The sequence below is a fragment of the Globicephala melas genome, chromosome 13 (genome assembly GCF_963455315.2).
Source record: "Globicephala melas chromosome 13, mGloMel1.2, whole genome shotgun sequence".
NCBI lineage: Eukaryota > Metazoa > Chordata > Mammalia > Artiodactyla > Delphinidae > Globicephala > Globicephala melas.
The window spans coordinates 63845940-64127366 of NC_083326.1; the positions used below are offsets into that span (position 1 = coordinate 63845940).

Sequence of the window (281427 nt, forward strand, 5' to 3'; positions counted from 1 at the left end):
TCCATGCTTCCACTGCAGGGGGAGCAGCTTCAATCCCTGGTCGGGGTACTAAGATCCCACATGCTGTGCAACATGGCCCAAAAATTAAAAAAAACAAAAAACAGGCGCTCAATAAAAAGTCAAAGGAATGAGTGAATGAGTTTTCTCCTGACCCCGCTTCCCTCCTGCAGTAATGTACCCCACCTGCTGCTTCCCAAGCCCTGTGGGCTTCATTCATTCCTTGTCACAAGGGTTGCATGGCACATGGTACGCACAGGGGAGAGAGTGGCACTGCAGCAACTTGGCGTTCAGGCCGCCCAACGGGGAAGCAGAATTTCTCTTGCAAGAGCAGCAGCCCCGCCCGAATTTGAGCTGCTGATATTGGCTGCCAACATTGGTTCCTCACTGTAGGGACAGGCAAGCACTTCACGCATGTGGGCTTGCTACTCTTCAACACCACCTCTGAGAGAGGGGTGTTATTACCCCATTTTATAGATGAGAAAACTGAGGCTCAAAGAGGTTAAGGTCACCTGCCCAAGGTTACACAGCGAAGCTTGACCCAGGCCCCCCGACAGGCAAGAGCTCGGTGCAGCCTCTTGAAACAGCCAGCATCTGAAGAAAGGCCCCTAACGTGCACATTCTCTCCAGTTAAGGCCCTGCCTTGTGACAGGGCCCTTCCCTCACTAGCCCCCTCCCCTCACTTTGTAATCCTACAGCCCCAGGCAGAGCCAGGCACCCTGAGCCCAAAAGAGGCCACAACCCCTGATGGTCATTCAAGCCACAGTTGCTGACACTGAGAAGGAAGGAGGTGGGTACAGGCTAGTGAACAGCACACAGCGGGGGGTGCCCAGCGGACCAAGGTCAAGGCGGGAGATGAGAGAATGCTCACAGCAGGGCTGGACAGGGCTGGGAGCAGTGCAGGCTGCTTCAAGAGGTCCTGCCCTGGCTGGTGTGCCCTCTGGCTGGCACACCATTCCTCAGCATCATCAGCTCCAGCACCTCTCCAGGCCCGGCCGTTTTTCACTCTATCCTCACTCCCTGTTTCCCTCTCCATCCCTGCACCATCCATGATGACTCTATTGATCATCCACGGTTCACTGCTGCAGCCAGGTGCCTAGGACTGTGATCAGTAGTAATTTGGTTCACATGTGAATTAATAGCTGAGACCCAAAGGCCAAACTTTGGGTGGGAGGCAGGGTGAGGCCAGGCAGGGGAGTAGCAGGTACAAACTCCTGAAGGGAGAGAAGGCTTTTTGAGGCACCCAGAGGAGGCTGGCAGGGCAGGTGCCAAGCACAGGGGACTGTGGGGGCATGATGAGAGTCAAGAGGTGGGGAGCATCGCCAGCCCGGGCCAGCTTCCAGGGTCTTGAACAAATTTGTGTGGGAGGCGTGCAGAGGAGCCCAATCCACCGATCACCCAGGGGAGGCAAGACAGTCCTGGAGCCCAGCTGAAGGTGTGGCACTGTCCCTAGGCAGACAGGCCAGGAGAGGTGAACGGTTTACTGTTATGTCGGCCAAGACATTCTTCTAAGTGAGAGAAGCAAGATCCAGAACAGTGTGGACGATGTAATCACATTTCTGGTTTTCAGAAATTATATATGTGTTTCCATTTCTATATGTGGTTGTTAAATTCCTAAAGAAAGCCAGGGCAAGAGACCCATGGGAGGAGGCGATGGGGAGGGGTGGGGAGTGAGTCTTCACATTTAACTCAAGGTGCTCCTGTATTGTTGGAATTGTTACATCACGTCTATGTATTATTTTTATTTTTTAGAAAAGTAGGGAATTCCCCGGTGGTCCAATGGTTAAGACTCTGAGCTTCCACTGCAGGGGGCGTGGGTTCGATCCCTGGCTGGGGAACTAAGATCCCACATGCTGCGTGGCACGGCCAAAAAAAATTTAAAAAAAAAGAAAGAAAGAAAAATAATCAGGAATTAAAGAAAAAAAAAAATCTCAGTGAAGCCTCCCTTTCTTGGGAAGCTTTGCCTGCCCCCTACTTGCTTGCAAACTCCCCCAGGCCTGGGCCTCCCGCTCCTGATAACCCCCCACCTTGCTCTTCAGTTTCCTGGTTGCCTCCACCATTAGACTGGCAGGGTCTGTTGTGGGGTCTGTCTGCAGGAAGCTGCGGCCCCTGCACCTGGCCCAGGGGAATGGATGGATGAAGGTGGGGGCCCTGTTGTCACTCTGAGTTGGCGAGGGTGTAGAGCAAGGCTGGCAGGTCTGTTTCTAGGGGAAGCCCATGGGGAGGCAGTTGGACCAGGATCCAAATCCTGGCCGTGCCACTGACCAGCTGGCTGCCCTAGAACTGATATCCATCAGCCTTAGTTCTCCCACCTGTGAAATGGCGCTGATAGCAGTGTCTACTCACTTGGCTTGGGTGGCCAGGCAGAAGCCTAGCAGAGCCTCCAACCGAGGAGGGGGAAGAGGTGGGCAGAAGGAGGAGGGGGCAGGAGTGGAGAAGGTAGGCCCCTCCTGAATCCCAGCTGTGGGCAGTGTCCTGGGGGCTCTGCTGGGTCACCAGAGGGATGGTGGTGGACCAAGGCTGCACAGGGCGGGGAGCGCTTGGAATTTCCAAATTCCAGCTTTGCAGTTTTCTTTGGGGAGCCTCCTCCCTCACCAGGACCTAGTGGGGCTTCCTGTGCAGTAGGGGAGGGGCCAGCACCCTCGTGGCCTGTACACCAGGAAGCCCCTGGGCTGGGGCAGCAGGCTCTGGTCACAGTCACGAGGGAGGCTGGGCCCAACAGCCCTTATCTTGCCTGACCTTGTGGGGCTGACCACTCCCTCCATCTGGAAAATGTGGCCCCCTGCCCTCTCGGAGGCCTCTTTCTCCTTAAATCCCGATGGTGCTGGGGTGGGGCCTCAGAGCCCAATTCTACCCCTTGGCCCACCACCCTGAGGTGCCTTCACTGGCCCCAGCCCCAGCCACCTGCCAGACGCCTCCCCCTGGAGACCCTGGGGCGTCTCTGACTCAGCAGAGTCTGTACCTGCCCTGCTGCCCCCCCTCCCCCAGCGTCCCGCACACAGAGGGCCCTGTTGCCCAAGCCCTAACTACTGGCCACTCCCAGGCACTCCCGCCCTCCCCCACCAGCTCTACCAATTTGAATTCCTGACTATCCCTCCCTCTGGCCTCCTCCCTAGACTCAGGCCTGCCCCCAGGCTGGGGGAAGGAATCCTCCAGATAGATAAGGGCAAGGGGCAAAGGGACCCACCTGGGCTCAGACCCCCTGATCTGCCACCAACTTGCTGAACGACCTTGATGAATGACCTCCCATCTCTGAGCCCGAGTTTCTCCATCTGTAAAAAAGGGAAATAATTATACCCCCTGGATAAGGTGGCCTCGAGCATACATAAGCTGAGGCACATGGTGAGGGCTCCATACAGGCCAGTTCTCATTGGGAAGTGCGGCCACCAGGAGCCCCAGGCCAACCCTTTCTTAAGGCGGCGTCCAGTTTGATGTCTGCTCCACGCCTTGTCGCCAGGTCGGGATGCCTGCATGGAGGGCTCGAGGAGGACCCAGTCTGATAGGGGAAGCAGCAGAGTTAATGAGTAATTCCAGGCCATGGGGACTGTGCCTGGAGGCTGTCCATGCACCTGGGAGGGGCAGCCGAATCCAGTGGGGGTAGGTGGGATGGGGAAGGTGTGGGGAGATGGCCCCAAGACGCAATGGAGGGCACTTGTGAAGGACATCCGGAGTGAGCTGGCTGAAGGGGCCAGGCAGCTGGAAGGCCCATTTTAGGAGAGAGGAAACTGAGCAGGAGGGTCCAAGCCTCCAGGTGAGCCCCCTCTGACCAAAGCACCCTGACCAAGGGGATGTGACCCATGGGGTCCCTCAGGCTGAGGTCAGTGTCCTGGACGTCCAGCCAAGCAGGCACAGCGCATCAGGTGGTCAGTTACCGGAGGATGAAAGGGAATTTCCCTGAGGGCCCAGAGCACACTGGGGCCCGTAGCCAGGTATCAGAGACCAGGGCTTTTGAGAGAGGGGGAGCCTCTGTTCTGTTCATGGGTCCCAGAACAGACCCATGACAGACCCCCCCAGCCAACAGGACTGGGACAGACTGGTGGGGTCTGCCATGGGTCCGTTCCTATGGGACTGGCTGGGGTGTTCCTGGTGTCACCACAGCCCCAGGAACCCTCTGTGCCCAGGATCTGGAGCCAGCCTCACCTGGCGATATTGTCGGTTTCATAAGACCTGAGTTGGCTAGTGGGATCTGCCTTAGGTGGAACCCCTGACTCCCTGCCAGCCCCAACCCTGCTTCCAAATCCGACCTCCAGGGGGTGAGACAGGGAGACAGGGTGTTGACCAAAAGGTGAGATGAGCTTCAAATGGGCCTCAGAGGTGACTCTGAGCTTTTTATGTTGTGACCTCCATGCTGTGTTGCTCATATGAACACAGATTTCATATAAGGACTCTGGAATTGATCAGTTAACATTATGGGTTTTTTTAAAATTATTCTGAACATAATAATTTAATATTTTCTTGAGAAGTCAGAATTGACATTTTGGATATCAACTTTTTTTTTTTTATTTTTAGCACCTTTATTGGAGTATAATTGCTTTACAATGGTGTGTTAGTTTCTGCTTTATAACAAAGTGAATCAGCTATACATATACATATATCCCCTTATCTCTTCCCTCTTGCGGCTCCCTCCCTCCCACCCTAACATTATGTTTTGAATATGCACATTGGCAGAGGGCAGTCACTGAGAGGAAGAGAGGGATGGATGGGCTGGCCCCAGGGGCCCCCAGCAGGATGGGGTTCCCCACAACAGGTGAGCCTCTGGAAGGGCTGGAGGAGCCACACGGCCATCTTCAGGCTGGTTTGTGGGTGCAGCTCTTGTCTACTTGTCGGTGAAGGGGGGTAAATCAGACCGACATTGTGGGGAGCGAGAATGGGACATGAGGTCCCTGACGAGAAATGACTGGGAGGAGGGCTGGCGAGGTGCTGGGCCCTGGCCAGAGGCCCCCAGGCAGAAGTGGCTGTCACCAGGACAAGCTCAGTGACCCTCGCTCCAGAACTCTCCGGACTCTCCAGATACTGCCCGTTTGCCCACTCCATAGCTCCCTCTGCCCTCTGGCCAGCTGAGCTTCCATCCCCCATCCCTTCCTGGGCAGGCCTGAACAGGCTTTGGGCCTCCAGGTCGTCTGGTCAGTCGGGAGGGGCCCAGGCCAGGCATCTGCTCTTCTTCAGCTGCTCACCTTGCTGAACCTGTGTGGCCTCCCCCTGCCCCTGCTCAAAGCCTTCAGGACCTCAGGGCCCCAGGGGGAAGAGAGGTGGGCCCAGAACCATCTGCCCTGCGACCGACCCACACCCCCATCACCTGTGCCCTCACCAGCTTCTTTGGTCTTCCTTTGGGTCCTGACTCTGGGCCACGTGCTCGGTACATATGACCTGCTCAAATCAACCCTCCTGCCCCAGCCCTGCCACAGATGAGGAAACTGAGGCTCAGAGAGGCCTCCCAGCTGTCCACTGGCAGGCTAGGGTTCAGACCCAGGTGGCTGCTCAGTGGCCTCCCCCAGCCTGCCAAGCCCTGAGTTTCTTTGCTCATTCACTGACACTTCCTGTGGCCTCGGGGACACTGGGGTTGGCCAGTCTCCCCAAGGATGGAGGAAGGATGGCTTCTGTGGGTACATGGGGGACCCCCCAGGGTGCTCTGGGGAGAGGGCAGGGAGAGAACAGGGCTGGGCGGGGCCTGAATCCCAAGCCTACAGGGTCAGAGACTTTTCCTGCTGCCCTGACCCAGGGGTGCGGTCCCTGCAGAGCAGCCCTCGGTGCGCGCAGGCTGCCCCCTGGTGGCGGCGTGAGAAAGCTCCCGGGGACTGACTTTGAAACCCTTCCAGGAAAGGGGGCCCTCGCCAGCAGGAGGGCACCTGTCCCCATCCCCTCCCCGCCAGCCCGTGCCACTGCTCCCTGAGTTTCCCCAAATGTCCAATTGCTCATTATTCCCATGAGTCGGGGCCTTTGCTGTTCCTTCCGCCTAGGATGACCCCCTCCTCACCTGCCCCAGTGCCCGCGATCAGAATCACAGCCTTCCTCTGCTTCCCAGGGTCCATGTCTGACTCTATTCCAGGGGATGGGGAGGCCCAGTACGTGATGTGAACCCCCAGAGCCCTGCACAGGAGCCACACACAGAGGATGATCAAAAATTGCTAGCTCTGGGCTTCCCTGGTGGCGCGGTGGTTAAGAATCTGCCTGCCAATGCAGGGGACACAGGTTCGAGCCCTGGTCCGGGAAGATCCCACGTGCCGCAGAGCAACTAAGCCCGAGAGCCACAACTACTGAAGCCCGCGCACCTGGAGCCCGTGCTCCGCAGCAAGAGAAGCCACTGCAATGAGAAGCCGGCTCACTGCAACGAAGAGTAGCCCCCGCTCTCCGCAACTAGAGAAAGCGTATTTATTGAGGATCTGCTATCTGCCAGGCAATGAACAAGCCAAAGAGCTCCCTGCCTTTGTGGGGCTTACATTCCAGCTGGGGTGGGGTGACTGCAGGGATGGAACACGGACAGTATAAAAACCACAGGTGACATACCAGGTGTGGATAAGGGCAACGGAGAAAAACAGGCAGGGTGGGGGCAGGAGGGAGGGGTGGGGTGCCACTTCCTGGCCATGACACAGACTACTCTGCAGCTATCGGAAAAAAGGTGAGAGATGCTGGCCAATGGTCAGGAGAGGAGGTTAAGTAAAAACTGATGGGACGGACTTCCCTGGTGGCACAGTGGTTGGGAGTCCGCCTGCTGATGCAGGGGACGGGGGTTCGTGCCCCGGTCTGGGAGGATCCCACATGCCGTGGAGCGGCTGGGCCCGTGAGCCATGGCTGCTGAGCCTGTGCGTCCGGAGCCTGTGCTCCACAACGGGAGAGGCCACAACAGTGAGAGGCCCGTGTACCGCAAAAAAAAAAAAAAAAATACTGATGGGACAATATGGCTAGCATAATTCTCCTTGGGTTACATTTGTGGTTCCCATGGAATGACAGCTACTGTGTTTAATTTTGAAAGTGCTGGATTAAGTTTCTATCCTCTTGCTAAATTGTCGTTGCTCTTCCAGTATGTGGGGACCATACTTGTGCCCCCCCCTCAGACTGTGGGAAGCCCACTGAGCCCTCCAACCTGAGCCCACGCCCCGGGAGGGGCTGGGTAGTTCTCTCTTGCAAAAACAGCTTTCTTGTGGGCCTCTCTCATGGGCCTCAGGTTCTATTCTGGGTTGTGAGCTCACAAAGATCTGATGATTTGAAAGATTGTGAAAGCTGAGAGATGTTTGCACGCCCGTGTTCACAGCAGCATGATTCACAAGGGCCCAAAAAAGTGGAAGCAACCCCGATGTATGAATGGATAAACAAAATGTGCTCCATCTATACAATGGAATATGATTCAGCCTTAAGAAGGAACAAAACTGTGACACCTGCTACAACATGGATGAAACTTGAGGACATTATGCTCAGTGAAATAAGTCAGACACCAAAAGACAATTTACTGTGCAAGTCCACTTACATGACCTCCCTGGAGTAGTCAAATTCGTACAGACAGAAAGTAGATTAGAGGTTACCGGGGGCTGAGGGAGGGGGTGGGAAGCTGTCGTGTAATGGGTGTAGAGTTTCAGTTTTGCAAGATGAAAAGACATTCTGGAGATGGGTTGCACAACACTGTGAATGTACTTAGCACTACGGAACCGTACACTTAAAAATGGTTGAGATGGTAAATTTGATGGTATGTATATTTCATCCAAATTTTAAAAAAATAAGAAATTGTGATCCGGTCTGTGTTGCCCCTCCAGCCAGCCGAGGAGACTCTGTGCCAGCCTTCTCACTGGAAAGCCAGGTGGTTGTGCGGGAGAGGGGGTGGTCATGGCCCTCAGTGGACAGTTTCCTTCCAGGCTGAGACCTGAAGCTTCTGCTCACAAGTGGTGAGTATGTGCATGCACCTCATGGCCTCCACGCTGGTTCCTGTGTTCTCTGAGGATAAGGCAGGTTGGGTTGAGGCATCCCCTGGGCCTGCCCCTCCTTGTTCCCACCTCAGCCCAGGGGGCAGCACAGTGGAAACTTCTGGACCCGATTCACCAACTCCCCAGAGAACCTGCCCTTAGCTCCAATCCTTCTGGCCGGATGCTTCCAATCAGTTCCCCTTGCCCCCCGGGGAAGGTGGTGCCCTTTCTCTGATAGCAGTGGGGACATGGGGAAAAGTGGAACATCAAATAGAAGCAGAGAAGAATGAAGACCACCCTTGGTCCCCACCTTCTGGAGTGGGAGCCCCCAGAGGACCATGGGAGGAAGCAGCACGGCAGCCCTGTGACCTGAGACAAGGGGACCCTCTGAGTCTCAGTGACTCTTCTGTGAATGGGGTGAATGTGGACACGCCCTCCCAGGGAGGCCCCTCAGAAGTGAGAAGCGCTGGGGAAAGATACAGAGGGGGACCCCCAGCTGGGATGCGCTGACCCCACCCTCCACAAAGGGCTGACCCCAGGGACACAGTCTGCCTGCAGGGACACCTTGTGGGGCCTTGCTTCTCAGCCCTGGCTCTTCGCTGGACCCTCCACAGCCCTGCCAGCCGACGCTGACCTGAGCCTCCCTAAAGGGTTCGCACCCTCCCCCCCACCCCCCCAGCCAGGGAAACATGTCTGCAGAGAGGGAGGAGAGGCGGGCTTGGTTCCTTGGTTGTGCTTTCACTTCTAAAACATCCTTTTTCTTTTCTTCTATGAACATTTTAATGAGGAGTTGAACAAAAGATAGAAAAAATAACATTCTGATGGCTTTTTTTTTTATTTAAGAAGCAGGCTTTTCTTGAGACTTTCATACAAGGCAATGGGTGAGTAAGGCTAAACTCCTAAAGAAAACGCGTACTGGTGATGGAGCAGAAAAAGGCACTTCTCCCAAAACCTGCTGGTTACCAGCCTGTCAGCCTCTCGGGGGCTACTCGCTCTGCTTTCTTCTGGAAACAGGTCCATTCAGACCTAAGCCCTGCTGGCCTCGAGGCCAGGAGGACTGGGATGGCCGAGTGTTCCGAGCATTGGTGCATGGAGCAGGCGCTGCACACAAAGTGAGGAGGGCTTGGTGGTGGGTCCGCATGTGGGGCGCAGGTGGCTAGAGCAGGGAGCTGCACTCGCTCTCCCTGGAGGGACATGTGATCCAGCAGGTGGACTGAGACCAGGCCTCTGTGGCCACCCGACTCCCCATAGTAGAATCCCTTGTCATCTGCAGGCCCATAGACAGTGACCACATCCCCCACCCTCAGTGACATCTTGCCCTTCACCAGGCCCCCTGCCGGCCCATCCCTGGGGTCATAGTCCAGAGCCGCCACCATGGTCTTTGGAGTCCACAGTGAGGGCCTTCTGGGGCTCCCCTGCGGCAGGGGGAAGGAGCCCTGGGGGCCTCCAAGCCCCCCAAAGTCATCGAGGTGGGCCACGGAGGGCAGGTACCCTTGCCCCAGCAAATGCCACCTCCCACCAGTCCACTCCGTGCCCGTGTCCACCTTGTCCACCAGGTGCCTGGGGATGTTGCCCACTTGCCCATCGTGTTCGCCACGATAGAAGCCGTGGGTGTCCTGAGGGCCCCACACTCTCAGCAACTGCCCTTTCCGGAAGGTCAGCTCCTCCTCTGCAGCCTCGGGGGTGGCAGACATCACCAGGGGGATGTAATCAGAGAGGGCCACAAAGAGCTTGGCTGGAGGGTCTACCCTCGTTCCCAGCGGTGGGTCGCCACCCCTGGACATCCTGATGACCCTGCTGGATGGAGCGGGACACAGTGCCAAGCTGGGCTCCTGGAACCAGCCCTCTCTCTTGCCCCCCAGAGCCTGACCTGGCCTGCTCTGTCTCCTGAGCTCCTTCCTCTGCTCTCGCCCCTCTCTGCCCCATAGACCGAAGCGCCCTGCCTCCTCCTGCAGAATGTCACAGAAGTCAGACACGTATCGCTGGCTGGTGCCCAGCTGGGGAGGGGTGAATGCTGGAGCATTTTGCTTTTGTCTGAGGACCTTCTCAAGGGCAGCCTTCTCCTGACATGGCTCTTTCCTGGGTCCACACTCAGGGGACCGACAGATGACTCCTGCAGCAGGGCTTTGGCTGGTGCCCATGTGCCGGTACTGGTCCTCTTCCCCCCGAGACTGGCCCTGGGGCAGAGGTGGCCTGTGGTTCCGGGGACTCTTCTGGAAGAGCTGGTCCTTTCTGGAGAGCTCCCGGGCCTCTGTGGGCCTCTGGGCTTGGCTGTCTGACCCTGCACTTGGAAATTCTCCGTCTGAACTCAGTCTGGGCTTCAGGGACTGCCTCCTTGGGGGTTCTTCAGGGAATGCTTCTAGAAACTTGGCCTGGGGCTCCCCGCAGCTTCCGGGGCTGTGGGGACTGGCCTTGGCCCTCGGGGGAGTCAGCACCAGCCTCTGAGGGCAGATGGGGAAGGTCATTCTGCCAGTGGACGGGTCCCCACAGGTGCAGCTAAAGGGAGACATCTCTGGCAATCGGAGACAGGTGACGCAGTTGTGAGGGATCTGAGCCGGCACTGAATCCACGGATTCTCCACAGAAGGACATGGTTCTCACCGAGATATTCTGGCACATCGGTGGCAGCTGGAGCTGGGAAAATTCCAACAGGATGCTCCCGGCGGTGGCATCGGCCACCTCTGCCACCTTGAGTCCATCGGCATACACAGCATAGCCGGTGACCTGGACTCCGTTGGAGGACCCAGCTGAGTCGATGGTCACGGGGAGCCAGCTGACCACCAGGAGGCCCGGTGAGGCATGGTGCTCCACCAGCACGTCCAGTGGAGGGTCAGGGGGGCCCGCCAAGGGTGTGTTGAAGGTGATGGTTGAGGACATTGTTTCCCAGCGCTCCGGCAGCGAGTCCCACGGTGGGTGCACCTCCACCCTCACCTGGTACCTCGTGCCGGGATGCAGGTGGTGGAAGGTGTAGCAGCTCACGCCCGCTAGGGTCAGGGCACACTCCAGGTCATCCAGGTACACCATGTGGGGGTGGCTGCTGCCAACCCAGGTGATCTCGGCCGACGTGGCTGCAACACTCTTCAGGTAAAGTTGCGTAGGGGCCACACAAAAGACACTGTTGGTCCCCAGAAGAGGTCTGGAGAAGCCCTGCTTGCCCATGCTCTGCTGAGAGCCCAGCCGGCCATCTTCCATCTTGGCATCTGAGATTTCTATTGCCACTTCGGTCTTGGAGCCCACCCTCACTGTTGTCGCGTGTGGCCCCCTGTCCACTGTCCCCTGGGCTTTCCCAGGTACTAAGCTGTGACCAGTGTCTTCCTTCGAAGCTTTGCCCTGCCCAGCCGGGAGTCGAGTGGGGCCAAGGTCAGGGAACTCATGGGGCAGGCAGCCCAGGATGTCACTATCTGAAATCTGCTCCACCAGGTTGGACTGCACCAGCCCCTGCCGGCCGTCCTCAAGCTCCCCTTTGTAGAAGCCGTCCTCATCCATGTCCCCAAAGACATACACGTAATCCCCAGCAGTGAGCAGCAGTTCGCTCTCGGGGTGCTTGTTGGGCCCTTCAAATGGGTTGTAGCTATACCGAGCCAGAAAGATCTTGAGCTTGGGGGTGGTGGGGGCCTCCGAACTCCCCACTTCCAGGGTTGAGGACACGCTATAGGGCTCCAGATCTTCCACCTCGCTGGCTGTATCCACGTCCAGAGTAGGGCAGGATGGCACAGGGGCCCACATGGACTCCACCTCAGAGGAGGAGTTCGACTGGGAGCTGGTTTTCTTGGCCTGGGGCCTGGAGTCCAGAGGTCGGCTGCTTGGGACTCTGTCTGGCACTTTGGGGGCACTGGTTGCCTCCCCGAGGGCAACTGGGTTCTCCAGCAGGAAGTCTTCCTTCTCCTGTTTGGCTCTGCTAGGCTGAGACGATGCTTGGTCCTCAGGCCCTAGCTGCAACTTGGTTCTTCCACTGCTTCTCACTTGGGACTCCGGGGCTGGCGGGGCCTCGCGGGGTTCCTGGGGAGGGTGACCAGGCTGACACTGCAGTGCCCGCATCTCCTCCCAGGCCGTCTGGAGATCACACAGGGCCTTCTGCTGGTCGTGCAGCAGCTGTTGCTGCCTGTCCTGCCCTCGTGCCGCCTGCTGCAACAGCTGCCTCGCCAGCAAGCCGGCGGCGTTGCGCTCCCGGCACGCGAGGCCCAGCTGCCCGCGCACGTCTTTGTTCTCGGCCGCCACCTTTCCCATCCAGTCGGCCTGGGCCTGCAGCCGCGCGTTCTCCTTCGCCAGCCAGGCGCCTTCGCGGAGCGCCGCCTGCAGCCTCGCCTCGGCCTTCTCGCCGCGTCGCCGCGCCGCCGCCGCCTGCGCGCCCAGCTCCGCGCACTCTCGCCGCTGCGCGCTCAGCTCGCGCTCCAGTGCCTGTACTTGGCTCCGCGCCTCCTCGCATGGCGCGCTCTGGCCGCCCGCCTCCGCCCGGGCGCTGCTGGTGGCCTGCTGCAGGGTCAACTGCCTCTGCAGGCGCAGCACCTCCCGCTGGGACTCGCGTTGCAGCCGGTCCAGGTCTCTGACGTTGAGCCACTGGGCGCAGGCGGCGCCCCCCGCAGCGAGCGGGGCGCTGCTGAGTCCCGAGGCGATGCGCGCCTGCAGTAGGTGGCACTCCTGCCGCAGCTCTTCGATCTGCTTGTCCTTGTCCAGCAGCACGCTAGCCTGCTCCGACAAGTCCCGCGCACGCTGGCGGGCGAAGGCCTGGCACAGCTCCAGGCCCGCGCGGCTCTCGCCGGGCACAGGCGCGCTCACAGCACGCTGGTTGGTCTCCTGCAGCTTGTGGGCCCGGTCCTCCAGGCGCCGCGCGAGGTCGGTCAGCTCGGCATGCTTCACCTTGAGCCGCTTCACCTTCTTGTCCGCCTTGTCGGAGAAGCCCGCGCGCCGCAGCTGCAGGTTCTCTTCGCGCAGGCCGGAGCAGCGGCGCGCCAGGACCTGCAGCGCCTCGGACAGCTCCAAGTTCTGCTTCAGCAGCTCGCTGTAGTCCGGGCCCGGCGGCAGGGGGTTCAGGGCTTCGCAGGGCTGACTCCCGGACTCTTCCCCTCCTCGCGGGTCGCTAGGTCTCCTGCGCTCCGATAGTGGCGGCGGGGGGCTCAGGGACCCCGGGATGGAGGCGTCTGGAGAGGAGGATTCGGGGGCCTTGGGGCGACTCAGGGTGCTGTCGAGCGAGAGGGAACGCGCTGGTGCCAAGGAATCGAGGGAGCTGGCGCGCGCGGGGAGCACGCTGTCCGGGGAGTTGGAGCACGCCGCGGGCACCCGGTCGAGGGAGCGGGAGCGCGCGCGGGCGCCCGCGCTCAGGCCGTCAAGGGGTTCTAGTCGACATGAGGACTTGGCGGCGGCCTCAGGAGGTGGCTCTTCTGAAGAATGCGCGGCCTGGGGGTCGGGGGTGCCGGACAAGGCGGGGTGCCAGCGGAAGTGTTCCAGAATGTACTTGAGGAAGAGCTGGCGCTCCACGTCGAGTGCCGCCTGCAGGTGGCGGATGCGCGAGGCCTGCTCTCCGTTCGTTTCCCAGCGGAGCTGCGCCAGCACTTCCTGCAGGCGACAGCGGCACTGCGCTGCGGCCTCTTCGGGCGCCCCCGCACGGCCGCAGTAGCCGCGGTTCATCAGCTCCTCTGCCAGCTGGCGCTGCAGCTCCCGGGCCTCGCGCACCACGCCATCGCGCTCGCGGTGCAGCAGCTGCTGCAGCTGTCGCATCTCGGCCTCCTTCCAACGCAGCAGCTGCCGGATCTCGGCTTCGCGCTCCCGCAGCACCTCCTCCTGCAGCTGCCGCAGCTCCCGGCTGCGCTGCGCCTCCCACTTGGAGCGCAGGTGATCAACCAGCTGTTGCCGTTCCTGCTCGGCCTCCTCCCGCTGCTGCCGCGCTTGGGCAGCGAAGCGCCGCCGCTCCTCCCGCCCGCGCGCCCGCTCCGCCTCCAGCTCGGCCCGCAGCTTCTCCAGCTCGGCCCGCAGCTTCTCCAGCTCGGCCCGCAGCTTCTCCAGCTCACGCCTCTGCTCCTCCAGCGCCGCCGCCGCCGGGCCCGGAGTAGCCGGCTTCTTGGGTGTCACGCGGCCGCCGCCAGAAGGGCTGGGCGAGTCCTTGGTCATGGTGGTCGCGGCCAGGCAAGACGCCTGACCTCTCTTGGCCCAGGCCGCCGCTCGCCAACGGCCGCTGCCCTGGCCGCGGTCAACCGTCCCGCGCGCCCCTTCCGGGGTCCCTGAGGGTTCCCGCGCGCCCCTTCCGCCTCTGGGCGCGTTCTCCCACCCTCTGCAGTGGGTGCGGCTACCCCGTGCTCCTCTCCCGGCTGCCTATGTTGGTGCTGGGCTCTAGACACCCAGGCTAGACACAGCTCCTGTCCTTCCCAGGATGCCCACGAGTCTCGCTGGCCCCAGGCCTCTCCCTGATCCTGGCACTATATCTCTTACGACCCACCCCGGCCCTCTTCCAGGCACTGGACAATCCCTTTCAGGCCAAGGAACCCGTGGGAAGCCTGAGCTGCTTCTCTGGGCATAGAGAAAGGGGGCTCAGTGTTTGGCTCAAGATCACCAATGGATTCAGGTGGTGTGGTGGCTGGAAACTGCAACAGGATATGCCCAAACTTGGGGGTGTGCCCTGGGCTCACCCAGAGGAGGGGGCATCTGGCTCCTGCATCTCCACTGTGCCTACCCATCCAAGGACCCCTTCCAAGGACTGTTTAAACCTCCTATACCCATTTTACAGAGAAGTCTCAAGTCCATGACCTGGGCATGGTGCCAGCCGAGACAGGGGACAAGTGTTCCTTCGAGGACCATAGCCCTGGCCTGTGATTACTTGGTTCATTTTCACAATCATCCCGCAAGGACGCTCAGAGAGATAAGGGCCTCCCCACAGTCACATGGCCCAGAAGTAGCTAAGTTGGAATTCAAACCTGCAAAATTATACCTCCAGATTCCATGGGCACTCTGATGCCATCTGGTCAATCTCAGGGTCGCAGGTGGGAGGACCCCTACCCAGTCTTTCTCTCAGTGGGGAGCCTTATATTTCATATCTGCAGAAGGATAAGAGGGTCAAGTGGAACCCAGAGACTGGGACGGCCAGTTGGAGAGGCAGGGAGGGAGGTGAAGGATGGGGCCACCATGAGGGCCCAACCTGCCCTTTGGTCAGACTCAGGAGTGCCCGGGGCTACCTGCTTTCCCAAAAAGTAAAGCCAAAGGCCTGTATGGGCCCTGCTGGGTCCCCACACCACCTCCCTGGATACAGCAAGGCCAGAGAACTTTCCATGGCTTTCCAAGGGGCAGTGTGTCAGATGGTTAGGGCTGGTGGGACTTTGGAAGCAAATAGTCCTTAAGCTTTTCGAGCTGCTCCCATGTTCTCATCTGTAAAATGGGCTAATAATGCAGCTCCCTCCCTTGCTTTGTGACCTCCCAGAGTTTCCTGACCTCTCTGAGCATCCATTTCCTCTGTGAGGTTTCAAGGAGGTAAGAGTATACAGTGCCCAGAGCAAGGCTCTCTAGCAGCTCACTGATTTTAATTCTAGTCCCTCTTTCACAGCTAAGGAAACTGAGGTCTGCAAGGTAGGAATTTGGCTGAAGTCAGGCAGGGCCTCCATGGTGGAGGCAGCCCAGGTACTCTCTGAGTTCCCTGGGACTCACTCCATATACCTCAGGGCAGGTGGGAAGCCTGAGTCTGGGGCATCCATCCAGGCTTTGCCACTTTTTGGCTGAGGGACCACTGATGACTTCACCTCTCAGCCTCTTCACAATGTGTATATTGGTAGCACCAGCCTCCCAGGGTTGGAGGCACACCAGGGCTCTGTTGGCCGAGCGCTGGGTGTATAGTAGGTGCTGCACTGAGGTCTGTGCAAGTTCCTATCTCCCCATCTAGGGCTTGGCCTGGACCTTCACAAGCTTCTTCCAGGAGTCTGAAGAATTCCCCTGGCTCAAAGGCCTCTGGGCCTTTGCATGCGTTGTTTCCCCTGCTGGGATGCCAACCTGGCCCTACACAAAGGTAACATGTGCCATGCTCCATGCTAATGCTTGCCATTCGGTATTTATTTATTTATTTATTTGCCATACCACCATGAGGCTTGTGGGATCTTAGTTCCCCAATCAGGGATTGAACCTGCGCCCTCAGCAGTGAAAGTGTGGCGTCCTAGCCACTGTACCTCCAGAGAATTCCCTGCCATACAGTATTCAAACCACCCATTTCACAGATGAGAAGTCCCAAGCCGCAGTGGGTTAAGAGTTCTGCTCAAGGTGACAGGCTGATTAGTGGGTTCCACACAACCTGGTTTTGTCCACTCACTTATTACTAACCTTATCTTATCCTTTGGCCTCTGCTTAGCAGTTCCTCCTCCAGGAAGCCTTCCCTGACTCTCCAGCCTGGGCTGGGGCGACCCAGGACTCTGCAGCTCAGATCACACCACATGGTGCCTCTCCTTTTGGAGCAGGGATATGTCTAATACACAGGTGTGTCTCTGCCCAGAGTGGGCTCAGAGGAGGGGTAAGAAAGTCCCTCCCCAGAAAGGTGGTACCTGAATGGGGGAGGCAGACAGGCCAGGTGGCCAGGTGAGGATGTGCCCTTCACGCCCTGCCTGCCTGCCTGGCACTGGGCAGCAAGGGTGAGGACCCCAGGTTCAAGGCTGCCCACTGGGACCTTGGGCAGAGGCATCAGGCTGGCCGGGAGTGAGGCTCAGTTCTCAGGAGAGGTGTTGGCAGGATCGTAAGCTGTGGAATATGCGCGTGCCTGCACACACACACAGAGCTTCCCTTAGCCTGGCCACCTGTGTGGTTGGGAGCTTGGGACCCCTACTTAAGTCCGGCTCTTCCCTGCCCTTCCTGCTGTGGTACCACATAGCTCCTGGGAAATGCGGATGGACATCTGGTATCCGGCCATTTGCATCCAGTCTTTAATGCTGTGATCCCATTAGCAACACCTCTGCTTCTCAGGGTATGGTGCCAACCTGGCCCGGTGGCACCTGGGCCCTCTCACAGCTTGGGCTCTGCTGCTCTGAGGATGGCTGTCTAATCACGAGCCACCCACCGGACACTCGGAGTGAATTCCCCCCCCCCCCAGCCTCTCTTCTGTGACTGACCTTCCTGGGTTGCTCCTGGGGCAGGACAGACACACGGCCCTCTCACTTACACAGTACTTTCTCCAGGTAGGCAGGTAGATGACCTTGAACCCATCTCGCAGGTGGGAAAACCGAGGCTCAGAGAAGCACTTTCTGTGTTCATTCAGCACTTGGCTCTATGGGCTCCACCCTTTTTGTTGTACTCATGTTTTTCTTTTTTGTTGTTGTTGTTTTTTGTTTTGTTTTCTTCTTTGGGGCCACACTGTGAGGCTTGTGGGATCTCAGTTTCCTGACCAGGGATTGAACCCAGGCCCTGGGCAGTGAAAGCATGGAGTCCTAACCACTAAGCCTCCAGGGAACTCCTAATACTCAAGTTTTTCAAACTAGGTTCCCTTGAACCCTGATGTGCCATGGGAGATGCCACTGGGCAGTGGCAAGTGGCAAGAACACAGGGAATTTTGGTTCCAGATGTTCTCTGTGAGAGGAGAGGTGGATGGGAGGGAGGGGGGAGGTTAGACACAGGGACAGTCCAGGTGGTCGTGGAGCCACGGGGAGCATGTCTTCACGGGACCCTCAGCACTGCTCTGTTTGACAGAGGCCGAGGCCCCGAGGCTCAGCGGGAGCAGGTGGCTTGCCAGGGCACGTGGGCAGCTGTGGCAAAGCTGGACGGTCGCCTCAGGGCACTGGGTGGGGCGCCACAGCCTGGATGTCCTGCTGCAGCCCCAAGCAGGGCTGCCAACAGTCAGGGCAGGAGGGCAGGCTGCAACTGAGGAGGCGGACCCCAGCCTGAGTCCCTGGGAGCCCCACAGTGCCATCAAAGGCCCATCAGAGGCATCTGGAATGTGGTTGAGTGCATGAGCAAACTGTGCTGCCCTGGTACCCGGCTCCTGCCATCCCACACTTGTCACGTTGTGCACTGATTGTCCAGTGACCTGCCTGCCACCCCCATGGACTCTGAGCTTGGGGAACTTGACTGCTTTCTCTGGTCTCAGCTTTCTTCCCTAAAACATGAATGGGATAGATTATATGGGTAGTTTTCAAACTGGGCTCCTTTAGAGTCCGGGGCTCCTGGAAGATACTGTAGGGGTGGGAAGGATATGCCAGAGCTGAAGGGGAGACACTGCCCCTACAGGACATGGCCACTAATTCGTGTCATTTGTCAGGTTCTAAGGAGGACTTTGGTTGAATAGTGTTTTTTAATAGCGTTTAAAGAGGTATGCTGGGAATTCCCTGGCGTTCCAGTGGTTAGGACTCAGCAGTGCTGCCACTGCAGGGGGCACGCATTCCAGCCCTGGTCGGAGAACTAAGATCCCACAAGCCTCATGGCACAGCCAAAAAAAAAAAAAAAAAGAAGGTGTGCTGCTGGCAACAAGTTTGAGAACCTCTGGGTTAGAGACACTCCTGTCTATTATGGGCACAGACACCACTGCCCCAACACCCCATGATTCCACTGATCCTGAGAGGGGGCACGTGCCCCTCACGTCTGGCTTCGCCCCACATCACCAGCCCTGTGCTCCATGTGTGATCTCTGGGTCGTGTGGGGTCCTGGGATGCTGATCCGCATCCCTCCTTTGCCACCCACGCCCCGCGTTTTGCAGAGCTTGAGGCCTTGGTGAGGGCCCTGGGCTCCATCCTGAGAGCCCCCTGGAGAGTTTTAAGCCCCCAGCCTCTGTGGCCACAATAGCCCCAGCTTTCCAGCCCACTTCTCTTATGTGTGAGTCATCAATGTGTTTTCTGTCTGTTCTCTGATACCTCCTCAGCGTCTAGAACAGTGGCCAGTACATGGTCCACGCTCAGTGAATACGCGACTAAATACGGAGGCAGGCTGACCAGGTGTGGCCTCCGTCCTCGTGGAGTTTACAGTCCAAGGGCAGACACAGGCATTAAACACAAATATGGTAAAGGGACGTAGTGAACTCGGAGTGTGGACCAGTGCTGGGGGCTGAGGGTGGTGCTAACGGGGAGAAGACCCCAGCTGAGCTGAGGCAGGAGAGCAAGGGCTGCCCAGAGCTGAGACTGGATGTCGGGCAGAGAGACCTGCCAAGCTCCCGGCCCCTCTCAGTCTGTCATGGTCCTTGTGTGCCTGAGGAGGGACTGGGGCTCAGCAGGGAAGGGTCACTCAGCCGCAGCCCACCCAGAGCTTCCTGCTCCAGGTTGTGGGAGGCCTGGCACCCCCAGCACCAGCCCTTCCTGGATGGATATATTCTCTGCCTCCACTCCTGGGCCCTGCTGCCTGCTCTGGCCAGTCCACGCCCTCCCGGGCAGGCAGGGACAGCGTGTGCCGGCTTCCAGCTCTCCGGCTGGGGCTCCCTGGCCTGCTGGGCTGGCCTCTCACCTGGCAGCCTCAGCCTCCCCACACATGTGCCCCCGTGGGTGGCCAGCCCCCCCCCACCCCGCACATGACAGGCCTGACGCCTGAGGTCCCACCACAGCTGGGGAGGCTGGCACTGTCCTGTTCAGAGGAGGAAACTGCCTTGGCCCGTGCGACCCAAGTCTGAGCTCTGAACTGGTGCCGTCAGAGCCTGTCCATGGGCTCTGGCCACCCGGGTGCCATCGTAATCCCCAAGCTGCTGCCTCCTGAGGACCCCGCGGGGCTGCCAGCAGCGTCTTGACTTGCAGCTGCCCGCTGTTGCCAGGACAGAGCCATCCTCCGTCTTCTTCATCTGCATTCCTCTCCGCTCTGGGCCTATTCCGACCACCCTTCTCTCTCCATAGCCTGAAGCTCGAGGCCTTGTCCATCTCCCACTGACACTAGTGGCAAGACTTTTTGTCCAGTTATTTGGCCATTGCTCTAGGTCAGGGGACGGTCTTTCCTTCATCAAAGGGCACCCAGTCTGGCTGAGCACCCAGTCTGGTCTGGGCAGAGGGTGGGGGGCAGGTGCTATGTTAATTTCTTCATTCACTAAACAGAAATCCTCCAATGGGGTTTGTGAAGGAAGGGAGGAAGGAAGGATGGAAGGATGGAAGGAAGGAGGGAGAGTAGGGGGGCATAGCAGGGAAGGAGGGAAAGAGGGAGCCCTTTGGGTTGGCTGAGTCTCCCAGCCCTTACTTTACCCCACACAGTCCAGGAGCGGACTTGGACTAGACCCTTAGATGGCCAGGGGGCTGAGAAAAGCTTGATTGACCCCTTGAGCCTCAGTTTCTTCCTCTCAATGGGGCTGGTAACAGTTCTGACCACAGAGGATGGTTGGGAGCGTCAAAGAAAGGCTTGTGAGTCGGCACCGGCAGGACCCAGCACACTGCAGGCCATCAAGTTCCCCAAGCAGGGTGGCAAGTCATGTGCTGAGGCCTGACTGGCACTTGCAGAGGGACAAGTGAGGGAGGGAAGGACAAAGGCATCTTGGGCAGTGGGGGCAGCGTGGGCAGAGGCCAGGGCACAGGCTGTGGGCAGGTAGGGATGCGGGACTCGGGGGTTTGGGCCAGCAGAGGGAGGTCAAGGCAGAGCCTCACCACGTGGACCACATTCGGGTCTACTCCTGGAGCCCTCTTCCCAGCTGGGTGAGGTAGGGCAAGCTACTTCTCTCAGAGTCTCAGCTTCCTCTCCTGTGAGACAGAACATCTAAGCGCATGGCCCTGTGGTGCCGATGAGCTCAGTGGAGGGTGTAAATGTCCGGCCCAGGGCCGGACACCCCTTCGGCCCTATGGAGTGTGAATACCGTTGCCAAGTCCCTGCCTTGCCAGAGGCACTTCCTTCTTGCTGCAATGCCTCCTCCCATTCCTGGCCCTTCCCCTGTCCTCTGAAGGGCCCCTGTCTGAGCCTGAGTGCCTCAACAAACCCTCACACCTCTGTCATTTTCCTTGGTGCCTCCCCGGGGTGTAACAAGCCCCTTGAGGGCAGGGACCTGTATCTCCTCCCTGAACCTAGAGGTGAGCACCCAGGACATGTGCTGACTGGAGAAAGGAGCAGCAGGTGGTGAGTTTGAGCAGAAGGGCCTGGAACCCAGAAGGAGGAGGGAGGGGAGGAAGAGGTCACTCTTTTTTTTTTTTTAATTAATTAACTAATTAATTATAATTTTGGCTGCATTGGATCTTCATTGTTGCGTGTGGGCTTTCTCTAGCTGTGGTGAGCAGGGGCTACTCTTCGTTACAGTGCATGGGCTTCTCATTGTGGTGGCTTCTCTTGTTGAGGAGCACAGCTTCTAGGCGCCCGGGCTTCAGTAGTTGTGGCACATGGGCTTAGTTGCTCTGCGGCATGTGGAATCTTCCTGGATCAGGTCTCAAACCCGTGTCCCCTGCACTGACAGGCGGATTCTTAACCACTGCGCCACCAGGGAAGTCCCGAAGAGGTCACTCTTGATGGGAGGCTCGGAGAGGTAGCACAGAAAGGTCAGGTCTGGATGAACAGGATGGCTGAGTGAAGGGGAGCTGGTGTGACCAGAAGCCAGGACTGCTATGCGGAACAATGAAGGTTTAAGACCCAGAGAAGGGTCCCAAAGTCCAGGCAGCTTTCCCACCGGGACTGTGTGCTTGTTTATGGCCTTCTGCTTTCCAGGGCCTGTGCTCACTTGCAAAGTGGGTGCCAGGGAGCCATCTTGCCATGGGGGTGAGGATACAGGAGATGCTGCAGCAAAGGTTAGTTCTTGGCACTCGGCCTCTTCCAATCCCACCCCTCTATTCCTGGTTTAGCACGTCAAGGTGAAGGGTATGCACTGCACTTCCTCAGCTGGCTTGGGATTTCTTCAGGGCAGGGTCCCCTTCCCTCTGAGGAAGCAGTTCCCAATAGAATTGTGTTCTTTCATTGACCTGGGCCCACTAAGCACCAGGCCCAGTGCACAGGAGGACCATAAAGTCATTTCCCAGGCCAGGCTCCCAGGTCCCCTGCAGCTCTAAGGAGTAACTGATGGAGTCCCTCATACATTTGCCAAATGTGTCTTGTTTTTTTTTTATTTATTTGGTTGCGCCAGGTCTTAGTTGCAGCATGCGGGCTCCTTAGTTGTGGCATGTGAACCCTTAGTTGTGGCATGCATGTGGGATCTAGTTCCCTCACCATGGATCGAACCCAGGTCCCCTGCATTGGGAGCGTGGAGTCCTAACCACTGTGCCACCAGGGAAGTCCCTTGTTTTTTGTTTTTGGCCACGCTGTGCAGCATGCGGGATCTTAGTTCCCCAACCAGGGATCGAACCCGTGCCCCCTGCAGTGGAAAGGGGAAGTCTTAACCACTGGACCGCCAGGGAAGTCCCACATTTGCCAAATGTTTAGGAGCACCCACTGTGTGCCAGCCCTGGGGGGAGATAAAGGACAGGCAGGGTCCTCATTGCATGAGGCTTATCATCTAGTTTCTTCCCCACTCTCTCCCCGTGTTAAGCCTGGGCTCTCAGGTCTCTGGGTGGGAGGCCGGCTCTATTCCAGGCTATCCATCTCCAGTGCTCTTTTCCTCTGTCTTCTAGTGGGAAACCAACTGCTCTCAGAACGGAGAAAAATTCCTTCACAAGGCCTGAATGATCTGAAGCTGCACCCTCCACTTTGCCTGCACTGCCACCGAGGTCCAAACCACCATCACCTCCCTCTTTGCCTGGATGGCCACAAACAGCTTGTACGTGGCCCTGCTCCCCTTCTTACCCCCTACCTACCTCATCCTCCATTCTCCAACCAGAGTCTTCTCCTCATACACATGCATCTGACCATGGGCTTGCCCTTCTGTCCTCAGAGCTGCTCCTCCCCACCCTTCACAGGTCCCAGTGGTGGCTGTGGAGCCAGCAGCCCCGTCTGGAACAGAATTGGGCTCTGCTCCTTGCGGGTTGCATGACCTTGGGCAAACCCTCGGCCTCCACTATGCTTCTGTTTCCTGTGAAATGGGGCTGTTCGTGGTGAGTGTTGGCTATAATTACACTATTTCCTCAGTGAGACTCCCTGACTCCCCCCCCCCGACCCCCCCACCCCCGCCCATGAGAAGCAGGTTCCCACAGTCACATTCCCATCACCTCGGCGCTGATTGGTGCCTGAAATAATCCTGCCCCTTACCCCATCTCCCGCAGCCAGTATCACTGTGCACCTACTGTGTGTCGGGCTCTGTTTCCCAGTGCCACCGCACTGGGCGCCCCGCAAAGGCAGGGTCCCCGCCGGTCCCTGCGCCCCGGCGCTCCCAGGCCGCCGGCGCTGTGCCCGCACCGCGCCCGCACACAGTAGGCGCCTCGTTCGCCCGCGCCGCCGCCCCTCCCCCGCTCCAGGAAGTGCGGGGGCTCCGGCGCCGGCCGCCGCGATGCATTCTGGGCCAGCAGCAGCACCAGAGCCAAGATGGCGGCCAGCAGGAGGCTGATGAAGGTAAAGACCATTCTCCGGCGCCGGCGGGCGGACGGGGAGTGGCGTCGGCCGGGGCCGCGCGGCCGCCCGGACCCCTCGGGGGGCCGCCGTCGCCCCCCGCCTCGCGTGGCGCCGCCGCCCAGGGCCGTGTGATGAGGGAGCTAAGGCGGCCGCTAGGCCGCAGCCCAGGAGGGAGCGCCAGGCCGCGCCGCCCCGGCCCTTCGCCGGCCGTCCGGCTGCCCCGCCCGGCCCGCGGGCTCCCTCCGCGAGGCGGCGGAGGCAGCAGGAGGCCCACCGGACGCCCGCGGGAGGCCCGAGCGCCGAGCCCGCGCCGCGGAGCTGCCCCGCCCTGGGCCATAGCGCACCGGGCTGGAAGCCGCCGGGCCGGGCGGGCGGGGGGCTCGGGGCGGGGGCCGGCGGGCGAAAGTTAGGCCGGGCTGCCGTGGGCGATCTGGGTGTGCGGGGGCCGGCAGACTGTCGCTGCGACTGCCGGTAGACTGTCGCTGCAACTGCAGAGTCACACAGCGGCAAGTTCGGCCCCGGGGTGCAGGAGAGCGGGAGGGCGGGGGGCGGCCGGCCGCGGCGCGGGCCTCCTGCCCCGTCCTCGTCATCCGCGCTCCGGGCCCTGCTGGAGCAAAGTGCCATTTTAGGGGTGGGAGTGGGAGTTAAAACCAACCAAAGTTTATAAAAATAACTTGCTACTTTGTATGTTGAACGCGGCGGGGTGCATTCTTGCTCGCTGGCTCCCCGAGTGAGGAGCACAGATGTCACCCGGGCCCAGTCCTTTCTCGAGTGTGTTTGCCGGCGTCCCCCAGAGCCGATCTCGCCTAGGTTTGCAAGTCGGCCGCCCTGCCGGTGGTGCTGCCGGGCTGCACCGGGCCGAAAATCAAAAGGGCCCAGGAGCTGATTTCCTGGGGGGAGATAAAGGGCTGGGGTTCCTCCTGGGCAGAGCAGTGCTCCGGAGAGCCAGACGCTGAGTTTGGAGTCCCAGCCTCCGGGCCCTCCCTCCCTGGGAACGTTTCCTTTCTTTTGTTCCCTAAGGACTAGACACGACATTGAACTTCATAAGACTGGATTGGAAATGGGCACAAAAGAAGAGTCAGCAGAGTCCAGATTTCTCTCTTCTCTGTCAGTGACACCACCGTCCACACAGTCGTCCGGATGGGAAGACTGTTATTCATTTATTTTCCTCTCTACTTCCCAGAGGCAGTCATCCTTGATGCCTTTCGGATTTTACTTTAAAGGTTTCTTGAGTTCCTGACTTCTCTAATCTTACTGAGATTACTTGAATCCATACCCTCACCTCTCAGGTGCCTTTCTGAGTTCTCTCCTTCTCTGACTCGCCTTCTTGGCCACCACAGTTCTTTTTCTAAAGCAGATATTAATCCTTTCATGCTCCTGTCCTAACCTCCGTGATTTTATTGTCCTCGGAAGTTAATCCTAACTTCCTGGCAGCAAGACCCTTAGACTGCTGGAAAGTAATCTGTTCAGCCACACCCCCTGCTCCTTGGTTTGCCATCACTCTTGCACCTAATCACTGTAGCTGCCATTTTCCTTAGCCTTGACTTTGTGCAGCTCCGTACTTCATGTTCATGATGGTGTGTAATCCTCCCTGTGAAGTAGACTCTATTATTCCCATTTTGTAGGTGAGAAAATGGAATGCAGGGAGAATCGCTGGCTTGCCCCAGTTTTCTAGCTAGGGAGAGAGTGAGCTGTGATGTGACTAGTTCTGTCTGACCCGAGAGCCCCCGGCCCTTAGGTGGCCTTTGCACACGCTGTTTGCTCTCCCTGAGAAAAGCTGCCTTCCCCTCGCCTTTCATCCCCTTCCAGGGAAGTCCTGGGTTCAACTCCGAGGCCAGCTACTCTGAGGCCTCGCCTCCCCCATTAGAATGAGTTGTTTCCGCCTTTGTGTGACCACAGCACTTTCTTTATGTTTCTCTTTGAACACTTGTCACAATCGGATTTGTGTTAGACTTGCCTTTCCTACCAGGGTCTGAGGTCCTCAAGGGCAGGGATCTTGACCTAATTCATCCTGGTATCCCTTAGTCTAGGCCAGTTGACCCAGTTTGGGGCTCCCAGGCTCCCAGGGGTCTGAGAGGGGAGTTACTATGGTTTTTCAATTATTTTTGTGTTTCAAAAAAATTAGAGCTTAGGAAAAAATATGTAACATTAACTGAGTACTTGTTAAGTGCTAGATCATTTAGGTAAGTTTTTTTTAATGTTTTCAATAACTCTTAAAGGTAGTGTGTTGTCATCTTTATTTTACCAACGAGAAGGTTGTGAGGCTTAGCGGACCATCCTGGGGAGAGATGAGATGCTACATCTCCCTGTCTCCATATCCCAAGTTCCACGCCCCTTATCACATGGCCTCCTTTCTTATTCCAAGGATGCACGGAGGAGTATGTTGATTCCTGACTCTTGCCTGGAGATTCTTTCAATTTAGTAGGGGATGCTCGTTACAAGATGGTAATCATTGGCTCTGAGAGTCAGTGTTTAGGCCTGGTTAATTTAGAAAAAAAATTATTGAATCAGGTTGATCAGTACTTGGGCTGGATAATAAAAGGGATTTTCAGTGGTGAAAAGTAAACATGTTGAATAATCAAATGGATTACATCTTAAAGAACTGGAAATTTCCTCAAAAACCATTTTCTGAGACACTTGGAGTCAAAGATTTCTTTGTAACAATGGACTATCTGCAGATAGTGTAAAATACATTATTAAAAGTAGAGTGATTTGCATATATCAGGCTGAGAAGTTATTTTAGGCAAAGTGAATATGATAAAGTCTTTAATTTAAAAAGCAATTGCCAAAAGGATTAGCCTTTTTCAGAACACTTTTTAGGAATTACAATGTTAATAAAACATTAAATACATTTTAATTTGCAAGCAGCTAATTCAGCATTGATGGCAACCACCAGATTGTAACCATTGCTTCAGTCAGGAGGGGAAATAGCTACAAAAGTGAAACCTGTAGGTGTGGCTGAGGGAAATTGATTGCAGTCTGTTCATTTCTTTTTAGCCTCTCAATTGCACACATCTCCTGGAAGGGCCCTCCAGCTGGGTATCTTCCCAGAAGGGCTTTTCTCAGTGGGGAAGTTTGTAGATTTAAAAGAGGAGTGACATTTTATTAGTTATTATGGCATAACTCTTGAGATAAGGAATTGAGATTTGTAGCAGCCTGTTAATGCTATTTAAATACTGCTCACTCAGAGCTCCATATTGGTGTGCTTTCAGCCCATAATCACATGTGAATGAGTAGGAGGAGTTGCTAAATAATAGTTCATTCCTTGGAATTCATTGTACTAAGCAGTGAACTAGTTTGCTCTTGAGTGCAGGTATAGTACTCCCTGAGGTTGGGTAATGAACACAAGGAGCGGTGAGTGTGTCTGGTGGGTGTGTTGTGCGTGAGGGGAGTTTTACAGATGGTGTCAGTGTTCTGAATCCACTGGGTTTTTGGGACTCGAGGAAAGCACAGCATTTTTTACCCTAAATTCATGCATCGCAGTGAGTTGGGACTATTTTAGCCTCCCTTAATGATATTCTTTGTAAATGTTTCTCTCTTAAGAGACAATTGGGACAGGCCCTGGGAAAGAGAGTATTCTCATTATTGCAATCTTGGAACCTTTTCTTGAGGTGTACACGAGCACAAAAACACTTGTTCCAGGGTACTTAGACCTATTCTGATTTTGCTACAACTCTAAGTTAAGAGGCTGTTGATTTAGTGTTTTATTACATCAGGTCACTTGAAAGTATTCTCACTCTTGGAAAGTATCACTAAATGTTCAAGAGATAACTTCTCTTTTCTTTGATGCAACAGTAAGTTGGGAATTAAAGCTTACAGAACCACAAAGCCCTCCCTCCTGGGCCTGGACTCTGGTGGTCCCCCACACCCCACACCCCCGCCCCTCCTCAGGAGTTTCCTTTGAATGGCGCCGGACCTGCAGGCCTCTGGGTCTGAGACCCGCCTGTGCCCCCACGTCTGTCTTGCCTCCCTTAGTTAATGGGCCACTTGTCTACTCCATCACCAAGGAAGAACCTGGGGGAACCTGCCTCATCCCTTCCTTCCACATTGAGCCACTTGCCAGATTCTGCTGAACTAGGCCTTTATCTCCCTTCTCTTTCTGTCTTTTCTGCATCTCCACTGCCATGCCCTTCATGCAGGCCGTCCCTGTTGTGGTGGACACCTGCCTGGGATCGCTCAGTGGGTTCTTTGTGCTCGTCCCCAGTCAGCTCCTCACTCCCACGTCATCCCTAAGCGGCAGTGCGTTTGAGAGAAGTGCTCACGCCCAGGCCTTGCCCCCAGAAACCGGATCCGGGTTCAGTAGGGCAGGACCCGCGCTCCTCAGCGTGTCCTGTCCGGGGTTGGGCTTGTCAGTCTCATCTCCCCCGCTTGCCCTGGGATCCCCTGGACCCGCAAGCTCTGCACTCCCCGGCTCGTCTCTCTGCACCAGGGCGACTCCTTGACTCAGCTCCTGGGGGGTCTCCTCTGCACTGTGCCCTCAAGGAGCTGAAGGAGGGAGAAGAACGGCCCAGCCTAGAACAAAGGTCCTGGGCTGCCCGTGTGTGCTGGACGCCTGCCAGCTGAGGAGTGAGGGGGGGCGGATAAGCCCCTCTGGCGGGAGGAGGCCGAACTTGGTCTGGCCCTTCACTCTGAGCAGGGCTTTGGTAGCTTACTGGGCAGCTGGTGAGGGTGAGGAGCTTTCATCCTTCAGAACAGATGTAGTAACCCCTGGCCATGTGCTTCTTACCTTGCTCGGTCCCCTCCTTGAATTTTAGGGAGGCCACCCCTGTGGCGCTTTCCAGAAGCACTGGGGACTGACCTGGTTTTACCCTCTTCAGCGTGCCCAGCGCGCCTGGCCCTCTAGGACAAGCCTTCCCTCCCTCGGCTCGGCCGCTGGCAGAGCTGCCTCTCCATGAGGGGTCTCACGAAGCCAGCGCGGGTGGATTTCAGGACAGGTGGCAGAGAGACGCTGTGCCTTTCAGTTGAGGATCCAATGGAGCCCCAGGTGCGGCGTCCAGAAGTGGCTGCTCGCTGATGAGGGCTCTGCTGGCATGTGTCTCCTGTCCAGACTCATTCTGTGTGTTCTCGAGGGCTTGGGCGAGCCTCACCCTCGCCCGGGAGAAAGGGGGAGGGAAGGGTCTTCCATTCAGGGCAGAGCTATTGAGAGTGGAATACTGCAGAGCGATTAAGAGCTCAGGTGCTGGAGCGTGTGTCCTGACCCGCCGCGTCTTAGCTGACTGAACCCAGGCAAGTTGCTTAACCTCTCTGTGCATTAGTCATGTCATCTGTGTGAAGATTGAGTTACTACATATCAAGCGCTCAGAAGAGCGCCTGGCATGTACTAAGTGTGGGTGTCAGCACGGGAGCCAGGAGAGTGGCCTGGTGGGAGGGAGGGAGGGTTTGGAGGAAATGGTGCTGCCCTCGGGGGTCGTGGGTTGGGGCAGGGAGGACAGGAAGTCCCCCTCTCCACATGCCCTCCTGACTCTTGAAGTCACCTGTTCCTTAGGGTTAGTGAGAGGTTTCCTGAGACAGCTGTGCGAACGTGTCTTTGTTTAAAGATGTTTACTTTTTCCAGCAAAATTACACAGCTCTTGAATTCAAAGTCAGTGTCTCAGAATCTCACCCATGTGTTTTTTCTTCCTGTGCTGAGTGTGTGGGCCAATGAGGCTGCTGAGCTGGGCTGGTGGTCCCATCAAGGACGCTGTGCCTTTGGTCTCCTGCTCCAGGTCCTCCAGGCCTTGGCCGCAGTCTCTAGTGTCCAGAGCTGCAGGGCCCTGACAGGCGGGAGGCTGAGGCCCGGCCACCACCCACGGGTGGGGCCGCCAGGTGCTCCCTGCTCTCAGGGTTTCTCTCCTGCTTTTCACATGGCTTCCCGTAAGAAGGGACGGGATGGAGAGTAAAGTTCGTCTCAGGTTAGGTGGTGGTGGGGTTTGTGCTGTTTTGAATAGTTCCAGGCCTGTATCAGTTGGAGTTTTCCGTACTCCTTATCTTGCCAGATTTTGTTTCTGCTTCTCACTAGCAAGTTCGGCAAAGGGGTGAAGTGTGCCGGACAGCCCCTGGCCCAGTGGACACATGTGCAGCCAAAGCAGGGACTGGCATCAGGTCCAGTGCTTCTGCTGGTGCTCCCTGTCTGAGCGGGCTGGGCAGTGGCTGTAGCTCCAAAGTCAGATGGCCCTTGAGCCCTTCCTGAGATGGTCTGTAAATGTGTGCACCCGCCCCCCGTGCCAGTCATTGGGAAACTCAGCACAGGAAAGCCACTTTACAGGTAGATCCGCTGCGTGGTCCACATGACTGTCCCTGTCTCCATCCCGGGATGCTGAACTCCAGAGTGTGTGATGCAGGTCAGAGTGCCAGGCCCACCCCCGTTCAGTTGGAGGCACACACGCATCCCGGAGTGAGGCCACCGTGCAGAGTGGGCCAGAGCGTGTGGGCAGCGCTGAGTGTCCCCTGCAGCCGTGTCCTGTTGGCACGACCATGCGCAGGCGGCCTGCTTCCTGGAGCAGCGTGCTGTGGTTGAGTTCTCCAAGACCTGGTTCAGATCCTCATCTCTGCCGCAGGCTCATCTGTGTCCTCGCCCTGAGCCTCAGTGTCCTGATTTCTCCAAAGGGACAGTGACACTCCCTCATAGAGTGAGGACCATCGCTGAGTGTGTCCATCATGGCAGTAACTGAGTGTGACATAGCTGGCACACCACTGGCTCGCTGTGGAGACGTGGTGGTGGGGCCCCCTTGGCTGAGCAGTCACTGAAATAAGAGACTCATGTCCTGGAGCTTTGAAGCCTTATGTTTTAGATTTACAGTGTATTGAATTACATTAAGGTCATAATTGAGTGTCATTGCCACTGGTTCCTTTGTGCAAGCTTGGAGTGTGCATTTCTGTCAAAATTAGTCACTTTGATACAGTCCCACAAGCAAGAAGTAGCTCTTTCAAATTATTAATGTCCCACCAGTTGCGTGGCTGGTATTTGACAGGGATCTTGTACTTTCCCTTGAACGTCGGGCTCTACCTGCCGGGTTTCATTTTGCCTGGATGGGAGAGCCTAGAAGTGTTCCGGGCACAGAAGAAACAGTTGCGGGGTGACTCGCCATAAATGGAGGGCTCAGGTGAAGGCTGTGTATGTTTGTCCTTTTGTCGTCGAGAGTCTGGGAAAGTGCAGTTCCAGGGCCGCCAGGCCCCCCAGGATCCTGACCAGGGAATGGGAGCCCCCGCCCCCCTTCCCCACCACTCTGTGGCTGGACATCCATGGAACAAAGTCTCTGGCTTGGGCTCTAGTCCTGGCTCCGCCCTGTCCAAGGTCTGTCTGTGACTGGGCCCCTCTCAGCCTCTCTCCAGCCTTCCCTCCTGTCAAATAAAGCTGACGGGTTGGCCTGGCCCCCCTCAGGGGCATCGTGAGGCTCTGGTCTCTGCTTCTCACTTGGGGTCTGGCTCCTGCTGTTCACGTGGCTGGGTGGGGTGTGCGACTCTTGCACAAAGGCCAGCATCTTCCCTACCATGCCTCCTCCTGTTCTGCTTTGTTGGGATTTTGAAGGTGACAGTGCCCTGTGGAGGGGAGTGTGATGCGCCATTGGCAGGCCCCTGTCTTATGCTTCTTTGTCTTTTTCTTTTTAATTGGATCAGGTCATTTCTGAAAGCTTTGTGCTAACCGTAAACATCTTCATTTCTCATTTAAGGCCCCCGTGAGCTCTGGTCGTAGGCTGTCAACACCAATGTCATATCATGTGTATGTCCTGTTATATAGAACAGATAGAATATGTACGTTGGTGCCCTGACACTCTTAGATTTTAAGAAGTGTGGTGACACAGTTGTGGAGGGGAATGAACCGAACCCTAATTGAGTACCTCCTGCCAGCTTCAGCAACATCCAGCGTTTCTTGTAATTCTCAGCAGGGCCCTATGGAGTAAGCTTCCTACCGTAAGACTAGACTCCTAGACTCGAGCTTCAGGTGGTGTGAAAGGTGGGGCTAGGTTGAGCCCGGGCCTGTCTGACTCCAGAGTCCTCTGCTCTTCCTGGTCCACTGATGATTTGTTGAAGCAACCACCTACCAAATCAAAATATTGTTTCTGTGTATTATATATAAAATAAATGTTGAAGAGAATGGTTGGGGATTGAAATATTCTGCTTTTATCGCCCATAGGAAGGTTCAGCAGAGAAGGTTCAACAGTAGAATAAGCAATATAAGTCACAGTATGCACCTTCTAAGAAAAGTTCAGACCGGTTTCCGGGTTTCTGTCGGCGCAGACTTGTTGCTGTCAGAGGGACTCCTCGCCTTGCTTCTGTGTGCTGGCCCGGTGGGAGGCCTTTGCTCTGGTAGGAGCTTGTTTGCAGATGTGGAAGTGACACTGACTCAGGGAACTGGTCTCTTCTTTGCTGGAAGGCTGGGTTGTTCTCAAGGAGGGGTGCCCCTCACTGTGGCCTGGGACCCCTGGCCCAGGTGCCTGGTGCTCTCTGGAGGTTCTCAGTCTGTGGGTCCACGGGAGTCAGGCACCCCTCACTCCCCCCTGCGCCTGGGACCCACACCCTGGCCGAGTCCCCAGAATTAGTAGCCTTTCCAGCCAAGCTCTGTTCCTGTTGCTTCCCGAACCACCTGGGGGTTCCTTCCTTCTACGGCTCTGCCTGCGTCTCCCACGGGGACACCTATTCTCTTCACCCCAGGGTCCATCCTCCCCCTCCCTCAGGGCTGGTGTCAGCCTCTCCCGTGAAGCTGTTGGCCTCTGCTGTAGGCGCCCCCCACACCCCCGCAGGTCCCCAGAGCAGCTCCGCTCTCTTAACCCAGCTTCAACAGCCAGGAAGACCTTCAGCTTTACTTTCTGTAGTTCTTTAGGGGCGCATTGTGCTTTTTTCCATTTAGCAAATAGGAAATTACACCATGATATTAAATATGCCTTTTTTTTTTTTAAATATGCCTTTTTTAAAAACTGTACCAGCGCCCCCTACCTTGACACTTGCCGTCCATAGCATTGATTTAACATCTGAAGCAGCCATGACTCAGACCGCTGATTTTTCCTTTGTACATCTGTCTGGATTTCATTTTTCTTTTTTGTTGTTGAAGTATGGTTGATTTACCCTGTTGTGTTTCAGGTGTACAGCACAGTGATGCAGTTATATATATACACATATATATGTTCTTTTCCAACTTCTTTTCTCTCTTTTTTTTTTTTTTTTTTTTTTTGCGGTACGCGGGCCTCTCACTGTTGTGGCCTCTCCCGTTGCGGAGCACAGGCTCTGGACGTGCAGGCTCAGCAGCCATGGCTCATGGGCCTAGCCGCTTCGCAGCACGTGGGATCTTCCCGGACTGGGGCACGAACCCATGTCCCCTGCATTGGCAGGCGGACTCTCAACCACTGCGCCACCAGGGAAGCCCTCTCTTATATGTTTTTATAAAATACTGAGTATAGTTCCCTGTGTTATACAATAGGTCCTTGTTGGTTATCTGTTTTACACATAGTATGTCTGGATTTCTTAAAGAGGACCATGGCCTCACACTGATTAGGAACCACTGGCTCCTGAGGGCTTCTCAGTGTGTGAGGATTACCCAGGGAGACTGTAAACAGTCGAATATCAAAGAAGGAAAGAAACAGAGACTTGGTTAATTCTTCCCCAGCTCAGATGTGTACACTGCATTGTGAGACGAGGGCGTGCTGTGTATAATGTGTCCTGCTCCCTGTCTCTGCTCGGGGACCAGCAAGTCTCCTGCTGGGGCCGGACCGTGTCCCCTGCTGGTGCCCGTGGGGCTGTCGGGCAGTGGTCGCTTGTGCCCGATGCCACGCTTTGGCCTAGAGTGTTGCCGACACGCCAAGTTCTCCCTCTGGGCTTCGAGGAGTGCAGCCCTCTCTCTCTCCCTCGCCACTCACCCTGCCCAGGAAGCCCGCTCCCCACCAGGAGGGGGACGTGTGAGTGTCTGGTTCTCCTTCCCCGGTGTCTCTCTCGGCCTGTCAGCATCGTCCCATCTGCCTGAAGCAGCCGACCAACTGCTCTCGCAGAACTGACGCAGACCTTTGTGGGGCGTGTTTTGTCAGTCCCTGTGGTTCTTGGCTTTGGTCTTCCCAACTCCGTTCTGGAGCTGGACCCCTCTTTCTCCCACCATCCGTCGGACGTTCCAACTCTGAATCGATGTGGTCTCCTTGCCATTCCTCCCCCCGTTCTTCATCTTCAGTTACAGGCTGCAGTCACGCTGGAGGGTTTGTTAGGCCTTCAGATGAACCCGTTTCTCTTTTTTTTTTCCTATAAATTTATTTGTTTAATTTATTTAGTTTTGGCTGCATTAGGTCTTTGTTGCTGCACGTGGGCTTTCTCTTGGTTGTGGTCCGCGGGCTTCTCATTGTGGTGGCTTCTTTTGTCGCAGAGCATAGGCTCTAGGCGCGCGGGCTTCAGTAGTTGTGGCTCACACGGGCTCTAGAGCACAGGCACAGTAGTTGTGGCGCACGGGCTTAGTTGCTCCACAGCATGTGGGATCTTCCCAGACTAGGGTTCGAACCCGTGCCCCCTGCATTGGCAGGCGGACTTTTAACCACTGTGCCACCAGGGGAACCCCCGTCTCTTCTCTGAATGACTTGAGTCAGTCTTCAGCTTGTTCTCGGTGGAGGCGTGATTGGCATTTCGGGCTGATCAGTTCATGTCTGCGGGACTGTCTTGTGCATCTCAGGACTTTCAGCGTCCCGGCCCCCAAGAGTGTCAGTGGTTCTCAGCAGCTGTGGCTCTGGAGGGTGTTGGGAAGCTGGGTGGAGCTGTGTCACAGGCCTGGCATCTAGTGGGCAGGGCTCAGCGCTGCCCTGTTGAGAAACTCCCAGGGGCTGCCTGGCATTCCCTGAAGATGACAGGACTGGATGGCCGGCTTGTTTGTCTTGGTTTCTCTTACTTCTGCCTTATACCCACTTCTTGTTGTTTAGAACTATGCAAAGGCACCTGCCTCGTCATCTTTGCTGAGCGTCACTTGACAGCGAGGTGACTTGAGCTTACCCGGTAACCGTGCTCCGGGTTTCCCAAGCCTCCCAGCTCTGCTGTCACAGCATCACCATCTTCTCCTGCGGGTGGTGGGGGGCAGGGCGGGGGGCAGGGTTGCTGTCCTCCTCGCACCGAGCAGCTCCCGTCTTTGTTCCAGTGTCTCTTGATATCAGAGCATGATAGTTGCCCGCCCTGCACCCCTGCCAACACGCCACTCCTCCGTTTCTTGAGTAAGGTTCAGTTTCTCACTGCCAAGTTACGGTGGACAGTCCTACCTGCCACGTTTTTGTAATTTCCTTTGAAATGTACCTCCTTGTGTTTATTACCCATACCTCGTGTTGTTAGTGTGTGGATTTCTGAAGCTGTAAAGTATATTTATAGATTATTTTAAAATTTATTTTGTCCTATGAATATTGAATCTATTCTCTGTTGTTTCTTCTTTCTTGCTCTTTTTTTTTTTAAATTTTTTGGCCTTGCTGTGCGGCATGCGGGATGCAGGATTTTCTTGAGCAGGGATTGAACCCGTGCCCCCTGCAGTGGTAGCATGGAGTCTTAACCACTGGACCACCAGGGAAGTCCCTGTTTGACTGTCTAATTTCACAATTCTATCTGGAATTTTTTCCCATCTGTATTTGGTTTAAACATTTTTTAGCTTGGTAGGACTCAGCGCTACGGGACATGGTCTCTTCTGTTTCTAGACAAGAATCTTACTCTAGTGCCTTGAGCCGAGGGCCGGAAGGTCCCAGCACATAGAGAGCCCTGTTTACCCCAGGGCCTCGCCCCTCTCCAATCCCCTGCTTCCCATCTGATCAGTCACCGGATCACTAAGCAGATATTGTATTTGTGTGTGACGGTGGGCTCCTGGGCTTCCTGACCCCTGCCGTGCGCCTCCTCTTTTGGAGCTTACGTTCTGTTTGGGGAGTGGACCAGAGTGGGAGTGTGGGTGTGAGATTTGTTTCTTCCCCTTCCTGAATGTGCCCAGGCTTCATAATCCCCAGGGGAGCCTTTCCGATGAGCCCTGGGCATTAGTAGGAGGACCAGCTGACAGCTGGCAGGTCGGGTGGTCTCTCAGGTTCCATGCTTCCCCTCCTGCGGGCTCAGGAAGAGGGGCCAGGCCACCCCTTCCCCCACTGCTGGGGCCATGGCCACTAGCATCTTCCTCGTGGAAGCTGAGCATTGCTTAGAAATGGAACTCATCCTCTCACTGTGCAGCTTGCTAAAAATCCCCATTTCTCTCCACCCCACACCTGCTAGACCAGAGTTTCTGGGCCTGGGGCCCAGGCCGACGAGTGTGGTGGGCAGCTAGGGCTGGCAAGCAGCAGTCTTCCCTGTGGGAAGAGACTCAGCCTGGCCCCTGCCACCAAGCAGCAGCGTGTCCCACCTGTCTCCTCTGTGCAGTCACTTGACGTGCTGTCCTCCTTATCCTGCCCCGTGCCAGGCACACCTGTAACATCGGCTCAGCCCCCTTTCTCGGGACTCTTCTCCTTCCTTATCTCGTATCCCCCAGGGTGCCTTGTACACTGGCCGTTTGATGGGAATGTGGCACGCAGAGGATAGGGCGGCTGGTTCAGAGCCTCCGTGCCATCCTGCGCCACGGCACCAAACATGAAGGGGCTTCCTGGTTCTAGAGGGCTGCGGGGGCCAGACCAGCGAGGAGGAAGCCTGGGCTGTGGGACGCCATCCTGTGGGCCCTGCGGAGGAGGCAGGTCTGGGCTGGGTGGTGCTGTGGGGTTGGAGAGAGAGGCATCCAGGAGATGTGGAGGACGCTGTTGTGTCGTGGACGAGAGCCGGGTTGGGGTGTGGTGGGGGAGCGCCTCACTCTAGGCTCTGAGGATGGAGGAGCATGGGGGACCCAGGTGGGCGGGTGGCTGTGCAGTGGGTGGCTTGGGCCATAACGCCTGTTGGACGGTCACTCGAGTTGTTGGGGAAGCGGTGGGAAATGTCAGGCTAGTGCAGGGTTGAAAAACAAGTGACAGACAATTCTAGGCTAGAGACGGGAAGGGCCCTGATGTCACCTGGCCGGCCGTGCTTTCTGGATGAAGTGGCGTTTGTATGATAACAACCCCTCATATATTTGCAAGGCGTTTTCTTGCACATAGCATGGTTCCCCCTCCTTGTCTACATCTTTGGGTCTCAATGCCCTTTTGCAGCAGAGGAAACCGAGGCTTAGTGAAGGTTTCCATCCTCCCCCACCCCCCCTCCAGCCCCAGACTGGGTCGTCGGGCCCCAGCCATGTGCCCTGTGGAGGGAGAGCCCTTCTGAAACTGCACTCCAGCGTTGGGTGGAAAACTGTGGGTTTGTTTGCTTCTCTTCCCCAGTTCCATTCACCTTTACACGGAGGCAGCACTTCATAGATCTGGGTTGGAAGGAGTCAGGTCTTCAGCACCTGGCCTGTGCCCCTGCTGCGTGGGGACAGCCCATAGGGGAGGGGATCGTCCACTGGGGCTGTGGGTTCACCGAGGTGGGTGCTTGTCTTGGCCTGGGGTACGGGTCAAGGGGGCCACTGCGGCTCCAGGCCTCTTAACCAGGCCAGGGCATCCAGCCATGCTCTGAGATGGCCTTGGTGGCGGTGTCGGCACTTGGTTTAATTTGAGGGAGTCAGGAGGGATCTAACGTGTGGTGCTTTCCCCTATTTGACACCCCTTTATGCTTTGTCAATCAACAGGAGCTTGAAGAAATCCGCAAATGTGGGATGAAAAACTTCCGTAACATCCAGGTTGATGAAGCTAATTTATTGACTTGGCAAGGGCTTATTGTTCCTGTGAGTATTGAACACCTCCACTTCTTACCAGATTATTCTTTACGCTGATGTGTGTGCTACGGGCTTCTCCCTCTGCTCCCAAGGCGGCTCTGACTCTAGGCGGCCAGCAGGTGCCCGAGGCGGCTGTCGCGGAGGCTCACAGGGCAGGGCCGTGAAGGGGAGCCCATCTGGGCTCTGGTCTCCTGACATTCTGAGGTCCGAGCCTTCCAGGCCTGTGAGGGTCGGCCCGGAAAGGACGTGCGTCTGTGCTCCTGCTCTTCCTTGGCTTCTCTATGCCTGGCCGCGTTTGTCCAGACGGGCCGCTTTCTCCGACCTCTCTTGGGAGATAGCGGGTGTTTTCATCCATGTCTTCTCTTTGCTCTCCTGCCTGGGTTTGCGTCTGTGTTTCTAACCCTCTGGACACCTGTGTTCCAGGTTTTATTCTTGGGACCCTCCAGTCTGTGCCTCCCGTTGGTCTCAAGTCCCTTTGCCTAGTGGCCCCCCAGTGTTTCTCTGGGGCATCTGCCCCCACGCCCCACTCCCTGTCGCCCAGACTTCCTTTGGGTGCTCGGGCCCTCTCCTCACCGCGGCTTCCTGTGGCCTCCCCGCCCTCCGGATTCCGCATCTACTCTTTCTGCAGCCCTTCATCTCCCCGTCCAGAGGCTTGTCCCATGCTGACTCCAGCTGTGACCCCGGTTTCCCTGCCCTCCCAGAACTGCTTCTGGCAGCACCTGGCCCACGTCCTCAGCCCCGGCTCGGCAGGTCCAGCCCTGGCCCTGAGGTCCTCACTCCTGTCCTGCCACTTCCTCTCAACTCTTATCCATGGCTCTTGTCCAGCCTCTTGCCTTTCTCTTGCTCTGTTTTGTCTCTTGGGGACCTTGCTTCTTCCAGTGTCAGGTCATTGGGTTCTTGCTGGACGTGGAGGGGTGCGTCTTGGCCTCTGTTCCTGCCCATCTTGGCCTCTGCTCCTGCCCGCTTGCCGGAGGCAGCCTTACTTGGACGTCATGTGCCTTCCATGTCCCCGGCTTGCGACAGAGACCCTCTGTGCCAGTGACCCCCGTTCCTTCCTGTTCTTCCCACCCCCCGCCACCTCCTTTCATCCCCCCTGCCCTGTGCCTCACCCCTCCCCCCGCACCCCCCCACCCTGCCGCCCAGTGTAAAATCTCTCCTTACGAAGAGATGGGTCACTTTGCCAGAGCCGAGCAGAGAGCACGCTGACCAGAGATGCTTCCTTCTTGACACTGGTTGTAGGTCATGCTTTTTTAACAGTCCCTGGAACTTGAACAGCAAATATTGGATTTGTAGTTTATTTTTATAATCATTTGGATAACTAAGGAAAGATATGCTTTATAGTGTTTCAGTGCACACCAAAAATTATAAACCTGGCAGCGTCCAGCCTGGTTTTGCCCCCAGCCCTTGCCCACTGTGGGGACATATTAGATGTTGAGTGGAAGGATGGCCAAGACCATATGACCCCTGGCACTCTCCTAATTGAGATTTTGTTTCCTACTGATAAAATAGGTGAATAGTTAAGATGTGGATCTTTTGAAAAATAATAAGAATGACCGGGACAGTTTTAAGCGGTCAGGCTGGGCAGCCTACCGTGGGAGCTCAGTAGCTGGCTCCAAGGGTAGGTGGCTGTCTGGCAGGCGTCTCCCTGGTGTCGCATCGGCAGAGCCTGTGGAACGGGCGACTTCTCATTGAGCCCCGGGTGGAGATGGCTGGTAGAGTCCCAGTGGCCTGGGCCAAGGCTCCAGGCAGTGTCTGGAGCATCTGGGGAAGCTGTGCCTGGAGACAGGGCTGTGGCCAGGGCTCCTCTCGCCCTGCTCACGCTGCCTCTTCCTACTTCTCTGGCCCCTGGGTTGGCGTGAGGAGAGTTTCAAGGAAGCAGTTGGCAACTGCTCTGTCCAAGGTCCCCACTAGTACCCCACACCTGGGCCTCGGGTCTTCCTGCTCTGTAGGGGCTGGGTCAGCAAGGGGTCTTCTCCCCAAACTCACCTGGGATCCATCCAGCTGGAGTGAAAAGCAGGGCCAGGCTGATAAAGATGTGGCCCCCCGGGAAGTGGGCCTTTACAGCAGGGTACTTGCTGGTCCTGGGGAAGCCACCTGGCAAATCCACCCTGGTTGCAGTTCAGAGAGAGGGCAGGCCCAGACCTCAGGGGGCGATGGCGGGGGCACTTCATCGTTACCATGGCAGTTCAGGTTGATTCCCTTTAAACACTTGGTTTTTTTGTGTTTTTTTCGCGGTACGCGGGCCTGTCACTGTTGTGGCCTCTCCTGTTACGGAGCGCAGGCTCTGGACGTGCAGGCTCAGCGGCCATGGCTCACGGGCCTAGCCGCTCTGCGGCATGTGGGATCTTCCGAGACCGGGACACGAACTCGTGTCCCCTGCATCGGCAGGCGGACTCTCAACCACTGCGCCACCAGGGAAGCCCTAAACACTTGTTTTTATATAAGATTTCTCCATTTAAAATTCAGATGTAAGGTCTAAGGAAGAAAAGAATCCCATAATCCCATTATGAAGAAATTCAGTTTAGTGAGTTTTTGGCACATGCCCTTCAGGAACAGGGGCCTAGTGGTGAACCTTCTTGAGGCTTCTCTCCCAGTGGGCGTGTCCACCCCTAACCGGGTGCTCACACCCCCTTTAATGGGCCAGTTGCTGATGTCATAATTTTATCATTATTTGGTCATTGCCTTGAAACTCTTCATGAACATAAGTTTTAGTAACTATCCTATAGCCCATGTTTTATAAGTTATAGGTGTACAATATAGTCATTTTTATTTTAGATTCTGATCTTAAGATACAGTATTCTGTATTATATATTCCATTAGGATCAGGGTTGTACTATATTTAAGGAAAAACCATCTTTAGGGCTATATATGTTGTCAAATTACTTTCCAGAAAGGTTGTGCTAGTTTATACTCCTACAGGTACTGTCTGCACAAGTGCCCACAAGTGCCCACACGTGTCCTTGGCTGTTGTGGAGGTTGCTGAGCATTTTTAAAGGGGGTTCTGAGTGTCACGTGCTTCAGCACCCAGGCTGTGCGGTCCCGCTGCCCAAGGGGAGAGCCCCAGCCCTGCCCCTGACGGGAGGGGTGGTGATCTTGGGCCAGCTACACAGTTAGTCCCAGCGTCCTCACCTCTAAAAGGAGCGCTTCCCTTCTGGCTGTTGTAAAAGTTCAGTAAGTGCACATGTTAAATGCTTAGTCTCACTCGGGGGCTCTCTGGAACGCTGTTTGCCCTAACAGAGGGTCCATGAAACAACACACAGGAAGAAATTCTTGTCAGTTTGATAGGTGCAAAAGTTCTCAGCTTGATATGTGTCTTTGTCCCATTTGGGCTGTTGTATAACAAAATACTAGATAGCTGAGCTTATAAGCAACAGAAATTTATTTCTCACAGTCCTGGGAGCTGTAGGTCTGAGATCAGTGCTAGTTGGGTGAGGACCTTCTTCTCACGAGTCACAGGCTGTTGCTCGCATGGCAGAAGGGGCACCAGTCCCATTCGTGAGGGCTCTGCCCTGGTGGTCTAATCCCCTCCCAGAGGCCCCACCTCCCCACACCATCACCTTGGGGGGGGTAGGTTTTTGTTTTTGTTTTTCTGGCTGTGTTGGGTCTTCGTTGCTGCACGCAGGCTTTCTCTGTTTGTGGTGAGTGGGGGCTACTCTTTGTTGTGGTGCGTGGGCTTCTCGTTGTGGTGCCTTCTCTTGTTGTGGAGCACGGGCCCTAGGTGTGCTGGCTTCAGTATTTGTGGCTCACGGGCTTAGCTGCTTTGTGGCATGTGGGATCTTCCCTGACCAGGGCTTGAACCCGTGTCCCCTGCATTAGCAGGCGGACTCTTAGCCACTGTGCCACCAGGGAAGTCCAGGGCGGTAGGTTTTGACATAGGAATTTGGAGGGACACAAACATTCGGACCATAGTAATTTGTATTAAAAATTTTGTTTTTGCAGTTGAAGGTTTTTTTACTTATTTATTGACTGTTTATGTCTCTACAGTCTATTATCTAATAAGGTTTTAGTATGTTTGTCAAATTGCAGGAATTCTGTGTATTAATCCTTTGTGTCTGGGACAAATAATTTTCAGCTTAGTGTTTTCTTTTAAATTTTGTTTATTCAAAATTAATTTTAAAGTTTCTCTTTTAAAAAATTTAAAAATTTTGCTTCATCAATTTTTTTTATTGTGGTAAAATGTATGTGACATAAAATTTGCCATTACAGAACTTTTTAAGTGTACAATTCAGTGACATTAATTACAGTCAAAATGTTTTGCAACCATCATCACTGTATTTCCAAAACTTATCACTCAAACAGAAATTCTGTAGCCATGAAGTAATAACACTCTGCTCTCCTACCCCCCAACCCCTAGTACTCCCTAATCTACTCTGTATGTCAATGAATTTGCTTATTGTAGATATTTCACATAAATGAATCATATAAAGTTTGTCCTGGGCTTCCCTGGTGGCGCAGTGGTTGAGAGTCCGCCTGCCGATGCAGGGGACATGGGTTCGTGCCCTGGTCCGGGAAGATCCCACGTGCCGCGGAGCGGCTAGGCCCATGAGCCATGGCCGCTGAGCCTGTACGTCTGGAGCCGCAACGGGGTGGCCACAACAGTGAGAGGCCCGCGTACCACAAAAAAAAAAAAAAAAAATTGTCCTTTTTTATCTGGCTTATTTCACTCAGCATAATTTTTTTCAAGGTTCATGTACATCATACCATGTATCAGAACATCGTTTTTATGGATAAATAATTTTCTTTTATATGTCTACACCACCTTTTTTTTTTTTTTTTTTTGGCCTCGCCTTGCAGCATGCAGGATCTTAGTTTCCTGTTCAGGGATCGAACCCATGCACCCTGCAGTGGGAGTGTGAAGTCTTAACCCCTGATATGCAGGTATCTGCCTGAGTCCCATCTTCAGTTTTTCGGGGTAATATGTAGAAGTGGAATTGGCTGAATCACATGGTAACTCTGTGTTTAACTCTTTGAGGAACTGCCAGACTGATTTCCGCAGTGGCTGCACCATCTTACATTCCCACCAGCAGTGCACAAGGATTCCAGTTTTTCCACATCCTCACCAACAATTATTTTCCTTTTTTTTTTTTTAAAGTTATAACCATTCTAGTAGATGTGAATTGGAATCTCAATGGTGGTTTCGATTTGCATTTTCCTCATGATTAAGGATGTTGAGCATTGTTTCACGTTTTTATTGGCCATTTGTATATCTTTGGGGGAATGTCTAAAGTTCTTTAACCCCCCCTCCTTTTAAAAACATTTTATTTATGTATTTATTTTTGGCTGCATTGGGTCTTCATTGCTGCTCGCGGGCTTTCTCTAGTTATGGAGAGTGGGGGCTACTCTTCATTGCAGTGCGTGAGCTTCTCATTGTGGTGGCTTCTCTTTGTTGTGGAGCATAGGCTCTAGGCGCGTGGGCTTCAGTGGTTGTGGCACACAGCCTCAGTAGTTGTGGCTCGCAGGCTCTAGAGCACAGGCTCAGTAGTTGTGGCGCATGGGCTTAGTTGCTCTGCGGCATGTGGGATCTTCCTGGAGGGCTCGAACCCGTGTACCCTGCATTAAAGACTTTTTTTTTTAAGAGCAGTGTTAGGTTTGCAGCAAAATTAAGAGGAAGGACAGATATTTCAGGTATACCCCTTCCCCCCTCCCCCACATAGTCTCCCCCATTATCAACATCCCCCACCAGAGCCAGGCATTTGTTATAACTGATGAACCTATGTTGGCACACCATAATCACCTAAAGGGCACAGTTTACATCGGAGTCACTCTTGGTGTTGTACATCCTGTGAGTTTGAACAATGTATAATGACATGTATCCACCATTAGAGTATCATATAGAGTAGTTTCACTGCCTCAGATCCTATGTGCTCTGTCTGTTCAATCCTTCCCCACTCCTGGCAAGTACTGATTTTTTTTTTTTAACTGTCTTCATAGTTTGGACGTTCAAGACTGTCGTATGGTTGGAATCATACAGCAGCTTTTCAGATTGGCTTCTTTCGTTTAGTAATGTGCAATTAAGATTTCGTTGTGTTTTGATAGCTCATTTCTTTTTAGCACCAAATAATATTCTGTTGTCTCAATGTACACAGTTTGTTTATCCATTCACCTCCTGAAGGACATTTTGATTGCTTCCAGATTTTGGCAGTTCTGAATAAAGCTGCTATACACATTCTGAGTTGGGTTTTTTGTCTCTTTGTCTTTGAGTTAAAGGAGTTCGTTATATATTCTACATATTAAACCCTTACTAGATATATAATTTGCAGATATTTTCTCCCACTCGGTTGTCTTTTTACTCTCTTGACTGTGTCCTTTGATGCACAAAGTTTTTAATATTCATGAAGTCCATTTTACCTATTTTTTCTATTGTTGCCTGTGCTTTCAGTGTCATATTTGAGAAACCATTGCCAAATCCAAGGTCATGCAGGTTTTGCCCTATGTTTTCTTCTGAGAATTTTTAGTGTTAACTCTTGAACTTAGCTCTTTGTTCCATTTTGAGTTTTTTTAAATGGTATAGGGTAAGGGCCCAACTTCATTCTGTTGCACGTAGATGTACAATTTTCCCAGGACCATTTGTCGAAAAGACTGCTTTTTCCCATTGAGTGATTCTGGCATCCTTGTCAAAAATTAATAGAGCTAGAAAACTAATAAGGACCTACAGTGTAGCACAGGGAACTCTACTCAGTACTCTGTAATGGCCTGTATGGGGAAAGAATCTAAAAAAGAGTGGATATACATATAACTGATTCACTTTGCTGTACAGCAGAAACTAACACCACATTGTAAGTCAACTATACGCCAGTAAAAATAAAAAAAATAATAGAACATATATGTGAGGGTTTAATTCTGGACTCTCAATTCTGTTCCTTTTTATATTATTTATTTGGTTGCACTGGGTCTTAGTTGAGGCAGGTGGGCTTCTTAGTTGCAGCTCGCAGGCTCCGTAGTTGCGGCACAAGGGCTCCTTTAGTTGAGGCAGGTGGGCTCCTTAGTTGCGGCTCCAGGGCTCCTTAGTTGTGGCTCACAGGCTCTTTAGTTGCGGCATGCATGTGGTATCTAGTTCCCTGACCAGGGGTCAAACCCGGGTCCCCTGCATTGGGAACATGGAGTCTTATCCACTGCGCCACCAGGGATGTCCCTCAGTTCTGTTCTGTTGGTCTGAATGTCTGTCCTTATGCCAGTACCACACTGTTTTGATTACTGTAGCTTTGTAGTAAGTGTTTGAAATCAGGAAATGTGAGTTCTCCAACTGTGATCTTTTTCAAGATTGTTTTGACTATTCAGGGCCCCTGTGTAACTGGGCAGGACCCTATGGGGCCTTCCCGGAGCAGACCCCTCCCCCATATCCTCTCCTTTAGCTCCTCCCTGAAGTACGTAGATAAAAGTATCTGATGCACATTTCTTGAGTTGTTTTACAGTTGCTAAAACCACCACCAAATGGAAGAAATTAACTACTTGATGACCATGAGTAGGTAGCTCCCAGACCTACTGGTGCCTAAGGATTGATAATGTTAACCCCTGTGACACTACCCTGTTACCTCACCATCAACCAATCAGAATTGTGCACAAGCTGATTACATACCCTGGGACTTCCCTCCCTCACCTGACCTTTAAAAATGCTTTCCTGAAACCCATTGGGGAGTTCGGGTATTTTGAGCAATAGCTGCCCTGGACTCCTTGCTTGGCACCCTGCACTTTCCTTCACCACAACTCAGTGTCAGTAGATTGGTTTTACTGAGTATGGGCAAACAGACCTAAGTTTGGTTCAGTAACACCTTGAGATCCCATATGAATCTTAGGATGGGTTTTTCCATTTGAAAAAAAAAATTATTGAGGTTTTGAAAGAGATTATATTGAATCTTTAGATCACTTTGGGTAGTATTGTCATCTTTACAAAAGCAAGACTTGCAGTCCAGGAACCCAAGATGTCTTTCCATTTATTTAGGTTTTCTTTAACTTCTTTCAGCAGTGTTTTGTAATTTTTGGTGTACAACTTTTACACCTCTGTATTTTTCAGCTCAGGATGAAAAAACAAAACCGAAACAAAATCATAGCCTGGGTCACTTGAAACAACAGAATTCAGTTTTCTCACAGTTCTGGAGGCCAGAAGTCCCAGATCAAGGTCTGGCAGTAATCAATGATCAAAAACCTCCCAACAAAGTAAAGTTCTGAATTGGATGACTTTTCTTGGTGAATTCTACCAAACATTTAAAAAATTCGGTTGGTTTCTGATGAGGACTCTTCCATAGCCTTCTTGTTGTGTCCTCATGTGGCCTTTTCTCAGTGCACGGGGAGAGAGAGCAAGAGTGCTCTCTTTTTTTTATTTTGGCCGCACCACGCAGCCTGCAAGATCTTAGTCCCCCGACCGGGGATTGAACCTGTCCCCTCAGCAGTGAAAGCATGGAGTCTTAACCACTGGACCACCAGGGGAGTCCTGGGAGCTCTCTTCTTTTTAGGATACTAATGCTGTCAGATCAGGACTCTACCCTGTGACATCATTTAACCTTAATTACTTCCTTACTCTCTAGCCACACTGGGGTTAGGGCTTCAATATAAGAATTCGGAGGGGACACAGACATTCAGTCTGTAACAGCCACCTCAGTTAAATTTATTCCTAGATATTTTACTCTTTTCAGTGTTACTGTAAGTGGAATTGTTTCCTTTATTTCCTTTTCGGATTCATTGTTGTTCACTGTTAGTGTACAGAAATGTAACTGATATTGGCGTGTTGATTTTGTATCCAGGAACGTTGCTAAATTCATTTTTTCTAACAGTTTGTGTATGAATAATCTTTAGTTTTCTATGTATGAGATCAGTTCATCTCTGAATAGAGGTAGTTTTGTTTCTCCCTTTCCAATTTGGATGCCTTTTATTTCTTTTTCTTGCCTGATTGCCCTGGCTAGAACTACCAAATACTGTATTGACTATAAGTGGCAAAAGTAGGCATCCTTGGGACTTCCCTGGTGGTCCAGTGGTAAAGAATCTGCCTTCCAATGCAGGGGACGCAGGTTCCATCCCTGGTCGGGGAGCTAAGATCCCACATGCTGCGGGGCAGCTAAGCCTGTGTGCCACAACTACTGAGCACATGCACCTCGACTAGAGAGCCTGCGTGCTACAAACTAAAGAGCCCACGCGCTGCAACAAAAGATCCCGCGTGCCAGAACTAAGACCTGATGCAGCCAAAAAAAAAAAGTGGGCATCCTTGGGAATTCCCTGGTGGCAGTCCAGTGATTAGGACTCGGGGCTTTCACTACCGGGGTCCAAGTTTGATCCTTGGTTGGGGAGCTAAGATCCCGCAAGCTGTGTAGTGCAGCCAAAAAATAAAAAATGTTGGCATCCTTGTCTTGTTAGTAATTTTAGGAGAAAAGCTTTCAGACTTTCACCATTCAGTGTGACGTTGGCTGTAGGTTTTTCATGTTGGCTGTAGGCTTTTTTCATGTTGAAATTTCTTTCTATTCCTAGTTTATTGAGTGTTTCATCACAAAAGTGTATTAGGTTTTGTCAGATACTTTTCTGCATCAATTGAGATTATCTTTTTTCCTCCTTCATTCTATTCTTTTCTATTCTGCACACACATGGTGTGTTGATTGATTGATTTTTGTATGTTGAACTATCCTTGCATACCTGGGATAAATCCTACTTGGTCATGGTGTACGATCCTTTTAATATGCTGCTGAATTTCAGTTTGTTAGTATTTTGTTGAGGATTTTTGCATCAAAATTCATATACTTTTCTAATAGTGTCTTTGACTCTGATATCAGGGTTATGCTAGACTTGTAGAATGAGTTAGAAAGTGTTCCCACCTCTTCAGTTTTTTGGAAGAGTTCAAGAATGATTGGTGTTAATTTTTTTAATGTTTGGTAGCATTCACCAAGAAAAGCCATCCAGTTCAGAACTTTACTTTGTTGAGAGGATTTTGATTACTGGATTACTGATTCAGTTTCTTTACTACTTATAGGTCTATTTAGATTTTTTCTCAATTCAGTTTTGGTAGGTTGTGTGTTTCTGTGAATTTGTCCATTTCATCTAGGTTATCCAATTTTTTGGTGTACAACTGTTCATAGTATTCTCTTGTAATCCCTTTCTATTTCTATAATAAATGTAATGTTCCCACTTTCATTTCTGATTTTAGTAATATGGATTTCCTCTCTTTTTTCCTTAGTCTAGCTAAAAGTTTGTCACTTCAGTTGATCTCTTCAAAGAACCAACTTGTTTTCATTGATTTTTTTTTCTCTATTTTTTTCCTGCACTGTTTATCTCCTCTGTAATTGTTATTACTTACTTCTTTCTTCTGGTTTTGGGTTCAGTTTGTTCTCTTCTCATTTTTTAAGGTATTCAGTTAGATTATTGATTTGAGATCCTTCTTTTTTTGTTGTAGGCATTTACAGCTGTAAATTTTTCTCTGGGCACTACTTTTGCTGCATCCTTAAGTTTTGATGTCTTGTGTTTATCATCTCAAGGTATTTTCTAATTTCCCATGTGATTTCCTTTTTGACCAATTGGTTGTTTGTGTTTAATTTCCTCATACTTGTGAGTTTTCCAGCTTTCCTTCCATTATTGATTTCTAGTTGTATTCCATAGTGGTCACAAAGATATTTGTTGATCTTCTGTCTTGTTCTGTTATTGAAAGTGGGGTATTGAAATCTCCAACTATTATTTTATAACATATTTCTCCCTTCAGTGCCATCAATTTTTGCTTCATATGTTTTGGTTCATAATTTGTTAGTTGCATATAGGTGTATAATTGTCATATCTTCTTGATGGATTGAACCTTTTACCAATATATAATGTCCTTTGTGTCTTGTACTTTTTCCGTCATTTACTTCTAACCTCTTTGTGTCTTTGTATGTAAAGTGAATCTCTTATAGGCAGCATATGGGTGGATTGTGTTTTCTTATCCATTCTGGCAATTTCCATCTTTTAAGTGGAGAGTTTATTCCATTCACATTCAAAGTAATTGCTGACAAGAAAGTATTTGCTTCTGTTATCTATTTGTTTTCTGGATGTCATGTATGCATTTTGTTCCTAAATTCTTCCATTATTGCCTTTTTTGGGTATTTAGTTGATTTTTTTGTAGCATATTATTTTGATTCCATTCTTCTTTTCTTTTCTGTATGCCTGTTAGTTATTTTCTTAGAGGTTACCTTGGGGATTACAATTAACATCTTAATCTTTTAACAACCTAGTTTGAATAATACCAACTTAATTTCAGTAGTTACAAACACTCTGGTCCCATATATTTCCATTACCCAACCCCTCATATTGTTACTGTCGCAAAGAGAAGTTACAAACCCAAAGTATAATAACCAATAATGTTGGGTTTTATATTATCTTGTATAGTTTCTTAACCATTTTTCTTTATTTCTTTTTATGGCTTCAAGTTACTGTCTAGTATCTTTTTGTTTAGCCTGAAGACTCCCTTTTGTATTTCCTTTACAGAACATCTACTAGTGATGAATTCATTCCCTCTTTCTCTTTTAGATTTTTTTATCTGGGAATATCTTAATTTTGCCTTCATTTTTTAAAATTTTTTTATTATTTTTAAATTTTTTCTGACCATGCCACACAGCATTTGGGATCTTAGTTCCTTGACCAGGGCTCGAACCTGCTCCCCCTGCAGTGGGAGTGTGGAGTCTTAACCACTATACCACCAGGGAACTCCCTCACCTTCTTCTTCTTCTTTCTTTTTTAAAATTATTTATTTATTTACTTATTTTTGGCTGCATTGGGTCTTCGATGCTCCACATGGGCTTTCTCTAGTTGCATTGAGTGGGGGCTACTCCTCGTTCTGGTGCTAGGGCTCCTCATTGTGGTGGCTTCTCTTGTGGAGCAGGGCTCTAGGTGCACAGGCTTTAGTAGTTGTGGCACATGGGCTCAGTAGTTGTGGCTCGCAGACTCTAGAGCACAGGCTCAGTAGTTGTGGCATACAGGCTTAGTTGCTCTGAGGCATGTGGGATATTCCCAGACCAGGGCTCAAACATGTGTCCCCTGCATTGACAGGCGGATTCTACCACTGCACTGCCAGGGAAGTCCCTCGCGTTCATTTTTTTTTTTTTTTTTTTTGTGGTACGCGGGCCTTTCACTATTGTGGCCTCTCCCGTTGCGGAGCACAGACTCCAGACGCGCAGGCTCAGTGGCCATGGCTCACGGGCCTAGCCGCTCCGCGGCATGTGGGATCTTCCAGGACCGGGGCATGAACCTGTGTCCCCTGCATCAGCAGGCGGACTCTCAACCACTGCGCCACCAGGGAAGCCCTCGCCTTCATTTTTGAAGGATAGTTTTTGCTGACAGTCTTTTCCTTTTAGCACCTTGAATGTGTCCTCCCACTGCCTTCTGGCCTCCATTCTGGTTAGAAATCAGTTGTTGCTGCTTTCAAGTTACTTCTCTTGCTGCTTTCAAGATTATCTCTTTGTCCTTTGATGATTTGACTATCTTGGTATGATCTCTCTGAGTTGATCCTGCTTGCAGTTCATTGAGCTTCTTGGATGTGTAGATTCATATCTTTTATGGAATTTTGAATGTTTGGGGTCATTATTTTTTTAAATATTCTTTCTGCCCCTTTACTCCTTATCCGTTTGTGGGCCCCCATAATATGTGTGTTGGTGTGCTAGGTGATGTCCCATATGTCCCTATGCTCTGTTCACTTTTCTTCATTTTTCTGCTCCTTAGATGGGATAATTTCAATTATCCTAACTTCAAGTTTGCTGACTCCTTTTGCTTGCTCAAGTCTACTACTGAATTGCTCTAGTGAGTTTTTCATTTCAGTTATTGTATTATTCTCCAGAATTTTTGTTGAGTCCCTTTCTATAATTTCTGTGTCTTTATTGGTGTTCTCATTTTGTTTAGACATTATTTTCCTGGCTTTGTTCAGTTTTTTTGTTTTTTTTTTTTTTTGGCTGTGTCGGGTCTTAGTTGTGGCGTGCTGGCTCTTCGTTGTGGTAAGTGGGCTTCTCTCTAGTTGTGGTGTGTGGGTTTTCTCTTCTCTAGTTGTAGTGCATGGGCTCTGTAGTTTGCAGCACTCAGGCTCTCTAGTTGAGGCTTGTGGGCTCAGGAGTTGTGTGCGGGCTTAGTTGCCCCACAGCATGTGGGATCTTAGTTCCCCAACCAGGGATCGAACCCACATCCCCTGCATTGGAAGGCAGATTCTTTATCACTGGACCACCAAGGAAGTCCCTGGTTTTGTTTAGTTTTTTGCCTATGATTTTTTTTACCTCTTTGAGCACTGTTTTTTGGGGGTTTTTTTGGTTTTTTTGGCCACACAGCTTGCAGGATCTTAGTTCCCCAACCAGGGATCAAATCCGGGCCCATGGCAGTGAAAGTGCCGAGTTCCAATCACTGGACTGCCAGGGAATTCCCTCTTTGAGCATTTTTAAGACAGTTGATTTTAATTCTTTGTCTGGTAAGTCTAATGTCTGGGCTTATTCAGAAATAGTTTTCGTCAGTTTTTTTTTTATCCTTTAAACGGGCCATACTTTTCTGTTTCTTTGTATGCTTTGTGATTTTGTTGTTGCTGTTGAAAATTGGACATTTGAATATTATAATGCGTAAATCAGATTTTCCCCCTCCCTGCAGGATTTGCTGTTCTTGAGTGTTAAAGGCTTCTCTTGTGTTCCACCAGTGTTTTGACTGAAATTTCCTTGAATGCCAGGAGCTTAAAAAAAGTCTCTCAGTCTTTGCAGATTGGTTCTGTGCTAGGGTACTTCTTGAACATGTAGCCAGGCCAGTTACATTTCTGCCTTCTTCACTTCCTGCTTTCCTTGAGCCTATGGTTAGCTGGTGGTGAAAGCTTCAGATCTTCTCAGTTCTTTTCTTAGCGTGTATCCTGTCCTAGGCATATGTGTGACTTTCTCAGCTCCGCAGTGTACCTGGGTGCTTCTGAATGCCCTGATATCCCTGGGTTTCTCTGTGGCTTTACCTCCTTGGCTTTATGCAATCTGTGTGTCTCACCTGCCATCCTTTGCTGTAGGCAGCTGTGAGTTTTTCATGGCCTTACAGTCTTTTATTTATTTATTTATTTGGCTGCTCCGGGTCTTAGTTGTAGCACATGGGATCTTTGTTGCAGCATACAGGATCTTTAGTTGCAGCGTGCGGGATCTAGTTCCCTGACCAGGGATCGAACCTGGGCCCCCTGCATTTGGAGTGCTGAGTCTTAACCACTGGACCATCAGGGAAGTCCCCTACAGTCTTCTTGAGCAGTTCCTGTGCTTTTCCCATGCTCTGTGGGTTCTGAGCGAGGCAAAACAGAGCACCTGTGTCAGCCCTCCGGGTAGCCCTGGACTGGTTAGAACAGACAGACAGTAATTTGTGACTAAGGTCTGCTCTGCTTCTCTGGAATGGAGGGCCTGGGTCCCACGTGGTAGTCAGAGGTGGCCATCATTCACCCATCTTCAAGATGCCTGTCTCCCAGCCAGGGAGCGGCCAGGCTAAGGGCAAGTAAAGTCGACACAAAGCTTTCCTACTGTGTTTTAGTTGCCTTTTTCTTGATTCTGCATTCACAGCCAAAGGTTGCTGTAAACCTTTGACTGTTTTCCAGAGTTCTGACAAAGTTGGTTCTGACGGTTTCTGTAGTATTTTGTTTGTTTGTTTCTATGGAAGGATGGGAGTTTGGAGCTGCCTGCTTTGCCATTTTGCTGATGTTACACCCTAAATTTTTCTCTTTTAATCAGGAATGAGTGGATTTCATTAAAGGCCATATTACTGTCAATTAGGTTTTGTGGTGTGGGTTTTCAAAGTGGCCTGTTAATTAAGCCCCTCATTGCTTTCTGGATTAATTCCCCCTTCATTACAATGGACTGTTTTTAAATGTTCCAGTGTATTAAATTTCCTAGTCTTTAGTGTGCTTGCATCTGTGGTCATATGTGAGATTGGATTGTGTTTTCTGTGTTTAGTGGATTTTTTTTTTTTTTTTTTTGCGGTACGCGGGCCTCTCACTGCTGTGGCCTCTCCCGTTGCGGAGCACAGTCTCCGGACGCGCAGGCTCAGCGGCCGTGGCTCACGGGCCCAGCTGCTCCACGGCATGTGGGATCTTCCCGGACCAAGGCACGAACCCGTGTCCCCTGCATTGGCAGGCGGACTCTCAACCACTGTGCCACTAGGGAAGCCCTGTTTAGTGGATTTTGATAGATGGTTATACTGACTTCATGTATCAAGAAGTAGAAATTTCATTCTTTTTTCTGTGTTCTGATTTGCTAATTTTTGCTTTTATGGTAATTTCTGCTTTTATGTTTTGTCTTTTGTTTTCCTTGGTATTTGTTTGCTCTTTGCTTTTTTAAAATTTATTTATTTTATTTGTTTTTGGCTGCATTGGGTCTTCGTTGCTGCATGTGGGCTTTCTCTAGTTGCGGTGAGCGGGGGGCTGCTCTTTGTTGCAGTACGCAGGCTTCTTATTGTGGTGGCTTCTCGTTGAGAAGTACGGGCTGTAGGCACGCAGGTTCAGTAGTTGTGGTGCGTGGGCTCAGTAGTTGTGGCTCACGGTCTCTAGAGCACAGGCTCAGTAGTTGTGGCACATGGGCTTAGTTGCTCCGTGGCAGGTGTCATCTTACCGGATCTGGGCTCGAACCCGTGTCCCCTGCACTGGCAGGCAGATTCTTAACCACTGCGCCACCAGGGAAGTCCCTCTTTGTTCTTTTCTAACTTGATGATTTGAGTGCTTAGTTCTTTGGTGGGGGGTGTTCATCCCCAGTTGAGTTCCTTTCTTGCCTGGGCTGCTCCCTACCCATGTCATTGTCACCCTGGACTTACAGGGGTGCTGCTGCTGGTTTTACCTTTTATTGAGAAGGTAAGACATGCACACGTGACAACGTTTCAACAACGACAGTGTCTTTCTTCTGTCTGTGCCTCTGTCCCTCATTTGTAAAAGGAGCTGGTAAATGCCTGCCTCTTGTCAGTGTGTAGTCAGACTGCCCTGGATTTCTCTGCCTTTGGGCTTCAGAAGCACAGACTTGGGAGTCAGCTTTGTATTCCTGAGGCCTTGCATCTCCAAAGCTGTGTCAATAATTGTTTTTAAAATGAAATTGAGTTTTGTGGAGAGGCCTCGTACCACCCTGGTGGTCACTCCACCAGCCTGTTGGGAGAGGACGCAGTCTCTCTGCCATCACAGTGTTTCTGGCCTCTGCACTAGCCCCGAGGCTCGCGCACCAGGTTCTGCTGAGCAGAGTGTTTTTGGGAATGAGCCTCAGGTACACCGATCACATCCCATTGCAGAAGCTGTAACTGCCTTTGCCTCCGTGCAGGCCATTCCGTCTCACAGGTTCTTTGAGCACCTCACAGGCCCTGGCTCCCCCACCTGGGCTCGGGCCCCAGCCTCTTTCGAGGAGCTTTTGCTCCCCTGTCCTGGGGCTGGGCTGCTCAAAGCTGACAATTGTTGAGGTAAATACCTGCTTGTTAACTTTCAGAGAGAGAGGCCTCCTCTTCTGTTCGTGAAGCCGTGTGTACCCCTTCCAACTGGTCATCCTCCTGCACCTGCGTCTTCCTGACGCTCTCTATTCCCTGGTCTCAGTGAATCACTCCCTCCTCTCTGTTCCCTCCACTCACAATTCATAGTAGTGAGGTCGCTTTTGACTGCAAGTAAGGAAACCCCCCACTTAGCGTGGCTTTGAAAAGGGAAAGTTGCTGCCCCTGACAGAGTCCTGGGGCAGGGGCTCTGGACTGGCAATCCAGCGGCTCGGCGAGGGGAGAGCACAGACCTGCATGGGCTTCACAGTTTCCCGGAAGGAAGAGACGGTCTCTTCTTTTCTCTCTCTCTCCTTGAACTTTTTATTTTGAGATAACTGTAGATTTTCATGCAATTGTAGGAAATAACAGAGATTCCCCAGTAGCCTTCACCTGTTGTGCAACTGTAGTGCAGTGCTGTAACCAGGAAGTGGACGCTGATCAGTCCACCAACCCCATTCAGACTTCTCCATCTGTGACACGTGTGTGTGTGTGTAGTTTGGTGTGACCAAAAACAAAGACGCCCATCCCAGGGGCCCACCACAGACCCCTCACTCCTCATTATCCAGAACCAGGACACGTGGCCACCCCTGGTCTGTCACTGGCCGAGGTGTGGGCAGTACCATGATGGACTGTGCTGTCCAAAAGGAGTATACTGCAAGCCACAGCCGTGCTTTTAAATTTTCCAGAACTCCCATTAAAAATGAAAATTAGGGAATTCCCCGGCGGTCCAGTGGTTGGGACTCCGCGCTTTCACTGCTGAAGGCCCGAGGAGGGTGTGGGTTGGATCCCTGGTCAGGGAACTAACATGGAAGGAAGGAAGAAAGGAAGGAAGGAAGGGAGGGAGGGAGGGAAGGAAGGAGGGAAGAAGGGAGGGAGGGAGGAAGGAAGGAAGGAAGGGAATTAAACAAGTGGAATTCACTTTGGTAAGTATTTTACTTAATACAGTATATCAAAAATATTTTCTACATGTAATCAATATAAATAATTATTAACTAAATAGTTTATTCTTTTTTTTTTGCACAAAGTCTCAAATCCAGGTGGTATTTTACGCTTATAGCACATCTAAATTCGGAAGAGTCCTGTTGCAAGTACACAATAGGCGCTTGGGCTGGTGGCCACCATATTGGATGGGACAGGTGTAGACCAGTCAGGATTTACCCCGGTTCACAATGAGGGGGCAGCATGGACGGAAACAAAACTGGGATTTTGCCAGCAAGGAGACAGCGGGAGCAGCCGTTGGCTGGACAGTCCGTTGGGGTCAGCTGTGGTCCAGCCCCCCTCTCTTTGGGGCTCCTCAGAGGGCTAATTCTGCTTTATAACTGGTGGTGTGGGTGTCGTCTCAGCGAGTTCTGGTTCAGGCAGAGACCTTTATCTGTTTCCCTCCCACTTCCTGTCCCTAGCACTGTGCATTACACAGAGTAGGCGCCCCACAAACATTCTGTAAGTTATTGAATTTGTAGTTCTCAGAGAGCCTTGGAAACTACATTTTGGTGTGTGCAGGTGGATTATTTGTGCAGGGTTGTCTCTGTTTCTTGTTCATTAGATGCCAGTAGCCACCTTTGTCATTGGGACAACCTCAGGCATTTCTAAACCTCTCCAGGAGGGACAACACTGTCCTCAGTCGAAAACCCTGTTTCTGAGTTAGCTTTGATTTCCTTTTTAACAGTTTCATTGAGAGTCACAAACCCTGCATTTCATGCATTTAAAGTGTACAGTTATTCAATGGCTGTTAGTATATTTGCAGAGTTGTTTCTCCATCACCACAATTTTAGAACATTTTTTATTATTCCTCAAAGAAACCTCCCCTTGTTAGCATCACCCCCAGTCCCCCAGGTGTAGGCAACCACAGATCTACTTTGTAGATTTAGCTATCCTGTATATTTCATATAAATGGAATCATATAATACGTGACGTTTTGTGTCTGGCTTCCTTCCTTAGCATAATATTTTCAAGGTTTATCCATGTTGTAGCATATATTCGTACTTCATTCCTTTTTATTGCCAAATAATATTCTGTTGTAATGGATATATCATAGTTTGCTTATCCATTCACCAGTTGATAGGTATTTGGGTTGTTTCCTCTGTTTGGCTATTATGAATGATGTTGCTATGAACATTTGTGAACAGGATTTTATGTCGACAAGCGTTTTCATTTCTTTAGGATATTTAGGAGTGGGGTTGTGGGTCCTGTGGTCGCTTTATGTTTTTGGTAAGGAAGCGTTTGGGTCCAGACACTCTTCACGAGTGCAGCAAGTTCTCGCCTGGCAACGGGGAGGGGGTAAGGAAATTGTGTCGCGTCTGATGGTGGAATACGCTGCAGCCCTAGTGAAGGCATGGGTGCGCCGAGGGCGGGCGAGTGGGTGCTGCCAGCAGCAAACCGCATGCGTGTGTGTGCAGGAGTGCCGCGTGCCAGGGCGCTGGCCCACACCACACGTTTTCTACAACAGACAAGGAATTCTCCGACGTTAGTAGTTCTGTGGCTGGGTCTTAGAAAGCGAAGTGATCTGCCCCACGCGTGGGCGGGCACAGGCTGTGCGGCCAAGAGCACCGCGCTCCCAGAATCCGGGTCCCTTGACCAAGGAGTGTGCTGACTGCTGTGCGCCGCAGGCTGTGTTGTGGACACGCTCAGCCCTTATCCTGGGGTGGAATGTCTAGTACTACTTTTTTGGTGTGAATGTTATATTTCTATGAGAAATAACAATAAAGCTACTTCTTTTCTTGAAGGGAAGGTGAATCATGCCGTGAAAGGTGCCTATGAGTTCAGAGGAGGGAAAGTTCCTGTGGAATTCCGTTTTATTGGAGACAGCGATTTTTTTTTTTTTTGCAATATTCAGTGTGCTTTATTGGGTTTTTAAGAAAGCATTTTGAAACTTAGTGACCAACCTAATTTCTTTAGTTTTTTTCTTTGAAATTTATTTTACGGAAGTGTAGTTGATTTGCAATGTTGTGTTTCTGGTGTACAGTAAAGTGACTCAGTTATATACAGGTATGTATTCTTTTTCATATTCTTTTCCATTATGGTTTAGAGATTGTGATTTTAAATTTAGGTGTAATTCATAGGGTAGTTTGGTCATGAAAGATTGGAAAATCTGTTCTAAAAATACTTCCACAAATGTTTATTTTCAAAGAGAAAATGATGGAATTTTTAAATGTCAGAGTATTCATTGACAAAGAGCTGTACTGTGAAAAGTGCTAGGAACCCAATTGTTGGAAACAGTACAAAGAGGTCATCTTCAGAAAGCAAAGTTAGCAGATGATGACTCTGCTCACTGTGCAGACTTGGTAATTCAGGCAACCACGGAGAGATAAGAGAGAATGAACACTTAACAGTTACAGGGCATGAGAAGACAGTCTGTGCTCAGAGGCCAGGAGCTTTTCCTGCCTTTCGACCAGGCCCTCTAGTGGACTGTGAAGGTTAGAGCGCAAGGAAGCCCGCCTTCCCATCCCTCTGTAACTGGACCCCGGGGCAAGCAGCCTGAGGGTGGGTCTGGGCCAGGCCTGGGTAGACGTCCTGGGGCAGCCAGGCCGGGCTGTGTTCCTTGTGGGTGAAGGGTTACCCCGCGGAAAGGACACCGCTGAGGGTTCTCCACCGGCCAACACATGTGGTCGATCATCAGTGGATCCATCTAGGAGCTGCCTGTCCACATCAGTCCAGCCACGAGTCCCGTGTGGTGTCAGATCGCCAGCTGGGCATGCGCCATGGGGACTTGGTGTGGCTGCTGGCCAGGTCAGGGAGTGGCTGCCAGAGAGCTGTGTGGTGTCCTCCCTGAGCCCCAGGGAGAGCTGCCACAACGGTGACACAAAACTGTGACTGATGTACAATGGTGGAAGGACTCTGGGTCTTCAGTGGATTAAGAGATGTGTGGGGTGCGGTGGAGTCTCAGGGTTCCTCAAGGTTGCCCTGGGGAGGAAAGAGCCGGCTTGCCTGCAGGCCAGGAGTGGACCCGTGGGGGAAAGGCCCAAGGGGTTTGGAGGAGCCTCCTCTTGGCCTTAGTTGCTCCAAAGTGGCTTTGTGCCTGGGGAGGGTGGGGTGAGAGCCGGGAGGGGTGGGGGGAGCCAAGGTTTGCACTGTCCTTGCGGGTAGCTCTCCATGGCTTGTGGAGAGGACCATCTGAGGCAAATTCCTGAAATTTTGAATACTATTTTTCTACCACAAAGCCGTGTTTTCTCATTGAGGCCCCTTCTAGTTTCTGAGCTGCCTTCCCACAGAATAAGTTTAACTCTAATGTGTGGAAAACTCACGTGTGGCACTTAGGCCTTTATCCACAGGGTAGGTACTGTGTTGAATTTTTGCACACCCCCTTCCACACAAATCCCTGGGGTTTTGGAGCCACTCCTTTGGTCACCCCGAGGCCTGGACAGGGATAGAGTCTCCAAGGAGTTAAGACACGCTCCCTGGGCGGCGAGAGGTTCGGCCTGTCCTGTGTCCTGTAGCGAGAGAGCTGCTTCTCCTGACTTTTTGCCCATGTGCAGCATGCAATGTGGGTGGCTTCTACCTCAGGGTCACCCCCACATGACAGATGTTGGGGAATGTCCCGGGCTTGCCTGGCTGGCCTGACTCGTCCTTGTCTCCAGCTCCTGGCACATGGCCCAGCACGCGGCGGGCCCCAGGTGGTTGGTCAGTCCTGGGTGATGGTTGAACATATCTGGTGGGTTTCAGCAGCCAGGGTCATCCAGGAAGGCTCTTTCCGTGGCTGAAGCCGGTCCCTTCTTAAAACCCCGAAGCAAAATCTCTGTGTCCCCGTGGGCTCGTTGGTAATGGTGAGTCTAGCTCTCCTAGGTAGTGAGCAGTCAGGACAAGGCCTGGGAGGAGTCCGCTGCCACTTTAACTTCTGGACAGTGTTCTAGACAATTCTGTGTTCCCTAAAGAAGGGATTAGGGAAGGTTTTGTTGGGGTGAAAATGATTTCCCAGTCCAGCCATGGCCCACCCCCTCCGGGTGTGCATGGGTCTGTCTCCTCACCCAGGTGCAGCGCCCGAGGTGTTGACATCTCCTCCCTCACCCGCTCCTGAGGCACCACCTTCCTGCCGTGCATCCTGTAGGTTCATCTTCCGACCATGGATCCAGCTGCTCGATTGGGTGGTTCAGACCCCTAAACTCAGCCCCAGCCTCCTGTCTTGCTCCATGCTGTCCCCTCCAAGCCCCTGCCGTCCTAGTTTTTAGTCCTCTCTGCTGGGAAGGCCTCTCCCACCCCTCAGCCTTCCCTAATTTTACCCTTCTTGGGTGGGGATAGTGTGGGGACCTGACGTGTGCTGGCCTCACTCCCCAGCAGAGGAATCCTATTTGCTGGAGAATATCTCATCACGCTGGGGCTTGAGGAGGCAGCGCTGTGCATTCCTGGGCACTCAGTGAAGCTGGGCCTTCTTTGAGTGGGCTGGGACCCTGGAGAGCTAGAGTCCGGGGCTGGGAGGCCACAGACTGGAGGGCTGGCTCAGCTCTGGACGTGGAGGCAGAGCTGGAGAGAGGCTGGCCTTTTTCTCTTGGGGCATCTCTCAGAGGCTCCTGGGCCATCAGTGTGCAGGCCCTGAGGGATAGTTCTCTGAGTGGTCCTAAGGACACAGGGGTGGGGCATGGTTCTGGCCCTACCTGGCGACCAGCTAGGGGCCAGCTCAGCTCCTCAGGGGCCAGCCGTACAGCTGAGTGCTGGCTTTATTCTGGAATTGTGGCCACCTCTTTGGCCTTTCAGCACTTGGTATGGTCTGGGTTGGGTTGTTATTTACCCCTGGTGTAACTCTTCATACCTTCAAAAAAGATAAAGAGATATTTGCAAAAGACATTATCTGAAAAAGGGCTGTTAACCCCAAATGTACAAAGAACTCTTAAAACTCAATAACAAGAAAACAAAGAACCTGATTTTAAAATGGGCCAGGGACTTCCCTGGTGGCGCAGTGGTTAAGAATACTCCTGCCAGTGCAGGGGACACGGGTTCGAGCCCTGGTCTGGGAAGATCCCCCATGCCACGGAGCAACTAAGCCCGTGTGCTGCAACTACTGAGGTCCATGCACCTAGAGCCCGTGCTCCGCAACAAGAGAAGCCACCACAATGAGAAGCCCGTGCACCGCAAAGAACAGCCCCCGCTCACCGCAACTAGAGAAAGCCCGCGTGCAGCAACGAAGACCCAACGCAGCCATAAATAAATAAATTTATAAATAATAATAATAATAAAATGGACCAAAAACCTGAAAAGACTTCTTACCACAGAAGACATACAGATAGCAAATAAGCATATGAAAAGGTAGTCAACACCATATCATTAGGGAATTACAAATTAAAACTACAGGATGCAACTACACACCTGTCAGATTGGTGGAAATCCAGAATGCTGACAACACCAAATGCTGGCGAGGATGTGGAGCAACAGGAACTCTCATCAGTCCTGGTGGGAATGCAGAATGGTGCAGCCACTTTGGAAGATAGATTGGTGATTTTTTACAAAACTAAGCATACCCTTAACCTACAATTGTGCTCCTTAGTATTTACCCAAAGGAGATGAAAATAATATGTCCACACAGAAACCTGCACACGGTTGTGGATAGCAGCTTTATGCATAATTGCCAAAGGCAACCAAGCTGACCTTCAGGAAGTGAATGGATAAACTACATCGAGACAATGGATTAATATTCAGTGACAAAAAGAAGTGATCTAACAAGCCACAAAGGAACCTTAAATGCATATTACTAAGTGAAAGGAGCCAGTCTGAAAGGGCTGAATACTGCATGATTCCAACCATAGGGTATAATACTTCATACAACCCATTCAGTGTCCAGCACCGAGAGTGAGCCCTGCTGTAGACTGTGGACTGTGGGTGATGATGTGTTGGTGTCAGTCCATCACCTGTAATGCGTGTACCACTCTGGTGGGGGAGGCTGTGTGTGTGTAGGAGTTCTGTACTTTCCTCTCAGTTTTGCTGTAAACCTAAAACTACTCAAAAAAAAAATGAAGTCTATTAAAAAAAAAAAAGGTAAAGAGGCCAGGGCGTCCATCTCAGACCCTTTCACAGTTTAGCACACATGTTGCTCTAGAAACACACATTGATTGTTGTTCCCCTGAAGGTGACAAGGCTTCAGTTGATACAACCTCTTGAAACAAAGTAATTTTTCCAGTGAACAATTAGAACATTCCTGTCTCAGCTACAGGTTCACTCCGCCCTCTTTCCTTTCCCTCCAGGACAACCCTCCATATGATAAAGGGGCCTTCAGAATTGAAATCAACTTTCCAGCAGAGTACCCATTCAAACCACCGAAGATCACATTTAAAACGAAGATCTATCACCCGAACATTGATGAAAAGGGGCAGGTCTGTCTGCCGGTAATTAGTGCTGAAAACTGGAAGCCAGCAACCAAAACTGACCAAGGTAAGGCGTCTCCTCGTGTCTTCTGGGGACACTGCTGCGGGCAGGGCCTTCTAGGTCCCTTCTGACACCACGTCGCACGGAGTCCAGAGAAATCCTATAGCACTGACCACCGTGTCCACAGAAGGCTGCTGTGGTCCCACTGTTCCATGGGCTTGGCGCATCTCAGCTAAGCTTCAGCCCACGCAGGTGTTCTTGTGCTCGCAGCCCAAGGGGGACCCGCGCAGACAGACCAGACCAGCGCTCACTCCCAATGCAGGGAGGGGTGTGACCCTGTCCCTGGGAGTGTTCGTGAGGATTGTGGGCTGCCTGGGGCGGGGGGAAGTGGCCTCACACAGCAGTTAGCACATGGACTCAGACTGGAAGGGGGAAGGGAGGGTGTTGAGGGCCTGCGGGCTTGAGCCGGAGCCATGTGGCAGGCCACAGGATGCTGGGGTGTCTTGGGAGGGCACGGCCAGACTTGAGGGCAGTGTGCCCATGTGAAAGCACACAGTCAGCCTTAGCGGGCCTGGAACTCCCTGTGTGTCCCTGGGTCTGGGTGCCCTCATTTTTCTGGGAAAAGTACTTGATTCACTACTGTGGTCGCCCCCCTCTTTTCCCCGGCAGGTGACTAAACTTTGTTATAGACTGTGTCTAGTTTTTATTCTTTTTTTTTTTTTTTGCGGTACGCGGGCCTCTCACTGTTGTGGTCTCTCCCGTTGCGGAGCACAGGCTCCGGACACGCAGGCTCAGCGGCCATGGCTCACGGGCCCAGCCGCTCCGCGGCATGCAGGACCCTCCCAGACCGGGGCACGAACCCGTGTCCCCTGCATCGGCAGGCGGACTCTCAACCACTGCGCCATCAGGGAAGCCTAGTTTTTATTCTTAATTCTAGAATTTTCTTTTGCAATCCTAACCTGATATTTTTGGTGGCTTTCCTGTAAGTAACTCCCTGAACCACTTACAGCCTTTTTAGATTAAGGAGAATGGATGAGGCTGGAATTTGAGAGGCTGCAGGTGTTGTTTTTTTTTTTTGGTGACTGATATACACAGTCATTTTCCAGTGGAACCCCTGAGTCACTGAAACATCCACCATGAAAGGCATCCACCAGGCTCCCACAGCTGAGCAGCAGAAAGCAGTGGGTACCAAGCGTGGAGTCACAGTGAAGGGGTCTCCAGGGGGCTTGGTGCTTGGTCGTGCACAAGCTGATGTCTGTAAAAGATTGACAGAGTTGTTCTTAAGCACACAAACTCCTAGCTCTGTGTGTAAGCCTGCAGTTGCTGCATTTGCTCAGGCGGCCAGACCACAGAGAGTTACGGGTCTCCTCCCTCACCTGAGAATTGGGCGCAGGTACCTGTGCTCTGCCCCTCTCTCTGCCCACAGGGCAGGCTGCCGAAGAGGGCTGTGGCAGCACCGGTCCTGTTTTCAGCTTCAGGTCTCAGTGAGCAGCCAACATGCACTGCTTTTCCAGGTTGTGGGTGCTTTTTTCAAATAGTCAGATAAACCTAAGAGAGGTTTTTCATTCTTTTGTACTTGCTGACTTAGGTTTTGAAGTTAAAACTTTTATCTTAAACACGGTGCTGTTCTACATGCAGCACCGGGCAGAATTGCTGTTTTGTGATCGGAGACAGGGTTTCTCTCTAGATCATTCTGTAGATTCGTCCGGCATGGCCTTGAGCTTATCCTCACACACTTCAGGAATGTCGTCCCTGGCACTTGACACCGTGTCCCCCGTGTTTCAGTTACCTGTTACTGTATTACAAACCATCTCAAAACTTAGTGGCTTAAATTAACAACAGTTTATTATTTCTATTTCTGTAGGTTGACTGGGCTCAGCTGGGTGATTCTATAGCTGGTCATTCCTCGGGTCACTCATGGTTCACTATAATTCAGCATTCACAGCAACTTTTTAGTGGATAACTACTGCAAATAATGAGAAGCAACAGTATATGGAATGTCCAGAATAGGCAGATCTATAGTCAGAAAGGAGGTTAGTGTTTGCCTGGGGCTGGGGGAGGGGTCTAGGAAGTGATTACTAAGGAGAGTGGGTATTCTTTTAGGGATGATGAAAACGTTCTGGAGTTAGATAGTGGTGGTGTCACACGATTTTGTGAATACACTAAAAAACAACTGAATTGCATACTTCTCAGAGAGTTTATTTTTTGGTATGTGAATTATATCTCAATTTTTAAAAAGAAAGTAAAGCATTAAAAATTGAGCAAAAATAGGAGAAAAGTCAAGAAACAAGGCAAACCTGTATCATACAGAAAGGTGGTAGGAGTTGGCGATAATAACAATAACCAGAAGAAGGGATGTGAAAACAGAGTTTTCCTCAGCAGTGTGTCTGGTTCTGGTACATATCTATCAACAGAGCAAGGGCTTTGTTTGGTGGTGAAAGAGATTCGCCATATGAAATATAGTCAGTGAGGAAGCCTGTATAATACTGACCTCTATACGAACCAAACAACACAGCAACAAAATTATATAAACAGAAAAGTCAGATTCATAAATCAAATGTTTTAGTCCCCCCATACCCATTTGCTGTCTTATAACAAATCAAGTAGATAAACTTTAGAAAGAGGACTCAAATACAATAAACAGGATAAGATTAATAAACTTACCCTTCATAGCACAATCCATGGAAGACCACTGCATTGTACGCCTTCATGTATGGGGGAAGGTATGGGTCACATTTTACTCTGAGAATGGAGCCCACTGGGTCCCCATGAAAAGGGGCGAGTTACAGATACGGTTTACATCCTCCATCACAAACTGTCAGAAAGAACAAAAACAAGGAAATTTTATAGACTTTAGTCTCTGATCATATACAGTGAGAAAGGAGGTAAGTTTTGATAATGTTTTTAAGCCCCTACATTTTGGAGGGGGAAAGATCCTTCTGAGTAGCATTTGGGTCAAGGAAGAGATCAAGAAGCCAGGGCTCGATCATTTGTAAAACGTAATGAGTGTGCCCCCCCGTATGTGAAAGTGATGGATGGGGCTGTGGTTGTGGTTTGGAAAGCGTTGTAGCTGTCGGTGTTCTCACTGTGGAAACAAACGAGCTCAGCTGGGTTTTCTTACAGTTTACAGGGGTAGAGAAAGAATGAAGCACTCATCAGAACTACTTAGTTAACTTGAAAATATTTAAAGCAAGTTCTCTGAAAAGAATTAGACAAACTGCAAACTTGCAAAGTGAATTATCTTTTGAAAAGCACGTCTTAACGATGAATGTATTTGATGCTAATACATTAGGTATTAAGATGATCATAGTGAGAAGCAGACAGCCTGAGTCTCCATAATGGAGGAAAACTTGAAAACTCATCAGTGTCAACTCTGCTACAGAACCATTTCTAGTCCTGGAAAAAGATGGGAAACCACCTTATAAATGTGCTATAGGGCAAATGTGGTTCAGGTTTCCCAAAAGTTAAGAACAGCAGTCTCACGGCTGAGCGTGGTGTGGAGAGTCTTGGAGTGCAGTGGGCTGGGGTGCCTCAGAGATGCTGAGAAAGAACCACTTGGAAGAGTGTTTGTTCCGGTGGTTGCTTCCTCTTGCCGGGAAGGAGGCAGCATAGGTGCTTATTTCATGTTTATGGATGCGTGCCTTCAGTTTATGGCAAGTGAAAGTGATTTTCCATAAGAGTTACTAATAGTTAACTTTCCTTTAAAAAATATTTTTGATGTGATTTAAAGAAATATATTAAGTAAATAATCACTTAAGCTCCATGTGGATTTGTGACAGACAAGGAGAAACTGAAACAAAAAGCTTTTTTAACCCATTCCTTGTAATACTGGGGTGAAGAGCGTGGGCTCCCAATAAAGGCACCTGGCATCGGCAGTCCAGAGGAGAGGGGCCTTTTTGCTGGGACAGTGGGGGTGCTGGTCCTGGTGGGGGTTGGGGGGAGTCAGGGGACGTGTGTGGGAAGCCTGGTGGCTGCATGCACCCCACTTCTGAGGAGTCCAGGGGTTCCTGGACCTTCCATACTTCCCCCTCCCCCACCCTCCACTCCCTCCTGGCCCTCCTGTCCAGGGCTTGCCGTCCCGCACATCTGAGCCTGACTGCCCTTTGGGGGAGCATTGTGGAATCCACCCTGAGCCATCCGTGTGACTTCCACCTCTGGAATGGACTGTGCAGTGCTGATGAGGGCTACAGCCTCCCAGTGGTTAATGCAGGGTGGTCGAGTGAACCTTTCTCGGCCGTTCAGAAGCTGCTAGGGGTCTTTCAGGGTGGGCTCATTATCCATTTACACAGTGCAGGCCTGTCACACACCCTGAACCTAGTGTAGTGCTGGGCACATTGCCCAGTCCCTGCCCTGGAGAAGCTTCACCTGCATGAGAGTGGGGGTGTCAGTGGTGGGCCTGGGTCTCCAAAGTTCAGGAGAGGGGTGAGAATGACTGGGGACTGGGACATCCCCAGTGTGTCAGTACAGGAAGGGTTCCTGGAGGAGGAGGAAGAGAACGTGGCGTCACTCTGTACGGTTAGTTATCTACTGTAGTGCTGGCTCTTTGTCCTCCATCACTTTCTTCTCATCATGGGAATGATGGGTTGAGTGCTGGTGGTTAGAATTTTGCATGAATGGGAGGCCGCTCTGTCTGAGAAGCATATAGACATTTAATCAGAGCTGTGTTTCTTGCCATGCCCCTTCCAAGGGCCTTCTAACCAGCGGTGCCTTGTCCTTTTCTTGGCAGTCATCCAGTCCCTCATAGCACTGGTGAACGACCCCCAGCCCGAGCACCCGCTCCGGGCTGACCTAGCTGAAGAATACTCTAAGGACCGTAAAAAATTCTGTAAGAACGCTGAAGAGTTTACAAAGAAATATGGGGAAAAGCGACCTGTGGACTAAAATCTGCCGCGATTGATTCCAGCAAGTGTGAGCAGAGATGCTGAGCAGTACATTCAGACACCCCACAAAGCAGGACTCTATGGAAAATTGACATGTGCCACCGCCTGGCGTCTGCTTGTGGCAGTTACTAACTTTCTACAGTTTTCTTAATCAAAAGTGGTCTAGGTGACCTGTAAAGAAAGGATTAAAAATTTAAGATGTTCTAGTTCTGCTTTCTTTGTTTTAAAAATCACTGCTTCAGTCTACTTTAAAAGAATGGTGTTTCTTTTGCTGTCCAAATTTATCCAAAATCTTCAGTTTACATTTAGCCCATAAGGTTAAAAAAGAGTTGTGGTTCCCCTCTTCCCCTGCCCTTGCAACTCCCACTTTTTGCATTTAGTTTGTTTTTCACTCACTTCCCCAAACCCAGGCCCCACCTCCCGCCGGGAGGGGCAGTGGAGGCCTCTGCGGCTCCTCTGCTCCCCTCCTTGGCACGCGGCCTGGTGTGGGAGTCGGTTAAGTTTCTCTTGACTCTGATTTATAATATCCTTTTAAAAAAATTAAAAAACAAGCAAACAACCATCTCCACTCCCACCCCCTCCCAAAAACAAAGCTGTGGAAAGGGAGGCCTAGCTCTGCTGTAAAACTCTGGCTAATGTTACCCCAGTAATGCTGACCAGATTGGCAGACCCTGCCGTCCGCGTCATGATGAACTCCACCTGGGCCGACCTGCTTAGGGAGACCCCCAGCACCAAGTCTGAGGCAGCCCCCAGGGGTGTGCCAGCCAGAGCACGGTGCACTTGTGGGAGGAATTTTTCACCAGAGAGGCTCCCGAGGCCACAGGTTGCCATTCCTCCCTGCAGCTGTTCTAGAAGATGTCCAGGTCCCTGCGGACAGTGCTAAAGCCAGAGTGTCTACTTGAAATTCCACGCTCACCTGTCACCAACGTGTCCACCCGACGTAGCTCAGAGCTCACCCTCTGCGTCCTCAGTGCAGCAGCCCCACCGCGGCCCTTCCTCAGCACGTTTGACCCTCTGGCAGACTCCTCTGTCACCGGCACCAGCCTGGGGTCGCCGGCGCCCCACTGGCCCTTCCTCTGGAGCATCCAGACGGCCCAGCCCAGGAACAGGACGGCCTCCCCCTCCCACTGGACTCATGGCCTTCGCGGAGTCAGGCTCCACGTGAAGCTCACTCAGTAATATCCTTTACGTGTTTTATATTGTTTTGACTGCCTTTTTTTGTAGAAATAAAAATTGACCTTAGAATTTATCATCAGATGAACTTGTAAGGATTTGAATGTTAATGTCTTTTCAAAGGAAGTGGGACTGTCCCTGAAGTAGAGTCCTTGTCACTGACACCCAGGGGAAGCTAGTGGTCCAAGCACTGTGTGTCACCACCTCCACTTCTGCCACTGGTGGCTTCCCTTCTGGGCGCTCCAGGGGCTAGATCCTGTGGAGAAGATGACTTAAACTTGGCTTTCTGTTTTAATTTTAGTTCTATAACTTGAGGTCTTTCCAGGCTTGCAGACCTGAGGTGGCTTGTGTGCAGAGGTGGGGTGATGGTGGGTGAGGCCGTATACGTGCAGCCTGCAGCGGGTCTCATGAACGCAACTTCTTTAGTCCCAGGTACGCAAGAGGCACGTTCTGGAGCCTCCCGTGCGCCCGGGCTGGTGAGGGCGCCGGCCAGCACATCCACGTCTGTCTCTTCATTAGCAGAAAGGTGATGATGGACTTTATTTCACTCACACGCAGATTTGTAATAAAATGCCAAATTCTGTCAGAAGCTATCCAGATAAGCCACCATTTGTTCTCGTCGCTTCTCTGAATCCAGAAATATTGCCATTCCTGGAAACTGTCCCATTGCTTCGTATTTCTACCAGCGTAGCTCTGCCCGCCCATCGCCCCCTCCCTTCTCTGCTCACCACCAGGAGGACGTCCACCATGGTTGAAGCCGGCGGCCCCTCAGGGACTTGCATCCCCTGGCATCACAGCCGGGGTTCGCCCATCAGCAGGGGCCTGGCCTCCGAGAGCTGGGTGGTGGACGGTCCCTCCCTCCGGCTGGGCTCCTGCTCTACCAGCGGGCACTCCCCGAGCCCTTGGGCAGGCATGAAGCGTGCCAGCAGGCGCCTTGCTGCTCCGGGGCCAGACAGCTGGATCCCCCAGAGCAGGGGAGGGCTGTGATCACCACACCTCCGATGGGCCCCATGGGAATACACGCTCCTGCCCGGTCCCCCCGCCCTTCCCCCTATGGCGGGGACTAGGCTTTCTAAGATGCTGCGATCTACTCTGCTGCCCTTAATAAAATGCTCTCGGACACTCGTCTGGTCGTGTGGGTCTCTTCCTTACTGGGGGTGGGCAGTGCTAGTGGCCTGGGGTCTTGGGCAGGTTCTTCTGGCTTTCTCCCCATACCTGGCCTCCAGGAGAGGTGCACAGAGGTGTTCTGGCCATGCTGAGGGAAGCAGAAAGGGCTGCAGAGACACCCTTGGGTGTCTGGGGAGGGGAGAGTGACCTCTGTATACGTGTCACCTCAGCCACATTTAACGGAGGAGCAGACTGGGGCCCTGAGGAGGGTGCTGTCTGGAAGAAGTTCAGGGAGCTGGTGAGGGTATGCCCAAGGGAGGGGCTGGGCCACTTCCTTGAATAGCTCCAGCCCAAACCCACCTCCGAGTCTCCTGACTGCGACTGCAGTCCTAGTGCTGACTCAGCACCAGGCCAGCCAAGGCCCTGACACTTATTGTCAGCTGAGTCCCCTGCTTGGAGTCTGACACCAGCTGAGACCCTGACAGCTAGGTCTGCAGTCCAAGAGGGAACTTCCTGGGGCAAGTTTCTGGGGCACCAGAAAGTAAGGAGGCTGGGGGCCTGCCTTGATCATCAGTAGGGACTCTGCTCGTCCTAGCGCTGTCCTAACTCTCAGGACAGACCCACGGGCACCATTACTCTGCTTTCAGAGGAGGAAAGTGACTCGGTCAGGCGCCTGTGCTGTTACAGCCTGGCTCCAGTGCCCTCGCCTCCCACGACTGGCTCCCTTTGAGCCCAAACACAGCCACAGACCCTCCCCAAAGCCTGTGAGACCCTCTCAACTCCCTCCACTCGGTGGCCACCGTCCTCTCACCTTCCTCATTCTGTTCGTTGTTCAGCTCGAGATACGCAATGACTGCATCACCTCGGCCTGGCTTCTGGCGCCCTCCTGCCCCCTGGGGCTCCTCTGGCCAGGGCCCACCCCACAGGGGGTGGCCTCAGCCCTGCTCTCGCTGTCTTCCCTTGGCAGCATGTCCGTGCCGCACCCTGCAGAGCTGCACCTGAACCTCAGTCCTCCTGCCCATCTGCACTGGCTCCTCCTCACCTGCTTCCCTCATGCACGAGGGGGAACGGCACACCTGCCCCAGGAGCAGAGCTGAAGGTCTGATCTTGCACAGCACAGTGCCTGGCCCAGGCTGCACTTGGTAGATGGCTGTTTCCTGGGTGCTGGCAGCCTGGTCTCCTGGGGGTGCCGTGTGGGCTGTCACCAGAGTGGAAGTCTCCTCAACATCGCAGAGGCTTTGTCCCCATGCTTTGCTGTGTATTCCCACCCCCGACTGCAGCCCGGTCACAGGACTGCCCCCATGTGTGTACCAGACCGTGAGCTCCTTGCAGGCTGTGTCCCAGCTCCGAGGCCTGGCCTGGCATGGAGCAGATCCTCCGTGCCTGATGAACTGGTGACTAACAGTAAACCCCTAGCCTGGGCCGTCCTGGGGCACAGCAGGTTTTATGTGAAAAATACCCCATCTCCCTGGTGGGATGCCAGTGGCCAGCCTCGAAATGGGCCCTCTGCCTTCTTGTCCCTTTCTCTGTTCTTCAGTGCCCATGGCCTAGGGCTGATGTGGGCCCTTATCTCTGCTGCTCCCTCTCTGGCTCCCTGAGTGACAGTGGCCACTCCCACAGCTTCCTCCAGCATCTGTGCAGACCCCCCAGTCTCTCCCTTGTCACCCACATCTCTCCTGGGCCCTGGAGCCATACAGCCAGCCCCTCCTCTCAGAACAACAGACCCGCCTCGAGGGAGGTGCCTCTGTGCTTGCTGCCCAGCTCCAGCCAGCAGCCTGTGGGAGCACGGCCAGACCCCAGCGGGCCGGGGCGGGGAGGCCAGGGCCACATTCACAGCCATTCCAGTTCACAGCCCTGGATGAAATGGGGGAGGAAAGGGCCTGCGGCTGGAGAAGTCAAAGTCAGAGAAAGGGTAGGGGTAGAGGATGGAGCCAGAAAGAGCGGGCTGAAGCCACCAGTCAAGGGGATGGGGCCCTACCCTCACCCCTTTAGAAAGTGCAGAACTCTTTTGGCCCTGGTTCCATGCTTGGTACAGACTCAGGCCCAGGGCATGTTGAGTAAATGAACAGGCAGCTTCACAGCTCTGCTCCCCTACTATCTCTAGATCTTCAAAATGGGGGCACCGGTGCCTGCACACAGGCACTATGATGTGAGATTACATGAGACAAGAAGGACCACATGGGTTTCCATCTGCTCCTGGCATCGCCTTGATCCAGGCCACAGGAGCCCCGGTCACAGGGCATCTACACATCACCAGGGGTGCCATTTCCGTAGAAGACCATCCCTCCTGGAAAAACGTAAACACACTCATGCAAGTTTGCAGGACCTCCTCAGACCCATCCCCTAGGATGGCAAAGGGCTGCTTACTTCGAACAGGTGATGTCTTTAAAGTCAAAATTGAGATTATAATATGCCTCCCAAAAAGTAGCCTAGTGAGACATTCTTCCAACCCCTCACTCCCCTCCTCCTACCCACCCCCACCAAAAGAAAAGAATAAAGAGAGCCTAAGCATAAGCAGCGCCAAAGGTGGAGGCACTGCAGATCTTTTCTGGAACAGTGACCTCAGTGGGCCCCAAAGGAGTTTCGTGTCCTTCTTGTGTCTGGGAAGGTTTCCCGGGCACAGTCTATAAACACCCAAGTTTACAGGACATGTTACTTTATTAATACAGCCATCTCTGCCCTGTGCACCCAAACAAGGAAGATGCTTACACAGCACTGTGACCCGCCCCCCCCCCCATGCTTGGCAGGCCCCAGGCCCAGAGATCACGGCTGCCTCCTGCAGCCAGAGGGCTTGCAGAAGCTCTGCCGCCACTCTGAACCATGAGGACCTGGGCACAGAGGTGGCAGCATCCAGCCCGGGAAGTCACAGCCTGCTCTGGGACCCAGTTCCCTTCCTGGGCACCAAGGGACGTTAATGCTTGGCTGTCTGCCGGGGAGGGTCACAGTGGGGAGGGCTCCAGAAAGGTTTCCAGAGTGGCTTCGCTGGGGGTCCCCTCTCCGGGCCTCTTGGAGTCTAGCTCGTGGAGGGTGCAGAGCTGCACGCCGTCCTGGGCAAGCTGAGCCCACAGCACCGGTGCTGTGAGGACACGCAGCTCGTGTAGGCGCTCCCAGGAGCAGGAAAAGGCATCAGGACCCTCACTGCTGCCCCCAGCCGGAGGCACACTCGGATAGCCGGGGTGTGCCATCAGCTCGGCTGTCACTGCGCGTCCAGTGGGTATACCCTCCAGGGCCCTAGCCAGTGCCCCTGACACGTGGTGAGCGGACATGTGCCGGCCGCAGGTGCTCAGGCCCACGAAGACATCGGTCCACCTGTAGATGCCGGGGCATCAGTGGCACGGCTGCAGGCCGCAATGGGCAGGGGTAGGCCGTGGGCGGGACGGATCTGGGGTGGAGACACCACCAGTCGAGGATGAGAAACGGACACAGCTGGCCAAGGTGAACGGCCAGCTGGAAACACTGGGACCTGGGCCCGGCAGGGGGCAGGGGGCCTTACCGCAGGCCGTGGCGGGCAAAGGGGCCCATGGCGGCGCGGGCGTCTTGCTCCACTGCGCAGGCGAAGGCGCGCGCTGGGGCCTCGAGCCAAGCGCAGCCGCCCACCCCGCGCTCCATCGGCAGCCTAGTGAAGCGCACCCCGCAGGCCTGCAGCGCCTCGGCGAACACCTGGCACACTCCTGCGGGCGGGGCAGAGTCAGGGAGAGGCACGTGCAGCACCCCCCCACCCCGGCCTGGGAGCACCAACCCACGCACCTGGGAGCACGTGCACGTGCTGGTGCCCGTCCACGTGAGTAGGGTCCCTGCCCAGTAATTCCCGGAAACGGCTCAGCTGGGCCTCCAGCTCTCCTCGAACCTGAAGTAAGAAGGTGATCGGCACACAGAACGTCCGGAAGCAGCTACCCAGAAGGACCCCGTCCACGTGGTCCCCTGTGATCGCCCCTGTGTTTGAACCAGTTAGGCATCCAGAGCCCAATTCTGCGCACGGTACCCTCGGGGCGGAGCTTTGGGGGAGTCACCACGAGCATCTTCCTGAAGCCGCACCTCCGCACCTGGGGCAAGACCACCTCTCCGGCGGCCACCGCCTCCCGGAATCCCATCTTGCCGAGGAAGAAGCCTTCGGGGCCGAGCAGCGACGAGGCGCCGTGGCGGGCCGGGCCCACGGGGCGGCCCTCGGATAGGTTGGCGTGCAGGCCCGTGGGGATTCGGTGCCTGCGGGCGGAGCGCGAGCGGGAGCACCGGAGGTGCGGGGCGGCGGCCCCCAAACCCGCCCGGACCCTGCAGGGGGCCGCTGCTCACCTGCGGGCCAGCTCAGCCGCCCTCTCGGCGGCCGCGCCGTTGACCAGCAGGGACACGCTGGTCACAGCTCCCGCCAGGAAGGCTTCTACAATGCCCTCGTCGCGCCGCGGGCAGTAACCAAAGTCATCTGCCGTGACCACCAGCCGCACACGGGGCCGGGCCATGGTCCCTCCACCAGCTGTTCGGGCCCGTGGGACTAGGGCCGGACAGTCCAGGCCCCGCCCCAGACGCGGCCCGAGGCCCCGCCCCGACGCACGCGCCCGGCGCGCCCGCGCTTTAGCCTTTGTTCTCGCCACCTGCTGGTTCCGGGGATCCCTGCAACCGCCAGCCACCCAAAGTGCCCCGCCCCACCCGGACCGCGGCCCGGTTTATGGCAACGCGAAACTTGCAGTGACTGCAGAAATGTTCAATATGAAAAACGGAAAAATAAACCTGAAGAAAAAAAAATCTCTTACCCTCCCCCAAGATCACCACCGTTCACTTTCCGGGTACTGTCTCCCGGTGTTTTCTCTAAGCAAATAAATACACCCAAGTTTTCTGCTCCTTCACCACAAACTTTTTTATGTTGTTTTGAGAAGACAATGATCACATCAGTGTTATCTCATTCTTGTAGTGTTTCATTTTTTTGATAGTGACTGAACTTTTTCATGTTATTAGCTATTTGTATTTCTTCTTTTTCAAATTGCCTACTTGTCTTGCTGATTTTCGAAGTTGAGGCTTCTTCTTGATTTGTAAAAGCTCTGAACAATAAGAACATGAAAGAAAGTATGTACACCAATGGCTTTGTTTCAGAAAGCATGAGTCCCAGCTTCCATCTCTTGAGCTCTGTGCCAGGCTACAACTTTTACACTCATGACCTCTTTTTTTCCTCTGTGATCTAGAAAAGCTTTCCTTACCAATGACTTTACAAATAATCACCATGGTTGACAGCCAGGGTTTTCATTGTGATGTGGCTGTCTTGATTTTCCCAGTGGAAAGTACAGTATTTGTATCCAGCCTATGAGGTTGTTCATGTCATTCCTGTTTTACAGATGAGGAAACTGAGGTTGGAAGGGGTAGTGTCTTGCCCTGTGTGACTCTGTGGGGAGCAGTGGAGCTGGGACTGACCTCCGGAGCTCTGGCCTGCCTCTGGTCTGCTCTGCTCCTCTATGCCCTGATGGCCCCCTGGTCAGGGGCCAAGAGGACAGAGCCGAACTGGAAAATAACAGATAATACCCACCTCCGTGGGGACGTAAGAATTGGAGGCCTCAAAGAGCCCTTCACCAAGTTTTTGGCATAAGGACTATTGTGTTCAATAGTGGTGATTAAAGTGTGGGATCTCAGCCACTGGGAAGCTGGTCCTGGAAAGGCCAGAGGCCCTGAGGGTCCGCTGCTGGTAGGAGGAAATTCACATTTATTGAGCACCTACTGGTATTAGATTAGGGGTTAGGGGTGAGCACCGCAGTTCCTATCTCCAAGGAGCGCGATCTGACAGTCAAGTAACAACACGGTGTGGCAGAGTCTGGGATGGCGTGTGCTGTAATTCTGTTGGGGGGACAGGCCCTCTGGGAAGGCTTCTCCGAGGAGGTGACACCTGGGGGGGGGGGTTGCATTAGGAAGGCCTCCGGGACAGAGAGGGAAAGGAGGGAGAGGAGGTAAAGATTTACAGGGTCTTATCAGGGTGCGGGTGTGTTGTAGAAAGATTTGATGTACTCTCCAAACCCATGTGGAAGGACGCTCAGCTCCACTTACAGAGAAGGAGCAGGTGATTAAAGAAGTTGAGTCACACCGGCAGGAAAGAGCAAAGCTCGTCTATGACTTAGAGCCGGGACGCCTCCCACTGCGCTGGGGACAGACCCTGGGGTGTCCACACTGGGCGAGGGGAGGACCCTGGAAAGGAGCAGTCCGCGAGCAGGAGCCAAGGACAATACAGCGACCAAGAGGGGAGCGGAGGAAGGTGCTTGTGTCACCGGGACAGGCCGTGGCTTTGTCCCTTAGGTTCCCCTCCAGGCCGGACCGAGCCGGTCAGCAGCAGCGACGGCCGCCCACTCCCTCTGCGAATGTGGGCGGGGCAAAAGCGGCAAAGTGGGGGAGGAGCCGCGTGGGCCCCGCCCCAACTATTGTGCCGTGGGAGCGGGCGGTGAACGGCGCGGCGCGAGCCAATCAGGACGCGGCATGCAAATAAGCAGGCCCGCCAGCGGCCCAGAGCGGCGCTGACGCCAAGATCCCATCGCGGATCGCACTGGAGCGTGTGCCCAGCGGGTGCGGACTTGGTGAGCGGGTCTCCCGGGGCCAGGGCACCAGGGCCAGGTGGACGGAGGGCGGACCCACTGGGCCCAGAGATGGACGGAGACTGGATGCGCACTCCCTCGGGGGCCCCAGCCCCGACGACTCTGGACACGGACGGTGCTGAGACGCCCACGGGGCTCCGAGCAGAAGACCGGCCGGACATGTGAAGGACGTGGGGTGCGGGGAGCCAGGGACCAGCGGCCCACGGACGGAGGGAGACGCAGACCCACGGAGGGCTGGGGGCACCCTCACACCATCTCCCCGACCGGTTCAGAGAGGAATCTGCGGCTGCATCGCGGAACCAACGAGAGAGGAAGAGGGCAGTGGACCCGGCCACCTGCACCATGACCAGCTGTCGCCACCATTCGGGATACTTGGCGGACGACGAGGCTGGCCACACCACCTGCGTGGCCCGGGTAAGTGTGCCCAGCAGGGCCCAACTCTGAGCCTTCAACATGTTCCTCACCAGTTCTGGTGCCCCAGATCACAGCCCCCTTTCTCACTTCCTACTGATGTCCTCTCTGGACCTGTTAGTGACCTGTTGCCTTGACCACTCCTAGTTACCCCTGCTGGGCCCTACCTAGTCACCTCGGTCTCCGTCTCATTCCCTGTGTCCCCTGATCTCGGATTGGGAGGGGCATGGTGGACTAGAACCCCAGAGTGGGAGCATAGAGTCTACTTGGGGCCTACGGCTCGAGGGGCAGAAGCAGCCATGGGGCGCACAGGGCTCAGGACCACAGGTAGTCTGTACAGACCAGCAGTGGGGACGGGGCTCAAGGGGTTTTGTGATTCATGTCCTGGGTGAGGGCAGAAGTGGGCTTTCAGACTCCCCAGCCAGGTCTTGGGTATGTGAACTGTACGTGTCAGGGAGGCTTCAGGGCAACCCTGAACAGATCCCCACTTTACAAGAGAGGAAGTTGGACCTCAAGAGGGGCCTTCGTGCCCACAGTCACATGGCCTGAAGCTGGCAGAGCCAGGGTCCAAATCCAGGGCTGCCTGGCTCCAAAACCTAGTTCCTGGGACTTCCCTAGTCCAGTTGTTAAGACTCCACGCTTCCACTGCAGGGGGCACGGGTTCAATCCCTGGTTGGGGAACTAAGATCCTGCATGCTGCGTGGCACGGCCAAAAAAAAAGGAAAAACAGTTTCTTCCACTGCCCACTTCCTACCCAGTTCCTGGTGCCTTAGGAGGACCCCAGGGGACCCCTCCCCCCATGGGGCATCACTGCCCACTGTGATATGCCTGTCTGCTCAGGTCCAGCCATCTAAGAAGTCACTGTTCCCGGAAATGGGGCAAGCCTCCAAGCTGGGCCACACACCACACCCCACTTCAACGCACGGCCCCTCAGGCAGTTCAGGGCTCCGCAGCCACCGCCGAAACCCCAAGGGCCCTCGACCCTTTAGGAGCTTCCTGGATTTCCTTGTCGAGGGTCAGGTGCTGGACAGCCTGCAGACGGTGGTGGAGGAGGCAACTGAGCTCATGGCCACCGTAATGACAGAGGCTGGGGTGCCGCTGGTGGAGGTGGAGGACCCGATGGAGGTGCCAAGGGGTGGGCGTCAGGCGCGGGCCCGGCCCATCGTCAGTACCGTGCACCAGCACTGCACCCGGCCGACCCTCTGCATGGGGCGCCCCAACAATTACCCGTCCTGCTCCAGCTCCATGTCCGACTCCCACAGCAGCTTCACAGCCAACTGGCCGGGCTCCCATAGCTGGGACAGCGACCTGAGTGCCCGCAGCTTAGGTGCACTGCCACCCATGAAGGACAAACTCCTGCTGGAGAAGAACCTCAAACGGCTACTGCAGCTGGAGAACAGAGGGGTGAGGTCTGGGGCTGCGGCCCAGGTGGGGCGGGGGTGGACCCCAGCCCAGAGCTCAGGGCCAGGCCTGGCTTGGCTGCCCCTGGATGCCTCTGAGAGTCCTCCTCTCTCTGCAGAAAGGCCAGGGGCAGTCCTGCCCCCACGGGGACTCCCTGCCATGGGACTCACTGGGCAGCCAGACCAGCAGCCAGTGGACCCTAGAGCAGCCCCTGTCCTGGTTCTCAGGCCTGCTGGGCTCGAGCTCAGGCACGCCCAAAGCGTGGGAGCTGGGACCAGCAGAGCGGGAGCTGATCTTCCTCAAGCGGGAGCTGATCTTCCTCAAGCGAGAGCTGAACAAGAAGATGAAGTCCTTGCTGAGCCAGCCAGGGTCCTTTGACCTGCCCGGCTACTGTGCGCTCCGAGAGCCCCATCGGACCCTGGACTTCCTGGCTGAGCACCACCTGTTCCCCGCCCTGCAGGACGTGGTCAGCCAGGCTGTGGACAAGCTCAGTGGTGCCTGCCACAGAGACAGTTGCCCTCTCTTCCCGTCAGAAGGGGAGCCCTCCCCAGAGTCCAGCTCCAAGCTGGCCACACCCACTGATGGGGAGGAGCCCTACGATTTGCTGCCCACCACAACCTCCAGCCCCAGGATGGAGAACAGAAAGAGCATCAAGTACAGGGGACGCGGCAAGTCCAAGGAAGGTGGCTCCCCGGTGTCTAGCACCCAAGTGGCCACCAGGTTCTGCCTTGAGGTGACACCCACAGAAGAGCCCAAGGTCCCTTCACCCCACCCCAGGCAGGAGGGGCTTGACCAGGACCCCAAAGTACAGAGACTACCCATGCCCACTTCTGGGCCCCTGAGCTCCAGGCAGAGGGCCCAGCCCTGGTGGAACCTGCACCTTACCCTGCCCGCCACCGGGATTGTGGTGAAAGTGCCCTCACGACAGACCCATGTCACCACCCCGGTCTCAGCTCCGCTGGCCTCCTCCCTCCCATCCTCCTCCCACCACCTCCCCAGGTTCTCACCCCACACCTCCGTGGTAAGGGGCTTCTTGCCATCTCCTGTTGTGCCGTATCCGGAGGTGACCTCCTCAAGGTTGGGTCCAGGGTTCTTAGGGGCGGGTTTGCACTGGAAGGGCTCCTACCGCCACCGCTCCTAGCGGCCACTGTCACTAGCAGGTGCCCAGGGTCCAGGTCTCTTGCCCTGCCCTTGTGAAAACCACCTGAGTAGGGGATGAGCTGATGAGGGGACCAGGAATCCTGGCCTAGCTACTACCATATGTTGTCAAAGATGAATAAAGACTATTTTTTATTCTGGGTATTCTTTTAACGTTTGCATGTGAATCTCAGAGGCCCTCCCATGTGAGGAGGGTCCTGTCCCTTGTGGACAGTGGTCTGAGCCCAGAGTAGGGCCCTGTGTCTGCGGTCTAGCCCCCTCTGGTCCTGCTGCCCAGGACAGGACTCTCCAGTGTGTCTGCCCCGCCAAGAGGGAGTTGCTTGGGAAGGGTGCGGAGAGGACTTGGTGGCTTAACCCTGGTGGCTCCCCAGTGTGGCCCCTGACCCTCCTTTCACCCATCAAGGCCTAGGCATGCTTCCCTCCTCTGAACCCTGGCCTAGGCGAGGGTTGTGCAGGCTCCCTTTTGGCTGATACAGTGACTGATGTCACTGGCCTTGTCCCAGGCCTGACTGGTGTGGCTGGCATGATAACAGGGTGGTAAGTAGGCGGTGGGCCAGCACGCAGGACCCCAGCTCAGCTTTCCATCGGGCCAGCAGAGCAGATGTGGTGAGGCCGCACCCTGAGTGGACTGAGCGTGGTGCCGCGTGGGTGACGCGGAGGATGCTCTGGGGGGGAGGGCACCCAGGGTGGCAGGCAGAAGTGGATGACGTGTCTCCCTTTCCCTCCCTGCTGCCACACAGAGCCCCAATTACAAATTCACCAAGAAGAAGACGCTGCCCTCCATCCTGTCCAAGTCCACCACCATGTCCCGCCTCTCCAACCCCCGGCACGAGGAGCTCGTTGACTACCTGAAGGGCCAGGCTGTGTCCTTGCTTGCCTGCAAGTACAGGTTTGAGAAGAACCTCACTGGGCAGCTGGGCTTCATCTCCTTCCCCATCACTGAGGCACTCCTGGACCTCTTCCTGGGCTTCAGGAAGGTGAAGGGCTCGCGCATCCGTCTGTCCTCCACAATCGACTGGAGCTGCCTGCTGCGCAGGCTGGAGGAGGCCGAGTTTAGCCAGCGGTCACCCCAGCGGGCATCCCGGCCCCCTTCCCAGCACACCTCCCAGCACAGCACCCCCCAGCGCAGCATGCAGACACCCACCGCGCTGTCCGCCAGGACCCACAGGGTCCAGGACAAGCCCACAGGGTCCTCCCTCAACATGAGGTCCCCGGGACCCCGGCTACTTGCCTCACAGGAGCGCCCGGCAGCCGCGGAGCAGGAGCCCGCCAGACCGCCAGAGCCCAAGCTGTTCCTGTCCCCCGCCAACACTGGCGTGGCGTCCCATCAGTCCGACCAGACAATGGACGTGGAGGGCCACCAGAGCATCGAGGAGGAGGAGGAGGACAAGGAGGAGGATGGAGAGGAGGAGGAAGAGGACGAGGATGACTTTGGAGATGAGGGCGAACCCCAGAGCTCCCTGGAGCCTCAAGAGGAGGCTGTGGTCAGTGCCACGGCGGCAGGCTCAGGTGTGGGCCATGGTGACTGCCCATGGGGCCCCTGAAGTGCACCGAGTGCTCCATGCCCCACTCCTTCCACCCCAGCGGCCACTGCCCTCACAGCCATCCCACCCTGAGCAGAGGTCAGAGCAGCTGGTGCCCACGAGGAGCTCTGCTGAGCCTCTCAGGGGAGCCAACGGGAGAAATAAAGCTTGTGTTGATGAAACACGGTTTTCCTGTCAGAGATCTCAGCCATCCTTCTGACCACCTGCCCCCGGGGAGCATCTCTGGAGAGCTGGGCCAGGCCTCCACGGCAGCTGCTGGTGCCCTGAGCCCCGTGACCTCCTGGGCTCTGCTGCTGGCTCTTCTGCACTCCAGTCTGCACCTTCCTGCCTCTTCAAGCCTCTTAGGACTCATGGTCCCCACCCTCACAGCCCCTGTGCATCACACTCCCACTTCCCTAGGGCTCCTCCTCTGCCAGGGCGTATCCTCCCTCTCCTGATGCTCCCACCACTACCTGTCTTCCTAATTTTTGTTGTTGTTGTACGCATGCTTCTCACTGTTGTGGCCTCTCCCGTTGCGGAGCACAGGCTCCGGATGCACAGGCTCAGCGGCCATGGCTCACGGGCCCAGCCACTCGGCGGCATGTGGGATCCTCCCGGACTGGGGCACGAACCCGTGTCCCCTGCATTGGCAGGCGGACTCTCAGCCACTGCGCCACCAGGGAAGCCCCTGTCTTCCTAATTTGTATTTCTCAGCTCGTGCTCCTGAGGTCACGCAGGGGCTGCTGGTAGGTCAAGCCATGGATTGGCTGACCCAGCTGGCTGTGTGACTATCCCTTCCGCAGAGGCCCTGGGCAAGGCAGCTCTCTTTCTTGAAGGGTCTGTGGGCTCGGCTGGTGCTGTGCTCAGAGGATCTCACGTCCAAGGTTCTCCTGGAGCTTCTGGCCATCCGGTGCCCCCAGCTCCTCCCCTCTGCCTTCCTCAGGCAGCCTGTTTGTTCCCCTTCAGGCATCTTCACCCAGGGAGCAGCTCCACCCCTACCCCCACCCTGCCCCTATGGTGGAGAGAAGATGCTTAGCCTCGCTGAGCAGGCCGCCATTTCGGGGAGGCTGGTGGATCTCTCATGCCTCCCCTGGAGCCCGCCAGGTGCGCAGAGGCCAGACCTGCTCGGCTCGGCCTGACCGTGCTCAGTGGCCCACAGGTGAGGACACAGCAACTATGGAGCTTCCTCTGGAACCAGGCAGGGAGGACCCCGCGATTCGGGGAGGAGGACCTGCTCCTCTGACTGGCAGAGGGGCCAGGGTCCTAGGTGGGGAGTCAGGGACCCATTTTCCCACAGAGCTGTTGTGACAAGGATCCTTCAAAGCACATGCTTGGTGCTGATGCCTATCCTCCGAGGCCACCACTGCCACCACCGCCACCATGTGAGGCCACAACAGCCGCTTTGTACATTACTGCCATATCACTTGGCCACAGTTGATTGGCCCTACTGGTGCATCCAATACCCTCTGGCTTCCAGGTCCTGCTGCCCAGTCTTCAAGGGAGAAGAGTGTATGTCCCCACCCCAGCCTCAGAGGCACACATCTAGGCCCTGGGGTGGGAGCAGCCCCTTTGGGCACCACTGGTACATGATGCTAGAGACTGGTCCCCTTAGCTCCTGTTTCAGGCATCTGTTGCCATGTAACAAACCAAGATTTAAGTGGCTTCAAACAAAATCATCATCTGTAATGATTCTGAGGGGGTTCTACGGGCTCAGCTGGCAGTGGTATAGCCAGAGCAGCTGGGGTGGGAGTGCTGCTTTCGGCTGGGGACTGGGCTGAGGCTAGGACATCCCTCGTGGACCCTCCCCTTACATCATCTCTCTCCCCGTTGCCCCTGGCCATTCAAGGGTCTGTCTGGGCAGGGGCTGGCTTCCTAGAGGGAGGAAGCAAGAACCACCAGTGAGTGCTCTGGCAGCCTGTGCTCAGAAGTCCCCAAACAGCACTTCTGTAGCATTCTTGTGGTCAAAGCCAATTATGATGCGTGCCCGGATCCAAGCGGAGGGGGAAGGGACTCCACGACTGGGGAGAGGAGCAGGTTGTGCTCACAGGGGTGGGAGGCATTGTTAGCAGATGTATTTGGAGACTAACACCTCTCCATCCTCCTTGGCTGACTGCACCTTGAGCAGTGCCTGGAACTGAGTTGAGTCAATCACGTCCCCTCTTGAGAATCTGAACCTGGAGACAAACTGTGGTATCCAGGTGGAGGGCCCCGAGCATCTGCCCATGAGGTGAGCAGGAAAAAGGAACAGCTAGGAGAAGCCATGAGGCTCCAGAGACTCAGGGAGAGCCGTGTTGGCTTCCCGACTTCAGCCCTGGGGTCTCTGCTGCTCTTGGAACCCTTTCTTTGCCTGTCAGGGAGATTACTCGCTGTGTCCTTACCATTGTCTGCTCCCAGTGCAATGGGAAGCTGTTGGCAGCTTTCAGCAGGCACCTGGCATGATCTGATTTATACTTTTTTTTTTAAAGTTTTTATTGAATTTGTTACAATATCGCTTCTGTTTTATGTTTTGGTTTTTTGGCCCCAAGGCATGTGGGATCTTAGCTCCCTGACCAGGGATCAAACCTGCACGCCCTGCATTGGAAGGCAAAGTCTTAATCACTGGACCACGAGGGAAGTGCCTTGATTTATGCTTTTTAAGACAGAAATCACTTTCCTGGGTGGAGAATGTCTTGGAGGGGCCCGAGTAGCAGGGAAATCTTCTAGGAGGGGTGGTCGATATCTGAAGGGGAGATGGAGTGGCTTGGATTAGGGTGGTGACGGGGGACGCAGGAGAGATGCCTTCCAATCTGTTTTGGAGTCAGAGCCATCAAGACATGCTGGGGTAGATGTGAGGAGTGTGGTAAAGAGAGGAATCAAAGATGAATCCCAGGTTTGGGGCTTGAACAACTTGTAAATGAGGTGCTGTTCCTGAGACTTGGAAGCCTGGGGGAGGAGCAGTGTGAGGGAGACCGGGGAGTCCTTCTTGGGGCATATTAGGTTCGAGATGCTTGTTGGTGTGTCCGAGAAGACACACCCAGATTGTACTCTAGCCCTCAAGGGCAGGGTCTGCCAAATCCAGGGCAGACTGTAAGCATTTTTTTAACAGACACACAGTTATTTATTTATTTTTGGCTGCATTAGGTCTTCATTGCTGCACGTGGGCTTTCTCTAGTTGCGTCGAGCGGGAGCTACTCTTCGTTGCGTTGCGCGAGCTTCTCATTGCGGTGGCTTCTCTTGTTGCAGAGCATGGGCTCTAGGTGCACGGCCTTCAGTAGTTGTGGCATGTGGGCTCAGTAATTGTGGCTCATGGGCTCTAGAGCGCAGGCTCAGCAGTTGTGGTGCACTGGACTTACTTAGTTGCTCCTCAGCATGTGGGATCTTCCCAGACCAGGGCTTGAACCCGTGTTCCCTGCATTGGCAGGCGGATTCTTAACCACTGCTCCACCAGGGAAGTTACCGTAAGCATATTAGACACTCTAAACACTGAAAAGATCAAGACACCTTGACCCATATAGAATTCAAAATAAAGACAATGTTAAACATGAAAACCAGGACTTCCCTGACTGTCAGGTGGTTAAGACTCTGTGCTTCCACTGCAGGGGGCCTGGCTTCTATCCCTGGTCAGGGAACTAAGATCCCACAAGCCCCATGGCCCCAGGGGTGGGGGTAGGGAGACATGAAAACCAAAAAATAACCCATTGCTGTAATTAAAATGGCTCTACGCTGGATTTTCTGAATGCAAAATTCTGGATGATTTAATTAAACACGAATTTTTCTCCCTGCTTTGCTGGTGCACCAAGTGCGCGGGTGGTCAGCCTATTGAGTAACATATCCCAGAGCCGGTTCCTGGGCTGGGCTGAATTGATGGGTCTGGAGTGAATTCAATGTAAGAATGTTCCACGAATGAATAAATAAACAGTGGTTTAAGTTTCCCCCCTTATACCGACTGAGCTGACAGCCCTCTGAGAAGGCAGTGAGTCCCAAACCTGGGACACACAGTCACCCAGGCTTGCTTCCCAGTCGCTTGGTCTCCCAGGGCTCCAGGTTCCCAAGACAGCTCTGGGGCTTTCTGGTGACCACCTGCCACTACCCTCTACATCACAGCTCCCTGCTGCCCTCTGCTGCCCAGTGGCCTAGGGACCATGAGAAGCCCTGGAAGGGGTCAATGAGTGGCTCAGGGAATTCAGAAACCCCAGGGTCCAGGGACTGAGGTGACTCAATGTCAGAGAGTGGGCAATGACCGAGCAACTGGGGGATTAGTTAATCCCGGGGTCCAGGGACTGAAGGACCAGGTGACTGAGTACCTGAGATGCCCCCACTTGTGACCACATAATCTAGTGGTCGAGCAACCTCAAGACCCTGCAGCTGCGGGCCCAGGGTCCGAGGGAGAGACCATGATTGAGGGCTCGGGGGTCTAGGATCAAGGGGCTTCGTGAACTGGCGAACCGAGTGTCCCGGGACCTGGCGGTCGCTGGACGGTCGCCGGACGGTCGCCCTCGCCTCTGTCCACACTCCCTCCGCTCGACGCTGCCCCGTCTTACTCATTACTGAGTCCTCGGAAGCGTGGACCAATCAAAACACTCCTCGTGTCTCCAGTCCCCTCCCAGCCGCTGCTCTGGAAGGCTATGGGCGGGTCCTTTCCACGCGGACCCAATGGAAGTGCAGGCGGAGCGCCGTGCGGGCTGGCGATTGGCTGCCGTTGCGGGCACTGTCAGAGCCGGATTGGCCGGCGGCGGAGACGGAAGCGACCAGGGCCCGAGTTGCCGGAGCCCGGCCGGGGCGATGAGGAGCGCGGGCCGCGGCCGAGCTGCCGGCCCGGCGCTGCTGGGGGTGCTGCTGGCGATCTCGGTCCCGGGCAGCTGTGCCGTCAAGACCGGCGCGGGGGTCGTGACCTGCGGGTCGGTGCTGAAGCTGCTCAACACGCAGCACCGGGTGCGGCTGCACTCGCACGACATCAAATACGGATCCGGTGCGCGGGCCGGGGCGGGGGTCTGACGTCGGGGTTCTGCGGACCAGGGGGCTGGGGGTCATCAGGAGCTGGAGTAGTTGGGGGCCGAGGGCCACAGGCCGGCGGTTCGAGGGGGTCTTCGGGATGCCGTTCGGAGCTGTGGGCCAAGGGACTTGGAGTGCGGCCGGAGGCGGGCGGGGGCTGGGGGAGCCGTTGGATCCCAGGGTTGAGGTTGTCCGGGAAAGCTGATGGTGTCCGGGTCGAGGGTCGGAGTTCCCGCGTTGACAGCGACCCCGGGGGTGGGGTGTCGCCCCCCAGGCAGCGGCCAGCAGTCGGTGACCGGCGTGGAGGCGTCTGACGACGCCAACAGCTACTGGCGGATCCGCGGCGGCTCCGAGGGCGGGTGTCCGCGCGGGTCCCCGGTGCGCTGCGGGCAGGCTGTGCGGCTGACGCACGTGCTCACCGGCAAGAACCTGCACACGCACCACTTCCCGTCGCCGCTGTCCCACAACCAGGTGAGCCCCTGGCGTGTGTGCGAGGGGCCCGGCATCTGCTCGGAGCCCCAGCTTCCTGGGTGAAACGGGAATTACAAGTCAGAAGTGTTTGCCGAGCGCCCCCTCGGGGAATGCAGAGGTGACTACTCCAGGGTCCTGTCCCCTGGAGCCCTCAGCCCAGCGGGGACACAAACAGGAAGAGCTGTCCGTCTGGATAGCTCCACTCCTGGGGGCGAGTTGGACACAGGAGGGGGATCCGCATGGCCGTTGGGGTGGGGAATGGGAACCCCGCGGGGAGGAGGAACTGGGGCTGGGCCTGGAAGGATGAGTAGGAGTCCGCCAGGCCGCAGAGAGGAGAAGGGCATCTTTCCAAGCCTGGGGAAGAGCCTGTGAGCGGAGTTCATTGGAACTGGGTGGGAGGTGGTACTGGAACAGAGGGTGCTTTGGGGAGGTTATCAGAAGGAAAGGATGAGATAATAGAACCTTGGCTGTCAGCCTGAAGGGTAGACTTGATGCTGAGTGAGGGTCAGAGGGGTTAGGACAGGAGAAACCCAGCGGAGGAAGGAGGGGGATGACTTGGTTCTGTGGGGGCCACTGGTCACCTTCCAGGCAGCTGAGGTGGGGTGTGCATGTGTTTGAAGAGCTGGTGTTGGGGAGGCCCTTCTGGATGCTGGGGATGGGGATGGGGGTGTCCCAGTTTGCAGCTGTGGAAGCTGAGGCTCAGAGAGGTGCAGGGAAGGACCTGGGTGTGAGTGCAGCTGCCAGGCAATTGCCCATGGGGGACTCAGTGTGCCCTTTGTCATGCGTGACCACTGTCCTCCCACACCACCACCGCCCCCACAGGAGGTGAGCGCCTTTGGGGAGGACGGCGAGGGTGATGACCTGGACCTGTGGACGGTACGCTGCTCGGGGCAGCACTGGGAGCGGGAGGCCGCCGTGCGCTTCCAGCACGTGGGCACTTCCGTGTTCCTGTCGGTCACAGGCGAGCAGTACGGGAGCCCCATCCGGGGGCAGCTCGAGGTGCACGGCATGCCCAGCGCCAACACCCACAATAGGTGGAAGGCCATGGAAGGCATCTTCATCAAGCCCAGCGTGGAGGCCTCTGCAGGCCACGATGAACTCTGAGTGCCGTGGACCTGCGGGTGGAGGGCAGCAGGGTGGGTCATCTGCAGGGCCACTCTTGGGGGAGACTTTGAGTTTGTAGGGGTTCTCAAGTGCCTTTATGATTAAAGAATATTGGCCTGTGGTTGCATTTTGCTGTGAGCCTGGGGGCGACCAGGAGCTGCCAGCTGGCCCAGGTCAGCATCTCTTCCTCAGTGCAAATCCTCTGTCCCACAGATGGCAGCTTAACCCATCCAAACCTCTCTGATGCTCTTCCGTGCACTCCCAACACTGCCCAGGGCCATCACAGCTCCCTCTCCACCCTCAGATGGTCCAATGGCCCCAGTGACTCCAGTTCCCCAGCCCCTGAGCTTCATGAACCTTCCTGATGAGGGCTGGGGCCTCAGCGAGGTAGCAGGGGCCCCACTCTCTACCAGCTGGGATGGGCACAAGCTCTCCAGCCCCTCATCCCTTGAGGTGCACCCCCTCCTCCTGGCACCCCTCCACTGGCAGTTGTGACAGTCTGGACACTTGCCTTTGACCAAGCACTGGGTCAGGACTCTGCTCATCTGCTGGAAATTTGCATCGCAGGATCCCTCTCGGTGCAGATGGCACCCCACACACCCAGCCAGCCCAGACGTGTGGCATCTCACGCCCCACTATAACCTTTCAAAGTCCGGAGGCCCTAACAAAACTTCAAAAGATATTGCAAAGGAAGATAACCACAGAGAACTGCCAGCTGCAGACATTTGAGAAGGCTTCCTGGAAGAAGAGGCACAATTTGAGCCGGCAAAGCATTACAATTTAAAGAAAGGAGCAATAAATAGGCGGGCCCTGATAAAGGAAGGTAATAGCTATTTTGCTGGTGTGTGGGTGACCTCTAGAGGTTATGGCGGAGATTACAGTCAGAGAGGCTTGGGCAGCTGCCACTTTCCTGCAGGAAAATGAAAGAGCTGAAGGAGAGGCTGGGGGTGGCAACTGGTTGGAAGGGTCTTAGAGGAGGGTGAGCAGAGCACCTTACTTCTGAGAAATCAATTGACCTTAGGGGGTGGGAGAAAAGCTCTAGCCAATTGTGAGACCTGAGGGGAGGAGGGTCATAATTAGGCCCTTTACGCCCCTGCCCCCTCCCCCATGAGGTCCTGCTCTGCTCAAACCTCTTGAGCATCGTCTACAAGTCTCCACTTCTCTCCCATCACTCACCTGACCTGAGACAGGAGTGCAAGCAGATGGTTGGGAAGTGATCCCAGAAAACACTGGGGCAGAGGAGTGGGGCTCAGAGGAGCAGGCAAGGCAGCTGGTGAAGGTTGCATTACTGAGCAAGTCACCCCTGTGGGCAACTAGGGCTTCATCCCACCGGGGAGCACTGGGTCTCCATGTAGAACATGCATCAAAGTTGTCCCAACCGGGCTTCCCTGGTGGCGCAGTGGTTGAGAGTCCGCCTGCCAATGCAGGGGACATGGGTTCGTGCCCCGGTCCGGGAAGATCCCACATGCCGCGGAGCGGCTGGGCCCGTGAGCCATGGCCGCTGAGCCTGCGCGCCTGGAGCCTGTGCTCCACAACAGGAGAGGCCACAACAGTGTGAGGCCCGCGTACCGCAAAAAAAAAAAAAAAAAAAAAAGTTGTCCCAACCAAGGGGCAAGAAAGTGGGGGTACTTATCCAACCAGCATATCTTCTCTCATTGGCTGAGGGCTGCTGGGCAGGTGGGAGGATTACTCTGCAGCACTTCCCACTTGCCCTGTATTCTACAGCCAGAATGAAGACCTTAGGCAGAGCCGCAGGTGCCAGCAGGGAACATCCTTTTGGTAGAGGTGAGTGCCAAGGGGGTGTAGGCGGGGCACCAAAAGTGTGGCGCACACTGTAAATCTAAGGGGCATTCCTCTGATCCACCCCTGGCCCCTCTGGGCTGTAAGAACCCACTTCTGCCTCTGTTACCTCCCTACCACCACACATACAAAAGTGAGGAGTGTTAATTAAGAGCAGACTCCAACAGTACACAGCATGTAAAAATCCTTGGGAAATCAAGGCCAAAGCTGTGGGAGCAGGTGAGAGGGCTGCAGGCAGAATGCAGTACAAGACCAAAAATTAAAACCGCAGCAGCAGCCGAGCTCTCATTTATTGAAAACTAAGTGCCAGGCACTGGGCCAACGATTTACAGACCATCTCATTTGCTCCTGGCAACAACCCTACGAAGCATAGCACGTTCAACTGTTATCTTAATTTTGCAGAGGAGGCAACCGAGGTTGCTAAAGATTCAAACCCAGCTCTGCCTGCCTCCAAAACATTTGCTCTCAGCCACTGGACTGAGAGAATAAAAGAGGAGGGGGCACAGATGCACAGTAGCCTAAGCACCACCCGCTCCAACACACACTGCAGCTCTATGAGGGCCAGGCGGGCCGCGTACATCCTTCCGGGTCATCAGCTCTGCGAAAGCATTTAATGAATGCTTATCCGCAGTCACGCAGGGACCCAAGCGACGCCCCCTTCCCCGTGCCTCCCACAGATCCACAAGCCTCCAGGGGCTCCAAGACCAGGTCCCGCAGCCCAGGCCCACCCTTGGGCTTCAGACAAATCTCATTTGGGTCAAGTCGGGCGATGCGGTGGGGTTTGGGTGGGGAGGTGGCTATCCCAGCCAGGAAGCCCACCGCAGCCGAACATGCCATCCGAGAGGCACAGGGAGCAATTTCAGTTTGCAAAACGGGGCAACCTGCGGCCCGGTTGGTGCAGGCTTGACCGCGGGTCCGGACATTTTCCTCCAGTCGTAGCCCCCTCCCCAGCGGGCTTGGCCGCGCGGCCGGCGCCCCCGACTGGGCTACCAAGAGCGCTCGCCCGCGCGGCGAGAAAACTCACCGAGACTAGAGCTGCGAAAAGGCGGGCAAAGTTCCCTTTGATAAGTTATGAATGGGGAGAAAGTGTTTGTAGAACTCATTGTTAAAACCGCGGAGCCTCAGCCTCTGCCCGCGCCGGGCCAATCCGGGCCCGCAGGCTATTTTGAAATCTCTCCGGCCTCAGCCAATGGGCGTGCAGAAGGCGAAGCCCCCGCCGGCGCCGGCCAATGAGCGCGGCGCTATGCTAAGGAGCCGGGGGCTGGGCCGCCGCCTGTCAGCGAGTTAAAGATGGAGCCGGCGGCGGGAGGGCGCCACGAGGTGCGGGGTGGTCCTGGGGGGCAGCGCGGGCTGACGGCCGCCGGGACCTGTCCCCGCAACCTCCCGAGTCCTGCCCCGGCCCGGGACGGAAAGGGCGTCCCGCCGCGTGAGTAGCTGGGTCCGAGGTGGGGGCGCGGGCAGGGCGGCCCTACCCGGCGGGCGGTGTGGAGGGGCGCAGCCCAGACCCCGGGCGCCCCCTCCGGGCAGGGGACCTCAGAGGGGCGGGAAGCCCCCATTCCTCTTCTCCGCTCTGGGCCGCCGGGCAGGGAATCTGTTGGGACAGAATGCGGAGCCCAACTTGGGGGCCAAGAGCCAGAGGCCAAGGATGGGGGCCGGCAGGGGCGCGTCGGCCCGGAGTGGGACCACCCTTCTTCTCCCGGAGCCTCAGGCCGTGGGAGGGCGCAGGGTCGTCGGGCTATATCCACTCCCGCCCCAGGCGCGAGTGGGTTTCGGACCGCGTTGAAGCGCGGTCCCCTCTCCTTTGTGTGTGCGCCCTTTCCCGGGCGCGCTCCCGCTCAGGGTGTGGAGCTGCCCCCCTCAGTCTGGGGTCGCAACCCCACGGCAATCTGGAGGGTGCTGGGGAGGGTCCGGCCCCTCTGGGGTCCTGAGGACTCCGAGGATCGCAGCCCCGCTGAAATCCCCTCCCCGCCCTGCTGTCTAGGAATGGGGCCCTAGCCCCACCCACCTACGGTTGGGCTTCCCGCTCTGCGTGTATTGGGGGTGATGGGGCTCCCCCCTGCTGGCCGCAGGTGCTCTGACGAGGTTGCACTACTGTGCTTTGAGGAGCAGTGCAATGATATTGTCAAAGCATCGGGGACCAGCCTTGGGGACCCCTTCCCCCATACTGCTACTTTCCCTCCCCAGGCCTGGCCCCTGGACCTGCAGGCCCTCCCCTCCCCCTTGCCCAGCTCCTATCCCTTCTCCATGGAAACTTGAGATCCTGGCCAGGCCTGGGCCTCTGGGGTCAGAGGGCACCCTTTCCCCAGGCAGAGGCCCCGCCCCAGGCCCCAGTGGGCCTGCATTCCAGGTCTCAGATCCCCACCTACCACTGGGAGAGGCACTGGCAGGCCTGCCTGACACTCTTTCCCTGTTGCACTACTGTGGGCCACTGGGAAGCAGTGCAATGATGAAAGGGCATCGGTCAGGCCCAGCCCACCACCCACAGTGCCTGGGAGGTGGGGGGGAGTCTTGCTGCCTCACTCCACTAACCAGCAGTAAGGCGCAGGTGCGGAGCTGGTCTGGACTCTCCATCGGAGGATCAGGTGAGGGCAGAGCTGGGGGGTCCTCCGCCAACCTGTCCATCTGGGTCATGGCTGGACAGGGGGAAGGGGCAGAGGCCTCCGACTCAGAAAAGCTATGGTTTGAAGAGGATCTTTACAACCAGCTCCCAGGTAAGCCTGTGGGCTTGAGGTTTGGTCAGGGCCCTGTGGAGAAAGAGGCCCATTGCTTTGCACGGAGGGTTTGCCCGGGCCTGGCTCAGAGCCAGCTCAACAACCTTGACTCTGTGGAGGTGCCCTGGGCCCAGCCTTCCTGGAAGGCCTGGGGAGGGCCAAGCTCTGGAGAGAATGTTCTCCTGGGTTCTCAGCAGGAGCAGTACTAGCTGGGCGGACAGTGGACTCGGGATACAAAGCCTGCAGCTCACGTCCTCCAACCATGCCCACTTGTTCTCTTACAGGGACATGTGCTGCCCTGAGCCTGCAGGAGAGACTGTGAGGTGCCTGGCATGCCCACCCTCACAGCTGGAATCGGGGGGAGTGGAGCCCAACTGCCAAGAAGCCTGGCCCCAGGCGTGCTTGCAGGGTCACCTTCAGCATCAGGACCAGACACAAAAGATTTTGATGTGCCCAGTGACAGCCACTCAAGCCTGTCTCCTTGAGAGGAGGCCCAGGTCTCCAGATGGGCATTTGGGAGTACCCCTCACCAATGGTTGAGCACAGAGGGACCCTGGCTTCACCCCCACCCTGGGTGTAGAAGCCCTGGCATCCGGGAAGGATGAGGGGAAATGACACATGCTCCTCTGTCTCCTAGGCCTGACCCCTTGGGGTTCCTCCATCCCAAGGTCACCTGACTTAGGCCCATGGCTGGAGGTGGCCACCTCTTGCTCTCGTGCAGATTATGTACCCATTGGCCAAAGACCCCCATGCAGCTGTCTCCTGCCCTTGCTGGGAGAGGCTTGTGAACTCAGGGCACTGCTCAAATGTCCCCTCCTATGGGAAGACTTCCCTGGACTCCAAGACATCCAATGTTCCTCCACCAGAGCATGTTAGATCACATTTTTCTCCCTGTGGCTGAAGCCCTCTTTAAACGGGGAGCCCCTGAAGGCAGGGAGCATGTAGTTTGGCAGTACCTGGCACAATACACTTTAAAAATCCAAATAAACAGAAAAAGTGTAAAGTATTATAAGCATAACATGATGGGGGTGTTAATCAGGGGTCTGCCCGACCTCTCAGAGGATGCTTGTCCTGTTTTTAAAAAGGCACCTACTATGTATTTTAAAGTCAAATCTGATTTTGTAAGTCATATGGGCCCTGCCTCACATCCGGGGCCACCTGCCCGGGGCAGGTGGCAGAATGGTGGCAGAGATTTGGATGCAGGTGTATCTGAGTCTGCCTGCACCTGTAGGCGAGATGCACAGGCCATACCTTCTCCCTCCTTGGTTGTGTCCATCTTTTTTTTTTTTTTTTTTGGTTGTGTCCATCTTGATCTGTGACATCAAAGCAAGAGGAAGTGAATGCCACCTCTTGTGTTGGGGAGAGCTGGGGCTGGCCGTTTGGTGGTAGGAAGTGAAAAAATCTCAGGTGCACTCCATGGATCACAGGGCTGATGGAGAGGGGGCTGGGTTAGGAGGGGACCTGAACTAAGCAGTCCAGGGCACACCCCCTCATCAGCAGCAGGGGTGGATGGTGGGGTCGGCCACTGACCAAGTAGGAGAGGGAAAAGAGAAGCAGATTTTTGGGTGGAAGGGAAGAAGCTGCATGCCAATTCGGATGTGCTGAGCGTGAGATGCCCAGGAAACGTCCCCTGGGGACACTTAGATGTGGGTCTGTAACTCAAGGGACTTGGGGTTAAAGTCAGTTCTGGGTTGGGACTAAGAAGTGGGTAAGATGTCCAAGAAGGTATGGTAAAGACAGGACCCTCATGAGGAGAGGAGACAGGATAGAAGCGGGAGAGGAAGTCAGAAGAGCGTGAAAAGTCCGGGGCTAGAGGAGTTGGGGGCAGAAAGAACTCTTGGGGCCTTGTCTACAGACGGTGAGGAGGGGAGCAGCCAAGATGGGAGGTACTGGAGTCCGGCCGGGGGCCGAGCGCCTCAAAGAAGTGAGAATTGGCTTGGCCACGGGCGGGACCCCGGGGTATGGGCCTCCGCCAGGGGTAGCTGCGTCCCGCCGTCCGTCCCGTCGAAGCGTGAAGGCGCATGCGCAGAGCGGCGGGCATTGTCACGTGCGGCTGTCTCGCGCGGATTGGCCCCTGGTCTCCCGAGACTGGCCCGAGCTGTCCGTGCGGCGGCGCGCGCGGAGGGATCCTGCGTAGGCGCGGCGCGGCGGAAAGGGGACCACGGTGCGTCCCCGGGCCTGGCCCTCTGGGGCCGACCCCTCCTTTCCCTGACCTGGGCGGGAGGATGGGCGCGCCCGGACCTCGGTGGCCCCGCCTGGATAGTGACCCGAGCTCTGGCCCTCGGGGGGGGGTCTCCCTCCTCCCCTCCTGGGGCTGGTGGAGTGGGCGCGTCCGGGGCCCCGCCCCGACGGCCGCTCCGCCCCCAGGCAGCCGGGCAGCCGAAGCCCTCGAGAATGGAGGTTCTGGACGAGTTCGACAGCGAGTTCCCGCAGAGTGTGACCTTCTGCCAGCTCATCCCCGAGGAGGACTTCGAGAGGCAAGCGGCGACCTACACTGAGAGCGCGCTGCGCCTCCTCTTCCTTAGCCTCGACCGCAACCCGGCGCTGGATGAGAGGGTGGTGCGCAAGGGCAAGCAGGCGGAGTGCGAGCGGCGTGGGCTCCTGTCCTTCCTCTGGGTGCGGGCCCGGGAGGGCGGGGCTCCGGGGTTCCGAGGTGGGGGCGGGGCGCCGGTGTCCGCCCTGCTTGAGCTGCTGGTAGGGGACTTTAAGGAGGCAGCCCCGGCTAGGCGGCTCACCCGTCCAGCTTCCTCCTCCCTTCCTCTCCCGCTGTCGTCGCAGGCCAAGGTCTCGTGTGCCGTCCAGGGGGAGCTGAACTGTTGCAACAGCATGGGCGCCCTGGAGATGCACCAGCGCCTGGAGCAGCTCAAGAGGCGCATCCACCGCGTGCACTTATACTCCCAGGGTGAGGCTCCATCCGCGCTGGGCTCGAGCGGCCTGGTTGACCTGACTCACATCTCCCCGGTGGTCCACAGAAGGCTATCTACGCTTGGTCTGTCAATCAGGACTCGGCAAGGCCCGCATACTGTTTGGGTGGGAGGCAAATTCGTGTACACCCCGAGCCCTGGGAGAGTGAAATGAGAGGTGACCTCATTAGTGGCCACACAGGGTGGCAGGTGGGGATTCTGGCCTCGTCTTTTGAAGTTCCTTTTGACGCGCGATGCCCTCACTTTTCCCCGATGCTATGGACTAAAGAACTGTGTTGTCCTTTGGGGGACCCACTCGATGGGTTTGTATCTGTTGTCTGGGTCCACTGGTGTGTTTGCTCTTCCCCCTCTGCCTGTTATTTCTTGGATAGTCGTTCTAAAGCCTTGATGAGGTTTGGATTTGGTCCTTGGGAGTGTCCGTGTTCAGGGATGGATGGTGGTGTTGGGCTTCTTTGTCTCGCCTCACATCGGGGGGCCCAACTCATCTGGGGGGGGGGTCCCACAGCACCGTTTCATCCAACAGCTGGACCCACAGCATGTGTAGCTCTTACCGCGGTCTCCCAAGATGCTGGTGTGGTGTTATTTATCCCTGTTTTACAGAAGAGGAAATGGAGGCCCGGGGAGGTTGTCCGGCCTGTGTAGGCCACACAGGTGTGGTGGAGCTGGACTGAGACTCAGGGCTGGTGCTCAGCCTCCAGCCAGTGCTCCCTGGCAGTGCTTATCTCACTCTAGATGAGCCGTCTGAGAGGCTGCAGGAGGGGCTTGTTACCTCCTACTTTGCTGGTGGGACCCAGCTTTGAACAGTAGAAAGACCCAGACTCATCAGAACAGGAGAGAGGACGTGCAGGCCTTAGGTTCCTCCCCAAGCCCACCTCTGCAAGACTTCCTCCCCATGCACCCTTTGCGCACCCCCAGGATGACCCGGGGCTGCGTGTATTCGGTGGGCTCACTGTCTGGGGACTGGACAACCCACTGGGGTGCTGGCAGGCTCCAGGGCTTTGTGCCATGCCTGGGAGAGTGGGTGGCAGGCCAACCTGCTCGGGCCAAGCCCAGCCCTCCTTGGCGGTGACACTCCATCACTTCCTGTGAAATTCTGTCCTGGAAGGCAGACAGCCTGGCGTGGCCCCTGCATGGGCCTTGTATAGTTCGAGCTTCCCACTTCATTCGTAAGATAGAGACAAAAGTACCGTTTCCCTGTGGGGCGGTTTTGGGGCCAGTGAGGTGGCGTGTGTTCGTGCCTGTCAGTAGTGGTGCCCTTTGTGGGCCTGCCTCCCTCCTTGTTGGAGGGCCTGTGTTTGGCGCCCCCCCAACCTGTTCGGGCCTTGGGATAGGTGATCACCGACACCTTCTGTCCCAGATGCCAAGAAGAGAAGCAAGCGAAAACCGAAGAAACCAGAACCCATCCTCTTGTGGGACCGGTCGACCTCCCCGTGCCTGCCACCAACCCTGCTGCCACTGCCTGCCACCACCATGGCCTCCATGGTGGCCCCATCAACCTCTGTCTACACTCTGCCCAGGGTCTTTGGCCCCTTCCCTCCGCTGACCAGCACATCGGTCAGTGGCCCTGGGAGGGGCAGCCTCTAACCCCCTGCTCAGAAGCACCCCAGCGATGCCCGGGCCCACAGCAGTGGTTCCCAGAACTTCCTCTGCAGGCAGCAGTAGATAGATGAAAGGGGGCTGCTCTGCTCGCAGAGTTGGGCTGGGGGAGGCACAGGGCTCCGCCTGCCTGGCCTCAGTGCACTCAGTGCAATCCCGGGGCTTCCAGGGGACGCCTGAAGCCTGCCTCTCCCCGTGGGTGTCATTCTCCAGGCCACCCTCTAAGTGCCTCTGCAGTGCTCTTCCGACTCGCCTACCCTTCCTAACTCCCGCTTATCCGTCACCTGTCCCCCAGGCGGGGCTGGGATCTCCTCTGTTGGCTCCCAGCCCGCACGCCGGGCCCCATCCCCCTAACACCAAGCTCCAGGTGGCACCGAGGATGAGCCTGATGTGTTTGCTGATTGACTGGAAGGCACATCGTTCTCATAGTTCTTGGAGAAGGTGTTTCTCTTCACGATGAGGATCCCACCCTTGTCCTAAAGTTTCTTTTGTTTGCTGAAGATGGAGTAATTGGAAGTTTCGAGGTCTGAAGCAAAATTGAACTGGACTGGCCTGTCATCGAACCCGAAGAGGTGGGAGGATTTATCCTGGGCCCGAGGCAAATGAGACGGGAGGGTTTGGGGGAGCCTGCTGTGTGCCAGCTGGGCTGTGATTCCCTCCCCTCTCGTAGTGGATCCATCCCACAATCCTGAGTGGTCCTTCCCCTCTTGGTCCTGGGGAGGAGTTGGGGCTCAGAGATCTGCCTGTGTACAGAGCCCCCGTACCCCCCGAGGCTGGGGAGGCACCCCCTGCCCTGGAGAAGCCCAGAGCTGAGTGTGTCCCCTGCCCCGCCCTGTCTTGCAGCCGCGTAGTCGATCTGACCCCCTTGGTCCTCAATCCTGGAGGCTTTCACTTCTCGTACTTGGCCAGGAACAATGCGCACAAGCTCCACTGCCCTGGCTTCCCCTGGTAAGTGTGCCCCCGAACCGTCTGGCCTCTGAGCAGCGTGCATGAGGGCTGGAAGGATATTCAGTGTGATGGTCGCTCCCACTTCCAGGATGGACCCTAATGTCGTCAGGCGTGCTGGAAAGTTGCTTCCCCTTCCTAGTGTTTGTGCTGGTGGGAAACCAGAAACAAACAGCCCAGAGGCCAACAGAAGGGAACGATTCAATCAGCTGTGGGCAGCCCCGTGCTTTATCTACATGTGTGTTTTGCAAAGCAGGGATTTACTGAATATGGGGGTTTTTTAGTTTGTTTTTTTTATTGCGGTCCGCGGGCCTCTCACTGTTGTGGCCTCTCCCGTTGCGGAGCACAGTCTCCGGATGCACAGGCTCAGCAGCCATGGCTCACGGGCCCAGCCGCTCCGCGGCATGTGGGATCTTCCCGGACCGGGGCACGAACCCGCGTCCCCTGTATCAGCAGGTGGACTCTCAACCACTGCGCCACCAGGGAAGCCCCTGAATATGGGTTTTTTATTACCGTTTTTGTCAAGTATTTCCCACATCATTGAGTGTTTGGATTGGCTGCTTCATTGCATCAGATGACTTTTTTAAAAAACAGCTTTATTGAGGTATTATTCACATGGTATAATTCACCCATTTAACATATACAATTCCTGGGATTTCCTTGGCAGTCCAGTGGTTAGGACTCCGTGCTTCCACTGCAGGGGGCTGAGGTTCCATCCCTGGTTGGGGAACTAAGATCCCGCAAGCTGCACGGTGTGGCCAAAAATGATTAAATAAATAAATAAATAAACACACAATTCTATGGTCTTTGGTATATTCACAGTTATGAATGCATCACCACAATTAATCTTAGCACACTTTCCTCACCCCAGAAACCCATAGCCCTCACTCTTCCACTCGCCCCTCTTCAGCACTTTCTGTCTATAGATTTGCTTGTTCTGGACGTTTGCTATAAATGGTATTGTAAGATATGTGGTCTTTGTATCTGGCTCCTTTCAGTTGGTTAATGTTTTTGCAGTTCATCCATGTTGTAGCAGTACTCATTCTTTTTAAAATTTTCAAATAGATTTCATTTTTTAGAGTAGTTTAGGGTTTACAGTAAAACTGAGCTGAAAGTACAGAGAGTTCCATATCCCTCTGCCCTCCCCACACAGCCTCCCCCGCGATCAACATCTGCCAGAGAGTGGGATCTTTAATACAAACTATGACCTACATTGACGTGTCATTATGTAAAGTCCGTGGTTCACATTAGGGTCACTCCTGGTGACGTACATCTTATGGTTTTGGACAAATGTATAATGACATGTGTCCACTATTACAGTGTTGTATGGAATAGTTTCCCTGCCCTGAAAGCCCTCTGCCTATTTGGCCCTCCCTCTCCCTCAGCCCTAGACAGCCACTAACCTACTTTCTGTCGCTATAGGTTTGTCAGTTCTGGACATTTTATATAAATGAAACCATACCATAAATTGGTCAGCTTCCTTGGCCGTGTGACAGACGTCCAGCATGTGCGGTACCCTCACTCAGCGTGTGTGTGTGCATGCGTGTGTGTCTATGCGTGTGGTGGGTGGGCATAAATATGTTATCTCCCACTTCCAGAGAAAACGGGTGAAGGTCAACATGCCCTTCTTGCACCTGCTGCGCGGCTTGTGGGGTCTTAGTTCCCTGACCAGGGATTGAGCCTGGGCCCTTGGCAGTGAGATGTGGGGTCCTAACCACTGGACCGCCAGGGAATTCCCTGGCATCACTATCTTTATGTGCTAAGCTGTCCCTGAATCTCAAGATGAATTTCCAGAAGTGAAATTACAAGGGAAAGGGTAGGAACAGTTTTCAAAAGCACTACCATTTTTCAGATTCTGAAACAGGATCTAGTTACTGTAGACAGTTTGAAAACTACCCAAAAAAGACACCAATCACTCTCACTCCCAAGGTCAGAAATAACCATTGTTGGCACATATCCCTGTTTCACTGTAGGTGTTCCCCATGGACACGAGTGTACGTGCACAGGTAGTAGTTTGTCACGTAATCAGGAGCATCCTGTGAGCAGTTTTGCAGCCAGTTCTGGAACATGTTGCTTCCCTGTCATTAAAAATACCTAGAAATTCACCAGTAATCATAGATGCAGAATACCCACCCCATTGTGTGGACGGAGCATCATTTATTCAACTACCCTTGCTTGTTGAAATATTTCATTAATGGGGACAATGTTTAGCCTCCTGTTATGTATTGCTTTCTGAGTGAGCTGTGCTGTCTTGGCACTATCCCCCAAAATGGGTTATTTTAAATTGTTTTCTAAAAGTTTACAAAAGCATAACATACTCTATGGAAAAAAGGTCACAATATAGAAATGAATACATGAAATATGAGTCCCAATACATTGGTTAATTTTTTAAATCAAATCAGGATCATACTGCACGTACTTCTCAGCTACTTGTTCTTTCCATTACTGTACCATTGGGGTGTCTTTACTTGCTGGGATGTACAGACCAACTTTGTTCCTTAAACAGCTGTGGAATAGTCCACTGCATGCCTGTACCATGGTTTTTTTAGCTGTTCCCTGATGGACGTTTGGATTGTCTCCAGGTTTACACAATCACAAACATTGCTGCAATGAACAGCGTTGAGCAAACATCCATGGGAGGGATTTCCAGCAGCAGTAATGTATCGAGAGCCATCCCACAGCCTGGGTTTTGTCGTGTGTTCCTCTGATGGCCCTGTGTGCCGTGTCCCCCTCATGGACCCATGTCTTGCGTGTTTCCTGAACAGGCCCTCAGCCTGTAGTGGTTCTGCCAGCACCGAGGAGATGCTATCCCCATCTGTGAAGGCCTCCATCTTCACCCCGCCTGTCCTGCTCAAGTTCCAGCCTGTGCCCAGACCCAAAGATGAATCAGAGAATGACCCTGGCAGCGCAGAGTCCACGCCCCACCAGAGGGACCCATAACCTCTTCTGTACAGACCACGGCAGGAGAATGAATAAAGTTCCCCTGGTGGTTCCTTCCTCGTGCCACGCTACCCAGGGGCCGTGCAGTCCCACGGGCTCTCTGCAACCCCAAGAGGTGGTCAGGGTAGCGCAAGCCTGAGGCTCTTTGGCCTGAGACTGCACACAGTAGGTGGTCAGGTCAGTGAAGTCCCCTCACTTGCACCTAACCTGGGAACTCAGTCCTGTGCACTTTGAAAGAGTGTTGAGTGCGGGGAGTGTGTTGCCCCTCCCTGCAGTAACTCTGTGGCCCCGTTGTGCCTCACTTGACCCCACTGAGTTGCAAGACTACCAGTTTTTGCTACACCTGGCTCCTAAACACAAGGCTTATCTGGGTGCAAGTTTAGAAACAGTGGTCTGTTCCCTCCTGGGAGGAAAATGAGCTGGCGTGTCAGTTTCCAATTTGGCACCTCCCTAAAGAGTTTCAAAGACACGTGACTCTGATTACCTCCCACGCTGACTTTAGAATCAAACCTGCATGTGAGACATGAGTCCTCACAAAGTGCCCAATGATGCTGGCCATTAGCAGATGTCGGTTGAGCCCTGTGGATGCCCTGCACCTTGCTTGCTACTGGAGATAATAGACCAAGCAGTTGGGGTCCTGGCCCTTAAGGAGCTTATGTCCCATCCATGTGTGTGTGGTAAGCCAGTACATAGATAAATTAGTACAGGATTACAAATTGTGATAAGCCCTTGTGGGAGCTGAGATCGAGGTGTATGGGGTGACTGGGTGGACAGTGGTACCTTGAGGAGAGTGGACACTAGGGGTAGATGGGGGTGGAGAATTATGCTTTTACCAGACGTGTTAAATTTGAGTTCAGTCGGTGCCCAGGTAGAGGTCAGAAGGCAGAAGTGCTGGCCATTTCGTGTTCGGAGACAAGGGATACAGGTGTTTAAAGCCATGAGCCTGGGCAAGGTCACCCAGTGCTTGAGTGTAGAGGGAGGTCCAGGGCTCGGCCGGGGCATACAAACGTGGTGGTCCAGCCGAAGGAAGGGTCAGTCAGAAGAGACCGAAGGGATCATCAGGGCTTTAGACCTTCAGGCTTCATGGCCACCGGCCCCTGGGCTGCCCAGGAGAGAGGCCTGCCGGCGGTGGGGACCAAATGGGCGGTAAGTGGGCAGGCAGGGAATGTGTACGTCGCTTTGGAGGTTTCGGCCTGGCGGGGAGCGGTGATGGGGCCGAGGCTGGGGGTTCTTGGGGCTCCAGGCCTAAGACCTGAGAATCCAGGGCGGGTTTGGGCGGGGATGGCGTTGAGCCGGGGCCGGTTGGGTGAGGCGGTCCAGCTAGAGGCCCCCGGGAAGACGGGGTTTCGAGGCGGAAGCAGCTCAGCCCCGACGTGGCCGAGCCAACCGCGAGCTCAGCCCAGGGACCCAGGGAGCCGCCTGCGCCGGCCGGCCATGCGCCTGGGCACCAGGAACCACAATTCCCGGCGTGCCTACCGCCCACTTCCGGGGCGGGTCCGAGATACCCGGAAGTAGTTACGGAGCTCGGCCGAGAGGGCGCGGTGTGAGTTGTGTGCCGTTGTTTTCCCTCGCTCGCTGGTCCTGCCGCCGCTGCCGCCGCCGCCGCCGCCGCCGCCGCCGCCGCCGCCGCCATCATGGGGAAGCGACAGCACCAGAAGGACAAGATGTAAGTTGAGCCGCCGCCGGGAGCGGGCCTGTCCGCACTCTGCGCCGTGCCGAGTCCCTCTCGACGTCACTTCCCCGGGAGCCTCCGCCGTCCCCCGGCGGGGCGGCTCCCTCAGGCGCGGGTCTCTCGGGGTCCTGTCCCCTCGGCCCCTCCGCTCGCCAGCTCTGACCCCGCCGGCTTTCCCCTGGCGCGGTTCTCGCTCCCCAGCCTGCTCACGGGCTACAGCACCTTCCAATTAAAACAAACCCACCTGGCACCACCAGCTGCCACCGAGTTTCTTTGATTTTTTTTATGACAAGAAGAGGAACATCTGTGTCGATCGGCTGTTTTCTGCTTTCCCTTTGAAACCACTCCAGTCGGGCTCTGCCCGCTGCACTGCTCTTGTCGTGATCCTGTAACTTACGTGCGACTCCATCCGGGGGTCAGTCAGTTCTCAGTCCTCGTTTTGTTGGGCTTCTCAGCAGCGTAGGACGCGGCTGACCGCCTCTCCCCCTCTGAAGCCCTTGTACGGTGCCTGGGACACCACACTCTTTGTTTTCAGGCTACCTCAGGGGTCTTTCTTTGTTGGTCTCTTCTGCTGGATCCTCCTCCCCCCGTTCCGGACCTCCTACGTCTCCTCCCCCAGGCTTCCTCTCCATTTACATCCTGCCCGGTGGGATCTCTCCAGTCTTGCTTAGGACACCTCCACTTGGAGATCCGATGGGCTTCTCGAATTCAGTGTGCCCCACGGGGAAGCAACTCTTGATTTTCAGCACTTGAGCCTGTTCCTCCCCCATTTTCCCATCTCAGTGGTCACACCGCTCTCTCCTCGCTGGGGGTCAGAAGCCTGGGAGTTTCCCTTAGCTCCCTCTGCCTCCTGTCCATCAGTACGTCCTGCTGGCTCTTCCAGGAATTGACCGCTTCGCACTCGTCCACCAGTCCTCCCACAGGTGAAGTTGATGCCAGCTCCTTCTTGAACCTTTGTAGTCGCCCTCAGATTGGTTTTCTGCTGCCTATTGCTTGACTCTCTGCACACAGTAGCCAGAGTCATGCTTTGAGGACTTATGCTGGATCAGGGTCCTTTCATCCCGCCTGAAGCAAATCCAGAGTCCTCCCACGGCCCCTGAGGCCCTTTGTGATACGACCACCACCTGCGTTTCCATGATCAGTGGCCCCGTGCCCCCATGTGCACTCTTTTTCAGTGGCTTTGCCCTTCTTTGGGAACACACTAGCTTTTCTTGCCTCAGGGGTTTTTTTTTTTTGCGGTACGCGGGCCTCTCACTGCTGCGGCCCCTCCCGTTGCGGAGCACAGGCTCCGGACGCGCAGGCTCAGCGGCCGTGGCCCACGGGCCCAGCCGCTCCGCGGCATGTGGGATCCCCCCGGACCGGGGCACGAACCCGTGTCCCCTGCATCGGCAGGCGGACTCTCAACCACTGCGCCACCAGGGAAGCCCTTGCCTCAGGGCTTTTATACGTGATTAGTCGGCTTGGTCCCTCTGCCCCGGAAAGCTCTCTCCCCAGGTCTTCGTGTGGCCAGCTGCTTCTCATTGTTAACCCTGCCCTTTGGAGCAGGACCGTTTGGGTTTGCTTACTAGTTTGTGTATCCCCTTGTTCTCTTGTTTTTTCACTATGTGCCTGACACATAGTACGTGTTAAAAAAGCATTTTCCAAATGAGTGAAATGATTTCGGTTATCAACTTCTTACTTCCAGAGACTATTCTTTTTATAAAGAGGTGGTAGTAAGATTATCTCTCTCTCCAGGTACATTACCTGTGCTGAATACACTCACTTCTATGGTGGCAAGAAACCAGGTAAGGCATGAAATCCTTCTGTTCCTTTTGGTGTGTGTGTGTGGGTATAATTAAGGAAAGATGTCTTCACAATGCAGGAAGTGTAAAAATGAACAGTTAATAAGAACATGGAAACTATAGTAGACAAATGGGTTGAGGACACAGTTCACAAAAGAGGAAATACACTAAACATAGGAGAAAATGTTTAATATTGGTGATTTTTTTTAACATACGTTACAATAATATTTTCTCTGTCAAGTTAATAAAGAATACAAAGAACGGGGACTTCCTTGGTGGCGCAGTGGTTAAGAATCCGCCTGCCAATGCAAGGGACATGGGTTCGAGCCCTGGTCCAGGAAGATCCCACATGCCGTGGAGCAACTAAGCCTGTGTGCCCCAACTACTGAGCCTGTGCTCTAGAGCCCACGAGCCGCAACTGCTGAGCCCCCACATGTCACAACTGTTGAAGCCCACGTGCCTAGAGCCTGTGCTCTGCAACAAAGACAAGCCACCGCTATGAGAAGCCTGCTTACTGCAACAAAGAGTAGCCCCTGCTCACTGCAACTAGAGAAAGCCCGCGTGCAGCAACAAAGACCCAATGCAGCCAAAAATAAATAAATTAAAAAAAAAAAGAATGCAAAGAGCAATAATACCTAAAGCTATCAAGGCTGCAGTCAAAAGAGCACTGTCATGGTCACTGGTGGAAGCAAAACTGGCCCAGCCTCTTGGAAAGCAAAGCCAAGAGGGAGCCCCACAGCAGGGGTGTTAGTTAGGGTTGTGGCAGAAACCCACTTGGGGTATGTACTTTTTCCTCTAAGCTCTTTCTTGATGTACCCCACGTTTTGGTTCTGTCTAGAGAAAGGTATTAGTACACAGCAGTTTTTGCACTGGGTAATTTATATCAGCGTTTTCTTTTGTTTTTTTCTTGTTTTTTTTAAATCTTAACAGATTTTTATTTTTTTATCGATGTATTGTTGACCTGTAACACTGAGTGACTTCCAGGTGCACAATGCAGTGGTCTGATATTTCTGTGCATTGCAAAACAAAACCCAAAATAGGTCTAGTTACCGTCTGTCACTACACACAATTATTATTATTATTTATTTATTAAAATTTATTTATTTTATTTATTTTTGACTGTGTTGGGTCTTCGTTGCTGCACGTGGGCTTTTTCTAGTTGCGGCGAGCAGGGGCTATTCTTTGTTTCAGTGCGTGGGCTTCTCATTGCAGTGGCTTCTGTTGTTGAGGAGCATGGACTCTAGGCGCACGGGCTTCAGTAGTTGTGGCACATGGGCTCAGTAATTGTGGCTCGCGGGCTGTAGAGCGCAGGCTCAGTCGTTGTGATGCACGGGCTTCATTGCTCCGCGGCATGTGGGATCTTCCTGGACAAGGCCTCAAACCGTTTCCCCTGCGTTGGTAGGTAGATTCTTAACCACTGAGCCACCAGGGAAGCCCCCCACACAATTTTTAAGATATCATTGACTACAGTCCCCATGCCGTGCGTTTCATCCCCGTGACTTACATGCACTTTTTCTTAAAACGTAGTTGACTTGTTGATAGAGCACATACGTGAAATTTTTTACAGAGTAAGTTTTCTGTCCTTTATTTTCATTTTACACAGATATCGCACAAACAGATTTTCGTCGTCTACCTTTTGACCACTGCAGGTAAGAGTTTGGAGAGTTTAACCTTTCCCTCGTGACTGTTCTCGGGTACTCAACTGTTTGACAGTGAATCTGATCCCTGGAGATGCAGGTGTAGCTTCTGTCTGCGTTCTCCCACCCAGATCTTCTGTGGACTGGAAGAAGGGACCCAGCAATGGAAAGAAATGATGATGGTTTTCTGCTTGTTCTGTGTCTCCATTTATGTGCATTGTCTTTTAACCTTGTTCTTACCTACAGAGGCAGGTAGGCTCTGTCATCAAGCCTGCCTTATAGTTGAGAGAATCAGTGCTTCGAAGAGTGAGCTCCCTCTCCCAGGTATCCCATCAAGGAAGTGGTCTGACTCTGAGCCCAGGGCTTTCATGCTTTCCTTTTGGTCCAGAGTCTGAGTAGTAACAGCAGCCCAGAGAGTCCTGATACTGTGGCCCCTCCCCCTTCCCTGAGAATGCAGGTCACTGTGGGGGCGGGGAGGGACCCAGCTGCACAGCCACTTGGATGTCTCTTCCCACCCTTGTTAGACTAATGAACCCCAACACATTGGGGCTTGGGGGAGTGGGCAGGTCTGGTGGTCCCCATGGGCTTGAGTTTCCCCAGGTTTGAGCAGTGGTCAGCTCTGTCCTGGACACACGTGTCTACACAGCATTCTCCCCATCTTGCCCTCCTCTCCCTCCGACCAAAGTTCTGATACCATAGGTCAGGGTGAGCCTTGAGAGCTGACCAAGCTCTCCTGGTGATCCCACAACTGTGGTGAGGCAGGTCAGCCGATACCACAGGGCAGTGAGGGGGCAGGGGAGGCTGGGGGTGCAGCCGCTGAATCTGCCCAGGGCTTCCAGGAGGCTCCCCACATGGTGAGTGAGGGCTTCACCTGTTTCGCTTGGCTCAGGAAGTAAGAACAAGTGAGGCCCAGACATCATCAGCTGCATTTCTCACCACCGCCACCAGTTTTGTCATCAGCCTCCTGGAAATGTAGTCTTGTAAATTGGTTCGATGGAAATCTTTGGTTCCCAGTTCTTCCAAGAGGTCTCTGCTCTGTGTCTCGCCCATTTTGTAACTACCTTGGGTTCTGGGTAATACGTGCTTTGAGAATGTGCCCTTCAGGCCCTGTTAGGAGAAGATGCATGTTCACTGTCTTGCTGTTTGGAGCTTGCCTTGTTGTTGGGTCCTGCTCTGGTCAGTCCCCAGCAGTACTACTGGGTTAGAGTAGAAGGTTGGGCCAGAGGGGGCGGTGGTGAGGACTCTCCACAAGGGCTCCTTGGGGCAGCATTCGGGGAGGTGACCCCAATGCTGCCAGGCTGTCCAGGTCCTGGTGCCTGACCTGTGCTGACCGAACTCATAGGTGACTGATACACAAACAAGCCAGGTCAGCCAGGGCTCTTGATGACTAGTGATGGAGACCCCATGCCAGAAGAAAAGGTTATTGGCTCAAGGAAGTCCACTGGATACCATCCTCCTCCACCTGTGGGCTCTGCTTTTCCTAAGCAGACCCTCCACGAGGCAGGAAGTGGCCTTCGACACCCATATCCCTGCGCTGGAACTTACCCAGGGCTCCCGGGCGTCAGGTCTTGTCTGAGTCACTTACCCACTCCTTGGAAACATGGCGGGAACGGAGCCTGCTGTGCAGCCAGGAGCAGGCAGGGATCCTCCAGACCATGGTAACCCCGCGCCCCCAGAGTCTCCTGCGATGGGAGGGGGCAGTGCTCAGCAGTGACCCTGTCCTTCCTCAGTCTCTCTCTACAGCCCTTTGTCTACCCGGTCTGCACCCCCGAAGGCGTCGTCTTTGACTTGCTGTGAGTTTTCCCTTGACTTCTGACTAACAGATGTGGTGAGATTGTTGACACCCACTCAGGAAGGGGCTGTGGGGCCAGCTGGAGTGTTTGGGCTCCAGGCAGTGCTGAGCCTGGACACACCGAGGTCCCAGCAGCCTTGGGAGCCCTGGATGGGCCTCAGGCATGGGGTGGCAGTGCTGCTGTGACCTCTGCCTGGAGGGGCGTTGGCCTCTCCCCGTGTGGGGGTCCCTAGTGCTCTAATTCGCACCCTGTACCTGTTAGAGTGTTAATGAGCGGAGTAGCTTTCACTTCATGAAGGCAGAGCCATAGTTGAGGCGCATAATTTCCTAGTCCTTCCCTTTGAAGCTTTATGCTCAGTTTTATGTCCCAATGTAAGCCAGCTTCTGTAATTGTCTCATAGTTCAGATTCAGTTTAGAAGATTTGCAAAATACTGCAAAGGAAAAGGGAAAATTGGCCATAATTGCATTGTCCAGGGAAAGCACTGTCAATATCTGTAGTGCTCTTCTTCTGGGAGTGTATTTGTGGTAACCTGTTTGAGATCATACTGTAGAAGATAGTTCAGGATCCATTTTTCACTCAGATGAGAGCTTTTTTCCCCTATGTCATTCAGAATTCTCTGGAAATGTGATTTTTGATTCTGGCCCAGTATCTCATTGTATGTACGTCTTTTTCTGTTAATGTCATTTATCCATGTTTATGTATAACTAGAGTAAAAACCCTGAACATACTTTGAAGCCCATGTAGCCAGAAATATTCCCCTGTTTCCTCTGATGAGGCAAAAAGTGAAGTGGAGTGTAGCCCCTTCCCAGCTCCCCCTGGAGGCAGACGCCCTGCACTGTGGCCCTGTCGCCAGGCTGCACCCGCCCTCCCGCTGACGCGCACTGTCCTCTTCCCTTCAGGAACATTGTCCCTTGGCTTAAGAAGTATGGGACCAACCCCAGCAACGGAGAGGTAGGTGGCTGTGCAGGAGCTTTGGTGATGCCGGTGAACACCAGGTGTCAGGTACAGGAACGTGGTGGAGGACCCACACCGGTCCTTTCTGGAGTGTTCCCCACTTGTGTGCACATGTGCAGGCATCTGTCTTACCTCGGTCATGGACGCAGTTGATTGGTGACCCCACTGCCCCTTGCTTCCACCCCCGAGGTGTCAGTGCGTCCGTGCGCCCTCCTGTGGTGGCACAGTTCGGGGGGGCATTTGGAGTTCTGCTGTTGCAGATGGTGGTCACACATGCAGTGTACCCCTGGGACTGCTGGACGCTGGGGGCTGCGTTTTCGGCTTGGTAGCTCCTGGCAAATTGCCCCCTGGAGGAGTCGCACTGTTCCAAACTCTCATCAGCGGCGTGTCAGGGGAGATGCGTGTCCTAGACCCTCGGCAGCTCTAGGAGTCACCTGTCTCTTTGGGTGATGTAACTTGTGGGCACCAGCGTTCTGTGACGTGTACTCTGTGGAGAGTTAGGTTAAGCAGCTGTTGATGTGTCACACGTACAGGTGCAGGAGAGAATCTGGAGTCGAGTTCCAGCATACTTCCCTGCTGGACACCCCCCGCCCCTCCGCATGCCTTGTTGTAAAGCCCCAGGGCGCCCACTTTCCGTTCCTCCTGCTGCTCTCTGTTCACTTCTCAGCTTGCCTTCCCTCTGCCACATTTATTCGGTTGCACCCATTCACTCACAGAAAGGGGTTAGCCTTAGAAAGGGGTGCAGCATGGGGCCTGGCGCTGTGAGCAGAGTGGGACGGGATGCTCACCAGAGGAGGATGGGGGACCTGGGGACGTCTGTGGAGCAGTGCTATGGAAGCTGTGACGTGGGGACGAGGGGAGATGGTGGCAGATAGTCTGAGTTACATCGGGGGGGTCTTGCCATCCCTGGAGGGAGCCTGGCTTCGTTCTGGATGGGCTGGAGGCCAGATGGGTTAAGCCGTAGCGAGCTGTGATCTGGCCTGTTTGGAAGCCTGGCTCTGGCTGCTGTGTCGGGACCAGACCTCCGGGAAGTGAGGGTGGAAGCAGGGAGGCAGCAGGGGCCATGTACTTTCTGGGCAAGAGGTGCTGGGTGAGCCTGGGCTAGGGTGCAGGCTGAGGAGGTGCAGTGCAGGGGCTAGAGGTGGGCGAGCAGGGAGGGCAGGGCCTTCTGCAGACCCTGGAAGCCAGGTTGGCTCCCCCAGGGTGTCAGCCTGATAGAAGTCCAGCCTGCGTTGGGGGAGTGGCGGGCAGTGTGGTGACTGGCACTGCGGAGCTGGGAGCTGGGCTGGGTGGTAGTCAGAGCCCTGTCTGCCGGGATGAGGCCTGGTCAGCTCTGTGACAGACCCTGGGGGCCCTGTGGAGAGTGGAGGCTGTCATTGTCATCGTCTTTGGGGAGGCCCAAGAGGACCCGGGTGCGGTGAGGCTAGGGGGAGGGAGGGAGGTGGAAGAGGGGTGTGAGCAGGGTCCTGGTCCCCAGCCTCGGACGTGTGAAGTGTCGTGGGTTCAGTCTTTGCTCAGCTGTGCGCTTGTTACCTGTGTTCTGGAGGTGGATGTGTACTCTGGGGCCCTGGGCGGTAGCCTTGTTTTCGGGATGCACCGCCTCCCCTGGGATCAGGCTGCGGCTGTGTCGAGGCTGGGGCTCGCTCCTCTGTCGGTGGGGGCTGCGCTTTGCCATCGCCCCCCAGCCCCCCGTGTTTCCTGATCCACCTCTGGCCCCCCTGTCCTCGGTCTCCTCGGTTACTGTGGCCAGCCGCTCCCCGGGTGCTCCCCAGCCCCACAGCATGCCAATCGCCTGCCCCCAGCCATCACCTCTGCTGCAGGTGTCCTGTCAGGGAGTCTGTGGTGCGTCCTCAAGTGGGGCCCGTGCCCCTCCTGGCCTGTGCCCAGAGTCGCCGCGGCCCTGAGGACCGTCCCTGTGGTGTCAGCTGCTGTGAGCTCCTGTCGCCTCCTGGGACCCCGGGAGGAGGGTGCTGCGTGTGGGTCTCCCTGGGTTGGCTGTGCCTGGGGCGGGCACCCACCATCTGTCCGTAGGTGTGTGTGTGGGGGTGGTTGGCTAACGAAGGCAGGGCCGAGGTGACTCAGGGAGTGGGCACTGGGCTGGGTGCAGGGACTGTGCCAGGGGAGGGAGGACGTGGGGCAGAACTGGGTTCGGCCCTGGCGGAAGGATGCCCGGCGTCTCTTCCGCGTGGCCCTTGGAGCTGGCCCTTGGTTGCTGCAGGGCCTGTGCCTCCCCATCCAGGGTCTCCCTGCTGCCCCCTCGCTTCCTCTGACAGAGGCCTCCCCACTGGGCAGCTTTCTTCCAGCTGCTGGACTTTGCTTTATTGTCCAGGTTCCTGGAGAAGAGGTGAGCCTCAGACGAAGTCCAGAAGTTTTGAGAAAGGATCCCGTCCCATCCCCTCTTGGCATTTGCGTGTATTGACTCCTCTTCCCCCATGTTGTAGTGCCTGGTGTTTCTTGGGTCGTCACACAGCAGAACAGCAGGGCAAATGCCTGGGTCCCCACTGCCCAGCTGAGGAGATATTGATTTGGCCAAAAAGTTTGTTCAGATGCCTCTGCCCTTTTTCATGTGAGTTACTTGTTATTATTAATTACGCTTTTTTCAGAAACTGGACGGGAGGTCCCTGATCAAGCTGAACTTTGCAAAGAACAGTGAAGGTGAGTAATTCTTTACAGTCAGTTTTAGGATTGGCCCGCAGGACCCGAGGCCCCCGCCTCTCACCAAGTTTTTGTTCCTTTCTGATCAGGCTGGAGGCTTGCTTTTGATTTCTCAAAGGCTAATAATTTTTTCTTAAAGGTCCAGATAGTTGTTTTTTTTTTGCGGTATGCGGGCCTCTCACTGTTGTGGCCTCTCCCGTTGTGGAGCACAGGCTCCCGACGCGTAGGCTCCCAACGCGTAGGCTCCCAACGCGTAGGCTCCGGACGCGTAGGCTCAGCGGCCATGGCTCACGGGCCCAGCTGCTCCGCGGCATGTGGGATCTTCCCGGACCGGGGCACGAACCCGTGTCCCCTGCATCGGCAGGCGGACTCTCAACCACTGCGCCACCAGGGAAGCCCAGGTCCAGATAGTTTAAAGCTGGGGTGGGGGTGAAACCTCCGTCTTGGGGCACTTCTTCCCACAAGGGCACTTGGGCCGTGTGGGCCTCCGGTGGCCTTTATGGGTCCAGCGGGGCCCCACGGGAGACAGGCCCTGCCTGGCTGTGGCTCTGGTCCAGTCATCGCTGGAGACAAGCTGCTCAGGCTGCGGCCCAGGGCAGGCGGCCGGGCAGTGGGTGTGGGGGGTCTGACGGATTTGCCAGGTGGCTCTTGGGCTGGTTTCCACTTGGCACTGGTCATAAAGCCCCAGTCCAGGCCTGGGGTCCTGCTCTGCACTCCTCCACACCCTCCATTGTTCTCATTGGCCAGACGCCTGCGCCAAGGCGACCTCCGTGGACACCCACCTTGTTCTCGGTTCTCTGTGGGCCTGGCGCCGTGCCCTGGGCGCGTGCGGGTGCTGTGGTTGAGATCGGTGTCGGGGCTCACTGGGCGGGTGTGTTCCGGGAGATGCTGGAGCAGCTGAGGCTGGCCTGGCTCCCAGCAGGTGCCAGATGGCAGTGAACGAGCAAGCGGGCCTTGGTGACCAAGAGCACAGCACCCCATGGATGGTCCCTGGGTGCCATGTGGCTCCCTGCTCTGAGAGCGGGTGATTCGGGGAGGCCCTCGGTGTGTCTCCTTCACAAGTGTTTACTGAGCGCCTGCTGTGTGTGAAGACCAAGACAGGCCGGGTCTCTCCCGGAACAAAAGGGAGGGAGGAAATTGGAAATGAGATCACTGTAGTGCGTCAGGTGCTGCATGTAACAGGTCAGAGGTAAAGCAGGGTGAGAGAGGGTCACAGGACGACTCGCTGACAGGGTTTGAGTATAAATCTGGGGGGAGGGGGAGGAAGGGCAGGGGAGGGGAGCCCTGTGGGGATGTGGAGAGACCATTCCAGGCAACGGGCTCAGCCTGTGCAAAGGCCCCGAGGCACAGCCAGGAGTCCAGTGTTGCTGCATCAGGGTGAGCGGAGCGGGAAGCAGGGTCTGTGGTCCAGAGTCAGGTGGGATGGGGTGCAGAGCAGTCATGTGGGGCTCGGGTGGCCACGGGAGAACTCAGAGATTACAGCAAGAAAGATCTGACCTAACTTTGCCTTTTTTAAAATTTTTACTAAAAAAAAAAATTTACTAACTTTGATCTAGAGATTGCCTTTTTTTGGCTTTGTTTTGTCTTTTAATTAAAATTTTTTTTTAAATTAATTTATTTTTGGCTGCGTTGGGTCTTCGTTGCTGCGCGTGGGCTTTCTCTAGTTGCGGCGAGCAGGGGCCGCTCTTCGTTGCAGTGTTCAGGCTTTTCTTGTTGCAGAACATGGGCTCTAGGCGCGTGGGCTTCAGTAGTTGTGGCATGCAGGATTAGTAGTTGTGGCTTGCGGGCTCTAGAGCGCAGGCTCAGCAGTTGTGGCACACGGGCTTAGTTGCTCCGTGGCATGTGGGATCTTCCTAGACCAGGGATTGAACCCATGTCCCCTGCATTGGCAGGTAGATTCTTAACCACTGTGCCACCAGGGAAGTCCTCTTTTTTTTTTTTAAAGACAGCATCATTTATTTTCTTTCTATTTTTTTTTGTTAATTAATTTATTCTTGGCTGCATTGGGTCTTCATTGCTGCATGTGGGCTTTCTCTAGTTGCAGCAAGCAGGGGCTACTCTTCATTGCGGTGGGCGTGCTTCTCATTGCGGTGGCTTCTCCTGTTGCAGAGCATGGGCTCTAGGTGTGTGGGCTTCAGTAGTTGCGGCATGTGGGCTCAGTAGTTGTGGCTCACAGGCTCTAGAGCACAGGCTCACTAGTTGTGGCACACGGGCTTAGTTGCTTCACGGCATGTGGGATCTTCCTGGACCAGAGCTCGAACCTGTGTCCCCTGCATTGGCAGGTGGATTCTTAACCACTGTGCCACCAGGGAAGTCCCAAGTTGACATTTTCAGGGATGTGAAAGTAGAGAGAATTCAGGACTTCCCTGGCAGTCCAGTGGTTGGGACTCTGCACTTCCACTGTGGGGGGCCCAGGTTTGATCTCTGGTCTGGGAACTAGGATCCCGTGGTGTGGCCAAAAAAAAAGAAAGTAGAATTACTGTGTGACTCCCCCATATCCATCCCCAGCTTCAGCTCCCATCCATTGTCAACGTGTCTGATTTTACTTATGCTCGCATTCTGCACCTACTCAGGTGATTTTAAGCAGATCCTTGACATCATACTATCTTGTGCTTAAGTACTTCAGTGTGCATCTCTAAAAGCTAAAGATTTAAGAAATAATAACCACAATACCGTTGTCACATCTAAAAAGTTAGTAGGAATGCCGTAGTATCATTGACTGTCCAGCCAGTGGTCAAGTTTCCAGAATGCTCTCATAATTATTTTTTGTAGTTTTGAAATCAGGATTTTTAGAGTCCATACAACTCAAGGTCTTTCATCTCTAAGTGTTCCCCTTTCTGCAGTGTTCTTGCTGGGACTTGAACAGGCTCCCTGGCTGTGGGCGGGTGTTGGTGGGGTGGGGCAGGGCACGGAGGGCAGCCGGGGCTGGTTGCAGTAACCCAGGCGAGGGACGCAGGAGGTACGGGGACGAGGCAGGGTCTGAAGGATGGGCTACTGGTGGGTGGGCAAGGGTGACGGATGCCCGAGGTGGAGAGGGAGGCCAGGTAGGCTGGGGGCTGACAAGGCCGACTTTGCTGAGGAAGACCCTGCAGGGGTTGGGTCTTGCGGGATGAATGGGAATTCATGCTCTTGGAGGAGGAGCTTGAGCTGTGGGCTGTCCCTCGGGTTGCCCTAGTTGTGCTGACGCAGGATTCCGCCTCTCCCGCTCTCTGACCTTGGCTCTCTGACCTTGGGTGTGTGCCTCCTCTCCAGGGAAGTACCACTGCCCTGTGCTGTTCACCGTCTTCACCAACAACAGCCACATCGTGGCCATCAGGACCACTGGCAACGTCTACGCCCACGAGGTGGGTCCTTGGGGAGCCCCAGGCCGGCTCATGGGGTGAGAGCCACCGGCGCATCCAGGAGATGGCAGGGCCTGCTCGTGTCCTCCAGACTGGACCGGGGCAGTTCTGCCCACTGAGCAGGTCCTTGTTCCCTGGTGCCCCCCACAGGCATCGGCAAAGACCTTGGAGGGACCTCAGTTCCTAGTGCCGCCCCAGGGGATCACATGTTGTGGGGGGGGGTCCCGATTTCCACACCCGTCCTGCTCTGGGCCTGCTTTGGGCTGGGTGCAGATGGCAGGGCTGTGGCCCCATGATGCGGGAAACCCTCCCTAAGCCTTTTTCATGCCCATCCATGGAGGTTGGCCCCGCGGGGCTCTGGGGTCATGGATTCGGGTGGCTCATTGGGAGACAGATGTGTGACAACAGCAACCTGTCTGGGGCGCAGGAAGCCCCGCCCCTTGGTGGCACATACTTGTCCCCCCCCACTTGGTCCTTTCCCTACCTCTGGGTGGGCTCTGGGCTGCCAGGTCGGGGGGCAGGCAACGTGACAGCGGACTTTCTCCTGGCTTTAGGCGGTGGAGCAGCTAAACATCAAGGCCAAGAACTTCCGAGACCTGCTGACCGACGAGCCCTTCTCCCGGCAGGACATCATCACCCTACAGGTGGGTGTCCCCTTCCCTGCCTGCCCAGGGACCACCCGCCCAGGACCTTGGCTCCTCCTGCCTCAGTGGTCTCGCAGCCCCCTGCCTGTGTAGCTCCCAGCTGTCCCGGCCGTTGGCAGAGCCCCTCCCACCCTCCCTGCCCTCAGTCACCCTGGGCCTCCACACAGGCAGCCTGCTCAGTCCGGGGCTCACTGCTCCCCTCTGAGGCCGCCCCTGCCATGTCAGGGCCCTCGTCTCTGCCCCCAGAGCCACCTCCATGTCCCAGCAGCCCCGTTGCAGGCCTGAGGGCTGGGGCTGGTGTGCTCAGGACCCAGGGGCGAGTGTAGGGTGTGCCTGTAGGTGTCAGAGCCCCGAGTGAGTTCATGAGAACCCGGCCCTAGAAAATCAGGGTGTCTAGATCCTCCTGTGTGGCTCATCCCGTTCTAATCAGAGGCCGGTGCATGGCTCTCCCCAGTGATGGGCTCGCTGTCCCCAGGGCAGACCGTGGGGTCAGTCTGGCAGCCGGGCTGAAGGGGGGCGGCCTGCAGGAGGCCTGGAGGTGGGCACCCCACGTCCCGCGCTAACAGCCAAGGGTGCTCGGCTGTGTGCGGGGAGAAGGGTACGCAGCTGGCTGAGCCGCCATCTGTGCCACTGTCCCTGCCCCACCCCTGCTTGTCACCCTGCACAGGGCACAGTCCCTGCTGACCTGCAATGCCCATGCAGCCCCCAGCCTCTCCCCTCCAGCCTGGTCCCTCTGCCGGTCCACCCGTCCTTTGCTGCCCAGCAGCCACACGGCCCAGGATGGGTCTGGCTGTGGTGCCAGGCTCACTGCCACATGTGTTCTTTTTGCCATAGGACCCCACCAGTTTGGACAAATTCAATGTCTCCAACTTCTTTCATGTTAAGAATAACATGAAAATAATAGACCCAGGTATGTATGGCCAGGGCTGGCCCGGGTGCCAGGGACTTAGGTAGAAGAGCCTGTGCTCCTGGGTGAAGCCCCTACCTCCCTGGGGCTTGAGTGTCTGGGAGTCTCACCCAGGTTTTCACAGATCTTGCATTTCCTGAGCCCACGCTCCATTGTTCTGTGCTGGGGTTGGCAGACCACCCTGGCCCATGCCTGCCATCGGGGGCCAGACATGTCGGTGCCAGCCGGGCCATCACCATGGTGCCCGGCCTGGCCATCTCCCTGCCACCCCCGCACCGTCAGGACTTGGCTCTAGGTCTCTCAGAGCTGCTTTCTTTCCCATGTGTTCGGGGGCCTGGATGGGCCTTCTCCTCAGAGATTGTGTCCCACCACAGGGATGGGCCATTCGTGCCGGCCGCTGGGTGGGTATGGAGGTCCCATGAAGGGTGGTGACTTCTCGTGGCCAGGGGTCCTGTGATGCGAGGTTGTGACCCCTGGGGCTGGGGCCGGTCTGGGGACAGGGCAGTGGCCTCGCTCTTTCTTCCCGCACTGGGTCCTCCCTGGGTTGTTGTGACCAGGAGGCTGTGACTGTGACAGAAGCTCTGGTCACTTCAGACTCGTTTCCCGGCCGGGGCTCAGTGGCTCTGGCCTCCTGTCCCCGTCACAACATCTGGGGATGCTGCTGGGTCTCGGCTGCTCAGGGCGACTGTGCTGTTTTGTAGATGAAGAAAAGGCCAAGCAGGACCCATCTTATTATTTGAAAAACACGAACACGGAGACCCGAGAGACGCTGCAGGAGCTCTACAAGGAGTTCAAAGGGGACGAGATGCTGGCGGCCACCATGAAGGTCCCCGAGAAGACAAAGGTGGACAGGTTGAACGCTGTGAGTAGGCAGCAGGCCTTGCCGCTGCCCTCTTTGCCCCTTGGGGCACTCCTGGGGATGGGGCTGCACTGAGGCTGGCCCGGCAAACCTGGGGCCACGGACAGGTGTGGCCGGCCCGGAGCAGATGTGCTAGGTGGACAGCTGCCCGGTAGCTTCAGTGGTTCCTCGCCCCACAGCTGCCTGGGGTATGGGCAGAGTCACTGCCCTGCGAAGCTGGTTACTCGGTGCCCAGAGCAACCTCAGGGGTGCCAAGCTGCTGGGGGGAGGGAGCCAGTGGTACTGGGGGTACCTGGCACCCGTCCTTACCTTCTCGTCCGACACAGCCCACGGTTGGTCCTGGGACCCCCAGTTGGCAGTGAGGGCACCAGGATTTGCACCCTGGCTTGTCAAGCCCCCCTTCCTCTATTCAGGCAGGACCTGGTGAGCTGGGGCTGGGGGACCCTGGGAGGGGGGACCTCTGAGGTGCCCCCCTAAAGAACTGTCCAGAAAACTAAGGGTGCTAAAAGAAGAAGGTTTGTTGTTTATGATCTAATCCCAGCTCTAACACGATGGTTCTTAGAATTTTGGTGTATTTCTTTCTCATGGGAAGAAACTTTTTTGTCCTTCTGTTTAGAAGGAAAAAAATCGTTTATTGAGGCTTATTTTTTCCTGTAGGGACTTAACACATTTAAAAAGAAGCTCCAGTTCTTGGTGCTCTGAACCCCAGAGATGCCCAGGCTCTGCCTGGTGTGTTTTTCTGGGTTTCACTTAACGTGAGAGCTTTGGCAGCCAGGCCTTCAGCCCAGTTGAGACCCATGGGCTGCTGGCTCACTGTGCCCCTGCTCCCTGGGCCCTTGGGGAGAGGCCAGTGTGGGCTGGGCTGTCCTGTCCCCCTTGGTAGACCCCTGCAGGTGCCTGTGGGTGGTGGTCAGGGACACCTTCCTGGAGGAGAGGCACCAAGCAGGGCCTGACCAGCGGGGTGGCCTCGGGCTGAGGAGCCACCGTGGTTTCTTGGCAGGCCCACTATTCCACCGGGAAGGTCAGCGCCTCCTTCACCTCCACTGCCATGGTTCCCGAGACCACGCATGAAGCAGGTAGTGGCCTTTGTCTCCACCACCAGCGTTAACAGCGGCCAAGGGTGGGGTGCCCTCGTCCATGCCGTTCTCAGCGCTGCTCTGTCGCGCCTGGGCTTTGTGGGCTCGTGGGCAACTCAGGAGTGGCCAGGCACGGCCCCTTTTGAAAGTGGGCTTGTGCTTGGGATAGGGGCGGCTGTCCAGGGGGCTCCCTGGTGATGGGAGGCCCTCCCCATGCTGGGGCCACCCCACCTCAGGCTCCAGCCCAAGTCCCACCTTGGCGTTGCCCCCAAGCCCCCTTCCTCTCCTGTTCTTGGCTGGTCGGGCCCCCCTCCCCCCAGCCCTCCCCTCCCTACATCGAGGAGCCGTCAGGCCCCGCTGCCCCACCCTCCCCGATGCCCCTGGGGGCTCCGGGCCGCGGGCAGGCAGGCAGGCAGGCAGCTCAGGCCTTTGCTTGCAGCTGCCATTGATGAGGACGTGCTGCGCTACCAGTTCGTGAAGAAGAAGGGCTACGTGCGGCTGCACACCAACTTGGGTGACCTCAACCTGGAGCTGCACTGCGACCTGGTGGGTGAGGTGGCCGCCTGCGAGTGCCTGGCTGCTGGGCCTTGCAAGTCCTTCCTCACTGTCGGGGCCGCCTTCCACTGCCCAAGGGCCCTGGGGGTCCTCGGTACCCTTCCCTGGCCGCCATGTGCCTCAGCGGAGCACCTTGCCTTTTTTGTAGACGCCAAAAACCTGTGAGAACTTCATCAAGCTTTGTAAGAAGCAGTACTACGATGGCACCCTCTTCCACAGGTCCATCCGAAACTTCGTGGTGAGTGCTGTGCGCCAGCCTCCCAGTGCCCACGTGCGGAGTCCTGCAGTGACCCACGTGTGCCCGGGGGCCAGCTGGCCACACCAGGCCTCCCGGGGGTGAACCAGGAGGGCCCCATTCTCACCAGGAGCAGCTGGGGGACGGGGGGCAGGGGGGCTGAGGCTCATGGGCACGGCTTCTCACTGGCTGGTTCTTCCTGCAGATACAGGGGGGTGACCCCACGGGCACAGGCACAGGTAGGTGCTCGTGCTGGGCCCCTGGGAACTCTGGCTGCGCCACAGTCTCTGAGGGCAGGGGCGTGGGGACTCTGATAGCCCCACGTGCTGTTTCCTCATTCCAAGGTGGTTGTGAGGCCTCAGCCACAGATGAAGGGTTGGGGGCACGTTACCTCCCACTGGGCCTCCAGGGGCACCCCCTCTGTCCACAGACCAAGGGGGCCTACAGTGGGTGGAGGTTGGGCCCCACCCTGGACGCTGCCCCTCCAAAGCCCCCCTTAGCCTGCCAGCTGCTTGGGCCAGCTCATCCCTCACCCTGTGTGGTGTGAGCAGGAACCACCCGTCTCCTTGGCACTTTACTCCCTGTTCTGTGGGCCGGGCCCTAACCAGGGGCTCTGAGGGCCCTGGGGCTGCGGGGGTGTCCTGCGGGGGGGGGGGTTGGTGATGAGGACCCCAGGGATTGCGCACGGGTTTTTGAGCTGGGCCGCATCCCAAGAGCTGCGCTCAGCTGGGACCTGGTCATTCTTGCTGCCACGTGCCCCCTCCTCCTCCAGGGGGGGAGTCGTACTGGGGAAAGCCCTTCCGAGACGAGTTCCGGCCCAACCTCTCGCACACGGGCCGCGGTGTCCTCAGCATGGCCAACTCGGGGCCCAACACCAACAAGTCTCAGTTGTGAGTCAATGGGCGGTCATGGGAGGGGCCCGGGGAGGGGGTGGCTCCTGCACGTTCTCCGTCAGCCTCGCCCTACATATTGTGCCCCCGACCCCGAATCCAATCCAGAAAGTGTGGGGACACGCGCAGACCTGCCGGAGCGCTGGGCCTGTGCACCTGCACGTAAAACGAGTCAGCCGGCAACCCCACGCCTCGTGGTGGTGCCTGCGACAGGCCAGGGCGGCACCAGATGTGGGTGTGGATGTGGATGCCTGGCCGGGGGGCAGAGACCCAGTGAGGGGTCGGGAATTCTGCTGTGAGTGTTTTGGCGTTAGATGCCCGGGTCACCCACCTTGGTCCTAGTAGGTCTAAGTTTTGGTGCTGAGAGGGTGAGAACAGGCTAGATGTACAGGCTTGGGCGGCCTGTGTCCAAGTGTCTGGGGGGTGGGGGCCTGTGTCCAAGTGTCAGTGGAAGGTGGGGGGCGGCGCAGGGGAGCTGCAGGGCCTCAGAGGAGAGTGTTTTCCCAGGAGCCACACGCTGCCTGCGGAGGTTGGTTTGGGCCACATGGCCACTGATGGCGCGTCGAGGACGGTTTGGGTGGCGGCTCGCATGCACCTTTGCTGGCTTCACCTGCAGAGCCGCCTGGCTTGGTGGAATGGGGCCCCAGGTGGAGTGTTTCTCTCCCGCTCAGCCTTCTCTAGGAGCTTTATGAGTTCATCTACGTTTCTTGATTCATGATTCTTAAAAATCCTTAATTTTTTATCTGTGTTCCAGATATTTTCCCAGACTTTAAAAATTTCGGGGAAAGGTGGCACATGTTTTTACATCTCTCCTGTGGCATTTCCACTTGTGCTTCAGGAGTCCCCAGTGCCATCGTGCGTGTGTCTCGGGGAAGTTGTGGAAGGCTTTGGTTTTGGGATCTCACTTGTCCGTGGTGATTGTGTGTGACGTGGGCACAGCGTTTGTTTCCTCCCAGTTGTGCTGGTGTCACTCAGAGCAGTCCCCTCCCCAGGTGGATGGCAGCCTTGCTGGCAACTGAACAGTCAGGATGCCTGTCACAGTCTGTCAGGTAGCTAGTTGGCCCCTCGGCCATTGCGGGCACTGGTGGAGTGGGGAGGGGCCCCCGAAGGGCGGAACACGCCCTCCTGCCTGATGGGTGGTCCCCTGTCTTAGGTGACTTGTTCCCAGTGATTTCCCTGCTCATCCTCCAGCGGAGCCCCTGAGAGAGCTTCCCACAGAGAAGGCACTTCCCGCCAGCCATGAGGGCCTCGGGTCGTCCTCCTCGTGCCCCGGCACTCGGCACCTTCCTGTGGGAATTGGCTCTCACTCTGTTTGTTGTTCCTTCCGCCAACGTTACACTTAACCTGCTCACACCAGCTCCGCACTGGGCTCTGCAGTGAGTTCCAGGAGGTCCACCCTCACTATTTGTTTGCATGTTGCTTTGGCTTTGATTGCTTATTCTCTAATCTGGATTTTATTTTAACTGTAAAGAGCGATGTGACGTGTGTTTTATTTATTTATTTAATTAAAAAAATTTTTTTGTGACGTGTGCTTTGGAACAACGGACGTGCGTGGGGTAGTTTCCATCTAAGGATGTGCCTTGACTTCTCCTTGGATGTCTTCTATCTTCTAATGCGATTTTACAGTTTCTTCACATGGGTCCTTTGCCTTCCTGGATAAAGCAATTCCTTAAGGATTTTGTAGTTTGTGATATTTTTGTAAACAGATTTTTTTTTCCCTAATTCTGGGTGGTTATTTTTCATGTAGAGAAAAACTATTATTTAGGCACTTTATCAAATTCTCTTATATTTCCAGTAGTTTACTGAAACTGTCTTAGGCTTCGTAGACATTCACGTTATCAGCTTGAGGGGATGTCCTCTCCTTCCTGGTGCAAACATGGTCCCCTCACCATCAGGCTGTGTGTGGGAGGACATGGGCTCTGTTGCGTCACCCGATCAGGTTTGCTGTTGGGCCTACTTTTTCAAGCGAGGTTGCTGAGTTTGCAGATGCTTTCCTGTAGCGTCTGTCACTGTAACATATGCTGTTTTTCTCCCGGAGGCTGTGGGCCAGCCTTTCTGCTGTGTCCGTGTGTCTGTCCTGGCCAAGATTGTAGACTGCTGCTCCCTCCACATGGGGGCCGGCCTGGGTCATCTGTGCAGGTTTGATGGGGATCCGAGTACCGTGGGAGCTGCCCATGGGGCGAGGTGGCCGGCACCTTCTGGGGGGACAGCTGACCAGCTTTGGAGGTGAGGCAGCTGTTGTGACCTCGCTGGGCAGGGACGGCCGCAGAGCGTCCTGCTGACCCTTAGGTGGGCTTTGCTGCTCCGGCCAAGCACTGATTCACATTTTGCTGGAATGGGACTCACCCATCTCTGGATTCTCAGCCTGTGTCCATGCATCCCCCTCTCTCCCCATCCCTGACCACATCTGTGTCGGTTCTTCCTCAGGGCTTACAAGGGTTGTCTGCTCTCACTTTCTCTGTAGTTATTTTCAGTTTCTACTTCGAATTGCTTCTTCCTGGTTTCTGTTCTCTCCTTTCTTATCGGCCTGTGCGTCCCCCGCCCACTGCTTGCTGGTGGCTGGTGGTTCCGTCTCTCTCATCCTGGCAGGGCTATGTGGCAGGTTTCTTAGCCCCATGGGGCTGGGTGGGTGCTCTGCGTGCTGTTGGCAGGGCCGGTGGTGTCACCTTTTATTATTATTTCCAACTCTGCTTAAATAGCCAGTAAAACCGCTGCTGGATTGGTGGCGGTTTTCTCTTTTTATTTCTAATATTATCGGGTGTTTTGTCTTTTCAAAGAGCTAATTTTAGACTTTATTTCCTTTCTGTTATGTCTTGGTCTCCCTTTTGTTGTTTTTCTGTTTTCCTCCTGTTACTTTAGGTTTATTCCATTCTCTCTTGAGTTTCTTTAACTGTGTTAGAAGTGAGAATAGGAGACCTGCCTGGCGGCCGGAGGTCGGGGATGCACAATTCCGCGATTTTTGACGTCTGGCAGCCCGATGGGCTTGGAAGGCGTGCGCTCCCTGGGCAGCTGCTGACGCGTTGATGGAGCTCGGTCCCGCACGGGTTGTGGGGATGTGGGGGCATTGCTGCACTTCTCTGGGGACTGCTCCATGTTGCGACCATCGCCACACTTCCTGCCTGTATCCCTTCTGTCTGCTTCCATCCTTCTGCTTTTAGCCTTGTAGATTCTTGAAGTCTTAAAGCAGTATCTTACACAGCACACACCTAGATCTTGGTTTATTTTAATTCAGCCTGACAGTCCTAAGTGTATTTAACTTTCTAGTCACTGTGCTGCTTCTGGTGATCTTAATTTGTTTTCTACTTAGTCTTTTCTTCTATTTCTTTTTGTTTCCTTCTTTTCGCTCTCTCCTGGTTTGGAACTTAGACGTTTTCCTTGTGGCCACGAAGTACATCCGTCTAATGTCTGAAGTTACTGGTTAGCGCCCCCCCCCCCAGTCAACCCGCCGGCTCTCACATCCGTGTCCTCGGGGAGTTTAATTTGCCTTTTTTAAAGAATTAATTTATTTATTTTTGGCTGTGTTGGGTCTTCGTTGCTGCATGCGGGCTTTCTCTCTAGTTGCGGCGAGCAGGGGCTACTCTGTTGTGGTGCGGTGGCTTCTCTTGTTGCGGAGCACGGGCTCTAGGCGCGCGGGCTTCAGTAGTTGTGGCACGTGGACTTCAGTAGCTGTGGCTTCTGGGCTCTAGAGCGCAGGCTCAGTAGTTGTGGCGCATGGGCTTAGTTGCTCCATGGCATGTGGGATCCTCCCGGACCAGGGCTTGAACCCGTGTCCCCTGCATTGGCAGATGGATTCTCAACCACTGCATCACCAGGGAAGCCCCCTAATTTGCCCCTTTTTATACCAAATTAAACATGAAGATTTTTGAGGTTGGCCCTTGTGTCCCTTTCCCACGTGTGTCTGTGTCTGGACCCCTTCTTGCTTGTTGCCTCCTTTCTTCCGGGCTACAGTCTGTGGTCCTGTAGTGAGTCTCTTGATGGGACGGGCTGTGGGCACAGCGTCGGCCCAGTAGGAGGTTGGCGGTGGTCAGGCCTGGAGGCAGAGCCCCTGCCCCTTCCTGCACGGCCTGGTAGGGGGCCGAGGCAGGCAGGTGGGGAGGCGCAGGCTCTCCCTGACCATCCCTCTTTCCCCAGCTTCATCACCTTCCGCTCCTGCGCTTACCTGGACAGGAAGCACACCATCTTCGGGCGGTAAGGAGCTGCACATGAGGTCTGTGTGTGTCGGGGGTGGGCGGCTACCTTCCCCTGGGCTGGGCCTGCTCCCACTTGCCCCGTCTGTGTCTCTGCACAAGTGGGGGCTTGGGGCTTCTCTGGCGGGGGATGGGGGTGGGCAGGGAGTTGGGCCCTCTGGACCTGAGACCCGTCCCAGTGGCCTACCCAGCGCCCTGCCTGCACCCTCAGGCTCTCCCTTGAATGGTCCCGAATCTTAAAGCTGGGCCACATCCTGTCTCTCTCCCCATCTCCTGTCTGGAGCTCGGTACCCATCCTGTGAAGGCCCAGATGGTATTTCCAGCTCTGTGGCTTCATGGTCTCTGTCACACCCCGTCTCTGGTCGTAGCACAAAATCAGCTACAGGCATTATGAGCGTGGACGGGTCCCGATCAATCTTGTTGACAGAGCTGGCAGGCAGCTGGACTTGGCCACCAGCCGGGCCCGGGGACCCCGCCCCTCATCTCTGGGTCCTACTGGCTCCTTCTGGAGCCACTCTGTGCCCCTGGCCTGCACAGGAACATGGCCTTTGGGGGTGCCCTGCCCTGGGCACATTCTCAGGTGCCCCATCGCTCTGCTGCAGGGTTGTTGGAGGCTTTGACACACTGACGGCCATGGAGAATGTGGAGAGTGACCCCAAAACTGACCGCCCTAAGGTATGTGCCCGGGAGCATGGGGGCTGCTCCTCAGGCTTGGCACTGGGCAGGCCCTAGGCAGGCTGGGGGCATGCGCCGGCTCTGCTCACCCCCTCCCGCCCCCACCAGGAGGAGATTCGCATGGACTCCACCACAGTGTTTGTGGACCCCTACGAGGAAGCCGACGCCAAGGTGAGGGGGGCACTCGGGGCCCGTTCCGTCCCCAGGAGCCCCACCCGGCCCAAGGGCTCCAGGCCAGACACTCCCCTGCCTGCCACAGATCGCTGAGGAGCGGAAGAAGACGCGGCTGGAGGCAGCGGCCCTGGAGAGCACAGCCAAGACCAGCCAGCCCCAGCAGGGGAGCCAGGGCCCCCAGACGTACCGCCAGGGAGTGGGCAAGTACATCAGCCCGGTGGTCACGTGAGTCTCCACGGTGCTCTCCCTGCACTTACCGCCGGGGGGTGGGCAGCCGGGGGCACCAGCATGAGCTGGCTGCTGGGGGCGCCTTGGTGCAGGGTGAAGGAAGGGGGGTCGGGGCCTGGTACCCACATGGCAGCTCTCGTCTGCTGCTTCTCTCCCCAGGAAACGGGTAGCAGAGGAAGAGCCCTCCACCAGTGCAGCTGTCCCCGTGGCCAAGAAAAAGCCCAGCCGAGGTTTTGGGGACTTCAGCTCGTGGTAGCAGGCTGGCTGCTCTGGATTCTGGTAGGGACTTGGACTGTGTCCCGAGTTGTCTGCCCTTTGAGCTGCAACTCAATAAAGCTCTGGTCTATTGGCCTGGGTCCTCTTTCCTGGCCTTGGGAGTCCACGGGCCATCTCTTCTCTCCCTGGGTAGGACGGCCTGGCCCTGTCTCCACGTCTGCTCCTCTGCCTCAGTCAGGAGGGTGAAGCCAGCTGGCTCCCGCTGTTCCTGGCAAAGGGCGAGCAGAGGTCCTGGGAGCTGGTGTCTGTCGTCCCCCCAGCCCCTGCCAACTCCTCTCCAGCCTCAGGGCCTGGCCTTGTGCTCACACACGACCTGGGGACCTGCTCGGTGGTGTCTCTTTCTACTGAAGATCTTCAAAGCCTGCCCTTTCCGCGCCCTCCATCCCACAGTCCTCCTGACTGTGACGCTGCTCCCTTGGCTTCCAGAAGCTCCCATGGAAGCTGAGGGACAGCTGCCTCCTCCCAGGGCCCGTCTACTCCCTCTGCAAGGCCAACAGGGTCATCACTGCCCTCCCCTACTCAGCACTTGTGTCCTCGGGTCAGCAAGGCCACCACCCCCTTGGGCTCTGGTCCCGTTTCTCTCCTTTCCTGCCTCACCCGAAACCTCACGTCAGTGAGTGCCAACAGCTCTTACTTCTAGAAGGTACTGTGGCTCTTTCCGCGTCTCTGCTTCTGAGCCCTGGGCCTGTCTCACTTGCCTCCTCTGAGCCTCATGTGCAGGTCCCCACGGATGGTGGTGCCTTCCCTGCACACGGACCCACCGTGCAGCCCGTCCTCCGAGGCCCCTGCCCACGACCATCAGCTGGGACCTGGGCTCGACGGTGACCTTTCCATTCCCCCGATGCCTTGGGCCAGGCTGCCGTCCCTCACGTCTTCCCAACCCTCTCCACTGAGGGGCTTACACGCCCGTGCTGTCTCCGGGAGCTGGGGTCACGGGGAGGAGGTGGCCGGGCCTGGTGACGGCCAGCCTAAGTGCCCTTGTGGGCCACACAGGGACGCTTGCCTAGGGCGCCTGGACCCCCAGATTGGGGGCTCCACCCTCAGCAGCTCCTTGGCTACCCCGTCAGGTCACGAGACCCGTGATGCCGCTAACTAGGAGACATTGGATGTTGGAAGCTTTATTTTTAAACCTCACAGACAGAGGACGGAGAGCCGGACGTGGGGCCAGAGGAAGCCTGTGCATGTGAGCTTGGCAGTCCTGCTTGAGGGGCAAACCTTTGGGCTGGCCTGGGCTTCTGTCCATCCGTCTGTCTGGCAGCCATGCCCAACTGCCCTGAGGGAAGGCCAGCCACCCTGGGCTGCAGCCCCGCGGTGCCACCCACAGTGAAGGACAGGCCTGCCCAGAGTCTTTGACAAATGAGGGTTTACATTTCTGTAGGTCGTTTTGAGCTTAAATTGTAGTTTTCTAGACATTAAAAACATTCAGATTTTGTTAATTCCCTGGTGAGGTTATCAGGTAAATTAAACGACTTTTTAAACAACTCCCATTTCTGATCCCTCCTAATATCTGACAGATGCCATCAAGAATAAGCATTAAGGTATAAAAATACTGTATATGTACTGTGCAGAAGACATTACATAGTTTAACTTAAATGCATTTATAATCCTGGCATCACCTCCCACTCTTCGCAAGGAAAAAAAATATCTTAAATAAATAAAAGTCACAGGGTGATATTTACTGTTTAGGAATTTAAAAGGGTGGCGCATCCCAGCACTTGACCAGGTCTCGTGAGTGTCCGTCCTCGAAGCTGCTCACGGTCAGTTCATTTGGTTTCAAAAGGAGCTCGGATTTTGCAGAAGACTAACAAGAAAAGTGTTAAGAGTCTTTGTTGGTGTCAGCTACAAAAATACAAAAGTCATCATGGACCACTGGTAAAAACACTTCGATGCCACCACAGAGACGGCACAAAACCAAAGTGCTCAGAGCAGAGGAGCAGTAACTGTGCCCAGAACATACAAAACCTCTAAATATAAGTTGAGTGTATACAAAGGAATTTTAGGAGGTTCCTCAGCGTCAGGAAGCATCTTTTGGAGAAGCAGCTGGGCCACAGGCTGAAGCTTGGGGAGGAGGCCCGGCTGAGGAGCCGCTGGCTCAGGTGGGGTCTCAGGGATTTGTACTCACGTCTCAGGGAAGGTGCTGGCTGGGCCTTCACGGGGCACTGAGGACCAGGCCCAGGGCCCAGCTTGGGAGGCGGCAGAGTGCCTGCAGTGGAGGTCTGCGCTGTGCCAAGCACTTCCCTTGGCAACTTGAGATGCATTCAGGCCCGCTGGTCACCCTCGTGGACGACCCGGCAGGCAGCGCACTCCCCACGATCCAGGCTGCAGGTCCAGGCAGAGATGGTGTCAAAGGGAAGCCCAGGTGAGTGGCTGGGGGTCAGGGGAGGGCCACCCACCAACTGGCAGCCAGTCCCTCTCTGTCCCCAGCCAGCTCACGCTTGTGGCCATAGGACTAACCTCGTCTGAAGGAGTTTGGGAGCCGGCCTGTACCCTCCTCTCTTCCCCCCGCCCTCAGCCCTCTCTCTGACCCTCAGCACTGGGGTCCCGGGAGTCTCATGACCCGGTGACCACACTGATGGCCCCCAGACGCCCAGTGGCAGGCTGGGCCCACTGGCCAGAGCCAGGTAGAACACTGAAAACGAAAACTGTTGTGGGAATGCCTTTTGGCCTCCATTCTCTGCAAAGCGGCCAAAACCCGTGGGTGGTGCCCACTCTGTGCATAGGCACAGTAAGTCGGAACTTGAACCTGTGGCAGAAACGCAGGACTCGGGAGGCCGGCTGCTGGGCCTTGCCTGTGTCGGCCCACAGGACAGAACCAGGGAGGCACGGGGACCTGTTGAGCAAACCAAACATCTTCACTGCAAAGTTTAAACCTGTCTTCCAACTGTAACCTTTTCCAAAATTTTAAAACTATCTGGCAAATGTTAAATTTGGAAGCTTAGCCTGCTCTGGCCTCTTTCAAATATGCAAAAAATAATTCTTTTTTTTCAAGTACATCAGAGTAGAAAAGGAAACCTGATTTCCCTTGGTCCAGCGCGTTCCACTCTTAACTCCATGGACCAGCCGCCCAGTGCCTGACCTGGAGCCCCCATGGGCCTGGGCCTGGGCCTGCACACTGGCCCAAGACCGTCTCTGCTAACGACTCGTTCACTCGCCTGTGAGATAAGGAAGCTACTGGCTTAAATAAACATGTTACATTAGACGCATTTCTCTATAGCTTATCTAAAATGTTATTACTGGTGGCCTCTGTTTTTGAACAAGGCTAAAAACACCCTTGGTGCATAGATTCATAGATTTCTGAGAGATTCCTAAGTAAGCACTGCCCTCACAGCTCATCTGCAAGAAGAATAACCAACGTTGTTGTTCCGCGAATCGGGGAGAAGTTACCATACCTTCTCTCCAAACAAGAGGGGAACCTGGCTCTCCGAAGAGACCTCCCTGTGGGCTTTGGGGCTTCGGTCTGGTTTTCTATCAAACACGAAAGAGCACAGCCATACTATCTTAAAGGCATTGGTTAAAGAAGGTGTTAGCTGGATGGATAAGTCACCAGTTGGTTAGGTCTTTTCTCTACATCTTGAGAAATTAGAAAAAGGGCATTGAAACTTTTCAGAAATAACCGTGTTATTGAAGAAGACACAGATCAGAGGGACGCCTTACCCAGGGGATTGGCCTGGAGAGGCCGCCTGTGAGGCTCGAGTTCAAGAAACACTGCCATCAGATGTGCCTATGTTTCCATTACTTATACCGTCTTTTTCACAAAATCGTATTCAAAAGAGAACAGGAAGTTTTCACTTTACTCCCAACCATTGTCTTTGATCATGTGAGCAAGCTCAATGATAAATTTTCCTTCCTTATATTTCTGACTGCTCTCAAAGGCGTGTTCCTTGAAAAGAGAGAGACAAGGTTTCAGGACAGAATCGGTTTTGTTTTTCAACTTCATTTTACACTTTGCAAAGAAAATAACTGCAGTATCACGTCTCCCCAGACGCCCCTTGCGCCGTGTGGTCCAGGGCGGGGGAGGGGTGGCTATCTGGGTGACCAGCCCTCAGGAGCAGGGCAGGTCTGGCCTGGACTCGCAGAATGATGGTGAAACTTGTCGGGAACTACTGATTCAAGTTTGTTACTGAGTACCGACCATGTGCAGGACAGTTTGGGAAGGGAAGCCAAGCAAAGGCCTCCTTCCCGGGACTCCAGATACAGGGGAGTGAAGTCCTCAGGGTCACAGATGGTGGACAGGGGAAGGCCCTTCTCGGGGGCGAGGGATGCAGTGGCTCAGACACAGCCCCCACCCCGTGCTGGAGTCTGGGGGTGGGTGGTGTGTGGGACAGGACCAGGGCCCAGGGCCCAGGCGGGTCCTGGGGGTGGGCCCCGAGGGGTCTGCTGTGAGCACAACTGCAGGGTCATGTCCAGTCCCCCACCTCCCACCTGGCTGGTGACCATCCCTCCCTCCCCCAGTCCATGGACTCTAAAAGGTGTGGTTTTTAAACATGTTCCTTGACTGGCAGCACCTATCCCGCTTCCTGGCATGTTTTGTTTCCACAGGGAATGTGTTCTTTATTACAGCGGACCCGCGGTCACTCACGTATTTCCACCCAAGTGTGGTCTTGCAGTTCTCACAGTAGATGTCCGCCACGGCATGCAGGCCGGTGAGAAGGACCCGCTCCTCCGCAGGGCCGCAGCCCACGTTCACCCTGTGGGGAGGAGGCGCTGGGACCCTCATGGGGCCCCGGGCCCACAGTTCCGCCCCCACCACCTGTTCCCAGGATACAGGGTGTCCTTCCTGACTCCCCCCACCTTTGAACAACTTCTTGCCTCCCCCGAGAATCCAGGATGGGACAGGCTGTGGGGAGGGGCCCACAGTCCTGCTGTCTCGGTGGAAATCAAGATCTACCCCAGTGGGAAACAAACCACACCCAGCCTGGGAAAAAAGCATCTGCTTTTCTGAGCCCTCGATGGCAGCGAGCACTGGCAGGCTCTCAGAAGCAGCATGCGGGGCCTGGTGGCAGACACGGCACTGGCGAGGCCAAGGCAGCGATACTCACACTGAGTTGAAGAGGTAGGCTCGTCCCTGACTTCCCTGAAAGGACTGCAAAGAAGAAAGAGGGGTTAAAGGCTTTGTCGTGGTCAGATGGAAGTGACGCCATTCATCACCAGCTGGAACGCGAGGCCACGTCGGGGCGGCTCCACCCAGAGGGCCTCTGTGCTTGATTATTTTAAAGAACAGCTTACTACTGGCTTTGGGGTCCTTTGAAAGAAGCACCTCAAATTCCTTTTCGACACTAACAACCCACTCCCCCCACCGTGTGGCCAGAGCAGTGCCTGAGCTACACGGCCGATCTGGAGGCCCCGGAGCAGCTCTCCCTCCGAAGCTGGTGCTGAGGGGCTGCCCTTCCACTGAAACTTCTGAATGCACAGAGGGGCCACAGAAGCAGTGATGGCACAGACACCACCTTATCTGATGGCTTTCCCTTAAGATGATGGACCCAGGACTTCCCTGGTGGTCCAGTGGTTAGGACTCTGCACTTCCACTACACGGGGCACGGGTTCCATCCCTGGTCAGGGAACTAAGATCCTGCAAGCCGCACGTGTGTCTGCCCCCGAAAAAAGGACCCTGTCACTTCCTTATCACAAGTACAGAGATGATGTTCTAACTGCCTGAAACAAGAGGCCTAAGCATGGATTCCAGAAACTTCTTGATGACTTTGTTTTCAAAGGAGCAGAAGGCTCCTGCCCAGGGAGGCAGACTTAGAGGACGGGTGGGGGTCGTGACCCACAAGCACGGGGAGGGAGGACAATCACTGTCTCCCGAGGGATTGTTTTAAATGTTCCCAAGTGGTTGGTTATAAACAGGACAAACTGCTAGTCAAGAGTTCAAGGCAATGAGGCAGGTCCTGCCCTCTTCACCCCCAGGGGGCTGCTCGTGGCCCCCACAGCGCCGTGGCCCTGGCAGAGCTTCCCTCCCAGGCTCTTTCCTGAAAGATCCAATTGCCCCCAAGGCAGCCTCTTCTCTTCTTAACTATTCTGAGTTTTAAAATTTTCTTAATTCCCTTATTATGAAACTATTTCCACAGATTTTCCAGGCTTCCTTTGTACTGTCCACGTCCCCTGGCTTTACATGAATTTAACTGCTCTTACAAGTCACTGACTCATCTTACTGTGGGATCTTCAGAGGCCCGTGGCCTGGCCCCCAAAACCCACCACTCGGCCAAGACCACGATGTAGCTGCCCTCACTCACACACACAATTTCCCTCAGTGCCATCCACAGGGCTCCAGACATTCTGGGCCCAGCAAACCCAGGAGGCCATGGGGTGGTTCAGTATTTGTCTACACTTAGGCTCAGTGATCATGGCTGAGGACAGCCTACCGAGTTCTTGACCAGACACTTGCCTTGGAGATCAGCTCATCGTGATTGGCCAGGTGGGCCCTGCAGTGGACACAACTGTACGTTCGGTGGCAGTTTGGCAGATACGCTTGGAAAGTTTTGGACCTTGTCATTTTCACCATCTCCGCTGGGCACTCCTGGCTCAGCTCAGGGCTGGCACGGGAGGAGCTGCAGCTCTGCTGGGCTCTCTGACAGAAGAAACACTGGAACATGCACGCAAGAGCCGTTGTTGTTCAGAGGGCGTGTGGCTCTGTCCACACAGCTGGGGTGAGAGAAAAACGCCACAACCTGTCAACAAGTCAACACAGAGCAGAGGGTCACAGAGAGAATGAAACACAAAAAGTGTGTTTAGGAAGCCTGTTGTGAAGAAGGGAAGTGCAGGCCTAGACGTTAAAGATCTAATACTTCAATAGTAATATGAGTACATAAAACACTAATAGCTAATCATGGCTTAGCCATTCTAAATTTAGTTGGAAGTGGCAGGTGAACTAGTTTTACATATAAATAATTTGAGAAAACTTTTGCCCAAATACATCTTATATTGTGTGGCTTCAGAAAATGTGAAACAGCAGCCAACATGACTCCCATCTGAGTGAGGCCAGCAGCACTGCATACATCTTGTCCCAAACAATGGAACTGGCGACTCAAAGCACCATGACATTTATGAATACGTGTGTGATGGATCCAGTATTAATCTCTGAGAAATTATGTGTCAGTCCAGAAGTAAACCCTCACATATAAAGTCAAGTGATTTTTCAACAAGGGTGTCACAACCATTCAATGTGGAAAGAACAGTCTTTTCAACAAACGGTGTGGGAAAACAAGATATTGACATGTGAAAGAATGAAGTTGGACCCCTGCCTCACACCATATACAAAAATGCACTCAAAATGGATCAAGGAACTAAATGTAAAAACTGTAAGACCCTTAGAAGAAAATGTAGGGAATAATCTTCATGATGTTGGATTTGGCAGTGACTTCTTGGATCTGACAGCAAAAGCACAGATGTGTGTGGATTTACAGAAGGTAAAGTGAGAGGAAAATGGGGCAGAGGCACTATGTGAGGAGATGAGGAGGTGATTCCAGAACTGAAGAAAGACACCAATCCACAGACAAGTCCAACAATCCCAAGCAAGATAAATAAAAAAGCCACACCTGATCACCTAATAGTGAAACTGCAGCAACACCAAAGAAAAAAGAAAAAAAGTCTTAGAAGCATCCAGAAAGGAAGGGAAAATTACTTTTCAACAGCAACTTCCCAAGTAAAACAGTGGAACCCAGAAGGCAGTAGGGGAAGGTACCTGTAAAGTCCTGAAAGATAATAACTGCTTTCCCAGAATTCTACATGCAGTGAAAATATCTTTCAAGAATTCAGGAAATGGGGGCTTCCCTGGTGGCACAGTGGTTAAGAATCCGCCTGCCAATGCAGGGGACACGGGTTCAAGCCCTGGTCCGGGAAGATCCCACATGCCGCAGAGCAACTAGGCCTGTGCGCCACAACTACTGAGCCTGCGGTCTAGAGCCCGCGAGCCACAACTACTGAAGCCCATGCACCTAGAGTCCGTGCTCCACAACAAGAGAAGCCACCTCAGTGAGAAGCCCACACACTGGAATGAAGAGCAGCCCCTGCTTGACGCAACTAGAGAAAGCCTGCGCGCAGCAACGAAGACCCAACACAGCCATAAATAAATAAATAGATAGATAGATAGATAGATAAATAAATAAAAAGAATTCAGGAAATGACATTTGCAGACAACTAAAAAGTTTGACTTCTGCAAAATATCTCTAAAGGAAATCCAAGGATATGATTCAGACAGAAAAACAAAACAAAAAACCCCCACTAAAGTCTAAACTTCAGACTCTAAAAGAAGGCAGAATGGTGAGTAAAGAAAATGGTCAATGTGCAGGTGGGCAGAGCAGCAGCGTCTCACAGAACTTTGAAGAGATCTGCTCATGATATGTGAGCAGGAGAAGCCAGGGTGAAGGCGCAGACCAATGACTCCCAGAGTCTGGGTACTGTCCAAAAAAGAAGACCCACGTATGGATTAAATGTAGATTCTGGTACATTAAGGATAAATGTTGTAATTTCTGATGAAACGTCTGCAAGAACAAAGAGCAGGTGTATAACTTCCAAACCTGTAAAGGGAGGTGAGGAAGGGAGGAAAAACACCATGGGAAGAACAGGAAGCACAACAACAGAAGGAAGATTTAAACCCAAATATTTCAATGCATATATTAAATATAAATGAACTAAATGTTAGAGTTGAAGGTTTCAACTAGACAGAAAACAAACTTTATCTAGATGCTACTTATGAGACACACACCTTAAACAAGGATGCAGAAAGGATAAAAAGATATGGCTAGAACCTGGGTGGTGGCAACACAGACCTATGAATCATAATTATTTGCTAACAGTATATTTGTTTTATGGATATCTTGTATGTATGTGATTCACACAAAGAAGTTAAAATAGAAAAATGCAAATCAAAACCACAATGAGATATCACCTCACACCTGTCAGAATGGCTATCATCAAAAAGAACACAAATAACAAATGTTGGTGAGGATGTGGAGAAAAGGGAGCCCTCCTACACTGTTGGTGGGAATGTAAATTGGTGCAGCCACTATTGCGAACGGTATGAAGGTTTCTTAAAAACTAAAAACAGAGCTACCATATGATCCAACAATCCCACTCCTGGGCAAATATCCGAAGAAAATCATACTTTGAAGAGATACATGCACCCCAATGTTCATTGCAGCACTATTTACAATAGACAAGATACAGAAGCAACCTAAGTGTCCATCGACAGATAAATGGATAAAGAAGATGTGGTATATTTCTACAATGGAATATTACTCAGCCATAAAAAAGAATGAAATAATGCCACTTGCAGCAACATGGACTGACTTAGAGATGATCATACTAAGTGAAGTTAAGTCAGACAGAGAAAGATAACTATTATATGATACGACTTACAGGTACAATCTAAAAACTGATACAAATGAACTAATTTACAAAACAGAAGCAGACTCACAGACTTAGAAAACAAACTTATGGTTCCCAAAGGGGAAAGGTAGGGCAGGGGGTTGCGGGGGGGAGGGATAAATTAGGAGCTTGGGATTAATTTACACACATCTACTATATATAAATAGATAACCAACAAGAACCTGCTGTATAGCACAGAGAACTCTACTAAATATTCTGTAATCTTTCCCATATAGGGAAAAATATCTGAAAAAGAATGAGTATATGTATATATGTATAACTGAATCATTCTGCTGTATACTTGAAACTAATACAACATTGTAGATCAACTATATTTCAATAAAAATTAACAAAAAAAAGAAGTTAAAGTAGCAAAAGGATAGAAAAAGATATTTAAATAATAAAGTAAAGGGACTTCCCTGGTGGTACAGTGGGTAAGACTCCGCACTCCCAATGCAGGGGGCCCGGGTTCGATTCCTGGTCAGGGAACTAGATCCTGCATGCCGCAACTAAGAAGCCCGCATGCCACAACAAAGACCCAGCGCAGCCAAACTAAAAACAAATATTGAAAAATAATAATAAAGTAAAAACTATATTAAATATATTCATATTTTGCTTATATAGTAACATTTTAAAATTTTTTAAAATTATTTTTGGCTGTATTGGGTCTCTGTTGCTGCGCGCAGGCTTTCTCTAGTTGCCACGAGCAGCGGCTACTCTTCGTTGTGGTGTGCGGGCTTCTCACTGCAGTGGCTTCTCTTGTTGCAGAGCACGGGCTCTAGGTGTACAGGCTTCAGTAGTTGTGGCACACAGGCTTCAGTAGTTGTGGCACACAGGCTTCAGTAGTTGTGGCATATGGGCTTAATTGCTCTGGGGTATGTGGGATCTTCCTGGACCAGGGATCGAACCCATGTCCCCTGCATTGGCAGGTGGATTCTTAACCACTGTGCCACCAGGGAAGTCCCTACACAGTAATATTTAATCGAAAAACTTTATGAGATAAAACAGCAGGGAGATAAACAGCAAGCGTAAATCTTGTTACCTAATAACACAGTCTCAAAATACGTAAGTCAAAAATTGAAAAAACCTTGAGATAAATTTATAATCAAAATAGGACTAGTAATTGTAGTATATAAATAGTTTACATAGTAATTTATATATTTATAGTATATTTAGTATATATAAATACATAGTATATATTTGTATAAAATATAGTATATATTTTACTGCATCCTTCACTAACTGGTAGAACAACACAAACGAGGGCAGATATACAGGATTTGCACATTGTGATGAAGAAACTGGAATTAAAATACATGTAGAAAACTGTATCTAAGAACCACAGACTCATTTACTGCACACATTTACAAAAGTTGACCACACAGCACATCTCAACAAATTCAATGACTGAAACCACAGTATATTCTCTGATGACCACAATACAATTAAATTAGAAATCAATAATAAAGTATAACTAGAAAAACCCTCGGGCTTCCCTGGTGGCACAGTGGTTGAGAGTCCACCTGCCGATGCAGGGGACACGGGTTCGCGCCCCAGGAAGATCCCACATGTCGCGGAGCGGCTGGGCCCGTGAGCCATGGCTGCTGAGCCTGCGCGTCCGGAGCCTGTGCTCCGCAACGGGAGAGGCCACAACAGTGAGAGGCCCGCGTACCGCAAAAAAAAAAAAAGAAAAAAAAAAGAAAATCCTCATATGTTTATAATTTAGGAAATGTACTTCTATATACCCATGCGTCTAAGAATAATGGAAATTAGAAAATATTTTGAACTAAACAATAACAAAATAGGTACTTACCAGAACTTAAAGGGGAATGTAGACTCTTATTAGAAAATAAGCAGGTGGAATTAATGAGCTAAACACCCATCTTTAAGAAGTTTGAGAAGTAACAGGAAAACAACCCCCAAAAAATGTAAGGAGGGAAAGAAATAGGAAAAAAATATTGAAACAGAAAAGGAAAACTTGGATCCACTAGGGGGGATCGCCAAGGCAAATGTGCATTCTCGGAAAAGACTAATGACCTCTGACAGCAGAGCCAGCCATCAGAAATGCCTTCTGGGGGCAAGTCTCATGGGGAAGAGGTGCTGCGGTCACTTTAAGTCAATATATTGGAAAATGTAAACCACACAGATAAATTACTGGAAAACATTAAGTTAAAAATATGATTCAAGGGCTTCCCTGGTGGCGCAGTGGTTGAGAGTCTGCCTGCCGATGCAGGGGACACGGGTTCGCGCCCCAGGAAGATCCCACATGTCGCGGAGCGGCTGGGCCTGTGAGCCATGGCTGCTGAGCCTGCGCTTCCGGAGGCTTTGCTCTGCAACAGGCGAGGCCACAACAGTGAGAGGCCCGCATACCTCAAAAAAATAAAAATAAAAATAAAAAATAAAAAAATATATGATTCAAGAAGAAATAGAAAACCTGAATAATCCTATAAACATCAAGGAAATCAAATCACTGGTAAAAAGTCTCCTCCCCCAATATGCACACATATCAATGCAAATCAAACACACCTACAGGCAAGGAGCTTCCCTGAAGAGTTCCACCATACTTCAAGGAAGAATTCATTCCAATCCAACACAAACTCTTTCAGGAAAGAGAAAGGGGAAGCACTCTCCAACCACCTGATGTAGCTTAAACTGACACCAAACCTGGGTCAGGGCAGTACAAGAATGGAATTCATAAACTGACACCAAACCTGGGTCAGGGCAGTACAAGAATGGAATTCAGGGGAGTTCCCTGGTGACCTAGTGGTTAGGATTCTGGGCTTTCACTGCTGTGGCCCCGGTTCAACCCCTGGTCAGGGAACAGATCCTGAAAGACCCGCGGTGCAGGAAAAAAAAAAAAAGGGAATTCACTGTAAGTTTCTTCAAAGAAACCAAGATGCAAACATCCTAATATGACCAAACAGGGTCTAGCAGTATTTTAAAGGATGGTACAATATAATTAAGGTGATTTTATCACAGGAATGCAAGATCATTTAATATCAGAAAAATTTACCACCAATTGTTCTGTTTATCTCAATAGATGCAAAAAAAAAAAGCATTCAACAAAAATTTAACATCCATTCACAATTTAAAAAACATTCCACACAAACTAAGATTGTAAGAGAACTTCCTTACCTTTTACGAGGCATCTACCAAACAAATAAAAAAATCCCAAAACCACTCACAGCAAACCTCATGCTTAATGGTAAAACTTAGAAAACATTATCTTTGACATCAGGAATAAACCAGGATGCTCTCTACACTGCCACTTCCATTCAACGGTACCAGAAGTCCCAGCCAGCTGGTAAATCAAGAAAAGGCTTATAAGGGAAAACATACTCTCATACAACAGGGTAACAATAAAGTATCTAAGAGCACATTCAAAGACCGGAAACACCTTTACAGAGGACATTAGAAAACTCTGAGGGGTATAATAAAAACCTAAAGCAATGGAGAGCTAAATCATGACCAGGACTGGAAGATACTGTAAATATATGAACCGTCCCCAAAGTAATTGTTAAATGCAATTTAAATCACAATCCAGGAGGGTGTATGTGTGTGTACAAATGAGCCAGGGAGTCAGCGAGGCAGAGAGAGCTTTGAGTCTAGAACTTATCTTACAAGTGTCTGCAGGGGAGGGAAAGTTTTCCTTGACCCTCTTAGGGTCCCTGGCTGGGTCTGAAAATGAAACTAACAGTAACAGGAGCAGGAAGCTTTTATACCTTTTAGACAAGGAATCAATAAGTTTGTGAAGAACTGATGAGGCTGGAGGGGTTTGGGCTGGGGTGGTCCATGGTGAAGGAGTAACTAGGAAGACAAGACAAGGTTTGTTTATACAGATTTCTCGGCCCCAATTCCCTGCCTTCCCTCTTCCTGGTGCAGGGAGGGGGCCCTCTCAAAGGGGAGTTTCATGGCCGGGTTCAGGGAAGAAGGTCACTCTGACCACCCCGCTTCTGCTGTTTTCTCAAACTCCTTCAAGCTTAAGATACTCAGGAAGCCTAGGTGCCACACGTTGGGGTGGCGTGTCCTGAACTCCATCACGTCAGAGGCCAGAAGCAGCCAGAGGGAAGCTCGTGCTGCGCCGGAGCCGGCCTGGGAGCGGTCATTTCAGGGTCATTCAGACTCACCAAGGCTGGGGTATCCTGGCTCAGGACAGAAAAACCAGCCTTAGCAAGGACGGAAAGCGCTTGTTCTGACTGCAGTGCTGACTGAACACATGTTGTCTGTTTCAGTATCTTCACCTGAGTTTTTCTCTTTGTATTTAAAGGACCCTTAAATGAATAAACTCCTCTCTTATCCCTGGTGGTTCAGGCCTTCAGAGTCCTGGGCCCCGTTAGTGGCAGAAGCATGGCTCCCAGTGACCTGAACAGAGACTAAAGAAACGGCCTTCACTTAGCCCATCCTTTAGACAAATGACACCACTCTGACTCATAATTAGAAAGCAGGACACCCCTCATTTCTAAATCAGAGTGGCCTCTGATGGGGCGACTCTTATTTAAAGGGGCAACTTAGGACGTCCCCGGCAGTCCAGAAGTTAGGACTCCGTCCCCCACTGCAGGCGGCCTGGGTTTAGTCCCTGGTTGGGGAACTAAGATCCCGCAAATAAAATAAAGTGGCAACTTGCCAAGTGTTTCTGTTTCTTTGAATTTCTCCATGCCGTGAATGCCCCCCACATGCCGGGGGCCTACCTGAACGCCCCTTCCCTCGGAGCAGCCCCACTCTCGGGCCCCTGTCACCTTTGTGGAGCCTGGTCCATCCTCAGCACCCACAGTCACCCTTCAAAGGCTGGGTGTGCCTCCCTGGCGTGACGCCCACCCTGGCGTCCCGCCCTCTGTGTCCTGCCCTCCACCCCTGTCACCGCCCTCCCAGGGGTCCTAGCGGAGCAGCGGCTCAACCTGGCTGGATCTCAGTCACAGAGAAGCATGTCGTGATTTAACTAGGCTTTCAGGCTGGATGTCCCCGAGGCAGGGAAATCCTGGCCAAGTTCTCCAGCCACCAGTACACAGATGGGCTCTTCCAACCACACCTGCTGACAAGTCAGGACCCACCTTTGTACCTGAGGTGCAATGCATCACGTGCCTCACTTCTACTGCAGCCGCTGTGTCCCCGGGGTTTGGGGAGCAGCCACCACCCCACAAAGATGTTAGTGTGGGGTAAGTTCTTAGGCCAAAAACAACATTCTGGATTCCAGAAGTTTCTCTCCTAAAATAAGCATGGATATTTATTTTAAGACAGCGTAAATCAGGCCCATGTCCATATGGTGCTGTTACCACGCTTCCAAAGACAAACCCTGAGAACCAGCACCCAAGCAAGCAGCTGACACTCCCGGGAGGGCGTGGGCTCCCGGCCCTTCTCGTCCCCATACGGGTTCACTTGTCCTCCCAGCCCTGCCTCGCCCATCTGGCTGCGGGGAGGGACGGAGGCACAGGCGGGCAGGGAAGCGGGTCTCCCTGGGGCTGGTGCACAAGCTCCAGCGCTGGCAACAGTGGGGAAGAACGCAGCTCAGAAGGCCAAGGTGCTGCCCACGCGCCTGTCCCATCCAGCAAGGAGAGAGCAGCCCATCCAGCACCATCACGAGGTGCCCAAGAGCCTTGTGGCCCAGGCTGCTGCTGGTCTATGAGAATCCCATGAATTAACAGCAGCCCTAAGACACGAGTGGTCTGATTAGTCCCACCGTTCAGACAGGGAAACGGACACCCCGAGAGCTAGTAAGCAAGCTGTGCAGCTGGATTCAAAGCTGAGAATCTACACCCTGGACCCCTGTAAACACGTGTCTGTAGACACGTGAGCAGGTGTGAACATCACAAACGGATGCAAACCAAAGGCACACTGTACCTGTCTTACAACCTAGCAGGTTGGCAAAAATTTTAAAAAGTTGACAACCCCACTGGCGAAGGCACCTGGGACATCACTTCCATCTGGCAGCACCCACTGGCGCTCCCAGGCGCAGGCCCCAGGCCCAGGGTCCATCGCCGGCATTCCGCAAAGTAACCCGGAAAAGGCTGTTACAACATTGCCTGTAATAACGAGAGATTAGAAACCATCTCCCGTCTCACCAAGAGAGACTGGCCAAACGCACTGATGGACTTATCGGAACTGTTTCTAAGGTGGGGCCTCAGCCACTTCCTTCTCACCATCTACTTTTTTGTAACTTTTGATTTTGATACCAACTGTAGGTACTGATCACAAACACACACACACAGCACATGGGCCCACAGGCGTTGGGGGGGGGGCATGGAAGGTGTCCATCAAAGAGCAACAGCACGTGTACAATTTGCTTCGGGCAGTACCAGCTTCCCTTCGCACACATGGACTTCCTACTTAAATTACAGGGTGAAAAGCTTTTTTCCACGTCCCTGGAACCGCAGCCTTCCTGGACTCCTGGACCCGCTGGGAGGGGCGAGAAGACTCCTTCAGTTCTCCCGGCCGCCTCCTGCGCCCTCAGATGAAGCCCCCTCTGCCCTCATGCCCCACCAGCTGCCCCCACGTCCCCCCGTAACCAGCTTCCTCATTCCCCCAGCGTGGCCTGCCTCCACCTCCTCCCACCAGACTGCTGAGGAGAGCGCTGGCACTGAGCCTTTCTTTTCTAAGAACCTGTGATACATTCTTTTTAATTTCTCCCACTAACTAAGTTTCCCAGCCGTGGCCCTGGGATGCCTCCTAGCAGAGGTTGCCTTTTTCCTCGCTAAGAAGGGAAGATGCAGGCATGACAGAGGGAGGGCTGCCCTGTCTTCAGCTGGAAGTGGGAGGAAAGAGCCTGGGAATCTTACGCCATTTTATTAAGCACATGCTAATTGAAACATAATTAAGCATCCCTGTGCTGGGGAAGGGAAGGGAAAAAACAGTGGCAGAGAGAAGCCAGAATGGGGCCGGTGCTGGGGGTTTGGGACCCGTGTGGCTGCGGGAGTCAGGCTGCTGAGGGGGCTCGACCCAACCAAGCCACACACGCAGAGCCTGTGGGGCCTCAAGCTGAGCTGGTACCCAGTCTGTAAAATGGGGGTGAATCGTGAGTCCCACGGAGGACCCAAGAATCACACCAGGTGTCAGGTTGCTGTTGCAGTAGCCGAGGGTTGGCAAGCTGTCTCAACGCCTCACAAACCCCATGGGGAACCCTGGTCCTGGTTCTCAGGCTTCCCAGGTATGGACTACTACGTGGCTTGGCTCCATCACCGGCGACAGGCTTTCAGCAGTGCCGGTGCCACTATCACGGGAGTGATGTCGCCGGCAGCTGACTGGACCTCATTCTCTCGACTTCTTTCCTGAATTCACCTCACACTGCCCTCCCCGGAACCCTCAGCCTCCAGTGACCTGGTGGTTCAGAACTTTCTCCATCCTCCCCTCACTCAACTCTCTGCTCACAATTCCCACTCCCTGCAGGTTTTGCTGATTAGCAGATCTAACTACTTTCTAAGAAGTTAAAAGCAAGTGACTTGCAAATAAAGTGTCAGAGATGAGAAGGTTTTAAGCAGGGAACTTCTACTGCTTCTTCATATTTGAAACTATGTTCCACTCATCAGCCTACCAGGGAGAAAAAGACACTGCATGGAAAGTCCTTGCCCTCTGTACCGGCCACCCCCGCCCCTTGAGAAGATCCTGGCGGAACCTGGTGAAGGCAGGTAGGGGTCAAAGGCTCTCAACATAAAGAGCTTTATAAATTTTAGTGCTTCAAAAATGGAAAAAGTAATGTCTGGAGTTTAGTCAAAGGCATATACCTCTAACAGTTTTTAATTTTGGCAAACATACCATGGCAACATGGGGTGGTAACACCGGGGACACGGAGTGCGGGGCATGTTGGGACTGTCTGTACTATCCTTGCAACTTTTGTGTAAATCTAAGTTTCCAAAATAAAGAAGTTGATTTAAAATCAGAAAGACGGGGACTTCCCTGAGACTGCAGTGGTTAAGAATCCGCCTGCCAATGCAGGGGACACGGGTTTGGGCCCTGGTCCGGGAAGATCCCACATGCCATGGAGCAACTAAGCCCATGCGCCACAACTACTGAGCCTGCGCTCTAGAGCCCAAGAGCCACAACTACTGAGCCCGTGTGCCACAACTACTGAAGCCTGAACACCTAGACCGGGCTCCGCAACAAGCCACTGCGAGAAGCCCGCGCACCACAACGAAGAGTAGCCCCCACTCGCCACAGCTAGAGAAAGCCCGCGCGCAGCAACAAAGACCCAGTGCAGCCTAAAATAAATAAAATTTAAAAAAAATAAAATCAGAAAAACAATTAATCAGATTGGTGATTAAGATCATTCAGTTACTTTTTTAAAGTGCCCACTACAGGCCAAGACTTGTGCTACAGCTGTGCTAAGATGGGGTCCCCCTGGTCCTGGCTGAGGGGCTCCCACACGCAGAAGACACTCTAGCCCCTGAGATGCAAGGGGAGGCAGCGGGAGGGGCTCCCAGAGCCTGAGTTAGCTCCCCTCAGACCAGGTCCCACGGCGAGGGTCGGGGGGACCCGGGCAGGATCGCAACACTCAACACCGGGATTAAGCACAGCTGTCGCGGAGGAGCAGGGGCTCAACCAACGTGTGTTCCATCTCTTGGAGCAGAGCGGAGGCCGCAGCAGGCACAGGTGCAGGGAGAGCAGCAGCTTGCTCAGGCACGCACCTGAAGGCCATCCCCGGAGGAAGGAGGCCTGGGTAGGAGTTCAAGAGATTGAGGGTTATGGGTGGAAAGAATAACATTCTTAGCAAGGAAACAACAGGTTGAGGTATGTATATTTCATACAGAAGAAAAATGCAACTGCACAGAAGAAGCTTGGGGTGGGGACGCCAACGTCGTCCACACCGTGGTCCATCTAAGACAGAACTGCAGCCCTTACCCACGCAGAACTTGACACGTAACCTGGACTCCCGGCGATGCCCGTTGGAGACCGGCCCCGCCCGGGAGAGGAGTCAGGCTCCTGCAGGCTCTGCGCCCGTGAAACTCAGTCGGTGCCACAAGTGGGGAACGAATGCGGAGCGAGGCATTTCGGCCTCGCCCTTCACGTGGGCAACTTGAAACGCCCCCCTTCCGTGAACACGCTGGGAGGCCCCTTTTGTCCTCATTTCCCTCCCCAGGCGCGACCTTTCTTTTAGGGGAAAAGCCTGTTACCGTCAGGCGGGCGGCTCCTCCCGAGCCTTCTCTAGGGCGGGGTGGGGAGGGGCGGGAGGAGGGAGAACCGGGGAAACGGTCCTGACCCGGAGTCGCGGTCCGCGCCGAACGCAGGTGGTCTCGCCGCAGCGCGACCCCGCCCCACGGCCGACACCGCCCGGTGCGCCCGCCGGGCCCGCCCTACTCACCGCCGCCCGCCGGTCCGCGCCCCAGCCCGCAGCGCCCATCGGCCCGGCCTCGCTCAGCGCGGGCGCGGCTCTCCGGCGGCCCCGGCGCGGCCCGGGACGCGCTGCGGCCGTTGCCTCTCCAGCTGCGCGCGAGACATGTCCGCCGCCGCCGCCGCCGCCCCCGGGCCGCCTGCCCTTTGTTTTGAAGCCGCTGCCCCGCCGCGCCGCCGTTAACGGCCTGGGAGCGCGGCGCCGACCAATCAGCGCGCGCCCCTACCCCCGGACACGCCGCGCGCCCCGCCCCTCGCCCCGCCCCGACGGCGCGCCCCCGTCCCGCGCGCCCCCGCCCACAGCTCGGCCGGCTCGCCCTCGGCTGGGCAGGGCAGGGCGCACGTGCCGCGGTGGGGGGAGCGTCGCGCTCCCATTGGCCGGCCCGCCGAGCGCGGCCTCGGAGCCCGCCAGTGAGAGTCGAGGGCAGCGGGGGCGGGGCCGCGAGGGTCGGGTGTGGGGCGGGGCTAGGGCGGGGCGGGCTCAAAAAGACGAGCGCGGCGCGCGGGCGCGGGTTGTCCAGGGCTGAGATCTCGGCCAGCGGTTTATGTGGCGGTCGGAATCACGAGTCCGGGAAGCTGGCGGTCGCCTGCTCTTCCCGGCACACGTGGGTCGGCCGAGGCCACGCCGGCTCACAGCCCCGGGGGCTGGGGGAGGGGGCGCGGGCCGGGCTTCCTGGCCGGACCCCTCGACGACCCCGTCCCGAGGGCGGGTCCTCCGCGTCGCCACCCCGCCCCCATCCCGGCCGCTCCAAGCTGCTGGACCTGAGCGCCTTGGATGCACACGTGGCCCGTGGGGAAGCCCCGGACAGCCCGCCCCGCAGGCCTCCCCTGTGTTCATTGTGTGGGTCCCCCGGCCTTTCTCCGTAGATTGATGTTTAAATCCCAGCATCAGCATCAGCCCACCCCCGTTTGGGTCACAGCGTAGATACCCTTTCTATACATGGTAGCGCCCTTGATCTTGTTTCCTTCCCGCGATGCAATGTATCCGCACAGCTCTCGGTGCCTCTGGGTGAGTCCCATCTGCTGTTGGAGCGCGGCCGTTCTCCCGGCCACGTCCCCAGCTCCCGGCTTCCACAGAGCCCGCTGCTAAGTGACTTGAAGACGGTTCTTGCACCTTTTCATGAACTATTGAGCCTTTCAGGTCTCCTTCCATCTCCAACTGCGTTTCTTTTTTCTTGTGAATTTTCAAGATTCCTTTGATTGTCTAAAATATTAAGCTTTGGTTGTTTTTGCTATTGCAAATATTTTTTCTCAGCCAGTCCTCTGCTGAAAAAAAAATCCTAATTTTGATGCGAGCCAAAGTTTTATAATTTTGTATCCTGCTTTTTTTCTGTTATTGCAGGTTTTTTTTTTTTATTGCAGGTTTTTTAACATTTTTCCTGGCTGCTCAATATTAACCTAAATATCTAGCTATGAGTGGTAGTTGGGCACTTCGATTAGTTTTGCACTATTTCTTCAAACCCCTTCATTCTTTGAAAAATTTAGCACGAGATTCGCTGTAGTTCTTTGCTTTTCCTGGCTTCCTTCTTGGAGACACAGCTTTCCCTTAGAATGGAAGTGAGTGCAGCCACAGTGCCCTGGCCTGTCAGCTCACTGGCCCTCTCCTGCAAGGATCTTGCCCTTTGTGCGACCCCAGACAGGAACCCCCTCGCTGGCCACTGACCAGTGCCTTTCAAATGTTTTTAACTATGACCACAGTAAAATTTACATGTTATGGGTACAAAATTTCTGTTTCGGATGATGAAAAATCGGGGGGATGGTTGCACTTAAGAATGTGCATGCACTTAACACCACTGCATTACAAACTTAAGAATGGTTAAAATGGCAAATGTTACGTTATTGTGCTTTACTATAGTAAAAAATAGTACAAAACACATTCTACATTATGATCCAGCACCCACATGTATAGGACAAGTTTCATGATCTAATCTGCATCCTTGTGCAAGGCCCTAATATTTTCTATACTCTCCTGTTTTATTTTACTTAACCACAGCCTGCATATGACTCCCTACACAATTTCACAAGCCCTCCATCCGCCACAGCCAGCAGGCTGCCACCCACTGCCTGGTCACCACCCTCCATACCCTCAGTTACGGGCAGCCTGCTCTGGGACACCACTCTGCTCCCTGGCCCCCTCCTGCTGGCGTCCCCACCACAGCCGCCGTCACCACACTCAGGGCCACACTCACTGTCCCCCCCCACCTACCCACCCTCATGTCTCACCTCCTGCCTCAGCCCCCTTCTCACACCACAAACTTTCTGGGAAGACCCTGTCCCGGGTGGATGGGACTCTGCGTGGCTCGGGGAGACTGGGTTCCGGGGCAGTGCCCTCCTCCTGGCTACCCTACCTGCCACACCTCTTGTGTCCGTCTAAGCCCCCTTCCTGGATGGCACTCCTCCCTCCTTCTGCTCCTCCCCCTCTGCTGTGTCCTGCTCCCAGCCGTCTCCCTGCCCACCTGCCACCACCAGTCCATGTGGTCCACCAGTGCACACACCCTTTCTACTGTATCCTCGGTCCCCTCTTCCCTGGGTGGTCCCAGCAGATTATGGGACCTGCTGTCATCTCCACACCCCTCTCCGCTGTCACCATGCTTCCCCGCAACCCTGCAGAGCCAGCCCGGCTCCTCCCACTCTGAGATTCCCATCCCACCCTCCCCACCAAACCTCGGGTCTGATCCTAGCCACATCTGACAGGACAGTCCGAGCAGCATTTCACTCAGCTGGTCACCTTCTTTAACCGCTTTCTCACTCTGGTCCCGGGCTCTGCTCTCTCCTCCTCTCTGGCCCCGTGTCACCGGCTCTCCCACCCTCCTGAGGATGGGGCCCCAACAGCTCCCAGCACAGACAACTCCCTTGAGCCCTGCACTCCAGGCTCACGTCCAGCTGCCGACTGCATCCCCCTCAGAGGTCCATGAGACCTCAAGCTCTGCACACCCTCCATCAAGCTGCCTTCTTCCTCACGTCGGCAGAAGGTGCTGCCCCCTCCCAGCACCGGCCAGAACCCCCAGCCCCTCACCTCCTCTCTCCCCATCACACCCCACAGCCGCCCCCACGCCCAGGGCCACACCACACTCCTCTCGTCTAGATCCTTGCCCCAGCCCACGTGGCCCTGAGCTGCAGGCTTTGCCTCCTTAACTGTGTTCTCTGTGGACAGATGCTTTTAAAACAACAACCAGATCCGCCACCTCTGAAAGCTCCCAGGAGCTTTCTGCTTTGCACAGACTAAAAGCCAGAGTCCCTCCAATGCCCCACGTGGCATGGCTGGTCCCCAGCTCCCCTAACTTCCCGCTTCTGTCCCCTCAAGCTTTGAGGCAGCTGGACGTTGGGAGAGGACTTCCGACACCAACTGCAGGCTTGGGGTCTCCAAGATGACCCTCAGGTTTGACCGTCTCAGAGAAGGACTCGTGGAAAGTGTTACACACTCGTGGTTTCAGTTTACAGCAGAGAAAGGATCCAGATTAAACTCGGCCTTCACAGGGTCAGGGCAGAGTTCTTCCTGGGGCTCCATCACACAGGCATGACTTACTGATCTCAGGCTCCAGTCCCCCAGGCAAATGGACGCTCTTGTGAGGGCTGAGAGACCACCTCCCAGAAGCAAGGGGCGATGGTAAGTTCTTTCCCAGGAAGCCCCCCCTTGCTCACCGCCTCCAGACACAGCGCCTCCTGCCATTCCGCTCCGTCTCATCTCTGGGACTCCGCACCTGCCATCCCCTCTCCCGAAGGCCCCTCATTCCCGGGATTCTTCTCAAATGTGTCCCCATGCCCTCCAAGCTCGGGGGACAACCATGTCCACCACTCACCCCCTCACATCCCCTGGACTTGTTTTCCCTCCTTAACACCCCCCAGCAAGCGTCTTCTTGGTTTGGTTTCTTGCCCCCTCCCCTCACCTGGACACCAGCCACGGAGGGCAGGGGCTTGGTTCCTTCTCAGCTGTGTCCCAGAGGCAGGGGTGCAGGCAGCCTCCGCGAGGACCCAGTCAGGTGGGTGTCAACGGGCTGAACTGTGTCCCCCCAGATGTGACTATACTTGGAGATGGGGGTCTTTAAAGGTGATTAGATTAAAATGAGGCCATTACGGTGGGCCCTAATCTAGTCTGACTGATGTCCTTATAAGATAAGAAGATGGAGACACAGAGGGTGATCATACAGGGACACAGGGAGAAGATGACTGTCTACAAGCCAAGGAGAGAGGCCTCAGGAGAAACCAAACTGGCGGACACCCTGATCTGAGACTCCCAGCCTCCAGACCGTGAGATATAAATCCTGCTGTTTAAGCTGCCCAGTCTGTGGTGCTTTGTTATCGCGGCCCCAGCAAGCAAATACACTGGGTTTTAGGGGTAGACAAAGACCAAAAGCAATTCTCCAACAGGGTCCCCCCACCTGCCTTCCATCCCTGTCTGCCTAAGACCCCTGGGTAGCCTGGCCAAGCAGCCTGCATAGGGAATTCAAGGCAGGCTGGTGTGTGGCTGTGGGGCCTGGAGCCCTCAGCCAAGAGAGGGGACGAAGGTTCGCTGTAGCCCCTTGAGGTCTAAAATCTATGCGTCGCTGCTGGTTTCCTGTGTGATATTCCAGCCCATCAGGAAGTAGCTGCTGTCGGCATAGCAACCACAAGCCATCTTACGTTCCTTCCAAATTAAAAAAATTTCCCAGCTTCAGGACTGATGAAAGAAAGATGTAAAAGCAGAGATGAAATTAAATTACCGATGGAAGCTGTTGCCATGGCATCCTGCTGTCCTTGGAGCCTGTCAGCTGCTGCTGTGATTTCTCCATTCTTGGTCCAAATGAAGGGGTCCGAGAGAAGTTAAAACCAGCCTCTCGCAGTGAGGGAGAAAAATCAAGGTTGCGTTTTAACGAGAAATTGTAACTAACGATGGAAATTTATATTTTGAGAATAACTGTATAATCAATGGACAGAGGCTTTCAAAATTTAAACAAATCACCTGGGAATTTGTTAAAACGTTTGCCGAAATGCAGTATGTCTGAGGTGGGGCCTGAGATTCTGCATTTTAATGTTTAATTGTGGGAAAATAAACATACCGTCAAGTTTGCCACCTTATAGCAGAGATTCTGCTTTTGAATGGGCTCCAGGTGACAGTGGTGCTGCTGGTCCACAGCCCATTATTTTGAGCATCAGGCTTCAGTAGAGACTTTCTCTGTACCAGAGTCTGAGAGAGGCGACGGCCATACCCGAACGAGCAAACCACGCAGCATGCTTTCCAGGAACTTCCTGGCAAGTGGATGAGAAAAGAGGCAAAGTCACTCCAGAGGAGTGGACAGAAAGCTACCTGATTCCCCAGTGAGGCTTGGCTTTGCATGTCGGGGAAGGGGAGGTGAGTGAGGACACGCGGACTCTGTCACCACTGTGTCCACTCGCTAAGTCCCCTAGATCATTCCCTAATGCTGGGCATGCAGGCTACTGACCTTCTTTCTGCTCTTACAAACAATGCTGGACAAACACCTCTGTACACGTGGCCGTTCTCCCTAGAATTACTGTCTGGGAAAAAAATCCCAGTAAAGGAATTACTGAGTCAAAACACATCTTCTGATTTGTTCCTGTCACTCTGCCGGACATATTCATTTACAGCACTGTTAGCAATGCCTTACAACCTCACAATGTTCGGCTTTTATAATTTCACCTTTGCTTAAAAAAACAAAAAACAAACCACCAACAACAAAACCCCCAGAAAGTAGGGTGTGCACAAAATGGCACTGTGTCTTTATTTTCATTTGCATTTCCCTATTTACTAATGACACTGGGTACTTTTCCTCTTGTAAGCAGACAATGTTCTTTGATCGCCTATCAGCTGGGAATGAGGCAAGGTGTTTGTATTTTTGAGCTTCTTTTATGTTTTGGAAAATAGACTTTTCTTGTTGGGTCCCCATGGCAGATGTGCCCCTGGCTCCCGTGGTGTCTCCTGCACTGTTGTCCTTATGGGTCTGTGTTGAAATCAGATGTGGACATGTTTTTCTCCAATCCTCCAGTTTGTCCAAGACACTGGACTTAACAGTTTTCTACAGCTACATCTGCTGCGCCAACTCCTTGCCCTTCTAGATGCCTTTGTTAGGAAGGGCAGCAAGTGCAAAACTAACTTCCAGTTTTAGCTTCAACATGTAAAGAGCTTGGAAGTCATCACCTGCCCTCACAACAAGAAAAAAGCTGAATAAACTGCGACTTCTAGATCCATCAGATGGTTGTCACAGGACAACCCCAACCCCACAAACTGGAAGAGAGAATCACAGCTTACCAGCAACAAAAGCCACGGGGCCAGGAACTGGCAGGAACACTCAAATGACCCCATAAATGGTAACATCAAAGATGTTACCATCGAAGAAATGCTGGAGGCTGAGTGGACTGGCTTGAAAGTTAAAAAGTCACAGGGACCCAGTCTAAGAGGGCCCCACACTTTCACAAGTTTTACCTCCAAGGAACCCCACCAGGTTCTCACAGTGAAGACTGAAGCAAAATCCCCTGTGCATGACTAGGGATGGGGGAAATTACCATCGGGAAACATGCCCAGATTGTTCTCCACAAGGTCGGTCAGCTAGCAAGGAAGGGAGAGGACTTTCTCAGAGCTTCATCCAACACAGGGGAAGGGTAGACCTAAATCACCTCCCTAGCCTTTCTGTCTTACTTAAGGGGGCCAAAAAGCCCCGAGAAGCACTTGTGAGGGTCACAGGCCCACTAGGAGACTGAGACCTAATCATATGATCAGAAAATGCTTCCTCTCCCTCCGTTTCTTCTGACTGATCAACAGGGCTCCTGTATACTGCAGAGAATTACCGCTGAAAGAACTGCAAGGCTCAGATTCCACCTAAGAAGGAGGAGTCTCTAGGGAAACCCAGGGACAACAGGGGAAACAAAGCAGGGATACTGGAGCACATTTCAGCCTCTGACACCTACAGCTGAACAAACAGTAAGCAGAGCCTTACCTCTAGCCAGAAAAACAAAAACCTCACACTAAAGGCTGGTCTACCCCATTTCTATTACCCAATAGATTGTGTCTGACTTTCAACAGAAAGTTACCCATGTGCTGAGAGAAAAGGAAAAACACAGTCTGAAGAGCAAAGGAAGCATCAGAACCAGACTTCGACATGAGATTTTGGAATTACTGGATTGGGAATTTAAAACACTTACAATTAATATGCTAAGGGCTCTAATGGAAAACATGGACAACATGCAGAAACAGATGAGTAATGGAAGCAGAGAGATGGAAATGCTAAGAAAGAATCAAAAGAAAATTCTAGGGAAAAAAAACCTAACAGAAATGGAGAACGCCTTTCATGGGCTCATATGTAGATTGGATGCCACTGAGGAAAGCGTCAGTGAACTTGAAGATATGCCACTAGAAACTTCTCAAAGTAAAACACAGAGAAAAAAGAATGAAAAAAAAAAAAAAAAAACCAGAATGTTCAAGAACTGTGGGACAACTGTAAAAGGTATAACATGTACACAATGGGAATTCCAGAAGGAAAGGTGGGCAGAAGAAATGGTTAAAGTAATAATGGCTGAGAATATTCCAAAATTAATGACAAAACAAATCGTGATTCCAGGAATCTCACACAACACTGAATGGGATAAATACCCAAAAATCTCCATGCACGTATATCATATCCAAGCTGCAGAAAACCAAAGACCAAGAGGGTATCTTGAAAGAAGCCAGAATAAAACAAACAACAAACAAACAAACTCTCTTAACTATAGAGAAACAAGGATAGGAATCACAGCAGACTTCTTGTCAGAAGTCACACAAGCAAGGAGAGGACTGTAATATTTTAAATGCTTATATGGATCTAAATTTCTGATCTGTATCATTTTCCTTTTCTCTGAAGAATTCTTAAATGTTTTTTGCAAAGCAGATCTACCAGCAATAAACTCCTTTAGTTTTTGTCTAAGAAAGTCTTTCTTTTTTTTATTTGGCCACACCGCACAGCATGCGGGATTCTAGTTCCCTGACCAGGGATCAAACCTGTGCCCCCTGCAGGGGAAGTGTGGAGTCTTAACCGCTGGACTGCCAGGGAAGTCCCTATTTCTCCATTTTTGAAGGATAATTTCACTGGTACAAGAAACAAGGATTTTTTTTTTTTCTTTCAGTACAATGTTTAACAGGAGTGGTGAAAGGAGACATCCTCACCTTGTTCCTCATCTTGGGGAGGAAAGCATGCAGTTTCTCATTATCATGTGACCTGTAGGTTTTTTATAGATGCTTTTTAACAAGTTGAGCAAGTTCCCCTCTATTCCTAATTTGCTGAATTTTAATGATGAATGGGTGTTGGATTTTGTCAAATGTTTTTTCTGCATTTATTGATGTGCTCATATGAGTTTTCTTTAGCTTGTTGATGTGATGGCTCACGTCAACTGATTTCCAAGAATTGAACCAGCCTTGCATGCCTGGAATAAATCCATTTGGTCATGGCATATAATTCTTTTTATACATTATTGGATTCCATTTTCTAGTGTTTGGTTGAGCACTTCTGCATCTACATTCATAAAAGATACTGGTTTGTAGTTTCCTTTCTTGTAATGTTTTTATCTGGTTTTGGTATTAAGGTAATGATGGCCTCATAGAATGAGTTAGGTGTGTTCCCTCTGCTTCTATTTTCTGGAATAAACTTTAGAGAATCCATATAATTTCTTCCTTAAACCTGTGCCTGGTGCAGTTGTGGTCCTTGGTATTTACCTGAATGACTTGAAAACCTATGTCCACACAGAAACCTGCACACAAGTGTTTATAGCAACTTTATTATTGCCCCAAACTGGAAGCAACCAAGATGTCCTTCTGTAGGTGAACGGATAAACAAACTGTGGTCCATCCATACAGTGAACTTTGTTTGTTTGTTTTGCGGTACGCGGGCCTCTCACTGTTGTAGCCTCTCCCGTTGCAGAGCACAGGCTCCGGACACGCAGGCTCAGCAGCCATGGCTCACGGGCCCAGCCGCTCCATGGCATGTGGGATCTTCCCGGACCGGGGCATGAACCCGTGTCCCCTGCATCGGCAGGCGGACTCTCAACCACTGCGCCACCAGGGAAGCCCCATACAGTGAACTCTTCTTCAGTGATGAAAACGATGAGCTGTCATGAACTAGAATAGAATGGTTACCAGGGGCTAGGGGGTGGGGGGAATGGGGAGATGCTGGTCAAAGTGTGCAATTCTTTAGTTCTTCTTCAGTTCCGGTGGCAGGGCTGTCACGAAGGGGGGCTTGGCCTCCATCCTGGGGGGGCCTCAGCTCTCTGCTCCCTGCCTGTGGTCTCCAGCCTCCAGTTTGTTCTGACACTGGAGCCAGGACAGTGGGTGGGCTTGGAGGGAAGAACCAGGAAGGGCGTGGGGTCATGGGGCTGGAGCAGTAGGTGGGCAGCAAGGCAGACCCTCCACAGGAGGGGAGAGGTTTTGAGTAGGAGATTACCATGACCTGGGGATCTCATCCCCGAGGCTCGTGGCTGCTGTCCAAGTGGATAGAGGTGGGGATGTGGTGTCGAGGACCAGAGGGATGGGGGCAAGCTCCCTTGGGGGCCTGATACTGCTTCCAGAACCAGAAATGTACACCTGTTACTTCAAGGAAAAACAAAAGGCAAAGGCAAGCAGCAAAACACAAATGACAAGGAAGGTGTGGGGGGGAGGGGGGAAGCACCGGTGTGGAACCCACTGCAGATGCAGGACACACCCGCCCTCCTGAGTCCTGGGAGCCACCATCTCAATTTCACCAGTGGAGACCCCAAGGGCCTGAAGTACCTCAGCTACAGGGTCAGGCTTAGGCTTCCATCTCTTCCCACCCCTCCCCCACCGGGCTGCGCCCCTCCCCCCAGCAGGGACCAAAGTGGGCCTGGCCAACGGCTCAGCGGCCAGACAGCGGGAGCTCAGGGGACTAGGGGTGAGTCTGCCTGCCTTTTGGAGCCCCTGCTGCCCGTGGACCTGCGTCCTCTGAACCCAGGCGGGGCATCCCACCCTGATGGCCGCACGATTTTAAATCAAGCGGTGGGTGGGTGGGCTGAATACCCGCACCTGCAGCAGCCAGTGTGGGAAACTAGAGAATGCACATTACAGGTCATTCCAGGTCGGCGCCCTCGCTGGCCACCGTGGGGGATGGGGTCAGACCCCACAGTCACCCAGCTACGTGTCTCTGGCCAGGCCAGTCTAAGCCACCACATCTGAAAAAGGGCGAGACGAGCCTGTGATCCCTGCAAAACTCTTAGGCTCCAGGCTATTCTAAGACTTTGTTCCTTGTGGAGCGGCCGGGCCATCCCACGACCCGGTGGGCGGTCAGGGAGGGGCCCCGTGCCCAGCCTCCGTCTGGGAGACAGCAGACTAGGCGTCCTGTTTGCTTGGCCGTCGTGACATCCATCATCTGCCTTTTTCGTCCTCCTGACTTCACCCACATGCTCTGTCTGCACTGTCTGCTACTTGTCTTTTCAGGGAATGTACCCTGGTGGCAGCACACACCCCCCGCCTGTCCTGAGCCCCCCGTACCTCCTGGCCAGGGGAGGCCTCCTCTGACGGTCACCTCCTCCTCCTTGCAACCTGCTTGGCCCAGCGTTTCCTTCTGAACAAGCATGTTCACAGACGACGCAGCTGCCTCTGCAGACATGCCCTTGCCAGACGCTGCATCAACACTGGACACTTCGTTCTCCATCCTTACAAGCTCTTCTTCCTTATCATCTATCCCCCCACTCCCTATCTGTACTTCTCAGTGGTCTTAACAATGTTTCCTGCCCTTTTTAAAATATATTTTGTTTTTATTAGAATACGATTGCTTTACAATGCTGTTTCTGCCACACAGCAAAGTGAATCAGCCACACGCATACACACATTCCCTCCCTCTTGGACCTCCCCCACCATCCCACCCAACTAGGCCATCACAGAGCACCAGGCCGAGCTTGTTTCCTGCACTTTTAAATCAGGAGGCTGACCCCAGCTAATCCACCCGTGAGGCGCTCCCGCAGGTAACCCCCACACTGCTGGCCCTCCCTGGTCCACTGTGGACGTGGTGTCCTCTGTGGCCTCGTTTCTTCAATTGCTGCCTTTTTGTGGCATCTGCTCTTCTCTCTATGGCTTCTGAAATGATCATCTTTTGGTTCTTCTGGGGAAGAAACATCATGCTCTGTGGGATGGAGACAGGTAGGGGTGCTGGGCTGCCCCACCCCTGCTTATTCAGAGCAGGTGAATTTTGAGTTCACTTCATGAAAGGGCACTGGTGATAAAAAATACTTGAAAATTTGAAAAACGGATGTGTAAGTGCAGCAAAGACTTTCAAAAACAATCTAAGAAACCCCAGTTCTTCAGAAGAAATCAGCTCTGGCTCCCTGGTGCTATTCCCACTGGTCCCCATGGCGGGTCTATCGCTGTGGTCATGCACCCGTGTTCTCCTGCTCCCTGGGTGCTTGATTCAACCTCAGGAACCCCACACGCTCCAGCCTACAGAGCTGGCCAGCTCCCCACACTCACGGAATGGGAACACTTCAGTGTGGAGTAAGAGCACTCATTTGGGCTTTGAGAGAAGTAAAAAGTGGGCAAAGATTTCTCGAAGTGGCAATGTGGCCACTGGTTCCTGCCCAATTCTGGCCTTAAGGTCAGCCTGGTGACCCACTGGGGACGGACAGCTGGCTTGTGTGCCCACACCGCCAGGCTGAGCAGACCCCCCAACCACCCGCCGGCGCTCGGACCTGAAAGCTTTGGCTCCGGTGCCCCAGGCCACAGCTCCACTCCCCAGCCCCGCTGCACCCTTTCTGGTCCTCCCACTATTTCCACGACTGATACCAGACTTGTTACCTTCTGGTCTTACTGAAAAAGGGGCGGTGGCTCCCCTGCCCCTCTGGCCAAGAATTTCAAGCGTAATCCTCTCCAACTCCCACCCAATTCGGTGCTCCCCTTACCTAATACCTTCACCCCCCAACACCTCTTTCCCAAGCCTGCGGCCACAGCAGAAAAGAGCTGGAGGCCGTCCTCGGACCCAGCTCAGCACAGGCCGAGTCAGGACCCCAGTACCTGCTTCTGGTTGGTCTGGGGGAAAGCATGTCGACACCCAACATGTGAATGCACATTGTTATATATAGAATTCCTTAGACTCCCAATTTTAGAAAGAAATTATTTAGGAAACAGGATGAAGGAGAAGGAGAAAAAAGGAACTAACTTGTCCAGACATCAGTGATTAAAGATGCCTTAATTTTGAAATGAGGAGGCTCTTGCCTATTTTCTGTGTCCACAGCACTGGGGTGGCTTTCAAGGCCCTCATGAAGGGAGTGAGGATGACCTGCAGGGTCTCCCTGATCTGCTCAGAAAAAGACAAAACTTTGCTTTCTGATAAAAATGACTCGTTTTCACATTCCTGTTGTCATCATTCAGATTTTAAATCCACACATCTTTGTGGACCTGCGCAGACATGGTCATTATCGCACAGCTGGTAGACTCCGGTCCTCTGGGCCTCTTCTGGCTGAGAGGTCCCCCTTCCCTCACAGGCCAGCAACTTCACGGATTTCCCGGCAGGCAGGGCCTGGCACCCAGTCCACTGCGAGCAGATCAGCCTTGAGGCCGGCAGAAGGTCTGCGTGACCGGAGTCTTCCAGGGGTGGTCACAGCTCAAGGTGATGGGTCTCTCCCCTCCCCTCACTGTTGTCACCCCCCAAGGGTGACCTGGCGAGCCCCAGGAGCCTCATTTGCACAGGACCCGGGTATGACAGCATCAGATCCCCTCCTACCTTCCTGTACCTCCCGCCACGCATGCTCAGCAGTGGCAGGTGCCTGTGCAGCCTTGGTGGCCGTGGCTGTCACTCAGCCGTCTCTCCCAGGCCCCGTATCGTCCAGCCGTGGGTCACCGCTGATGACGTGGCCCCTCAGGTCAGCTCCACTGCAGGCCTCCTCGGATCTCCTCCTCCTCCTCACGACACCGTTCCCATTTCACCTGGACAGACATGTCGTGAGCACTGCCACCCCTTCTAGAAGATGAGCTTTGTCCTCAGCCATCCTTGGCGCTGGACTCAAAGAAAGCGCCCCCATGGCCTGGGTCTGCCTGGACCCACACCCCCAGCCTCAGCCCTGCAGGTGGCCAAGCCCCCATGACACCAGGCCTTGCTCGGCTACTCCTCTGCAGACACCCCAGCTCCTCTCCCGCTCCCTCCCATCTCCACCTGCTCTGCAGTCACGGTCAGCCCTGGACACTCTGGTTCTGACTGAACACAGTGAACTGGGCCAGCCGAGATGCCATCTACAGTGCCAACCAGAATGGCTGCACTGCTGCTAAGGCCGGGGCTCACGATTAAAATGGGGAACGTAGGATTATCAGACTCCTGTGTCCACTAACAGGAGGATCATTTGAATCGTCTAAAGGATTGGGACAACAGCAAAGCGTGTTCACCTCTCCAGGGAAAGCAAATGCAATACCAGTGCTTCAAACACCCCTCAGAAACTCCCAGTTCAGGTGGGATCCGCTCATTTGCCTGAAGAACGTTTGGGGCAGTTTTCCTCTCAGATGAACAGAAAATAGTTTGCTTAGCAGACACTCTCATGCTGCCTCACAACAAAACTTAAAGAAATAAAAAAACATTTAGGAAGATTTACCGCTTGCTTGGAGGTACTACGCTAGGCACTTGAAGTATCTGTATATAACCTTCACCGTGCTCAAGGCGAGTGTGCCAGCTCCACGGTGCAGCTGTGGGTCCGAGGCCCAGAGCCGAGCTCCTGCTGTCTCACCGTGGACACTGCTGGTATCTTTTCTCGTAAATAAGCCACTGCACGATGCCCAACAGTGACAGGAACCAAATGTCCAACAGTCCCTCCCGTGGTCATGATTTCTTGGTCTGAAAAGAGGCGGCCAGTGACACCTGCCCAGCAGCGGGGGTCGCTTAAGTTCAGGGAGATGAGAGGAGATGCGTGTGGCAATGCCTTCTCCCCCTACGGCCAAAGGTCTGAAGACCACTCTGGACAGACTAGGATTCCAGTGCCTCCAGAGCACCAGCTGACGGTACTACCGCCATGTTCTACGAGCAAAGTCAAACCAGAAGACGCACTTGCTTGGGAAATGTAATAAAGGACCAGGTGACTCCATATCTTCATGTATGAAATTCCAGTTAAACTAGACATGCACAGTACTATGTTATTTTGGTAACACGGACACAATTTAATGATTCTAATTTTTTTGTAGTTTTTGTTTTTTTACAAGTTAGGTGCCATAAACAGTCAAATAATCCATCTTTTAAAAAGTACGTTTACAACATCAAAAGAATTAAGATGAAATATAAACCTTTCTACTTACAATTTTTATACAGATTAACCAAATCACAAATACCACAAATAAATGTTAAGTTGTAACAATATAATGAATAAACATTCAGATTCTTAATAAAATCTTCCCTTAACATTTGTTTTTAACTTACCATTATACTAAATAATCTATGCAGAGTTTTGGGGTACAATACCAAGAAGGCACCAACAGTACAAAGCAGGTAACAAAGCAGTTTCAGATCTTGAGTGCTCTACACGGATAAACAGCACAGAAAAGGCCACGAGCTTCAGGGAAGCTGGTGCAAGCCTACAGCATCCCTCTGGATTTCCCGTCTCTGACCCACGATGCCAAGCTGGCTGCAGTGAGGAAGACAGCGCTTCCTCTGCTGGGACATGCCTCTCATCTGTACTAGGAGGATCATATTTCAAACACCAGCACAACAATTTTAAAGCACAAATGCTTTAAAACATAAGCAAAAGGACTGCTCAGATTTTCAAAACCACTACATTTACAAAAATATTTCCCTTAAACTTGGGATTGCTCCAAAACATTGATTTACAAATATAAAAGTATTATGGAAGGACCCAAAGCATGTGTGCATATGTATGTGTATTAACATACTATTACCATACTATAGAAAAATTACCAATTTAAAATCTGTATTAACACGTAAGCAAATAAAGGTCAGTCTCCTCTGAATGGTCTGCGCATGACTGTTACTCGGCTTGTCGTAGGCAGTACACCTGTCTGCCTCAGGGACAGCCACCGACTACTGTGGCCCCGCCACACCCGTCGCTGTGCATGCAGTAGCAGGAGTCACGTGAACACACCGCACACCAACGCAGTGATCTTCTACCCTCATGTCCACGGTCTGCGTGTCTCTACCAGCTTTGAAGGCTGTGTCTGCACAGTCCTCCTGAGTTCTCTCAAGTCCATCCTGCTGGCTTGCTAGGTATTTTGTTTCATACTAAGTGAAAGGACTGGAATGTTTCGACAGGAATTTTTTGCTTACATTTTAGACACCAAAAAAGCCATCGGTCTGAAACTTATCTGCGTGGAGCAGTAATGGAGGCATTCGGGATCACCAGCATGAATTTAGATGACCTAACCTGTACATTTTTAGAGATGAAATATCCAAATGATGAGTCTTTCACACCTAACAGCTAGTACTTTTCACAGGTACCTTGGTTAAGACAATTCCTGACCTGTTAAACCAAGTTTAGCATGATTAGTAAAAAGCACACAACCTGTGGCTACAGGGACTCTAGGATGCAGTTAGTGGTTTCATGCCCATCTGACTCCATGGTACCAGTGGGGGGGGGGGGGAAGAGCCTAGAGTCCCCAGGGATTAGTAACCAAGGCTATGGCTTTCTTTCTAGTTAGAGGACTGCAGGTTAACCTCATAATACTGCTAACATTCCATTTAAAAAGTACAAAGAAACAAGAGCAATAAAACTATCAATGCTCCTTTAAAAATGTATCGAGGAACAGTCAAATCTCTGTATCTTTTCAATGCTGTGTGGACCTTCACAAGGCAGCTCTGTGCATGGAGGTGAAAATCACGTATCTCAGGGCAAAAACCTAGATGTAGTTTTGATTTCTGAGGATGAGTCAGCCACCTGCTCTGGCCTGTGAGGTGTGAGCACCAGCACGCTGGTCTGGGGGGTGGGGGGTGGGGGGTGGAGCCCTTTCCAGCACTCAACTGGGACACAGGCCGGCCCTCTTTAGAAAGAATCAGAGAATCCAACCTGAGACATTTGGGCTGCTTCATCAGAGCCTGACAGAACACTGTAGACCTATGATCTGAAGAAACGAACATGTCAGAATTGATTCTCTGCTGTGTGGAAGGAAAAAAGAACCCTCCAGAAATGCTTTCTAAATCACCTGACGTAAAGCTAAGTGTTCGGGCAGTGCCTGGTGGGAAGGGGAGGCCTGCAAGCCTTTCTGTTCTAAAGCACAGACTGAGCCTGACTGTCCATTTGGACCCGCTAATCCAGAGGAAATCAACACCGAATCTTAACATGAATATGAAGATAGAAGATGTACATTTATTTCCATGAATTACAAGTGCATTGCTGTTCATATTAGCAGGCAGTCTTTATATAACCCATTCTCCATTGCTGTCAAAAATCAAACAAGAAAAAAAGGACAGCTGAGAAATGAAAAGCTAAAAATAGAATTATTTTTCCTAAGTGATCTGCTGGATAGCATTTTCCGTGGAACACAACTCAGAGGTAACAATAGATTTTTTGTTTCAATCATAGGCATGTGGCACTTGGACAGTCATCTCCGCACAGAAAGCTGTAACAGTCATGCGAGGGTACAGTAATTACTGAACAAGGCAGATTTCTCACCACACAGAGCAGTGGGGGAGTCAAGAGGAGGCACCGCACGGGGACAGAACACCGAGTCCACACCACAGGGTGCGGCGGCGGGAACAAACACTAGAGGGCTCAGGAGGGCAGGGGCTAGGGCTCCTTGCACGCAGGACCTAGTGCTAGCTGCTCCTGACGGCCTGAGCTCGGTGACATCAGAGACGTGAGCGAGCACTTGACGAAAGAACAGTGCTCCAGTCGTGAGCTCACGGAGGCTTTATTACAAACTGTTATATCGTAGGTTGAAAATGAACTTGAGATGCTGACATGCTGTAGGAGGAAAAGGAAGCGTACACTTTCTCATTGTAAGACGCAGTGTTCCTCTCCGCTAGACCCTCAGGCATCGAGCGTAGCTACAGCGCCCGTGGCACCTGTGCCCACTGGGCGTGGAGCTCAGCCCCACACCACCTGGGCAGCCTGCATGACCTCGCGCACCTCTCACCAAATCCCGAGAGAAGCTGCCACTTTACGTCTTTTTGCATAAGTCTTGCAAACACCCAGAACTGTATATAACACATTTTGGCAAGTGCTGTGCCCCTGTAAATGGTACAGGTGGAACTGCCCGATGCAGGATTTCTTCCTTTTATTTAGAAAAAGGGCTGAATTTTCTAAAAGTTGGGCAAGCAGTACATATACCTTACATCTGCTAGAGATTAATATGACAAAAGGAGAGGTGCTGACGAGCACCCACAGGGTCCAGGGGCGGGAGCACGAGCTGCAGGGGCCCCGGCAGGGTGGGAGAGGAGTGCAAAGAGGGGCCGTCACTGCCTTAAAGTGCCCGAGGAGCGGCCACCCTCCCGGAAGGTGAGACGCAGTGACCGACGGTGAGGGCGGGGTCAGCAGGGCATCGGGAGGGAGGACTAGGGAGGGTGGAACCACTGCATCTTTCAAACCAGAAAGCGATTAGTGACTAAAGCAAGGTGAGCAGTAGGTGCCCTGAAGTACATACTGCCACAGGTCACCGGAGGGCGACACACACAGGGGTGCCAGGAACAGTTCTCTGGACTGAAGGAATTCTTTGAAAGCATAAAAGCCACAACTACCAGAAACTGCCCCTCCGAATGGCTCAAAGGAGTCAGGTGGACACGCCGAGACAGGCTGGAGACGGGCCCGGGGTCAGGAGCTGGGAGGAAGAACAGCGATGCCTGCGCGTGGCCCGTCCTCGGAGCCCGTGTCCTGTTGAGAAACAGACAGACCGACTGTGAGCTAAGGGTGAACCACGTGGGAAAAGCAGCAGCAGCAGTGCTAGGAAAACGGAAGAGTGAAAAAGCAAAGGAAAAACACTCCTGCAGAAAAGGTCATCTCCCTCAGAACCACGTGGCACGAGTCACACCCGAGGCTCCTCAAGGGTGGGCTTGCCTCCACGCCCCCATCCCCGGGCACCTTTTCTCTCAGACGTTTCACAGAGGATGTTTCCAGAATACTCAGGGGGAGACACGCACGCTTGCTCACAGCCAGGCCGGCGTCAGTGTTCCCCAGATGCCATTAACCAACGGTCCAAACCAGAGTCTGAGAATCTTTGTAAACACATGTGTGAAGTGGAAAACGCTTCTGCCTCCTATTCTCAGCACGTCTCTCTCTCTGGATGAGCAGGTAGGTCAGAATCAACCACACAGGAGGCAGAAAGTGTTTTTTTTTTTAATGCTCAAGTTTTCTGTGACTAAGCACAACAAGCACAACCAAGTGCTGGTAGGAAGCGTGAAGCTGGTGGGCCTGGACCCTGGAAGTGCAGGAGGCGACCCAATGGCTGCTGTCCCGCCAGGCCCCCCTGGCCCTGCAGATGTCCGAGGATCCCTCAGGAGGCCCCTGAGGTCCCCCATCACTCTCCTAACATCTCTATTTTACTTGAGGAAATTATATTCTGGGTTAAATCCACTCCACCTGTTTCCAGACTAGCAGTTCTTGGCTGTGAGCACAGACGGCTGGGGGTGGGGCGTGGGTGGACGTGGGAATTCCCTCCACCCCGAGGACCATCCTGGGGAGGAGAAGCGCACGTTCTCTGTCTCACGACGAAGCCGCGTGGAGGCAGCATGAGGGTAATCGAGTGTGTCAGGATGCGAGCAAAGCAGACCTTCCTTCCCCTGGAGACGTGGCCTGTTAAACGCCCACCGGCAGGTGTCACCTGGCTCACAGGCACTGCCAGGTGGATAGTCCTTGTCTGCTGCTCGGGGAGACAAGCTCGGGGGACAAGACGTGACCTCCCCCTAGAGGCGTGCCACCATGAACTGCAGCCACACCTAGCAGCTGGCAGAAAACTAAAACTGCCCTAAATGCTTTTATCTTTAATGAAACCAAAGGGAAACCAACAGATTAATGCCCCTAGTAATCAGTCCCCCCCCACCCCCCGAGAAGTCCAGCGACGGGCTGGAGAAGGAGGAAGAAAGGCAGGCACCACCTCCTCTTCCCCAGCTTCTCAGGGAAGCAGGTAAGGAGATGGTCTGTAAGGATGAGGCTGAGACCCGAGGCTGGAGGAATCGGAGACTTGTCACAATGTATTAACCACTTATACCTTTTTACCTTTCCAGTGAAAACATTTCTAAAATAGAGCCCCTTAAACAAAATATAATGAACATACTTTGACCCTTTACAATCACTCAGAGCCGCCACTAAGAACATCAGCGAGCAGGGGACACCTAGGGTCTCCTCTGGAGCGGTCCCTGCTGTCCCCTCCAGCAAAGCCCCCACAGCTGTATGAGCACGTTTCCCCGGCGGCCCCGTGTGTCACAGCACCAACACCTCCAGGCTCTCCTCTGTGCAGTTCCGCCCTCGCTGCAGACTGGGAACTCACACCCCGGTCCCTCCACCTCCCTGGGGAGCAAATCTAGGTGAAAAAAGATTTGAGTCTAAAGGACCTGGACTCTCTGCCTAGTTTTGCCACCGATGTATAATCTTGAGCAAAATGCTTAAACACACTCCTTCAGTTTCGTCAAGCGTAGACCTGGGCTGTGTGCTGACTTCAGGAAACGCTGCTGTGATCATCAAAAGGCAATGTCTGTGAAAGAACCTGGCCCAGAGCTTAACAACGCCCCCAACCCACCCTCCTCTGCACTCACTCTTCTATCCTAGATGACTAAATTATAAGTCAGTCTAGATGTTGGAAATTTCCTTTGAAATGCACAGAAAAAAACAAGATGGATTGATGGGCAGATGGAGGAATGCATGGACAGATACGTGAAAAGGCAAAGAAAGTATAATAAAACGTTAATCATAGGATCGGGGTGGTGGGAATATGGGTGTCTACTGTAAAACCCTCAACTTCTCAGAATAGGTAAAAATTGTCATTTAAAAAACGTTTGGGAAAAAAATCAGGCTACAAGCACATTCTGTGCCTTCTGTGTGCCTGGAGGAAGTGAACTAAACACAGAGCAACCCCCCTGCCACCGCCTCCACTGGTGACAGGCCCCAACCCTGGATACTCAGAGCTGGGGTGGGCCCCGGGTGGGCTTGGTCCCCGTGTGCTAATGGCCTCCAGTAGGCATCCAGTCAGCAGCCTTGTCCTGTGGCCCAGGACCCTAGTCACTGTCACGTTCCCCTGTGCCTGCTGCCTGACCAGCCACCCCACAAGTCCCTGCTGAGGTCCCGCCACCCACACTGCCCAGTGTCAGATGCCCTGACACTTCAGGACCTGAGACCACCTGTGAGGAGAGGCGGGCCCCTCCCCACCAGCGGGGCGCCCCCTCCCGGCGCTCTGCATCTTTGGGGTCGAACCCTCCCCTGGTGCAGCACCACAATGCTGGGCCTGACTCCCCGGGTCCTGCCATCAGGCTGCTAGAAAGCAAAGCCTGGGTCTTACCCATCCGTTCCCTCCTACCTGGCACTAAAGTACGTGACAGGGATTAAATGAACAATGACAAACTGATAGCTCCATCACCCCCAGATGTTCTACACCAAAGATGTGCATGATGGTCTGTGTCTTTCTCCCCTCTCAGGCCACGTGCTCCTCGGGGGCCACGTTCAGTCCTGTCTGTTCTGCTCACTGGGGTGAGCACACAGCATGTATGCCCTGAAACCAGAAGGCAGGGAAATCAGGGGCCATGAACACACAGGAAAGCAACCCATGGAAGGGACCATACAGAAAGTTGCTCAGCTCGACCTTCCAGGCCAGGGGTCAGTGGCCTAATTTGTAAAGAGCCAGCCAAAAGCTTATTCACCCAACGCAGCCAGGCTGACCTGGCACGGACACGGGGACGGAAGAGCAGGCCCCTGGCAGAGACAATCCCCCCACTGTGAATGCAGGCAGAGAGGCCAGGAAGGGGTGAAAACGGCTGGGTCCCAGGGGCCGCTTTCCTTCTGTCGGTGAATGACCGCACAGTGCCTTGTGTGCAACAAATTCTTCAAGAGATTGTCCTGATGTGAGGTGTGGACGGATGAACGCTTCCAACCCCACTGGACTGGCCTCCCTGTCCCCTGCGGCATCTCCCCTTCCTGCTCAGACACTTCCTGAAGGTTGGCTGCTAGGGGCACATGTGCTCGGGCTTGGAGTCTGGCCTCCAGTGTGTCCCAGCAAGGGCCTGCCAGTCCCCCTCCCTTGCTTGGTTAGGGAATCGGGGTCTTTTAGGCTCTGCTCCCCTCACTCCCCTGCAGTCACTGCTTCTCCCGACCACACCCCAGTCTGAGCCCCAGGTCTGGAAGCTCCTCTCCCACCCTCTCCTCTGCCCTGGTCCAGCCCTGGTGGCTCTGTGAGTAGGTGAGCTGATCGCATCTGCTTGTAGCCCCCCTTCCGCCCTTCCCTATCCCCTGATCTGAGCTCCGGGGCTGGGACCCTGCCTTAGCACCGCTGCCTGTCCTTGGCAGCTGCTTCTGGTGGGACTGCCAGTGGCAGGCACTGAGAGGAAAAGCCTTCCTTCTTCTGCCTCTAGTGACACATGGCTCTTCGGGAGGGGTGGTCCTGGGTTTCAGAGGTACTGGAGGGTGGTGGTGACTCAGGCCCCTGAGGTCCCTGGGTCAGTGGCAGTCGGGCTCCTGACCCTCCTCAGCAATGGTGATGCTCTAACAGCTGCAGTTCTGGCAGGGGCCCGGCACCCTCCGGGCCTGCTGACCAGACAGATGCTGGCTCACATCGCTTCCCCTCAGCCCCTGCAGACCCCCGCCTGCAGGAAGCCCCACCGCCCCGCTCTTGCTCTCCAGCCCTTCCACAGCCTCCTGACTGATCACACACCCTCTGTGTGAAATAGCTCAAGCAGCTTCTGATCTCAAGCCTGGACGCTGCCCAACACAGGCAACCTCAGACCAACCCTCAGCCTGACCCCAGTATGTGAAAATAAATAAAAAGGCCCAGGCAGGAGAGAATGGACTTAAGATCCAGCTGAGAATCCCCAATGCCCACTGCTGCAGAATCCCCCACTTCGTAACCCTGCCTGGAGCCCCCTCGGTCACCTGTCTGCAGACCCCACTGCCAGGCCATCCAGCTGCCCCGGGCTGGTCTGTCCAAAGCATTTCCCCAGCAGGTGCCTCAACCCTTGGTCATAATTCTTTATCTCACTGTTCATTTCTACAGAGTTCTAACACAACAAGCCCCACTCTCTCTCCCGTTCCGTATATTCTCTAAAATTGAGATCTGTGTTTCCTCTTTTTGAACACTTTTTACCTGTCTCCTCTGCTAGGATTTACTATATGGTTAAAGCTCCAGGTACCTGAGAAATTTAAGATCTGTATCCTGGCTGGAATCTAGCGGTCTCTTCAAAAATGAGTTCTTTGAGCTTTTCCTTGGGCAAGTCATCCAATTCCATGTCAAACTTGAATGGTGCTTCGGCGATGGGCTTGAAAAGAAAATAGAACGTTTAGACAAAAGTGGTTGCGGCTGAGGCAGTCATTCACTGCTCCACAGAAAGACCATAGCTCAGGCTTTCGAACTGAGACGGCAGGACTGGCACCTGTGATGAGCAGCCCTGTGCTGCACCCCAGTCACGGAAGTGCACCTCCCGAGAGCCCTGAACCAGTGAGAGGGAGCGTCCCCACATGATTCTCCAATGTCTTCAGGCACTGCATGCACATGGCAGCCACAGGAATCTGCTGTGATGGGAGGGCTGCTGCTGGTGGTAGTATGTGTATACAATCAAGACCCTCAATACTTGAATAAATGCATTTGATTACATACATTACGGTATCTTTATATGAAGAAGTAATACGGAGCCATTAAAAAGTGAAGCCGCAAGGAAGGTGAAAATCATGGCAAAATGCCCATATTTGTGTTAAACAGAATGAACTCTATTTTTAAAATTTAGATATAGAAATATAAGACTGAGAAGGAAACACTCCAAAATTTTAATAATGATAACCGCATAACAAGACTACAAAGTGATCTTTCTTGTATTTTTCTGCAAGTTTTTGCTTTTCTTTAGTATACTTTCTCTATAAATAACCAGAAATCTAATACTGTCTATTCATATCAAAAAACCTCCATGCATACTCAACGACAAAAGATGTAGTCAGTTAATATTTTGATTTGTAAGCACCCCCCTCCAAACGAATGCAATGTTACAGAACCTGATGACGATACAGCTGTTACCAGGCACCCCAGACCTTATCCATGTCACCCTCACACCATGTATTAAGGGAAAGGAAACGTGCACCCCAAACTCTGCGCTAGGCCCTGGCCTCTTGAAAGGGGGAAAAGAGAAAAACAAGCAGCTCCTCTCCCTGAAGGAGGGCTCGACGTACGGGACCCTACACATGCCACCCTTCTAATCCGCCTGGCCCCCTTTGGGTGTGGGGTACCACCCCAGCCTGAAAGTAGGACGTGGGGCTTAGGAAACCGCCAGCTCACAGGGCAGTAAGAGCCCCAGGTCCCATGTTTTCAGCTGCTCCTCTGTTATGTACCACGGAGGTCGCGTCAACTGTTTCCGGGAAAGGCTGTGGAAGGGGAAGCTGACTGATATATGTTTGATTTCCTCTTTCTCTTTTTCATGTAACTGCTTTTCACTTTTGTAGTTAGTTCTTCCTTTCCTCTTCCATTTCCCCTTTAACACATTCCTCTTGGTTCTCCCTTTTTAAAAAACAGGAGTGTGAAGGCTTACTGTCTATGCATTTGAACCTCAACTAGAAAGATCCACATTTCTGGTTCCTACTGCACTTTCCTTCATTATCCTCCAGAGAACAAAGTTAAAAGTGAGTCCCCAGAGGAATCAAAGAGCCAAGGAACGGGGACTTTTGGACAGAAGATGCCCGACATGCAGCACCTTCACCTGCATGCCCGGTGTGCACTGGAGACTCGCACACACACCTCTGCGACCAGCATTCCTCATCACGACAGGCTCTCGTGTCTCTAGGGAGGCACACACGGAGGCAGACACGAAGCCACCAAGCTCTGGTGGGACTGTCCTGGCTGACCTGTCCCCTCCTCCCCTCCACCCTCAGGGTGGGCCCTGCAGTTCCATGTCTCTTCCTGCCACAGGCCATGACCACAGTCCTGGGATCCCTTTCTTGCCTGTGCTCCCCTCCCCTTCCATTTCCCCGGCCCCACCCGGTGCAGGGGACCTAAAGGAAGGGGTTTCAGGCTGTGGGGACAGCACTAGTCTCAGGCACATGATGGCAGGGCCACTCAGCCGGGGGGGTGCAGGCTCTCACCTCGTCACTTGGGTCGTAGTACTGCTCCAGGTACGGGTGGGCCAGAGCCTGTTCCACCTCAATCCTCTTATGAGGGTTGAACGTCAACATCTTGTCCAGTAAATCCAGAGCTACAAAGAGAAAGGTTTTGAAGAGGTGAGAAGCCAAAGAAAAAGTCAATGAAATACTCTCTCGTCTTCCTGTTTAAGTCCACTGACCCACAAGACAACCGAGCTAAAGGAGCCCCCACCACCCAGGGGTGCCTGTTCCATCTCTGAGCTTGAGTCTGAGCACCTGTTAGTAGAGACCCAGACTCAGGAAGGTGATATGCTCAGCAAAGGCTCCACATAGTGGCCAGGATTCAAGCCCAAGTCTGCCCCCAAAACCTGGCCTTGTCCTAAATCACAGCTCTGCTCGCAGGGTCAAAAGCAGAGGTTTTATGTATGTACCGCTCTTAAGTCAACTCCAAAGTCAGTTCTGCAATGGTCACTGCCTCCCATGTGGTTTCAGCCTCCTCCTTCCAGGTCCTGGCTGAGAGGCATGTGTAAAGCACAGGCCCCCTGGCCTGCTCTGCAGCCTGGCGTCTTTCTCCAAGGCCCCAAACTACAAGTATTCTCTCGACCTGGCCGGCAGTTCAGCCCTGACCACCTTTTTCATGTCGACGATGCAGCAAGGCAGCAAGTGCAGGGCCAACAGGAACAAGCCGGAGGCGGTGGCCAATGAGCAGCCTGCCCTGGGGCCTCTACAGAGTATCTAGGCACCACCTCAGGCCGCGAGGACAGCCAAGGGGCACGGCTGACAGTGGCTGGGACCAGGGTTAAGGGTCATGTGACAAAATACTTGCTGTATTTAGTGTCAGAAGTAGGTTTCAATGAGGGAGAATACATGCTAGAAAAGACATCACTGTTCTGGTAAAGAGGTAACAAAGAGGGCTTCTTTTAAAACTATCTTCTTTTATTTAACAATGCTCAGACCAGTGGTGCTCACGGCCCTGAGACACCCCTGAGAAATCCAAGGGCTCCAAGAAATAAATCTAACAACTACTAGATAGGGCTTCCATGGTGGCGCAGTGGTTGAGAGTCTGCCTGCCGATGCAGGGGACACGGGTTCGTGCCCCGCTCTGGGAAGATCCCACATGCCGCGGAGCGGCTGGGCCCGTGAGCCATGGCCGCTGAGCCTGGGCGTCCGGAGCCTGTGCTCCGCAACGGGAGAGGCCGCAACAGTGAGAGGCCCGCGTACCGCAAAAAAAAACCTACCAGGTAATTATTAAGAACACACATTTTTAGAAAATGTATTGACACTAACAAAAACAAAAGCACTGGCATCTACTTAATGAAGCCTTGTTACTCACGGTGATAGTTTCTTATTAGGTTATCAACCTCGTCCATCTGCAAATGAGCACCCGACTCTAAGCTCTAGGATAAAGAACGGTGATGGAAAAATCACTGTAGTCACTAGGAAATGTGCTCCCCGATGGAGAGCAGCTGGCAGCTGGCCAGGAAGTCGCCAGGAGAGAGCGAGTGGGTGGAGTGCCCCACTGCCCGAAGTTGTGGCCCCCACGTGCACATCCCTGCACACCACCCCTACTCACCTTCAATCAGGAGATCATCGATGTGGTACACTGTGTGATGGACATAAGAAATTCCACACAGCAAAGGACTTTTTTCATGTCCATAAAGTGAAGTGTGAAAAACAGTACTTTTTTTTAAAGCCCACATAATGAATTTCTACAAATAGTACATTTTCAAACTGGTAGATGGGCGAACACACCTGCTGGGCCTCAGAGCCCTACCATACCTAACACAGGTACTAAAACCGACCTCAATTCCCGCTCCCGCCCCCCTCCCCTAGAGCTCACAGACATTTCCCCAAGGAATGCCTTGAGATCAGATAACCTCCATCCATGTCAGGAGAAGCCGAGGGCCCAGCCACAGTCAAGAGTCTAACAGCATTATTTTTAAATTCCAAGTCTTGTTGATATTAAGGAGGGATGCACTCCAAGGCAACTGGATGCTCTGCAGCTGACACACTCCTAAAACAGACCTTTCAGTTCCTTCAAGTTCAATCCTAGGCAACACTTTCAAAAGAAAAGAGCTTTTTAAATTTTTTTTTTTCTACTTGAAAACTGACTGGCTCTCCAGCCTCTTTTGACTGCAGCGCTATTTCTGCACTGCTTGCAGCTACAGGAGGGGAGGCGGGGAGATGGGAAGCAGCTGGCAGGTGCTGCTCCCACAGTCAGAGAGCCCGGCCTCCCTCCTCCCACATGCTCAGCATCCCGCTGGCACCACTCCAACGTATGAATCACGCTGGCTGTGCATAGGATGCAGATTTTATTTTCCCTAAAAGACTGAAGCCCCTTCAAGGCCAGGATGACATCTGACCACGATCCTGACTCTCCCTGGTGGCGGCCATGAGCCCACACCTCCCCTCTAACTCCGGGGGGTGTGCAGCAACATGACCCCACCCTTCCGGCTCATCAGTCACTTCTCCTTCCAGGTCCTGGGGCGGGTCACCCTGCTGGCAGCACTGCTCTGGGGCCGTCTCACCTACCCAGCAACACTCTGATCCCAGATTAAGGTTGCCATCTGTCATTTCCATCCTCAGCTCGAATTTCTGAGCAGAGGCAGAGAAAAAGCCCACCTGTGCAGACTGTGCCACCGCAACAGTGCTTCTCAAACTTTCTGATCTCAGAGCCCTACTCTTGAAAACTGAGGATCAATTATTAAAAAGCAGCGAATTCAACTCACAATTCAAACAACTGCACAGCACCATCCTTTGAGGAAACCACTGCACTCAGTACGTGGCAGATGTGTTCTGCGTGCACTTACCCGCGCTGTCACATGGAACACTAAAAAGACTGGCACAAAGGACAGGACACAACAAAGCGACTTCTCTGTGCTGCTTAACCAAAGGCACCTCACACGCAGCTGCCCTGGTTTTAGCTGGGAGGCTGGCACTGCCGCCTCGCCCTGCACTGAGCACAGATGGCAGCACAAGGGACAGGGTGCAGGATGCCTCAGTGTCATCATGAAAGGAGTTTTCACCTCACCAACCCCCTGGAAGGATCTTGGGGACCTTAGAGGTCTAAGGAGCATACTACCAAGAACTGCTGAGCCATAAAAACTCAAGATCTTTAATCTTATCATGGTCCCCAAGAGCTCGGGGAAAGCCCTGGTCAGCCCTTCTCTACTCACATGGGTGGATCATGCCCTTCCTGCCCACCGGCCCTCATTCCTCTCAGCACAACTTTCTGAGAAAATCAATATCCCCAGGGGTGACCTTCCTGGGCATTCCTCCACCAGATCCACATGCATCCTTCTGTTCAAAGAGGAGACCCTCTCCCCACCCAAAGCCGATCCTCCCTGCTGCCCTCACCTGGCCCAGTCCTTTCTGTCTCCATGTTCCCATTCCTCTTATGTGGTCACCCATGACCTGAACTGGAGGCCTCTATGCCATGTGGAGGTGCTGAACTCGGCCACATTCTCACAAGGCATTATCTGTGTCCATCTCCTCTACAGGTTGCGAGAATCCCCATCCCTCCTGCACTGCCCAGGGAAGATTCTTGTCCAGTTCCTTACACATCTCACTCTTCACCTCCCCAGCCTCTTCCAGGATTTCAAATGCCATCTGTTAAAAAAACTCCTAAATCTACTGTCAGCTCAGGACTCTCACTCTCTGTATAAAGAGACTCTCTGTAGGTAATGAAATAGAATACAGCTTATCCCATTGAGAATATATAAATGTATATGCATTTACAGGAGCAGTAATAAAGTCTGGAGGCTTTTCAAATACCAGGTTATCTGAGAAATGGACACAGACTTCTCACAAGAACGGCATTTTTTAAAATTTCAAAAAATAGGGGAATTCCCTGGCAGTCCAGTGGTTAATACTCCGCTCTTCCACTGCAGGAGATACCAGTTTGACCCCTGGTCGGGGAACTAAAATCCCGCATGCTGCATGGCATGGCCAAAAAAACCCCCCAAAAACTAAAAAACGAAAAACAAAAGTGGGACCAAGAGAACAGAATTCCTCATCTTTCTTTACGCGCTGACAGCCGTCTGCTGGCTTTGCGCACCTGACCTCTAACCACACGGAGCTGCACTTGCCATGGGGGAGCTCTCAGGATTGCCCGTGGGAGCGGTGACACCAGCTCGGCCACATTCACCAGGTTCTCTTGGCCACAGTGACTGTCAAGGGTGTGGACACAGAGGCAGTGAGTGTCAGCCCCACACTTGGGCTAAAACTATCAGGAAACAGGTCAGCGTGAGCCTGGAGATGCTGGTGGCCATCGTGTCACCATGAGAAAAGAGGCTGGTTAACAAGAAAGATGGAACAGAGGAAGGCAATGCTGAATGACAAAGTCCAGATTGTGGTCAAAGGAGCTACGCCTGGAATCAAAGCCCGGCTGGGCCTGTCGGTTCCGAGAGCCGGTGAAGTCCTTCTTCAGGCCAAGGCCAGTCCCAGTGGGTTCTCATTAAGTGGACAGAGAAGGCCTCAAAGAGCCGACCCTCCAGTCTGTGATGACTCACCCCACGCCCACAGCCCCATTGCTCAGTGGGAACCACTGCTCATCTCTGGACACATTTTGTAGAATTTCCCTGTGCATCTTCTTTCACACAGTTGAAATCATATTATACATAACAAAGGCTGTGTTATCTCCTCAGTCAACTCTGCTCATTAGTATTTTCCCATGTTACAAAAACTTTGTAAAAATCACTTTTAGGGACTTGATACAATATTCCTTTGAGTAGATGTATCAGTTGACTCTGATCCATGAACAATGAACAGTTAGCGCTGAGGTTGTTTCTAACAATTTTTTTAAAAATTTATTTATTTATTCTTGGCTGCGTTGGGTCTTCATCGTTCCGTATGGGCTTCTCACTGTGGTGGCTTCTCTTGTTGTGGAGCACAGGCTCTAGGCCTGTGGGCTTCAGTACTTGTGGCATGCAGGCTCAGTAGTTGTGGCTCGCAGGCTCTAGAGCATAGGCTCAGTAGTTTTGACGCACAGGCGTAGCTGCTCCGCGGCATGTGGGATCTTCCCGGAGCAGGGCTCGAACTCGTGTCTCCTGCATTGGCAGGCAGATTCTTAACCACTGTGCCACCAGGGAAGCCGTTTCTAACAATTTAACACGGCCCAGACTAAACTCGCAACTGCTAACTCCCGACTGGCTCCTCCCACAGTGACCCTCGGCTCAGTACCTCTTCGTGGAAGTTGTGTGTTCTTGTCCTTTGCTCATGTATTTTATCCACTGATGTCTTAGAGTTCTCTCTGCTCTTTAAACACTAATAACATTAACGAGAAGTCTAACATTAAGAACTACTGCTCTTAACCCTGCCTAATATTCTTAGCTCTCAACCTTCCCAATTATCCTATGAGGTAGGTAAAACTTGCCCCAATTTTGAGATGAGGAAAATGTGAAAAAGTGAGGTCACAAGTCTGCACTCAGGAGGCCAATTGTAGAGCACAGGACCTAACCACCATGTGTGTGGCCATCAACAAAACAGGACAGGGATTCTTTAGATGTTATTCAATCTAGAACAAATTATACCTATTTGTCCACACCTGGTCTAATCTAGTTTAAATTTTAAACTTTTAAATCTACTACATTTCATTTATGTTTGTCTTTTTTTTTTTAATTAATTAATTTATTTTTGGTTGCGTTGGGTCTTCGTTGCCGCGCACGGGCTTTCTCTAGTTGTGGCGAGTGTGGGGCTACTCTTCATTGCGGTGCGCAGGCTTCTCCTTGCGGTGGCTTCTCTTGTTGCGGAACACGGGTTCTAGGTGCGTGGGCTTCAGTAGTTGCAGCATGCAGGTTCTAGAGTGCAGCCTCAGTAGTTGTAGCACACAGGCTTAATTGCTCCGCAGCATGTGGGATCTTCCCAGACCAGGGATTGAACCCGCGTCCCCTGCACTGGCAGGCAGATTCTCATCCACTGCGCCACCTTGGTTTGTTTTTAAAGCTTAGGAAGATATTCTTCCCCCACGCAGAGATCAGAAAAATACTGAATGCTCTAAATATCGCTAGTTTTTAATAGTATGATTTTTTAAAAAGTATTTGCTCATCAATTGTTTTGGAATTCACTTTGATGTGTGAATAGTGATTTAAATTGGTTTTCTTCCAAACAGCTATTCAACTAGCCCAGTACCATCTGCTGAAGAATAATCATTTCTTCCCCCTCACAGGAGTAATTTTGGAGAGAATCCTAAGCTAGATTCCTTTGAAGAAAAATCTACAATACTACTGGTTCAAGGGACTCAGCAGTCAGAAATTTCCAACAAACATGTGAAAAAATATTCAACCTCACTCTTAATTAAAGAAAAACAAATTAAAATGTCACTTCCCCCCCATTTGGTTGGCAAACCCAAAAGTGCAATACCCAGAATTGCTGGAACAAAAGACATGTGACAGAATTGCCAAGCTGCCTTTCAGAGAGACTCCACAGATTCACACTCCACCAGCTGCCTCTGAGAAGATCTCCTGCCTTGACCACACAGTGGGTTATCAAACTCTGTGATTCTTGCTACTGTGATGAGTGGGAAAAAAATGGAATTACTGACCTTTCAATGTTCATATCTCATATAATAAATAACCATGAGTCCCTTTTCCTATATTTAAGAGACATTTACATTTCCTTTTCTGTGAACTATTTGAGTTCACTTGGGTTTTCCCATAAGATCTTATGGAAAAATGTGAACAAACATTTTGGCCAACCCAATACTATTGACCAGACTTAAAAGCGCCAGTGTTTCAGCTTGAAAGTTTTAATTTCTTGAGATCCCCGAGGTCTTCCATTCATTTCTTCCTGTTATTTTCATGCAAATCTAGACTATTAGCTACCTGCATGCAGGTTCTTAAATCTGTCTTATTGCTGTTCTATGTCCAGGGCCTTAGAACAGACACCCATCTATTTATTAAATGAATACATTTACCAATGCTGTACTAAGAAACCAGAAGCAACCTGGTGGCATATAAATATGGCCCCCATTTCTTTGCAGCTGCTCCCATGAAGGGGTGGATTCATTTCTCCCCCTCTTGAGTCGGGCCTGACCTTGTGATGTGCTCTGACCAACGGACTGTGGCAGAAATGTCCATTTCTGAGACCCAGCCAGGAGAGACCTTGCAGCTCCTGCTCTGGTTCTTTTGGAATGCTGTTGCCAGCATGAGAAACCCAGTCTGGTCCACTGCAGGACGAGAGCCAACAGGGTGCTAGGTGCTGTGAGGCACCCTTAGGCCATGCAGCATGAGGCGAGCCGAGCAGACCCGCCCAGCTGCACCAAGCCCCGTGGGCTTTGGAACAAATATGTGCTGGTCGGGTTTTTAAAATTTTTGGTAATAAGGGTCAATTTTAGTAAGATCCTCTTCTAGATCTTATTTCACAAGGTGCCACATTAACCTAGTTTTGGTTTGGTTTGGTTTGACTGAACTGTTTCTAAGTTTCAGGTGTGCAGCATCATACGGGGTGATCTGAAGGCCCGGGGTTGTGGAGGGGTTTGTTGCACAGCAACAGATAACTGATGTAAATGTCAATGTCCAACATGAGGTTGTGAAAGACACTACAGGCCACCCACAAGGGAACGTTATGTACCCATTCTTTATTACAGAGACATAGAAAGGACCCAAGATATATAAATGAAAAACTTTGTCTTGAGATCTCAGAACCTAGTCCTACCAAAACCAGTAGTATAGACATTCACACAACCCTGTGATGCAGGTACTAATATTTTATAAATGGGAAAACAGAGGCCCAGAGAGGTTAAGTAGTTCGTCCAAAGGATGCTCAGCTGGTAAGCGGCTGGGCTGTGGACTGAACCAGGGAGGTCTGGCTGTAAAGCCTGTGCTCTGGACACATGATATTTTATGCCCATTTCAGCACTAAACTCCATCTTTCCACTTGATTCTATGTATAGTTCTTCCCCGCTTTTTCATTATATTCACCCAATACCTACAATTCAAATTTAACTGGATTTTAGTGGGGTTAATTATTACCTGAACGAACCAATCTCAAAGTTCATGACCTTAACCTAAGGAAAATAAGCTAAAAAACCCTCAAATAATTTGATGCAAATTATGACTAACTAGAGAAAAGAATGAGGAAACAAACAGGAGAAAAGCCTAAGAGTTCTGTTTCTTGTAAGGTCTTAATTATACAGTTTTGTTATGTACACACCTCTTAAAAAAGGCAACTCAGGAAATCAGATCTAGGTAACATGCTTGGGATGGACGATACAGCACACAAGCCAATCTAATCAGCAACATGTGCAAGGCATGGGAAATTCTAATTTTGAAAATTCTGCAACTAGAATACATTATATAACTATAACTAAATAGGAAGAAGCTGTGCACACTTTGGTAGAGCAAACATTAAAGGTTATTTTGGGATTCTGATAATTAAGACTATTTCTTATTCTCTGACTTATTTTTTCTATACGTCCAAACTGTCTACCATAATCATACACTACCTTTATATCAGAGAGTTTAAAAGACAGTTCCTCTTATATCCAAAAGAAATTCAATTTTAAACCAAGTGTTTCTGAAACTTGGCTCAGGTCAACACATAAAACAAATTTAACATCTAAGTAAATCGTTGTTAACGTTAAAAAATACACACATATGTACACACACACACATACATATGCATACACACATATTAGAAAAAGCTAAAATTCAGTCAACAGCAGACTGGATGTAAATATTGTAATATCACTGCACCAACATGTCAGCAAGCTGTTCTTGGGTTCCCTCCTCTGACCTCTTCCTTCCACTCTAAGGACTCCTGTGATGACAACAGGCTCACCTGGACAACCCATGCTAATTTCCCCACCTTAAAGTTAGCTGATGAGTAATCTTACTCCTCTCTGTCATGTAACCTAACATGGATTCAGTTTCCGGGAATTAGGACACGGACATCTTTGGGCATGGGGTCATTATTCTGCCTACCACACTTTTATGACAGCATAAAGGTAAAAAAAAATAGCTGCCTAATATATTTAACAGGTACATGTTAAGCAGGAATGAAGGATAATATAATTATTAAACAAAATTAACTTATAAGATATCAAAGACTGGGGCTTCCCTGGTGGCGCAGTGGTTGAGGGTCCACCTGCCAATGCAGGGGACACGGGTTCGTGCCCCGGTCCGGGAAGATCCCACATGCCGCGGAGCGGCTGGGCCCGTGAGCCATGGCCGCTGGGCCTGCGCTCTGCAACAGGAGAGGCCACAACAGTGAGAGGCCCGCATACTGCAAAAAATAAAATAAAATAAATTAAAAAAAGGGGCTTCCCTGGTGGCACAGTGGTTGAGAGTCCGCCTGCTGATGCAGGGGACACGGGTTCGTGCCCCAGTCCGGGAAGATCCCACGTGCCGTAGAGCGGCTGGGCCCGTGAGCCATGGCCACTGGGCCTGCACGTCCGGAGCCTGTGCTCTGCAACGGGAGAGGCCACAGCAGTGAGAGGCCCGCGTACCGCAAAACAAACAAACAAAAAAACAAAACAAAACAAAAAAGATATCAAAGACTAAAATCGAATGTATGACCTTTCTCTGTTATGGAACATGCTCTTGGAACATATCTAAGATATCTTCACCCAACCTAAGGCCATGAAGATTCTATCCTGGTTTTTTCTCAAAGCTTAATAGCTTTACTCCTTCTATTTAGGTCCATGTTACTTATTTTTTGCACACAAATGTCTAATTGTTCCAGCATCATTTGTTGAGGAGACTGCCATAGGCACCAGTACAGATAAATCTAAATCTGAAATGCATTCTGCTGAGTGGAAGAATCCAGACATAAAAGGCTACATATTACATAATTGCAATTCTATGACATTCTGGAAAAGGTAAAGCCATAGGGACAGGAACCAGATCAGATGTTGATTGCCAGGGACTAGGCGAGGGAACTGACTACGAAGGGGCACAAAGCAACTTTTCGGGACAATGGGAATGCTCCAAAACTTGACTGTGGTGAAGTTACAGGACTGCATACGTTTGTTAAAATTCAAAGACTTGCACAACTAAAAAGGGTGAATTTTACTTTATGTGAATTATTCTGTGATAAACCTGACTTTCAAAATGATCAAATGACAAGATGACCTTAAAAAAATTGAACTTAATCCAAGTTAAAAAGTAGCAAAGAAACTAAAACGTGGAAAACTAAACAGTCACCTCCAGACTCCCTTACCCTATGGCTACCGCTCCTAAATAAGAGGGAAGAAAGCAATGAAGAGTGAGCACCAAATAAGGCATTATCCAACAGCCACAGACTAGTGACCTACTGCTTTAATGAATAAGACAAAGAAACAAATAAAAGCTAAGCCTAAGAAAAATAATCAATGAAATCACATTTACCTTTGGAGTCAGCATTTGGGAACAGCCTGTTCCATGGCACCTTATTTTTGTGCGGAAGAGAAAGCAAATAGTTCCTAGCTTTTAAATTTATTATACAATTCAGGTCTTCCTGGGATGGGGATCCAAGAATACCTATCAGATAAAATAATCAGCTGTTAATTATCAAGACCAAGGTAAACCAACTGCATACCATCTGCAGTGGGGCAGAATGGGCACTGACATTCAATGTCTTCTCACTACCTTCCAATGCTTTTTACAAAGTCCTTAATGTTTTAAATCAAGGAAGATTTAAAAAAAGCTCATGTCCATCACAGGCTGAAGAGTTGCTGGAACTCTTCTTAATTTCCTGAGGGTACTCTGATGTACACAGTGGGTCCCCAGAATGCTCACGAACCTTACCCAGAATGTGGTTCAGCTGGTCGAGGTAATGCTTCCCCGGGAAGATGGGCCTGTTGGAGAGCATCTCTGCCAGGATGCAGCCTACAGACCAAATATCAATGGACTTGGTGTAGCCCTGCAGTGGAAAGGAGAAAAGATGGAGAATGACCTCTGCTGTTCCATGACACAACGAGACCTTTCTGCATGACAGGCACAGGGCTGCTGGAGTGTCAGCTTCTCCTCTGGCTCTATAATTCAGAAATAAGGGACCATGGAGAGACAAATATCATTTGACTTTCTTATAAGACACTAAACAACCCAGATTGCTTGATTTTATTTCTCTCTTCAAAGTTGATTAACTTGTTAAGTTAGAATTTCTGCAGTATACTTTATATCTTTTTTTTTTTTTTTTGCGGTACGCGGGCCTCTCACTGTTGTGGCCTCTCTCGTTGCGGAGCGCAGGCTCCGGACGTGCAGGCTCAGCGGCCATGGCTCACGGGCCCAGCCGCTTCGCGGCATGTGGGATCTTCCCGGACCGGGGCATGAACCCATGTCCCCTGCATCGGCAGGCGGACTCTCAACCACTGCGCCACCAGGGAAGCCCTACTTCATTTCTTTTTTCAAATGATTTGAGAGAAAGAATCAGAATCCTTGTAAGCTGAAGCTGGAAAAAGAAAAAAATAGAAACAACCACTGATTGCTTTAGGACATTTGTGGCCCACTTATTTTGGAAACCTGGACTTCCCTGGTGGTGCAGTGGTTAAGAATCCGCCTGCCAATGCAGGGGACACGTGTTTGAGCCCTGGTCCGGGAAGATCCCACATGCCACAGATCAACTAAGCCCGTGTGCTACAACTACTGAGCCTGCACTCTAGAGCCCGCAAGCCACGATTACTGAAGCCCGGGCGCCTACAGCCCATGCTCCGCAACAAGAGAAGCCACCACAACGAGAAGCCTGTGCACCGCAACAAAGAGTAGCCCCCACTTGCCGCAACTACAGAAAGCCTGCGCGCAGCAACGAAGGCCCAAAGCAGCCAAAAAATAAAAATAAAAAACAAATAAATTAATTATAAAGGTGGGGGGGCATTGCTACATTTCCAGAATATCTTTATCCATTTTGAAAATCATTAAAAACAAAACACAACAATTACCCATGATCTCTGCCGAAAAGAAGCACGTGCTGGCTCCATCATGTCTCACTGATCCCTATTGCTTATCTCCTTTTTCTATTGATTTTTCAGGTATATTTTTTCTTTTAAAGGAGTTCAGTGAAAAGACATGGAAGAATTATCATACAACAGTAAAAAAAAAAAAAAGATGTTACTATATAAGTTGAGTTTTATGGAGAATGCTTAGGCATAGTGATAAATAGAAGAAGAAATGTGGAGAAAAGCTAGAGGGAAAAAAATTCATCCAAATATTAAAGCTTATGGAAACATAGCAAAGTATTTTTTGAAAATCAAAGAATTAATGATCAGATCTACAGCTCTGATAAAATGGGTTGAATTTCAAAACAATTCTCATCAATAAATTACAGAGATTTAAAGTATCTTCCCACAATTTCCTAGTAGATTGCTTCATTCATTCATTTATTTATGGCTGCGTTGGGTGTTTGTTGCTGCACGCAGGCTTTCTCTAGTTGCAGCGAGTGGGGGCTACTCTTTGTTGCCGTGCGCGGGTTTCTCATTGCAATGGCTTCTCTTGTTGCGGAGCACAGGCTCTAGGCACACGGACTCTAGAGCGCAGGCTCAGTGGTTGTGGCGCACAGGCTTAGTTGCTCCGCGGCATGTGGGATCTTCCCAGACCAGGGCTCGAAGCTGTATCCCCTGCATTGGCAGGCGGATTCTTAACCACTGCGCCACCAGGGAAGTCCAACGTGGTAATTATTATTACTATAGTTAACAGTAACTATAACCATAATGATGGTGGAGACCTGGAGGACGCCATCTTAACCAAAAGATCAACAAGAACTTCACCGATACCGACACAAACCAGGTGTGCCTCCTGATGTGACAGATGATGCGCTGAGAAGAAAACACTCTTTCTGTGGTATTCACGCCCCAAATGCATGACACAAAACTGAGGCATGTGCTACAAGTAGCTGACCCGCACCCCCTTCAAAAACATCAAGGTCAAGAAAGGCTGAGGAACTATTTCAGATTAAAGGCGACTAAAGCAACAATGCAACGTGTGAGCCTTGCACACATATTGAGAAAAGCTATAAAGGTTATTATTGGGACAATATCCAAAATCTGAATATAAACGGGGCATTACTATTGGATCACTGTTAATTTTCCCACTTTTGATTACTGTACTATGGTCATGGGAGAGAACACCCTTCTTTCTCACCTCCACTGCTGCCGCTCTGGGCTGGACAAGTCTTTGTTGGAGGGCCAGCTTGTGCACCTCAGGGTGCTCACCACTGCTCTGGCCTCTCACTGCTCGATGCCGGCAGCACCACCCCTACTAGTTGTGAGAACCAAAAATGTCTCTAAACACAACCAAATGTCCTCAGGGAACATTCGAACTACTGTTCTAAGGACACACACGGTGAAATGCTTAGTGCTAAAGGTGCACATCTATAATCCATTCTCAAATGACTCACAAAAACAGGCACACAGAGAGAGAATGAAAAAGCAAATGGGACAAAACATAAAGAGCTGGTGAGTGTGCATCTGAGGTGAAGGGTGGACAGTTCCAGCCATCAGCTCTGTGAGGCGGCTTCCCTCTGCTATAATACGACTGTGATTCTGTTTTCCTCTTCACTCATTCTCTCACATGTGTACAGGAGATTTTTCTAGAGGTTACATGACATTACAGGATATTATACGTGAAACGTGACAACAGTGAACCGTGCTTCCCTAACGCTCAGTGTTACAGAATTACGCATGGGTGTCGGTGTCAGGAAGAGCAATGGATGCCATGGTTTCAGATTTCACGTGGCAATTAGCCTTTCCTCTGCTGGGTTTTGGTGTGGTATCAATGATGAGCCAAGAGTAGCTGAAAAGACTACTAACTCTCTCTTTCCGAGCTTCGTGCGAAGACTCTTCACTAACTCTTTGCTAACTTCACCAAAACAACATATTTGACAGACTGAATGCAGAACCAGGTGAGAATCCAGCAGTGTTCAAATCAAGCCAGACGCTGAAGAGATTTGCAAAGATGAGAACACCACTCTTCTCACTAAAATGTTTTTGTTGTGGAAAATAAACATTTTTAAAATGAGATCTAACTTTTTAACATTTATTTTAAAATAAATTTAAAAATTAATAAATACTTTAAAAAGTTTCAGTTTGGGGGCTCCAAACTGGTGGCTCAGCAGTTAAGAATCCGCCTGCCAATACAGGGTACATGGGTTCGAGCCCTGGTCTGGGAAGCTGCAACTACTGAGCCCATGTGCCCTAGAGCCTGTTCTCCACAACAAGAGAAGCCACTGCAATGAGAATCCCGTGCACCACAATGAAGAGTAGCCCCTGATCGCCACTAAAGAAAGCCTGCAACAGACCCAACGCAGCCAAAAAAAAGGAAAAGTTTCAGTTTTAATTTCTATATAGTAAATATTGATAAATAAAACCCACATAAACAAAACCTGCTTGGGGTCTTGGATAAATTTTTAGACATTCAGACACTGAAGGAGTCTTGAGAACGGAATGTTTGAGAACCCCTGCCTTTTCTTTTCTTGCAATGTTTCTGCGAATTGAAAATTCTATCAAAATGAAATGTTACAAATACACACACACAGAGCGCTCTAGCTGGCCAAAGCTGGGAAAATGAGTATATGAAAAAAAAAAGATAATGGACAGCAAACAAACAAAAAACCCCCACAGCCACCATGAGTCCACAATCATGTTTTCAAAACAAAGACAGGGGTCAGAGGAAGAGAAAGAGAAAACGGGGAAACCTCTTCTTCACAGATGAATGCCAGCTCATCGATGTAAAAGAAACAATCAATTTAGAAAATCATGTTTTGCAATGGAGACAATGGTCCTCAAGGGCGCACCCCTGGGGGAGAGGCTGCCAGGAAACAGAGGGGCCACACACATGGCTTCCAAGACTCTGTGGGGTTTGTGCCCGAAACGTGTTACCTAAACCTAATCAGGAGGAGCCAGTCCCAAGAATTCAGAAAGAGACCCGCTGGGCACAACACCACCTCTGTGCTCTGCCAAGTATTCTGTGTCATGGAGAAGCCAGGAAGGCGGGAGGACTGTCCCAGATGGGGGGGGACACACACAACTGGGATGGCACTGAATGAGCGCCGGCCGTCACAGGCACTCACATGGTACCGCGGCTGTGGGAAAGCACACCACCTTTTCGGGAGTATTAGTGAACTCCTAGCATCAGTCGAGGTGTGCAGTGCTGGTTTATGTTGGTGAAGTGTCAGAGGGTTTGACACAAGGGAAGAGAGAGAAGAGACGGGAGAAAGAGGGAGGCAGAGGATGTCAACAGCTGGTGCTGTAAGGGGAATATGGGTGTTCACTGGACTCTCTTCTGTGGGTGTGAAAATGTTCTAAATCAATAAAAAAGAAAATCCTGAATACACTGCTAGAAGTAACATTCTCAGGCTAGAGGTGCTATAAATAAAAAAAGGATTCAAACTCAGTTTTGACTATAGTTAACTGCAAAAACAGAGGCCACCCTCCTGGCTACTTCCCCCTGGAGGGTGGCCAAGAAGTGAAGACAGGGGAGCGGCTCAAATGGGGACGGATGCTGTAAGACCACAAGGCCCCAGGACGCAAAGGACAGCTTTCCTTCCAGGTGGCAGGCACTGCTGCACACATGGGCGCCTCTGGCGTGGATAGGCTGTCACGTGGCCCATCTATCCACAGCAAGGACCCGTTGTGTGGGATTGTCGTACAGAATTATGAGAGAATCAACACAACATTTTCTCCTTTGAAACATCTGTTACACCAAATCCTTCTTTACAACGGAATTTATTTTAATGAAATTTTATTTCCATAGCTAAACTAAACACAGGTATGATATCAAGAATAACCAACTGCTTTAAACAAATTCCGTTTCCTCACAAAAGCAACCTACATCCCAAGCCCTTTGACTCGTAAAGGATGGAGGAAGAGAATGCAGCCTATGGGCTAATTACACCTGTTCTTTTCATTCCCAAGAAGCCTCTCAGGATGATTTCTGGTTCCTACACCTAAACACGGGGTCCAAAGTTTGTTTTTATAGCTTTTTTCTTTCTTTTTTTTTTTTGGTTGCACTGGGTCTTAGTTGAGGCAGGCGGGCTCCTTAGTTGGGACTTGCCTGCTCCTTAGTTGTGGCTTGCCTGCTCCTTAGTTGTGGCATGCAAACTCTTAGTTGCGGCATGCATGAGGGATCTAGTTCCTGGACCAGGGATCAAACCCAGGCCCCCTGCATTGGGAGTGTGGAGTCTTAACCACTGAGCCACCAGGGAAGTCCCTATTTTTATAGCTTTTCTTCATGTATATTAATGTTACATTATGGAAGATGGAACTGAGATCAAGAATCTGTCTTGAGATATGAGATACAGGATTAGATATTAGATGTCAGGTGCACTTAACTTCTCAAATGTGACACCTTATTCAAATACTATTTTCAAATGATATATTAAAAACACTGAAACTCCAGGACCTCCCTGGTGGTCCAGTGGTTAAGACTCTGTGCTGTCAATGCAGGGGGCACGGGTTTGACCGCTGGTCAGGGAACTAACATTCCATATGCCGTGTGGCATGCCCAAAAGATAAAACAAATAAAAAACAAAACTGAATCCCCACAGCAGCCCTCACTGTTTGCCACTGTTGCTCATATACCTAACAAGGATGTTGTACTTCACTTTCTCTTGCTTTTGTAAGTTTTTCAATCATTCCTTATGACCCAGACAAAGACCTTGTTAGAAGTGTGCTTTTGATCCAGATGCAGGGACTACCATTTGGAAGCAGGACCATCACATAATTTTGAAAGAATTATAGCAGCTCCAATTTTTTCCACACCAATGTTTTCTTCCAATTATACTATAATTTTGCTAAAGAGGCATTCTTCATTATCAGGTATGTCTGACCTTTACAGAAAAGCTCTGGTCCGCATTCACAGAAACACACACCGTATACAGAGCTCATCTCTGACACAGAGCCAGCCTGACCCTGGCAGTGGCAGCCACAGGAGTGAAAGCTGCCCCAGGTAGGACTGCAGGAGAGCTGACCAGGGGGTGGGACACAGAACATTCATTGTACCAGTGACTAGGGAGGCGGGCCCTCCAACTCTGTAACACATCAGCACTACCCCAGCCGAGGGCCCAGAAGTTCAGTGTTGAATGGGAGACAAAGACATACCTTGGTTCTGACCAGACAGGCTAGGCCTCAACCCAGGCTGAAAGAAACTTACTGAGTGGGAGGCTTACTGCAACTCACGTCCAAAGTTCTTTTGCCTCTTGGTTTTCTTTTTATGCAAACTTGGTCCTTACCTTGGAATTCAACATAATTTCCGGAGCCCTGTACCAACGTGTGGCAACGTACTCCGTCAGGAACCCTGTGTGATCATGGTCCGGATCTGCAACACGGGCCAAGCCAAAGTCACAGATCTAAGAGAGAAAATAACAGGACACGTTCTTAGAGATTCTAACCAATTTAACATCAAAACATCATAAACACAAAAAAGACAACAGCAGTAATGATGACAAGTAACTGCTACCATTCCTATGTGGCAGATGCTTCTTGGAATTCTACACACTCACTCTTACCTAATCCTCACCACAATCTGAAAGGCAGCTGCCGCGCATCAGACAGGAACAGGCTGGAGGAGCCTTGAACAGAACACATCTTCAGAGGACAGTATCCTCACCTCTCATTATCTGCTTATCCCACAGCAACCTTGCTTAGGCCTCTTGACAAAAACTGTTCTGCTCAGAAAATAAGGCTACCCACTAGAGACTAGGAGACCAGACCTCTGCTGCTGACGCTTGGGGGTGATCACCATGGGATCAGTTCCTCTCCCCGCAGACCTGACCTCCTGCTGGTCCTCCACTTGCTCTTCCTACCTCCTTCCTACCTCCTTCCCCCTCCACGTAGCCAAACCCACTCCCAAACCTTTAAAAGATATTTCACATATTGAAGATGAATCTTTTTTAAAAAAACAAACACCCAGCTTCTAATTTCTCCTGACTCACAAAAGTACTTGCTGGCCTTTCACCATTCAATGCTTTGGTGCTACTCCAGCTCCAATGTATAAGGAAAGTAACTATAACATATTTAATCTCGTACAATTGCAGGATATTTTAATTCCTAGCTCCTGGGGAACTAACCCGAGAAAGAGAGAGAGATGTTAACAAAGACAGGCCAGAGTCTAGCAGAAGGCAGCCTGGAAGACAGAGATCACTTTGGAGGCTTATTGCTTTAATTCACCTAAGAAGTGAAAAGGGTCTGAGCTCAGGCCATAAAAATAGGATAAGGAGGAAGGGACACACCTCAGAGATACTCATGAGACGTAAATGGACATCAACCTCTGCTCAGATATCCCATAGTTGAAGTTCTCGACAATTCAGAAAGATTCTGAATGCTCCCATCCACTTCACCAGTGTCTCTCTCTAGCCTTGGACACTGGGATCCCCATGTGGCACCTCTGACCCCACAGGCCCTGCTGCTTGCTTCGACCGCAGCATTCAAGAGAAGTGACGTATCTGTGTTGCCCAATTTCTGTCTTTTGACATACTGTCACTGCATCTTCAAAAGGAGCCAATGCCACATTTGCTTCCCCAGTTGCTCTTCCACAGGCTACGCTCTAAGCGCACCCTAACAGAGCTGCATGGTGAGGCTGTCTGGACCCTCTTGCAGCTGACAGTTCCCTCTTGGCCTTCATCACCACCCCGTGCCCCCCAGCACCAGCCTCACCTCTCGAGCCGGCCAGCCTGCTGATGCCGTCGCACCCTCGACAGTCCCGGGCCTGTCAGAGGATCGGGCTGATGGAGGGCCATAAGTTTTACAGGGGGACCGTGGTAAGCTCTAACCTCAGCTTGACTGATCTTGAGGCTTTCGACATACCTGCACCCTATTTGTTTTCTTAGAGCCTATTCTACCAAGTCCCATGAAACAAACTGCAGGAATACTCAGTTCACTAGCAGTACAATCCCTGCAGGCGTGATTCCAGCTCAGGAAGCAAGAGAGGAGCGATTTCTCCTTACATGCAAAGGTGGGTCCTCTAAGCCATCCAGAAGTCACCATTTGCCACGCTGGACTACAATCAATTCACGTCAATTCCGTGTGGCTTCAACTTTCAATACAGCCCACAGTTTCTCTTTTTTCAGGGCTAACACCTCATCCTCTGATTCAAGTTCAATCAAAGCTCAGCACTTGGTCTGCCTTCTGCATGTAAATGGACACTTGAAGCCATATTCTGAGTCATGTGCTCAGAGAAGAAATACTGCATCTCAGCAGCAGAGTAAATGCACCGCAAGTCCCTGACCAGGATTCCCAGATCTTTCACTGCCCTCTACCACACTCAGCCCCACACAGCGTGGATGGGTCCAGACTTCATCCACAGCTTTTTGTGGGTCAGTGGAACCACAAAACAAATCCCAGATTAAAAGAAAAACAGCATATAGGAAATTCCCAGCTCAGTGAGGCCAAGTACCGAGGCTGACGTCTCCACACACCTCTGGGAGCGTGGACAAAGTAACAGAAGCCGCACTTTGGGAGGCTTTATGAGATTCTTAAACACAAAGACAGGATAAGTGGTGTGAGCAACTTTAAACACAGCTGTGGCAGACTGGATTTTTCTAAAGAGGATCATCAATACAACCCTTACCCACGCTCCTGTTTCAAGATCTTTGACTGAATTTTTATCAAGAGGGCAGGATCGGGCTTCCCTGGTGGCACAGTGGTTGAGAGTCCGCCTGCTGATGCAGGGGACATGGGTTCGTGCCCCAGTCCGGGAAGATCCCACATGCCGCTGAGCGGCTGGGCCTGGGAGCCATGGCCGCTGAGCCTGCGTATCCGAAGCCTGTGCTCCGCAACGGGAGAGGCCACAACAGTGAGAGGCCTGCATACCGCAAAAAAAAAAAAAAAAAAGAGGGCAGGATCTATCTTCCCTTCTCTTGAATCTGACCAAACCTTTGTAACTGCCTAAACCAACAGAATATAGTGGAAGTGATGCTGTGAGACTTCCAAGGCAAAATCATAAAATGCAATGTGGCTTCTACCTGGCTCTCTCCACTGGGGTACTTGGAACCCTCTGCCCACGTTGTGAGGACACCAGGCCACGTGGGCTACACGTGGCCGTTCCTTGGCATCAACTGCCAGGCCCTGTGGGAGATGACTTGAGGCTCCACCCACATATCTTCTAGCTGAGGCCCAGAGGCTGGAGCAGAGACCAGTCACTGCCCACCACTGCACCCTGACTGAACTCCTCACCTGCAGAAACTATGAACTCAAACATGATTCTTGTTGTTTAAGCCCACTACATTTTTTTTTTTAATAACAGATTTTCTTTTTCTAGGGCCATTTTGGGTTCACAGCAGAATTCAGCAGAAAGTACAAAGAGTTCCCCATGTACACCTGCCTCCCCCGCCAGGCAGAGCCTCCCCTACTATCAACATCCTGCACCAGAGCGGGACATCTGTTACAGTCGAGGAACCTACACTGACACATCATTATCACCTGAAGTCCACAGTTTACCTTCAGGTTCACTCGTGGTGTTGTACATTCTATGAGTTTTGACAAGTGTGTAATGACATGTATCCACCAGTACACTGTCATACAGAAATAGTTTCACCGCCCAAAAAACCCTCTGTGTTCTGCCTTCACTTGGTCTTTTTATCCTCAATTTCTTCTTCTTTGGAAGGCCACTACATTTTGAGGTGATTGTTATAGAGCAAGACACAGCTAACATAGTGGTGCCGGACAGCGTGCGTATTAAGACGGAGCAGCCCTCTCTGAGGAGGACCCACGTGCAGTGACACTGGAACACTGAAGAGATGCCAGCCACAGGAAGACCTTGGGAAACCAGAGCAACTGCCTGGGGGTGTGTGAGGGAAGGGTGGCCCCACAGCTGAAACCTCCCCAAGTGGCTCTTCAACTGGCTGCCCCTCCAACATCTCAACTGAAAGGGCCTTAGTCTGTCTGGAATTAGGGAGACTCACTTTACCTGACTGCAATCTGATTCCTCCTTGAAATTCCTGCCTGAGTGTTATTTCTGAACCATAAATCACCTTTCTGGCTCAAAAATCTTTTAACCAATCCCCTCTGCCTAGTAAATAAAGTCCAAATTCTTTAAGCAAAGACCCTCCACACACTGTCTGCTCGGGTGTCTCCCACCACCATCTCTCTCTGTGCCACATCTGCTCCTACCAACAGTTCCATGCCCTTCCTGACTCCGTGACGCCCTCTCAGTTGAGGACCTGATGCTCACCATTGCCTGACCCTAAATACCAGCATGAAAGTGACCTCTTGTGAGAGGTTTCCCAGGAACCAACACCAATCCCACGAACAGCTCACTTTTCTGAACTCTGGTAATACTTTGTTTGACATGTATTATAGGTAAGCACATACCCACAATCCATGACAGCTGGATATATGCCCATCCCCACAGCTGGAATATAAGTCCCTAGAAAAAGGTAATACTCAACTAACTTTTTATCCCTAAGTGGAGTGGGCTCTCAACATCAGGTGAATAAATGCCTTATTTCAAATGTTTATAGGAAGCATAGCAACTCAGGTGGATTAACTGGCAAGAGACTCTAGTACTAACCACTTCTCACAGTATCTGAACTACTGATTATCTCTTAAAAGTAAAAACCAGGGTACAGCATTACCATTAATGTAAAATCTTACATTAATACTTAATAATGTTAAAAAAAACTGCATTGTTCAGAGTGGCAAGATGAAGAAGAAAAAGTTTTAGAGTTATTTTATTTTTTGCAGTACACGGGCCTCTCACTGTGGTAGCCTCTCCCGTTGCGGAGCACAGGCTCCAGATGCGCAGGCTCAGTGGCCACGGCTCACGGGCCCAGCCGCTCCGCGGCATGTGGGATCTTCCCAGACCGGGGCACAAACTCATGTCCCCTGCATCAGCAGGCGGACTCTCAACCACTGTGCCACCAGGGAAGCCCAAGTTTTAGAATTAGCAGCATTCCTTCTCCATGCGGAACGCTGCAGTACAGCTCCTTCTTTAAACAAGAACTAAAGCGGCAGTCGCTCCTCCTGTCTGGAAGCCATCAGAAGGGGTCCTGTGGCCTGAGGGTCACTGTGGGCTGGGAGGAACCGCAGCAGCCTGGTGGGCTTGAGAGAGGGCTTCAGATCAGGACACGGTCTAGGTGTGAGGTGAACAGGGAGTCCACATGGGGAGGCGGTGGCAGCCCACCCAGGGGACTGGAGTCTGAGCAGAGGGTCCAGGGATTATATGGCACAAATCAATTACGTCACTGGAGGCTGCAAAATGGCGACTTCTCTAATTTTATTATTCCTTGTGCATTTATTAGCTGGCATTTATTTTAAGGAAGAGCCATCATTCATCAACTGGGGCTATTTTCTTACCCTGATGCCCAGATCTCACTGGAAAGACAGGGAAAATGTTTAATCCTTTTTTCCCTTTAGTTACCAATTTTCAGAATAGTGAGCTAGTATAAGGAGGATCGTGTTTCATTACTTGTATCCTCCACTCCTAGTATAAGGCACAGAACCAGCAGGTTCTCAAAATTTTTGATTATAATTTAAAAAATAAAGAGGGTGATGTAGGGTTTAGACCTCTACAAGATTGCACAACTCGGGAATTCCCTGGTGGTCCAGTGCCTAAGACTCCACGCTCCCAATGCAGGGGGCCTGGGTTCGATCCCTGGTCCAGGAACTAGATCCCACATGCTGCAACTAAAGATCCTGCACACGACAAAGATCTCGTGTGCTGCAACTAAGACCCGGCGCAGCCAAATAAATAAATATTAAAAAAAAAAAAAAGAAAGATTTCACAACTCCACTCATGGTCATCAATGGAAAGCTCATGGGATTCTTTAAAGTTCCTTTAACACTACAACACTGAAAGCTAATACAGCATTAACCAAAAAACTGTCAAGGCTTCAAAATAAAAAAGTAATAAAATTCATTACAATTCCATAAGAAGGAAGGTAGACAACCAGGATACAGTACAAGAAATATAAAATGACCTATCACTCCTACTTGGCTACTTTTTGGGTTGAGCAAATTCAAATTCTCATAAAACAAAAGCCAGCCCCAAAGACGTTTCATTTTGTATCTTTCAAAGTCCTCCTTCCCATGCACACCCAGAACCACATGTGCTGTGAGCCTAGCAGCCTGGAACTCCTCCTGGGGCTGCTGGGGGCTCAGTACGCAAACGGCGAGGACACGGACTGCTGGAGACCACACTCCCCTGGCAGTTTCATTAAAAATATGTGAGCAGAATCTCGAAATAGGGTCTACAGCCCTTGCTTTTCTGCGGCCCTCAGAAATAAAGAGGAAGCCTACAAGGAGAGGGTCTCAGGAGGGCCCTGAGAGGCTGGTGTCTGCTGGGTCTCTGGGCTTCAGGTAACAAGTACAAAGCATGTTTATAGAGCCAAAAACTAAAGGTCTAAGACACTGAGAAGAGTTGATATCCTGAGGGCTCAAGACTAGAAAACACTTAGTAACACAGAAGCTAATGGAAAATGTGACATCATTACCTACTTGAAAATTCAAAAAGGACCAAATAACAAGTCAGTAAGGCCACTGGTCACAAACTTTCTAGGTACAGGGCTCGTGGGACAGCATCACGGTCACCGCAAGGTCTGAGGATGTGATGGGCATTCGGTGAGTCCAGAGCTCCACCCTCCCACGTGCACGTGCCCTGGCTGTTGGACACGCTCCCACGGCAAATTGGTGACTCGGTGACATACCACACTCATCTCTGGAATAAGAGTCTCTCCTGAATATTCATGCCCATGTGGATGATGTATACCCCACATGGACATTTTGAAATGTGGGTGAATTTCACTGCTGTAAATATCTAAAACATCCTATTGTGTTTCTGAATGTGTGTTAAAATTGCGTTTTGAAAACAATGCCTGGATTGTGCAGACGGCCAACAAGACATATATATCAGTGTGGGTGTCCATTTTGGTGAGCAGTGAATAAAATGGCCCGAGGTAAAGACAAGTCCACAAACAGTGAAGAGACAACAGACAAAGTAGTCTAGTTCTGTGCTTCTTCTTAAGGACGAGCATTTTCAAGTCAAAGTAAAAGTCATCTTTTCCCAGAAATATTACAGACTTAAAATATTAACAATGGCTCTCCAAAAACAAACAAAAGCAATCTGACATAAAAGGACTGTGATAAGAAACAGAAAGAAAAAAAAAGCACTAGGAGACATAAAAATATTCACTGTAATTTTTTTTTCATGTGCTTCAAGAAATTCTTTCATAATTGAGATTTTATTGGCTGTTTTGAGGATCAGTACACAGACATTTCAATTTGTACACAATTCTCAACATATGTACCAAAAACCTAAAAAATCATGTAGTTGTGATTCTTTTCTGAACAGTTATTCCAGTGACTTTCCAGCTTAAAATTTGGGGGCAAATTTTCCTTCAAAGGATATCAAGTACCAATATCTTCAAATATTGATATGCTGTTACATCGTAAGTCCCACTAATTCACAATTTAATGTCATATACACTACATACTCAAATTGTCAATCGTCACAGCACATTAACAGTTACTAGAAGAACTGGACTACCATGACCAAAGATGTTACAGAGTGCACAAAATTCTGCCCAGGAGAGCCACGATCAAGGGGTGAGTGGTTTGCTTTAGGAAACAATTCTACCAAAAACAATGTGGGAAGAGAAGTAATTTAAAGTGTTTAAGACATTAAATGGACAACTGACTCCAAACTGCCATTTAGTATGCTTTGTATTATAGGATATAAAAGTTACCCTCCATCTGTGGAATGTTAAGCTGACACCCAAGACAATCAAAGCCTCCCATATTTAATATCCCACTATTTTCTGGTTGTACCAAAAAATAAACAATCAGCAAATGATTTCACCTCTGAAAAAAAAGCATTTACACTTAAAAAATGGGATGAGGTGGGATTCCTTCCTTTTTAAAAATGTTTCTAGAGCTACTAAAAAACTTGCATTTACAAAATAGTTGATAAAAATATTCCTCTGGATTGTACAAGAAGGGAAACGGACCACTGATAGGACAAGGTGTGTGATATTAATCAGACTTGGCTTCTTTCTCTCCTGCTTCATCAGAAGCTGGGCTCTCCTCATTTTTAGTTTCTCCATTTTCTGCAGGTAAGTCTTCTTTAGTCTCTTGGTTAGCCACTTCAGGCTGTTTTCCCTTCACTCCCCTTTTCCCTTTAGTTTGCACTTTTTTGTCAGAAGATTTATCCTTTCCTGCCGCCTTTTTTGGCTTCGTTTCCACTTTTGCAGGAGCCGGTTTAGCTGACAACCTCGCCGATCTCCTCTTGGGCTCCTCCTTCGCCGCCCCCTCAGTGGAGGTGACCTTCCTCTTGGGCATAGTGGTGGTGGGGCGGGCGCGTGCCGGGTGCCTGGGGGCCGCGGCGCGCCGAGAGCCTTCACGAAGCTGGGCTGCCTGGCCGCTCTTCACTGTAATTTTTCAAAAAAATCACTAAGAGCCGACAAAGTACGGCCATTCCTTGTGTGCCAACCTGGCTCTCATTTGCACAGATCCATGCACAGGGATCTGGCTACACCCTATGTAGGAAGTACATGAATTTAACTCAGAAGGATCCTAAGAGGTGACAGAGTCCAACCGAGTCATATCTGATGCAGGAAGCTGTCCTCCACAACGTCTCACAGGACATCTGCCATCCTGCTTTAAACACCCAACGACAGCGGATAAGATGACTGCCTGATGACAGGACCCACTGCCTTTTTATTTTATTTTATTTTATTTTTTTGCGGTATTCGGGCCTCTCACTGTTGTGGCCTCTCCTGTTGCGAAGCACAGGCTCCGGACGCGCAGGCTCAGTGGCCATGGCTCACGGGCCCAGCTGCTCCGCGGCATGTGGGATCTTCCCGGACCAGGGCACGAACCCATGTCGCCTGCATTGGCAGGCAGAGTCTCAACCACTGCGCCACCAGGGAAGCCCCCCACTGCCTTTTTAGATAGTTCCAGAAGGCTCTTCATGATCAAAACTTCAGTGATCACCAAAGCTGCAGCCACACAGCGCAGGCCTCAGTGTTGGTACACTCGTCCCTTACTTCTTATTCTTACTATATTTCTGTTGTTCCTTCTGCCTGCGCCCAACACAGCCACTCGCCCACTGCAAGCCTGACATGCTGAGAGGGACAGCACGACAATCCTCCTTCCTGATGCCTCACAGCTTGGCCAGAACCAACTCACCTCTCTCCTTTCTGTGCGTTACAGCAGACAGTACTGCAATCATCTATTGCTTATCAGACCCCTGACCTATCAGTTTTCAGACTGCAGGGACAGACACTCACCTCCCTTGCCAGGTATACCTCACACAGCTTCCCACAGGAACGTCTGTGGAAGTGAGGTCCACAAAATGATCACTGCTATTCATCTATATGTACTTTTCAAACAAATTTATTGAGATATAATTCACATACTACACAATTCTCCCGTTTAAAGTGTGCAGTTCAATGGTTTTTGATATTATATCACAGAGCTATATGACCATTACCACTATCCAAGTTTAGAACATTTTTATAACCTCAAAAAGAAACCTTGTGCCCATCAGCAGTCTCTCCCAATGCCTCTCCAATCCCACCAGTCCACAGCAACTGCTCATCTACCTTCCATCTCTACAGACACATCTATTCTACAATACGTGACCTTTTATGACTGGTTTCTTTCCCTCACATACTTAATAATGTCTGCAAGATGCATCCACATTGGGCTTCCCTGTTGGCACAGTTGTTAAGAATCCACCTGCCAATGCAGGGGAAATGGGTTCGAGCCTTGGTCCGGGAAGATCCCACATGCCGTGGAGCTACTAAGCCCGTGTGCCACAACTACTGAGCCTGCGCTCTAGAGCCCACGAGCCACAACGACTAAGCCCATGTGCCACAACTACTGAAGCCTGTGTGCCTAGAGCCCATGCGTGCTCCACAACAAGAGAAGCCACCACAATGAGAAGCCCGCGCACTGCAACAAAGAGTAGCCCCCACTAGCCGCAACTAGAGAAAGCCCACATGCAGCAATGAAGACCCAATGCAGCCAAAAATAAAACATAAATAACTCATTAAAATCCATTAAAAAAAAAGATGCATCCATATTGTAGCACATATCAGTACTTCATTCCTTTTTATTACACTGTATGGATCCACCACATTCTATTTATCCATTGTCATTTGGACATCTGAATTATTTCCTCCTTTGGGCTATTACGCCACTATGAATATTTCTGTATCTGTCTGTGTGCAGATGCATGTTTTCATTCCACTCAGGTATACACCTGGGGCCGAATTCTTGCTGACACTTATCATCTGATTATATCATCGTAGTGTGTGTGAAGTGGTATTTCACTGTGGTTCTGATTTGCATTTCCCCACTGACTAATGATGTCAAGCATCTTTTCATGTACTTATTGGTTGTTTGTATACCTTTGTTAGATCCTTGGTCTTTTCAGATTCTTTGCCCACTTTTAAATTGTGCCATTTATCTTTTAGTTGTTAAGCTGTAAGAGTTTTTCATATATTCTAGATATAAATCTCTTATCACATATATGATTTACAAATATTTTCTCTCATTCTGGGGGTTGTCTTTTCACTCTCTTGATGATTTACTTTGTAGTACATGCTTCTCATCTTGATGAAATTTTTTTTTTTGGCTATGCCACGCCACGCCACGCCACGCCACGCAGCTTACAGGATCTCAGTTCCCGACCAGGGATTGAACTCAGGCCACAGCAGTGAAAGCACTGAGTCCTAACCACTAGGCAACCAGGGAACTCCCTGAAATCCACTATAAAAAAAAAATGTTGTTGCTTGTGTTTTTGGTGTCATGTCTAAGAAGTCTGCCTAACAGAAGTTTGCAAGAATTTACTCCTGTGTTTTTTGTGTTTTTTTTTGCGGTACGCGGGCCTCTCACCGCTGTGGCCTCTCCCGCCGTGGGGAACGAACCCACATTCCCTGCATCGGCAGGCGGACCCCCAACCACTGCGCTACCAGGGAAGCCCCTACTCCTGTGTTTTTTAAGTGCATTCTAGTTTCAGCCTTTAAACTTAGATCTCTAATCCATTTTGAGTTAATTTTTGTACATAGTACAGGCAGGGAGGGGCCCAAACTCATTTTGTTTTGCATGTGGTTATCCAATTGTCCCAGCACCATTTGGTGAAGACTATTCTTTCCCCAGTGAATGATCCTGGCACTCTTGTCAAAAATCAGTTGATCATAAACATATGGGTTGGGGCTTCCCTGGTGGCGCAGTGGTTAAGAATCCGCCTGCCAATGCAGGGGACACGAGTTTGAGCCCTGGTCTGGGAAGATCCCACATGCTGCGAAGCAACTAAGCCTGTGTGCTACAACTACTCAGCCTGTGCTCTAGAGCCCGCAAGCCACAACTACGGAGCACGCATGCCACAACTACTGAAGCCCGTGCACCTAGAGCCTGTGCTCTGCAACAAGACAAGCCACTGCAATGAGAAGCCTGTGCACCGCAATGAAGAGTAGCTCCCACTTGCCACAACTACAGAAAGCCTGTACGCAGCAACAAAGACCAAACGCAGGGCTTCCCTCGTGGCACAGTGGTTGAGAGTCCGCCTGCCGATGCAGGGGACATGGGTTCGTGCCCCGGTCCGGGAAGATCCCACATGCCGTGGAGCGGCTGGGCCCGTGAGCCATGGCCGCTGAGCCTGCGTGCCCGGAGCCTGTGCTCCGCAACGGGAGAGGCCACAATGGTGAGAGGCCCGCGTATCGGGGAAAAAAAAAAAAGACCAAATGCAGCCGAAAATAAATGAATGAATGAATGAAAAAACAAAAACATATGGGTTTATTTATTGACTCAATTCTACTCCAGTGAGCTATATGCCTACTCCTAGCCAGTATCACAATGTCTTGATTACTATAGTTTTGTAATAAGTTTTAAAATCAGGAAGTGTGAGTCCTCTAACTTTGCTCTTTCATAAGATTGTTTTGGCTATTCTGGGTCTCTTGAATTTCTATATGCATTTCAGGATCAGCCTGCCCATTTCTGCAAAAAAAGCCACCTGGGACTCTGATACGGACTGCATTAAACCTGTAGATCAAACTGGGAAGTACTGCCATCTTAACAATATTAAGCCTTCCAATCCATGAACATGGGATGTCATTTCATTCATCTAGGTCTTAAATTCACATGCATTTTTACTAGACTGAATCCACATTCCCTTCATCATACCGGAGACAGCTGTAGACCTCCCTCCTTATTTAGCTCTGCCACGTATTAAAATAGAAATATATATAAATGCTGCCTTTTTTTTTTTTTTTTTTGCAGTACGAGGGCCTCCCACTGTTGTGGCCTCTCCCATTGCGGAGCACAGGCTCCGGACGTGCAGGCTCAGCGGCCATGGCTCACGGGCCTAGCCACTCTGCGGCATGTGGGATCTTCCCGGACTGGGGCACGAATCCGTGTCCCCTGTATTGGCAGGTGGACTCTCAACCACTGCGCCACCAGGGAAGCCCAATGCTGTCCATTTTTAAGAGAACTCTAAGGACTATAAAGGATCTAGGGTTTTCCTATTTATTGGGAATGCATTATTTAGGAATCGAAATCATTAAGGTCAACTTTTCTGCTGTTTTCTGTATAAAATTTATCGAAGAAAAAGGTGACCAATGAAATAGATCTTTTAATGTACACATAATCCTATTTACATATATAAGTTAAAAAGTACATGTGTATGTAAGAGCATAGAAAAAACTTTGGATGAAAATACACCAATTTGTTACAGTGGTTACCTCTGGAGAAGGAGGAGCAATGGGATGGAGAAGAAAAATAGAACTAGCACCCTTTACTTGCATTTTTTTTTGCCATAAATGTTTTCATGTATTTCTGGTGTAATTTAAAATCTGAATAACAATAAATATAAACATGCCCCAGTAACATGAGTTTTTCAACAGATATCACCCTAAGAGTAAATAACCAAGCTGACCTTGAGATCGCAGGTGGTGTTGAGCAGCAGGTTGGAAGGTTTGAGGTCACGGTGCAGCACGTTAGCTGAATGGATATATTTTAACCCTCTGAGGATCTGGTAAAGAAAATAGCAGATATGGTCGTTGCTGAGGTGTTGCGTCTTCAAGAGCTTGTAGAGATCTGTTTCCATGAGGTCTTGTACTATATATCTGTTTGGAAAGGTTAAGGTAACACACCAAAATAGCTGGTCACACTTAGCAAAGCACTGAAAACAAAACGAAGCCAAAGGGTCCATTATTACATCATGAGGCTCGGGAGGGAAATGAGGACCTGATGAAAACTTGGTACACCTCAACAGAAGGAATCGGAAAGTCGTGAACTCCTTCTTAGGTCCTGTGAGACAGCAGGCACCACGCCTGCCTGATATGCGCAGTGATGCGCTAGCGGAGACCTGACGCAGGTGGTGTGGATGAGTCCTGGTCTCCAAGCTGTCCACCATCAACAGACGCCCTCTGGGGTTGTTGGAAAGGGCTGGGGGAGGGTGGGGGCCAGCACCAGGCACTCCCTCCTCTCTGGCCTAGCAACAACTCAAAACGTCACTGTTCTTTTACCTCCCTTCTTGTCCCCCTCCTTCTCGACAAAAATCAACCATAAAACTTTTGGAAACACAGGCCTAGAACACATTTGCTACTAAACTCAATCCTCAGTCTATTTGCTTCACTCTTCAATTAAGGTTAAGAGTATAAATAAGTGTGTAAGACTGTAGGAAGTTGTGCTAGGAAGGGGCCTGTCCTGGTTGAGCTCCTCTTGTTTTCCTGCCTATCCGTGTATCTCAGCATATAAAATTTTAGTTATGGCTAACTTCATTCATTCCCACAGAAAATAAATTATAAAAGCGGCTAGGTTTTAACTTCACCACGATATTATTTCATTAGTGTTTTTGCATTTCTTTTATTCATTTCTGTGTAAATATTACACATCTACAGATTCATGCTAGATGAGACATGGTACAGAATTTGAAGGAAACATGACTGGAAAACTTGTCATCTGACAGAGATGTGATTTCCAAGGCAAAAGGTAAAGCAGGACAACAGATGGCAGGAGGAGGCATTTCACTTAAAATATCATCAGAACTTAGTGACAGAGCTGTCTAAAAATGGAAAGGCTAAAAAATAATAATAAAAATAAATAAAATAAAAATGGAAAGGCTGCCTGGAGATAGTGAGCTGCCTCTCCCTGGAGGGGCAGAATGCAAAGTGGGCAAACTGGTGGGAACATTGCTGCGGCCAGAACCGGAACCTTCTCCCATCAGGTCCTCCTCAGCACACTTCACACTTGTACCTTTCAAACACAGTCTTTACCCAGGCAGCCTCCTTTACCCAAGCCTTTACCTGCTTAGTCCAGATTTCTAAATGTTTGTCATAGTTAATCACACAACTTCAGAGCTGAGCCAGCCTTGTAGATCATGAGGGCGAGCACGCCAGTTTTAAAAACAAGAAAACTGGACCCAGATGTGAAATGGCGCTAAGATCAGGACAGTCTGGACCTGACCAGGTGCTGTACAGGGCACCCTCTTCCACAGTCGACTGCTCTTTCCTTTTCACCATCATAACAAACCATACCTTGAGTGGCAAACACGTGACTGGAAAAGGTGTTCTCCAAAATTTTCCACTATACACTTAAAGGAAATCTTTACTGAAACTGACAGAAAATATTGGATTTGCCAAAAAGATACTAAAATCAGTTACTGACAAATGAAAAAATGAATCAGAGAAAAAATGTAAATGATGCAAGTATTACAGTAAATGACAAGCAAAGTACAGTTTCCCCTTAAATGTGCTTTATTACTTTTCCTCCACCCCTATAAGTGCAGACACGTCCAGTTACATTACTCAACCAGGTGACGGAGCAGTGGAGCAGCTGCCTGAAAAGGATACACATCTTTCATCTGCTCGATGGTTGGTGCTCGAATAATATCATTGATTCCAATGATGTTCTCATGTCTGAAGCGCAGTAAGATTTTTATCTCCCTCAGGGTTCTCTGGCAGTAGGTCTGGTGCTCAAAAGGGCTGATTTTCTTGATAGCTACTCGAACTTTGTTGACATTATCATAAGCAGAGCTAAAAAAATAAATAAAAAAGGAGGGGAGGAGGGGAGATGGCATTAAAAACAGTTCTCAGAACAAGGCGGTAAAGTATTAAATGTTTAGCACTCTGAGCAAATACTTGTTTCATACACGTGAAGGCAGCATGTGTATAATCCACAAAGAGGCCTTAAACTAGGGAGGATGCGGCTGGCAAAACGCAGCACACACAGAATCTCAAAACTAACAGAGGGCCTGGCCCTGGGAACTGTACAGATGTCCATTTTCATAAATCCAGGAACATGGGCGTATGACACACATAAGCCATTTTCCCACTGTTTTTAACAGCAACCGCATTCTGGTGAGAGCAATCATTTCTGCCTCCAAAACAACTTCCTACTGTTGGATTAGATTCCACTGACTCAGCAGAAACAATCAATTGACCATCAACCACATCTTCAACCCGAACAAAAATGCACCCAAGAGAGCAATAAGGATATACTGCATAGCACAGGGACTTATAGCCATTATCTTGTAATAACTCCTAATGGAGCATAATCTGTAAAAATACTAAATCACTATGCTGTATATCTGAAACTAATATTGTAAGTCAACTATACTTCAATTAAAAGGTGGGGCAGGAGGATGCATTGATTGCTTGCAACAACTTTGTCTTACGTGCAAAATGACATGACTATTTCTTCCTCCCCCCCCCACAAGAAATTTAATCAAGATGTTTGGGTAGTCTTATAACAAAACCTAAAAAGTATTGTTCAAAAAATACCTTCACAGCCATAACATAGGGCCCAGTTCTTTCCAAGTTGTCCTGAAGGTCTGACTTAATAGAATTCCAAGCAGAAGCAATAATAATTTTATCTTCAATTTTATGATGAATTTGAATCTTGAATATTACTACTATCTTTATGAACAATATTCTATTGAATCTTTTCTGTAAGAGCTTTTCATATTAACAAGTATCAACATCTGGTCCACTGACCGAAGCAATGAAAGAACACGGACGGGCAGTAAGACATTACTTCTGGTCTCCTCTGGGTAAGTGCTAGAAACAGGAAACAGTAAAATAAGTTTATTCTCAAGTTTGTGCTTCTACAATGATATCTATCAGTCTACTTATACTGAGAATTACTGATGCATCTGTCTGACTCTACCACAAAACTATGCTGTAGGAGGGACCTTGTCTCACTCAGCTTCAGCTTTCTCACACCATTTATACATTGCACTCGGGTACCCCAACACTTTGAAATGACGTCTATTTCCTTAAATAAAAGAATAGCTACTCAAATCTTATTTTGCTTTGGTTTGCTGCAAGAAGGCCCAAACCACTGATTTTTAGGTAGACAGGCAAAGGGATATGTCGTTCAAGCAAGCTTATTCAACACTGGGAGTAAATACTATTAGAAATCAAAACTTTTTTGGTAATTCAGATTTTAGAGCCTGAGTTCAACAAAAGAGAACACAGGTTAAAATAGTTATAAAATACTGGTTTACACTCAACATTATAAATAACCAGGGCTTCCCTGGTGGCGCAGTGGTTAAGAATCCGCCTGCCAATGCAGGGGAAACGGGTTCAAGCCCTGGTCCGGGAAGATCCCACATGCCGTGGAGCAACTAAGCCCATGCGCCACAACTACTGAGCCTGCGCTCTAGAGCCCATGAGCCACAGCTACTAAGCCCTCATGCCATAACTCCTGAAGCCCACACGCCTAGAGCCCATGCTCCACAACAAGAGAAGCCACCGCAATGAGAAGCCGGCACGCTGCAACGGAAGACTAGCCCCCGCTTGCCGCAACTAGAGAAGGCCCGCACGCAGCAACGAAGACCCAACGCAGCCAAAAATAAATAAATAAATATTTAAAAATTAAAAATAAATAAATAAATATCCAGTTTTACTGAAGCATGGTAGTCAAACAAACACGGGCATAAACTTGCCTTTGAGAATAAGACTGCTTGGGGAGAGGGGCTTATGGTCAATGTGCCCCTCCAACAGTACCGACTGACACTCAGTGATGAAATTGGAACTGGGTATGTTATTTAAAACAGAGAGAGGGTGTCCCTGGTGGCGCAGTGGTTAAGAACCCGCCTGCCAATGCAGGGGACACGGGTTTGAGCCCTGGTCCTGGAAGATCTCACATGCTGCGGAGCAACTAAGCCCGTGCACCACAACTACTGAGCCTGCGCTCTAGAGCCCACAAGTCACAACTACTGAGCCTGCGTGCCACAACTACTGAAGCCCGCGCACCTAGAGCCCGTGCTCCACAACAAGTGAAGCCACTGCAATAAGAAGCCCACGCACCGCAACGAAGAGTAGCCCCCACTCACTGAAACTAGAGAAAGCCTGCGCACAGCAACAAAGACCCAATGCAACCAAAAATAAATAATAAATAAATTTAAAGTAAATAAATAAATAAAACAGAGAGAGAGGCGCAGACAGACACACACACACACACAGACACACACACACACCCCTAAGTAAAGGAGGGAACTTTTATCCAGCCATTTGGTTATATTAACAGGATACAAAGATTATACTATTACTGTGCCCTTGAGCTCAAGCTATTGAGAGCACCCAATCATCTTACATAAATGCAGCTTCAAGTCCCAGATGAATCCTATCCTAAGATACATAAACGGTGGGGAATGGGAGGTCAGGCCAATAGGTGAGCACATTCAATTCTTAAAACGGTAGATTCCTACTATTCAGCAATAAAAGGAAACAAACTGTTGATATATACAACACAGATGAATCTCAAAATAATTATGCTGAGTAAAGCCAGACCAAAAGAAAAGTACCTCTACTTATATAAAATGCAAACTAGTCTATGAGGACACAAAGCACGTCAGAAGGGTTTACCTGGGGCTGCTGGGCGGGAGGGATTACACAAATGGAAATGCAAGCTAGATAACTTTTGGAGGCAATGAATGTTCATTATCTAATTGTTTTGATAGCTTAATGGGTGTATAATATGTCAAAACTTAAACTGTACACTGGTATATTGTTCATCAAGCAATCCTTAAGAGAGCAATTAAAAAAAGGAGCCAGGGCTCTCCAAATGCATGGTGAATTCCAGGGCCAGGGTGGGTGGGAACAGAGATTCCAGAACTATATTTGACCAGTTAATGTGGAAGTAGAAGCCCACAAAATTCTGGAGTAGATTATTTAACAGATGTTTTGTGATCACTTAGGGAAGAAAAGGGAACCAGCATGAGTCAATTATGAACAAGTCATGCTAAACTAACCTCATTTCCTGTTTTGACAGGGTTACAACAACAACAGGAGGGTGACGCCAGAGCTGTGGTGGATTCAAGCCACACTTGTCAAGCACTTCCCACTTCTGAGACTTCGTGTTAGTACTGGGGGCAAAGCCAATCAGCGATCCTGCTCTTAAAAAACTGGCAATTCAGTGAGGGAAGGAGACAGGAACAGACAGCATGCACTGCTTTTATCACGGTAAAGCACTTCTGAAACCCAAGGAGAAGCTGGGTAGATTAAGTCCAAATAAGGGCAACAAAGAGAGGATTAAAAGAAGATGAGGCCTGTAGAAACCATACCCTGAAAGATGAGCAGGCTTTCGAAAGAGGAGCAAGGGCACAGAGAAGGCGAGAGGCAACATGTGGAGAGGAAAACAATCAGGCCATCTACTGGGGACAGCTGGTCCTCACCCAACCAGGCACCTCCTCACCCAGTGGTGATTATTGGGTCCGGGGAATGTGCCATCAGGAGCCCCAGAATCCCAAGGCAGCGAGCAGAATGCTCCTCCAGGGTGTGTACCACAAGCGGTGGCCAACGGGAGCTATCTGCAGGGTATACACGGTGCGTGAACTGTTGGGCTGGGGGTCCACAAGCTCCAGCTCATGGGGGTTGGGGGGGCACAGCACTGGCTGGGAAGAGAAGAGGGCTATGCTGGAGGCCTGCTCTCCTCGAACTGCTGACACCCAACTCTAAAAAGCCCAAGATTTTTCAATTTGAACCTGATCTTCCAGGTCTTTAAGAAAGTTTATGTCTCGGGGGTGTGGGGGGGAGAATACATTTCTTGTTTCTTAGTTTGATTTATATGGTATGTGATGCTCCATTTGTATTCCTGACCCAGGCCTTGCAAAGAAAACATGAGGGGCAGGCCTGGGTTTGGGAGGCACAAAATGAAGATGGGGGTAGGGGAAGACAATGACAGTCTTGTACTTCCTGATTTAAAGATCTGAGGAGGCTTGCAGGTGATTCGGATGGCTCTGCGCTTCTAGCAGCATTAAAGAGAGAGAACAAGGTTAGGCGTAAGATATGGGAATTTTTAATGGAAGCCACAGAGGGTTGAACTACTGAGGAGAGGTAAGTGGAGAAAACAGGTCTGATGACAGAACTCAGGAGCAGACAGAGGAGGAGGAACCACCTAGAGAGTGAGGAAGCACCTATGAGCACCAGGAGAGAGTGGTGTTTCAGAAGCCAAGATTATAAAGAGTTCCAAACAGGAATGCTTCACAACAATTGGAAAGCATTCAATGAATCTGCAATCAGCTGATGTGTGGTACCCTGGGTGGCAGTAAGTGGAGGGGAGTGGGGACAGGAGTGGAAGCAGCACAGGTGACTACTTTTAAAGAAGGCGAGGAGGAGAATGACTGGCAAATCCAAGGGAACAACCAAAAGGCACACGCTGTTATGAAAGCAGTGGGTGGGTCGAAGGCTGGCGGACCAGGTGGGGTGAAAAGAAGACTCCCCAAAACTAGGCAGGTGTGAGAAGGCAGCACACACTTCAGGCAAAGCAGAGGTGCATGCAAAGCTACAGAGGCCTGCGGGAACCTGTGGCAAGAGAGTAGGACCCAAGGGGACACGGATGGGGTTGAAGCCGGAGGCATAAGCAGGAACCAGGCCATGCTTAAATATCTACAATTTTACCCTGGGGAGGCACCAAAAGATGTTAGGCAGGGATTTTAAGCATGGCGGTATTTTTATGAAGTTCCCTCAGGTAGTAGTTTATTGAAGGAATGGAATGGGGAGGGGAGTGCACCAGGCAGGAGCCGTCTTAGCCAACTTGGAATGATGGTGGAGCCACAGCTTTGGAGAAAGTGGCCACAGGCAACTCAAGAAGTAGTGCCTACTTCATAAACCTCATGTTTCCTAGCTTGGTCCTGTTCAAATGCTCTCCATTCAATTAGACTATATTCCTCAATGGCAGAACTATACGTTCTAAATCACTTATGTCTTCTTTCTAGCAGCTGTAACCAAATTCACAGGGGAGAAACAAACAGTGGAGAAGAGACAAATCCTCCTAACAGAAGAACTTGGAGTAATATGTATAGATCCTCTCCCCTCCAGGAGGTGGGACTCAATCTCTCCCAGTCCCCACACCTTGCGGGCAGGCTGAACTTAGAGACTTGCTTCAAAAGAACAGAATGTGGGCTTCCCTGGTGGTGCAGTGGTTGAGAGTCCGCCTGCCGATGCAGGGGACATGGGTTCGTGCCCCGGTCCAGGAAGATCCCACATGCCGCGGAGTGGCTGGGCCCGTGAGCCATGGCCGCTGAGCCTGCGCGTCTGGAGCCTGTGCTCCACAACGGGAGAGGCCACAACAGTGAGAGGCCTGCGTACCGCAAGAAACAAAAACAAAAACAAAAGAACAGAATGTGAAGAGGGAAGGACAGTAACTTTACAGTGGAGAAGCCTGGCAGATACCACCTCCACCAGGCGATCAGTTACCACTACCAGTGACGTCATGTGGACACTGTGACTCCCTGATAGGATGAGGCGAGAAAGGCAGCTCATCTCTGTGATATTCTTTTCCCAAACCTGTAGCTCCAGGCTAATAGTGAGAAGAACATCAGACAAACCCAAGTTGAGGGATATTCTACAAAATACTTGACGAGTACTCTTTAAGTCATGAAAAGAAAAGTGAGAAAACAGTCACAGAGAGACAGGCAGACATAACAACTAAATGCATGTAGTATCCTGGATTGGATCCTGGAACAGAAAAAGGAAATCAGTGGAAAAGCAAATTCCAAATAAAGTCTGAAATTTCTTTATACCAATGCTGGTTTCTCAGTTTTGATAAGCGCATACAGTAATGTAAGATGTTAATATCAAGGGAAACAGAAACTGGGTGGGGGCTTACGGGAACCCTCTGCACTATCCTGGCAACTTTTCTGTAAACCTAAAATTATTCCAACATAAAAGTTTATCTGAAGGTCTTCCACTAAATTATACCTCCAAAATTGATGACATAATTATAATTAACATGTAGAAAATATGGGCTTAATTTAATAAGTAGAAGGAAACATAAACATTTCATAATTATCTATTTTAACCCCCCATAAAAATAAAAATGAATGCCCAATGGAACAAAAATATTCCTAAAAAGGTAACTGAAAACTTTACCTAATTGAACTTTAAGTTATGTTCCACCTCAATCATTTGACAAACATTTACTAAATACCCAATATAGGCTAAATCTCACTGCAGATTGAAATAAATAGAACATCATCCCACCTGCCTTTCTCCCTTTGAGCATCCTTAAGAATAGGTATGATATTTGAAGGTATTTACTGCAAAACTACCTAAAAGAACAAAACCTGTATTGCCAAACATAAGGATTAATACATTATGGAATATTTATATAACAGGTCACTATGCAGCCATTAAACTAAGTATGAAGATCGTATTAACTAAAGGTGAGATTCAAAATAAACCAACGGACTGCAGCTTAAAAATATTTATCTAGAAGAGGCAATATACAGAACAAGCTAGGATGATGGGACCATGAGTGATTTAAAACGTAATTTAAATTGTATTTTGTCTTACTATTTCTGTCTATTCTGTTGGGAGAAAAAAATAACCAGTGAGGGGTGGGTAATATAAGATAAGGCAGCTTGAAGGAAATAACTTGAGTTTTTAAATGAGTTCCTAAAGTTCTAAATACCTTCACAGGCTTTTGCTTCTTAACTTAAAAAACCAGACAGTATTTATGAAATAACAGTTTTCTGACACCCAGCAACAGGCAACACAGGCCAGCAAGCTGAGTCCTGTGACTGCCCCAGCTTACTGCCTGGAGTTTCCAGGTTTCAGTAAACAGAAGGGAAACCCAAATGGAGCCTGGTAGTCTCCCTGAGTTGAGACAGAATTCAAGATCTGGAGAGTCCAACTCAGAATTTCTGCGGCTGAGTACAGAAGAGGAGAACTTCAGAGAAGGTTGGGGAGATCCACAGAGGGTTCCCTCTGAGTGTCCAGCTGATAATGATCAGAGCTTGTGCATGATCAAATTCCAAGGCTGGGGAAGGAGCCACCAGAGAGGAGCAGATGGACTAATCCATGTGGAACAAGGCTGGGAACAGTTCCTCTTCTACCACTTTTCCAGTAAAGACCTCCTCACACCAGGACAAAAAACTGAGTCCTCAGAAAGGTGTTGACTCAGTACTGGGGCTAAATTAGCCTGTGACTAAAGGCTATTCTGGACTAAATGCTTAAAAGAGAGCTAAAATGCTTAAGAGAGAGTTTTCAAGGGATCAAAGTGTTCCAAGTAACTTAACTGCATCCCAGAAAAAAAAGTCCCAAAGTATTTAAAGAAATACCAAAAAAAGCCCTAGCACTCAATGTAAAATCCAGTGTCTTGCATCCAATCAACATCCAAACCCCCCCCCAAAATAAAAAATCCCCAGGAACTATATTCAATACCTTGCAATAACCTATAATGGAAAAGAATCTGAAAAAAACATAAATACTGAATATAATGAATCACTTTGCTGTACATCTGAAATACTGTAAATCAGTAAAAACAACAGCCACAAAACAAAAAAGCAGGAAAATACAATCTATAATGAAGAGAAAAGCCAATAAAAAAACATACCTAGGAAGTAGAGATGATAGAATTAGTAGACAATCATGTGTACTGGTATAAATATACTCCATATGTTCGTGAACGTACAGCACAATATAAAGAGAGAAGTGGAAGGTATAAGAAAGACTCAAAATGAACTTCTAGAGATGAAAAAAATACAATGGTTGAAATTAGCAAGAGATTATACACTGAAGAAAAACCTGGTGACCTAGAAGACACAGCAGTAGAATCTAGCCAAAATGTAATGCAATGGAGACATCGGGGGAAACAGAGCACCAGCGAGCTGTGGGACAAGGTCAAGGAGATTAACATACATTTAATTGGAGTCTAACAACTTCACATGTACAAAATCCGAGGGAAAGTAAATATTTCTAGAAAAGTGCTAAATGTCAAGGAAAAAAGAAACATACAAGTGCTCTCTCTACACTGGTTTCCAACTTAGCAACAGGCACCACTTAGTAGCTGAGACTGTCATTACAACAGAGAGTGAAAACTTATGCTGATGCCCAAGTATTAGCTGAGAGAAGCTGCATTCAGATACCTATGGTATTAAGCTGAGATTATAAAAGAATTATTTTCGGATTCCCACTTGGACATACAGAAATAATTTGATATATTATGGACTCTGAGAAACAGAGGAGCCATTTCAAATCTACTATGTTTGCCAGCTGGAATGACAGCAGTCTTGCATGTGAAGGAAAAAAAAGGCCTGCTCCAAATTGCTCCATGAAAGCTGTACCCTTTATTCTTTAAAAAAGCATTATTCCAAAATTTCAGGATTTCTAGTTATTTAGTTATTAGAGTTTAGGAAAGAACCTTTATTCCTAAGACTTTATTCATCTGAATAGCTTTACTTTTGTGGTATAGTTCCTTTCACTGTTAGAAGTTCTCTGATCCTGTCTCATAAAATTGACCTTCCCCCGCCATCCTGAACTTTCCTGCTTTTTTTCTAGGTATATCTGGGTCTGTCCATGGCCCTGATGGCAGGGTGCTCAGCATGGTCACTACTCTCCAGTGCTGGTGGTGCCCATACCAGCCCCACTTCCAATTCGGCTACTGCATTCTCACACACACTCCAAGGCTGTGGGGTGTGAGGAGCTGCCCACAGGGCTGGCTTATACTGCCAATTCTTCACACCCTCGACTCCTGATCACACCTCCTCCTCTCAAAGTCATACTTACTACAGTGCAAACAGCAACAACAGTTAACAGGATTGATGCAGCACTTTCAAGTCTTGTTTCCCCCAGGTCAAGACTTTTATTTTTGATGTATATTACATATGAGGCATATTTTCACTTTACATCATGTTTACTCACAATTATTGATATATTGTGCTGTCTTGTTTCTTATATGGACATCACTCAAGATACTTATAGTTGGGTGGTGATAATAAAAAGAAATCTTATGAACAATTCTTATTTAATAATATCTACAACTTACTGAGTGTTTACTATGTGTCAGACATTGCTCTATGTTAATATCTGTGAACCTCTTTCAGAAGGTGGTATTTATTTAAGGTGGGTTAAAAAGCACAGCAGGGTTTAATAGGCAGTCTATGAGGAAAGGCTTGCAGAAGGAAGTAGCCACAGGAACTAAAGCATGGAAGGCTGGGTACAAGTGCGAAGTTGTCCAGTACCGCTGGAGTTTAGAGCTCATCTGGGCGAAAAGCAAAAGGTAACATCACACAAAGAAAGCTGAGAAATCTGTACTTTATTCTTTTTTTTTTTTAATTTTATAGCTGAGTAATATTCCACTGTATATATGTACCACATCTTCTTTATCCATTCATCTGTCGATGGGCATTTAGGTTGCTTCCATGACCTGGCTATTGTAAATAGTGCTGCAATGAACATTGGGGTGCATGTGTCTTTTTGAATTATGGTTTTCTCTGAGTATATGCCCAGTAGTGGGATTGCTGGGTCATATGGTAATTCTATTTTTAGTTTTTTAAGGAACCTCCATACTGTTCTCCATAGTGGCTGTATCAATTTACATTCCCACCAACAGTGCAGGAGGGTTCCCTTTTCTCCACATCCTCTCCAGCATTTGTTGTTTGTAGATTTTCTGATGATGCCCATTCTAACTGGTGTGAGGTGATCCCTCATTGTAGTTTTGATTTGCATTTCTCTGATAATTAGTGACGCTGAGCAGCTTTTCATGTGCTTCTTGGCCATCTGTATGTTTTCTTTGGAGAAATGTCTATTTAGGTCTTCTGCCCATTTTTGGATTGGGCTGTTTGTTTTCTTAATATTGAGCTGCATGAGCTGTTTATATATTTGGGAGATTAATCCTCTGTCCGTTGATTCATTTGCAAATATTTTCTCCCATTCTGAGGGTTGTTTTTCATCTTGTTTATGGTTTCCTTTGCCGTGCAAAAAACTCTGAAGTTTCATTAGGTCCCATTTGTTTATTTTTGTTTTTATTTCCATTACTCTAGGAGGTGGATCAAAAAAGATCTTGCTGTGATTTATGTCAAAGAGTGTTCTTTCTATGTTTTCCTCCAAGAGTTTTACAGTGTCCCGTCTTACATTTAGGTCTCGAATCCATTTTGAGTTTATTTTTGTGTATGGTGTTAGGAACTGTTCTGATTTCATTTTTATACATGTTTTGCCAGCACCACTTATTGAAGAGACTGTCTTTTCTCCATTGTATATCCTTGCCTCCTTTGTCATAGATTAGTTGACCAGAGGTGCATGGGTTTATTTCTAGGCTTTCTATCTTGTTCCATTGATCTGTGTTTCTGTTTTTGTACCAGTACCATATTGTCTTGATGACTGCAGCTTTGTAGTATAGTCTGAAGTCAGGGACTCTGATTCCTCCAGCTCCGTTTTTTTCCCTCAAGACTGTTTTGGCTATTCGAGGTCTTTTGTGTCGCCATACAAATTTTAAGATTTTTTGTTCTAGTTCCGTAAAAAATGCCATGGGTAATTTGACAGGGATTGCATTGACTGTAGATAGCTTTGGGTAGTATAGTCATCTTCACAATATTGATTCTTCCAACCCAAGAACATGGTATATCTCTCCATCTGTTGGTATCATCTTTAATTTCTTTCATCAGTGTCTTATAGTTTTCTGCACACAGGTCTTTTGTCTCCCTAGGTAGGTTTATTCCTAAGTATTTTATTCTTTTTTTTGCAATGGTAACTGGGAGTGTCTCCTTAATTTCTCTTTCAGATATTTCATCATTAGTGTATAGGAATACAAGAGATTTCTGTGCATTAATTTTGTATCCTGCAACTTTACCAAATTCATTGATTAGCTCTAGTAGTTTTCTGGTGGCATCTTTAGGATTCTCTATGCGTAGTATCATGTCATCTGCAAACAGTGACAGTTTTACTTTTCTTTTCCAATTTGTATTCCTTTTATTTTTCTTCTCTGATTGCCATGGCTAGGACTTCCAAAACTATGTTGAATAATAGTGATGAGAGTGGATATCCTTGTCTCATTCCTGATCTTAGAGGAAATACTTTCAGTTTTTCACCACTGAGAATGATGTTTGCTGTGGGTTTGTCATATATGGCCTTTATTATGTTGAGGTAGGTTCCCTCTATGCCCACTTTCTGGAGGGTTTTTTAGCATAAATTGGTGTTGAATTTTGTCAGAAGTTTTTTCTGCATCTATTGAGATGATTATATGGTTTTTCTTCTTCAATTTGTTCATGTAGTGTATCACATTGATTGATTTGCATATACTGAAGAATCCTTGCATCCCTGGGATAAATCCCACTTGATCATGGTGTATGATCCTTTTAATGTGCTGTTGGATTCTGTTTGCTAGTATTTTGTTGAGGATTTTTGCATCTATATTCATCAGTGATATTGGTCTGTAATTTTCTTTTTTTGTAGTATCTTTGTCTGGTTTTGGTTATCAGGGTGATGATGGTGGCTTCACAGAATGAGTTTGGGAGTGTTCCTTCCTCTGCAGTTTTTTGGAAGAGTTTGAGAAGGATGGGTTAGCTCGTCTCTAAACATTTGATAGAATTCACCTGTGGAGCCATCTGGTCCTGGACTTTCATTTGTTGGAAGATTTTTAATCACGGTTTCAATTTCATTACTTGTGATTGGTCTGTTCATATTTTCTATTTCTTCCTGGTTCAGTCTTGGAAGGTTATACCTTTCTAAGAATTTGTCCATTTCTTCCAGGTTGTCCATTTTATTGGCATAGAGTTGCTGGTAGTAGTCTCTTAGGATGCTTTGTATTTCTGCGGTGTCCGTTGTAACTTCTCCTTTTTCATTTCTAATTTTATTGATTTGAGTCCTCTCCCTCTTTTTCTTGATGAGTCTGGCTAATGGTTTATCAATTTTGTTTATCTTCTCAAAGGACCAGCTTTTAGTTTTATTGATCTTTGCTATTGTTTTCTTTGTTTCTATTTCATTTATTTCTTCTCTGATCTTTATGATTTCTTTCCTTCTGCTAACTTTGGGTTTTGTTTGTTCTTCTTTCTCTAGTTCCTTTAGGTGTAAGGTTAGATTGTTTATTTGAGATTTTTCTTGTTTATTGAGGTAGGCTTGTATAGCTATAAACTTCCCTCTTATGATTGCTTTTGCCGCATCCCATACGTTTTGGATCATTGTGTTTTCATTGTCATTTGTCTCTAGGTTTTTTTGTTTTTCGTTGTTTTTTTTTGCGGTACGCAGGCCTCTCACCGCTGTGGCCCCTCCTGTTGCGGAGCACAGACTCTGGATGCGCAGGCTCAGCGGCCATGGCCCACGTGTCCAGCCACTCCGCGGCACGTGGGATCCTCCCAGACCAGGGCACGAACCCGCGTCCCCTGCATCGTCAGGCGGACTCTCAACCACTGTGCCACCAGGGAAGACTTCTAGGTATTTTTTGATTTCCTCTTTGATTTCTTCAGTGATCTCTTGGTTATTTAGTAACGTATTGTTTAGCCTCCATGTGTTTGTGTTTTTTATGTTTTTTCCCCTGTAATTCATTTCTAATCTCATAGTGTTGTGGTCAGAAAAGATGCTTGATACGATTTCAATTTTCTTAAATTTACTGAGGCTTGATTTGTGACCAAGATGTGATCTATCCCGGAGAATGTTCTGTGCGCACTTGAGAAGAAAGTGTAATCTGCTGTTTTGGGATGGAATGTCTTATAATTATCAATTAAATCTATCTGGTCTCTTGTGTCATTTAAATTAAAGCTTGTGTTTCCTTATTTCTTTTGTGTCTGGATGATCTGTCCATTGGTGTAAGTGAGGTGTTAAAGTCCCCCACTATTAATTGTGTTACTGTCGATTTCCTTTTATAGCTGTTAGTAGTTGCTTTATGTATTGAGGTCCTCCTATGTTGGGTAAACATATATTTGTAATTGTTATATCTTCTTGGATTGACCCCTTGATCATTATGTAGTGTCCCTCCTTGTCTCTTGTAACATTCTTTATTTTAAAGTGTATTTTATCTGATATTGAGTATTGCTACTACAGCTTTCTTTTGATTTCCATTTGCATTGAATATCTTTTTCCACCCCCTCACTTTCAGTCTGTATGTGTCCCTAGGTCTGAAGTGGGTCTCTTGTAGACAGCATATAGATGGGTCTTGTTTTTGTATCCATTCAGCAAGCCTGTGTCTTTTGGTTGGAGCATTTAATCCATTCATGTTTAAGGTAATTATCGATATGTATGTTCCTATGACCATTTTCTAAGTTGTTTTGGGTTTGTTTTTGTAGGGCCTTTTCTTCTCTGGGGTTCCCACTTAGAGAAGTTCCTTTAGCTTTCGTTGTAGAGCTGGTTTGGTGGTGCTGAGTTCTCTTAGCTTTTGCTTGTCTGTAAAGCTTTTGATTTCTCCATCGAATGTGAATGAGATCCTTGCTGGGTAGAGTAATCTTGGTTGTAGGTTCTTCCCTTTCATCACTTTAAGTATATCATGCCACTCCCTTCTGGCTTGTAGAGTTTCTGCTGAGAAATCAGCTGTTAATCTTATGGGCGTTCCCTTGTATGTTATTTGTCATTTTTCCCTTGCTGCTTTCAATAATTTTTCTTTGTCTTTAATTTTTGCCAATTTGATTACCATGTGTCTCGGCGTGTTTCTCCTTGGGTTTATCCTGTATGGGACTCTCTGCGCTTCTTGGACTTGGGTGGCTACTTCCTTTCCCATGTTAGGGAAGTTTTCGACTATAATCTCCTCAAATATTTTCTCTGGTCCTTTCTCTTGCTCTTCTCTTTCTGGGATCCCTATAATGCGAATGTTGTTGTGTTTAATGTTGTCCCAGAGGTCTCTTAGGCTGTGTCTTCATTTCTTTTCATTCTTTTTTCTCTATCCTGTTCCGCAGCAGTGAATTCCACCATTCTGTCTTCCAGGTCACTTATCTGTTCTTCCGCCTCAGTTGTTCTGCTATGGATTCCTTCTAGTGTAGTTTTCATTTCAGTTATTGTATTGTTCATCTCTGTTTGTTTGTTCTTTAATTCTTCTAGGTCTTTGTTAAACATTTCTTGCATCTTCTCAATCTTTGCCTCCATTCTTTTTCCCAGGTCCTGGATCATCTTCACTATCGTTATTCTGAATTCTTTTTCTGAAAGGTTGCCTGTCTCCACTTTATTTAGTTGTTTTTCTGGGGTTTTATCTTGTTCCTTCATCTAGTACATAGTCTTCTGCCTTTTCATCTTGTCTATCTTTCTGTGAATGTGGTTTTTGTTCTACAGGCTGCAGGATTGTAGTTCTTCTTGCTTCTGCTGTCTGCCTTCTGGTGGATGAGGCTATCTAAGAGGCTTGTGCAAGTTTCCTGATGGGAGGGACTGGTGGTGGGTAGAGCTGACTGTTGCTCTGGTAGGCAGAGCTCAGTAAAACTTTAATCTGCTTGGCTGATTGGTTGGTTGGGGCTGGGTTCCCTCCCTGTTGGTTGTTTGGCCTGAGGGAACCCAACACTGGAGCCTACCTGGCCTCGTTGGTGGGGCTAATGGCTGACTCTGAGAGGGCTCACGCCAAGAAGTACTTCCCAGAACTTCTGCTGTCAGTGTCCTTGTCCCCACAGTGAGCCACAGCCACCCCCCACCTCTGCAGGAGACCCTCCAACACTAGCAGGTAGGTCTGGTTCAGTCTTCCCTTGGGTCACTCCTTCCCCTGGGTCCCAATGCACACACTACTTTGTGTGTGCCCTCCAAGAGTGGAGTCTCTGTTTCCCCCAGTCCTGTCGAAGTCCTGCAATCAAATCCCACTAGCCTTCAAAGTCTGATTCTCTAGGAATTCCTCCTCCTGTTGCCAGATCCCCAGGTTGGGAAGCCTGACGTGGGGCTCAGAACCCTCACTCCAGTGGGTGGACTTCTGTGGTATAAGTGTTCTCTGGTCTGTGAGTCATCCACCCAGCAGTTATGGGATTTGATTTTACTGTGATTGTGCCCCTCCTACCGTCTCACTGTGGCTTCTTCTTTGTCTTTCGATGCGGGGTATCTTTTTTGGTGAGTTCCAGTGTCTTCCTGTCGATGACTGTCCCGCAGCTAGTTGTGATTCTGGTGTTCTGACAAGAGGGAGTGAGAGCACGTCCTTCTACTCCGCCATCTTGGTTAGGCTCTAAATTCCTTTAGTAAAGACAATTCCCAAATCTGTACTTTATTCTGATAACAGAAAGAATTCTCCAGCCACGAGAGTGACACTATCAGAAATACAGGTATTTCCAGAGACTGAAGGAGGCTAAACAGAGAAATATTAAGACCAGTAAAAAGCCTACAGTTGTAATTCTCAAAATATTTATATGTCTCACTACTTTGAAATTACAGTAGTTGTCACATCTGCTGCTTGATCTTGCTATTTAAGGCATTAATAAAGAAGCACACACATTAAAGATGTATTTTCTTAATATTAAAAAAAACCAGTACTTCAACATAACCGATTTCCTTGGTAACCTTACATAATTTATTCTATTCATTTCAGACCACTAATCTGATCTGGCAGTGAGGACCTCCTCAGGAGAACATGCCTCTCATAAAGGATCTCCTGCATCCCTCGCCAGAATAGGACACACAACAAGAAGCACCTGCTGCAGAGCCCCACCTCCTACTTCATGGATGTGAAATGCCCAGGATGCTATAAAACCACCACCATCTCTAGCCAGGCACAAACAGTAGTTTTGTGTGTTGGCTGCTCTAATGTCCTCTGCCAGCCTACAGGAGGAAAAAGCAAGGCTTACAGAAGGATGCTCCTTCAGTTGGAAGCAGCACTAAAAGCACCCTGAATCAAGATGAATGGGAAACGATCCCAATAAACATTATTTTGGATTAAAAAAAACAAACCAAACCAAAAAACAACCCACTAATCCGAGAAGGAGCCACAGGTTTCACTGACTACCTAAAAGATCCATGACACAAAAAAGATTAAGAACTCTTATTATCAGGGCAATTTACAGATTCAGTGCAAATGGCAGAGACAGAAAACTAGTACATAGAAGTTTGTACTCAAGAGAAAAAATGTCGGTTGGGATCTTGAAGGAGGCACGATGAATAAACTTAAAACCATTCAAATGTTAAAATCAATTTTATCAGGTATTCATTAATCGTCTACATTGTTAAGCGCTATGGATACTACAGCGAAAACAGAAAATTCCTTACTCTCATAAACTTTATACAACATGGGGGAAATATAAAGAGACATGTATTAGGGGACCTCCCTGGTGGTCTAGTGCAGCAGGGGGCACAGGTTCAATTCCTCGTCAGGGAACTAAGATCCCACAAGATGCGTGGCAAGGCCAAAGGAAGAAAAGGGGGGGTGGGGTAAGGAGACATATATTAAAAATAGATAAATTATGATAGATACTAAGAAAAAATGCAAATGCTATAATTAACATCATCATGGATAACTAGAGAACTTGGTTTAAATTAGGGGCTCAGGGAAGGCTCTTCCTCTCTAAGGAAGTGGCATTTAAAACAGAGACCTGAAGGACAGGCTGGAATTAGCCAGGTGACGGGTAGCTGAGAAGGCAAGTGTTCTACTGAACAGAGAGAGGTTAGGCAGGTGAATCTGTGGACCCCAAAGAAGGCTACTGGTGGCGGGCACATACCAAGCCAAGAGCACATGGCTCAGGATGAGGCTGTGACCTGGAAGTTGTGCTAAGGGTTTAAGACTCATCTTAAGTGCACTTCCACTTTAAGGAAGGACTAAAAGTACCCAATTTATATTTGTAAATGCTCTCTCCAGCTGTGATATGAAGAATAAATTGTAAAAAGGAAAGAGTGAATAAAGAAACCATTTGAAACACTGCAATAGCACCAGTAAGAGATGGTAGTGGCTTGGACTAAGCAACAAGCACATAACTGGCATTTTAAGCCAGTCAGTTCATTGTACGAAATCATGCCGCCCACTGCAGAACATTCGGCGTCCCAGACTCGAGGGCACTGTGAACCAGCAGCACTCTCAAATCAGTAAAATACTCACAAAAAGAAAAAGCAGCACACCTCTAAGGGCAGTGGTAAAGCCTCTGGAATGTACAAGATGACGACAGTGGAGACAGGAGGAGTTACTGAGATTGAAAAGGAAAGGTGCTGACTGGGATCTAGTGAGCAAGGTGGGTGAACAGGCCAGATAATACTGTCAAGGTCAAAAATGAGCTGTGCATATGGGAGAAAAAATTTGCAACATGTAGGACTTGTATTTAGAGTATATAAAGAACTCTTACAACTTCAAAATAAGACAAACAACCCAAAATTTTAAATAGGCAAAAGAACAGACACTTTTTGTGTGACAATACACACACACAAAGATGAATGATGTCATAAGGGAAATGTAAATTAAAACCACATAACATACCCATTAGAATAGCTAAAATGAAAAAGAATGACCATACCAAGTGCTGATGAGGTTGTAGAAAAGCTAGAACTCTCATACCCTGCAGGTGGAACTACAAAATGGTACAATCACTATGAAAAGGCTTGGTGGTTTCTGAAAAATTAAATGCACACTCACCATACAACCCAGCAGTTCCACTCCTAATTATTTACTCAAGAGAAATGAAAATATATGTCTATGACAATAGCCAAGATACGTACACAACCTAGGTGTCCACTAATGGATGAATGGATAAGGAAGACGTAGTATACGTGTACAATGGAATACCAGTCAGCTGTAAAAATGAAAGAAATCTGCCACAACATGGACGGACCTTGAGGGCATTACACTAAGTGAAATAAGTCAGACAGAGAAAGACAAATACCACATGATGTCACTTATACATGGAATCTAAAAAACAAAACAAACAAAACAAAACCCAGGTGGTTGCCAGAGGGGTAGGGGGTAGGGATGGGGGGGAAACAGGTAAAGGGGGTCAAGAGGTACAAACTTACAGGTATAAAATAATTAAGTCACGGGGATGCAAAGTACAACATAGGGAATACAGTCAATGATACTGTATTGACTTTGTATGGTGACAGATGGTAACTGTGCTTATTGTGGTGATCATTTCACAATGTATACAAATGTCAAACCACTATGTGGTACACATGAAACTAATAAAATATTGTATGTCAAATTACTTCAATTAAAAAATAAAGAAAATATACATCCATAGAGACTTGTATACAAATGTTTGTAGGAGCTTTATTCATAACAGTCACGAACTTGGAACAACCCAAATAGTCATCAACAAGGAAAGAGTAAACAAACTGTGTGTCACCGTGCAATGGAAGAGCACTGAGCAACAAAAGGGAAATGACTACACGCGACAACAAGGATGAACCTGGAAAACCCTATGCTAAGTGAAAAAGCCAGGCAAAAAAGAGCAAAGACTTCTAAATTCCATTTATCTGAAACGCTAGGTAAGCTGAGGCTGATCTGCAGTGATAGAAAACTGATCCATGGTTGCCTGAGCTGAAGACTGACAGCAAAGGGCACAAGGGTACTTCTTCCTGGGGTTATGTAATGTTCCATATCTCCACTGTGGTGGCGGTTACACAGGGTATATATTTGCCAAGACTCAACTGAACTTTGCACAAAGAAAAGGTCCATTTTGTTATAGATAAATTATACCTCAGGGCTTCCCTGGTGGCGCAGTGGTTGAGAGTCTGCCTGCCGATGCAGGGGACGCAGGTTCGTGCCCTGATCCGGGAAGATCCCACATGCCGCGGAGCGGCTGGGCCCGTGAGCCATGGCCGCTGAGCCTGCGCGTCCGGAGCCTGTGCTCCACAAAGGGAGAGGCCACAATAGCGAGAGGCCCGCGTAGCGCAAAGAAAAAGAAAAAAATTATACCTCAAAAGGTGATTTTTAAAAACTGAGCTATGCTACAAAACTGTGGGGCTGATTTTTTCTCATGGTTCATATGCTCATACTGAGGACAATTTCATAGGAAGTGTTACAAACAGGTTTTGAGCAATGGCAACATCATTAGAATAAATGCCCAGGCTTCCACAGTCATTTCTGAGGCTTTGGCGTAAATATAACATTTCTGGTACATTCAGGCTTTCTCCCCATCCTCCCCAGCCCCCTGTCATTACAGTCATTTCATAGCAGAGGCTCAATAATATTTGTGGATAATAAAGTTTGTCTAATGAAGGAGTTATCTCCTCATGCATTAGCACCACATACTGTACACGTTGTTAAGCAACTAAAATGCTATCAACTGTTAATGGGTTATTTTTAGAGAAAGCTATTAAGCTGTTCTCTAAGCTACCCATTTCGGTGCACTTTAATTATCTGAACACAAAACCACAGTACTTTGTTTCACAGATAAAAATTAACTTGTCTTCAGATGCTAAGTAAGTTAGACTGATCCAAATTAATGTTCCAAAAGTAAGTAGGTAGATAATACAAATGACTGCTTTAAAAGAAAACGTATTCGTTCCTTTAGCCTGATTCTCTCATAATTTACTAACCAAGAAAGCCAGTGCAAAGGTTTCTTTAGAGTGTGTGAACCATTCAGTGAGCAAATAAAAGCTAAAGTCATTTTAGCTGTAAAACCATCATAATTTTACATTATTTTAAGACTGAGTGCTCCAATAATACTTCAGATATTGCAACTTAAAATCTGATGTCATGAACACATGTGCACCCTTTCTAGGAAAGGTGCTCCATACAGCCCAGAGCTTGAACAAATTTGGTTGTCTACATATGCATTTTTAAATCTCTTCAGTAATAGGGGCCAAAGAGTCAGGTGAGTTCCAATTCTGGCCCATTCCCTTACTAGCTGAGACATCACTGAACTACCCAACACCTCTGAGCAACCATTTGCTTGACTCAAAAATGAAGAAAGCCTATGGGGTTATGAAGATTGCAAAAACAGCAGATGAAAAGCCTGAAAGATATTAGACCATCCCCAAAAAAGTGGAAGTCATTTTTAATTACTTTATTATTTTTTATTAATTTATCCAATGAAACCATAAAAAGAAAGTAACATCAGTAAAAAAAACTAGACTTCAAATCAGGAGGTCTGAGTTTTAGTCCTAGCTTGGCTATGCCCTGTATGTCTGCCCTGATAGTGTTGGCCAAGTTACAAAAAGAAGATACCATTATTCTGTGTTCAGGCTTCTTCCAAACATAAGTGCAAAACTTCTTTAAAAATTTTTTATATGTACACAAGAGACTGGAAAAAAACCCACACCCAATTATATGACTGAATGTACATACATACATATATATGCATAGATATAGCCATAGAAAGATGAAGACTTGTAGTGCCTTATACTCAGTAAAGGTTCTACAAATTTTTGGTGGGCTCAAGTACACAAATTATTAAAGGAAAAAGTATGAAAAACATTTCTCTCCGATTAATAGGAAAAATGCGTCTCTATTACTAGATCTAAGATACCCCATCAGAATTTAGTACCGTGACTATCATCATCCTAAAACCCCACAACCATAAACTCTGTTATTTGAAGCACACTAGAGCAGCACAAAGTCAGAGTTAGTACTCTGCAACAGATCCAATCAGTACTCTAATCCAAGCACTCCTCTTTAGAAATGACCTTTGGAGTTCACCTATGCTCTGAACTTGTCATGAGAGAGACCCTGATGAAGCAGATGGGCTACTACTCACTTGTGGATCATCCCCCTACATTTCCTTCCTCCTCAGATATTCTCTTCTGCCTTCACTGGCCAAGAATTCTAGGACGGTCCAGGTCGGGCTGGCTCGCGGTGAGCTCTTAGAACAGCCAGACGTATTGAACCAAGACTAAGAGCATCGAGTCTCCTCCAGTGCTATGCATTCCGGGTAGCCGCCCAGGCAGCTCTGCGCACCTCTGGCCCTGAAGTTGAGTGAGACACTGAGAGAGGACCTCAGTAACCATAATGACCACCGCTTACTGAGCCCTCAGCACAGTGCTGAGAGCTTCAGAAAAACCTTTACTTGCTGTCTTCACCACAACCCTATGGCGGTAAAGCACAGCCCCTACTTTACAGGTGAAGAAACTATGGCAGAAGGGAGGAGTCAAGTAACTTGTCTCTGATTACACAACCAGCAGCCAACAGAACTGGGATTTAATCCCAGGCGTGCTGACCTCCAAAACCCCTGTTTCTCAGCCACTACACCATGCGAGGGTCAGTAGTCCTCCACTGGCTATGCCCTTTTGCTGGTGATGAACCAAGGTTTGGCTCATGATTCTGACGGGGCAACTGTAAAGAAGCTGAGGACAGCAGACAATGAGGACAAAAACAAAAATCATAGTACTGACCACGATACAGAAAGCATTCTGCTTCCCAAGGGAGCCGATCCATTTTGAAGGTTCTGGCTATTTAGATCTTCTTCATCAGGATAAGCCAAAACCTAAAACCTGTCTCCTCTGAAACAAGAGGCAAATATGTCCTGTAAATGAGGTGTGGGAGAGCAGACCTGAAGGCAGGAGATGAAAAGGCAAACCAAACATGAGGGGAGGGAGGTGAGATCAGGGTCTGAATGGGGACAAGTAACAAGATATGCTGGAGACCAGCAGGAATGAGAATCCAGAGATTTTTAGTAGTGTCGATCGTGACAATCCAGTAATTTTCTTTAGCATATACCATCAGCCTGTAAGATCAGACAAAATAAACAGTTGGGTTCTCGTAAAATGGGAGTGGAGTCGTCAAAAGAGAGGAGAGGTCAGCAGACAGATCCAGACCCAGGCCAGACAGGACTAGGAGATTAGGAAACCATAAAGGTGAGGATCTCAAGTGGGGGTACAGGGGAGAAGGAGCAGGAGGAAAGGGAGCTACAGTCCGAAAGAGGATGACCTACTTCGTAAGGCCACCCTTGCTCACCTTTGTAAACTGTACCCCAATGAGTCAAGTCAGAGAAAGAAAGGCTCGGATGATCATCCCCATCATGGAAACTTTAGGTCAGTCAAGAAATGCAAGTTTCTCACGAACTGCCCCAATGTCAGAAATATTAACACCCACCCAGACCTATGGAAGACGGAAAAGTGTTTAAACTGGAAGCAAACAGCATTATTATCTAAACTGAAAAGAACTGCCCGCACAACTAAGCAGACAGTGAGATGTTACACAACAGATGCTAAACTAGGTAAAGTAGAAAACTGTAACATACAATTATAACTCTAAAATACCAGTAAAAAAATCTCCAGTCAGAGCTGGAAAACTAATTTTACTTCTTTCCAATAAAAAACCTTCTACAGTTGGAGTTGTTTTTTTCTTTCCCCAACCCATCATGATAGAAGAGGAAGTAGATAAGGAAAGGAAGACCCTGAACAAAATCTGATAATCATTCATATGTATGCATCATAAAATATACGCAATTAACTCTCAAACACTGCTGGTGGGAAGACAGGTTATAAACCCTTCTGGACAGGTTGGTAGGACAGTCCTTACCAAAATCAAACATCTGCACCTATCTTTTGATTCAGCAATCCCGCTCCTAGGATTCTACCCTAAACATACATCTCCAGTGATATGAAAATACATAAGCACAAGGTAATTCACCGCAACATTATTTGTAACCGCAAAATACTAGCAGCAACCTAAATACTCATACACTGGAGAAAGGCTGAATGAACTATGATACACTCACATGGTGGAGTACTATGCAGCTGTAAAAAAGGAATGAAAAAGATCTACAAACTAACACGGAGTGGTTCCAAGATACAATGTTAAGTAAAAAAGCAAAGTATAAAAGATTTATACTATGCTACCCTTCATATAAGAAAGAAGAGTTATAAAAAAACATAAATGTATCTGCTTATCTGTATAGCAGAAATATAGAAAGGATAAACCCAGAACTAAAGAGATCAACTGTATACAGGGGATGAGTGGGAAAGTGGTGAAGGGGAGGATGGGAACAGGGTGGTAGGGATGAGAAGGGAGGGACTGTTCCTTGAGTATACCTTGTGTGTAGCTCTTACTCCGAGAGTCACAGTCATATCACATATTCAAAAAACTAAAGAAACAAGAATGAGGATACGGGAAGAACCCCAAATGGAACACCAACAGTAACAAATGAACCTAACTGTATTACAAATCAATGACATAACCACACTGAAGGGCATGAGGAACTAGAAACCAGTCTAAGCAACTTTAGAAAACAGTATTTTAACTGCATGCTGTAAAGCTAAAGCAGGAAAGGGTTGAACACAAATCCTGTAATCTAATTAGTGAACATGTTTCTCACAAGGATATGGGTTAGCAATTCTGCATCTACTTTATGTATAAACAGAATGGGACTGAACAAATAAGCAAACAAAATGGAAGATAATGAGAGCCAGGCTGGGGAAAGAATACAAGCAAGAGGAAAGGCTAAAATAAACCACATGGTGTTGGATTGGAATCAGGGACATCAGTATGAACTCATAGTTTTTAACATATACACAGACAGAGAAATACAGATGTGTGTATGTGTGGGTTGGTGTACACACATCTATTTTCCCAGCTCTGTTCACTAAGAAGACTTAGAAGCAACTACACCCCAGTAGCAACGAGCACACTTTGCCCTTAAAAAGGTAAACAAGGGTGGGGTTTGTTGAAAGCAGTCACTCTGAAGGAGCAAACAAAGGTCGAAGTTGCAACAATTTGAAATAAAAAATGACAATACTGGATTACAAACCTACAGAATATAACAAATACCCATGAGTTCATACTGACACAAATAAGTAAGTGAATAAATCAGTGGGGAGAAGGAACAGCTCTTTCTCACAGAGGCACTCCAATCAGATGGAATGAGGAAAATAGAAAAACTGTCATTAGGTAAATACCACAATAATTTTTTCAGAAAAAGGTCCATGGATGGATGCTTAATCTAGTGAGTAGAAATCTGAGAAGAAACAGGGCATCTGCTTAGTCTCAAAGTACATCCTCTAAGATATTTATTAATTACAAAGGGGTAAATAGATGGACCCCATCTTAACCAGGTGATTAAAGTTAACATCCCTAAGGATAAAATATCTCCACAACACCAACTCTCTGATGTGATGTATCAAGAAAGGCACATCACTTCTGTTAAAACTGCATAATCTCATTCCATTCATGAAAAACCATCAGATAAACACAAACTGAGGGACAGCCTACAAAAATAACAGTCCAGGGCTTCCCTGGTGATGCAGTGGTTAAGAATCCACCTGCCAATGCAGGGGACACAGGTTCAAGCCTTGGTCCGGGAAGATCCTACATGCCGTGGAGCAACTAAGCCTGAGCGCCACAACTACTGAAGTCTGCGTGCCATAACTACTGAAGCCCACAGGCCTAGAGCCCATACTCTGCAACAAGAGAAGCCACCGCAATGAGAAGCCCGCACACCGCGACCAAGAGTAGCTCCCGCTCACCACAACTAGAGAAAGCCCGCACACAGCAACAAAGACCCAACACAGCCAAAAATAAATAAATACAATAAATAAATTTACAAAAACAACAATCCAATACTCATTAAAAGTGTCACGGTTATGAAAGACAGAGGAAGGCTGAAGAAATGTCACAGTTGGAAGAGACTAAGGAGACACAACAATTAAATGCAAAATGAGAACCTGGAGGAAAAAATGACATTGGGGGAAAATGGGAACTGTGAATAAGGTCTGCATCTAGTATTGTACCAGTTTTAATTTCTTGGTTTTGATGACATTCCTACAGACATACACCATGTTCACATTAGGAAAAGGTGGTTACATGGGAACTCTCTAGACTATTTTTGCACCTTTTTTCTAAGTCTAAAATTATCTCAAAATAAAAAATTACATCCTTTTGTTAAAATTATATGCATATATGTATATTTGTGTGTGCATGTGTGTAACAAAGATTTTAAAAAGAGAACAGAGAATGAGAAGAATGTGAAAAGAGAGAATGATGGAGCCACTGCCATGATTCTTGATAATTTCCCAATTCCTCAATTGAGTCCTCCTTCCCTTAGGTCCTGGCCTGAGTCCCTGTGTTTCAATAATCTGAGAGTGTACACAAAGGATCCCCAAAGACTTCAGAGACTGTAGTGGGATAACTGAGGACATGGAAAGGAGACGTGACCCATAAGCCCACCCCCAGCAAACTGGGGGCTGGCGAATAAGCCAGAACTGCAAACAGTCCTGATTGCTTTGAGCCCCCCCCCCCGGCAAACCGGGGGGCATGCGAATAAGCCAGAGTTGTGAACAGTTCTGAATGCTTCGAGCGCCCCCCCCCCCGGCCCCGGCAAACCGGGGGCCTGCAAAAGAAGCACTGAGTGCTTTGGGCACTGATCCATGAGATGTCCTCAGTATAATCAGAGTGGTGGGAACGCAAGGAAATGTCCTTGTGCTACTTCAGTATAATCAAAATAATGGTGGGAACTTTGTGCTGTTTTTGCGCTCAAGGAGGAAGCACAGCAGGTGCTCACGAAAGCCAATTATTGCTCGTATAATTAATAAAAACATAGGATGCTGCTTTGGCACTTCTGAAATGTTAAGAAAACAAGTCTTAAAGTGTAAATCTAGATAATGCTTTAATAAAAGTTACCACAGCAAGACAGACGGCGCTGTTTTGCCTGAGCGAGCGGCAGCCCTCTACTGCTGTGCTTTGGCACAATTCATCTCGTGTGATGAGCTTAGTTTCGGCCCTGTCCTAAGAAACTACAACAGAGACCGACAAGAATTCCATAGGATCCCGGTCAGCACAACCAAGAATTTCTCAAATGTTTCATTGCTCAAGTTACTGTGGAAATCTTATTTCTGAAATCAGTTTCTTTTCTTTTCTCCCCATATTATCTCTTCACTTTTGCCCTCGACCAATAAATATATCTGTTGCCAGACACAATCAAAGATCCAGACAGAGAGGAACACTGCCAGAGACAGTGGCTGCCCCCAGGTAACTCCCAACACTGATCCTCCGCACACTCAGAGTGACAGCTGATCTCCAGGACAACTGCTCAAACTAGGGCCTGTACTCCGAAAAATCTACCCATGTGACAGACTGTCAAGTATCTGAAGAAACAACCTTAAAACTAATCAAGTTTTATTTTGGGTCAAGTTACAAAAGCCCTGGTCTTGGAAGTCCTGAATCTGAATTCAAGTTCTTGCACTGTCACAACTCTGTGCTTGTAACCATGGGCAATTCTCTTAACCTTGCTGAACCTCAATATCTCCCCCATAAAATGGAAAGAATACTTATCTCTCATATATAGGCTTATTTGGAAGAATAAGTATCTGCGAACTCACTTCATAAATTCAATACAAATGCAAACAATACCACTGCCACCTACGTGACAACAATTTTATCAGAGTTCCAGCCCAACAATCTCTCTTTTTTTTTTTTTTTGGCGGTATGCGGGCCTCTCACTGTTGTGGCCTCTCCCGTTGCAGAGCACAGGCTCCGGATGCACAGGCTCAGCGGCCATGGCTCACGGGCCCAGCCGCTCCGCGGCATGTGGGATCCTCCCAGACCGGGGCACGAACCCGTGTCCTCTGCATCGGCAGGCAGACTCTTAACCACTGCACCACCAGGGAAGCCCAACAATCTCATGTTTTAATTATTTCATTATCATTTTAAAATAAATCAGTTAATAATTATATCAATTTTCAGTTCATCACTGTACACTGTATTATTTTAATTTTCCTTATATTCCCATTAGATATAAAAATTATGCTAATTTTTAAGAACACAACAACTATATAAAACTTTAAAAGAATTAAGTCCTACCATATAGTCTAAATATCTTAGCCAAAGCTACCCAATGCGAGGGCTAGGATTAACACTTGGTCCTTCCTCTGAATTCTGTGTTCTTTCCATTATGTAAAAATGTGCCCAGAAAGTCTTACACAACAGAACTTTGGGAAGCACTAAGTGAGAAGTGGTACAGAATGCCGCCTCCTTCAAAACTCAACAAAATAAACATGTTATAAACAAAGAACAAAGATAAGACTCAACTGAAGGAACACAGCAAGCAAATTTTAAAGGGCAACCAGGAGCGGGAGTGGCCACTAAGCACAAACAATACAGGTCCAGGAGAAAAGGAGCAGGCTTAGCAGAGTCATCTCTAAGAATGGAGATAAAGACAGAATGGGACTCATAAACACATTTAAAGTGTTACACACAAGGGGAATGCTAAATAAAAACAGACCAGAATATATTCTGCAGAACCGTGACATATTACAAAAGAATTTAAAATAAAAATAGAATTCTGCAAATAGCAGAATCAGGATTTTAAAAAAAAAGAATAAGTCAAGCAGAATGTAAATTAAAAAATAATAATTTATAAGGTAACAATAACAGAAATCAGTTAAATAGACGGAAGAGAGTGCAGATGATACCATCAGAGCTGGAAAACAGATTAAAAAAGAATTAGGGACTTTCCTGGCGGTCCAGGGGTTAGGACTCTGTGCTTCCACTGCAGGGGGCACAGATTTGATCCCTGATCAGGGAACTAAGACCCTGCAAGCCGCACACCACGGTCAAAAAATAAAAATAAAAGAATTAAGCTACAATAACAGAGGCCCACAAAAAGAGTTAAGATTAACTGTTTAAGATCAGAGAGACAGTAAAATTAGAAAATAAATAAATAAAAATCAGAGAGAAAATAATCAAATAATATTTTTTGAATTAAAAACAAAAAAGATATCATTGGCAAGAATAAAAGAATAGTGTGCCTACCAATCAGGGTTAAATCCAAGAGGAAGAGGCTCAAAAAGGAAGAATAACCAGTGGCAAAAGGAGGAAAAACGAAGATCTCAGAATGCAGAAAGAGATGAGAAAATGATGCACACCCGGGCCCAACTATGAGAAGTAAAATAAGTGAAGATGGTTATTCGCCAAGTTCATTTTACAGAGCCAATGCCAAATAGCAACTAATGACTCTGAAAAGTAAATCTTGACAACTTAACAAAATAGTAAAATGTAAAATGCATGTGAAAAGAAGCCGGAATGTAAAAGGGCACCCCTTCCCCCAGCTCCACGTTGGCAGGAGGCTTTCTGCACAGGGGCTGATTACTGGGGAAAATATGGGGAGTGACTGCTAGGTGCAGGGTTTCCTTTTGGGGTGATAAAAACGTTCTGAATTAGATATCACCGCCCCTCAAAAAAAGCATGGTCTCATTAAAAAAAAAAAAAAATTCTTTTTTCAGTTCGGTATATCAGGGGCTAACACTTAAAGAGTTCAACGAATTCCCTGGCGGTCCAGGGGTTAGGACTGGCGCTTTCACTGACTAGGGCCTGGGTTCAATCCCTATCCCGAGAGCCGCACAGCGTGGCCCAGAGTTCAACCTGAAAAATCTCTTCACTCTGGAGAGCTACCAGCAACCAAGACCAGGCACAAGAGCAAGGAGAAAAACTGGCTCTGAGTTCTGGGAGTAGGGAAGAGGGAGAGAAAAGGCATCCTGATGATATATACGTTTTATCTTGGCCAACCCACTCCACCAGAGTATGAAAACTGACAAGGATTCAAGGTAGAAGCCCTGCTAAGAAGTTAAAGAGCAGACATCTGGGCAAAACAAGAGTAAAAAGCCTTACAATACCAGGTTATAGTTAAAAATAATAAACTAGACCAATGGAACAAACAGATTCCAGAAAGACACAGGTAAATACCTCTAAGTTTAATATGAAAACTCATGTGAAATTAGACAAGGTGTCTAATACTGCTAAAATTATACTCTTAATATGGAATAAAATACATAAAGCATATAAATGCAGCATTCTTCTCTGCAATCATTTCCACACAGCTTAAAAGACTAAATTAAAGGTTAAAGGCCTTCATGTATTTCACCAATTCTGAAGCAATAAAAGAACACAGCAAACAATTAGTTGATGAATTTGATTATACAAATTTTTTAAAGCTTTCAGAAAAAAATTTAAAGGCTTTCAGAACATTAATGCTTAGCTTCTAGTGCATAAACGGTTCCATAACTTGAATACAGTTCAAACATCAGATAAGTGAGTAAAACTTAGAAAAAAGTTTGGCCTCACAAATAACCAAAAACAAGGCACCTAAAAGGTTTATCTCATTTCTATTCAATTACATATAAATAAAAGAATAATACCATGTTGTCACAGCAAGAGGGAACCAGGGCTGGGGTGGGGGACACAGAGCAAAGAGGGACTTTTAAAGATTAACAGGGACAGGTGCCTGGGTGGGGGGGGATGTGGGTGGGAAAAAAAGATTAACAGGGACAGCACAAATTCAAATGCTATTTCTGGAGAGCAATCTGCAGAAGTCCTATCTTTGACCTGGTCAATCATTTTCGGGGAATAGGTTCTAAGAAAGTTACTCAGAGGGGGTGGGGGTGGGGTCTTGTTTGTGCTAAAATGTTTACAGCTGCATCATTTAAAAATAGTGAAAAGGACTTCCCTGGTGGCACAGTGGTTAAGAATCCGCCTGCCAATGCAGGGGACATGGGTTCGAGCCCTGGTCCGGGAATATCCCACATGCCGTGGAGCAACTAAGCCCATACGCCACAACCAGTTAGCCTGCACTCTAGAGCCCGCGAGCCACGACTAGTGAGACCGAGCACCACAACTACTGAAGCCCTCGCGCCTAAAGCCCGTGTTCCGCAACAAGAGAGGCCACCGCAATGAGAAGCCCGCGCACTGCAACGAAGAGTAGCCCCCGCTCACTGCAACTAGAGAAATCCTGCACACAGCAACGAAGACCCAATGCAGCCAAAAATAAATACATAAATAAATCTATTTTTAAAAAAACAAAAATGAAATCAAGAAAACACTTCCATTCACAATACCATCAAAACAAAATACTTAGGAATAAACCTAACAAAAGAGAGGTAAAACTTATGCTCTTAAAATTATAAAACTTTGCTGAAAGAATTAAATAGATGGAAAAACATCCCATGTTCATGGATCAGGAGACAAAATATTGTTAAGATGGCAGTATACCCAAAGTTGATCTAAAGATTCAACACTATCTCTATCACAATACCAGCCTTTTCTTTGTAGAAGTTGACAAGCTGATCCTAAAATTCATATGGAAACTCAAGGGAACCAGAATAACCAAAATAATCTTGTAAAAGAAGGACAAAGTGACAGGACTCACACTGCCCAATTTAAAAACTTATTGCAAGGCTTCCCTGGCGGCGCAATGGTTGAGAGTCCTCCTGCCGATACAGGGAACACGGGTTCGTGCCCTGGTCCGGGAGGATCCCACATGCCGCGGAGCGGCTGGGCCTGTGAGCCATGGCCGCCGAGCCTGCGCGTCCGGAGCCTGTGCTCCACAACGGGAGAGGGCACAACAGTGACAGGCCAGCGTACCACAAAGAAAAAAAAAAAAAAAACTTATTGCAAAGCAAGTAATCAAGAAAGTAATCAAGACAGTGTGGTACTGGCACAAGGATAAACAAACAGAATGGAGGAGAGTCTGGAAATAAACTTATTTGTCTATGGTAAACTGATACTCCACAAGGGTGCCAAGACCACTTAGTGGGGAAAGGACAGTCTTTTCAACAAATGACACTGGGGCTTCCCTGGTGGCGCAGTGGTTGAGAGTCCGCCTCCCGATGCAGGGGACATGGGTTCATGCCCCGGTGTGGGAGGATCCCACATGCCGTGGAGCGGCTGGGCCCATGAGCCATGGCCGCTGGGCCTGCGCGTCCGGAGCCTGTGCTCCGCAACGGGAGAGGCCACAGCGGTGAGAGGCCCGCGTACCGCGAAAAACAAACAAAAAAAACAAATGACACTGGGACAACTGGATAGCCACATGCAAAAGTATGAAGTTGGACCCTTACCCCATACCATATACAAAAAGTAACTCTAAATGGATCAAAGACCTAAATGTGAGAGCTAAAACTACAAAATTCTTTAAAGAAAACACAGGGATTGTCTTACATTTGGGCTGCTAAAAAAACCAAAAAGACACAGACTGGGTAGCTTATAAACTACAGAAATTTATTTCTCACAGTTCTGGAGGCTGTAAGTCTGAGAACAGAGTGCCAGCATGGTTGGGTGAGGGTCCTCTTCCTGGTTTGCAGAGTTCCCACTGTACCCTCACATGGTAGATGGGACCAGGAAGCTCTGTGGGGTCTCTTTTATAAACAGCACTAATCCCACTCATAAGTGGACTGTGGACCTGTACATATCTGACCGAGGGATGAGTTCCAACCCTTAGAACCAATTCCAGTGGTCGTGGCCCCTCCCTTCTTGGCTCTGCTGAAGTAAGAACTCAGGGGTTGCCAGTGTGAGGGGGTACAGACCGTTATTTGGAGATGAGACAAGAGAGGCAGAAGTTGCAGAGAACTTGCTGCAGCAAAGGGCAAGGCAGAGTTCTCCTGTCAGAGGCAGAGCACAGGGGTCACCAAGCAGCCCTCTGAGGATCACTATATTTCAACTAAGCCCCTTAAATTTGTACTTCTGATATACCTGATAATTTACTTGAACTGTGTCATTTTATACCTCTGCTGAGCCTTGGAGATCTAGTCAGAATGTATTAAAATGTTATGTATTTTATACAAAAAAGTATTATAGTTTTAAATCTTAGTTGTATAAATTCATACAGTAAAGAGTCAAAACCCTAAGAATTATTAGCACATTTTTAAGAACAGGTGATATTTATGTGAAATGGACACTGCAGTAAAATGGTTACAGAAGATAGCAACACTTAACATTGAGCTCCACCTTACACTATAGCGATCAGCTTACGTGGTATCCACTCAAGGTAGGGGACATTAAGTTTCCAACTATCTCATTAAAACCTCTATTCTATTTTAGAGAGTTTAAAAGCCAAATATAGCTGTGTTAGCTACAGTTCCACTAGATGAGTCTATATAGCAGATGACTTCCCTAACCTCCAAAAGCCTAATTCTCCTCCCCCTGGAATATAGGCCAGACTTAGTGACTTGCTTTACAAGTAAAATGGGGTGGAAGTGATGCTGTATGTCTTCTGAGGCTAGGTCATAAAAAGGTGCTCTCTGGGAAGAGCACAGCCAGCCACGATGTAGTGAGGATACTCAAGCAGCCTATGCAGAGGGCTCCACTGAGAGAAACTTGAGCCCTAACCCCCCATCTCCCCACCACAACCAACCAGCGCCAGTGTGTCAGCTGGGTGAGCTAGGAAGCAGATAGATACCCCAGACCCAGCTGAAATCTTGGCTGCAACCTCATGAGGCCCTGAGCCAGAACTGCCCAGCTAGGCCCACTCAATTCCTAACTCACAGAAAGTGTGAGAAAACAAATGTTTATTGATGTTTTAAGTCACGAAGTTGTAGGGCATTTATTACACAGCAATAGATTAGTACTACAACAAATGAAATGAGGAAAAACAAGATTACAGAAAACTCTGTAGGTGTCATTTGGTCTAGAAAAGGAATGAAGAGAATGTGAAGACCACCTAAAAACATCTTCCTTCCAGAACTGGAGCATCAAGAGCATGGCAAAGCCATGGGTAAAGTCCTTTCCTAGGTTGTTAAGTAGGATACTTTAAAAAGTAATTTTAAACCACAAATACACACAATATGATTCTCACAACTGTTGAGTGAAACAAACCACACACAAAAGAATACATACTTTATGATTCCATTTATATAAAATACAAAGCCAGGCAAACATGTTAGAAGTCAGGATAATGGCTATTCTGGTGGGTGAGGGGTGGGTAGTGACTAAAAGGAAGAACACAGCAGGCTTCTGGAATGCCTATCACTTCTGCTTCTTGATCTGGGTACTAATTACCCAGGTGTGTTCAGTCTGTGAAAACTCACTGGGCTGAACAATTAAAGATTTGTGTACCTGGCTAAATGTATATTTCAATGAAATATTTTTAAAGATAAAGTACTATTTATTACTGCTATTAGGAATAATAACCCATAATTAGTGCTTTTCTTCAACTAAGGCCTCTCATAAAAAACTCGACCACCATAAAAGCAATTAGGTAGTTTCATCATATGCATTAAAACCATTTAAAAAAAATACAATTCATACTAACTCCAGGAACAAAGAAGAATGCTTTCTATGCAGACAATTCTGAGACCACTTAACAGAGAAAGTACCTCTCATCCCTGCCGCCCCCCCCGGCCACTCCCCACAGGTGAAGCAGGCTGGGCTCTCCCCACCTTCTCGGCACACACTATCCTTTGGGGACTCTCACTTGGCTCCATTAAGGGATAATGGAGAACTTGAGGGCAATGCCCAGCTTCTCCCCTCAGGGAGGCCGTAAGCCTCATCTTGGAGGCCACCTGAGATAAGTACAACTAACAGACAGACGCTGGAGGCCCCATCCCAGGGCTGAGGAAAACGGAGGAGTCTCCTAAAGTCACCTGCAGGATTATGGGTATCAGAGTACTTATGAAGTCTAGTCTAATTGGAAAACTCATCTTGAAGACTTATAAAATTCCACTGAAAACCTACGAAATAAAAATAAAATGTTCTTCTACACCTGAAACTAACAAACATTGTAAATCAACTAAACTTCAATTTAAAAAATAAATAAATAGGGAATTCCCTGGTGGTCCAGTAGTTGGGACTCTGTACTTTCACTGCAGAGGGCCTGGGTTCAATCCCTGGTTGGGGAACTAAGATCCCAGAAGCTGCGCAGTGTGGCAACAAAATAAAATAAGGGACTTCCCTGGTGGTCCAATGGTTAAGAATCTGCCAGCCAATGCAGGGAACATGGGTTCAAGCCCTGGTCCAGGAAGATCCCACATGCCACGGAGCAACTAAGCCCGAGAGCCACAACTACTGAGCCCATGCGCCTAGAGCCCGTGCTCCACAAGAGAAGCCAGTGCAAGGAGAAGCCCGCACACTGCAACGAAGACTAGTCCCTGCTCGCTGCAACTAGAGAAAGCCCGTGTGCAGCAATGAAGACCAAGCATAGCCATAAATAAATAAATAAACAAAATTTATAAATAAATAAATGTTCTTTAACTTTCAATGTTTGGCATCATTAATTCATTAACAATGGTGATACTAGACGACCATGTGATTTAAGAAGTACTTTTATAATTGTCTAGGAACAAAGAGAAAATACATACACACGTGTACATACACACAGACTTCTAAGTTGTAAGCGCCCTACTGTATTTACTAAAGGCTCCTCTGAGGTAAGGGTTGTGTTTTATTCATATTTTTATCCCAGCAAGTGCTTAACACAATATTTGCTGAGAGTCACTCCCACTTTAGCTTCCACATATTTAGTGCTGACAGACAGCACACCAAACACACAGAGCACAGGACCCATCAAAACAAACTCTCCACCTCACACACATTAGGATGGTAACTATCAAAAAACAGAAAAGCAGTACTGGTGAGGATGTGGAGAAACTGGAACCCCTGTGCACTGTTGGTGGGAATGTAAAATGGTACAGCTGCTTTAAAAAACAGTAATGGTAGGGCTTCCCTGGTGGCTCAGTGGTTAAGAATCCACCTGCCAATGCAGGGGACACAGGTTCGAGCCCTGGCCCGGGAAGATTCCACATGCCATGGAGCAACTAAGCCTGTGCACCACAACTACTGAAGCCTGTGCACCTAGAGCCCATGCTCCACAACAATGGAAGCCACCTCAATAAGCACGCGCACCACAACGAAGAGTAGCCCCCACTCGCCACAACTAGAGGAAGCCCACATGCAGCAACAAAGACCCAAAGCAGCCCCCCCCCCAAAAAAAACACAACAGTATGGTAGGGGACACTTCCCTGGTGGTCCAGTAGGTAAGACTCCATGCTCCCAATGCAGGGGACCCAGGTTTGATCCCTGTTCGGGGAACTAGATCTTGCATGCATGCTACAATTAAGAGTTTACACACCACAACTAAGAAGTCCACATGCCACAACTAAAACCTGGTGCAGCCAAAAAATAAATAATTAAAAAAAAAAAAGTACGGTAGTTCTCCCAAAAATTAAATACAGAATTACCATTCCACTTCTGGGTATATAGCCAAAGAATTGAAAGCAGAGTGTTAGAGATATTTGTACATCTACGTTCATAGCAGCATTATTCACAACAGCCAAGAGGTGAAAGCCACTCAATTGTTCATTAATGGATGAATGGATAACAAAGAAAATCCTGCCATTTGCAACAATATGAATGAACCTTGAGGACATTAATGCTCACTTATATGAGGTACTTACAGTAGTCAAATTCACAGAGAAAGCAGAATGGTTGTTGAAAGGGGCTGAGGAGAGGGGAGAATGAACAGCTGTTAATGGGTAGTTTCAGTTTTGCAAGATAAAAAAGTTCTACAGATCTGTTATACAGCAAAGTGAATGTACTTTACTGAACTGTACACTCAAAAATGGTTAAGATGGTAAATTCTGTCGTATGCATTTTACTGCAATTAAAAAATAATTTTAAAACCCCAAAACAAGCTCCACAAGTTACCTACTTACATCAGTGTTCAGCCTGCACCCAATCATTCATTTCAATGCTTTTATCTTCTAAACCCATATTGAGATGGATCAGGATTACAGTGGTTTAGTTGATGTAGTCATTTCAGCACTCAAAAGGCATGATCCCCGTTTCACCAAAGAGTGAAATGAGACTCTGAGAAGTTAAATGACATGCTGTCAATCACCCAGCTATTAGTGCCAGAGATGAGATTTTTAAATGCAGTTTCTAATTGATAAAAGAGATATGTTCCTGCTGCTCTTAAAGAGGCCTAAGGGGCACGAGGAACTTTATTTCTTCTTTCATTCAGGTATTCAAATAATATAGGGAAGTAAATGGAAATGTGAGGACAGCACAGAGCTAGCAGCCTCAGCTAGCTAGCTCAGCCTCAGTATACCATCACTGGTACTATTCCACCTGGCTGATTTGACAAATATTTTCTGAGCACCTACTATGTGCAATGTGTGTACTAGGTACTGTGGTGACAGCAGTGAACAGAGTCCTCACTCTCAAGGAGTTGGGTCAGTCCTTTGCTTCATCTCTGGTTGACTTTCAAGCACACGAGAGCTGTCCCAAACTTTCGCCATGCTTTCCAAGCCTTCGATCCTCCAGGCAATGCACTCTTGGCAGATGTCCGACCTAACCTCCTACTTGACTCAGAAGCTAAGGCCACCTGGCAAAAAAACCTGTCACATACCCTCAGTCTGCCATGGTTTCTCCAGTCATGTCTGTTCTTCTAGTGCCCTTACTTTCCTTCCCTTGAGCTAAGGGAAAAGACCTCCTCTAACCTTCCCAACTGTGATCTCACAACATGCACAACTGCACCAGACACAATGCAGGCACAATACAGGCCAGAGGCCTGCTCCTTACTGCTTCCCTGGAGCTTCCTCCCACCAACAGCCCTTCTGAACCCTGCCAGTCCAGCCAGCAGAAAGCAGTTGAGAAAATGATGACATTCACCAGAGAACTGAAATCTGTGACACAGAATCAAAGAGACTCCCTTAAGAGCATGAAAAGGTAACTCCCAAAGTGGAGAAGGTATTTGCAATACATAAACCTAAAAAAAGACTCATGTCCAGTATCTAGAAAGAACTCCTATTATTTAATAAAAGGCCAAAATCTCAATAGAAAAGAAATGCAAACAACCTAAACACTTCACAAGATAGCCAAAAGGCTAATATAAAACAGAGCTAAAATAATCAGGAAAATGCAAACAACACCCAACCCACAACAAATACCACTTCATGCCCCCCCAGAATGGCTAAAACTAAGATAGAAAATATGATGTGTTGATCAGAATACGGAGCAGTCTGAACTCTAATACACAGATAGTGGGCATGAATACAATTTAACCACTTCAGAAAATGTCTTGGCAACATCCACTAACGTAGAATGTATGCATACCCTGTGATGCAGCCACTCTGCTCCTAGGTATACACCCAAAAGAAATTTGCACACATGCACTAAAATGGTCATAGTAGCGCTAATAATAATGCCCCCAAACTGGAAACAACCCAAATGCATATTCACAGTAGGACAGATAAATAAATTATGGTATAGTCACACCATGGAATACCAATACTGCAATGAGAATGAATAATCCACAACCACACAAACATGATGCTGAATAAAAGAAGCCAGCTACCAATGAGAACAAACATATTATACGACTCCATTCATGGGAAGTACAAAACAAAATGAATCCATGCTGTTACACATCAGGATAGAGCTTCCCCCTGGAGAATGGCAACTGGAAGGAGTCCAAGCGGAGCTTCTGAGGCGCTGGGGTTCTGTTTATCTGAACACTGGTTAGTTATATGGGTGTGCTTAGTTTGTGAAAATTTATCAACCTGTAATCTTATGATATGCGCACATTTCTGTATGTATATTATACTTCAATAAAAGTAAAAAATTAAAAAAAAATTCTTAATAAGTAAAAAATAAAAAGGGGGAGAGGCAGAAAAGAACAATTATCACCAAAATTGAGGATAGTGGTCAACTCTAGAAGCGGATTTGATAAGACATTTCTAAGGTCCTGACAGTGTTCTATTTTCAAATTTGCACAATGATTACGTATATTTAACTTATTCTTTAAACAGCACATATAAAAAAGAATACAGGATTGGTTCAAAATGTTGGAGTAGAAGGCTGTGCACTCACTCTCTCTTGCGAGCACCAGAATCACAACTAGCTGCGGGACAGTCACTGACAGGAAGACATTGGAATTCACCAAAAAAGATACCCCATATCCAGAGACAAAGGAGAAGCCGCAATGAGACAGTAAGAGGTGTGCAATCACAATAAAATCAAATCCTGTAACTGCTGGGTGGGTGACTCACAAACTGGAGAACACTTATACCACAGAAGTCCACCCAGTGGAGTGAAGGTTCTGAGCCACATGTCCGGGCTTCCCAACCTGCGGGTCCGTCAATGGGAGGCGGAATTCCTAGAGAATCAGACTTTGAAGGCTAGTGGGATTTGATTGCAGGACTTTGACAGGACTGGGGGAAACAGAGACTCCACTCTTGGAGTGCACACACAAAGTAGTGTGTGCTTCGGGACCCAGGGGAAGCAGTGACACCATAGGAGACTGAACCAGACCTACCTGCTAGTGTTGGAGGGTCTCCTGCAGAGGCGGGGGATGGCTGTGGCTCACTGTGGGGACAAGGACACTGGCAGCAGAAGTTCCGGGAAGTGCTCCTTGGTGTGAGCCCTCCCAGAGTCGCCATTAGCCCCACCAAAGAGCCATTAGGCTCCAGTGCTGGGTCGCCTCAGGCCAAACAACCAACAGGGAGGGAACCCAGCCCCACCCATCAGCAGACAAGTGGATTAAAGTTTTACTGAGCTCTGCCCACCAGAGCAACACCCAGCTCTACCCACCACCAGTCCCTCCCATCAGGAAGCTTGCACAAGCCTCTTAGATAGCCTCATCCACCAGAGGGCAGACCCCAGAAGCAAGAAGAACTACAATCCTGCAGCCTGTGGAAGGAAAACCACATTCACAGAAAGACAGACAAAATGAAAAGGCAGAGGACTTTGTACCATATGAAGGAACAAGATAAAACCTCAGAAAAACAACTTAATGAAGTGGAGACAGGCAACCTTCCAGAAAAAGAATTCAGAATAATGTTAGTGAAGATGATCCAGTACCTTGGAAAAAGAATGCAAGCAAAGATCAAGAAGTTGCAAGACACTTTTAACAAAGACCTAGAAGAATTAAAGAACAAACACCTAGAAAAATTAAAGAACAAACAGAGATGAACAATACAATAACTGAAGTGAAAAATACCACTAGAAGAAATCAACAGCAGAATAACTGAGGCAGAAGAACAGATAAGTGCCCTGGAAGACAGAATAACAGAATAAAGAAAAAAACGAATGAAAAGAAATGAAGACACCTTAAGAGACCTCTGGGACAACAGTAAACAGAACAACATTCGCAATATAGGGGTCCCAGAAGGAGAAGAGAGAGAGAAAGGACCCAAGAAAATATCTGAAGAGATTATAGTCGAAAACTTCCCTAACATGGGAAAGGAAATAGCCACCCAAGTCCAAGAAGCGTAGAGAGTCCCAGGCGGGATAAACCCAAGGTGAATCATGCTGAGACACATAGTAGTCAAACTGACAAAAATTAAAGACAAAGAAAAATCATTGAAAACAACAAGGGAAAAATGACAAATAACATACAAGGGAACTTCCATAGGTTAACAGCTGATTTCTCAGCAGAAACTCTACAAGCCAGAAGGGAGTGGCATGATAAAGTGATGAAAGGGAAGAACCTACAACCAAGATTACTCTACCCAGCAAGGATCTCATTCACATTCGATGGAGAAATCAAAAGCTTTACAGTCAAGCAAAAGCTAAGAGAATTCAGCACCACCAAACCAGCTCTACAACGAAAGCTAAAGGAACTTCTCTAAGTGGGAAACACAAGAGAAGAAAAGGCCCTACAAAAACAAACCCATAACAATTAAGAAAATGGTATTAGGAACATACAAATCAATAATTAACTTAAACGTGAATGGATTAAATGTTCTAGCCAAAAGACACAGGCTTGCTGAATGGATACAAAAACAAGACCCATCTATATGCTGTCTACAAGAGACCCACTTCAGACCTAGGGACACATAACAGACTGAAAGTGAGAGGATGGAAAAAGATATTCCATGCAAATGGAAATCAAAAGAAAGCTGGAGTAGCAATACTCATATCAGATAAAATACACTTTAAAATAAAGAATGTTACAAGACACAAGGAGGGACACGACATAATGATCAAGGGGTCAATCCAAGAAGACATAACAATTATAAATATATATGCACCCAACACAGAAACACCTCAATACATAAGGCAACTGCTAAGAGCTATAAAACAGAAAATTGACAGTAACACAATAATAATGCAGGACTTTAACACCTCACTTACGCCAATGGACAAATCATCCAGACAGAAAATTAATACGGAAACACAAGCTTCAAATGACACAACAGACCAGATAGATTTAATTGATATTTATAGGACATTCCATCCAAAAACAGATTACATTTTCTTCTCAAGTGCACACAGAACATTCTCCAGGATAGATCATATCTTGGATCACAACTCAGGCCTCGGTAAATTTAAGAAAACTGAAATCATAACAAGCATCTTTTCCGACCACAATGCTGGAAGGTTAGAAATCAATTACAGGGTGAAAAAGGTAAAAAACTCAAACACATGGAGGCTAAACAATACGTTACTAAATAACCAAGAGATCACTGAAGAAATCAAAGAGGAAATCAAAAAATACCTAGAGACAAATGACAATGAAAACACAACGATCCAAAACCTATGGGATGCAGAAAAAGCAGTTCTAAGAGGGAGATTTACAGCAATACAAGCCTACCTCAAGAAACAAGAAAAATCTCAAAAAAATAATCTAACCTTACACCTAAAGGAATTAGAGAAAGGAGAACAAACAAAACCCAAAATTAGTAGAAGGAAAGAAATCATAACGATCAGAGCAGAAATAAATGGAACAGAAACGAAGAAAACAATAGCAAAGATCAATAAAACTAAAAGCTGGTTCTTTGAGAAGATAAAATTAATAAACCATTAGCCAGACTCATCAGGAAAGAGAGAGAGAGGACTCAAATCAATAAAATCAGAAATGAAAAAGGAGAAGTTATAACGGATACTGCACAAATACAAAGCATCATAAGATCCTAAAGATGCCACCAGAAAACTACTAGAGCTAATCAATGAATTTGGTAAAGTTGGCGAATACAAAACTAATGCACACAAATCTCTTGCATTCCTATACACTAACAACAAAAGATCAGAAAGAGAAATTAAGGAAACAATTGCATTCACCATTGCAACAAACCAAATAAAATACCTAGGAATAAACCTACCCACGGAAATAAAAGACCTGTACTCAGAAAACTATAAAACACTGTTGAAAGAAATCAAAGATGACAAACAGATGGAGAGATATACCATGTTCTTGGATTGGAAGAATCAATATTGTGAAGATGACTATACTACTCAAAGCAATCTACAGATTCAGTGCAATCCTGATCAAATTACCAGTGGCATTTTTTACAGAACTGAAAGCCTTTAAAATTTGTATGGCAAACACAAAAGACCCCAAATAGCCAAAGCAGTCTTGAGGGGAAAAAACGGACCTGGAGGACCCTGACTTCAGACTATATTACAAAGCTACAGTAATCAAGACAGTATGGTACTGGACAAAAACAGAAATATGGATCAATGGAACAGGATAGAAAGCCCAGAGATAAACCCACACACCTCTGGTCAACTAACCTATGACAAAGGAGGCAAGGATATGCAATGGAGAAAAGTAGTCTCTTCAATAAGTGGTGCAGGGAAAACTGGAGAGCTACATGTAAAAGAATGAAATTAGAACGCTCCCTAACACCATACACAAAAATAAACTCAAAATGGATTAGAGACCTAAATTTAAGACCGGACACTATGAAACTCTTAGGGGAAAACATAGGAAGAACACTCTTTCACATAAATCACAGCAGCAAGATCGTTTTGGATCCACCTCCTACAGTGATGGAAATAAAACCCAAAATAAACAAATGGGACCTAATGAAACTTAAAAGCTTTTGCAAAGCAAAGGAAACTACAAACAAGACGAAAAGACAACGCTCAGAATGGGAGGTAATATTTGCAAGCAATCAATGGACAAAGGATTAATCTACAAAATATATAAACAGTTCATGGAGCTCAATATTAAAAAAACAAACAACCCAATCACAAAATAGGCAGAAGGGGGCTTCCCTGGTGGTGCAGTGGTTGAGAGTCCGCCTGCCGATGCAGGGGACACGGGTTTGTGCCCCGGTCTGGGAGGATCCCACATGCCGTGGAGCGGCTGGGCCCGTGAGCCATGGCCGCTGAGCCTGCGTGTCCGGAGCCTGTGCTCCGCAACCAGAGAGGCCACAACAGTGAGAGGCCCGCGTACCGCAAAAAAAAAAAAAAAAAAAAAAAAAAGGCAGAAGACCTAAATAGACATTTCTCCAAAGAAGACATACAGATGGCCAAGAAGCACATGAAAAGCTGCTCAACATCACTGATTAGTGAAATGCAAATCAAAACTACAATGAGGTGTTATCACCTCACACCAGTTAGAATAGGCATCATCAGAAAATCTACAAACAACAAATGCTGGAGAGGGTATGGAAAAAAGGGAACCCTCTAGCACTGCTGGTGGGAATGTAAATTGATACAGCCACTATGGAGAACAGTACAGAGGTTCCTTAAAAAACTAAAAATAGAATTACCATATGACCCAGCAATCCCACTATTGGGAATATACCCAGAGAAAACCATAATTCAAAAAAACCTTAGTTCAAAACCATGCACCCCAATGTTCATTGCAGCTCTATTTACAAGAGCCATGTGATGGAAACAACTTAAATGCCCATCGACAGATGAATGGATAAAGAAGATGTGGCATATATATACAATGGAATATTACTCAGCCATAAAAAGGGACGAAATTGGGTCATTTGTAGTGATGTGGATGGATCTAGAGACTGTCATACAGAGTTAAGTAAGTCAGAAAGAGAAAAACACATATCGTATATTAACGCATACATGTGGAACCTAGAAAAATGGTACAGATGAACCAGTTTGCAGGGCAGAAACAGAGACACAGATGTAGAGAGCAAACATATAGACACCAAGGGGGAAAGTGGTGAGGGGGTGGTGGTGGTTGTGGGATGAATTGGGAGACTGGAATTGACATATATACACTGATATGTATAAAATACACAACTAATAAGAACCTGCTGTATAAAATATAAATAAAATAAAATTGAAAAGAAAAATACAACATAACCAACTAGGATTTACTCTAAGAACGCAAGGAAGATTCAATATAAGGAAATCCATCAGTATGATCCTCAATGCTAAAGAGAGAAAAACCATATGATCACCTCCATTAAGGCAGAAAAGACATTTGAGAAAATTCACTTATTTATGTTAAAAAAAACCAAAATAGAAGTGATGGATATTTCTGTAAATATAATAAATAAAATATACCTCAGCCTAATGCCAGCATCTTAATAGAGAAACACTAGAGGCTTTCCTGCTAAAGCCAAAAACCACATAAGGCCAAAATATTTTCCAATTTACATTTTTATAGTTAAGCACTACATTCTAGGATGCTAGATAAACATCTACCAGTTCTTGAATGCTACATTCTGCCTGCTGGGGTATCCAGAAGCATTCCTAAAGTTTCTATAAAACTTTAGCCCTCTTATGACTAATTTCTGTCTTATACTTTCTCTGTGGCAGGAAACAAATGGCTCTTTCCAACAGTTATGTCAGAGTGGACAAAGAATCAAAAATGTCTTTTCGGGCTTCCCTGGTGGCGCAGTGGTTGAGAGTCTGCCTGCCAATGCAGGGGACACGGGTTCGAGACCTGGTCCAGTAAGATCCCACATGCCACAGAGCAACTAAGCCCATGCGCCACAGCTACTGAGCCTGTGCCCTAGAGCCCGCGAGCAACAACTACTGAGCCCACGTGCCACAACTACTGAAGCCCGCGTGCCTAGAGCCCGTGCTCCGCAACAAGAGAAGCCACCGCAACGAAAAGCCAACGCACCACAACAAAGAGTAGCCCCAGTTCACCACAACTAGAGTAAGCCCACGTGGAGCAATGAAGACCCAATGCAGCCAAAAATAAATAAATTTATTTTTAAAAAAAGAAAAACAAAGAACATTCCTTCCAGCCACTCAGTTAAAAACTCTCTCTTAGCCAAACACACGTGAATAACCTAATCACTCGAGGTAAACTATTACTCTGGAACAACAGTATTAGAAAGTTCTTTAACTTTATAGTACAGAAAATAATTTTCCTCAAGGCTTTAATTCTGGGCCTAAATGATTTATCAATAAACTGAAAAAAGTATCTTAGACATGTCTATGATAAGTACTATAAAAAAAAAGAAGTAAAAGGAAACTATTTATTTATCTATTTAGGCCACACCATGCGGGTTGTGGGATCTTAGTTCCCTGACCAGGGATTGAACCCATGTCCCCTATAATGGAAGCGTGGAGTCCTAACCACTGGACTGCCAGGGAATTCCCAAAAGGAAACTCCTTAGAAGGAACCTAAAGCCAAGGCCTGACCAAACCTTTCTAATCCTCTCTTCAAGCCACTCCCATTCAGCTAGGCACCCATAGACCATGAGGGCTAGATGTTTCGTTTACCAATGTAGTGAAACAACTAGTGCGTGCCTGGCGTACACATACACTATTTGTTGATTTAATTAGTAACTGGGAAGCCCAAGTGGAGTTAGTTGCTCTGTCCAGAATGATCTCAGAACAGTGTTTTTACCACACGACACAGTAATTTATTTCCTTATCAGTCTGTCTCCAACAATGCACTGCAACATTCCTGAGGGAGGGCAGGAACATGGACCAGGGTAGGCACAGGAGATGCTCTGTTAAATCAAAGAATGGGAGAGGAGACTTCCCTGGTGGTGTAGTGGTTAAGAATCCACCTGCCAGGGGCTTCCCTGGTGGCGCAGTGGTTGAGAGTCCGCCTGCCGATGCAGAGGACACGGGTTTGTGCCCCGGTCCGGGAAGATCCTACATGCCGTGGAGCGGCTGGGCCCGTGAGCCATGGCCACTGAGCCTGTGCGTCCGGAGCCTGTTCTCTGCAACGGGAGAGGCCACAGCAGTGAGAGGCCTGCATACCGCAAAAAAAAAAAAAAAAAAAAAAAGAATCCACCTGCCAATGCAAGGGACACAGGTTGGATCCCTGGTCCAGGAAGATCCCACATATCGCGGAGCAACTAAGCCTTTGCGTCATAACTACTATGCCTGCGCTCTAGAGACCACGAGCCACAACTACTGAGCCTGCGCGCCACAACTACTGAAGACTGTGCTCCTAGAGCCCGTGCTCCGCAACAAGAGAAGCCACCAGAATGAGAAGCCCACACACCACAACGAAGAGTAGCTCCCGCTCACCACAACTAGAGAAAGCTTGCGTGCATGGCAACAAAGACCCAACGAAGCCATAAATTAATTAATTTTAAAAAAGGGAGAGGAAGTTGCTCAAGATCAACTAATGTTAGTCAATTGGTCATGGCATATCCCATGCAGACCCCACCCATACATACACTCCACTTCCCAGCTCCTACTAGCTGTGGATGGGTTCAGAACCCAGAGCCTGCCCTAAGACTCAGCATCTGAGAGAAATCTTGGAGAATGTCTATCCTGTTGACTTTCCAATGTATGGGAGCCCCAAGAGAAGCAAACGGGGAGAAAAAGCATTTCAGGGTTAGGCAGGTGGGCAGGTGGAACAGGCTGGATGCATAATGGTGAGGTAGCTCTAGATGTTTGTTGGGGAATCAGTTGTTTTTTATTTAGTAGATATGTTAATGTGAGATGAGGAATAAATTATAGATGATTCCTGGGAAAACTCAACTTGGATGCTTTTCATGAGACTCTTTTTATAAATACTTGAGAATTGAGAGCATTCCCATTAAATTCATGGGAATGGCCTATCATTTAGAGCTAACCACCAGGCTGTTATTAATATAAATTTAATTTTGTTTGAGTTTTACCTGCACTCAAAACCGTTCAGAAACTCTGGATATTCTGCTGCTCATCTAAGCTGGTCTCCTCACATCTTTGAGCTCCAAAAAGCATAGAAGAGACATTTTTATTAAAAGTTAAATTAACAGTTAACAAGCAAAACTATGAATCTGAATCCAGATGCATTTCCAGGTCTCGAGCCTTTATAGATGATATATACTACTGCTGGCCCTGCCTTTCAAACAGGTGGTACAAATACCCCCAGCAGAGCTCCAGGGAGGGCAGGAGGGAGCACTACAGCAGAGAGTAATAAGCACAAGTTTACAGAGGAGACGAACCTTAGAGGAAAACTGGACTTGAACAGGGCCCAGTGTTTCTTGGGGATGGGTTGGAGGGAAATACTGCTGGCCTCTTAGCAGGATGGTCCTCCAGTGCAGGACTACACCGTGAGCTGCAGGTTGTTCAGCACATCTGCCTTGACCATACACACACCGAAGGCCAATAACACTCCCCAATCAATTTAACAACCAAAAAACAAAACCTAACCCACATACATTTCAAAATGCCACTGGAGAGGGGGTAAAAATCACACCCACTGAATACCCCTAGATAAGAAGAAAGAAGAGAAAATAAGCACAAGCAGGTAGAGAGCATAAGAGAGACAAGGAAGGGAACACAAAATGTGATGAGGAACTGGCAGAAAAAGGGCATCCTCTAATGACTTTCACCTAAAAAATCAAGTCTAAACTCAGTAAACAATGTCCTTCAGAATCTGGCCAGGCCCATCCCAACTGTCTCAACTCCAGCTTTCTTCCGAAGGCACTCAATCCATACCCCTAGCTTCCCAAACAACTCCTGGTTTTCCTGACCTGATGTGCTGTTTTCATACTTCTGTGCCTTTGCATGTACGTCTTCCTCTACCTAGAATGCACTTCTCAAGGCAAACTTCCAGTCACATATCAACATCCAGCTCAAAAATTTGTGAAGCCATACAAAGACAGCCCCGTCATTCAGGCCTTCTTTTTTCCTCACAATACTGCACACGTCCCTTCTGTATGACACTGGTACATTCTTTGCATTACTGCCCAACTCCATCCCACTATCTGGACTAAGGGGTACTAAAAGGCTGAGACGATGTGCATCCTAGCATATAACAAGTGCTCAGTTAAAGTTTTCTGAGTGAATAACCTCGTATGAAAGGTTTTTGGTTTTTTGGCGGTACGTGGGTCTCTCACTGCTGTGGCCTCTCCCACTGCGGAGCACAGGCTCCAGACGCGCAGGCCCATCGGCCATGGCTCACGGGCCCAGCCGCTCCGTGGCATGTGGGATCCTCCCGGACCGGGGCACGAACCCGTGTCCCCTGCATCGGCAGGCGGACTCTCAACCACTGTGCCACCAGGGAAGCCCTGAAAGGTTTTTTAAAAGGCTAAAATGTAAAAAAAAAAACAACAAAAAAAAGCTAAAACGTGACACAGGGCTTCCCTGGTGGCACAGTGGTTAAGAATCCGCCTGTCAATGCAGTGGACATGGATTCGAGCCCTAGTCCAGGAAGATCCCACATGCTGCAGAGCAACTAAGCCCGTGCTCCACAACTACTAAGTATGCACTCTAGAGAGCCCGTGAGCCACAACTACTGAAGCCCACACGCCTAGGGCCCGTGCTCTGCAACAAGAGAAGCCACTGTAATGAGAAGCCCGCACACTGCAACAAAGAGTAGCCCCTGCGTGCAGCAACGAAGACCCAAGGCAGCCAAAAAATAAATATAAAAAAATTTTTTAATTAAAAAAAAAATAAAACATGACACAAGCAAAAAGCAGACAACAGATATTTTCTGTTACTGAAAACATGTATTTTCTCAACTTGGGTCTTTGGTTGAGTATCACTCAGGAACCAGATTAGGATACTCTATCACTTGCGAGCTGGGTGTCCATGGGCAAGTTAACCCTTCTGTGTCTCAAATTCCCACTTACTTAAAGTAACCACCTTGACAGTGTGAGGATTAATTAATGTATGTTAATTAATTAATGTATGTATGTTTAAAAAACAAAACGTAACAAAAGTTCTATTAGTCTGCCATAACGACAAAAAAACTTCACAGGACAGGATATTATACCATCAGGAATGTGATCACAATGAAATTTTAGTAGGAACCATCTGGTTTTTTGGGTTTTTTTAAGGTCTCACATATTTATTACTGAGCCAAAGCACTAGTGCACAAACACACAAAGAGAAAAATCATTTTCGCAATAAAACACATCCAGCTGTTCAGACAGTAGTGATGTTCTCAGAGTGACATGGTAAGATGCAGCATAAATATGTGTGCCACCTCATATGCAAGGCTCCTTATAGACCCAGCTTGGTTCTTCTCCAATGTCTTCTCTTGGAGTTGTATCTGATTTTATTACCAGTTTTCACTGGAATCCATTGGTGAATGGGATGATTCTGCTTTTGTTTCTTGGCCAAGAATCGCTTGATCCTGAAGTCTTGTGAGAAGGCATGGTGAGGAGCAAACTCAACCACACACAGGATGGCAGAGAAGAGAAGAGAGCCCATCTGTTAGAAGAGTTGAAAGTTAACAAATCTAACAGCTGCTCTTCCAGCTGCACGGTGCTCTCTACAGTATTTAAACCAATTCCTAATGACCACGACCTCCCTTGGCTCCTTTGATAGTGTGAACTCTGGTTCACTGGTCTCCAACCACATTTCCTCCGTCCTCTTCTGTAACTTGCCCTCTATTGACACCTGAAGTCAGGCATTCCTTTGGCTCAGCTCTCACATTTTTCTCACCTTGTCCACTCTCAAGGCTTTAATTAGTGTCTCTATGGAGATGACCCCACGACCTCTCAGTCACATTTTAGAAAGTGTTTCAAACTGAACTTATCCAAAATACTTATCTTAATTAGATGACCAAGCAAAGAGCTTCAATTTCTCCTCTTTCATACTATTTTTTTTTTCCTGATTCTTATACATCTCACCAGTCCAGAGCTTCCTCTTCCTCTGCTCATCTATTAAAAGCACTTGTTTGCCAGAGCTACCTCTTTGGTCTTTCTCTTCTGTCTCACTGGTTCTTAACCTTTCTGGGATAATGGACCCTTTGAAAATCTAATGAATGCTGTGGATTGTGTCACTAAAAAGGTAAACATACAGAACATATGCATGCAATTTCACCTAACCAATGACCTCAAGTACGAATCTGTCCTCTGGACTTCCCTAGTGGCACAGTGGTTAAGAATCCGCCTGCCAATGCAGGGGACACGGGTTTGAACCCTGGTCTGGGAAGATCCCACATGCCACAGAGCAACTAAGCCCATGCACCGCAACTACTCAAGCCAGTGTGCCTAGAGCCCGTGCTCCGCAACAAGAGAAGCCACTGCAATGAGAAGTCCGTGCCCCGCAACGAACAGTAGCCCCAGCTCGCTGCAACTACAGAAAGCCTGCACGCAGCAACGAAGACCCAACACAGCCAAAAATTAATTAATTAAAAAAAAAGAATCTGTGCTCCTCCACCCAAGACTATCACTTACACAAATTTTCATCTCCAGATTTTACTTCCCTCTTATTTTCAAGATGCCTTCTGGATATAGTTTAAATGGCCTAAAGGCATCACAAACTTAACAAGTCCAAACCAGAACTCACTATTTCTCCTCAGCAAACCTCCTCTGCCTATATGGTATTCCTTCTCTTATAACAGCACCACCATCCTCCCAGGCTCCCACGCTAGAAGCCTTGGAATTAACAGCCATGTCCATGCCATATCATCAAGCCTGGAAATCCCTCTCAAATCCAAATCCCACCTCTCTCACCTCTTACCCATTAAGACCTCACTCATCATCCTCTGCTTCATCCCACACTTGCCATGATTAGAAGTCCATCACTCTTCTGACAAGAGCCCCTGTTACTGATTCTATCTTTATAAGGGCTCTCATCTCCATCTGCTATTTTCCATGCCCACTATATTACTTCACCTCTAGAAGGTTACAACAGCCTAGGTGATTCCCCACCTGTTTTTTTTCCTGTCATTTCCACCAGTGTTGGTCTATCGTCCCACCAAATTCCAAAACTGACCATGTGCCTGCCTCTTTTCAAAAACATTCATGCATCTCCACTGCACAAATATACAAACAAATTCAGTTTCGCCTTTAGAGTCCTCTACAAGTTTGTCACCTAAATACTTTTCCAGGATTAGATTCCACAGCTCAAACTGTCACTTTCACCTATTATCTTTCTATCAAAATCACACTCACTCCTAAAGACCCAATTCAAACCCCACTTTTCATCTTTATATCCTCCACTTGATGATTAGGAAAGGACTCTGCAAGAAAAAGGCAAATTCCTAATGAATTGATTCAGGAAATTAAAAAAGAAAAACCTCTTTTCCTGAAAATCCTTAAATCCTTCTGGAAGCATTAATTTTTTAAAAATGTCACTATTCAAATATTAACATTTCAATCAAGAAATCCTCCATAAACTCAACATTGTTAACCAACATTTACTAAATGCTAATAGCATACGACGTAGATTAAATTCTTATATTAAATAAATATCATCAACCTGAAGATAAAAAGCTATAATTTGGACCCAGATTCTAATTCCAATAATATTTGTACTTGGATCTTACTTAAGAAAAGAACATCATAGTAAGAGGACTTGATATTTCACCTGACAGAGACTGAGAAGGTCAAATAAGCCTACAGCAGTGACAGAAAATTACCAGAAAATTATCTAAATCAGCTTCAGATTAAAAAGAAATAAAAAAAAACTTGCAACTGAAATGTCATAAAACTAGTTTTTTTTAGTACATATTTTAAAGGACTGAAGGACGTGATGGGCAATTCTGAACCTCTCATAAAGAGACATGTTTACTGGGATACTTACCAGCAGGTGCAACAGAAGTGATGCTGCGGGCAGTTCTTTCTCTCCGTTACATTCTAGGACCTTATTTCTTTTAGGCCTGACCTAATTTAATTTCTCTTTTGGCTCCTAAGCCTCTGAGTTCATGTTAATTTTCACAGTTGTGCACTGTGAAACATTTTGCTCCTAAAGAGTATGAAAATATTCAAGATTCAATTAAAGTCTTTTTTTAAAAAATAATTTTAACTAACACTTGGCAAAACATGCCCTCTATGGTATTTCTAAAATTATGATCATTCAAATTTGAATACATTTCTGAAATAGAAATGCTAAGAGTAAAACATCCTAAAATTCTAATATGATTAATAACACTATTTAAGGAAAGTGGGGTGTAATGAAAAGAACTGCAGCAACTGAAACAGGATCTCAGTCCACAATCTCAAGTATGCCTCTTTAGTTGTATGACCTTAGGAACTGGTTTCACCTCGAAATACTTTCTCATCTGAAAGACATCACCGCGTTCCCCTCCCTGCAGCTGTTTGTTCAAATGAGATAATGGACCTAGCACAGTACCTGCCACGAAGTGTTCAATAAATATTAGTTCGCTTCCTTCGTTCAACAGAAAAGACACACTCACGAGAAAATTTCGGTGTAAGGGAGTCTACACTTGCACAGGTCTTCACCAGCACAAAACACCACAGCTAGGTGGTCCTAATGAAAAACAAGACTGTCACCCCGATTCCACAAACGCTTCGGTGAGCTGGATCGAGACGAGAGAGCCTGAATGTGATTCTGCAAGAACTCCATTAGAGCTACACACATACTGACCACTAAAGCATTAACAGAGAAAGTTCACAGTAATTGTGCTAAAACGTCTGGATGCCTTTATGCTGGTAAGAGAGCCCACGCGGAGCAAGAGAAAAACAAGTCAAATTAGGCCCAACTCCAAATGACTCCTTAATAAACCAAAAGAGCAATACTGGCTTATCCTTCCTGAAACGCTAGCAGTACGGTATTAAAAACCCTTTGAAGACTTCAAGATTGAAATATTCCACAACGAACACTGGTGCCACTAACGCCTTTTAGAAAGCCTGCGTAGGAGAGCCCGCCTCGCACCACGGAAGGCACTTAACGAAAGCCGTTCGCGGAAAACGCAAGCGAGGGGAGGAAAATCATATGATTATTTCGGAGCTGTGCACACACGCCGCGACGAGCATCCGAAGGAATTCGAGGCCGCGCTGTGCGCACACTGGGGGCGGGGGCGCCTCGCTGCCGGTCCCGGGGTCCCGGCCCCAGCCTCCGCCCCTCGGGCCCAGCGAGGAGCAACGCCCAGGCCCGACGGCCCGGCCCGGCCCGAGGCCCCCAGCTCGCGGACGACGGCGCAGCCCAGGTGGAGGCCGAGGTCGGGGGCCGGGGCCGGGCCAAAGCCCGGGCGAGACCGCGGCTGCGTCCGCCAGGCCCAGACAGGGGCGGCCGAGCTGCGGGGCGCGGACACTCACCACACCATGCCGTAGGCGCCCTCGCCGATGTAAGAGAGATTCGTGTAGCGCGGCCCCACGTCGAACACCTGCCCGCGGACCATCTCGGGGCCCGCGCCCGCCGCCGCCGCCGCCATGTTGGCTGCCGGGCCGCCGCAGCCGCCGCGCTGGGCTCGACGCTCCGCGGCCGCCGCTTGGCCCACGCCGCGCCTCCCGGGGGACCGCGCCGCCGCCGCTGCAGCCGCCGCCGCCGCTGGCCGGGAGGAAAGAGGGAGGCCGCCGCTCGGGAGAGCCGAGGAGCAGCCAGCCGCTCGGACCGACTGCCTGCCTGCCTGACTGACGGGCGGGCCGGCAGGCGGAGGGAGGGGCGCGCGCCGATGAGGGCGTCGGGCGGGGCCGGGAGACGTGCGCGCGGATTGGCTCCCCGCGCACGGGGGCGGGGCTGCGCAGCCGGCGGAAGCCGCGCGCTCGGGGCGGGGCACTGCGGCGGCTCTGCGGGACGCGGTCACGTGCACTCGCGGGAGGCGGACCCCTAGGCGCAGGGGACGCGGAGGCTGAGCCAGTGGGCCTGCGGGGCCTAGGAAAGGAACCTCCACCATACCTTGCCGCGCGCCCTGGCCATGCCTGTGCGAGTCCGCGGCCCACACGGACAGAAACTGGAAGGGTGACCGAGACCGAGAAAGACATTTGCATCCTGAGAAAGTGTGAAACCTAGAGGTGGAGGCCGAGACGAGAGGCCAGGACGGGACCCGCTGATCAGACAGAGGCTCGTTCAACAAGTTACCCTGATCCTGTGCGTCCACTCTGCCACGAGTTACATTCCAGCAGAAGGAGATGTGGATCGATGGATGGATGGGTCGCGAGGAAGGGAGGGAGGGAGACTCGAGTTGTGATAAGTGCTATGATGAAATATAAAGATCAGTAAGGGGTTCGGGAGTACGGGGCTGAGACACTGAAAAAAACATTGAGATTCAGAGACTGAGACTCAGATTGGTACAGATGGACAGCGTCTCAGACATAGGACATACTGAAATAGAAACGCAAAGATAGAAACACTGAAGTCCAAAGCATCAAGATCTAGAGAATATGAGACAAACACCCTGAGCCTCAGAAATAGTCACAGACACCAGAGGTTGAAAAATAAAAGTCGGAATCTTGAAGCAAGTGAATGCCAAGAATAGCTAACAATGAGACAGAAGATGATCTAACCACTGCTTCTGAACCGACACCCGGGCCATCTCTGGGTGGGGAACCCTGCATCCTGATTGTCCAACATTGTGATCTTGTAAGCCTGGACGTCCAGGCATCAACAACAAAGATCAACTAGACAATATCAAAGGTGAATAAGGAAAAAAAAAAAATTTAACCCTCTGGGGAGAGAAATATGTGGCATATGAGAAAAATAAAGTGCTAGAGCCAAAAATTACTCCTTTGCAATATATTTAGTCCATGAAGCAGAGCCCAGTTCCAGAAAACACCTAATTCTTACTCTCAACTAAAAGAGGACATTGCATCTTTTAAAGAACAGGCCAAGATAAATGGAGAGTTCCATGAAATTAAAACCATGATAGCCAAAGTAAAAGCAATGGTTGGAGCACTAAAAAGCAGACTTAACAATGTAGAAGAGCAAATCAGCAGTACAGAAGAAAAAGTCAGTGATGAAATTCTTTAAGAGAGAAAAAAATGTACAGGAGAATACCACGGAGAGTCAAACTATAGGCACCCCCCAAAGAAGACAGAGCAAATCAATTAGAGACAATAACTTAAATTATAGTAAAAGAAAACTTGCCTTAGGTCTAAAAAGATCTGAGGTAGAAGTGGAAAATTGAGTGAGTTCTCTGAATCCAGAAAAATTAATAAGCAGAAACCAACTTCAAGACATAACCTGGAAAAGTTCTTAAATTTCAGGGATAAAGAACACAGTATCCAATCAGAAAAAAAAAAAGAAAGATTATTTATTTAAGAAGCTAAAAGGTGGTTTTCTTCAGAGTCCTCCTCTGTAATAATTAAATGCCAAAGGAAAATGGAACAAGATTGGCAGCACTCTGAGAGGGTTGGTTGTCGCCGTTCTTACATGGTTTAATTCCCACTGATGCCTCACTTCCTCCCAGGTCTTTAACTGTCAGAATATGTGGTCAGCTTGTCCACCCGGACATCTTGTGACATCCTACAGGGGCTTCAACTTCACATTTCCAAACTGCCAATGGTTAACTGCAGGAGTTCTGCCCTCAGACTACCAGAAAGAGTTTGAATCTTGGCTCTTCCACTTACTACCTGTATGACCTTGGCCTCAGTTTCCTCACTCTTAAAGATCACAATAGGGGGGCTTCCCTGGTGGCGCAGTGGTTGAGAGCCCGCCTGCCGATGCAGGGGACATGGGTTGGTGCCCCGGTCCGGGAAGATCCCACATGCCATGGAGCGGCTGGGCCCGTGAGCCATGGCCGCTGAGCCTGCGCATCTGGAGCCTGTGCTCCGCAACGGGAGAGGCCACAACAGTGAGAGGCCCGCGTACAGCAAAAAAAAAAAAAGAAAATCATAATAGCACCTACCTCCCTATTGTACAGAATAAATAAGACAGCATATGTAAAGAACCTGGCACATAATATATACCCAATAAATGTTATCTCATTATTATCGACCCCACGCAAACCTGTTCCTCGTCTTGTACTCGTGGATTGCATCACCACCCAGATACTCAAGCTGGAAGTTTGGGGATGGTCCTTAACAATGCATTTTTCCTTGCTCCCAACCCCTCTTCCCATCCAACCCTCACAAACACCTATAAATTCTATTTCTTAATATTTTGGAAATTGTTGCTGCTCAAAGTGTGGTCTCCAGACCAGCAGCATCAGCATCATGTGGGGGTTTGTTTGGAAGGCAGCATCTCAGGCCCCACCCCAGACCACTGATTCAGGGTCTGTATTTTAATAAGATTCCCCAGTGGTTCATATGGATATTAAACTTTGAAAAGCACTGTTTTATTCGCTTTTTTTAAGTTGAGGTATAATTGACACACAACATTACCTGCCGTCCTCACCTGCCCTCCCCTGTGCTCCAGCCGGACCAGGCAGCTCTCAGTTCTTTCCTACCTTTCAGCCTTGTAATATGTCCTCTCTTCATTCTTCCAGTGTTTATGGACATTTAAAGTCACCATATTATCATGGCATGATGCATCTGGCCAATAACCTTTCTCCAGAGAACTTCTCTTGATTGGTTCTGTGGTCACTAAGCTACCTTATGATTAGAGTTTGGCTTCATTTGTGGTTTTTGACAGGGAAAATGCACTGACCAGGAGACAGCCCTGTTTAGGTCCTTTGGCAATTACTGTTCCCTCTAAGATGGGATTTAGATATACATCTGTCTCTGCTGAGTCAGGCTGGCGTGAGACAGGCCCATAGGGGACAATCATCTAGCTAGACTGACAACGACAGATTTCCAGAAGCACAGACCTGAGAACCTGAGAACGAGGCACTGGAACACTGTGAGACCATGCTAAACCACTATCTAAGCCTAAGACCCTGCTTAGATGGCCAGCTGGCCACCTGGATGTCTTCCTTATTGTCTCTCTAGAGTGGTGACAGTTCACAGATCTAGAATCTTAGAAAACAATGGATATCTGTTATTTTTTGCCTACCCAGCATTGACCCCTTCTCCTTCTGGTAGCAACAATCCGGGTTTTTTTTTGGTGAACTGTCCCTTTTACACCCTTATGTGGTTTGCAGGGCTGGCCCACCCCCAAGTCAAGAGTAAGAATGTGATCCAGGGCTCCACAATCAGAGTCGTAGACGTTGGTTTAAAGGATAGGTATGAGACCTGATCCAGGCCATTGACACTCAGCCCAGACTTTTATTTATTTATTTATTTATTTATTTATGGCTGTGTTGGGTCTCTGTTGCTGCACGCAGGCTTTCTCTAGTTGCAGCAAGCTGGGGGTGCTCTGCATTGCGGTGCACAGGCTTCTCATTGTGGTGGCTCCTCTTGTTGCGGAGCACGGGCTCATGGGCTTCAGTAGTTGCAACATGCGGGCTCAGTAGTTGTGGCTCACGGGCTCTAGAGCACAGGCTCAGTAGTTGTGGCGCACGGGCTTAGTTGTTCCGCGGCATGTGGGATCTTCCCGGATCAGGACTCGAACCCATGTCCCCTGCACTGGCAGGTGGATTCTTAACCACTGCGCCACCAGGGAAGCCCAGCCCAGACTTTTAAAAATATATATTTATTTATTTGACTGCGCCGGGTCTTAGTTGTGGCAGGCGGGATCTTTGCTGCCATGTGCGGGAACTTTAGTTGTGGCATGCTGACTCTTAGTTGCAGCATGCAGGCTCTTAGTTGCGGCATGCGGGATCTAGTTCCCTGATTAGGGATCAAACCCGGGCCCCCTGCATTGGGAGCGTGGAGTCTTACCCACTGGACCGCCAGGGAAATCCCTCAGCCCAGACTTCTGCAGAAACAATTGGGAAAGGAGTGCTCTCCTTCTGCCTGGGTGCCAGGGCAGGGAGTACGAGTCTGGGGCCAGACATGCCACCATGTGAGAACTGCCCTCGGAGAATGAAGCTGAGATGGGGAAAGCAGGGTCCAGAGATGGAGACAGTTTCCTGATGACAGAGTTCGAGGCTGTATTCAGTTGAGCCTGGACTTTACAGGTTCATGAGACAATGTATTCTCTTTTTTTTTTAACTGAAATCAATTTGAATTTGGATTCTGTCACTTGAAACCACAAGAGTTTGTGACTAATACACGACCCAACTAACTCCCTTTTTTGCAAAAATTGCTCAGAGTCATACCATAAATCACCGGGACATGAATCAGAAACTCATGAATGATGAAACAAGAGAAAAGAACTGGCAATGAGCCTTGAAACTAGCTAAAGATAGAGAGATAACTGAATAAAAACACTCAGTAGAGACCGATGCTGATAAGTTGAAATAATTGTTGTTGCTATAGTAACAAACAAAATGCAAAAGGAAAAAAATTGAGAAAGAGCGATTTTTTAAAATAGGGGGTTTGGGCTTCCCTGGTGGCACAGTTGTTGAGAGTCCGCCTGCCGATGCAGGGGGCGCGGGTTCGTGCCCCAGTCCGGGAAGATCCCACATGCCGCGGAGCGGCTGGGCCCGTGAGCCATGGCCGCTGAGCCTGTGCGTCCAGACCCTGTGCTCCGCAACGGGAGAGGCCACAGCAGTGAGAGGCCCGCGTACCGCAAAAGAAAAAAAATAAATAAAATAAAAATTAAAATAAAATAAAATAGGGGGTTTTAACCTCAGATTAATGCAATCAGATAGGAAGAAAGAGGGTAGAAAGAGCAAGGTACTAAGTCTTTGTTTTACATAAAATGAGGAAAAAGGTTATTTTAAAAAATTATAGAACTTCCCTGCCGGTCCAGTGGTTAAGACTTCACCTTCCAAGGCAGGGGGTGCGGGTTCGATCCCTGGTCGAGGAGCTAAGATCCCATATGCCTCACGGCCAAAAAACCAAAACATAAAACAGAAGCAATACTGTAACAAATTCAATAAAGACTTTAAAAATGGTCCACATCAAAAAATATATATATAATTTCAGATATTTTTTCAGTGTAAAATGCTGTATGTCTACCTTATAAATTATTACAAGAGATAAAAGGAAGAAGGTAATTCATACAGCAAAAATCAAGAGTATGTAACCAGAAGTATGCTAGACACTTTCTTCACGTTGTAAATAAAAAAGAAATGGCAAGGAATCATTAAAAAACAACATCAAAATACAAGAAAATTAGACGATGGAAAGTGAAACTAAGTGTAGCAAATAAGGGAAATGTAAATAAATAAGAAACACATAAATAGCTAAAATTCCTATATAAAAATATGAAAATCTCAGATCAGATCAAAGGACAAACTCTGAATATGTAATGTTATTAGAAAAGATGTGCAAAAAATACACAGAATAAAAAGTCATTGTGAAACCAAATGCACCAAATTATACAGCAACACAAACCAGGAAACGGTCTTTAGAAATACAATACAACTAATAGAAACACAGTTATAGTAAAATATATTACACACCACTATCAGACTGTGATGTATAAAATAAACAAAAATAAGAATAAAGATGAGTTGAACAGCAGAATAATAAGGCATAAAAACACATACTGAGTTCTACACCTACATAAAATATAAAAAGTATCCTACACTGGACCATAAAACATTTTAATAAATTCAAAGAAGCATATATTGTTCAGGTCAGATGCAGTAACATACTGTAGAAAATCATGACAATAAGATGGCTATGACTGAAAATTTGGAGGGCAATTTTAGTATTAGGCTGAAGGCTGGGCTGGCCGCTGGCACCATTATGATATAACAGCACGCTGGCCCAAACAGAGCAGCTGTTATTCATCTCCTTTTCTGGGTTCCTCTTACCTGTCCATTCCTTACATTTCAGTGTCCTCTGCTTGTCAGTCAGAACCTTTCAGCTGTAGGTTCAGAAAACTTTGAATCACATAGGGTCAGGACCAGGAAGAGATGAGTGAGGCACTTAGGGTGAAACATTTAAGGAAACACTCACTCTCGGGGTCACACAGTGCAGCATCAGCATCTGACAGCAAGCGCCTCCTTAATTGCTACATCCTAGGCACGAAGTGGTGGTCCTGCCAAACCAAACTGGTATAAACAGTATGGACTCTTTCTCACCTGACAAGAATCCCACAAGTACAGCTTCTGCTCCCCTTCTCTGCCCTTGTAGCCTATTCTGTGCATTGTCATCATGCTCAGGCAGGTAGGGAGGTGGCTGCAGCAGTTCCAGACTATACATGGCGCCACACTATTCAAAGGCAGAAAGGATGGTCTCCCCTGGTGAGTCCCCTTCTTAGGAGTGAGGAGACAACCAGACACACAGCAGCCTCCCCTCCTGCCTCATGGCAGACTGGGTCACATGCCCACCCCGTCTAATCATTATCCAGAGGAGATCCATTATGTTCAAATTGTGGAAACCCAAAGACAAAAAAAATTGTTTTAATCAGCCAGAGAGAAGTGACTCAGTATGTACAAGAGATTCTCGATAAGATGAATAGCTGATTTCTCCTCATAAATCATGGAGGCCAGAAGAGGAAGGATGGAGATGTAATATAATTTAATATTGAAAATAAGTTAGTATAATTCACAGTATTTTATATTATAATTTTAAAATATTTTTTTCTTTCTTTTTGGCCGTGCTGCACGGTATGTGGAAGTTCCCCAATCAGGGCATGAACCCATTCCCCCTGCAGTGGAAGCACAGAGTCTTGACCACTGGGCCACCAGGGAAGTCCAATAATTTTTTAATATTGTTACTTAATTGAAATTGTTTATGTGTTATATTTATTTTATAATTGTTATAAATTTAAGATGTTAATTGTGATTCCCAAGGTAATTACTAAGAAAATAAAAATATACAGAAAAAGAAAGGGGAAGGGAGTTAAAGTGGTATGCTACCAAAAAAATCAACTAAATTTTTTAAAAAAGAGGCAGTAATGGGGAGATTGAAGAACAAAAAACACAAAAGACACACAGAAAACAAATAGCTAAATGACAAAAATAATCTTTCTTGACTGGCAAAAGGAAGTTCCAGGACAACATTTGTGTACCAGGTTTAGTGAGCAACCAGTCCAAAGTGGAGCAGAAAGACAGAGGTCTGTGGGATTACGTCTCCAAGAAAAGGATGGAATTGATCAGTTATGGGTTGAATATTTGGAAAAATTATTGCTATGTGTTTGGAACCTTTGGAAGAGAACAGCTCTAGGTACTTAGAAAACTAAAAAAATTGAAGAAAGAAATAATTATTAACTCCAGATAAAGTAAACTTGTAAGAAAAAGAAAATGTAATAATAATTTACAGCTTGAGTGAACAAAGTTTACTTACTTGGTCAATAATGTAAACACTAACTATTGATTTAACTATACACAGTGGAAAAATATATTGTGAGGATGAAAGGAGAAAAGTGGGGGTTACAGTATCACAGAAGAGCTAATTCCTCACTGCCAGAATAAGAAATAAATATTGTCTAAAATTGATAAATAAAATAAATCCTTCTTTACTACTAATTACATTAGGGAATTCCCTGGTGGTCCACTGGATAGGACTCAGAGATTTCACTGCTGAGGGCCCAGGTTCAATCCCTGGGTGGGGAACTAAGCAGTGTGACATGGCCAAAAAAAAAAAATAAAATAAAATAAATGGACTAAACTCTCGTATTAAAAGACAGAGACTGGCAGAATGGATAAAAATACAGGACCTTATCTTTATGAGGTCTACCAGAGGTTCACATTAGGTATAAAAACACAAAGAGCTTGAGAGTATTGATAAAAGAATGGAAAAAGGTATTCTTTGCAAATAATAAACAAAAGAGCTGAGGTCACTATATTATTGTCAGACAAACAGAATTTCAATTAAAAAAGATTACACGAGGGCTTCCCTGGTGGCGCAGTGGTTATGAATCCGCCTGCCAATGCAGAGGACATGGGTTTGAGCCCTGGTCCGGGAAGATCCCACATGCCATGGAGCAACTAAGCCCGTGTGCCACAACTACTGAGCCTGCACTCTAGAGCCTGCAAGCCACAACTACTGAAGCCCGCATGCCTAGAGCCCGTGCTCCGCAACAAGAGAAGCTACCGCAATGAGAAGCCCACGCACCACAATGAAGGGTAGCCCCTGCTCACTGCAACTAGAGAAAGCCCACACACTGCAACGAAGACCCAACGCTGCCAAAAATAATAAATAAATAAAAATAAATTTTAAAAAAAGATTACAAGAGACAAAGAAGGTCATTATATATTGACAAAAGATTAAATAAATCAAGATGGACAGAACTGAAGGGAGAAATGGACAATACTACAATAATAGCTGGATACTTCAATACCCACATTCGGTAATGGATAGGACAACCAGATTGAAGAACAATAAGGAAATAGAGAACTTGAACAACATTATAAACCAGTTAGACCTGACATAAACAGAACACCACACAACAGCAGCAGAATATACATTATTCTCAAGTGCTCATGGAACATTCTCCTGCACAGATCATATGTTAGGCTGCCAAACAAGTCTTAATAAATTTTAAAAGGTTGAAATCATTCAGAATATTCTTTTCAATCATGATGGATTGAAACTAGAAATGGATAACAGAAGGAAAGCTGAAGAACTCACAAATATGTGAAAATTCAACAACATATACTCTTAAGCAACCAATGGGTCAAAGAATAAATCACAAAGGGAGTAAGACAATACCTTGAGATGAATGAAAATGAAAACACAATATACCAACATTTAAGGTGTTCAGTGAAAACAGTGCTCAGAGGGAAATTTATAGCTGTAAATGTCTACATTGAAAAAGAAGAGCTCTGTCTCTAAAATCAAGAACAATACCAAGATGTGTGCTTTCAACACTTCTACTCAACATATTATTAGAAGTTCTAGCCAGAGAAATTAGGCAAGAAAAAGAAATAAAAGTCATCTGAATTGAAAAGGAAGGTAAAATTACCTATGTTTGCACACGACATGATTTTGTATGTCAAGACCCTAAAGATTATACAAAATACTGTTAGAACTAATAAACGAATTGAATAAAGTTACAGGATATAAAATCGACACACAAAAATCAGTTGCGGGCTTCCCTGGTGGCGCAGTGGTTGAGAGTCCGCCTGCCGATGCAGGGGACACGGGTTTGTGCCCCGGTCTGGGAAGATCCCACATGCCGCGGAGCGGCTGTGCCCGTGAGCCATGGCCGCTGAGCCTGCGCGTCCGGAGCCTGTGCTCCGCAACAGGAGAGGCCACGACAGTGAGAGAGGCCCGCGTACCGCAAAAAAAAAAAAAAAAAAAAAAAAGCATCAGCAGGCGGACCTCCAACCACTGTGCCACCAGGGAAGCCCCGAGGTGATCATTTTTAAATGTATGGAAATATAGGATCTATACGTTGTGAACCAGGAATTAACATAGTGTTGTAGGTCAATTACACTTCAAACAAACTCATAGAAAAAAACATCAGATTTGTGGTTACAAGAGGTGGGGGGAGGGGAGGGGAATTGGATGAAGGCAGTCAAAAGGTACAAACTTCCAATTATAGGATGAATAAGTACTGGGGTGGAATGTACAACATAATAAATAGGATTAACACTGTTGCATGTTATATATGAAAGTTGATAAGAGTAAATCCTAAGAGTTCTCATTACAAGGAAAAAATGTTTTCTATTTCTTTAATTTTGTATCTATATGAGATGATGGATGTTCACTAACATTACTGTGACAACCATTCCATGATGTGTGTAAGTCAGATCATTACGATGTACACCTTAAACTTACACAGTGCTGTATGTCAATTATATCTCAATAAAGTTGGAAGAAAAAAATAAAAATTCATTCTAGATGTTTTTAAATGTACAAACATCCAGTTATAAAATAAATAAGTCATGGGGATGTAATGTACAGTATGGTGGTTATAGTTAATAATACTGTATTGCATATTTGAACTTGCTAAGAGCGTAAATCTTAAAAGTTCTCATCACAAGAAAAAAAATCTGTAAGTGGGTATGGTGACGGATGTTAAGATTTATCATGGTGATCAATTTGCAATGAATACAAATATTGAAACTTTATGTAGTACTCCTGAAACTAATATAATGTATGTCAATTTTACCTCAATTAAAAAAAAAAAAAACTCCTACAACTCAACAACAAAAAGACAACCCAATTAAAAAAGGAGAAAAGGACTTGAATAGACATTTCTCCAAAGAAGATACACAAATGGCAAATAAGCACATTAAAAGATGCTCAAGGGAATTCCCTGGCGGTCCAGTGGTTAGGACTCAGTGCTTTCACTGCCAGGGCTCGGGTTTGATCCCTGAACAGGGAACTAAAATCCCACAAGCTACGTGCCCAAAAATAATAATAAATAAATAGGGCTTCCCTGGGCGCAGTCGTTGAGAATCTGCCTGCCAATGCAGGGGACATGGGCTCGAGCCCTGGTCTGGGAAGATCCCACATGCCACGGAGCAACTAGGCCCGTGAGCCACAATTACTGAGCCTGCGCGTCTGGAGCCTGTGCTCCGCCACAGAGAGGCCGCGATAGTGAGAGGCCCGCGCACCGCGATGAAGAGTGGCCCCCACTTGCCGCAACTCGAGAAAGCCCTCGCACAGAAACGAAGACCCAACACAGCCATAAATAAATAAATAAATAAAAATAAAATAAAAAAAAGATATTCAACATCATTAGTCATTAGGGAAATGCAAATCAAACCACAATGAGATATTGCTTCACACCTACTAGGATGGCTATGATTAAAAACAAACAAACAGGGCTTCCCTGGTGGCACAGTGGTTGAGAGTCCGCCTGCCGATGCAGGGGACACGGGTTCGTGCCCCGGTCCGGGAAGGTCCCACATGCCGCGTAGCGGCTGGGCCCGTGAGCCATGGCCGCTGGGCCTGTGCGTCCGGAGCCTGTGCTCTGCGGCGGGAGGGGCCACAGCAGTGAGAGGCCCACGTACCGCAAAAAAATAAACAAACAAACAAACAGGGGCTTCCCTGGTGGCGCAGTGGTTGAGAGTCCGCCTGCCAATGCAGGGGACACGGGCTCGTGTCCCGGTCCGGGAAGATCCCACATGCCGCGGAGCGGCTGGGCCTGTGAGCCATGACCGCTGAGCCTGCGTGTCCGGAGCCTGTGCACCGCAACGGGAGAGGCCACGACAGTGTGAGGCCCTCGTACCGCAAAAAAAAAAAAACAGAAAATAAGAGTTGGCAAACATGGGGGATATTGGAACCCTGTACCTTACTGGTGGGACTATAAAATGGTGCAGCTGCTGTAGAAGACAGTTTGATAGTTCCCCAAAAGGTGAAAGATACAATAACCATATCATCAGCAATTCCACTCCTAGGTATTGATACACACCCCAAAGATTTGATAACAGGAACTCAATGTTCATAGCAGCATTATTTACAATAGGCAACGTGTGGAAACAACATAAATGTCATGTTTGTTCACATGTTTATCCATGAATGGATAAACAAAATGTGTACATACATACAATGGAATGTTATTCAACCATAAAAATGAAGTTCTTATATATTCCACAACATGGATGAGCCTTTAACACATTATGCTAAGTGAAATAAGCCAGATATGAAAGGACAAATATTTATGATTTCACTTATATGAGTACTTAGTAGTGATGGAAAGTAGATTAGAGGTTCCAGGGGTTGGAGGTAGGCTGGAGACTGGGGAGTTATTACTTAATGGGTAGAGCTTCTACTTGGGGTGATGAAAATGTTTTGAAAATAGATAGTGCCGATGGCTGCACAACATTGTGAATGTGCTTAATACCACTGAATTGTACACTTAAATGATCAAGGTGCTAAATTTTGTTATGTATATTTAACCACAATTAAAAAATGGTTAGGGGACTTCCCTGGAGGCGCAGTGGTTAAGAATCCGCCTGCCAGTGCAGGGGACATGGGTTTGAGCCCTGGTCCGGGAAGATCCCACACGCCTTGGAACAACTAAGCCCGTGCACCACAACTACTGAGCCTGAGCTGTAGAGCCCGCGAGCCACAACTACTGAAGCCCGCGTGCCTAGAGCCTGTGCTCTGCAACAAGAGAAGCCACAGCAATGAGAAGCCCGCACACTGCAACGAAGACCCAACGCAGCCACAAATAAATTTATTTAAAAAAAATGGTTAGAGTGGCAAATTTTATGTTAGATATTTTATCACCAAAAAATCAGTTAGCTACATTTGTGAAAGCTGATTTCTGGATTTTTTCCAGTTCCATTGATCTGTCTACCCTTGTGGCAGTACCAGACTGTCTTGATTACTGCAACTATACAGTAAGTCTTAAATCAGGTTCTGTGAGTCCTCCAATTTTATTCATATTTTTCTAAATTGTTTGAATGGTTTTAGTTCCTTTGACTTCCCATGTAAATTTTACAGTCAGCTTGTCTATATCTATTTTAAAAATTCGGCCACTGATTTTTATTGTAATAACATTGAAGTTGTAGATCAGTTTGGGGAGAATTGGCATCTCTACTATTTTGACTATTCCAAACCATGCACGTAGCCTGTCTCTCTATGTATTTAGATCTTCTCTGATTTATTTCATCAGAATTTTGTAGTTTTCAGCATAGAGTTCCTGTTCATATTTTGTTAGATTTATAGCAAGTATTTCATGTGTTTTGGAGCTATTGTAAATGGTAGTGGGGTTTTTTGTTTGTTTTTTTTTGCGGTACGTGGGCCTCTCACTGTTGTGGCCTCTCCCGCTGCGGAGCACAGGCTCTGGACACGCAGGCTCAGCAGCCATGGCTCACGGGCCCAGCCGCTCTGCGGCATGTGGGATCTTCCCGGACCGGGTCACGAACCCGTGTCCCCTGCATCAGCAGGTGGACTCTCAACCACTGCGCCACCAGGGAAGCCCATGAATTTTTTAAATTATAAAAATATTTCAGACTTCCCTGGCCGTCTAGTGGTTAAGACTCCATGCTTCCACTGCAAGGGGCATGGGTTCGATCCATGGTCCAGGTAACTAAGATGCCACATGCCCCGCAGGTGGAAAAAATAAAAATAAAAATTCATGCTCATTTTTGCAAGTTCAAACCATGCAAAGCCTGTAAAACAAGGCATGAGGGCCAGAGCAGAGAAGCCCCTCCACTCCACCTCCAAGAGGTACCTGCCCTTCTTTCCTGTGCTTTTAAGAACATACTTGCATATTTACACAATTAAAATGTTAAATAAATAAACATTCGAATGGGATAGTTTTGTATATTTTCATTGCTTTTTTCCTAATAAATCTACCACAATCTTCTAACCAGACACATCGGAATCCATTATTAAAATGTACCATAACTTAGCCTTTTACCTCCAGATTCCGTTTTCAAAGGTGACAGTCATGTGTGATGATGCCCTTCCCAGCCACCGGCTGCCTCAAAACCCCGCGCTGCATCCGCTGGCAGCTTTGGACCGGGCTTGGCAAGGGGAGGCTGGCAGGAGCCTGGAGGGGGAAGAAGAGGGTTTATTCGCTGGCTCCCTGCGTGCAGAGCGGAGCTCAGATTCCCCTGCCGCGGGAGCCTCCATGCACAAGCGAGGCAAACACTTGTGTCCCTTGGCCAGTGGGCGAAGCGGTCACGCCCCCTTCCAGGCAGCACCGCCCACCGCGGAGGGCTCTTCACAACGCGAATGCAGTTGCAGAGGCCATAGGGGGCTTGTCATTGACGAAGGACACGAGACAAACCCCAGTGCGGCATCCCAGGCCCCTGGCCCTCACCCACCACCCCAGGCCCCACGTGCTCCACCTTTTCCACCTGTGTTTGCCCTTCTAAAAGTTCTTGAGACCTGAGACTTCAGCACAGCATGCTTAGGACTAATTGCCGGCGCACACAGTTCTGGTTTCTAACAGGCTGACTCTTTTCTCACCCAGCCCCGCAGGCAGCCAGGCAGCTCTCTGTCCCGTAGGGTCCCAGCCACAGCCCGTGCGACCAGAGGTGGGAAGCTCAGTTCTGACTCTGGAAGAAGGCGGCCTGGCCTCTGCCTCACGCCAGCTGCAGCCCTAAGCCTCGGGCTCCTCCTCTGCTCAGGGATCAAGTGACCTTCAGGGCCGCAGCGTAACTCAGTGAGCCGCGCCTCTCCAGCCCAGGGTCTGGCACACAGTAGGTGCACAATAAGTGCTGACTCTCCCCAACTCCTGGAGGGTTCACCCAGGTTCCCTTGTGGCTGGCTCTCTGGGCCCAGTGGTCGTCCCTCAGCACGGCCATGGTCTAACCACCGCGGCACCCTGGGCCACTGGCCTTTTGACTGTCACTGTCCACCTGCTTGTGTGGCCGTCTTGGAGCTCCGTCCATAGCCCTGCTGCCTGGCACCTCCCCCGGTAGGCCTTCCCTCCCACCTTTCATGACTCCCCCAAGCGCGCTGCCTGGGTTACCCAGAGTCTGGCCTGAGCCTTTTTATTTTGTATCCAGGTGTAATTTACATACAGCGAACTGTCCCGATCTTAAGTACGTGGTCTATTGAATTTGGACAAAAGTGTTCATCTGTGTCACCAAGACCCAAATAAAAATGGAGACTATTTCCATCACCTAGAACCTCTCCTGGGGCCCCTTTCCGGCCAATCCTTCACCTAGAGGCAACCAGCCGTTTTGGCTTCTAGGACCACAGATTAGCACTGCCCAATCTTGGAATCCCTAGTGGACTGCCCCAGGCTTCTCTGCAGTGGGGCCTTGTGTTCTCTGAGTGTCGTGGCGCTTTGAGGGCTGGTAGGAGGAGGCCGAGGAGCTACCAGGGCATCAGAGGCACAGGTGCATAGGCCCTGTTGAGGGGTGCTGCTGGAGACGTAGTGTCTAAACCACAAGAGAACACAGGGGCAGCAAACTCTTCCTCCCCGGGCTGGCCGTAGGCTTACTCTTCCTTCCGCCCTGAATGCTGTTCCTCCCGTTCCTCCCTTTTCTCTTTGCATGTGGTTAAGCGCTTCTACCATGGCCCCTACCCCTTGCTCTGACCCACGCGTGAGTTTGTGTGTCTGTCTCAGGTCTTAGCCACAGGCTCAGTGCCAATTACATGGCCTAGCAGCCTCCAGGCGCACTCAGAATGTCACTGGCCACCAGGCCCTTGTTCCCGAGCTCACGACTCTCCCACTGCCCCGTCTCCAGAGCTCCCTGAGCCTGCCTCCTCGGATGGGGAGGTGTCGCCAAATAGCCAGGCCTCCTGGCATTCGCCCACCTGCTTGGTCCTCGGGCCCCTGCCCACAGCAGAGCCTGCCCAGGCGGGGCCTGCGTCCTGTTCTCCACCCCAAGTCTAGACCAGCAAGCAATTGTGAAGGAATGAACCGTTTCTGTCTCTTTAAACAGCGTTAAAGCTCCCCCCGACCGCTTTGATTTTAAAAGTAAAACATGCTTATCAAACATTTGGAAAATATTACAAAAATAGTAATATGAAAGCCAATAGAAATCTGACTACCTAGAGGTAGGTAATCACGATTGCAATCATAGTGTGATTCCTTTCAGCCTTTCCTCTGTGTGGAGACTGGATATGTCTCCTTGTACATCTGTCCATTTACGTAGGCGATCAGATACATGCTTTCAATACACTTTGTATTTTGCTTTTGCCATTTAACATCACCTAAGTTTTTGCCCTAATCTTTACATTTTTCTAATTATTTAGATTTCCTTTTTGCCCCCCTATTTCATCTTACTAAAATTATTTGGGAACAGCATTTTCAAACACTAAGAGTCCACTCTGTGAATGACTACAACTGGTAGAGCTCTAGGCTGTGTTCCATATCTGGCTACAGTGGCAGTGAGGACCCTGGTCACCCACTAGTCACTGTCCACGCCTCCCATGCACAGTGATCAGACATTCTGTTGTTTGCTGTTGTCCCAACTGTCATTAATAGTCACTCGTTTGCTCTCAGCAGTGTCCCCATGTGGACAATAGGTCCAATGGACCTCCTTCAGGGGGCTAGGAAGCACCTGGAGATGAGGGTGGGCAGAGGCCACTCTCAGGTTCTGGGGACCAGTGTGGAGGATGGTGACACAATCCCTGAACCGAGGTGGAGCTGGGGGGAAGGGCAGTGGGTTTCGGAAACGTTGGGTCAGAAGTGTCCACATGACACTCCTGGCATATGGGCACTAGGACACTAGTTGAGAATGTGCACAGCAGCTCCGTTTCTGCAAAAAGCCAGAAACTCACACCACATGGATGAATCTGAGAAACAGGACGCTAAGTGACAAGGCATGGAGAAGAATGCAGCCAGCACAGTCCCATTTTCAGAAAAGACAAGCAAGACGAACTAATGTGTCGGGAGATGCACGATGTAACTGATTATCATCAGTTACATCCAATCTATGACATTGCTTCTTGGTGTTTATGTCAAACACCTGATGGAAGAACTGCCCAAGCTGGGAGAGGCAGTCGTGACAAGGGACGGCTCCCGGCGAGGCCACCCAGGCTGGACGGGAAAGGCAGCTGCTGAGAACCAGCTTCATCTGTGAGGCCTGAATTCACGCAGAACATGACGACACCAACAGGCCTTAAATGGACCAAGATGCTGCCTGTTTTTGCCAATGAAACATGTACATGCAGTTCAGGCTCAAATTTATGGCTCTTTTATTTTTATGTATTTATTTTTGGCTACGTTGGATCTATGTTGCTGTGCGCGGGCTTTCTCTAGTTGTGGCAAGCTGGGCTACTCTTTGTTGCAGTGCATGGGCTTCTCATTGTAGTGGTTTCTCTTGTTGCAGAGCATGGGCTCTAGGCGCATGGGCTTCAGTAGCTGCGGCGCGTGGGCTCAGTATTGTGGCTTGCAGGCTCGAGAGTGCAGGCTCAGTAGCTGTGGCGCATGGGCTTAGTTGCTCCGTGACATGTGGGATCTTCCCGGACCAGGGCTCAAACCCGTGTCCCCTGCATTGGCAGGCGGATTCTTAACCACTTCGCCACCAGGGAAGTCCCCATGGCTCTTATATTTAATCTTTTTCATCTTCAGCAACTTTATATTGTTTCTTTCTAGGCAAAAAGGTGTCTTTCATTTCTAGAGGCTTTTGTTTTGTTTTGTTTCTAAACACTTAACTTGGCTATTTTGTTCCACACCCAAAATCAAATCTTGTTTTTCTTCTTCTCTCTTTTCCAAGTTTTGTCCGTAGTCATATTACTTTTATAATTTAAGAAAGGAGGGGGAGGGGATGGGGAGAAAAGGGAGGAGGAGGAGGTGGTCTCCCCAGCCACAGCCATAAGGAGTGGTGGAGACAGTGGTCTGAGGAGGTGGTCTCAGACCACCTGGGGGTAGCCTCTGCCGGGGCTGGAGTGGTCCCCAGGCTGCTCTGAGGAGGCTGCACACACCCCTTGGCCTTGGGCGCCCAGATGTCCAGGCTCAAGTCCCCAGAAGCAGACCCAGGATGAAGTGCAGCTTCCTGGGTGGGGCCGGTGGAGGGTCTGTCCTTGACTGGTCCAGAACCAGGGTGGGCAGCTAGGAGCCCCGGGACACTCTGAAGGGAACTGGGGGGCCGGCTAGTCATCAGCCCTCCCAGCTGGCTTCCTGCCTGTCTCCCCGGCTCTGCTGGCTGTCAGTGGCGCCCCCAGGCTAGAACGCCCACCTGGTGGGCACGAGACCCAGTCCCCTCCCACCCCCAGCCCCACCAAGGCATACCCTGTGCCCTCGGCTGTCTGTGCCGGACTTGGCCTCTGGGTGCAGGTCCGTCCCCTGCTGCAGCCCCCACTCCCAGCTGCCATCACGCTGGCCTGGTCCTGGTCCAGGTCCAGCAGGTGAATAAGGCCCAGCTGCCCCAGGGGCCACTCAGCCCCACCCGCAGGCTCCAAGCTGTGTGACTGTGAGTGTGGGGGGTGCCACTATCTGCCTGCAGCACGTGGGCAGCTCATTAGGGAACAATCAAGACAGCATACACTTAAGAATGAGGTTCTGCTGGGCAGATTCTGCTGGGAGCTTTGGAGGAGGCAGAGGGGGCAGGCAGGGGGAGAGCGAGGGGTGAGTAGGTGGGGCTGGGGGGGCCCAGGGCCTGGTTGGGAGCCCCAGCCTCCCGTGGTGGCAGCCTGGAGCTAGATAAAGCTGCCTCCCTTGCTGCGTGGCCGGAGGGTGGGAGACCACTGCTCCAAGCCACCTGGAGCCAGAGGGGCACTGAAAGCCCTCAGGGGTGATTTGGGGGCAACATGCAAGGCCCACGGTAGGCGAGAGGGGGCACGCAGGCGCAGGCGAGCGAGCAGGGGACAAAGGCTCAGCACGGGGGCAGGGTTGGAGGTGGCAGTGTCAAAGCCATCCTGGCTGGCTGGCCCAACTCCCCTGAAAGCACCAGCACCTCCTCCTGCCCCTGTCTTGGGGAGTTCAGGCAGCATTTCGGCACCGTGGGTCAGCAGTCCCCGCGTGCAGGCATTTTTGATGTTTCCCACGTTCCCTTGAGATCTGAGCTCGGCCAGAGCACATGGGACCTCCTGTCTGAGTGTGATGGGGGAGGGTCTCCATCCTCAGAGTCCCTGGGCCACTGAGGACTCCTGCAGGCTCCGCAGGGGCCAGACCCCCCACCCCCGCCACTTTTCTAAAAAGAAGTATTTATTTTTGGCTGCGTCAGGTCTTAGTTGCAGCACGCGGGCTTCTCTCTAGTTGTGGTACGCGGGCTCTACAGTGCGTAGGCTTAGTTGCCCCACGGCACATGGGGTCTTATTTTCCCAACCAGGGATTGAACCCACGTCCCCTGCGTTGGAAGGCGGATTCTTAACCACTGGACCACCAGGGAAGTCCCCTGACACCCCTCTTGTCACCCCTGGAAGAGGCTCGCAGTGAACAGCTTTCCTGCTGCTAGTGCTGGCAGGCTCCCAGGGACGGGAACCAGGCTGGCTGGTGGGCTAGAGGGGCTGCAGGCCAGCAGCACTCTCCCGAATCACCTGCTCACTTTGCAAGATTGGTAGATGATCCCCCAGCAGCTTCCAAACACACCCTGGTCGCCAGGGACCAGGAGCGAGGAGGTCAGAGAAGAAGGCAAGACTCGGGACTCGGGGGTGGGGTTCAGAGCTTGTGGTTTATTGACACGAGCACAGAGGCCCCTGGGACTTGTCCCTTGGATGGGGAAACAGCCACCCTGTCTGGGAACAAGACCTCCTCCCACAGAACACCATTTCCAGGAAGCGCACCAAGATGTGCATGGATAAACCCTCGGCAAGGCTGCAGGTGCATTTAGCAAAGCTGTGGAGCCTTGGGGAAGAGTGCAGGCCTCCGGGGCTGCCCGCTTGGGGCTGCCGCCAGAATCAAACCCAAGAGCTCATTCTGCAAAGGCCCACTTGGTCTCCATTTGGCTCGGGTCGGGGCCAGGCCCAGGAGCAGCGCAGCTATACCCCCACCCTCTGAATACTGCAGACGTGGCCAGGACACCTGAGTCCACGGTGGAACTCTAGCTGCAGGGGAAGGGGCAATGGTGGGGCCGCATGATGGCCCAAGGAGGACAGGGGTCACTAGAAGGTGACCCAGGACCCCAGACAGACAGCCTGTGCTTCTCCTGTGAGGCCTGCCCCCGGTTGCTCTTCCCCCTTGAAACACACCAGTTCCTAGTCCTGGATGCTGAGGGTGGGCTGGGTCAGGGAGGCCGTGTTTCCCCCTGGGATTTCAGCACTGGCGCTGGCCCCTCTCCTGGGCCTCCCCCACCCCTGCTGCCTGGGAGCCGCCCCACCTGTGAAAGCAGGGCTCAATAGCTCTGGCTTTTGTTTTCCATATAAGGAAGGCGCTGGCATCAGTAGCTTGATTCTTCCCCAGCCCACTTACTGTTAAGAATAGATACTAATAATACTTAATCACCCCTCCCTGCTGGTGGGGGGAGGGGCCCTTAGCCCTGGCAGCATCGCCCCAAGACGCCCCAGTTTGCCCAGCACCTCCAGAATTCCAGTGGCGGCTGCACAGACTCAGTGCAACAGACTCAGTACAGAGGGGACACTGAGGCCCAGGGACGCACAAAGATAATGACCGAGTGACAAAGCTGAGGCTTGAGGAGGCGACGGAGGTTTCCAGATCAGTGTCCCTGGCTAGTGGCCCTCTTGGGACTGTGACCTGAAGAGGAAGTGGGCCAGGACTCGCAGAGGCTGAAAGTGCCCAGTCCAGAGGGGAGGATGGCTCAGTGCCCAGGTGTTGCACGAGGCAGGGCTCCCTTGGGCCCCCACCCCAACCTGAGGGCTGGCTGATCCCTGTCCTGGGAGGGGCCAACGAGGGGGCCTCTGGCTCCCAGAAGGTGGGGCATTCAGGTTAGACAGAGCAACACCTGCTCACTGGGCCACCAAAGCTGCTCTCTGAATTGTGACCATGCTAAAGTTGCTTTCTACCAGGAGCCCCTGAGCTCGTGGTCTCAGCCGCTGCATCCCTGCTGGGAAGGAGGGGACGACGCTGAGCCTGCAGGTGGCGTCCCGCTGCTTCCTGGGGACTGGCCTTAGGAGGGGCTCTCACTGCCCTCCCTTCCCTGGGTGAGGGGGGCAGAGGCTCCCTCAGTGCAGCCGGGATCACGGTGCGCCCTGCATAGCCTTTCCTGGGCCCTCCTACTGCAGGTGGACTCTGACCGCCTCCATGGGACCCTGCAGCCTCAGGGACCCGGCACCAAGCCCCCTCAGTGACATCCTCTAAAGCCTCAGCTAAGCCACCCACTGCCCTTCCCAGACCTGCTAGCCTCTGCCTGTGGCAGCCTGCCCACCACAGGGAGCCCAGGTCCTCCCACCAAGTACCCCTCTCCCTGGGCCCTGACCTCTGCCTGGAGCCCCTGCCCGGCCCTGCGCTTCCAACCCTACACCCACTCAATGGGAGCCAGCAGGCAGGTGGGCTGCGGCCAAAGCAAGGCAGCAGAGGCCGCCACCCACAGGCAGAGCAGGACAGACTCCCCGTGGCATCCCCCCTGCCTCCAAACACAGCCGGAGACCCTCAGGCTGCCTTGGCCTTGCAGAGCCCCTTCGGTGTGTTTCCTGTTGAAACCAATTCAACTACCAACACACAAGACCTCTGGAACATTCCAAACAGCAGCAAGGACCTGCCCACTGGCGGAGCTCAGTCCCTCAGCCTGGGGTCCAGTCAGAGATGTGAGAGGCAGGGCCACAGTCACCCCGACTCTGGAGCCCCAAGGCCCAGCCCACGTTCTCATCGGCGCATCACAAAGGCAGAAAGAACTCTTCCGGGAAGAATTCTGGCCAGAATTATACCATTCTGACAAAACAAATCCTGCTTTTGAAAAAACTGAAACGTGCTATCAGAACCCGTCACAGGCCCGGCAGTTCCAGCCTTGCCTAGAGCTGTTTAAGGCACTTGAATGGCTTATTTACACCACCTGGAAAAGTGTGTTTCAATCCTGATCTAGGGGGAAAAAATCCAGTAATACTGCAAAAGAAGTTTCTCAAAAAAAAAAGCAATTCTTAAGTTTTCTAAGGAATAAAATAAGTGCTGAGCTCTGCTTAAGTTATATGACACAACGGGTCCTATTGGCACTGACAGAACAAGGACAAAACCTGAAATACTGCTTCTGAATTAGACTTTTCTCTGGAAAAAAAAAAAAACCCACAAACAAGACACACGTGTCTTTGTCTGAGTGTTCCCTCCCTGGTGCACGAGGGGTGAGCGGGAACCAGGGAGGTCACTAGTGGGCACCGCAGATCAGACCCCTGGCGCCTCCCCCTTCCCCATGAGGCCACCCTCCCCACTTGGGAAGCCACTTGGCTCGGCCAGGACCTGCTGGGCACCAGCACCAGACAGGAACATTGGTCCATACAAGTCCTCCCAGTGACGGGCAGTGAGGGGTGGATGGGAAAACTTTGCTGGACACCCAGGCACTGGAAAATGTCTGTGGCTCTTGGTTCTGCCCGAAGGTCCCACACACAGAATCCTGCTACCCTGCAAGCATGCCCAGTGTCTTTGGTTTGGCTGTGGCCGCCGCCTTAGCCTCTGGTCCCACCCCTGCCCGATGGGGCCCAGAGCCTGTCCACTTCCTGGGCCCCTTCTCCTCCGTGAGGTCTCCTTCCTGGACTTCCTTTGGACATCCTGCCATCCCACTGTCACCCCGTCTGCTGTGAGCAGGCGATGCCCCTGGCAGCCACCAGGATGGGGTGACGCAAGCAGGGCCAGAGGCCGTGAGTGGCGTCACCTGCCCACCTCCTGCCGTGTCCTAAGGCATCCGCGGGGGAGGATCACAGGGACGGGGGGCCCGGACCTCCTAGCTTCTCGGCACAGCATCGGTCTCTGGCTCCAGCAGGTCTCGGGGTTCCCGGAGGAAGACCACCATGACCGTGATGTTGTCGTGGGAGCCCCGCTCCCGGGCGGCAGCCACCAGCTCCTCAGCCACGCGCAGCCCACTGCCCTGCTGCCCAACCAGGTGGCTCCGCACGAGGCCGGCCACCTCCTGGTGGGGGACCACGTCGAAGAAGCCATCGCAGGCCAGCAGCAGGTAGTCCTCGGAGCCCGTCAGCGCCCGCGAGGCCGTGTCCGCCTCCCCAGACACGTAGGGCTTCTGGAAGACGTCCCCTGGGCGTGGGAGAGAATCGTGAGGGCCATGCCCCTGCAGCTGTCCCCTCCCCAGGCCCCGGCCTGCCTGTAGCCACCCCGCCTCCAACACAGGGTGAAAAGGTAGCTTCGCAGGGTGCCAAGTGCTCCAAAGGAACAGAGCAGGGCGATGCGACAGACTTGCCCTGTGTCCCTGCGGGCAGAGTCAGAACCCAGCAGGGCCAAGGGCAGCTGCCTACAAGAGCTGTCTCACTTCAGAGGGCACACAGGCCGAGGATGCTGTCCGGGTGTGGCCCTGGCCCTCTCCAGCCCCTGCGGCTCCCTGCGCACCCAACGGGCACCTAGGCCGAGTCGGGATGCTGGCTCTGCCTCCCATGCACCCTCTCCCATCCCCCTATCGCAGGAGAGAACAGGGCACAGCCTCCGCCGGATCCTGCCCTGGGCTTCTCTCCTGCTCAGGCCTCCCCTGAGGGCTTCCCGCTGGTCCTCCTCCCCCGCTGTGGCCCTGACATTCACTTCTCCCCAGGGCACGAGCCAGACATGTTGCTCCCTGACACGGAGCTGCCCAGTGGTCCCCTCTCCAGTCCCGGTCCCCTTGGAAGGAGCCTGACCCCTCCTGGCCTCCATGTGGGCCACCTCCTGGGGTCCAGCTGTAAGGAAGGCACCGTGTGTGTCAAGAAGCACAGAACGTTTCAGGAGGCTTGGAGGGGCCAGGGCCACGTCTCAGGGTGTGGTGCGGGAGCAGGAAGGGAACGATTTCTCAGCCCTGGAGGGAGGTCTGAGCCCCAGACCAAGGCCTGGCAGCCACAGGAGATAGGGTGGGGGAGGGGTGCCGTTTTTCTCACTTTTTTTTTAAGGTAGAAAAAAGAATCATCAGCGTGAAAGGTGGGTAGGGGAGGGTGAGCCTTATTTATAGACTGTCTATTAAAAATTACCTTTAGCACATACAGTAACTGCCAAGGGTTTCCTCCTAGATCTTTCTGAGAAACTGTTTTAATGAACATAACAAGCTGCAATTATCTGTGCAGGATGCAAGTTTCCGAGGTGGCTACACCCGTGCTCTGGATTCACCAGAGCCCTTTTGCAGTCTGACTGATGAGCAGGTGAGGCTGCATTCCCAGACCACCCGGTGAGCACATTCCCAGGCCCTGGGGCCCCCTCCCAAACCCCTCACCTCCTTACCGATGGCTCTGGAGACAGCCAGGGTCCCGTTGACCCTCCAGCAGTCCATGTGGGACACGAAGCCACCCAGTGCCTCAATGCGGTCCTTCTCGTCCTGCGGAGACAGCCAGGGTGGGCCGGGTAGGCCGCGTGTGCCGATGGCATGCCCGCGCTGCCCAAGGGGAGACCAGCTGGTTCCAAGGCAGCACTGGGAGCCGCGGCTCTGATCAACGCCCAAGGGAAGCCTTAGTGAGGCAGTGAGAAATGATGAACAACCTAAATCATCCCAAAGATGCAGGAATGGCTAAGCAGGTGATGGTGCCAATGAAGACGGACGGCCAGTCCCCGAGCAGCCTTTTGGGGTCCAGGAAATGCTCACGGCAGCAGAAAGAGCCAGAGCCCCGGGGTCCAGGTGGGGATGCTGTGCCTCCCTCAATGGCCCAAGCATGTGTACCTGCGGCCACTCTGCAGAGCTAGATGAAACCTGAGCCAGGCCCTGGACGAGCCCTGTGCCCCTGCATTCTTGTCCTTCTCACCCCACCCCTACCCCCATCCAGGCGCTGTCCGGCTCCACAAAGGACGACGGTGCTCCAGGCATTAAGAGGACAGCACAGAGGCCTGGTCTAGCCATGAGTCCTAAAAACCGTTTCGGTCCTATAAACTCCCCTGAAGGAGAGGTTTCCCAGGTGTGAGCCTGCTGCCTGAAGGGCGGTAACACAGCGTCTGTGCTGGAGCAAAACCCCATTGCCTCGTGCCCTCCCCTGTGGCTCCCACCTCTGTTACCTCACCTGGTACAAGGCTGGGGCATCCTGGGGCTCGGGGCACCCCTATCTTCACTTCTTGTCTCCTGGGACACCCACCGCCTCGGCTGCCCTCTCACCTCATCCTTCCCACCTGCCCGAAACAGCCTCCCCAAGGGCAAGCCCAGAGCTGGTGGCCGGTGGGTGGGTTCCCAGCAGCTTGGCTCACCAAGGCTCCCTGCCCACTGCTTCCTCTCACCGGCCCCACCTCCTGCCCACTCGCCCAGGGCTGAGGGGCTGAGTGGCTCACCTGGCAGGTGGGCCCAGGCGGGTGGTCGTTCCTCCTATGCTCGCTGCCACAGGGCTGCGCTCTCCTGCTTCCCCCCTATCTCTGATGGGACTCGCTCAATCTCCTGCCACACCCTCCCCACTGCAGACCCTGCAGCTCCATGCGTGGCCCCCGGGCCCATATCCCCAGCCCCTCCAGTGTTCACGGGATGTCCCAACAGCCCCCGCACTCCCAGGGAACATCCCACCCCGAGTTCCCCGGCCCTCAGACCAAAGGCATCACCACCCTCTCAGAGGCCCGAGGCCTCTCTGGCTCCCCATCCCAAAGCCTGGCCTCCCTCTTCTCCCTCCTGACTTGACAGGCAGGTCCTCCCCACAGCTGGCTGGCGACTACAGTGGCATCTTTGTGACCCAGGCCTCAGCTTGCCCTCCGCTGGTCCGATCATTCCAGAAGCCACCAGATTCCTTCCAAAGTGCCTCCTGCCCCAGGAGCAGCAGCCGTTGAGTGCCTCAGCGGCCGGTCCTGGCTTAACTTGCTCTCTCCTGGACCCCAGGCCTGGCCTGCCGGGCCCACACCTGCCTTGGGATCCGGCTCTGCCTCCTTCCCTCTCATTTCTGCATCTCCCAACAGCTTGTCCATGCCCTGCAGCTTTCAGCCCCAAGTCTGGTCCCTTCCATCTCCGACTCAGCGTCACCTCCTCCCTGAAGCCCTCCTCCCCCACAGCCCAGGTGGCTGACCACTCCCCACCTGTGTGCAGGAGAGGACCCTGCCCATTAACTCCTTACTGCGCCGCCTGCTGGGCAGAGGGGCCAGCTCTCCCCCGCAGCTCTGGGCTCCATGTTGCTGTGACAGGAAGGGCTCGCGCGGGATTCCTGGCAGCTAAAGCCCCAAGCTTTACGTCCTGGGACCCCCAGCCACTTGAGTCAGGCAGGGAGCCCTCCCCTGGAGGAGCACCAGGAGTTTCCTGGGAAGATGGTCCAGGGCCCCTTTACGTCCTAGTCCCCCTGACCACCTGCCTGCCTAGGGGCCCCTTACCTGCCGCTCAGGTCTGTGTGGCTCCATCAGCTTCACCACCTGCCCCTGCTGCACCAGGACCACCTGGGAGTCCCCGAGCCAAGCCACGTGCAGGGTGTTCCCGGCGATGAGCGCGCACACCCCTGTAGTGCCGCTCTGCAGCCGCTGCAGGGAGAGGGTGCACGTGGGTGAGGACGGCGAGGCCGCCACAGGCACACGCCCCATGCTGGCCAGACACCAATCCCGGAACAGTGCTCAGCGGGAAACAGGAACAGACCGATGCACGCAGGGACCAGGCAGCAGGAAAGGGGCATTTACATCAAGTCAGCAGAGCAGACTCTGCCATTTCACGGTGTCAGAAAGCAGACAGGTGGGTGTCTGGGGAGCTGGGGGGCAGAGGCGGGGATGACCAAAGATAGAAGAAACTTTGGGGGTGATGAATACCTCTGTTACCATGGTGAGGGGCACACGGGCATAGACATGCCAAAACCTACCAGATGGTACTCTTTGGACAAGTGGAGTCTCTTACATGTTAATTACGTATCGGCAAAGGTGTTTTTAATAACAGAGCCTAAACTAAACAGCTCTGCTTAAGAGACTCCTTTCTTGACTAGAGCAGCAGCCCTGAGCTCCCGGCTGGCGGGGCTCCCACCTCACAGTCTTAGACCTGGAAGGTTTTCTGTTTAGATTTAAATCCAGCCTTGTTGATTCTGGTGAGGTCTGTGCTCAGAGCATCTGATGACAATGCCTCCTGCCCCCACCACGTCTCCTCCTCAGCCTTGTTGACGGGGCCAGGCCTGAGCTCTCTGGGCCTGTTTCTCGATCTCAGAAAGGGACACGATCTTAGTATCCACCCTGCTAGGAGGACCCCCGAGGTTCCAAGGTGAGGTTCAGGGGGCAGTAAGGTCACAGAGGGACCGGATGCGTCCTTTCTTCTTTCAGAAACAAACGCCTCATAGTGGTAACTGCCGACACCAGCAGCCTAGGGAGACTTCCCCGGGGGGAGGTGTTTGGGGGGTGGGGAGCCTCAGGTGGACCACGTGTTGCTGCTTCCCGTTATTGCCCTTCGCCGATGGTGCATTTTTCACAAATTGAAGGTTTGTGGCAACCCTGCCTCGAGCAAGTTTATTGTCACCATTTTTCCAACAGCATTTGCTCACTTCCTGTCTCTGTGCCACATTTTGGTAACTCCTGCAATATTTCAAACTTTTTCATTATTATTATTCTCTGTCATGGTGATCTGTGATCAGTCATCTTTGATGTTCCTACTGCAAAAAGATCACAACTCGAAGGCTCAGATGATGGCTAACATTTTTTTAGCAATAAGGTGTTTTTTATGGTACCTGTGTTGTTTTAGACGTAATTCTGCTGCACGATTATAGATGAGGGTACAGTGTAAACATAGCTTTTATCTGCACTGGGAAACCAAAACATTCATGTGACTCGTTTTATCCCAATATGCATGTTACAGAGGTGGTCTGGAACCAAACCTGCAAGATCTGAGGTCTGCCTATATCAGTGCTGTGTTTTGTTTTCTGTACTTTACGATGTTTAGACAAATCAAGGGCCTTCTGAATCCTGAAGAAAGTACCCCTCCCAGGGCTAATTCCTAAAGAAAGCAAATGTCTCCCCAGGGACTGTGCCTTTTCTGCACAAGCCAGGTGGTCTGAGCCCATGTCCTCAGCCAGGGTCCCTTGCCAGGCCAACATCTCCCTGGCCTGGATGGCTGGGGACCACCCCGTAGCCCAGAGCCTGTCAGGCTTATTCAAACTATCTGGTCCTCAGCTTGTGACGTGCCTGCCTACGGAGGTCACCTTGAAGCCTTGGGGCCACGCTTTCCTCTCTCTCGGTCTCCTGGCTGACCCTGGTGCTCCCCATGTGGCCCTGCATGGGGTGGCGTCTCTTGGGAACCACAGGCAGATGCCTCTGCATCTGTCATCCCACTGTACCTGATTAGGAGGAAATCCTCGGTGCATTTTAAGACAAGCTGCCCTTCCCCGTGAGGCCCTCACACCCTCTGCTGGAGTGGGGGCAGCCTCACACTGCTTCTATTCAAGCCCCCTTCCAGGCACAAGTGAAAGGACACGACTGCCAGCAGGGTTGAGCAAGGGCCTTCTGCCAGCACCAGCCACTTCGGCTTCCTTCCCTCTGTGAGGCCTGGCCCCTCTGGCCCCACCATGGTTCTCACCTCTCGCCTGGCTTTCCAAAGGAACATCTCATCGGTGCAGCGGAAGGCTGCTCGCAGGGCCCCCGCGGGGTCAGTGGGCAGCTCTGGTCGGTGGGCAGCGACAGCGTGCACGTGCACAGATGCGTACCTCGCAGCGTCCACCCCTCCGTGGCCATCGAACACGGCAAAGTAGGCACGGTCCACAGAGTCCTGGTGGGGAGCGTGGTGGGGGTCACAGTCCTGCCAGCCCTGGGCCTGACTGAGGCCGCAACCTAGCCAGAGACTCTGGTCTGAGGGTGGAGATGGGCACTTCTGGGACAGGGTGTGGCGGGACAGCACGGTTTCCACCACTAGACAGGCTACGTTGGGGGGTCTGGGAGAGGATGACCCTCGGGAGCCTCAACTTCTGCTCTGGGCCCAGCTGGGGGGAGCATGGGATGAGGGGAGAGGCGCCAGGTGGCTCCCAGTGGGTGGGGAGAGCAGGCTCAGCAAGCAGGGGTCCAGGTGCATGTGGTGCTGGGGCCTCCCGTTCCTTAGCCCCTCAGCCGGGAAAGCCAGGGCCTGGGGGCTGCCCAGGCCCAGGAGCGCTGGGACCTGGCCTCCTGACGGAAGCCGTGGCCATCCCTCCTGTCTCGGCTCCAGCCGGCAGCCCTGCTTGGTACCCAGGGTCCTCCCCCGCCCTTGCAACCTCCCACTTCCCGCCCGGCCCTCCCCGCCCAGGCAGAGCACTCACCGATAGGCCAAAGAGCAGGTTGAAGGCAGGGAGGCACACGTGCCGGTCCTCCATCCTGCGGCGGGCGTTGCGGATGGCGTGCACGGAGACCAGCCACTGCCGCTGCGGGACCCGGGCAGCCACGGGCACCTGCTTCTGCCACTGGCTGCACACTTCCCAGAGCCGGTCAAAGAGGCTCCGCGCCAGGCCCGCAGCATCCAGCACTGAGGCGTAGGAAAGGGGGCTGTTAGGGAAGTGCCACCGCAGGCCCTCGGGGGCTCCCCACTCTCCACCCCCTTCCCGTGGCCCCTGTAGCCCGTCGCCGCCCAGGGCCTCCTGAGCACAGCAGCCTAAGAAACCGCGCAAACAGCCTGTGTCATCAGCATGAGAAGTGTCTGGTTTGGCAACACACACAAGGAGCACCTCCCCACCTCAACATGGCGAGGCCACGCCCCTCATGGGAGCCCACCCCAAGGAAAGAGCTGGATATGCAAAGATAATTTAAGAACAAGTACAGAATCATTTATAATTGTGCATTAATTAGAAATAATATACATCCAACAACAGAGTAAATTATGGTCTGTTCTCCCGGTGACGAATTAAGCTGCTATTTTTCACAACTAAACACGTAACTGCCATTCGGCCCAGCAATTGCACCCTGGGGCTCAAATCCCAGAGAAATGGAGCCTAGTTCACATGAGACATGCGCCCGGTGGTCCCAGAAGTGTTATCTGCAACAGCTAAAAGCTGGAATCAGCCCAGACACCCTTTAACAGGTGAACGATAAACTCCCAAACATCGCACCCCGAACAGTGCTCACAGGAAGGAAGGAAAGAGCTACTGACACACAGAGACCTGGGCAAATCTCAGGGAACCACACTCAGTGAAAAAAGCCAATCCCATGTGATTCCATTTATATGCATACTTGAAACGACAAGATTATAGAGATGGGTGGCTGTCAGGGGTTAGGGTGGGGAGGGGGTATTACGGTAGCCATAAAGGTAACACGACATCCTTGTGGGATAAGATTACGTCGTAACACGACATCCTTGTGGGATGAGATTACGTCACGATCCTAGTCGTGATATTTCACTAGTTTTCGAGATGTTACCATTGAGGGAAACAGGATAAAGATGCAGGGGGTCCCTCACTGTTATTTCTCACAACCGCACGCGAGGCTATGGTTACCTGAGTTTAATTTTAAAAAGTTAAAGGGTGAAACAGAAATAGACTTTGCAAGCATATGAGATGCTCATGTCACGACATTAAAAAAAAATGATATTAAGAAAAAATGTGAAAAAAAAAGAAAGAGAGGAAATTACACATATGGTTTGATCATGAGAACGTGAAAAGCCTTTGACCCGCTTGGGCCCAGAAGATAAGAGGCGAGAAAGGCATAAACCCCATAAGGTCAGCAGTGGGCATCCGCAGGGCTGGGTCCGCGGCTGAGGCTTTTCCTTAAAGACACTTTTTTGTGCTTTTCCCATATTCCACTACAACCAGGAGCTGGTTTTAAAATTTGTCCATAAATGCTTTGCTACTTCTCCCTTCGAGAATGGGGCCTAATCCCCTCCCCTTGAGGGCAGGAAGGAGGACCTCGGCCCACAGACTCCCGAGGCCGAGGCCGCTCAAGGCAACTGCTTGCTGGGGCAGGGCGGGGCGGCTGGAGGCTCCACCTGCCCGGCCACACAGAGGTCTCAGTCATACCTCCGCCCTCAGGAGTTGATTCTTTTTTAAAAAAATTAATTAATTTTTATCTGTGTTGGGTCTTAGTTGCGGCATGCAGGATCTTCTGTTGTGGTGCACAGGCTTCTCTCTAGTTGTGGCGTGTAGGTTTTCTCTCTAGTTGTGGTGCATGGGCTCCAGGGCGTGTGGGTTCTGTAGTTTGTGGCACGCGGGCTCTCTCACTGAGGCGCATGAACTCAGTAGTTGTGGCGCACGGGCTTAGTTGCCCCGCGGCATGTGGGATCTTAGTTCCCCGACCAGGGATCGACCTGCGTCCCCTACATTGGAAGGCAGATTCTTTACCACTGGACCACCAGGGAAGTCCCAGGGCAGTGATTATTATAACACTCGAGTAATGCCAGTTTTGCAAGAATGGCTTCGATAGACTGATTTGACTGTGTTCTACTCCCATGACAGGGGTGAGCTGTTAAGGGCGGCGGGCCCAGGCCTGCTTGGAGGGCAGGGCCGGCCGAGATGTCCTTCCCCTTCCCCAGCCCGCAGGGCCCCCAGGCCTGGCTCTAGGGTGTCAGCTGCGCAGTTCCTTCCCGCCAGCAGGTGGCGCTGACTTCCCGCTGGACGTGGGCGGAGCTGGCGGGGCGCCCCTTTGTGAGCCGCGCGGGCAGCAGGCTCTGCACAGGACAAAGGCGGTCTGTCACCCGCACAGCCTCAGGGCAGGAATTCGGAGCTGGGCTGGGCTGGGCTGGAACGCAGCCGGGCGGGGAGCCAGAGAACAGGGTGGGGGGCGAGGCCACGTGTGTCCCCCCCCCTCCTGGCTCTGCCCTCCATGTGGCATTAATGCCGAGTTTAAAGGGACATAGCTGGATAGTAATTATGTGAGTGGTGGAGGTGTCAGGTAACCATCTGCGATGCATAAAAGGACCGAATCGACACATTGTGCACTTAAGTTACAGTTACAAGTCAATTATGTCTCAATTAAAAAACAAACAATAATAAAGCAACACTGTCCAATAGGAAATGGCAAAGGAGGGGAAATCTGCTGAGGCTCCAAATGCCCCCCACCCCCTGCCCACCCCAGGGCTGGACCCCAGGACCCACCCTGCTTCTCTGCATCCCAACTGGCCCACAGCCCCGCACCTTCTCCAGCAGGTGTGGAGGAACTGAGACCCTGCTCAGGCGGGGCTCACCCAACACTCTGCCAGGGCCTGGCCCACAGGCTCTCGCTCTCTGCAGTTCTGGTCCAACGTGAACCGACTTTTGGGTGGAATACAGTTGGAAGGAACTACTAAGAAAGGGACAGAAAGGCCTGCAAAACAAGGGCCCTGCCTGATCCAAGGCTCATTCCCATCCTGGGCTCCTTTGGCCGCTGACTGCTGTCCCCGGAACAGGACACAGGCCTCTGTGGCGCCTCCCCAG

The 281427-nt window shown here is 50.5% G+C and overlaps 10 protein-coding genes, 2 long non-coding RNA genes, 1 other non-coding gene and 1 pseudogene across 19 annotated transcripts in view; 7 read left to right on the forward strand and 7 right to left on the reverse strand.

Moving 5' to 3' along the window:
* Positions 1–8840: 8840 nt before the first annotated feature.
* LOC115841965 (RIMS-binding protein 3C-like) lies at positions 8841–13993 on the reverse strand. The gene is given in 2 exon segments (XM_030836413.2): positions 8841–9052; positions 9055–13993. Coding segments are annotated over 2 exon segments (5076 nt in total). The 3' UTR covers positions 8841–8915.
* Positions 13994–21004: 7011 nt separating this feature from the next.
* On the forward strand, positions 21005–22733 carry LOC132593325 (uncharacterized). Its single transcript, XR_009558620.1, has 3 exons — positions 21005–21510; positions 22327–22472; positions 22612–22733. It is a non-coding gene; the product is annotated as an uncharacterized lncRNA (long non-coding RNA).
* A 393-nt stretch (positions 22734–23126) lies between these two features.
* Positions 23127–67765, forward strand: UBE2L3 (ubiquitin conjugating enzyme E2 L3). Its single transcript, XM_030836302.2, has 4 exons — positions 23127–23200; positions 36786–36881; positions 60467–60653; positions 65314–67765. The coding sequence occupies exons 1-4, from the start codon at positions 23174–23176 to the stop codon at positions 65466–65468; spliced, it is 465 nt and encodes a 154-aa protein (XP_030692162.1). The 5' UTR covers positions 23127–23173; the 3' UTR covers positions 65469–67765.
* TRNAW-CCA (transfer RNA tryptophan (anticodon CCA)) lies at positions 50965–51037 on the reverse strand. The gene has a single exon. It is a non-coding gene; the product is annotated as a tRNA-Trp (tRNA).
* A 2694-nt stretch (positions 67766–70459) lies between the features above and the next one.
* YDJC (YdjC chitooligosaccharide deacetylase homolog) lies at positions 70460–72281 on the reverse strand. Of its 2 annotated transcripts, none has more exons than XM_030836300.2 (5): positions 72038–72281; positions 71791–71950; positions 71495–71594; positions 71241–71418; positions 70460–71056 (listed from the first exon to the last, which is right to left on the reverse strand). In XM_030836300.2, exons 1-5 carry the CDS (start codon positions 72199–72201, stop codon positions 70687–70689), a joined length of 972 nt encoding a protein of 323 aa, XP_030692160.1. In that variant the 5' UTR covers positions 72202–72281; the 3' UTR covers positions 70460–70686. The 2 variants fall into 2 exon arrangements, with proteins under 2 accessions (XP_030692160.1, XP_060166520.1); XM_060310537.1 differs by having other exon boundaries at positions 70844–71129.
* A 1852-nt stretch (positions 72282–74133) lies between these two features.
* CCDC116 (coiled-coil domain containing 116) lies at positions 74134–78914 on the forward strand. The gene is made up of 4 exons (XM_030836412.2): positions 74134–74721; positions 75559–76122; positions 76238–76852; positions 78018–78914. Exons 1-4 carry the CDS (start codon positions 74650–74652, stop codon positions 78819–78821), a joined length of 2055 nt encoding a protein of 684 aa, XP_030692272.2. The 5' UTR covers positions 74134–74649; the 3' UTR covers positions 78822–78914.
* A 4601-nt stretch (positions 78915–83515) lies between these two features.
* On the forward strand, positions 83516–85467 carry SDF2L1 (stromal cell derived factor 2 like 1). Its single transcript, XM_030836298.2, has 3 exons — positions 83516–83748; positions 84046–84242; positions 85065–85467. Exons 1-3 carry the CDS (start codon positions 83562–83564, stop codon positions 85344–85346), a joined length of 666 nt encoding a protein of 221 aa, XP_030692158.1. The 5' UTR covers positions 83516–83561; the 3' UTR covers positions 85347–85467.
* A 9344-nt stretch (positions 85468–94811) lies between these two features.
* Positions 94812–98362, forward strand: LOC115841911 (uncharacterized). Its single transcript, XR_009566368.1, has 3 exons — positions 94812–94949; positions 95221–95325; positions 98088–98362. It is a non-coding gene; the product is annotated as an uncharacterized lncRNA (long non-coding RNA).
* A 1403-nt stretch (positions 98363–99765) lies between these two features.
* PPIL2 (peptidylprolyl isomerase like 2) lies at positions 99766–123072 on the forward strand. 3 transcript variants are annotated; one of them, XM_060310014.2, is made up of 21 exons: positions 99766–99928; positions 101669–101718; positions 103319–103364; positions 105083–105145; positions 106046–106097; positions 108704–108755; positions 112008–112099; positions 112651–112740; positions 113575–113650; positions 114349–114509; positions 115507–115582; positions 116022–116128; positions 116286–116375; positions 116578–116611; positions 117145–117262; positions 121394–121450; positions 122052–122124; positions 122233–122295; positions 122384–122523; positions 122686–122805; positions 122936–123072. In XM_060310014.2, exons 1-20 carry the CDS (start codon positions 99897–99899, stop codon positions 122780–122782), a joined length of 1569 nt encoding a protein of 522 aa, XP_060165997.1. In that variant the 5' UTR covers positions 99766–99896; the 3' UTR covers positions 122783–122805; positions 122936–123072. The 3 variants fall into 3 exon arrangements, with proteins under 3 accessions (XP_060165997.1, XP_030692144.1, XP_069899535.1); XM_030836284.2 differs by lacking the exon at positions 122936–123072 and having other exon boundaries at positions 122686–122925; XM_070043434.1 differs by lacking the exons at positions 105083–105145; positions 122936–123072 and having other exon boundaries at positions 122686–122925.
* Positions 123073–123892: 820 nt separating this feature from the next.
* Positions 123893–141616, reverse strand: YPEL1 (yippee like 1). 3 transcript variants are annotated; one of them, XM_030836296.3, is made up of 5 exons: positions 141455–141599; positions 129188–129470; positions 127842–127885; positions 127382–127490; positions 123893–126682 (listed from the first exon to the last, which is right to left on the reverse strand). In XM_030836296.3, the coding sequence occupies exons 2-5, from the start codon at positions 129392–129394 to the stop codon at positions 126593–126595; spliced, it is 450 nt and encodes a 149-aa protein (XP_030692156.1). In that variant the 5' UTR covers positions 129395–129470; positions 141455–141599; the 3' UTR covers positions 123893–126592. The 3 variants fall into 3 exon arrangements, with proteins under 3 accessions (XP_030692156.1, XP_030692153.1, XP_030692155.1); XM_030836293.2 differs by lacking the exon at positions 123893–126682 and having other exon boundaries at positions 127230–127490; positions 141455–141616; XM_030836295.2 differs by lacking the exons at positions 123893–126682; positions 141455–141599 and adding an exon at positions 140995–141116 and having other exon boundaries at positions 127230–127490.
* Positions 141617–157720: 16104 nt separating this feature from the next.
* Positions 157721–249643, reverse strand: MAPK1 (mitogen-activated protein kinase 1). Its single transcript, XM_030836290.3, has 9 exons — positions 249325–249643; positions 197329–197511; positions 195411–195600; positions 182770–182886; positions 176355–176469; positions 175956–176087; positions 165634–165743; positions 163701–163826; positions 157721–159243 (listed from the first exon to the last, which is right to left on the reverse strand). Exons 1-8 carry the CDS (start codon positions 249438–249440, stop codon positions 163710–163712), a joined length of 1080 nt encoding a protein of 359 aa, XP_030692150.2. The 5' UTR covers positions 249441–249643; the 3' UTR covers positions 157721–159243; positions 163701–163709.
* On the reverse strand, positions 189628–191235 carry LOC115841909 (non-histone chromosomal protein HMG-14). Its single transcript, XM_060310631.1, has one exon. It carries the CDS (start codon positions 190808–190810, stop codon positions 190505–190507), a length of 306 nt encoding a protein of 101 aa, XP_060166614.1. The 5' UTR covers positions 190811–191235; the 3' UTR covers positions 189628–190504.
* LOC115841910 (small ribosomal subunit protein eS27-like) lies at positions 213221–213468 on the forward strand (annotated as a pseudogene).
* Positions 249644–268672: 19029 nt separating the features above from the next.
* The window catches only part of PPM1F (protein phosphatase, Mg2+/Mn2+ dependent 1F), a 23390-nt gene continuing 10635 nt past the window's right edge, over positions 268673–281427 (reverse strand). For both annotated transcript variants that reach the window (XM_030836283.3, XM_060310791.2), the window contains exons 4-8: positions 278350–278552; positions 277638–277826; positions 275471–275614; positions 273428–273521; positions 268673–272266 (exon numbers count right to left, since the gene is read on the reverse strand). In XM_030836283.3, the coding sequence (XP_030692143.1) occupies positions 271959–272266; positions 273428–273521; positions 275471–275614; positions 277638–277826; positions 278350–278552 (938 nt within the window). In that variant the 3' untranslated portion in view covers positions 268673–271958. The remainder of the gene's footprint in view (positions 272267–273427; positions 273522–275470; positions 275615–277637; positions 277827–278349; positions 278553–281427) is intronic.

What these genes read in the sequence shown, in the direction of transcription:
- UBE2L3 (XM_030836302.2), top strand. Translation starts at nt 23,174, where the DNA reads ATGGCGGCCAGCAGGAGGCTGATGAAG. An exon ending in CCAGCAGGAGGCTGATGAAG is followed by an intron (nt 23,201 to 36,785) that starts GTAAAGACCATT and finishes GTCAATCAACAG; the next exon opens with GAGCTTGAAGAAATCCGCAA. An exon ending in GGCAAGGGCTTATTGTTCCT is followed by an intron (nt 36,882 to 60,466) that starts GTGAGTATTGAA and finishes CTTTCCCTCCAG; the next exon opens with GACAACCCTCCATATGATAA.
- YDJC (XM_030836300.2), bottom strand. Translation starts at nt 72,201, where the DNA reads ATGGCCCGGCCCCGTGTGCGGCTGGTGGTCACGGCAGATGACTTTGGT. An exon ending in GCGGCTGAGCTGGCCCGCAG is followed by an intron (nt 71,951 to 72,037) that starts GTGAGCAGCGGC and finishes CTCCGCCCGCAG; the next exon opens with GCACCGAATCCCCACGGGCC. An exon ending in GCACGTGCACGTGCTCCCAG is followed by an intron (nt 71,419 to 71,494) that starts GTGCGTGGGTTG and finishes CCCCGCCCGCAG; the next exon opens with GAGTGTGCCAGGTGTTCGCC.
- CCDC116 (XM_030836412.2), top strand. Translation starts at nt 74,650, where the DNA reads ATGACCAGCTGTCGCCACCATTCGGGATACTTGGCGGACGACGAGGCT. An exon ending in TGCAGCTGGAGAACAGAGGG is followed by an intron (nt 76,123 to 76,237) that starts GTGAGGTCTGGG and finishes CTCTCTCTGCAG; the next exon opens with AAAGGCCAGGGGCAGTCCTG. An exon ending in CCACCAGGTTCTGCCTTGAG is followed by an intron (nt 76,853 to 78,017) that starts GTGACACCCACA and finishes GCTGCCACACAG; the next exon opens with AGCCCCAATTACAAATTCAC.
- SDF2L1 (XM_030836298.2), top strand. Translation starts at nt 83,562, where the DNA reads ATGAGGAGCGCGGGCCGCGGCCGAGCTGCCGGCCCGGCGCTGCTGGGG. An exon ending in CGACATCAAATACGGATCCG is followed by an intron (nt 83,749 to 84,045) that starts GTGCGCGGGCCG and finishes GTCGCCCCCCAG; the next exon opens with GCAGCGGCCAGCAGTCGGTG. An exon ending in CGCCGCTGTCCCACAACCAG is followed by an intron (nt 84,243 to 85,064) that starts GTGAGCCCCTGG and finishes CCGCCCCCACAG; the next exon opens with GAGGTGAGCGCCTTTGGGGA.
- PPIL2 (XM_060310014.2), top strand. Translation starts at nt 99,897, where the DNA reads ATGGGGAAGCGACAGCACCAGAAGGACAAGAT. An exon ending in GGTCCATCCGAAACTTCGTG is followed by an intron (nt 116,376 to 116,577) that starts GTGAGTGCTGTG and finishes TTCTTCCTGCAG; the next exon opens with ATACAGGGGGGTGACCCCAC. An exon ending in AACACCAACAAGTCTCAGTT is followed by an intron (nt 117,263 to 121,393) that starts GTGAGTCAATGG and finishes CTCTTTCCCCAG; the next exon opens with CTTCATCACCTTCCGCTCCT.
- YPEL1 (XM_030836293.2), bottom strand. Translation starts at nt 129,394, where the DNA reads ATGTTCCAGTGTTTCTTCTGTCAGAGAGCCCAGCAGAGCTGCAGCTCC. An exon ending in ACGATGAGCTGATCTCCAAG is followed by an intron (nt 127,886 to 129,187) that starts GCAAGTGTCTGG and finishes TCTTCTTTGCAG; the next exon opens with TCCTTTCAGGGAAGTCAGGG. An exon ending in GCCTACCTCTTCAACTCAGT is followed by an intron (nt 127,491 to 127,841) that starts GTGAGTATCGCT and finishes TCCTCCCCACAG; the next exon opens with GGTGAACGTGGGCTGCGGCC.
- LOC115841909 (XM_060310631.1), bottom strand. Translation starts at nt 190,810, where the DNA reads ATGCCCAAGAGGAAGGTCACCTCCACTGAGGGGGCGGCGAAGGAGGAG.
- MAPK1 (XM_030836290.3), bottom strand. Translation starts at nt 249,440, where the DNA reads ATGGCGGCGGCGGCGGCGGGCGCGGGCCCCGAGATGGTCCGCGGGCAG. An exon ending in GGCGCCTACGGCATGGTGTG is followed by an intron (nt 197,512 to 249,324) that starts GTGAGTGTCCGC and finishes TTATTTTTTTAG; the next exon opens with CTCTGCTTATGATAATGTCA. An exon ending in AAATTATGTTGAATTCCAAG is followed by an intron (nt 176,470 to 182,769) that starts GTAAGGACCAAG and finishes TTTCCACTGCAG; the next exon opens with GGCTACACCAAGTCCATTGA.